The sequence below is a fragment of the Pongo abelii genome, chromosome 1 (genome assembly GCF_028885655.2).
Source record: "Pongo abelii isolate AG06213 chromosome 1, NHGRI_mPonAbe1-v2.0_pri, whole genome shotgun sequence".
Lineage (NCBI taxonomy): Eukaryota > Metazoa > Chordata > Mammalia > Primates > Hominidae > Pongo > Pongo abelii.
The window spans coordinates 189862758-190144643 of record NC_071985.2 but is presented as its reverse complement, the minus strand read 5'-3'; the positions used below and the strand labels follow the sequence as shown (position 1 = coordinate 190144643).

Sequence of the window (281886 nt, the reverse complement as noted above, 5' to 3'; positions counted from 1 at the left end):
ATTAGGAGATATACCTAATGTAAATGACGGGTTAATGGGTGCAGCACACCAACATGGCACATGTATACATATGTAACAAACCTGTACATTGTGCACATGTACCCTAGAACTTAAAGTATAATAATAATAAAAAAAGGATATCTATGTGAGAGGTGAAAATATTTTAAGGAGGAGAGGCAAGGCATCAGCTGAGTCGAAACAATGCAAAAGCCTTTTACAAACTCTAAAATCAGTCAACATATATCAAGAACATACTAAGTTCCAGACACCGGTGATTGAACAAATGAATGAATGAGCAAGAATGGCCTCTACCCTCCAAGAGCTCTCAGTATTGTAGTGGAGGCAGGTTGTGTAATTCAAATGAGTAGGACTGTGCAAGTGAGCTGGACAAATGCTATGCCAGGTAGGAACCTGGCACAAAAGCACAATAGGAGGGAGTGAGCAGTGTTCCTTTGCCTCCTCTAGGCTATTACATACTCCTAGTTTTAACTTTCCCTTATGCTTTTTACCTCAAATCTGTATTTTCAGCCTCAACCCCTCCCGCTGGCTTTAGAACCATATCCAACTGCTGGACCTCCATACCCAACTGTTCCACAGTGTGTACCTCACACGCAACATATCTGAGATTGAGTTTATCTTTTCCTTTCTTTTCCCTCTCTTTCCTTAAGACAGTACCTTGCTAGATATTCAAGCACATGATAAAGATATGATTTTACAAAAACAATGTGGTCCTGCCTGGCATGGTGGCTCATACCTGTAATCCCAACAGTTTGGGAGTCAGAGGCGGGAGGATCACTTGAGCCCAGGAGTTGAAGACAAGCATGGGCAACATAGTGAGACCCCATATCTACAAAAAACTTAAAATGTTGGCTGGGTGTGGTGGTGTGTGCCTATATTCTTAGCTACTTGGGAGGCTGAGGCAGGAGGATCACTTGAGCCTGGGAGTTCAAGGCTGCAATGAGCCATGATTGCACCACTGCACTCCAACCTGGGTGACACAGCGAGACCCAGTCTCTAAAAAAAACCAAAAGTGGCTCTAATATAAATATCCTAGAAACCCAATAATATGTCTATAAATATGTAACTTCAATATCTATTTTTTATTTATTTATTTTTGAGACGGATTCTCGCCCTGTCACCCAGGTTGGAGTGCAGTGGCACAATCTCAGTTCACTGCAACCTCTACCTCCGGGTTCAAATGATTCTCCTGCCTCAGGCTCCTGAGTAGCTGGAATTACAGGCACCTGCCACCATGCCTGGCTAATTTTTGTATTTTTATTAGAGATGGGGTTTCACCACCTTGGCCAGGCTGGTCTCCTACTCCTGACCTCAAGTGATCTGCCCACCTCAGCCTCCCAAAGTGCTGGGATTACAGGTGTGAGCCACCATGCCCGGCCTAGTAACTTTGATATCATAAAGGTGGCATTCGTCATTAGTCCTGGGACAACCAGTTAGGTATTTGGGACATGGAAATCAATTTAGATCCTCACTTCATGCTTCATACCTTTTACCATCATAAACCCTAGATGGATTAAAGTTGGAAGTATAAAGATTTCATAAGCAAATGTCAAATAGTTGGATGGGCTATTTTAAGCAAAAGATGATGGACATACTTTCCCCCATAACCCCTAACTTCCTGAGCCTATATTCCCTCAGAGGTGTCCCAGTACTCACAGTCACCTAAACCAGCATCCTAAATGTCATTCATTCCTCATTTCTCCCCCTCACCCAGGCAGTCCACTAAGTTCTACTGGTGTTACCTCTTAGCATCTCTCTAATCTCCGCTCGTCCCCATTCCTCCCCATTCCTATTGCCACTACTGCCTTCTCATTGCATCTTGCTGCCGTCACGTTTCAGTTTTGAAATAATCTGCTGACCAGTTTCCTGCCCTCCAAGATTGTCTTCCATACAGCCACCAGAGGGATCTACAACACACTCACCCTTCCTAAAATTTTTCAGCGGCCTCCCAGGTAAAGTCCAAACTTTTGTGCAAGGCTCTCAGTGACCTAGAATCTGGGATCTTCTCTGAACTGCAGCTACTGTCTGCATCCCTTCTAGAGAATTCCCATGGGCTGGGCATGCAAGCCTGCTGAGCAACTTGCTGCATCTCTCCTTGGCGTGTTGTGAAGCAGCAGCATGAGGGCCCATCACATGGGGACCCATCACATCGCTCTCTAGCTCATCCTCCCTTGCCTCACTCACACTCCCTGCCCTGGGCCTGTATCCACCATCCACTTATCCACTAGACACAGTGCCCAGGACCCACAATACTTTTGAAGACCTAGGAAAATGTTTTAGTATTTATTTGAAAATCAGAAAAAACATGAATATATAATAGTGAATCCAGCCTAGATTATATTCCTCTTTATACCAATACAGTCATAAAGTATATTACTGCATACATTTTAAAATAATATATGTGTGTGTGTGTATATATAGGTATGTATATAAAAATATATATGTATATATACGTATATAAAATATATATACGTATCTATAAAACATATATACGTATATATATAAAAATATATACGTATCTATAAAACATATATAAGTATATATATAAAATATATATACGTATATATAAAATATATACGTATATATAATATACGTATATATATAAAATATATATACGTATATATAAAATATATACGTATATATAAAAATATATATATAATATATGTATATATATAAAATATATATATTTTTTGAGATGGAGTTTCACTCGTGTCGCCCAGGCTGGAGTGCAATGGCTCAATCTCGGCTCACCGCATCCTCCACCTCCCAGGTTCAAGTGATTCTCCTGCCTCAGCCTCCCAAGTAGCTGGGATTACAGGCATGTGCCACCATGCCCGGCTAATTTTGTATTTTTAGTAGAGACAGAGTTTCTCCATGTTGGTCAGGGTGGTCTCGAACTCCCAACTTCAGGTGATCTGCCCACCTTGGCCTCCCAGAGTGTTGGGATTACAGGCATGAGCCACCGCGCCCAGCCTATAAATATATTTTTAAACATTTTTTAATGAAGGAGGGGGCCATGAAATCAAAAGTACCTAGAGCCCTCGAAAACCATAATGTGACCCTGATTGCATTTCCCAAATAAAGTATTTGCACTTTAATCTTTGCCTGAGGCTCTGTTTTCTACAGGATCACAGCCTTCATTTTCATTCTTATTACTTCATGGTTGCGAGATGAGTGCTCTATCTCCAGATATCACCTCTAGATTTCAGGGAAAAGAGGATAGAATGCAGCTGTCTAGCTTTCAAGGAAGCACCAGCTTTATCATAAAGCCACTCCAGAAGACTTCTGCCTCCATCTCATGGCCAGAATGTCACACATGTCAGCTAACTGCAAGGGAGGCTGAGGAATCTAGTAGTTGGCATCCCAACCTCTGGAGTAGAGAAGGAGTGATGAGCTAGCCACTCAGGGGAATAAAGGCCTCTATGGTCTGACCCTATTCCACCCCTTTAGGCCCATCTTTGGTTACCCCATCTCACATGCAATGCTCCAGCAACACCCACTGCTTGCAGTTCTCGCACTATGCTGTACCCTTCGTCACATCCACCCGGTGGCTCAAGCTCTTCCTGCCATCTACCACCCAGCCCCCATCTCACCTCGCCCCCTGCCCTCCTTCAGGAAGGTTTCCCTGACTTCTCCTCCCACCTCATCCTCCAAGGTGCCTGCCCTAGTCATTTTCTTTTGGGGACAGAGTCTCGCTCTGTCTCCTGGGCTGGAGTGCAGTGGCATGATCTAAGCTCACTGCAATCTCCGCCTCCCAGGTTCAAGTGATTCTCCTGCCTCAGCCTCCCGAGTAGCTGGGATTACAGGTGCCTGCCACCACACCCGGCTAATTTTTTTATTTTTAGTAGAGATGGGGTTTCACCATGTTGGCCAGGCTGGTCTTGAACTCCCGATCTCAAGTCATCTGCCCACCTCGGCCCCCTGAAGTGCCGGGATTACAGGCATGAGCCACTATGCCTGGCCCCTAGTCATCTTCATAATACCCAAACACAGCTATGCCAAGGCCGCCTTTCTTCTTTGTGTCCACCACTGTCCACTCCAGTGCCCACTACTGTGCCTGGTTCCTGTTGAACCCTGGTGAAAGTGTGATCTACCCTGATTATTTCCTTTTTCCTCTGTTTGCAGGCTCAGACAAGAGTCAGGGCATGTTGGCCTTGTCCATCAGTCCCAATCGGCGGTACCTCGCTATCTCTGAGACTGTGCAAGAAAAACCTGCCATCACCATTTATGAATTGTCATCCATCCCTTGCCGGAAGCGCAAAGTTCTTAATAATTTTGACTTCCAAGTTCAGAAATTTATTAGCATGGCTTTTTCTCCAGACTCCAAATACCTATTGGCTCAGACATCACCTCCAGAGTCAAATCTTGTCTATTGGCTGTGGGAAAAACAGAAAGTAATGGCCATTGTTAGAATTGACACTCAGAACAACCCTGTCTACCAGGTACCTAGTAGTGTGACAAGTATCATGAAAATTATAAAAAATAGAACTACTCTTTATTGAATGTTTTCTAGGTACCACAGTTCTAATTTCCTCCATGCATTTTAAAATTTATTCTTACAACAACCATATAAGGTATGCACAATCATTATCCCCATTTTACAGATGAGAGAACTGAGGCTCCAAGAGGTTAAGTCACTCACTCAAGATCACAGAGGTAGTGAATAGCAGAGCTAGGAGTTCTCCAACTCCAGCTCCTGTCTTCTTTACTCTGGCCCAGAACTGCTTTCTGGTCACAGGTTTGGCCCAGAAGTGGATTAATAAAACTTGCTTTCTCTCCCCAGTCCTAGCCTCTTTTTCTAGCAGCAATTGCTGGGCAGTAGGAAGATTTCCGAAATGTGATGTAACATGGTAGGTAGGTCTTTAGGAAGCTGTTGCTGAATTTGCAGTTATGTAAGGAGCAGAACCTTCTATTGTGTCTTGAGGGTAAAAGGAAGAAGACCCCTCAGGAACCTGATTGATGGTTTAGGCAGGGGGTCCCAAGGAGGTTTGATCTTGGTTCACTCACCCTAGTCTAGGATCTAGCACTCCATTCCACAAGTTCAACAACTCAGTTCTGTTCATGTTCAGGGATTCTAGCTAATCAGTGTCTCCAGCATAGACTCAATTATTCAACTCACAAGATACTGATGTGTAAACCAGCATATCACAACCAGAATGCTCACATCATTTATCCAGTATATTCCCTTCCTAGTAATAGAGAAGTTGAGCGGTGAAATTATAATAGTAATCAGAAAGCTGCTGGGTGATTATTCCAGAATCAGACCAAAGGCAGGTAGAACCAGAAGGGTATTTCAACCAGGCCACAGTGAGGCCTGATGAAGCACCTCCTGCTCTGACTAAGTAGATTCACCAACCATTTATTGGATGCCCATGATGAATCCAGCACTGGGAAAACAGAGATGAAAAAGTCACAGCCCCTCAGGTTGCTCACTATATAGTCAGGACAGCAGGTTGACTGCCTATTACTGTACAGGTAGTCCCCAACTTACTATGGTTCAACTTAAAATATTCATCTTTACAATGGTACAAGAGTGATATGCACTCAGGAGAAAGAGACCAAGTAATACGCTTTCATGATGCAGGGCAGCAGCTGCAGCTACAGCCCCCGGTCAGCTGCTCAATCACGAGGGTAACAACCAAGATACTCTACAGTGTGGTGCTGTGTGGCCACATGGCTTTGCCCATTTTCAACTTGTGGTGTTTTCAACTTATGATGGGTTTATCAGGACATGATCCCATTGTAAGTAGAGGAGCAGGTGTACATTGGGATAAGAGCTGTAATTGAAGGATGTTCAGTTGGTGGGAGACCACATAGCATCCCCTGACATGTGGTTTCTTTCCTCCTGGACAGGGCTATGAAAACCTATCAGACCCTCTTTTTCTGTGTTTCCAGCTGAGCTTTATTCCATTTTGTTGGCACTGGGTGTGGCTCTTGTCAAAAGCTGCTCATTCTGCTCTTTGGCCTTTGTCGATTTCCTAGTTTGACTCCTAGTTTCACACATATCCCTGTAAATATAATAGATTATAGATGTGTGCCCTTATCAAATGCAGCATAAAACTACAGATTTTGTGATGTTTAGGAGATATTCTGAGCAGCCTGAAATAAATATTAATTTGTAAAATGGGAAATAATTCCATCAAGAATAGTTTCATAAATTTTTTTCTTCAATTCTCTCACATTTTACAGGTGAGCTTCAGTCCGCAGGATAACACTCAGGTGTGTGTCACTGGACATGGGATGTTTAAGCTTCTCCGTTTTGCTGAGGGAACCCTGAAGCAAACCAACTTTCAGAGGGGAGAACCCCAAAACTATCTAGCCCACACCTGGGTGGCTGATGACAAGATTGTCGTTGGCACTGACACAGGCAAACTCTTCCTCTTTGAATCTGGAGATCAGCGTTGGGAGACCAGCATAATGGTCAAGGAACCTACCGATGGTTCAAAGAGCCTGGATGTCATCCAGGAATCAGAGAGGTAATGGTGCTTCTTGGGCTGGTGCTCCCACATTCATTGTACTGACAGCATTATACAGAAGACAGCACTCTTTAGAAACCACTCATAACCCCTCTACCGTAAAAGTCAACTATGCCCATTTTCCCTCTTCCTCTCTAGTTTTCGTCTATATTTAAGCACAAATTTAACAGTTATAACCATAGACTAGATACAATTCTTTTTATTTGTTATACCTAACCTCATTTTATAAACATTATAGTATTACTGGTCTTCAAAACTATAGTTTTTAGAAAATATATTTTCCAGTGGCTAATTTAATGAATTGATCCATGTCTACCAAGCCCTTGTAGTATACAAAAGGCATCTCTTGCTAGATGCTGGGGACACAAGTCCTCAAGGAACTTACAATTGAGCAGGAGGAGACAGACCAACAAGCGCAAGGAAATGTTTTAGGTAAATCTGACAGAGGATAGGGGTAAAGTGCAATCTCAGGAAGGAGTGGTTATTGACCACTGTAATAGAGATGCCACGTTATCTCTATGACAACCAGTAAAAATCATATCTCCTGTGTATTGGAATGTACCGTTACATACACCAGACACTGCTTTAAACATTTTATAAACCCATTTGATTCTTACCCTGTATAGTTCATACTATTATCGTGCCCATTTTGTAGACAAGGAAACTGAGGATCAAAGAGGTAAGTGAACTACCCAAGATCATTCCGCTGATAAGTGGCAGGCTCAGGATTCAAACCCAGATCTCTCTGATGCCAGAGCCTGGGCCCACAACCCCAGTGACATCCTGTAGATTCTTCTTCCTCAGTAACCTTCAATCCACCCATTTTCACTGCCATCCCCCCATGCCAATGGCATATCCTTTTTTTTTTTTTTTTTTTTTTTTTTTGGTGAGTATGTAGGAGCTTCCTAAAAAGTCTCCATAACCTTCTCCAGGAGCTGTGTTCACAGTCCTTCAGCTCTGGGGTCCAGGCCTCCCAGAACAAAGCCCAGACTCCTTGGCTTGGCCCAAGCATATCTGCGACTCTTTTCCTCTACAACTCTCGCCTCTGTCTACTCCACACGCCCCAAGCACTCTCTTGCTTCTAGGCTTGGCCATGTGCAGTTTGTGTACAGTTCCCAGGCCAAAGGGTAGTATTTGGCTGTGGAAAAGGGGATCATTGGGTGGTTTCTGTCACACCCAGTGACAGCCTTCTTTCTCCTCCCCAGCAGAATTCATCTCCTCAAGATTGTCTCTATAAATTGTGTATGCTGTTTTTTTGTTTCCAGTCTGATTGAATTTCCACCAGTCAGTTCTCCACTCCCTTCCTATGAACAGATGGTGGCGGCCAGTAGCCACAGCCAGATGTCCATGCCCCAGGTGTTTGCCATTGCAGCCTATTCAAAGGGATTTGCCTGTTCTGCTGGGCCAGGGAGAGTTCTGCTGTTTGAGAAGATGGAAGAAAAGGATTTTTACCGTGAGAGCAGAGAAATCAGGGTAAGGAGGGAAGAAAAAAAAGAAGCAAAACGGGGGTCCTATTGGCATTTGTTCCCCAGCAGCAGTTCTCTGAGAAGGCATCTGATGGGGAGGGATAGGGCAGGACTGCTGAGCAGAAATGGTGAAATGGTGACTCGAGATGTCTGTCCTGAGAGAGGTTTTAGGATGAGGTGAACAGAATTAGAGTTTAAAAATAGGAAAATCAACCAGCATATTGGCTTGTGCCTGTATTCCCAGCACTTTGGGAGGCCGAGGTGGGTGGGTCTCTTGAACTCAGGAGTTCTAGACCAGCCTGGGCAACATGGTGAAACCCCATCTCTACAAAAAAAAAAAAAAAAGTTATGAGGTCAGGAGTTTGAGACCAGCCTGGCCAACATGGTGAAACCCCGTCTGTACTAAAAATACAAAATTAGCCAGGCGTGGCAGTGTGTGCCTGTAGTCCCAGCTACTTGAGAGGCTGAGGCAGGAGAATAGCTTGAACCCAGGAAGCAGAGGTTGCAGTGAGCCAAGATCGCTCCACTGCACTCCAGCCTGGGCGACAGATTGAGACTCTGTCTCAAAAAAAGAAAAAAAAATACAAAATACAAAAAGTAGCCAGGTATGGTGGCACGTGTCTGTAATCCCAGCTAGAATTGCTTGAACCCGGGCAGCAGAGGTTGTAGAAAGCCAAGATCACACCACTGCACTCCAGCCTGGGCGACAGAGCAAGACTGTCTCAAAAAAAAAAAAAAAAAAAATTAGCCAGGTGTGGTGGTGTGCACCTGTAGTCCCAGTTACTTGGGAGGCTGAGGTGAGAGGATGGCTTGAGCCTGGCAGGTGGAAGTTGCATTGAGTGAAGATCATGCCACTGTATTCCAGTCTGGGTGACAGAGCCAGACCCTCTCTCAGAAAAACAAAGAATAGGAGGATCCCAGGAAGCAGCCTGGTCTGGGAGTCTGTAAGCTAAAGTTATCCAAGAAAACTCTGAAAGCCTAGGCCGGGCGCAGTTGCTCACGCCTGTAATCCCAGTACTTTGGAAGGCCGAGGCAGGTGGATCATGAGGTCAGGAGATCAAGACCATCCTGGCTAACACGGTGAAACCCCATCACTACTAAAAATACAAAAAATTAGCCGAGCACGGTGGTGGGCGCCTGTTGTCCCAGCTACTTGGGAGGCTGAGGCAGGAGAATGGCGTGAACCCGGGAGGCGGAGCTTGCAGTGAGCTGAGATAGCGCCACTGCGCTCTGGCCTGGGCAAAAGAGCGAGACTCCGTCTCAAAAAAAAAAAAAAAAAAAAGAAAACTCTGAAAGCCTAAGGCCACACTGACAACGTGGGGACATTACTGATAGCTGTTTTGCATCTTGGGCAGATTCCTGTGGACCCACAGAGCAATGATCCAAGTCAGTCTGACAAACAGGACGTTCTCTGCCTGTGCTTCAGCCCCTCAGAGGAAACTCTGGTTGCCAGCACCAGTAAGAACCAACTCTACAGCATCACCATGTCCCTGACAGAGATCAGCAAGGTGAGTCTTTCCAGCAATGGTCCTTCCAGACCAGGGCCCATCTGCCTGGCTGGGGGACTAGTCACCATGTGGGCAAATTTTAATCCAAATAAGTTAGCATAAACGCATGCATCCCCTTAATACAGAGCAAAACAAAATTCTAATTTTAAGATATTCACATAGAAGCATGCTGATAGACTCAGTGGGACTGTGATTGCTACAGTAACTTTGGAGGACAGACATATTGGCATTGTCCATCAAATTTAAATCCCACATATCCTTTTACCCAGAAATTGCATTTTAAGGCATTTAATCTATTGCTATATTTTCTCATGTATACAAATAAGTATATATAAAAATGTTTCTTTTTCCTTTTCACTGTTTGGAATAACAAAGAAAGCTAGTATAAATACACTGCAGACATTACAACAAAAAAGCACTATTAAAGATAGAGGTCATATTGTACTTAAAATGGCTCAGTACCAATAAGATATTACAATTTTAAGTCTGCATGTACCTAATACCATAGATTCAAAATATATAAACCAAATCTGGACAGAACAACAAGGAAAATAGACCATCTACAATCATAGCAGAAGATTTAACATATCTTTCTCAGTAATGGTCCTTCTTTTTATAACAACTTAATTGAGTTATGATTCACATACAAATTGCCTATTCAAAGTATACAATTCAGTGGTTTTTAGTATATTCAAAGAGTTATGCAACCATTTATCATAGACATCCTTAGGACATTTTTATCACCTCAAAAAAAAAAAAAAAAAAAAAGCCCATACCCTTTAGCTATTATTATTCCTCCATCCTCCCAATTATCACCCCTCCCCACCCCAGCCCTAGGCCACTACTTACCTACTTCATGTCTCTATATATAGATTTGCCTATTCTAGACATTTCATACAAATGGAATCATAAAACGTGGACTTTTATGACTGGCTTCTTTGACTTAGCATAATGGGTTTTGTTGTTGTTTTGAGACAGGGTCTTGCTCTGTCACCCAGGTGGGAGTGCAGTGGTGTGATCATGGCTCACTGCAGCCTTGACCTCCTGGGCTCAAGCAATCTTCCCACCTCAGCCTCCCAAGTAGTTAGGACTACAGGTGCACGCCACCACACCCAGCTAGCTTTTGTATTTTTAGTAGAGACAGGGTTTTGCCATATTTCCCAGGCTGGTCTTGAGCTCCTGAGCTCAAGCAGTCCACCTGCCACGTCCTCTCAAAGTGTTGGGATTACAAGCATGAGCCACCACACCTGGCCAGCATGTTTTCAATGTTCATCCATGTTATAGCAGGTATCAGTACTTCATTCCTTTTTTATGGCCAAATAATATTAAATTATATGGATATACTATATTTTATTCACCAAATTTGTATATTTGGGTTGTTTCTACCTTTTGGCTTTTATGAATAATGCAACTAGTTTTTATGTGGATGGGTTTTCATTTCTCTTCCTAGAAGTGGAATTGCTGAGTCATATGGTAACTTCATGTTCAATTATTTGAGGAACTGCCATACTGTTTTCCAAAGTTGCTGGACCATTTTATATTCCCATAAGCAGTATATGAGCATTCTGATTTCTCTATATTCTTGCCAAAACTTGTTATTATCTTTTTTATTATAGCCATCTTAGTGGGTAAGAAGTGGTATCTCATTGTGGTTTTGATTTGCATTTACCTGGTGATTAATGATGAACGTCTTTTCAAGAATTTCTAATTCTTCTTTGAAGAAATGTCTATTCAGATTTTTTGCCCATTTAAAAAATTGAGTCATATGTCTTTTTATTATTGAGTTGTAACAGTTATTTATAATTCTAGATATAAGTCCTTTATCAGATATGTGATTTGCAAATACTATATCCCATTCTGTGGGTTGTCTTTTCGCTGTTTTGATGTTGTCTTTTGATGAACAGTTTTCAATTTTGATGAAACTGAATTTATCTATTTTTCTTTTGTTGGTTGTGCTTTTCGTGTTATATTTAAGAAGCCAATGCCTGAGGCCATGAAGATTTACCTCTGTATTTCTTCTAAGAGTTTCATAGTGCTAGCTCTTACATCTAGGTCTTTAATCCATTTTGAATTCATTTGAGTATATGGGATGGTATAGGGGTCCAACTTCATTCTTTGGCATGTAGATATCCAGTCGTCACAGCATCATTTGTTGAAAAGGCTAGTCTTTCTCCATTGACTAGTCTTGGCATCTTGTTGGAAATCAGTTGACACATGGGTTTGTTTCAGGACTTCCAATTCTGTTCCATTGATCTGTCTATCTTTATGCCAGTACCACACTGTCTTGATAACTGCTGCTTTGTAGCAAACTTTAAAATTGGGAATTGTGAATCTTGCAAATTTGGTCTACTTTATCAAGATTGTTTTGGGTAGTCTGTGTCCCTTGCAATTCCATATGGATTTTACAGTCAGCTTTTCAATTTCTACAAGAAGCCATCTGGGATCCTTATAGGGATTGCATTGAATTTATAGATCAATGTGGGGACTGTTGCCATCTTAACAATATTAAGCCTTCCAATTCTTGAGCATGAGATATTTTCCATTTATTTAGATTGTCTTTAATTTGTTTCAAGAATGTTTTGTAGTTTTCAGAGTATAACTTTTGCACTTCTTTTGTTAATGTATTCTGAAAAATTTTCTTCTTTATGATGCTATTGTAAATTGAATTATTTTCCTAATTTCATTTTTGGATTGTTCATTCTAAGTGTATAGAAATACAATTAATTTTTGCATACTGATCTTGTCTCCTGCAGCCTTGCTAAACTCATTTATTAGTTCCAATAGTTTTTGTATTAGGTTATTCTGGCTTTGCTGTAAACGAATACCTGAGACTGAGTAATTTATAAAGAAAGGAAGTTTAATTAGCTCATGGTTCTGCAGGGTGTACAGGAAGCGTGGTGCTGGCATCTGCTTCTGGTAAGGGTTCAGGAAGTTTACAATAATGGTGGAAGATGAAGGGGTAGTATGCACATCACATGGTGAGAGCAGGAGCAAGAGAGGGAGGTGAGAGATGCCACACACTGTTAAACAAACAGATCTCTCACGAACTCACTCATCACCAAGGGGATGTCACTAAACCATTCATGAGGGATATGCCCCCAATGATCCAAGCACCTCCCACCAGGTCCCACCTTCAACACTGGGGATTACATTTCAACATGAGATTTGGAGGAGACAAATATCCAAATTTTATCAGTGTTTTTAGTGAATTCCTTAGGATTTTCTATATATAAGATCATGACATCTGCAATAGAGGTAGTTTTAGTCTTCCTTTCCAATCTGTGAATGCCTGTTACTTATTTTCCTTGCCTAGTTGCCATGGCTAGAACCTCTAGTATCATGTCAAATATCAGTGATGAGAGCAGATCCTTGTCTTGTTCCTAATCTTAGGGAAAAAGCATCCAGTCTTTTTTTTTTTTTTTTTTTTTTTTTTTGAGACGGAGTCTTGCTCTGTCACCCAGGCTGGAGTGCAGTGCCGCAATCTCGGCTCGCTGCAAGCTCTGCCTCCCGGGTTCACGCCATTCTCCTGCCCTCAGCCTCCCGAGTAGCTGGAGCTACAGGCGCCTGCCACCACGCCCGGCTAATTTTTTGTATTTTTAGTAGAGACAGGGTTTCACCGTGTTAGCCAGGATGGTCTCGATCTCCTGATCTCGTGATCTGCCTGCCTCGGCCTCCTAAAGTGCTGGGATTACAGGCATGAGCCACTGTGCCCGGCTGCATCCAGTCTTTAACGATTAAGTTTGATGCTGTCTGTAGGTTTTTTTGAAGATACTGTTTATCAGGCTGAAAAAGTTCCCTTCTGTTCCTAGTTTGTTGAATGTTTTTATCATGAACGGCTGTTGGATTTTGTCAAATTTTTTTTTCTGTGTCTATTGAAATGATTGTGTGAGTTTTCGTTTTGACTTTATTAATATAGTATATTATACTAAGTGATTTTCAGATGTTAAACCACCCTTGCATTCCTGGGATAAAATCCACTTGGCCATAGTATATAATCATTTTCGTATTAGTATATTCAATTTACTAGTATTTTGTTGAGGATTTTTGTATCTATATTTATAAGAAATAGTGATCTGTAGTTTTCTTGTGATGTCTTTGACTGCTTTTGCATCAGGGCCTCATAGAATGAGTTGGGAAGTGTTCCAGCCACTTCTGATCTTTTGAAGTGTTTGTGAAGAATTGGTATTAATTCTTCTTTAAGTGTTTGGTAGAATTCACCAGTCAAGTCATCTGGGCCTGGGCTTTTCTTTGTGGAAAGTTTCTTTTTCTAATTAATCTCTTTACCTATTTTCATCTATTTAGATTGTCTATTTCTTCTTGAGCCAGTTTCAGTTTTTGTGTCATTCTGGGAATTTGTCTATTTGTCTAATTTAGTGGCATGCAATTGTTCATAGTATTCCTTTATGATCCTTTTTATTTCTGTAAGCTTAATAGTAATATTCCCTCTTTCAGCCAGGCGCGGTGGCCCACGCCTGTAATCCCAGCACTTTGGGAGGCCAAGGTGGGCGGATCACGAGGTCAGGAGATCGAGACCATCCTGGCTAACACGGTGAAACCCCGTCTCTACTAAAAATACAAAAAATTAGCCAGGCGTGGTGGCGGGCACCTGTGGTTCCAGCTACTTGGGAGGCTGAGGCAGGAGAATGGTGTGAACCTGGGAGGCGGGGCTTGCAGTGAGCCAAGATCGTGCCACTGCACTCCAGCCTGGGTGACAGAGCAAGACTCCGTCTCAAAAAAAAAAAAAAAAAAAGTAATATTCCCTCTTTCAGTTGTGATTATATTAATATGATTTTCCTCCCCCCACCTTTTTTTTGGTCTCTTTAAAGAATCAGCTTTCGGTTTCATTGATTTTTCTCTATTGCTTTGCTATTCTCTATTTCATTAATGTTCACTCTAATCTTTACTGTTTCCTTCCTTTGGCTTGCTTTAGGTTTAGGTTACTCTTTTTTTTTTTTTTTTCCAGTGTCTTAAGGTAGAAGATTAGGTTATTTATTTAAGATCTTTCTTTTTTGAAAATGTAGGTATTTGCAGCCAGAAAAAAATTCCTCTTAATATTGCTTACCATAAATTTTGCTATGTCTTTATTTTCATTAATCTCAAATATTTTGGAATTTCTCTTTTGATTTCTTTCTGACCCATTGGTTTTAGGAGTGTGTTGTTAAATTTCTGCTTATTTGTGAGTTTTCCAGTTTCTTTCTGTTTGTTATTAATTATTAATTTAATTACACTGTGCTTAGAGAATATATTTTGTATTATTTCTATTCTTTTAAATTTATTAAGGTTTGTTTTTGGCCTGGCATATAATCTGTTCTGGAGACTGCTCTATATGCACTTGAGAAGAATGTATATTCTGTTATTATTGAGTTGGGTGTTCTATATACGTCTGTTAGGTCTGGTTGGTTTTTAGTGTTGTTCAAATCTTCTGTTTCTTGTCATCTTCTGCCTACTTGTCTTGATTGTTTTTGAAAGTGGTGTATTGCATGGCCTGGTGTGGTGGTTCATGCCTGTAATCCCAGCACTTCGGGAGGCCGAGGTGGGCAGATCACCTGAGGTCAGGAGTTCGTGACCAGCCTGACCAACATGGAGAAACTCCGTGTCTACTAAAAAAATACAAAATTAGCCAGGCGTGGTGGCGTATGCCTATAATCCCAGCTACTTGGGAGGCTGAGGCAGGAGAATCACTTGAACCCAGGAGGCAGAGGTTGTGGTGAGCCAAGCTTGTGCTGTTGCACTCCAGCCTGGGCAATGAGAGTGAAACTCCATCTCAAAAAAATAAATAAATAAAAAAGCCGGGTGTGGTGGCTCACACCTGTAATCCTAGCACTTTGGGAGGCCGAGGTGGGTGGATCATCTAAGGTCGAGAGGTCGAGACCAGCCTGACCAACATGGTGAAACCCAGTCTCTACTAAAAATACAAAAAAATTAGCTGGGCGTGGTGGCGCATGCCTGTAATCCCAGCTACTCGGGAGGCTGAGGCAGGAGAATTGCTAGAACCCGGGAGGTGGAGGTTGCGGTGAGCCGAGATCGTGCCATTGCACTCCAGCCTGGGCAACAAGAGTGAAAACTCCATCTCAAAAAATAAAATAAAAAGAAAGAAAGTGGTATATTGCAATCTTCAACTCCTATTGTTGAGCTGTCTATTTTCCCCTCCATTCTTGACAATTTTTACTTTATACATTTGGGTGCTCTATTTTTAGGTGCACATATCTTTACAATTAATATATTTTCCTGATGGGTTGACCATTTTGCATTATAAAATATGTCTGTATTTCTAGTAACATTTTCTATTTTGAAGCTTATTTTGCCTGATCTTACTATAACCACACCAGCATTTTTGTTGTTGCTGTTTGTATGGTATACCTTTTTTCATCCTTTTACTCTCAATATATTTGTATCTTCGATTCCAAACTGTGTCTCTTATACACATCATGTAATTTAATCTTTTTTTATCCAGTCTGACAATCTCTTTTGATTGGATTGTTTAATCAATTCACATTTAATGTTATTACTGGTATAGTTGAATTTATGTCTACCATTTTACCTTTTTGTGTGTGTGTATCATGGGGTTTTTGTTCTTCTGTTCCTCTCTATGCCTTCTTTCACATTAAATAAAATTTTAAGGTAGTGTTTTAATATCTTTAATTGTTTTTCCCTATATATTTTTAATTATTTCTTAGGGCTTACCATACACACTTTCACTCGATATAATCAGATTCAGTTTGATTCAATTTCATACTAACTTAATACTAGTAACATATAGAAATGTTATTGCCACATAGCTACCTTCCCTTTCCCCTTTTTAATGGTATTATTGTTATACATATTACATCTATGAGTGTTACAAACCCCAATAACATATTCTTATGATTATTACCTTATATAATTTTATATATTTTAAAGAAGCTGAGGTTAGAATGGGGAGCAATTATATATTTATAGTCTTTTTATGTTAACCTTTACTATCATTTCTGGTTCTCTTCATTTGTTCCTTGAGTTTGAGTTACCATTGAAGTCATTTCTTTAATCTGGTACACATTTGTTCCCACCCACCATTTGTGTGCTATTACTGGGAAATATATTACATTTCTATATGTTATAGCAACAACAGTATATTATATGCATATTGTTTCATACAATTGCTTTTTAAATCAGCTAAAAGATGATGAAATATATATTTATATTGTCTTTTATAATTACCTTTACCAGTGCTCTTTGTTTTGTGTGGATTTGAATTACTATCTGGAGTAACTTGCTTTCAACCTAAAGGATTTCCTTTAGTATTTTCTGTAAGTCAAATCTGCTAGCAACATATTTTTTCAGTTTTTTTTGTAATGTTTTTTTCACCTTTAGTTCTAAAAGATAGCTTTGCTGGATTTTTGTTTGACAGCTTTTTCTTTAAGCACTTTGAACATGTTATCCCATTCTCTTCTGGCTTCCATTGTTGTTGCTGAGATATCTGCTGTTAATCTTATTGGGGCTCTTTTGTAAGTGATCAGTCATTTTTCTATTGATGCTTTCAAAATTTTCTTCTCATCTTTAGCTTTCATTATTTTTACCAAAATGTGTCTGTTTTTGGAACTCTTTGCGTTTTTCCTACTTGGAGTTCATTGAGCTTCCTATATGTGTACATTGATGTTTCCCAATAAATTTATAATATTTTCAGCAATTATTTATGAAAATGTTTTTTCTGTTCCTTTCTCTTTCTCCTCTCCTTCTAGCATTCATTTTATGCATTAGTTGGTGTGCTTAATGGTGTCCCACATTTTTCTGAGGCTCTGTAAATTTCTAATTCTTTTTCCTCTCTGTTCTTCAAATTGCTTTATCTTTACTGATCTATAAAGTTCACTAATTCTTCTGCCAGTTCAGATCTATTCTTGAGCACCTCTAGTGGATTTTTCATTTCAGTTATTGTACTTTTTAACTCTAGAATTTCTATTTTCTTACAGTTCTATCCCTATATTGATGGATCCTTTTATTCTTCTCTATTTGATGCATATCATTTCTACCTTTACTTGTTTAATCATGGTTTCCTTTAGTTTTTTGGACACACTTGGAATGGCTAATTTCAAGCCTTTGGGTGCTGCCGTAGGGAATTTTGTTGCCTGTGAACAGAAAAATGCAAATTAATACAACTCTGAGATGCTTCTTTATAAGAAGTTTCATTACTATATTGTCAAAAATTAAAAATCCACTTATTACCAGAGATTTCTGAGGACAGGGGAGAATAATAACCCTAATATGGTGATGATGGGAGTGTAAACTGATACAGCCATTCTAGCAAGGAATCTGATAGTTCTTGGTCAAATAGAGAATGCATGTACCTTGTTATCCAGTAGTCTGCACTGGATACATACTAGGAATTTGATCCTACAGAGCCATTAAAGAACATGGACAGGCCAGGCGTGGCGGCTGACGCCTATAATCCCAGCACTTTGGGAGGCTGAGGCGGGTGGATCACAAGGTCAAGAGATCGAGACTACCTTGGCCAACATGGTGAAACCCCGTCTCTACTAAAAATACAAAAATTAGCTGGGCATGGTGGCATGTGCCTGCAGTCCCAGCTACTAGGGAGGTTGAGGCAGGAGAATCGCTTGAACCTGGGAGGCAGAGGTTGCAGTGAGCCGAGATCACGCCACTGTACTCCAGCCTGGCATCAGAGTGAGACTCCATCTCAAAAGAAAAAAAGAAAAAAAAAAAAACATGGACAAAGATATTCACCATAGTGTTTGTAGCAATGGAGGGTTGAAGACGATCCACATGTTCATCCCTAGTGGTAATGAAGAAGTAACGTAGCTAGATGCATACTGTAGAATATCAAACATCAGTTAGAAGCAAATTGTACATACTGCAACATAGATGATTCCTTAAAAATTTCGTGTTGAGAAAAAAGTAAAAGTACAGAAAGAGATCTGAAGAACAATATCATTTATAGAAATATAAAACACATATGTATATAGTCAGTGACATACATAAAATCCTTTTGTTGGTGCCTACTTATCATAGGGAGGAACGGAAGTAAAAATTGAGAAAGAAAGGAGCGAAATAAAATAAAATTTGTCTTATATGAATTTATGATGAATCTCTGCAAGTCTGCTTCTGAGATGCAAAATGAAAACAAAGATACAGAAAGCAAGGAAATATGAGATAATGTCATCAGATGAGATTTAGAATTGGAAGAAAAAGGTTGGAATGTTTGAAAAGGAGAATAAATAGTATGACATACTTATCTGGGATATTTAGAATGTGAATTTATTGAAAAATATGGTAGAGTTACCAGGCAGGGTTAAATGCCCACTGGAGGTTTGTGGTCATGCATTTGCAGTGAAACTGGTAAGCCCACTTGTGTGATTCCCCATCATTACATGACTCCTCAGGCAGAGGGGGAAGAGAGAGCATTGCTTTTGTTTTTAAGACAAGAGAGATTTGAGTGTGTAAAAGCTAATAGGAATGTGCTCATAGAGACAGGCAGGTTGAAGATATTGGAGAAAGAAAGGGTAACAGATGGAGAAGAATAACAATAACCTGTGCCTGCCTACCCAGCATAGCATGTCTTTCTCTGAGATAGTAGGGTCTACAGCCATAACACCCTGAATGCACCTGATCTTGTCTGATCTCAGAAGCTAAGCAGGGCCAGGCCTGGTTAGTACTTGGATGGGAGATACTAGCGTAGGATAGAGTGGATGCAGATAAATTTATAAGTGGCAGAGGGGCAGAATTTGAAAAAAAAAAATCCATTTCAGCCTTTGTCTTGGCTTGTGAACAGACCTAAATATGTACATCTCGTTAAATTTCCCAACGATCACTGCTCATTCAGGTGTTCCAGAAACAATGCCTCTGATGACAGATATCTGTAACCTACATAACCAGTGCAGTAGGATGCATTTCAATTTAAAATCATCCATCCAACTCTCATTTGCTACTGGTGATAATTAGTGCAGTCTCTCCAGAGAGAAACTTGGCATTATTTATCCAGATCCTTAAAAATCATTCATACAATTTTTCCCAGTATTCCACTTCTAGAAATGTATGCTAAGGAAATAATCAGAGAGATACAAAGACTTGTGCAAGCATATTTAGTCTAGTGTTATTCCTATAATAAATAACAAAAATTGGAAGCCACTTAAATGTTCCTACAGCAGAGGAAGGGTTAAATTAAATTCTAAGATATCCATTGAAGAAAATATTTTATTGCCATTAAAATAATGTTTAAAAATAATATTGGCTCAGCCGAGCCTGGTGGCTCATGCCTGTAATCCCAGCACTTTGGGAGGCCAAGGTGGGCAGATCACGAAGTCAGGAGATCAAGACCATCCTGGGCTAACACAGTGAAACCCTGTCTCTACTAAAAATACAAAAAAAAATTAGCCGGGCATGGTGGTAGGCACCTGCAGTCCCAGCTACTTGGGAGGCTGAGGCAGGAGAATGGCGTGAACCCGTGAGGCGGAGCTTGCAGTGAGCTGAGATCACGCCACGGCACTCCAGCCTAGGGGACAGAGCAAGACTCCGTCTCAAACATAAAATAAAATAAAAATGAAAATAATAATAATATTGGCTCAGGAAAATATGCATAATATTCAAACAGTTTAGCCACAGCCTGATTTCTGTGCACCCAGGCTAATTAATGTTCATGGGAACTAATTAGAGCTGACATGTACAGCCAGGCTTTTGCTTACTCTGCAGGATCTTGTTCTGTATGATTTCTCTAGGGGGAGCCTGCTCACTTTGAGTATTTGATGTATCCATTGCACTCAGCACCCATCACCGGTCTAGCTACCTGCATCCGCAAACCCCTTATAGCCACCTGTTCTCTGGATCGATCCATCCGCCTTTGGAATTATGAAACAAAGTAAGGAATGAAAGGCTTGCCTACTTTATTATGCAAGACTCCAGTTGTTAATTTATGTGAATTATTTTAATTACAGTGTTCCAAACTTTAATTATTTGGAAGCTTTCAGTTGGAAAAGATTTTTAAAAAATCAAGTCAGTCAGCCTACCTGTTTCTCACTCTTGCATGGGCTAGAAAACTACTTTGTGGTTTATTTAATGCTTACCACATGCTAGACACTGGGGACATGAAGAGATGAAGATAACACCCCAGTCTCTCACCTTCTTACATAAACTCCTGGGTCCCTCCAGCTCTCCTATCCCCTTGTTTCCCACAGGAACTGCTCTTTGCTTCAGGGAGCTCTCCAGACGCTTTCTTCCTCGTCTTTCTCCCAGGACATCACTATCTCAACCACCCCCAACTCCCTCCTGACTTTACCTTCCAGCACAGCTTCCCTGGGAAGCTCCAACCCTAGGTGGACCCCCACCCCCTACTGTTTTCTTTGTTCTTATGTACAACTTCTGGGGCTTCTGGGGGAAAAATACTTGGACAATACTCATGAATTTTGGAATCTAAACAGAGCTATGTCTTCAGCATCGCTAGACCACACCTTGACCAGTCTCCCTATCTACCATGCTCCATGCTGGACATTATCCCCTAATAACCAAGATCTAGAAAAGAGAGGAACCAACAATTGCAAATAGTAGTGTGTCTCAAATACTATGATAACAATATATATCAGATACAGTAGATGACTGGAGGGATTTAGTGAGCTAGGCTTACAATTCAGTAATTGATCTTTTTCACAGCACCCTGGAACTATTTAAGGAATACCAAGAAGAGGCATATTCCATCAGCCTTCATCCATCTGGACACTTCATTGTAGTAGGGTTTGCTGACAAACTACGCCTCATGAATCTACTCATTGATGATATACGTTCTTTCAAAGAATACTCTGTTAGAGGATGCAGAGAGGTAAAAAAACTGCTGAAGACAAAAGTCCAGTTTCTTAGAAAGCCATGGCTGAAATATCAGGAACTAACATGGTCTGGGGAGGTGGGACCAAAATCTGTCTTGGAGAACTACAGCAGCTTAAGAAAAGGGGGAAGGAGGAAATCCAGTTATTTTCCCAGCAACCTTATTGAGTATATGGTTCCATCCCCATTTTCTTATGTCCAGCACACTATTTCATTGAACCTAAAACCTTGTGAGATCCCCGCTATGATAAGTCCTTTCTGTAATTGTGGAATATTAACAAATATTTTAAAAGAAAAGTAATCTCAGAATCAGAGTCACAGCTAAGAAGGTGAGGTTGGAGACGGAGAAGCCAGGGAAAAATAAGCATCAATGGTGAGAGGTGATAAAGAGCTCATCAGCTTTCCCTGAGGTGACTTGCAGAAACAAGGCAATGATTTCAGGAATTACTTCCCTCGTTCTGAAACGTGCTTCTACAGGCAAAATGATTGCTGGTGGTCCCAACGGCTTAATGATTTGTGGGCCTGGCAGTGTCAGCATCTGGCCACTATGAGTTACAGGAATAATGAAAGTGTCTGACAATGTCAGCCACTCCTCAGTCTCATTTGCACCTTCCCCCCCACTCCCACCCTCACACGTAGTTTCAGTCTGAACTCGTTGGGAAAAGCACCTCTTGACTGTAACCTCTTATTAGACTGCTCACTTCCTGCTTGCTTTCTCTCTTGCTGTCTTTCCCTATAGTGTTCCTTTAGCAACGGAGGTCACCTGTTTGCTGCAGTCAATGGAAATGTGATTCACGTTTACACCACCACGAGCCTAGAGAACATCTCAAGCCTGAAAGGACACACAGGGAAGGTAAGTGAGTGAACAGTCTCCGGGGAAACAAGGGGCACGGAGCCAAGCATGCCGCCAGCCAGTGGGATACGGGTGAACAAAAGAGAGGTGGTTCCTTTCCTCATGGGTTCACTGTCTACTTGGGGAAAGAGACAATAAAACAAATGCACAGAAAAATGTAGTTACTAATTGCAGTTCCACTGAAAGAAAAACATGGTGTTGTTGTGAGAGAAATAATGTAGGGGGCGGCATAATTTAAGTGGCTGTATTTGCAAAGGCTTGGTCGTATAAGAGTGAGTAGGAGTTAATCAGACACAACTGGTGGGGATAATCATTGCAGATAGGGATCCAAAGGCCAGAGATGGGAGACTCATAGGGTGTCAGAGGACATGAAAGTCTGTGGGCCTGGAATGTGGTGCCAGGATAAACCATGGGGTAAAGATGGGCTGAGATTGGAGAGGTCACAGGAGCCCAAATGCATGGAAACTTGTAGGCCTTGTAAGGATTTATCCTTCTTATTCCTTGAAATCATGGAAGACTTTCAGGGCAGAGAATGATATGACCAGATTTGCATTTTGAAGGATTACTTTGGCTGCAGAGTGAAGACTACTGAAGGGGGAGAGGGTAGAAATGGTAAGGAGGCTATTGTGGATATCTACACCGTAGATAATAGTGGTGGTGATACAGTTAGGGAGAAGTGGATGGATTCAAATGATTTTAGAAAGTAAAGTCGTGGTGGCTTATGCCTATAAGCTAAGCACTTTGGGAAGCCGATGTAGGAGGATCGCTTGTACTCAGGAGTTTGAGACCAGCCTGGGCAACATAAGGAGACCCTGTTTCTACAAAAAGTAAAAAATATTAGCCAGGTGTGGTGGCACACACCTGTGGTCCCAGTTACTTGGGAGGCTGTGGTAGGAGGATCACTTGGGCCCAGGAGGTCAAGGCTGCAATAAGCCATGATCACACCACTGCACTCCAGCCTGGGTGACAGAGTAAGACCCTGTCTGAAAAAAAAAAAAAAGAAAGAAAGAAAGAAAAGGAAAAGAAAAAAAGAAAGTAAAATCACTAGGTCCTAGAGTAGTAGATTAGATGTGAGGCATGATTAAGAGGGAGAGGCGTAGAAAGCGTAAGAAGTCCGCAGATGAATTTGGAGAGAAGAGGCCATTGGAAAAGAGAGGCATTCTAGGCAGAAGGACTTGTTGGAGATGATGAAATGGAGGTCTGAAATAGGACAGTGCTTGTTGGTTCATATGGCTGGAACACTGGACACATTTCAGCGATGATAAAGAGGGAGTAGGAAAGGTTGGCTGCATCGTAGAAGGTAGTGTATGCCATGCCAAGGAATTGGACTTTAGTCTCTAGGTGACGAGAAACAACGGAAAGGATTTAAGCAAGAAAGTAATGGGATCAGAAAGGTAACTCTCCGAACAGTATTGAGGAAGGATTAGAGTGGAAGGAAATTGGAGTGATGGAGAGCAGTTAGGATGTGAAGGTGAAAGCTGGTTTAGGAACTAAACCATGACTTTAGTAGCGGAGGCAGAGAGAAGAAAGAGATGAAGTTCCATTTTGGCCATGTTATATCTGATGTGCACAGAAGTGTGATGTGTGTGTGTGGAGGTCAGGAAAGAAGTCAGGGCTGAGTGTGAAGATTTGGGGAATTAGAAAGTAGAGGAAGTCAGAGGCATAGATTAGATCACCAAGGGCCTATGTGGAATCTGAGAAGAATATTGGACAGCAGAGGGAAGACCAACATTTAAGAGACTGGTGAAAGAAGAGGAGCCAATGAAAGACTGAAAATAAAGATACAAAGAGAACTCGGAATCAGATAGTTGTCTCAAAGAAGCCAAGGAACTAAACAATTTCTGAAAGGTTGAAGTGGTCAGTGGTACTAGATGTCAGAGGGAGGTCATGTAAAGTCCAAAACTGACCATTGACTTTAGCAAATAACAGGTCATTGGAAGGAAAAGTAAAAATGTGTGGAAAGTGAAAGTGCTATGTAAACACAAGCATTTTTGTTTGTTTTTGAGACGGTCACCCAGGCTGGAGTGCAGAGGCGCGATCTCGGCTCACTGCAACCTCCACCTCCTGAGTTCAAGCGATTCTCCTGCCTCAGCCTCCCAAGTAACACAAACTCTTTTTTTGAGACAGAGTTTCGCTCTTGTTGCCCAGGCTGGAGTGCAGTGGCACAATCTCGGCTCACTGCAACCTCCGCCTCCCGGGTTCGAGTGATTCTCCTGCCTCAGCCTCCTGAGTAGCTGGGATTACAGGCGTGCAACACCACGCCCGGGTAATTTTGTATTTTTAATAGAGACAGGGTTTCTCCATGTTGGTCAGGCTGGTCTTGAACTACTGACCTCAGGTGATCCGCCCACCTTGGCCTCCCAAAGTCCTGGGATTACAGGAATGAGCCACTGCGCCTGGCCCACAAACATTATTCATGAGAGCTGCTGAGCCTCCTCAGCTTCAACAATATAATTAGTGACTGTGGAGATGCAGATGAAAGTACAGAAAGTGATTCTGATGCCCAAGCTCACCAGTCCAGGAAAAGAGCCATTTGTTTCATCACTTTACAAGTACTTAAAACACTGGTCTCTAATTAGGGATATATGTTAGAATTACATGTGTAACATTTTTTACAAATACAGATACAGGATGTAGCTAAAGCTATACATACAGGGAAATGTATAACCTTAAATACATATACTGTGTTAGAAATGAAAAAAGATACATAAGCATCCATCTCAAGAAGTTAGAAAAAGAACAGCAAATTAAATTCAAATAAAAGGCAGGAAATAAAGATAAGAGCAGAAGTTAATAAAATAGAAAACAGACAAAAGATCATCAAAGCCAAAATTTGCTTTGAAGACACGAAATAGACAAACCCTTGGCATGACTGATCAAGAAAAAATTAAGAGTGTGGAGATACCAACAACCAATATGAGGATTAAAAAGGGGATATCACTAAAGGTCCTATGGACATTAAAAAGATCTGAAAGGGGGCCGGGCGCAGTCACTCACTCCTGTAATCTCAGCACTTTGGGAGGCTGAGGCAGGCGGATCCCTTGAGATCGGGAGTTCAAGACCCGCCTGGCCAACATGGTGAAACTTCATCTCTACTAAAACTACAAAAATCAGCTGGGTGTGGTGGCACACACCTGTAATCCCAGCTACTCAGGAGGCTGAGACAGGAGGATCGCTTGAACCTGGGAGGCGGAGGTTGCAGTGAGCCAAGATTACGCCACTGCACTCTACCTTGGGTGACAGAGTGAGACCCTACCTCAAAAAAAAACAAAATGAAAAAAATTGAAAGGATATCATGAACTTTAAGCAAATAAATTTTAATATATAGATGAAACTGACAAATTCCTATAAAAATTGAATCTGTAGGCCAGGCGCAGTGGCTCACACCTGTAATCCCAGCACTTTGGGAGGCTGAGGTGGGCGGATCACGAGGTCAGGAGATGGAGATCATCCTGGATAACACGGTGAAACTCTGTCTCTACTAAAAATACGAAATATTAGCCGAGCATGGTGGCGGGCACCTGTAGTCCCAGCTACTCGGGAGGCTGAGGCAGGAAAATGGCATGAACCCGGGGGATGGAGCTTGCAGTGAGCGAGATTGCGCCACTGCAGTCCAGCCTGGGCAACAGAGTGAGACTCTGTCTCAAAACAAAACAAAACAAAACAAAACAAGAAGAATCTGTAACTTAAAACCTTTCTACAAAGAAAACTCTAGGCCCAGATCTTAATCACTGGGGAATTTTATCAACATTTAAGGAAAAAAAAATAACACTATCACTAATCTTGAAAAAAACTCTTCTAGAGAACTGGAAAAAGAAGGAATACTTTCCAGTTATGTTCTATGAGACCAAAATAATTGTGATACCAAAGTCTGTCAAAGACACCACAAGGAAAAAAAAATAAGCTAGTCTTTTTCATGAACACAGATAGAAAAGTCCTAAACAAAATATTATCAGACCAATCCAGCAACATATTAAAAAGATAATACAACATGACCAAGTTTGGCTTATTCCAGGAATGCAAAGTTGTTTTCAGTTTTGAAGTCAGTTAATGTACTTTACCACATTAACATAATAATGAAGAATAATCATATGCTTACCTCTATAAATGCAGATACAATAAAAATTGACAAAAATTTAACATTTATTCATAATTTAAAAAAATTTTTAAGAACAAAGTCTAGTCATATTCATGATGTTTTTAAAAAGCATTTAACAAATTAGAGATAATGGGGAACTTCCTAAATCTTATATGAGATATTTACAGAAAACCTACAACAAATAGTATACTTAATCATGAAATTATGAAAGGATCCCTCTGAGGTAAAAACAAGCATGATGCCTTCTGTGAGCCTTTTACTGAGTCCTAACCAGTGCAATAAAGCAAGAAAAGGAAATAAAAGGTATAAAGTTTAGAAATGAAGAAATAAAACTATTACAGACAACATTATTGGGTATGCAGAAAATTCAAAGAATGTTCAGATAAACTAATAAAATTAGGAATCTAGGAATATTGTTGGAAATAAGTTCACTATATTTTTTAAAGTGCATTTTTATGGAATAATAACAAACAATTAGAAAATGCCATTTAAGAGGTGGGGATGGGGCTGACAAAGGAGCTAAAGATATGGCTGACAGGGTAGGAGTCATGGAGATATACAAAGAGGTGTCCAGTGGGTTGGGAGGTTGGTTATTCATAGGGAGAGTGAAAAAATAAGCAAACATATCAAACATAATGGGAGGTAGGTCTTTCACAATTGGAGAAGGGAGTTACAAATATGGAAAGGGGCAGAGGCAACAGTGAACCTTGTGGTTGAATTGAAATTGGAGGTGTCAATGTGAATTTATGGTTTTTGATACACAGAGATAGATATAGAAATAGATAATAGGTGTAGTGTATACACATATATTTAGAAAGGAATCAAAACCAATGCTATACAGACTCTTCCAGAAAATGGAAGAGGAAATATCCCAACTCATTTTATGTGGCCAGTATGACTCTGATACCAAAACCAGTACAAAAAAATAAAACTAAACATCAATATTCCTCACAAACATAGACTTGAAAATCCTCAACAAAGTATTAACATATTGAATCCAGCAATATATGAAAATAAATACACATCACTGCCAAATGGGGCTTATTCTGGTAATCCAAGGCTGGTTTGTCATTTGAAAATTATTATAATCCACTATATTAACAGGTTAAAGAAGAAAAACCAACTCCAAAAAAATTGACTTCAAAGGCCTGTAATCCCAGCACTTTGGGAGGCTGAGGTGGGCGGATCACGAGGTCAAGAGTTCAAGACCAGCCTGGCCAACATGGTGAAACCTCGTCTCTACTAAAAATACAAAAATTAGCCAGGTGTGGTGGCACTCACCTGTAATCCCAGCTACTCAAGAGGCTGAGGCAGGAGAATTGCCTGAACCTGGGGAGGTGGAGGTTGCAGTGAGCTGAGATCGCGCCACTGTACTCCAGCCTGGGCGGCAGAGTGAGACTACGTCTCAAAAAAAAAAAAAAAAAAAGAAAGAAAGAAAATGGATTTCAAATATTTACTGACTTAGTTCCAGTGAAATATAGAAACTTTACTCTTACATAGCTCCATTCAGTCCTACCCTTTGTTGTACTGTTGTTACCCACATTACATCTTTATATGTTACAAGCCCAACAACACATTGTTTGTAATTATTACTTTATATAATCTTATTATGTCTTTTAAAGAAGCTGAGAGAAAAGATTGAGAGCAAGCATAAATTTCGAAACCTTCTTATTTACCCTTTTGGTTCTTTTCATTTCTTTTTGTGGATTTGAGTTACCATGTCATTTTCTTAACCCAATAAAGCTTTATTCTACTCATCACCTTTGTACTGTTATTGTCAAATACATTATTTATTACATTTCTACATGTTATAAGCCAAACAATAGTCTCTCTTCTAAATATATATAGTAATTTTGCATATATATGCAGTTGCTTTTTAAATCAGCTTAGAGAATAAAGAAGGTACAATATGCAGTTATACTATCTCTTGATTACCTACATAATTACCTCTACCAGTGCTTTTGTTTGTTTGATTTTCCTTTTTCGTATGAATTCACATTACTGTTTGTGGTTATCTGCTTTCAGCATGAAGGACTTTCTTTACTATTTCCTGGAAGGCAGATCTTCTAGTAAAAAAAAAATTTATAAGTTTTTATTTATCTGAGAATATCTTTATGTTCATGTTTATCTTCATATTTAAAATATAAAAATACAGTTTTGCTGGATGTAAGGTTTTTTTTCTTACTTCCAGTACTTTGCATGTGTCTCCTACTGCTTCTGGCCTCCTTTGTTTCTGAGAGAAGTTAGATATTATGTGATTAATCATTTTTGTCTTATGGCTTTATATATATATATATTATTATTATTATTTTTTTTTTTTGAACGGAGTCTTGCTCTGTCACCAGGCTGGAGTGCAGTGGCACCATCTCAGCGCACTGCAACCTCTGCCTCCTGGGTTCAAACAATTCTCCTGCCTCAGCCTCCTGAGTAGCTGAGACTACAGGTGTGTGCCACGATGCCCAGCTAATTTTTGTATTTTTAGTAGAGACGGGGTTTCACCATTTTGGCCAGGATGGTCTTGATCTCTTGACCTCATGATCCACCTGCCTCGGCCTCCCAAAGTGCTGGGATTACAGGTGTGAGCCACTGTGCCCGGCCAGCTTTCAAGATTTTCTTATCTTTGGCTTTCAACATTTTGTTCTTGATGTGTCTGGATCTAGATTTCTTTGCATTTATCCTACTTGGAGTTTATTGTACTTCCTGGATGTGCAGGTTAATGTTTTTCAACAAATTTGAGATTTTTCAGCATTATTTATTTGAATATTTGTTGTTTTTCTCTCTTCTCCTAGTACTCTCATTACAGTACACATATGTGGGTGCATTTAATGGATGCCCACATTTCTCTGAAACTCTGTTAATGTTAATTTTTCTTGATTAGTGTTTCTCTCTGTTCTTGCAATTGCACAATCTCTATTGAGCTATTTCAAGTTTGCCAGCTCAAATCTACTGTTGAGCCTTCTAGTGAATTTTTCGTTTTGGTTATTGTATTTTTCAACTCCAGAATTTCCATTTGATTTTTAAACTAATTTCTGTTTTCTTATTATATTCTTTATTTGATGAGGCTTGTCATCCTACCTTCCTTTAATTATTTAAGCATAGTTTCCTTTAGTTAATTGAATTTATTTGTGTTAGCTACTTTGAAGTCTTTGTCTGCAAAATCTACCATCTGGGCCCCTTCAAAGGTAATTTCTATTGCCTGAATGCTTTCTTTCTTTCTTTTTCTTATTGGTTATACTCTTTTTGTTTGTTTGTTTATGTTTCAATTTTTTGTTGGCTGAATATTTTAGACAATATTTTGTAGCAATTCTGGATATGTGTCCCCCCCAGGGCGTTGTTGTTGGTTGGTTGGCTGATTATCTGTTTCGTGACTTGGCTGAGCTAATTCTGTAAAGTCTGTTTCCCCTATAGTGTGCAGTGTCTTATATCACTACTCAGATATTTTTCATCTTTTCTTTTAGCCTGGCTACCTAGGGTTGCCCATGAGTTGCCTAAGCTGCTTATTAGTTATAGATTGTGCATAAACCCCCTTAGACAATTAGGTTTTTACCTTTTACTACCAGATTTATGTGTGGCTTGGAAAATGCTATCACAATTCAGAGAGTGACGGCTTTTGCATCATGTTCGGCCAGAGACTGGTAGTTTGGATGTCCCCTCTCTGATTGTACATAAGAGGGTACAGCCTTGGGTATGCACAGAGTCTTCCAGGCTGCAAGGGATGAATATGATTTCATTTTTAAGCCTGGCTTTCTAGGAGATGCCCCTGGGTCGGGAGAGGTTAATGTTCAGCATTTGGTAGACTGTTTTGTTTGGTAGGCCGATTGTGCCAGAGACTCTGCCCTATGTTAACGGGTCTTTGTGTAGCTTAGGAGATGCTTTCAAGTTTTCCCCATATCCCACTCTGACTGCACCTGAATCAGTACAGCCTAGCACATACACAAGACCTTCCAGACCCTAGAGTTGTCTGTTATCCCTGAAGGACTCTTCTTCACTGTCCCTTTCCCTTGTTCTATCAAAATTCCACTCCTCTATATCATTTTGCTTACATCCTGGAGTTATCAGCCTCCTCTTAATCACTTTCCACCAAGATCTCCACTGTTTTAGACAATGCCCATAGGCATGGACTTTTCCGTGTTCTATTCCAAATAAAGTCAGCCCCCTCAAGCAGAGCTGTAGAGCTCCCTGTCTTAGCACCTGACTTTCCCACGGACAGAACCTTTGCTCCACTGCACCAGAGCTGGGGCGGGGACCTGCTTTTCCAGGAGTAACATCCTCACTTCTGTGAGTGACACTTGAGGTGTGTGCATGTGTGTGCGTGCACGTGTGTATGTGTGTACATGTGTAAGCCCCTCGTCTTTTTGGCTTGCCCTTCATGGCTTGGAACTTTCACTCTATGAGCAAACTGGGTCAGGAATCATTAGGGCACAGTTATTCTCAGTATGCTGAGCTTGGAGTGGAGTTTCTTCCACTCCAAGTGAGAATGGGCCAGGGGGAAGAGAGTCTGAGCCCTCTTGGCCACACCTGCTTGGAATAGAGCTTCTGCAACATAGATCTGGGGTAAGAATAAGAAATCCCAGCAGTTTCCCTTTCCAGACTGAAACCATAGCCCATGACCGGGAGCTATGGGGAGAGGGAGTCCTTATCTTGGCCACACCTGCCCAGAGTGCACAGCAGTGAAGTTTCTGGAGCTGAGGCCGTAACAGAGAGAGTCATGGCTTAAATGCAGCAGACTCTGTTCTTACTGGGATTGAGTAGATTTTCTTGAATGAATGTTTTTCCATTTGCTGTATTCCCTGAGGACAATTTCCAGAGACATTTTATTTATTTTATTTTAGACAGGGTCTCACTCTGTCACTGAGGCAGAGTACAGTGCAGTGGTACACTCACAGCTCACTGCAGCCTCAGCATCCCCAGTTCAAACCATCTTCCTGCCTCAAGCACATGCCACCATGCCCAGCTTATTATTTTTATTTTTATAAAGACAGGGTTTCACTATGTTACCCAGGCTATTCTCAAACTGCTGGGCTCAAGTGATCCTCCCACCTCAGCCTCCCAAAGTGTTGGGACTACAGATGTGATCCACTGCACCCAGCCTTCTAAAGACTTTAAATGATTATTTTTATCATATTTACCAGTTAACCTACATTGTCAGAGAGAAGGTCAAGTTGAGGTCCTTACCGTGCCATTCCAGAAGTCCACTCTCTGTGCTATTTTTGCAAGTTTCTGTGAATATATAATTACGTCAAAAATGTTTTGAAAAAACAGCAATAATTGGTTGGTTCTAGCCTTAAGAAACCTGTACGATTCAGTCTTTACGTTCATAAAGTGAAAAAGAAATGGGAGTGTTTCACCTTCAGTAATTTGCAAGCATCATAGAAAACAGAATGTGAATGTTCACAAGAAGCTATGTTTTGTGCTAACAGAAGGGCCTACAGCAGGAAAGGACGTTCTGCTCAGTCTAGTGGAGCACCTGAGGAGTTTGCACCCTTTTCTGTGTTAGGGTGTAAGTGTGTGTACACTCTTCACTGGATATGTCTTCCTCTCCTGCAGATTCGCTCAATTGTGTGGAACGCAGATGATAGCAAACTGATTTCTGGTGGCACAGATGGTGCTGTGTATGAATGGAATCTGTCCACAGGAAAAAGAGAGACAGAATGTGTGCTCAAGTCTTGCAGCTACAACTGTGTTACTGTCTCCCCCGATGCCAAAATTATCTTTGCTGTTGGATCAGACCACACCCTCAAGGAGATTGCGGATTCCTTGGTGAGTCTGCCCCTGCCCCGCCTCTGGGCTGGTGCACGGATCTGCAGGGACAGCCTCCCGTGCTTACAGCACAAAGTATGCATGGAATGAGGGCCTCTGCATACAGGGCCCCTTCTTCCCAAGATAACATCAGGCTCCTCATTCCTTTTGGATTAGCTCAGTTATCGTCACTTCCTGAATTTTCTGCCCAGTTTCCTTCCTGACTGGGTGAAATTGTAAATTGCGGAGCTCTTTTTTCATTTCTGTTTTACTTGCTGTCTGTAACTTCTCTCCCACCTTCCAGGCATGGAGGTCATGTCATCTCTAAACTGTACTCTTATCCTTGGTCTGCACTTACGTTCCTGGGGTAAAAACCTAACTACAGTATGCACTGAGTAACACCAGTGATGGACCACATGGGCTGCAAGATTGTAATGCCATAAGATTATAATGCCAAATGTTCACTGTACCTTTTCTGTTTAGATACACAGATATTTTCCATTGTGTCACAGTTGCCTACAGTATTCAGCATAGTCACATGCTGTTCAGGTTTGTAGCCTCGGAGCAGTAGGCTCTACCACATAGCCTAGGTGTATAGTAGGCTGTCGCAGCTAGGTTTGTGTAAATACACTCCGTGATGTTTGCGTGACAAAATAGCCTAACCATGTATCCCATATCAAGCGATGCATGACTGTGCAGTTAGCTGCTCTCACCTAGGCTTGCCACTGTATTCTTTTGAAATCCCCAAACTCTGAAACTGTACAGTTACATTGGGCTCCAAATAGTGAAGGGAAAACAGAGGAGCTCAGCAAGGATGAGTCATACAAACATGGCCTGTGCGCTCCTCCAGCTGGCTCCTCCCACTTTTCCTGTGACTGATGCCTGGGAAAGTGCGTAGATACCACGGCAGCAAGCTAGCCCAAGGCAGGTCTCCCCGTGGCTGGAACACAGCTGACAGTATGGTGACTCTCCTGTGTACCCCCGAGTAGCCCGGTCCTAATTCAATGGCAGCTATCAGTGCTGTGCCAGAATAAAGCCCCTTTAGGGCAGGGCCATGTTTTGCTCCTCTTGGCAGCCCTACTAGCTGGCACATTGTGTGGTGCACAGCATTCAATAAATGTGTGTGTAGGCATGAAAAAATGCTCATCATCACTGGCCATCAGAGAAATGCAAATCAAAACCACAATGAGGTACCATCTCACACCACACCAGTTAGAATGGCGATCATTAAAAAGTCAGGAAACAACAGGTGCTGGAGAGGATGTGGAGAAACAGGAACAGTTTTACACTGTTGGTGGGACTGTAAACTAGTTCAACCATTGTGGAAGACAGTGTGGTGATTCCTCCAGGATCTAGAACTAGAAATACCATTTGACCCAGCCATCCCATTACTGGGTATATACCCAAAGGATTATAAATCATGCTGCAATAAAGACATATGCACACATATGTTTACTGTGGCACTATTCACAATAGCAAAGACTTGGAACCAACCCAAATCAATGATAGACTGGATTAAGAAAATGTGGTGCATATACACCATGGAATACTATGCAGCCATAAAAAAGGATGAGTTCATGTCCTTTGTAGGGATATGGATGAAGCTGGAAACCATCATTCTGAGCAAACTATCGCAAGGACAGAAAACCAAACACCGCATGTTCTCACTCATTGGTGGGAATTGAACAATGAGAGCACTTGGACACAGGGTGGGGAACACCACACAACGGGGCCTGTCGTGGGATGGGGGGAGCAGGGAGGGATAGCATTAGGAGATATACCTAATGTAAATGACAAGTTAATGGGTGCAGCACACCAACATGGCACATGTATACATATGTAACAAACCTGCATGTTGTGCACATGTACCCTAGAACTTAAAGTATAATAATAATAATAAAAGAAAAAAAATATGTGTGTAGGTGGGTGGGTGGATGAATGCATGAATGAGTGATGGAATGAAGGGGCGCTCTGATAGTACAGTAGTCCCACCTTATCCACAGTTTCAGTTACCTGTGGTCAACCAAGGTCCAAAAACAGGTGAGTACCATACTGTGAGTAAGATATTTTGAGAGAGAGAAACCACATTCACACAGCTTTTATGCAGTATTCTTATAACTATTCTATTTTATTATTAGGTATTTTTATCTCTTACTGGACCTAATTTATAAATTAAACCATATCGTAGTTATGTACGTATAGGAGAAAACCATAGTATATATAGGGTTCAGTACTATCTGTGGTTTCAGGCACCACTGGGGATCTTGGAACATATCCCTCAAGGATAAGGGGAGACTAATATATGGTTTTGCTTATGTAATGAGCATTAATAAATGCTTGCTGAATGCATTTATGAGCAATAGCCCATTCTCATTTTGAAATGCACCCATGCATAGCAGTCAAAGCAGAGACTGGAGCCCGCCCAGGTACATGAGTTGAAGCAAGTGCCTTTCACACAGATGGACCGTCATCTGTAGACTAGGGATAACAGTAACTGCCTCAGAGGGTTTCGTGAGGATTGAATGAGTTGCAACATGGAGAAGACACAGAACAGTGCTTGGCACATAGTAAGTGCTATATGAATATCTCTCTCTATTAGTATTATTCCTAACTCATGAAACTGGTTATTTACCAGCAACACAACAAGGAATATCTAGTTTGTGCCTTTTTTTGTGCTAGGCACTCTTCCAGATGCCAAAAGGGATAGAAAAAGCATTTTTTAAAGACAAGCCCCTAGGGATCTGTTAGAGCAGAGGGTAAGAGAGAATGGCACTGGGACGTGGGGGCCACAGCTCAACCCCTCACACTGAGCAGAGCTGCCTGTGTCCCAGATCCTTCGAGAGATATCGGCGTTTGACGTCACCTACACTGCCATTGTCATCTCGCATTCTGGACGCATGATGTTTGTGGGCACCTCGGTGGGAACCATTCGTGCCATGAAGTACCCTCTGCCTCTGCAGAAGGAATTCAATGAGTACCAGGCCCATGCTGGTCCTATCACCAAGGTGAGCGGGGCCCTCTCCCCAGGAACCCAGTCCCACACCTGCCTGCCACATGCCTTGTTCATCCCTTCAACCTCCCAATGTCTTTTCTCTCTCCTTCTTCTCTCATATTTATTCATCCATCATTCATTGATTCACCATCTATTGACTATGAATATACTCTTTGTTTAAACTACTTCCAGGAATTTAGCCTAGGAAATCATCAGAGATACACCTAAAAATGTATGTACAACGTTTTCACCATAATATTATGCATAATAAGGGGCCGTTTGGTGGATGCCATAGCTGCCGTGAGTGTGGGCTGCACTTGACCACAGCTGCCTCCTCCTCCAGAGAATGCCCCAGACTGAAAGGAGCCATAGCCCTGAAGATTGGCCCCTACCTCTCCCTGAGGGTACAAAAGGCCACCCCAGGGGCAATACCATGAGTACACATTTGTAAATTGTCCTTCCATCCACCCTTCTCATAAAGTAGTATCTATGTTCAACAGTCAAAATGTGGAAGCAACCAAGTGTCCATCGACAGACGAATGCATAAGCAAAAGATGGTATATCTATACAACGGAACAATATCCTGCCTAAAAAGGAAGGGAGTTCTGCAATGTGCTACCACATGGATGAACCTTGAGGATGTTATGCTAAATTAAATAAGGCCAACCACAAAAAGATAAGTACAGTGTGATCCCACTTTTAGGAGATACTTAGAGCAGTCAGAATCGTAAAGACAGAGTGGTGGTTGGCAGGGGCTGCAGGAAGGGGGAATGAGGAATGATTGTTTCATAGGTATAGAGTTTTGGTTTTACAAGACAAAAGAGTTATGGGGGTAGTTGGTGGCAATGGCTGCACAACATTACAAATGTATTTAGTAACATGAACTGTACACTTGAAAATTGTTAAGATAGCAAATTTTACAGAATATGTATTTTACCACAATTTTAAAAATGAAATAAAAAATAATTATCTTGCATGTGAAATGAGTGCCAAGAAATCATAGCCAATAGTAAATTAAAGGTTATTCATAGTGCAAAAAAAAAAAGTAATGTCTATACCTACACTGGACCCCCTGAAAAACAGGCACTGGGAAGGTATGTGTCTCCTCTTCCTTACTCTCTCTTTCTGCAGATTGAATGACACAGCACCTGAGGTTTTGAATTATGTCCCAAACTCCTTAGTGACTTACCTGCAACACTAGCTGTATTAAGAAAAGGTTTCTCATTATAAAACAGAACATTTCTGTACCAAGCTTGGGCCTTGGGTCCAAAGTAAATTACTACAACATATTCCACCTCTTCCCTTCAGATCTGCTAAGTTTTGTGGATAAGGTATTTATTTTTCTGATTATAGAAGCAATACATGTTTATTTTAAAAATAAAAATCCTTGCCAGGCGCAGTGGCTCACGCCTGTAATCCTAGCACTTCGGAAGCCCAAGGCGGGCAGATCATGAGGTCAGGAGATAGAGACCATCCTGGCTAACACAGTGAAACCCTGTCTCTACTAAAAATACAAAAAATTAGCCGGGCGTGGTGGCACGCACCTGTAGTCCCAGTTACTGGGGAGACTGAGGCAGGAGAATCGCTTGAACCTGGGAGGCGGAGGTTGCAGTGAGCCAAGATGGCGCCACTACACTCCAGCCTGGGCAACAGAGCGAGGTTCTGTCTCAAAAAAAAAAAAAAAAAATCCTCGTAATAGTATCATTTCTTTGATGCATTTCCTTCTACATTTCCACGTGTGTGTGTTTTAAATAAAATTAAGATCATACTGTGAGGCCAGTCTCATGGCCTGCTAGTTTTTAACTTCACACTACTGTAAGCGTTTGTCCATACAATTAAATATTCCTCAGAAGCATGATTTTAGTAGCTACACAAATATCCTATCCTACGATGGACTGTAACTTACTAACTCTTCTCTTGCAATTAGGCATTTAAATTATCTTATGATCTATAGTGAACAGCCCAGTTTACAAATTTATATGCGCATCTCTGATTCTCTCCTAACACTAAATTCCTAGAGAGAGAATTCCTGAATTCAAGAGTATTGCCATTCTCAAGACTCTTGACACATACTGCTGATTGTGAGAAGACATTTTTCACAGTTAATCCTTTTGTTTTAACTTTTTATCTTGAAATACTTATAGGGTTAGAGGAAATTTTAAAGATGGCACAGAGTTCCGATGTATCCCTCAATCAGTTTCCCCCAGTAATTACATTTTCTAGAACTGTAGCAAAATATCAAACCAGAAAATTGACATGGTCCACAGTGTATATGTAGTTCCGAATTATTTCTCACATGCACAGTTTGTGTAACCACCACTACAATCACAATATAGAACCATTCCATTCCCACAAAGATCTCCATCTGCCCTTTAGAGTCATACCACTCCTCCTGACTATCATCTTTAATCCCTGGCAACCGCTAATTTGTTCTTATTTCCATAACCTTTGTCATTTTGAGAACTGTATATGGAATTATACTGTATGTGGCCTTCTGGAAATGGCTTTTTTATTGATACATAGTATTTGTACATATTATGAAGTACCTGTGATATTTTGTTACAGTCATAGAGTGTATCCATCTCGCATATTTATGATTTCTGTGTGTTAGGAGCATTTCAAGTCCTCTCTTCTAGCAATTTTAAAATATACAATACATTGTTGTTAACTATAGTCACCTTACTCTGCTATCAAACATTAGAACTTATTTCTTCTTTGACTCAGCACGTGGGTCATGCCTGTAATCCCAACACTTTGGGAGGCCAAGGCAGCCAGATCACTTGAGGTCAGGAGTTTGAGACCAGCCTGGCCAACATGGTGAAACCCCCGTCTCTACTAAAAATATAAAAAATTAGCCAGGCATGGTGGTGCATGCCTGTAATCCCAGTTACTCGAGAGGCTGAGGCAGGAGAATTGCTTGAACCTGAGAAGCAGAGATTGCAGTGAGCCGGGAGATCGTGCCACTGCACTCTTAGCCTGGGCAACACAGCAGACTCTTTCTCAAAAAAAAAAAAAAGAAAAGAAAACTGATTTCTTCTATCTAATGTTGGTATCTGTTAACCAATCCTCTCTTTAGCACCCCACCCACCCATACACTCTTCCCTAGTATCTATCATGCCACTCTCTACCTCTATGAGGTCAACATTTTTTTTTTTTTTTTTGAGACAGAGTCTCACTCTGTCGTCCAGGCTTGAGTGCAATGGCATGATCTCTGGGTTCAAGCGATTTTTCCACCTCAGCCTCCTAAGTAGCTGGGATTATAGGCACATGCCATCATGCCAGACTAGGGTCAACATTTTTTAGCTCTCACATATGAATGAGAATATACAATATTTGTTTTTCTGTACCTGACATATTTCACTTAACTTCACGACCTCCAGTTCCATCCATGTTGCTGCAAAAACATTATTTCATTCATTTTTATGGTCAAATAGTATTTCAGTGGGTATATATACCACATTTTCTTTATTCATTCATCCACTGATGGATGCTTAGGTTGATTCCATATCTTTACTATTGGTGGTACAATAAATATGGGGGGTGGGGTGCAGGTATCCTTTCAATATACTGATTTCCTTTGCTTTAGATAAATACCCAGTAATGAGATTGCAGGATTGTATGGTAGTTCTATTTTTAGTTTTTTTGAGAAGTCTACATACTGTTTTCCATAGTGGTTGTACTAATTTAACCTTCCCACCAACAGTGTATAAGAGTTCTCTCTTCTCTGCATTCTTGCCAGAATCTGTTATTTGTTGTCTTTTTAATAATACCTACTGTAACTGGGGTAAGATGGCATCTCATGGTGGTTTTGATTTGCATTTCCCTGATGATTAGTGATGTTGAGCATTTTTTCATATACCTGTTGGCCATTTGTATGTCTTCTTTTGAGAAATGTCTATTCATGTCCTTAGCCCACTTTTGTTTTGTTTTATTTTGTTTTTTTTGAGATAAAGTTTTGCTCTTGTCACCCAGGCTGGAGTGCAATGCTCAATCTCGGCTCACTGCAACCTCCCCCTCCCGGGTTCAAGGGATTCTCCTGCCTCAGCCTCCCAAGTAGCTGGGATTACAGTGCCTGCCACCACGCCCAGCTAATTTTTGTATTTTTAGTAGGGACGAGGTTTCCCCATGTTGTCCAGGCTGGTCTCAAACTCCTGACCTCAGGTGATTAACCCTCCTCAGCCTCCCAATGTGCTGGGATTACAGGCGTAAGCCACCACGCCCATCCCTTAGCCCACTTTTTAATGAGATTTTTAGATTTTTTTGTTTGCTTAATGTTGAGTTGTTTGAGTTCTTTGTGTATTCTGGATATTGGTCTTTTGTCAGAGTAATAGTTTGCAAATATTTTCTCCCATTCGACAGGTTGTCTCTTCACTCTGTTGATTGTTTCCTTTGCTGTGCAGAAGCTTTTTAGCTTAATGTCCTGATTGTGGCTTTTTCCACTCAGCTTAATCTCCTTCAGATCCATCCAAGTTGTGTTGTGTATCAATCATAGTTTATTCCCTTTTATTGCTGAGTAGTATTCCATGAAAAACAAATCACAGTTTGTGTAGCCATTCACCTATCATAGGATATTTTTAATTTTTTCCAGTTTTCAGCTACTATAAATAAAGCTGCTGTGACCAATCATATACAGGCTTTTGTGTGGAAATAAGTTTTCATTTCTCTGGGATAAATGCCCAGGAGTATAATTGCTGAATCATATGGTAAGTGTATATTCAGTTTTTTTTTTTTTTTTAACTGCCAAGCTATTTTTCAGAGTGGCTGTACCATTTTACATTCCTACCAAGAATGTATGAGACCCAGTTTCTCTGCATCATTGCCAGCACTTGGTGTTGTCACTGTTTTTTATTTTAGCTGTTCTAATGGGTGTGTAGTGATATCTCATCATGGTCCTAATTTTGCATTTTCCTAAATGGCTAATAATATGGAGCATCTCCTCATGTGCTTACTTGCTGTCTGTATATTTTCCCTGGTGAAATGTCTCCGTATCTTTTGTCTACTTTCTGATTGGATTGTTTGGCTTTTTTACTGTTGAGTTTTGAGAGTTTCTTGTATGTTCTAGATAATAGCTGACTCTTCAGATTCCAAATCCACAGGGAATGTAGACATAACCTTACTTCTTCTATTCATTAACAGATGCCTGTGAGGGCTCCTGTCTCATTCTTACCTGGGATCAAGTTTACCTCCCTGTGAGGCTGTGCCCAGGATTGCATGGGGGGAAGCCCTGCGCAACAGCTGGCTCAGCCCTGGTCATCTGTGACCTTGAAAGCTTCCTGGCCATGAAATTTTTCTCTTCAGATGTTGCTTACCTTTGATGATCAGTTCCTGCTGACTGCTGCTGAGGATGGCTGCCTGTTCACCTGGAAGGTCTTTGATAAGGATGGCCGGGGAATCAAGCGAGAGAGGGAGGTGGGCTTTGCCGAAGAGGTGCTTGTGACTAAAACAGACATGGAAGAAAAGGTAAGAACTGGATCTAATGAAGAGGGACATGGAATTCCTTACCAGACTGCATTCAGATGTGGGTCCAGCACTGGGGCCCTCTACAGCCTGACTACACCCTATGCCCAGTGCAGACCCCCACGGCTCCCTGCACATCCGCTGTCCACACAACCAAGCTCTCCTCCTCACTGCCACTGTTCACCCTACTCTGCCTGTCTTTCTGCCATGTGATCGTCTTGACTTACACTGTGCTTTGCTTTTATTCTGTGATCTGGTTTTCTCTTCCTACTCTTTGAAACCAAGAATAATGAAGCATACAGTTCTCTTATGACCAACAGTTCCTAGCACATGCTGGGCACATGGAAGACAATCAATAAATATTTACAAAAGTAAAGTATGTTCTCATTTAAATCTCACAACATCTCTATGAAGAAGATAGTCATTCTCCCCATGTTTCAAAAAACAAGTTAGGAGAGCTTGAGGGATGTGTCCAAAGTCAGTGTGCTAATAATTAATAGGATTAGAGTTCTAATCCAGATTTAATCCAGAGCTCCCCTCCCTTAATCACTATACCAAAGGGACATCCCTTCCTTCCTGTGGATGCAGTAAACATTCCATAAAGGTGTGTTTTGCAGAGATATGAGTGCATAGCTCTGTGCTACGCTCCCTAAGGTAGAAGCTGAATGGATGATAAACGCACAAGGCTCATGGAGGATCGCAAAGCTACACAGTCATTGCTGTTTGTCCAGAATCTTAAGTGTGTTTATTGAACACCTACCATTTGCTAGGCACTGGGGATGCACGTGTGAAAAGACAGTTGTGGGCCCTGTGACATGACCAGGAAGCTTACAGTCAAGTGAGGGATAGAAACAAGTAAAGCCATCAGAGCAGCAATACAACACTGCCACAAAGCAGGGTGACAAGCCCCTGGCATTTGCTGGAGATCCCTTCCAGAGCTCCCTAGAATTTTCTGCAGGAAAAGCAGAGGGAGAAGAGGATAAGGGAGGGCCCCGTGAGAGTGGGGGCCTGATCTGCTGCAGAAGGAACATTTCCTTTTCTCTGTTATCTTTTCTGTTCTTCCCAGAGGGTAGGGGAAGAGGCCAAATAGGAGACAGCAGGCTGAACCAAAGGCCTGAAGGTGCCCAAGCTGACTTCTGACCACAGCCCCCAGATGGGCCTGACAGTACTGCTGCCAGGCTGGAAATGACTCGTGCATATACCGCTCCTTCTTGAAACTCCCGTCTGTCTTACCATCCTTGTGACCACACTCTGTTCCCTGTAAACCTTTCTGACTCCTCCTCCCCGCTTCTGTCCTGGCTCTTCCTCCGCCTGCCCCTTAAAAAGCATGTTCCCAGAATTCCCAACTCTCTTTATATTCTGTTATAGTCTATGTAACTCTCAGGCCATGATTTACCTTCTCTGCCTAGGATTTACAGAGGGGTCTGCTGTGTACCTGACACTATATTAAGGTCTGGGATTACAGAGATAAAAGACATAAAGCATCCTTTAGCTGATAGCCTGGGAAGAGGGCAGAGTATCACAAAGAAGGGAATTAAACGTGCAGTGGAATGAAGTGTCATGAAAGAACGATGCTGTGGGAGCACAGGGGAAGGAACTTGGCTCAGGCCAGGTGGTGCCAGAGGACATGAGCCTTGCTCAGAGCCTTCCAAAACAAATGGACAAGGGCCAGTGAGCAATGAGCAGTGAGTGTGTGCAGAGGGATGAGGGAGTGGTGGTCTGCAAAGCTGCTCCTAGTTAGGGTGTGCCAGAGAGAAGGGCTGAAGATGAAGCTGGAGAGAAACAGGTCAGGGGGTCCTTTTACACCCTGCATTAGGCTGGACATTGTTCATAAGGACCATTCATAAATTTAGGCTAGGGAATGACTTAATATGATTTGCATCTCGGAGAGACTACTCTGCAGCAACATGAAGAATAAGATGGAGGAAGGACACTGAACAAGGACCTCAAACAGAGCATGTCAAAGGCCGGGTCGTTCCCATGGATAAATATATCCCACTAGCCAGGGCAGACCCCTGGGGTCATTGATAAGTATTCATTCAGTGCTGACCATGTTGCTAGTTTTATGCTAGGTTCTGGGGATAAAGCAGTGAAGCAAGACAGGCCAAGCCCCACCCTCAGGTACCGGTCCTTCTACCTAGGAGACAGCCTTCATCCATGATCCTTACCTCTCCACCCCACACCCAACCAGGCACTACCCTCTCTAAACTCACTCTCTCCAACCTCTCCATTCTTCTCCGGTCCCCTCCCCTACCTCAGTTCAAACGCTGTCCGTCTCTCACCTGGTCTATGCAGTTGCCCCTGACCCACCCCAGTAACTCATCATTCTGCCTTTGGTCCTTCCTTAATCTAGTCCGTGCTGCGTACCGCCATTGGAGAGATCTTATAACACCAAAGTCAGCCTGATCGGGTTCGATGAGGACCTTTGGAAGCCATCTAGGATAAAATCCAAACTTCCTAGCATGGCCTGCTGGGCCCCTGATGGTCTGACGCAGTCTCGGCGGCCCCTTCCTATGCATCCAACCTGTGCCATATCACATGCAGTGAGTGCCCTAGCCAGGCATTCCTGCTCCATCCTCTCTGACTTTGCACGTGCAATTTGTGCTTATCCTTCATCTCAGTACTTCCTGTGCACCAGATCCTCACTAGTCTGCTGGCCAGGAATGCAGAAATGTGCATAATCCATTCCTGTCAAGTCGTTCACAGGTGGTAGAGGAGACAGACCAGAAATGATGAGACAGGGATGCACGGGGTGTCCCCATAGGTAAGCAAGAAGAAAACACTGCATTCTGACCCACTCTGTCATCAACATTAACTTTTTAAGGAAATGAAGGGTGTGTGTATTATAGTATTTTTAGAAAACGTTGGCATCAGTGAGTACAATGGGAGAAGACACTAGGCCGGGTGCAGTGGCTCAGCCTGTAATCCCAGTACTTTCGGAGGCTGAGGCAGGAGGACCGCTTGAGCCCAAGAGTTCGAGACCAGCCTGGGCAACATAGTGAGACCCCCATCTCTACAAAAAATATAAAATATAAAAATTAGCCAGGTGTGGTGGGGCATGCCTGTAGTCCCAGCTACTTGTCAGGCTGAGGTGGGAGGATCACTTGAGCCCAGGAGGTCAAGGCTACAGTGAGCCATGATCACACCACCGCACTCCAGCCTGGGTGACAGAGTGAAACCATGTCTCAAAAAAAAAAAATTAAAAAAGAAAAGAAAAAAAGGAAGAATAAGAAGATACTAGGCATAAAAACCAGCAAGACAGAAGAGTTAGGACCTATATTAAAGTAATAAAAGTGAATCTAAGAAGACATCAAGAGGGACAGATTGGCAGTACTGAGAACCACCCAGCTTTGGGCACTTACCACAATTTGTAATAATGTGTTTATCTGGCTGCCTCAGTAGACTCTAAGTTCCATGGGGACAGCCATCATGCTTCAGTAAATATCTTCTGAGATCTTACTCTGTGTTAGACATTGTTCCAGTACTTGGGATATATCAGCAAATAAACCCTACAAAGATTCTGGTCTACGTGGAGCTCAAGTTCTGATGGGGAAAGAAGAATAAAAACAATAAACAAAATAATAAGTAAATTATAGAAGTGCAAGATCTAAGGAAATAAGAAGTAGAGCAAAGTAAGAGAGGTGATGGGTCTTGGGAATGGGAAGGGGTTGCAGAATTAAACAGTGTGGTCCAAGTCAGCCTCGTCAAGCAGGAGACGTTTAAGCCGACTTGAATGAGATGAGCGCATTACTGGCACAATGTAGTAAGGATTTTTTGAGGATAGAGGAGGAAGGTCATATGTCTCCTCGTTTTTAGCCGGTGTGCCTTCTGGGGAAAAGATGACAAGTTCTAGCTGAGACACATTGAGTTTGAAGCTAGGCAGAGCTGCAGGTCTCAGGTCAAGGCCGCAGGTTTAAATATTCTGAGTCACCCTCACTGTCAGTGTTCTTGATTCTCTGTCCTTGTCCCAAAGGCTCAGGTTATGTTGGAGCTAAAGACTCGTGTGGAGGAATTAAAAATGGAGAATGAGTATCAACTCCGACTAAAGGACATGAACTATTCTGAGAAGATTAAGGAGCTAACAGAGAAGTTCATCCAGGAAATGGAGTCCTTGAAAACAAAAAACCAGGTCTGTTTAAGAGACTGACCAACAAGCACAAATAACAAGAAATTTCCACTTTCAAGACAGGACTGGCATATACTGCCCAAGCTATGCTCAAACAGTAAGATATGTGAAAATGTCCAATTTTAAAGCATATTTGTTGATATCAGAAATGCTTACAACTGGCCAGGCACAGTGGCTCACGCCTGTAATCCCAGCATTTTGGGAGGCCAAGACGGGCGGATCACTTGAGGTCAGGAGTTCAAGACCAGCCTGGCCAACGTGGTGAAATCCCATCTCTAGCCAGGCATGGTGGCGCGTGCCCATAGTCCCAGCTACTCAGGAGGTTGAGGCATGAGAATCAGTTGAACCTGAGAGGTGGAGGTTGCAGTGAGCTGAGATCACTCCACAGCACTCCAGCCTGGGCAACAGAGACTCTGTCTAAAAATCAATCAATCAATCAATAAAAATAAATGCTTACAATCAATTGCTAAGTGAAAAAAAGCAGAATATAAGCCACTTTATGGTGAATGGTATTAATCAGTATTAGTAGTGGTATTAACAGATTAATTAATCTAATCTATAGTAGTAAAATACATATAGAAAATAGATAACAGTATAATTATCTCTGTAAGTTGAGATTACAGATAATTTAAATTTTGTTTTTCATACTTTTTGTAATTTCTAAATTCTCTACAATGAGAATTATGATTAGGAGAAACTTATTTAAAAACAAAGTGAAAAGATAAGAAAAAGTGAAAAGATAAGAAAAAGCGAAAAGATAAGAAAAACAAAAAGATAAGAAAATCAAAGCATAGATAGAGAATAACTAGCAGAATACTGATTCCTGGATTGTCAGGAAGTTAAAATTAGTCTACATGGCCTTTACATAGTTAGATTTGGTCTGGGACTCTCCCAGATTCTTTTCTTTGTTCTACACAAATCCGGACTCCTATCTGAAATCCCCACTGGGCAAGGTGGCTCACCCCTATAATCCTAACACTTTGGAAGGCCTAGGCAGGAGGATCGCTTGTATCCGAGAGCTTGAGACCAGCATGGGCAACATAGTGAGACCGTGTCTCTACGTAAAATAAAAAATGAGTCTGCCATGGTGGCATGTGCCTATAGTTCTAGCTACTTGGGAGGCTGGGATGGGAGGATTGCTTGAGCCTGGGAGGTGGGGGCTGCAGTGAGTCATGATCTCAGCACTGCACTCCAGCCTGGATGACAGAGCAAGGCCCTGTCCTTCACCCCCTAAAAAAATTCCCAATTGTGTGCTTGAGGGATATTTGTTTCTTTAATGTCTATGGGTCATAAAGTTTGGCTAAAAAAAAAGAAAGAAAGAAAAACCTTGGCTATTAATTGTATTAATTAATTCACTTTATAATTTTATTCATTTAGCCAACAAACATTTATTTGGTGTTCTATATAAGCCAGGCGCAAAGTTAGGTCCTGAAGATGGCACACCACCTCCAATTCGCCCCCGAAGCCTGAAAGCTTTCCTGCTCAGTTAAAGAAAACACTTCCTCAGAAGCTTACCCATGAGCACACCCAAGGATTTTGTTGACAGCAATGTGCCGGCAACAGAGGATTCAAATAAATCCCTACTTTTTCACCCAGAAGTCCTTTTGACACGTGTCCAAAACTGAACTCATCATTGACAAACCCATTTAGTAGCAAGAATAGAAACAGGAACAGTATAGAGCTTTTAGAGCAGAATATAACATAAATAAAAAGTGACAATGTGGTTGTTGCTTCATAGAACAGTGCTTGGTGCAAAATAAGGGCTTGAGAAATGTTTGTGAGTGAAGGAGGGTGTTACTTGTAAAATCAGTTCCTGCCCTAGTAGTGCTTTCAGCAGATGTGTGTAAATGAGGAAATGTGACTCTGTTTTAGGTCTTAAGAACAGAAAAAGAGAAGCAGGATGTTTATCACCGTGAGCACATAGAAGACCTCCTAGACAAGCAAAGCCGGGAACTGCAAGACCTGGGTGAGCCCACAAGTAGAGGCCTCGTTGGTTAGGGTTGGAAGAGCTAGGTTATGGGGAAACACTCAAGAGTCCCCCAGACACAGTAGAGGTCTCAGGGAATATGGCCTTGTCTAAAAACAGGCTACATGTATCCCCTGGAACTCACCGTGGTTTTCAATTCTGTGTTTTTACTCATTCACTAAGCACATTAAACACCTATTGCATGAAAGTAGGAGACATGGAAAAGGTCAAGTTTGGAACCTGATAGTCTTGCCTTGGGTCCCAGGCTCACCACGTACTTGCCAGGTGCTCTGGGGAGTCACCTAAACTTACCGACCCTCACTTTACTCTGCTATAAAGCGGGAGTCCTAATACTTATTTTTCACACTCAGGATATTCTTCTTGGCCCTGAGTCCCCAAATACCACTCTGTGCTTTCCTGGAAACTTTTCTTCCCAGAGCAGGCAGGCAGGGAGTTTGGCTACCTGATGAGATGATGGGATGAGGGGTTGGCGTCGAGGAAGCCAGGCAGGCATTTGAATCTTGGCTCTGGAGGCAGCTGCTCCAGCTGGTGCTGGAAGGGCCGGGAGAGCGCCCAAGGCTCCTGGGTGTCCCTGAAGCAAGTGCTGCTCTCCCACCTTAAATACCTTCCTTGCTTCTCTCCAGAATGTTGCAACAACCAAAAGTTGCTTCTAGAATACGAGAAGTACCAGGAGCTGCAGCTCAAGTCTCAGAGGATGCAGGAGGAGTATGAAAAACAGCTCCGGGATAACGATGAGACCAAGAGCCAGGCCCTGGAGGAGCTGACTGAGTTTTATGAGGCAAAACTGCAGGAGAAAACCACACTTCTGGAAGAGGTACTCACAGGAAGCCATGCTGTGCCTCCCTTTCACAGAGAAAAGCCACCCATTCACTCAGATCTCCATGGCATAGCCACTGTATGCCAGGATGTGTTGTACACTGGGTCAGACATGGTTTCTACCCCCAAGGAACTTATATCTAATGGGAGAGACAGCCAAACAACATCGCAAGTAAATATAACATTATGACTGTCACAAGTTCTGTGACAGAAAAATATAGGAAGGCTGGGTGTCCAGTGAACAAGACCAAAGGAGAACAGGGATGGGGTGTTGGTAACATTGGGGTTGAAGTGGTGGACATGAGGCCTGATTTGGTAGGAAAAGAGGGGTGGCAGGAAGACAGGACAGACGGGAAGAAGGTGGACAGGTCAAGGGCCCTGTGGCCATGGTCTCCGTTTCTGGAATGACACTCGCCTCCGACTCCCTGGGACAGGTCCCCATGCTCATCTCACCTCAAGCCCTGTTGGCACAAAGGTGCGTGAGTCCCTTCTCCCCTGACCACACGCCCACTCTCTCTGAGCCAGGCACAGGAAGACGTCAGGCAGCAGCTGCGGGAGTTTGAAGAGACCAAGAAGCAGATTGAGGAAGATGAAGACCGAGAAATCCAAGATATCAAAACCAAGTATGAGAAAAAGCTTCGGGATGAAAAGGAATCAAACCTGCGGCTCAAGGGAGAAACAGGCATCATGAGGAAGAAGGTAGCAGGCTGTTCTCTGAGAGACCTGGGGTGGGCGAGGGTGTTGCAGAGAAAGCTGGGGTGGGTGGACTGACCGGCCTGGGGGTGCTGGCCAGGGTCCTGCCTGTCCCCATCTTCAGCGAGCAGGCTGGGAGAAGAGCACCAGCCAGTGCACCCTCACGCAGACGGACCCCCCCCACCATGTCCTCGGAAAGGCAGCCGCACGGGCTTCCCTGCTCTCCTTTTCACAGGATATTGGGGTTCCCCGTGTGCAGACAGAGGCTTTCTAGTTTTCACTTACTGGCAAGTAGGATTCAGTCAATGTTTTCTGAGATAACCCTCCGATGAAAATGGAAATGGAAATAAGGTCTTCTGGGGATGAATAGATGAAGTCTTGGCCTGGAGGCATCCTCAGGCTCTTGGTCCAGGGAGTCGTGGGTGGCTCCTGTTCAGCACCGCGGGTGGGAGAGGGAATGAGGGTGTAGGATGCTTAGTTTACAAAGTGGGGAAGATGTTTTTAGTTCACTCACCATCAGGGGTGAGGGAGGATTCAACTCAGCTTCCCCAAAACATTTAGCCCTGGAGAAGCTAAGTTCAAAGCAAGCTGAAGTTTCTTCCTATTAGAAAGCACACTAGTAAATCCAGGGGACAATCAGTCTTCCCTTCGTGGTCATGGCTAAGATGGCTCATCAGTTAGGGCCCACTTTCTGTGACCTTGATACAGTGTGGATCCCAGCTTTTCAAGATCAGTGTGGTCACAGAAGTCTCTGGTCCACTTGGTGTACCAGTCTCCGGAGCCTCTTGTGAAGACAGTCAGTCCTCTCATATGGGGAATGGGCCTGGATGTTATGGGACAGAATACTACATCATCCATTAGGCCTGGGAAATTCCTGAACTGTCCCAAATGCTCCAGATATTCACTCCTAAAATCCCAGAAATGTTGAGTGCTAAGTGTTTTCAGTCCACAGAAGGTGGCCGGTGGTGGGGAGCCCCTTACATTGAGACAGTGGGAGGGACGGAGATGAGTTCTGACTTTAGTGGTCTTTGTTGTTGCTGTTCGCTTTTCTAGTTCAGCAGCCTACAGAAGGAGATTGAAGAACGAACCAATGACATCGAGACCCTAAAAGGAGAGCAGATGAAGCTGCAAGGAGTCATTAAGTCTCTGGAGAAGGACATCCAAGGCCTCAAGCGAGAGATCCAGGAAAGAGACGAGACTATTCAAGACAAGGTGACAGCTCTCCTTCTGTCCTCCCTCAGCTACGGCCGGATGGGCCAAGGCGAGGAAGGCAAAGCTCAGGGGAGAGAGGGTCCCTAGCTTCTCAGGATGCATTTCTTTAACTTGATGGGGGAAGCAGCCATCAGTGAAGTGCCCGTTGTGTGCTTGGCACTGGGCTAATCGCTGTCAACACATCACATTCAGTTCTGCCAACAACCCAGGGGGCTTGAGAACCCAGAGTTATGGTTCGGGAAGCTGAACTCCAAGAGGCTGGGTATCTTGCCCAGGGTCACACACTTCAATAGGTGACAGGCTGCAATAAGAACCTGAGTCAGCTGACTCCACTGCTCCAGGCATCCTCGGAGGCACTTCCCCACGGGCTGGGGGCAGCTCACTTGCCGCACTGCCCACATGGTCCCCCTGTCGCAGAGGGACTGTCCTGGGGTTGACCCTGTCCAGGAGGCTGCTTCCACTTTTGGGATGCCTTTCTTACAAAACACTCAGAGGGCAGAGACATCACATTCTGTGGGGCAGATACCTTAATACCCAGTATGTAGTATCATCCTCCTGAGCACATCCAGATTCCGTGCCCTCCTCTCCATCCCCTCTGCCACCGCAGCCCAAGGCAGGTGGAATTCTCCAAGGCCCGAGGACGTGGGCTTCAGTGTTAGGGAACTAGGTCTGGCACAGGTTCCATTTACTGGCCATTGCACCTCGAGGAACTTCTCTAAGCCTTCATTTTCTCACCTATAAAATGGGTATGATAACCACCTCAAGGGGTCTTGTAAGGATTACATGGGATCATGGGATCATGCCTGGATGTCATTTCTGCATGTGAGTGTCGGTGTACATATCCGGGGTTTTGTTTGTTTGTTTGTTTGTTTGTTTTTAGGGAGGATCCAAAGCTCTGTTCAGATTCTCAAAGGGGGCTTTGACAAGAAAGAGACGAAGTCCTCCTCACGTAGAAAATGGCAACAGCCTCCTAAGCAGTCTAATGGCCTCACTTCCCACCTCCCACCACCATGGACTGGCAGGGTACAGGTGCAATGCTGCCACTCTCCTGCTCAAAGCCCTCACAGCTCCCCATTGCTACAGCAGGGGTCAGCATGTTCTTTCTGTAAAGGCCTAGGTAGTAAATATTTTTGGCTTTGGAGGCCATGTGGTCTGTCTCAACGAATCAACACTGCTGCCGTAGTGTGAAACCACCCATAAACAAACATTAATCAATTAACTTGGCTGTGTTCCAATAAAGTTTTACAGAAATAGACAGCAGGCCCAATGTGGCCCACAGGCTGTAGTTTGCCAACCCCTGGCCTAGGAGATAAATTCTGAACTCTTTCCCCCAACATGAAGACCCTCACCTCCCTCTTGTATTTCCCCAGCCTCACCTCTCACTTCCCCCGTCAACCACCACTTGGCTCTCAAGCCAGTCGTTCTCAGCACCCTCAATATATACTTTGCCTTCTGTGCTTTACAACATTTATCACATTTTAGGCTTAGATTTGCTTCTGTGTCTTCTTTCCCAACGAGTGTTTTCTTTTAAGGGCAAGGGACTGTGTTGTATTTATATTTGGAAACCCAATACTTGACAAAAGATCTTCATTCAGTAAATGTTTGATGGATGGATATAGTTGTGTTCTGATTACCATCGCCATGTAACAAATTAACCATAAAACTTACTAATTGAGGCCAGGTGTGGTGGCTCACACCAGCACTTTGGGAGGCAGAGGCAGGTGGATCACTTGAGGTCAGGAGTTCGAGACCAGCCTGGCCAACATGGTGAAACCCCGTCTCTACTAAAAATATAAAAATTAGCCGGGAGTGGTGGCACATACCTGTAATCCCAGCTACTCTAGAGGCTGAGGCAGGAGAATCGCTTGAACTTGAGAAGCAGAGGTTGCAGTGAGCCGAGATCATGCCACTGCGATCTAGCCTGGGTGACAGAGTGAGACCCTGTCTCAAAAAGAAAAACTTAGTGATTGAAAGCAACTATTTTATTCTGCTTACAGGTTCTACAGATATGGAATCTGGACAGGGTACAAAAGGATGGCTTATCTCTGTCCCCGATGTCTGGGGCCTTAGCTGGGAATATGGGGGGTGACTCAAAACAGCTGGAGGCTAGAAGATCAACATCCAAAATGTGGCTTCTTCAGTCACATGTCTGGCACCTTGGCAGGGGTGTCTGAGAGGCTAGGCTCAGCTGGGTCTTTTTATCAGAGCCCCTAATGTGCCCACCAGCCTGGACGTCTCAGTGTAGTTGGACTTCTTACATAGCAGATGCCCTCCCCCAATGCAGGTGTCCCAAGAGAGCCAGATAAAAGCTGCTTGGCCTTTTTTGGCCTAGCCTTGGAAGCCACACAGTCTCCTTCTGCTGCATTATTTGGGTTTCGAACAAGTCACAAGTCAAGGCAAATGCAAGGGAAGGGGATTCACTTCCACCTCCTGATGGAGAAGCAGCAAGGTCGCACTGTAGAACAGCTGGATTGTGGGGCGGGAGATGCTGTGGGGGCCACCGTTGGAAAATACCGCTGTTCACAACCTCATATGAATGAGTGAGTGAATGCATGAGAGTCCTGGTACAGAGGCTGAGGGGTCTGTGCTGTAGCCCCATGGGGGGAGTGCCAGCCTCTGTACTGACGAAGGGAGGAGAGGAGTCTCCTGGTTGAACCTCTTCAGCCAGGAGAGTCACAGTCTTCGTGCTCTTTGCCCTAAAAGGCTGCAGTATACCAGGGCCTTACGATATCTCTCACTTCTCTCTCATCTCACCCCCAGGAGAAGCGAATTTATGATCTGAAAAAGAAAAATCAAGAACTAGGGAAATTCAAGTTTGTGCTTGACTACAAAATAAAGGAGTTGAAGAAGCAAATAGAACCTCGAGAGAATGAGATCAGAGTGATGAAGGAACAGATTCAGGAGGTAAGAAGCCATTTGCAACACTCTGGCCTCTCAGACCCTCTTCTCTTCTTCCACAATTGGCTAGCTGGCCTCAGGGACTGAGGAGAAGCTCTCCTCACAGTCCTCTCTGCTCCCAAGGTATGTGCAGCCTCCAGTCCACAGGGGTGCAACAGGGAAGACCGTGGCCCCGCTGCAGGCTCAGCTGTCCAAAAGCAAATCGCTTGGGAGTTAACTTGCCACAGGACCTGGAGATGGCCCTACCCGTGCCTCAGTGTGCAGTGTTCTGTGCCCTCCTAAGGGAGATGCAGCTATTGGGAATTTGGCCACCAGAGGGCAGTGTGTACTCAGCCAACAGGCTATCCTAGTTCATTTTTTCTCAAACTGGAAATGTTGGTTGAGACCCTAGGCGAGCCCATGGTGTTTGGACTTCATCTGATAAGGAATGAGAAGTCATCAGAGGCTCTTGAGCAGAAGAGTGGCATAATTAAGAATATGTTCTGGGAAGCAAACAGGATGAAGGTAGAGAGGCGAGATTAGAAGCAAGATCAATTGGACAAGGGTTTCTGAGAATCCTGCGAGGTTCCCCGTGCCCCCCACCACACACCACCTTTCCCTGCAACGTGTGTTTCCCCATCAGCCTCCCCTGCTGAGCTGACAGTGAAGTCCATGTTGATCTAAAACCGAATTCTTGATTTTTCTCTCCCCCTTCCTCCAATTTTCCCTTTCTCAGTTAGTGGTCCATGATCCACCCAGTTACTTAATGCAGAAATGCAGAAGTCTTTCTTGATTCTTCACTTCTCTTAACTCCTTATCCAAATCATCACCAACATCTATCTGATCAATTGCCAAAACATATCTCACATCAAACCCTCCTTTCCCGCTGCTGCTATCACCCTGGTACAAGCAGCCACCATCTCTTATCTGGACTGGACTCCAGCCTCCAGTCTGGTCTCCACATAGAGGCCTGAGTGAACTCCCCAGTGGGGTCCCATCCCACCTACAATAAAATCCAAAGTCCCAGTCAGGCCCACAAGGTCCTGTGTGATCCAGCCTCTTCCTGCCTCTCCCTGCCTCTCCAGCCTCCTCTCGCAGCTCCCCCTCCCTGCTCCAGCCCACTGGCTTTCTGACAGTTCCTGTAAGTCACGCTTTTCCATCTCAGGATCTCTGCAGTGCTGCTGCCTCTGCCTGGAAGGCTCTTCCCCCAGATCGCCACATGGCTGGCTTCTTTGCATCTTTCAGGTCTCAGCCTATAATGCCTTCCCTGACCGCCCTAGACAAAATAGGCTTCTGCTCCCCCTCCATCTTCTCTAATTGTGCTGAGCCAGGATAACAGATACAAAGGTGTCAGAGAGCACTGATGACCCAACTAGAAGTGCCAGAGCCATGGGGGTGCCGGTCTGTCCGATGACGCCTTTGCTCTGGTAGGCCCAGTAAAGAAGCTAGGTGGAGATCAGTCCAGGGCCGGGGGCCCAGAGAGGGTATGTCCTTGTGACAATGACTTTTTCCCTGGCTTCTGGGAAGAAAAAGGATGCCCCCAGCTGACCACAGACCTGCCTCCACGGGGCCTCCTACCATTCTTGAGTGATTTCAGGGCCCCAAAGTGGCAGCTGTCAGTCCATTTGGGGTGCTATAATAAAATACTTTAGAAGGGGTAATTTATGGCCAACAGAAATGTATTGCTGAAAGTACTGGAAGCTGGGAAGTCTAAGACCAAGGCTCCAGCAGATTTGGTGTCCAGGCCTATTCCTCTTGGATGGCACCTGCTATGTGTCCTCATGTGATGGAAGGGCAAAAGGGGGCAAACAAGCTCCCTCCAGCCTCTCGTACAAGGGCACAAATCCCATTTGTGAGTGCTCTGCCCTTGTGACCTGATCACCTCCCAAAGACCTGACCTCCTAATCCCATCACTTTGGGAGTTAGGTTTCACCATAGGAATTTGGGGTGGAGGGCAGCAATATTCATCAGACCATAGCAGCCTGAGAAGATGACAGGAAGAGCAGAGGCCCCACCCACCTGGAGGGCCAGCACACCACGGGCCCCTGGAAATCACTGCCCCCTTTCTCCCTCCTCATTTGACACATTTGTCAGCTGCATTTCAGGTCGGGTCCGTTGTTTGCTAATGGTCAGCTTACTTCCCCCACCAACACACCTGGGGGGACCATTCACCTTCTTTGGCAGTAACAGGGGCCAACCATGGCCTTGATGCTCAGCAGGGAATACACTTGCACCTTGGGAGTGATTCCAGCAGGATCCCTCCTACCTCCTTTCGCTGGTGCCAGTTGCTGTCAGGGCTGATATCTGGGCCTGGGTGCCTCCGGGAGCCTCTGACCTTGGGGCTTCCCTCTGGGGGTCATAGACACCTTTGGTTCATGCACTGTGGATCTCCTGTAAAGGTCTTTTTCTCCCAGGAAGGAAGCCTCAAGCCCTCGGCTCATTTGTAGAGCTGCAACCTCTAATAACACTTCCTGATTCAGGTACCTCCCCTCACATACTCTTTTTCCAACTTGGTTCTGATGATCCAAGGGTCCCTTTGCCCTGCCTAGGGGAGAGGTTTCCCGAGGCTTGTCGTTTTCGTTGACACTCATTTACTAGGGCAGGGTTTCTCAAGCTCAGCACTACTACTATTTTGAGGTAGGTAATTCTCTGTCGTGGAGGGTCTGTCCTGTATATTGTAGGATGTTTAGCAGCATCCCTGGTCTCTACGTGCTAGATCCCAAAAGCACTCCCTATCCAGGGTGTTAAAACTAAAAAATGCCTTCAGATCTTGCCAGAGGTCCCCTGGGGGGGCACAATGCTTTCTACCCTGCTGCGTGAGCCCCATTGAGAATCTCTGAGTGTGATGAAAAACACATGGAAAAGTAGATGGAATTTCCACACTGGGAAAAGATGCTTGTTTCCACATAAGGGGCTAGGCTTCTGGCTGTCCAGCCAGCTACTCAGATTTGACATATTTCCCAATTTTTCTATAAACAGATTATTTTTATTCTCAGAGTAGTATGAGTCTTTGCCTGGGGGAAAAATGAACAGAAGTAAACAATATACTCCTGTATGCCCTCCCTGCTAACCTCATCTGTCACTGCTGGCCTGAGATTTAGAGAATGAGGCACTCAGACATGATCTTCAGGAGCCCCGCAAACAGAAGCCCCCTTTCTCTCTTCCAGCTGCCATTGCCTTGGCCTAGGACGCTATCATCTGTCTCCTCAGCCAAACTGGCAGCCTTCTGACTGGTCTGCCTGGCCCCCATCTTGCTCTTTTCAGCAGAACCTCTGCATCAGGCCCTCTAAGATGCAAATTACATCATTCCACTCCTAGTCTAAGCCTTCAGCAGCTCTCCGAGCTTTCAGGATAAAGGCAGACTTCTCACCATTTGAGCTTCTGCCCTTGGGTCCTGCATGACCTAGCTCAGCCAGCCTCTCCTGTCCCTCCCCTCTCCCCCTTCTTCAAATCCCTGCTCCTGCAGCCACCCTAAGCCACTTGTAGCCTGCAGAGATGCGCCAGGCTGCCCATGCCTCTGGTCCTCTCTGTGTGCAGGCTGTTCTGTCTGCCTGGAATTCTTTCCCCTTTTGTCCTCTAATACTTATTCTTCCTCCCAAATCCAGTGGACGCATCCCATCTTTTTGGGTGCTGCCTGCTCACCTCCTCTGTGTACACATAGTGCTTTCTGCCTTGACTGCAGTGTTTATCCTACTCCACCTGAATTTCTGATTTACTTCTTTCTTATCCTTGCAGACCTGAGGCCTCTTGAAGGCAGAAACTACTTCTTAATCAGCCTTGGATCTCTAAGTCTACAACAAGCTGCATGACCCTTTCTAATGGGCACATTCTTTAGCTGTGCAAATACCCACACTCAATGTGTGTCCCCTACAAGGTGGTTCTATATAACTCTGCCAACACTGCCTTCTTATCTTATCATTCCTCTTCCAGAAGCAGGGTGTTTCAGGCTCTTCTCGTGTCCCTCACTATTGCTCTCCTTTGCCCACCACACTTGCCATTATTCGTTCATTCATCAAATATTTGAGTGCCACCTTTATGCCAGGCTTTGGGTCAGAGGGCTATTCTGTCTATACAAAATGCTTCCAATAAGGAGGAAAACCTTCTTCTAAAAGCTGCCCCTTTGTGTCTAGAGCATGGATGTGGTTCATTAGGGCCTCCTGGCACCCTCCAGAAGGTTACCAAGAGCCTTGAAATTTGACCAAAGGGCCTGGGATAGACTAGAGGGGGAGGGTCTACTCTACCTAGCCGTGAAAAAACCCAGTGAATGATCCCAAAACAGTCAGCAAACCTCCCTCTTATCAGAAATACTAGTGTCCACCAGATTTAGTCCATAAGTCATTAGGAATTAGGTCAATGAAAGCTCATGCACAGCTAGTCTCATCCTAATTGGACACTCCAGTTGTCATTCCCATGACTTTGGTTAATATAAATGCAACAGTGAATTTTTAAAAAATCTTTCAGCCCGGGCACAGTGGCTCATGCCTGTAATCCCAGCACTTTGGGAAGCCGAGGTGGGCAGATCACTTGAGGTCAGGAGTTCAAGACCAGCCTGGGCAACATGGTGAAACCCTGTCTCTCCTAAAAATACAAAAAAAAAAAAAAAAAAAATTAGTTGGGCATGGTGGCAGTTGCCTGTAATCCCAGCTACTCAGGAGGCTAAGGCTAGAAAATTCTTGAACCCGGAGGCGGAGGTTGCAGTGAGCCGAGAAAGAGATCGCACCACTGCACTCCAGCCTCGGCAACAGAGCAAGACTCCATCTAAAAAAAATGTATTTCAGAAGCTCACTGGTGGTTTCTTATTTTTCTTGTGAAGACAGGACACTTCTCAGTTGTACTTTTTAAGACCTTTCAACAGAATGATGAGGCTGAGGCCCCTTCTCAGCTTCCCCTTTCCTGTTTTATGCCTTAGATGGGTGGTGCCCACATGTTGGTCCCTCCAAACTTTCTGCTTTAGAATGACCCCATTCTAAAGTGGCCCCAGAGGGTCGAGATTCACTCATACAACTTCACAAAGCAAGCGAGGAAGGTGCTTTTCTGGGGAACCCTGCCTCAGGTGAGAGTTGAGGTTCCAGTGCTCGGGTGTCACCAATTTATAAGGAATTCAAGAAAATAAAATAATCAGCATTGTTGAAGGAAAGGGAAAGAGACTCAGAGGGAAAACTTCCCAGCCTGGCCGTGGAAACACGTGATGCTGGTTTAGCATATCAGTCCAGGGGTGGGGAGCTGTTAGGAAAGCAAGTAGAAGAAAGGTTTTGATCCAGAGGACACAGAAGGGGATGAGAAAAGAAATGCCCAGGTAACAGGGGCGGCGTCCCCACTGAAAGACTACAGTTCTCAAATACAGTTTTCATTACCTAACTTTCTTCTTCTTGACTCTTTTCCCTTGTTCTCTACAGATGGAAGCCGAACTGGAGAATTTCCATAAGCAGAACACTCAACTGGAGCTGAACATCACAGAATTGTGGCAGAAACTGAGAGCCACCGATCAGGAGATGCGCAGAGAGAGACAGAAGGTGTGAGGGTTTCAGAGTCTGGCAGTTCTTGGATTTGGGATCTGGCACCTATCTGCAATGGGCAGCTGGCTTCCAAGAGGCAGAGCCAGCCCACTGCGAGGATATGTTTCCCATTTTAACTCACATTCTTTACTTGCTCCCAGCCCTGCCTGATTTCAGGCCCATGTAGATTTATATCACTGAACTCATCTGAGACTATAAAATGACTTTGGGTAAGTGATCAAGGAGGTGGGAAGCCAGCATGGCAGGAATATTTGTAGCATTTGGCTTCTTTGGAGGAGGAAAGTACGTGCTCAGAGAGGCAATTTGTTGCCGCTGGTTTAAGGCTTTGATGACCAAAAAATTGCCGAGGCCAAAGGAACCTGAAAGGTCATCGATTCCCGTTTCTCTATGTTATAAATAAGAAAAATTAGGCCCCAAAAATTGGGAGGTTAAGAAACTTCACCCAGCACCCACAGCTAGGTAATACACACAGAGCTAATAATGGAATCTAGGTTTTCTGGACGTGGGCCAGGACACAGTTGTGCCCTCCTCCCTAGCACAGGCCACTCCTTAACATTTGTTGAATAAGATTGGAACTTTCCGTCCAGGCACATGCCTGTAATCCCAGCACTTTGGGAGGCCGAGGCAGGCGGATCATGAGGTCAGGAGTTCAAGACTAGCCTGGCCAACATAGTGAAACCCTGTCGCTACTAAAAATACAAAAATTAGCCAGGCATGGTGGCACGTGCCTGTAGTCCTAGCTAACTGGGAGACTGAGGCAGGAGAATTGCTTGAACCTGGGAGGCGGAGGTTGCAGTGAGCCAAGATTGCACCATTGCACTCCAGCCTGGGTGACAAAGCAAGACTCCGTCTAAAAAAAAAAAAGATTGGAAATTTCCATCCTCTGCAGTAAGCATTAACTAACTCTGCACTAGGTAACACTAGCAGCTGCAGAGCTATAAACGTGAACTGATACAGATCCTGCCCTTTCCATGCTGAAGAGGATGATTGGGGATTTGTGGCATGTGCTTAATAGTTATATTGAGAGGTAGAAAACGATGGAACATGTAGAAAGGGCCATGGGGGCAAGGAGAAAGGAGAGACTTTCTCCAGGTCAAGGTTGGGGAAGACAGGTAAAAGCATGATGAAGAGGGGACGCTAGCCCAACTGTGTAGATGAACCAACCTGCCCACTCACAGCAGCGCTCCTGACTATCGGGAAGGGTAAGCACTGGTTGAGCTAACCTGGGAGACGTGGAAGCCCTGGCCAGGAATCTGCAAGAGAGAAATGATGCCATCTATCTTGGCTCTAAAGGGATATGGGTGACCACATGAGCTTCCTTTCATCTTTTAAGGCCTGTGGTCCTGAATGGAAATCAGAGTCAATAAAGGAGCCCATCTGTGTGGGCTCTTAAGGATGAAGCCCATGTAGGCTGTTCAGGCCGGGTGCCCAGCCGAGGGCAGGTGCACGAGACTTTTCGTACCTCCACCTGTTGGCTGTGTGCCCATCTAAGTTTCTATGCCCAGTGTGGCCCCTGGCGGTCAGCTGTAAGTCCCAGATGAGGCATCTCTTTTCCCTTTCTGTGCCATTAACCTCTGCCTGCAGCCCCTGCCCCTCCAACCTGGAGAGCACCCTACAGCACCAGAAGGAAATGTCTCTGATTGCAGGAGCGAGACTTGGAAGCGCTGGTTAAAAGGTTTAAAACAGACCTCCACAACTGCGTAGCCTATATTCAGGAGCCGCGGCTGCTGAAGGAGAAGGTTCGAGGTCTCTTTGAGAAGTACGTGCAGCGAGCAGACATGGTAAGCTCAGCCTCCCCTCCTGCCACGCCCTGACCTCCGGGGTCTCCTTTCCCTCGCTGAGAATCTCTTGGGCCCCGTCAGGTGGAGATCGTAGGGCTGAACACAGACCTGCAGCAGGAGTATGCCCGGCAGCGGGAGCACCTGGAGAGGAACCTGGCCACTCTGAAGAAGAAGGTGGTCAAGGAGGGCGAGCTGCACCGCACAGACTACGTCCGCATCATGCAGGTACCTGCACGCTCCCCTTGGCCCCTGTGGAGGCCAAGCCATCCAAGATGAGAGATCCCATCAAGGGTCCCTCTGAGACCACCTGTCTTCAGGGCTCCCCAGGTGTCTGAGGGCCCAGTAGCTCCCCCTAAAGTCTTATTTTGGCTCCTCTCCTCTGAGCTCGTTTTGGCTGTGACTGTGGCTGAGAGCTCACCTAGGAGGTTTTCTAGGCACTTCCATGCTGCACCCCAGCCTCCACCCCACCAATGCCCGCCTCCCTTCCCCACATACCCGGTTCCTCTTTTCTACCCCATCTTTATCCAGACCACACCGGTGTCCTGCCTCACTCCTCTCATCAGCCCCTTGGCCCTCTAGACCTTCATCCACGTCATCTTAGCTCTCCTGAGCCACTCTCCCCTCTCTCTTCTATTCCCAACTCTCATTTCACCTGACTTTGTTTTGCTCCTTTGTATTCTGCTACCCATATCTCGTGGCCACACCTCACCTGATTTTTCTGGTGCCTGAGGTCCCTGCCCTTATCTCTTGTGTCCCAAGTTAGCCACACCCTCCCAGAGCTGGCTTCACTCTGGTTTAATAAGCGCCTCACACCCACCTCCCTGGATCCTTCATAGGCCGTTCAGAGAGCCTGACACCATTATTGCCGCCTCCACACAGGCATGTTATCAGGACTGCCAGTCGGGATTCTTCTGCCAGATTTCTGTTTGGGTCTCAGTATCATCGGAGGCAATTAATGTGAATTAGTATCAAAAGGGAACATCAGAATCACATTTATAAAGCACGTTCCTTTTTATGTTCACATTTCTTTAATGCCGTAATTAAAATACTGGAATGAGAACAGGTTGCAGTTAGATTGAAACAAACCAATTCCCAGCTTGGCCAGTTCATACACAGCTGGGCAGAGCGCACTGTGATTCAGGCCAGACCCAGGCAGGCTGGTCTCATGCCATCTTACGACCAGTCCCTGCTGAAAAGCAGCCAAGTCCATCTACCCTTTGCCCTACTCCTTGGCCATGAAAGCCATCGGAGGCCCAGAGATGGAAGTGCCTCCAGCTGGTGGAGCCCTGAGACACCAGCAGCCGCACACCGAGCCACTGCTTAGGGCCTGGAGTGCCTAGAGCGTGGAGAGCCCCCTGGGGCTCTGGAGTGCAGCGAGCAGGGAAGGGAAACCAGGATGACAGCAGGACCAGTTGTCAGCTGCTGACATCACTGAGCACCCTCTGTGCCCTGTCACCAGAGCACAGGCCTGAGGAACTGGGTCCTTCTCTCCATGCCAAGCAGCCAAAGCAAACATCGATGTAGGAGAAGGAAGATCAAGGCTAGCCAGAGGGTGTGAGTGTCAGCATGAGGCTGCTGGGGCGGGCATCCTGTCCTCTTCTGCTTCCCCATGCCCCGGAGGGTGCTGGGCCAGGGTGGGGTAGAAAGCAGAAGAGACCCAAGCGGGCCTCCTGCCCGGCCCTGCCACTCCGTGATGACTGGCAGAGGGAGCCATCAACAAGTGAGGTCCCTGGAACAACATTTTCTCCAGCAGCATTGTAACCTATGTGCTAGGGAGTCCTGTGGATCCAAATAAGTAACTCCAGCAACTGCAGGGAGTAAGGGGCCCAGGGTGGGGGGGGTGTGGCAGGGGGTGCAGGTCTCCGGGTCCCCACCCCTTCAACCGGAAAGAGACTGCTTGCTGCTAACAGTGGCGCTCTTTTTGTTGGAAAAAAGTCTGGAAGATTTAAAAAAAAGAAAAGTTTTCAAAACCACTGTGCCGACCCTGGTTTACCCTGCTCTGCCACTCCTCTGCCAGCAGACCTTGGGTAAATTCCTTAACTCAAGGAGCCACCTTGCCTATATGTAAAACAGGGAAGAAAACACCAACCTAAGAGTGGGGAGTTCCTGCAAGATTGAATGGGACAACCATATGAGGCACTAGGCACTGGCCTGGTACAGAATAAGTGCTCAAAATAAAGGCAATTTCCAGCCGGGCGCGGTGGCTCATACCAGTAATCCCAGCACTTTGGGAGGCCAAGGCAGGTGGATCGCGAGGTCAGGAAATCAAGATCATCCTGGCTAACATGGTGAAACCCCGTATCTACTAAAAATACAAAAAATTAGCCGGGCGTGTGGTGGGCACCTGTAGTCCCAGCTACTCTGGAGGCTGAGGCAGGAGAATGGCATGAACGTGGGAGGCAGAGCTTGCAGTGAGCCGAGATCGCACCACTGCACTCCAGCCTGGGCAACAGAGCAAGACTTCGTCTCAAAAAAAAAAAAAAAAAGGCAATTTCCATCCTCTTCATCCAAGCAAAGGACCTATCCAAGAACCAAGGTAGAAATCCAGTGGGAAAGTCTAGAAGCCCATCACAGGATAGGCCACGGGTGCCTGTGGACTGCAGGTGGCAGGGGTGGAGGGTGGAGGGTGGATGGCGCAACTGATTCCAGACCCTCAGTTGGTGGCCTTGGTGTGTGCTGGTTAGGAACTAGCTGGACCTCATCATCAGTTGCCATGGCCCTGGCACTTCAATCCAAAAAGGCTGAGGAAGGCCGCGGCAAACATGGCATCTAAGAGTAACTCATTAGAAAATAACAGAAAATGAGGTCACCATCTCATTTGTATATTCAGACAGGAGCTCAGCCTCCCCACTCCATTCCTCAGCACACTGGCAGATATGAAAATAAGAGTTGCTATGAGATACAAACATCTAGGACATGCATTTTATTCATTCAGTACACATTTTTTGAGGGCTTCTTGTACAGCAAGCTCTGTGTCAGTCACTGAGGATTCCAAGATGAACATGATGGTGTTTCTATTCTCAAGGAGTTCATCATTGGGAACCTGGACCAGATACAAATAATTACTCCTCAACTCATTGTATGCAGTGCTGTGGGCTCATCCTGGAAATGGGGTTCAGTGATGCCTTCATGACTTGTGGAAGGTTTCTGGGGCAAGGGGCATTTGAGCTGAGCCTTGAAGGGTGAGTAGAGGTTGATCATGGAACAAGTCAGGGAAGAGACTTCCAGGCCGTGGGAACAATCTGAGAAAAAGCAGAGAAAAGTGAGGCCTGTGAGGTGCTTGGAGACCCAAGAGTCCACGAGAAGAGAGTCCAAGTGGAGAAGAACCCACTGAAATGGTTGGTGGCTGAGGGTCATGTTGAAAAGGGCCTCCATGCCATGCCAAAAAGTACAGTTTGTCCTGTAAACAGGCTCCACCCAAGGTTTCTTAGGTAGGGGTGTCTTTGTTTTGAAAAGACAAAACACTCCATTGGCAAGGTGGGAAGACTGGTGGGGAAAGAGGCAGGTGGCAGAAAAACCCGTTAGGAAATGACTATCATGTTAAGGGTAGATGAGAAGGACTTGGAAAGGGGAAAGTTGTGGTGTCAAAAGGCATTTCAGAGTAGAAATGACAAATAGAAATGTCAGGTTAGACATGGGAGGAAGGTTGAAAGAAGGGAGAAGGATTCCAGGATGGCTCATTTGTGCAGTTAGGCAGATGGTGAGCCCACTAACTGTGGGTTCCAGAAAGATGTCACCGATGCAAGGATTCCAAGTCCATGGAATAAATCTGTTGCCTGCTTTTTCCAGGCTGTGAGGTACTGCCATATTCTAAAGGCATCGACTCAGGCCATGCCATTAGGGGGTGCTGTAGGCATTCCCTTCTCTTCTCTGCTCAATACGGAGGTCGGAAAGACCTGCCAGGGTCATCAGTCAGTTCCAAAGGCCAAAGGCAGTCCTGGACAGCTTGGCAGAGCCCCTTTGCTTAGAAAGCTTTTTCCATAAACAGTTTCACATCCCCCAAGACTTGGCACATTGGTGGACCCCTGGTCAGATTTCCTCTGCAGCTGTGTAGACCTGGGTGGGGGTTTGGAGGACTGGAGGGGATTTTGGAGGTCAAACTGATCAGGGAGAGATCACGAAGAGAAGGCTCAGCAAACCCATTGAATTCACATTTTTAATTCACAAGGCCATCCAAAGCATAAATGGTTGACCTCAATGTGACCTCGGGACCCCTCAGAACACAGGCCATCCCAGAAAACATTTTGCAGGTAGCCCAACTTATACTTATTGGAAGTGTCCTTGGCCATCATACTATGTAAGGTATTGGAATGGAGGTGACATAAATGTGAGGGGGGACAGCAGAGCCTGGAAAGCAGTAGTCACGGAGGAACAGGGCACTCTGGATGGAGGCACAACAGGGTTCAGACCCCAGCTCTACCACTGAGGTATGGCCTCAGTTTCCTCACAAGGTTGGTGTAAGGATGAACTGAGGGACTGTATGCATGCTGTTTGATACATTTGCAGTGATCCAATCAACCCTTGGAATTGTGGTTACTCTTATTATCGTTATCATCAAGCTCTTCCTGCCTTAGGTTCTGCTTGCCGCCTCCTGGCTCTGGGCCTGGAACACTCTTCTCCTCTGTCTCCCCTGGGGAGATACACTGTCACACTGGGTTGGGCCCCTGCTTCAGCCTCTCATGGCAGCTCTGCAGTGGAGCCAAGCGGGACCTCCCACGTCTGGCACAGTGACCAGTGTAAGCTTTCAGGAACTGGTTCTTAGATTACTTTTCTTAAACGAACAAGTGAATGAATGAGTGAATGAATGAATGAATGAATGAATGAACAGAACAAGAGAGTCAGGCTGCACTGAGTGATGGGCCTCAATCATACTCCAACAAGGATCAAGCTCTGGAGACCCATTTAGGTAAGGGAGCATCATGAAGATGTCAGAGGTTGGCAGGGGGGTCAGGAACAGGCATTCACAGCAACAGGTACCAGGAGCCGGAAATCCCAATCACAGTGACAGGGCTGTAGAGGGTGGAGGGGGTGGGGAGAAACCAGGGCAGGGCTCCACTTGCCGGGGGGCCTTTACATCAGAACAAGGGAGAGCACTGAGAGCTGGTGACAAACCAGCAGGAAGGATGAACATCGGAATCAACTCAGACACAAAATCAATAGGACTCAGTGACAGAATGGATGGAGATGACCAAAAAGAGGAAGCAACTAAAGATGCAAACTGTGAGAGAACTCGAATTGTGCTTTCAGTTTCTAGTGCTTATTCTGATGATTATTATTGAGTTATTTAATGAGGATCAGGAGAAGTGAAGCTTAGCGAAGCCTACTGAAAGGAGAAATGGAGAGAGACCTCAAGCAAGAAAGCTTCCCCCTGTGGCTCTAAGACCTTCCCTTCTGTTCTGGTCTCTTTCACCTGTCCCTTATCCCTTGGTTTGTAACTTCCTTATTAGTAAGAATCTCATCTTATTCGGTTTGGTATCCACTGCATTAGTTATTCATTTTCTCATCCATTTCACAAATACTTATTGAGCACCTCTGACATGCAAGGCAGGGTCAAAGGTCCATAACCCAATAAATATGTATTGAATTGATCATGTCATGATATAAAGTCTGCAAGGAGAAGGTCCATGGGAGGATCTAGCAGAGTTTTACCAGGCAGCATCTGGAAAGGAAATGCAGGAAACCTATCACTGTTATGAGACAATTTGGAACTGTAATGTTCCCCACCCTCCCTCCCAAACTGGGGAGACCAAAGAATGACAAGTCCAGCTTAGTGAGTAGATGAGTTTATTTAGGTCTTCCAAGTGGGACACTCCTGGGCAGTAGCAGGACAGCTCTAGAGACCTGCTTTGCCTCACATCTCTACGCTGCTTTTAAGCTAATTTTCTGGCTCTTCACCTACTGTGTATGTGCCATGGGACTGTTTTCCTTAGTAGGTTTTCAGATATCTTCTAGGATATTTGGATTCTCAGGGACACCTGCTCCACAGCTGGGCAGCATGGCCTTGACTAACTGCCTGGCCTCGAGGGGTCAGACAGTGAACATACACCCTTAAGTAACCTGTTGGGGAACCCATCACACTACAATCACCAAGGCCTGGGTTGGTTAAAAGGGTAAAGCATTCAATGGAGAAAACATCCGACTCAGAAACACAAGTACAAATCCTAGCATGAAGAACGAGGGGTTGACAATGAGGACTGGGCATTTCATCCGAGACAGAGAGAATTTCATTACTATAAAGGAACACTTGAGGCTGGGTAATTTATAAAGAAGAGAGGTTTATTTGGCTCACAGTTCTGAGGGCTGTACAGGAAGCATGGCACCAGCATTGCTTCTGGTCAAGACCTCAGGAAGCTTTTACTCATGATAGAAGGCGCAAGAGGGGCAGGTGTGTCACATGGCGAAAGAGGGAATAGGAGAGGAGAAGGGGCCAGTCCCGCTCTGTCGCCCAGGCTGGAGCGCAGTGGCACGATCTCAGCTCGCTGTAAGCTCCGCCTCCTGGGTTCATGCCATTCTCCTGCCTCAGCCTCCCGAGTAGCTCGGACTACAGGCGCCCGCCACCACGCCCAGCTAATTGTTTGTATTTTAGGTAGACGGGGTTTCACCATGTTAGCCAGGATGGTCTTGACCTCCTGACCTCGTGATCCGCCTGCCTTGGCCTCCCAAAGTGCTGGGATTACAGGTGTGAGCCACCGTGCCTAGCCGGGGCCAGGTTCTTTTAAAACAAGTAGTTCTTGCAGGAATGACTAGAACAAGCACTCACTCATTACTGCGAGGATAGCACCAAGCCCTTCATGAGGAATCTGCTCCCATGACCCAAATACCTCCCTCTATGCCCCACCTCCAACACTGGGGATCAGTTTTCAACAGGAGATTTCGAGGAGACAAACATCCAAATTATATTGTAAGGAATACTGAAATTAAGTAATATACTGGAAGTCTAAAGGTGTAGATCTGTGCTTTAGATGAAGCATTTCTGGAGGAAAAAAATCGTTGCGGTGTCTCTAGCCCGACCCCTGCTCCCTCTTGGGCTCCACAGGTACCTCCCCACAGCAGAGGACCGTCTGTCACAGCTCAGGGAGAACAGTGCTTAAGACCATCCTGTTCTCTGGGCTCTGACTCCGTAGCCACCACTCGTGAGATAATGTCCCAAGTAGAAGCACAGTTTGTTCCTGGCACAGGTCCATTTTATGTAGATTTGGCCTGCAACTGCCTTTTCTGGTATGTAGACCCTCAGGTGCTTTGCAACTGAAAGTGTGGTCTGGCCTGCAGACCAGCAGCAGCATCTCTTGGAAGCCCAGTGCAGGATTTCAGGGCCCATTCCAGACCTATGAGTCAGAGGGGCATCTAACAAGGTGGTCAGGTGATGTATTTGTATGGTCATACACGAGGTACTGCTGTAGACAAGCTGACTACTGTGGCTGTGGGCTCTAAGAGCAAAGTGGCCAGTCTCTTTGGGCCCTTGGGGATGGGGCTCCTCCTTGGGGTACTTGTGCTGGGCATGAAATGGAAGGCAGAGATTTGAGGTATGGGAAAAGAGGAAAGAGACTGTTTGGTCCCAGCGTGCAGCGGCTGCACCACCTGGCCCCCAGCAAGCTTCATCCTCACTCCTGTCAACTCCCCTCCTTTCACTCTGCATTCCAGTGATGCAGGACTGCTGCAGGTCTCCCCCACCCCCATCAGCTGTGTCACATTCTGTGCCTTTGCTTCTGCTGTTCTAGTTGTCTGGGACACCCTTTACCCTCTCCTTGGTGACTCCTTCAAGCCTCAGCCCATGGGTCAATTCCTAGGGATCCAACCTAGTCATTCAGGCAGAAGTAAGCGTCTTTCCTCTAGGCCCACTCCTCCATCACAGCAAGGTGGCCACCATGCTAAACTGTACCCACACCCCCCACTAAACTGTAAACTCCTCAAGAGTAGAAGCTAAGATTTACTCTCTATACTCTAGGATTCACATAGTATCTCCATAATATTGGATGACTACATTATAGGTACTCAATAAACGTTTATTAGATGAATGGTTGGATGGATGGATGGATGGATGGATGGATGGATGGATGGATGGATGGATGGATGGATATTTGTCAAACACAAATAAGAGAAGTGAGCTTCCAATGGATGTCGCAGATGTTAATTATCCATTTACTTTTCTGTTTTACTCACTAAATAGCATGCTGCTAAGGGCAGACCATATCCTATTTCTGTTTGCATTTTATGGACTTACCAGATAGCCTATAAATGTGGGTTCAGCAAATGAATGAAAAATGAATGAAGTATAGCACAGTGCTTACGAACTCTGGAGCCAGACTGTTGGGGTTGGAATCCTGACTCTACCGCTTGCTAGCTGTGTAATTGAGCAAGTCATATACCTTTCTGTGCCTCACTTTTCTCTTCTATAAAATTGTGATTATAATAACAACCCAGCCATAGGGTTATTATGATGCATTTAAACTCATATAAAAAGTACGTGGAAAAGCATTGTTGTTGCTGTTGATGTTGCAACAAGCATGGGTGGATGTGAATGGTGCTGAGTCCACCTGAAAGTAAGTTAGCTGGTTCCTTAAGAGGCTGAGCAATAGGCTGGAATAAAGGCTCAGGCTCCAGTAGAGGATCCAGAGTTCTGGATCCAGAACTAACCCTGCCCATTCCCCATACACTCAGCCCAGGAGGGTATGCCCTGTGCCCACTGACCACTCATCCATCCACACTCCCTCTCTCTTCCCCCTTTTCTGCAGGAAAATGTCTCTCTGATCAAGGAAATTAATGAGCTCCGCAGGGAGCTGAAGTTCACTCGGTCCCAAGTCTATGACCTTGAAGCAGCTCTGAAACTGACCAAGAAAGTCCGACCTCAAGAAGTTTCAGAGACAGGTAATATCACCAGTGGCCAGGGGACATGGGCACTGGGACGAAGGGATTGATGGCAGCTGCAGGCAGGTCTCCCTTTGGCTTCCTTCTATATCAGGTCACATCTACACATGGCCTTCTGGGATCCTGTCCGGGGCACATGCCTGCTCTTTGAGGAATCCATGAGAGCCTTCCCACACTCAGACACACACACAGGTCCACAGTCCCCTGGCTGACATCCTTGAGGTTAGCTACGGTTCAGAATGCAGACTCTTTCAGATTTCAGAAAGCGAATACTTTATATAACATTCCCAGAGGGGTCTGGGGCAGTGCCCTAAAATCAAACACTTTAGTATTTCTGTAGTGACATATGAATATTCACACTAAGCTTCCTGAATTTAAAAAAGCACTCTGTTTTTAGATCTTCTTGCATTTTAGAATAGTGAATAAGGGATTGTGAACCTGTACAATTAAAATGAAGACAAAAAGCAAGATGAGGAGCTATTTAAAGGAAGAGGGGAAATAATTACATAAATATTAAATGAGTCAGTTACTGCAATTATATCCTAAAGTTCCTTTGAATTTCTGATGGCCAAGGCAAAAAAAGAAACAAAGAAATATGATCGTTTATATCGTGCTCATTGTATGGCAAAAGGGAGCTTTTTTCTGGAGAAACAAACGTTTCCCTGGCAATAAATTCTCTGAGAAACTTACCACATGGATCCTTACAAAAGGAATGTGGAGTAACAATGAACAGCCTTTAATTACATATGCCGCTTTCAGGCCCCAAAGAAGCATTTTTGAAGTATCCACTCCTTATCTGGAAAATCAATAAAAACCAAGGGATTAAGGCATCTCTATGGCAAATTAAGCCAACATGGTTCGAGTTTTTGTTTTCTGGTGGTTTACATTAAGGAATAGAGATTAGAGGCTTGAACTGAAACATCCCATAGCTATAGATTGGGTCTCTGAAGTGTCAGTTGTCTCTTGTACCATGGTCACACAAGATCATGATGGGGAAAGGTGGCTGAAAGGTACACAGGAACCTCGTACTATTTTTGCAACTTCTTGTTAGTCTTCAACTATATAACTATATATATTTAATTACAAAATTAAATATATATATAAGATTTTATATATATGTATATAATTTTGTTATCTTGTGCACTTTTGGCTAGGGTTGAAGTTGAAACAAGAGTAAACCCTGAGTAGTACCTGAAGTGGCAATACCAGGCCTATAGGGTTGATGTGAGAGCACAGCGTGTGTCATAAAGACTGAGATACTTGGGGCCGGGTGCGGTGGCTCACATCTGTAATCCCAGCACTTTGGGAGGCCGAGGCAGGTGGATCACAAGGTCAAGAGTTCGAGACCATCCTGGCCAACACAGTGAAACCCTGTCTCTACTAAACATACAAAAATTAGCTGGGAGTGGTTGCCCGGGCCTGTAGTCCCAGCTACTCGGGAGGCTGAGGCAGGAGAGTCACTTGAACCTGGGAGGCGGAGGTTGCAGTGAGCCAAGATCGCGCCACCACACTCCAGCTTGGACAACAGAGTGAGACTTCATCTCAAAAAACAAAAAACAAAAAAACAAAAAACCTGACATATTTGACTTCTCAGAGGTGAAACCATCTTCTCTTGAAAATAAAGCACAGATGTGAACAATTGCAAAACTTCTCTTAAAAAATGTTTCAGGCCGGGCGCCGTGGCTCACACCTGTAATCCCAGCACTTTGGGAGGCCAAGGCGAGAGGAACGCTTGTGCCCAGAGTTCAAGACTAGCCTGGGCAACATGGTGAAACCACACCTCTACAAAAAATTCAAAAATTAGCCGGGCATGATGGCACATGCCTGTAGTCCCAGCTACTCAGGAGGTTGAGGTGTGAGGATTTTAGAGTAAAATTGATCACCTGAGCCTCAGAGGTTCAAGGCTGCTGTGAGCCATGATCACGCCACTATACTCCAGTCTAGGTGACAGAGCAAGACCCTGTCTCAAAAGAATATATATAAAAAAGTTTTAAATATGTCCAAGTATCCTAACAAATACTCAGTTGAGACCTCCTCAGGATGCCATGTGATATAGCCAGATTCTTCATATTACTATCATGGAGATTTCCAGACATATACAAAACTTGAGAGAGAAGTCTAATGAATTCCTGTGACCCCAGTCCCCTACTTCAACAAATATCAACTCCTGTCACTTGTGGTTCATCAACATACCCCCACACCCACCCAGAAGCCAGAGTGGTGAACCTAGAAGAAATCTAATGTATGCTACAAAAGGCTCAGGAATGATCAGGAGCAGATATCTCTGGAGGTGGAAGTGAAGGTAGGGCTGAAAACAGAAAAAAATCTGTTTAAGAAGCTGTTAGATCCACCTACTATCCAACACAGTGGCTAAAAACAGACCCACATCAAGTCCATCATCTTGAAATTTCAGAACACCAGAGTATAAGGAAAAAAAATCCTCCAGACTTCCAAAGGAGTTAAGGAAAATTTTTATACAAAGGATCAAAAATCACAGTTACAGGATACAAAATCAATGCACACAAAAAAAGTTGCAATTTTTATATACTAACAATGTACTATCCAAAACGGAAATTAAGAAAACAGTTGCATTTACAATTACATCAAAAAGAATAAAATACTTGGGAATAAATTTAACTGAAGAGGCAAAAGACTGAACACTACAAAACATTGCTGAAAGAAATTAAATACCAGTAAGTGGTGGATTGGAAGACTTGTTGTTAAGATGTCAGTACTGCCCAAAATGATCTGCAAAGTCATTGCAATCCCTGTAAAAACCTCAATGACATTTTTGCAGAAACAGAAAAATCCATTCCAAAATTCATATGGATTCTCAAGGTACCCTGAATAGCCAAAACAATCTTGAAAAAGAACAACAAGGTTGGAGGTCTCATACTTTCTGATTTCACAACCTGCAACAAAGCTATAGCAATCAAAACAGTGTGATACTGAGAGGTGACACCTTGCTGGCAGTCCTCACAGCCCTCGCTCGCTCTCGGTGCCTCCTCTGCCTGGGTTCCCACTTTGGCGGCACTTGAGGAGCCCTTCAGCCCACCGCTGCACTGTGGGAGCCCCTTTCTGGGCTGGCCAAGGCCGGAGCCCACTCCCTCAGCTTGCAGGGGGGTGTGGAGGGAGAGGCACGAGCGGGAACCGGGGCTGCATGCGGCGCTTGCGGGCCAGCTGGAGTTCCGGGTGGGCGTGGGCATGGCGGGCCCTGCACTTGGAGCAGCCGGCCGGCCTTGCCGGCCAGGACAATGAGGGGCTTAGCACCCGGGCCAGCGGTTGCGGAGGGTGTACTGGGTCCCCCAGCAGTGCCAGCCACCGGCACTGCGCTCGATTTCTCGCTGGGCCTTAGCTGCCTTCCCGTGGGGTAGGGCTCTGGACCTGTAGCCTGCTGTGCCTGAGCCTCCCACCCCCTCCGTGGGCTCCTGTGCCGCCCAAGCCTCCTCAACGAGCGCCACCCCCTGCTCCAGGGCGCCCAGTCCCATCAACCACCCAAGGTCTGAGGAGTGCAGGCGCACGGGGCAGGTCTGGCAGGCAGCTCCACCTGCAGCCCCCGTGCAGGATCCACTGGGTGAAGCCAGCTGGGCTCCTGAGTCTAGTGGGGCCTTGGAGAACCTTTATGTCTAGCTCAGGGATTGTAAATACACCAATCAGCACTCTGTCTCTAGCTCAAGGTTTGTAAACACACCAATCAGCACCCTGTGTCTAGCTCAGGGTTTGTGAGTGCACCAATCGACACTCTGTATCTAGCTACTCTGGTGGGGCCTTGGAGAATATTTGTGTCTAGCTCAGGGTTTGTGAATGCACCAATCGACACTCTGTATCTAGCTACTCTGGTGGGGACGTGGAGAACCTCTATGTCTAGCTCAGGGATTGTAAATGCACCAATCGGCACTCTGTATCTAGCTCAAGGTTTGTAAACACACCAATCAGCACCCTGTGTCTAGCTCAGGGTTTGTGAGTGCACCCATCGACACTCTGTATCTAGCTGCTCTGGTGGGGCCTTGGAGAACCTTTGTGTCGATACTCTGTATCTAACTAATCTGATGGGGACGTAGAGAACCTTTGTATCTAGCTCAGGGATTGTAAACGCACCAATCAGCGCCCTGTCAAAACAGACCACTGGGCTCTACCAACCAGCAGGACGTGAGTGGGGCCAGATAAGAGAATAAAAGCAGGCTGCCTGAGCCAGCAGTGGCAACCCGCTCGGGTCCCCTTCCACACTGTGGAAGCTTTGTTCTTTCGCTCCTTGCAATAAATCTTGCTACTGCTCACTCTTTGGGTCCACACTGCTTTTGTGAGCTGTAACACTCACCGTGAAGATCTGCAGCTTCACTCCTGAAGCCAGCGAGACCACAAGCCCACCGGGAGGAACGAACAACTCCAGACGCACCGCCTTAAGAGCTGTAACACTCACGGCGAAGGTCTGCAGCTTCACTCCTGAGCCAGCGAGACCACGAACCCACCAGAAGGAAGAAACTCCAAACACATCCGAACCTCAGAAGGAACAAACTCCAGACGCACCCCCTTAAGAGCTGTAACACTCACCGCGAGGGTCCGCAGCTTCATTCTTGAAGTCAGTGAGACCAAGAACCCACCAATTCCGGACACAATACTGGCATAAAAACAGACATACAGACCAATGGAATAGAATATAGAGGCCAGATATAAACCCTCAAATATATGGTCAAGTGATTGTCAACAAGGGTACCAAGATCATTTAGTAGGGAAAGGACAGTCTTCTCAACAAGTAGTGTTGGGAAAACTGGATATACACATACAAAAGAATTAAAGTAGACACTTACCTTACACCATATACAACAATTAACTCAAAATGAATCAAAGATCTAAACAGAAGAGCTAAAACTATAAAACTCTTAGAAGAAAGCGTAGAGGAAAAGCTTCATAACATTGGATTTGGCAATTATTTGGTGAATGACACAAAAAGCACAGGAAACAAAACAAAAAATAGATAAGTTGTTTGTGAGATTTGCAGCAATGTAAGCAATGCAGGCATGTATGTGAGATTTGGCTCCATACTAAATCTGTCATCATGCTTAATTGTATTAAAAACCTGAACATATTTTGTTTTCGAGTACACACATGAAGGCCCATCAGTGATAAACAACTTGAGATTAAAAATTACTAGAAAGTCTCACTTTTTTTATTACTACTTAATTCAAGTGAATGTCACTTTAAATTAGTTTGAGAGAAATTCTAATCAATATAATTTCCTTAAGGACAAGGCCAATGTTTCCTGAACATTAAAACTTTGTACCCATATCACAGTTCTTCTTCATTAAAGGAAAAGATCTAAAACCAACACAAACTATTGATTCAAGTGACTCACACTAGAAACAAACACCACTCAAACAGTTCCACTTTCATCCACCTCTCCAAACAACAATATATAATGTACTATTTCTGTTCAGAACTTATAAAACCCTTCCACTAGAAACTAAAGAACATGGATGATTTTATACATATGCATACACAAGCAAAACACAAAGGAGAACAAACAGCAAACAAATAAAAATTAGAAGCAAAACGAACAGGAAACCAACCCCAACTTTTCCCCACTCAGTCTACCCTGGAGACTACCATGTTACCCAGAGCCCAAAACACCACATGATGAATATTTTATTCTTCATACACAATTCAATATCCTTAAGTCCACCAATATCACCATACATCCTGTGCAATCAAATTCACTCTAGGTACATGATCTACTAGTAAGTACTCCAGTGCCAGTACTATTCACGCAAAACAGCAAACATAGTGTGAAGCAATACAGGCATGTATGTGAGATTTGGCTTCACACTAAATCTGGCTTCATGCTTAACTGTATTAAAAAAGAATTGCCAAACTGCCAATTCATTTGTTTAAAATATTTCTTATTTTACCTTCATCAAGACTAAGAATTTTAACTATGAAAGTGTTAATTATCCAAATTTCTCCAATTCCTTATAAGGTTTTAAAGAATATTTTATTATCTAAACTTTCTAATTTCTCTGTATGTGCAAAGAAACAAACAAAAAAAAACTACATGTGTCTTACACAGACCATGTGTGACATACCTGAGCTTTCCATCCAGTCCCAGATTTTATTCTTCATTTTTCTTTAAAGAACCAGTCATTTGGCCAGGTGCGGTGGCTCATGCCTGTAATCCCAGCACTTTGGGAGGCCAAGGAGGGTGGATCACGAGGTCAGGAGATCGAGACCATCCTGGCTAACATGGTGAAACCCTGTCTCTACTAAAAATACAAAAAATTAGCTGGGCGTGGTGGCAGGCGCCTGTAGTCCCAGCTACTCCGGGAGGTAGCTACTCAGCTACTGAAGCAGGAGAATGGCGTGAACCCGGGAGGCAGAGCTTGCAGTGAGCCAAGATTGCACCGCTGCACTCCAACCTGGGTGACAGAGCAAAACTCTGTCTCAAAAAAAAAAAAAAAAACCAGTTATTTTGCTCCAGGACAAAAATTCATCATACAAAATTCTTTCTCATACAAACTTACTGTCTTCTCTTTATAACCTTCCTTACCAAAAAATATATCTTCATATCCATAACTTTCTTCACATCTCTCTCCCCTACCTTGTTTTATAAAAAAATTTTCTTTCTTTTTTTTTTTTTTTGAGACAGAGTCTCGCACTGTCACCCAGGCTGGAGTGCAGTGGTGCAATCTCGGCTCACTGCAAGCCCCGCCTCCCAGGTTGACACCATTCTCCTGCCTCAGCCTCCCTGGTAGCTGGGACTACAGGCACGTGCCACCAGGCCTGGCTAATTTTTTTTTGTATTTTTAGTAGAGATAGGGTTTCACCGTGTTAGCCAGGATGGTCTTGATCTCCTGACTTCGTAATCTGCCCACCTCGGCCTCCCAAAGTGCTGGGATTACAGACGTGAGCCACTGCGCCCGGCCATAAAAAAACTTTTCATGTCCATAATTTGAATTAACTTTTAATAACTTCTAAATTAGACAAAATTATTTTTTTCTCACTAATAACATCTTTTAGCCCATTTCATATACAGAATTATATATTAACTATAATTCTTATCCTTAATAACCTTAAATTTTAGTGAAACCCTAAAAAGCAAGAAATCCTGAACTATCAGATATGAGCATTTTATAGATGAGAACAATTCCACAACTTTTAGAAACATACTTCTCCATATCATAACCTTTTTTTTAATTTTATTTTTTGAGATGGAGTCTCACTCTGTCACCCAGGCTGGAGTGCAGTGGCGCAATCTTGGCTCACTGCAAGCTCCGCCTCCTGGGTTCACGCCATTCTCCTGCCTCAGCCTCCCGAGCAGCTGGGACTACAGGCACCCACCACCACTCCTGGCTAATTTTTTGTTTTTTTGTATTTTTAGTAGAGACGAGGTTTCACCGTGTTAGCCAGGATGGTCTCGATCTCCTGACCTCATGATCCACCCGCCTCGGCCTCGGCCTCCCAAAGTGCTGGGATTACAGGCATGAGCTGCCGTGCCCAGCCCATAACCCTTTCTTATTTGGAAATGACCCAGATACCCAGATAGCCAATGAGCATCAGAAATAATTTTAAGATTTTAAGTTACATAAAAAGTTTACCTAAAACATTTATCCCATTGACATGTATTTGGTTTCTTCATTTTTAACAGTTTATCTAGATTACTTCTGAAAACTGAGGTATTAGACAAAATTATACAAAGTTAGTTATTTCCTTGTTAACCATTTCTTTTTTTTTTTTTTTTTTTTTTTTTTGAGATGGAGTCTTGCTCTGTCGCCCAGGCTGGAGTGCAGTGGCGCAATCTTTGCTCACTGCAACCTCTGCCTCCTGGGTTCAAGCAATTTTCCTGCCTCAGCCTCCCGAGTAGCTGGGACTACAGGTGCACGCCACCACACCCAGCTAATTTTCTTTTTTTTTTGTATTTTAGTAGAAATGGGGTTTCACCGTGTTTGCCCAGGCTGGTCTCGAACTCCTGAGCTCAGCCAATCCGCCCACCTCGGCCTCCCAAAGTGCTGGGATTACAGGTGTGAGCCACTGCGCCCGGCCCAACCATTTTCTTAATAGCCAGTGAAATCAGGTGCTCACCTAAATAAGAGCCTCAAAGTTAAATACATAGGTATTTTTGCCAATAACTCAGAAGATTCACCTAACAACATTAAATTAGTCTCATCTGTCAAAGAAGGCATGCCAAGATCATTTTGTTTTGGCTAGATTAACAGCTTTATAACCTATTCCAAACACTGAAACCTCAAAATATCTAGCAGAGACGTATATAAAACCCAAACAAAAATGTATGCTGACACTTTCATTCTACCAATAATTTTAAAGCCAGTTTGTTTAGTAAAGATTTACATAAGTCACGTGAACTTGAAAATTGCTTGGACTTTTTCACTTAATGTATGAGTGCTCTTTTACTTATAAGCCAATTTGGTAGACACAACATGTAACAATAAGTGTACATACAAATAAACACATACAAGTAGACACACACACAAATGAAAATCCAATAATTTTACCTTAGAACTCTAGCCATGAAATGCCAATACAAGCTTACTGGTTTTACATGGTTATACGTTGTTTGCCCCAATAGTTAATCCAGTGAAGAATGTGAACCAAAATTTTGGGTAAAGCAGTGTCCATGGCAGTTTGATTTTTAAAGGCCAAACTTCCCCAGACTCCAAAGAACACTGGGGCTAAACAGCACCGAAGGAAAACATCACATATTAACCAGGCCCAACTCTGCTTAGAACAGCAGCACAAAAGCCTGGATCCATGCAACTCCATCCCACTTTTCCATTCAACAGCAAAGTCCAGATTCCAAACAAGATTGGGGCCAAATAGCATTGCAAAAGAATATCAAGTTGGCTAAATTCTGATTTCCCATGACTATATCAAACACACACAATCACCAAAACACTATCCAACTGCTGCAGCAACAAACAAGCCCCTAGTGTCCAAACTGAAACAGCCAGGGTGCTCCCTTTCTCTACTGGTTGGGCTTGATTGACCTGCACATGGAAATTCCATAAAGAATTTCCCAAAGTGAGAGGAGCTGATCCCACTGTCTGGTACCCAAAAGAGACACTCACTTGCTGGGACACAACACACAATTACAAACAAGTCCTCAAGAGTGTCCATATTGAAACAGTCAGGGTGCTTCCCTCTCAGTCAGTTGGGCTTGTTCCACCTACAAATGGAAATTTCTTTAAAATTTTCCCAAATTGAGAGAAGCAGATGGTGCTCACCTATCTGGGTACAGATGTCAAATTTCAAAGGCAGTTCTTCCAAGGCAATCAGGAACAAAGTTGGGGCTGGCTGTGGCATGGCCAGAGAGAGACAGAAATTCACCTCCAGCCAAAATTAGGTGGGCAGCTGCTTAGGAGGGCTTCTGAGACTCCCAGCCCACAGCAACCGAGCTGCCATGAGCAAGACATTCCCGGTCAAGGAAACAAAATATATTGCTGAAACACCAGGAGTTTGGTCAAGGTCCTGCTGCTTGCAGCATAGAGAGCCAATCACTGGGAGGACAAGTATTACCAAGGAAGAAGACTTTAATCAGGTGCTGCAGCCAAGGACATGGGAGCTCAGTCTCAAATCCATATCTCTGACTGACTAAAACTGGGGGGTTTATATACCAGGGAAGAAATGTTATAGGGGTAAGAAAACAAGAAATAGGGAGGGGCCAAGGGCCACCCAGCGCAGTGATCTGGTGAGTTTCAGTTCTTTGACATTTCCTTTTTAAGGAGCCTGAAGGTCCTTTCCTGAAGAACAAACTCAGATAAAACAAATACAGGTTTCAGGCTTTAAGAGCAGAAGGGTCAATTTCTATGTTTATTCAAAAACAACTGTCTATGGAACTATTGAGACAGTTTCATTAGCAATATGGACATATAAAATTTCACAAATGAAAAAACAAAGCAATTATTAACTTTAGAAAACACAAATTATTGTATAGAAAAGAGAAATGAATCATTGTATACTACATGGCTCAACTGTGACCAGCAGTTATATAAATCATAATTAAATTCTGACTATTGATCTACTCAAAATTAGGAGGATGAAAGGATGGGAATTTGCGGGGGCAGGGGAGGGTGCTGAAGGAAAGCTAAATCCTCGTCTTTCGTAGAGAGAAGTCAATAGAGAATACCTAAAAATGATAAGTCAAAGAAGCAATGTAAGTACATTAATCAAAGCAGAGTATAGAAGTAGATATCAAAGGAATTAGCTAAACTAATTGAAATTGTTGCCTCTGAGGATTGAGAAATTGAATGGAATGTAGAATAAGAGATACTGTTATTTGTAATAAGCCTTATAGGGTTATTTGACTATAAGCATATATAACTTTCATAAATAAATTAATAAAATATTAGGAAAACCTTGCTTTCCTTCCAGTTTACTATTGCAGGCACATTTTTATTTTTCTCCCCTTATGCATATGGGAAAACTGACAAGGATATCTGTTTTAAAAACAAAGAAAAAAAAAGAGTCAAAGCAAAATAGAACGAATTAAGAAACCAAAGGTTGACTAGAGGAGAAAACTTATCTTGCATAAGAAGATGGGTTAGAAACTGTTTGTGTCAATCTTGGCTCTGGATGAAGGAAAGAAAAAACTTCAGACAAGGTCTCTGCATGACAATTTCTAACCAAAAGTCCCTACTCAGACAAGTTTTAGTCTAGAATTTGCATTCAATTTGTGGCTCAAGGCGATCTTGGCTGAAAATTTACCTTAAAAGGACCCCACAGTAGTAGTGTCCCTAGGCCCCAAGCAGAAGCAAATGCAAATTTTCTCTGGAGGAGTACCTTTTAAATACAGGCTTCAAAGAATTCCCATAAATAGTGTTCTGAGGAACATAAGCTCACAATCAAAAGTCATTAAATACTTGAAAAAATAAACGACCAGAAGTGAAAATCAACAAAAAAATCAAACTACAGAATAAAACCAACAAAGACTCATAGCTAGTATGATTATTAAAATAAGAAAAATTCATGTCTGAAAAAATAAAAAAGGAATTTGAAAATAAGACAAAAAAGCAAAAGTCTTCCAAAATTGCATAGGCAGATTTGAAAAGGAACCAAGTAATACTTCTAGAAATGAAAACTATTATAATTAGAAGCTCAATGGACAGATTGAACAGTAGATTAGACACATCTGAACGGGGAATTTGTGAGCTAAAAGAATAAATTGCCCAGATTGCAGCCCAGAGAGATAAAGATACAGTAAAAGACAAAGAGGAGAGAGTGGGATAATGCAGTGTATGTCTAATTGAAGTCTGAGAAAGAAAGAATGAGGAGAGGCAACATTACAATAAGGCACAGCCAAGAGTTTTTCCAGAATTGATGAAGGATGCCAATCATCAAATCCAGGAAGCCCAATGGATCCCAAGCAGGGCGCAAGGGACAGGAGGACAGGGCAACTAGAACACTGAGGGCACTGTTGGGAAGATGGAGGAAGAAACTCACTGGGGTCTAGCTGGCCAGAAAAGGGAGTAAATCTAAAAGGAGCCAATTTGGTAGGCAAGAAATTGAGTTGTCCAGGAAGAGAGGATTCTCAGTTCAGTCCAAGATCACGTGTGTCATGCATAGAGCAGTTACAGCAGTTGTGGTCAGAGAACAGTGCTAGAGTGAAAGACCTAAAGCATGGCATCAGGGGAAGCCACAGGAGTGGGTGCTGGCATGGCGTGGAGGCCAAGGTCACTAATGCTGCAAGTTCAGCCTTGTGGGGCAGGGGTGAGCCGTGGACCCTGGTGGACACTGCCATTGCCCAGGATGATGCCAGCATCTGAGACAGGGAGGATGACTCAGGGGAGAAAGTCCTCAAGGAACAAGGTATGAGTGGACACACCTGGAGAGGCACGAAGGGGTCTGTCTCCAGGAGCAGGGGTTTTGCACAAGGAGAAAGACTGGCAGTTCAGAAGCCAACATAGGTCAGGAGAAGAGTGCCATCCTGCTAGGATGTGGAGAATGGGAGAAGGGGCAGCCTCCATGGGTGGGGGCCTCTGTGCAGGTGGATCTGGGGGCTCAGGAGAGGGGCTGGGCTGGGGTTGTTCTCAGTATTCACCTCATCATTCTGAAGTATGCTGCTTCACTTCGCCATCTCTCTGCGAGACAGCAAAATGGCTTATCGCTGTACCTCCAGCATCTGGGATTGAGTGCTCCACAGTAGGTGCCCAATAAATGTTTGAGGAAGCAGGGAGGGAGGAGGGGAGGATCGGCTCTGCAGCAGTGCAATGGACAGGCCCACGTGAGTCCTATTGTCCCTTACAGAGCCCAGCAGGGACATGCTCAGCACGGCTCCCACCACAAGGTTGAATGAGCAAGAAGAAACTGGGAGGATCATCGAAATGCAGCGCCTAGAAATCCAGCGCCTCAGAGACCAGATCCAAGAGCAAGAGCAGGTCACAGGGTTCCACACCCTCGCTGGAGTTCGACTTCCTTCCCTCTCCAACTCCGAGGTAGACTTAGAGGTGAAGACCAACTGACCGCCTCTGGTGAGCCATCTCCAGCCACAGCCAGAAGAAACACAGCATGTCTGTCCCCAAGCCAGACTTGCTGTTGGAGTCTGTATGGTCCCTGCAGCACTGACCCCAGCAACCTCTTTCTCTTGCCCTGGGGAATTTGGCACACAGAATAAAGGTGTTTGCCCACACCTTGTCTAACTTCTGCTTAGCTGGGGGGCCAAGGCCAGAAGAGGGAAAGAGGGGAGGCTGAGGACTGGGGGCTCCGGCTCATCTGAAGCCACCTTTGCTTGTCCCTGTCTGGGCACAGGACTGCCTGGCACTGAGAGATCACACTGGACTTGGGCTCTCCTCTGCCAGCTCAGGCAGGACCAAAGCCTACTCATTCCTATCTCCTTCAGGAAATACAGCGAGGCTTTCTAAGGACTTTTTTTTTTTTTTTTTTTTTTTTTTGAGACGAGTCTCACTCTGTCGCCCAGGCTGGAGTGCAATAGCGCGATCTCGGCTCACTGCAAGCTCCACCTCCCAGGTTCACGCCATTCTCCTGCCTCAGCCTCCTGAGTAGCTGTGACTACAGGCGCCCACCACCACATTGGGCTAATTTTTTGTATTTTTAGTGGAGACGGGATTTCACCATGTTAGCCAGGATGGTCTCCATCTCCTGACCTCATGATCCGCTGGGATTATAGGCGTGAGCCACCGCACCCAGCCACACTCAGCTAATTTTTGTATTTTTAGTAGAGACGGGGTTTCACCATGTTGGCTAGGTTAGTCTCGAACTCCTGACCTCAAGTGATCCACCTGCCTTGGCCTCCCAAAGTGCTGGCATCACAGGCGTGAGCCACCGTGCCCAGACTCTAAGGGTTTTTTTTTTTTAATCTGTGTAAAGAAGAAGGAAAAGATGACAGTAAAATAACAGACATGGAAGTGTTGGAAAAATTCCCCAAAGTCTTACATTATCTGCTGACCCTGTTCTTGGAACTGTAAGTAGAGCCCTGCCCTCATTTCCCTTGCCTCCATGTCATTCTAGACTTGTCATCTTTGTTCTGCAGGGTCCTGCTCTGCTCCTCCATTTCTGGGGTGAGAGAGGATGCACTTCTCCCTCTGGTTATTCCTCTCAGGCCCCATCCTGGGAGACCCAGCCACACACAGGTACCAGGAGAGATAGTTCTTCATGCATGAAAGAGCAAAAGAATATAATCCAATGTCCCTCTCTTCTCCCACCTGCAGAAGCCAGATGCCCCTCTAATACCCAAATAAGAAATATTTAAGCCCACAGTCCCTGCTGGTCCCTGCTGGTCACCTCTGGCTGTCTTAAACCTGGCATTGTCCCATCTTTCCCTAATCACTTTACTGAAACTCTGGGCACTGCTCATCGGTTGACTTTCACAGAGAGCTGAGGCTTGGCAGTCACATTTGGCAAGGTCTCCCAAAGGCTGGGGTAGCAGAAGGAGCATGCAGGCAAAGGCCTTGGAGCAAAGGGCTCCACAGGGTCTGCAGGAGACTCTGTCTGCTGAGCAACAACCCCCACCCAGCCTGCATCCTGTCACAGCAGCCAGCACCTTCCCCCCTGCTGGCATGTTCTTCACATGTACTCGCCCCACTGGGAAGCCAGATCCAGAGAGCAGGGAAGGATCCAGGCACCCCCAGAGAGGTTCAGCTGCAAAGGTGACAGCCCATTACATTATTATGATGGGTAGGTGGGATCTTCCAGGACCCAGATTCCTCCACTCCAAGCTAGCATGTTGGCTTCACCTTTGAAGAAGAAACGGACTTGAAATGAGACCGGGGATGAGGGGCCAGCAGGGGCAGATTGTGCAAGACCTTGAAGGCACACAGAAGCTATGGGCCACCCAGAGGCCAATGCTAAGCCGCTGGGAGTCACCGCCACTGCTCACCAAGCTCTTGCCACATTGGCGTCCTTTCAGTTCGTACAAGAGGCCAAGGTCTTTCCTGCCTTCAGCTCTTTCCACATACAGTTTCCTCTGCCCCCTCTGCTCTTGCCCCCACACCTCACTTTGTGAACTTCTATTTATCCTTTAGATCTCACCTTAAAGGTCACTTCCTCAGAAGGCAGTCCTTGACTCTCTCCCATCTAAACTGCACCCACCGCATCGTTTTTCTTCATAATCATCACTGTAACATGTCTGTCTAGTTGCTTAATACCTGTCTGTCCTTCTAGGAGAGTTCTACAGGGTAAGGGATGCAGTAGCGGACACAAGGGATGTTGTGGTTGCCCAGGTGAAACAGGACAGTGGCTTGGACCAGGATGATGGCAGTGGGGAGGAAGACACGTGAACTCTTCGGACTTAAGGACTGGTGAGGGTTAGCCAAACCAAGGTGCATGGAGCAGGGGCCTGGGAAGAAGAAAAATGCACTAGAAACTGGAGCTTTCCTGAAGACCAGAAGGAAATTCTTAATGGCTAGAACATATCAATATTCAAGTGACAGATTTTTTAACTGCAAAATGTCTTAGAATCGAGATGTCACATTTCACATACAAGATGGACCTTGGTTCGCAGACAAGGAAATGCAAACCAAAGAGGAGTAAAGTGACTGGCACGAAGTCACACAGGCAGGGGTGGGGCTGCAGGCCAGTCGGCCCAGTGACTCCAAAGGTGCTGCTCTTATGCACTGCACTGGAGAGATGCCCAAACAAAACACTATAGGCCAAGTGAAGGTTATAGGAACTTGAAACCCTGAGAGTCTAAATCAGAAGTTAAAGGAGTGGAAATTCCCAGGCTAAGCTAACCTAAGCCTAACCTAAACCTGGATGCTGTCCAGCTGGTAAGGAGGAAGTATGGGCCAAGGGAGGGCCCCACCCTAGCAGAACCTGGCACCTTGGCCAGCAGGTCAACAAGGTCTTTTCTTGGCTGCACAGGGGTGCACACAGCTTCTTGTTGGTAAATGTAGGGCCAGAGGTTCAATCTTGCTTATGTCTCCATGTTCTGTCTTCACTGCTTGCTCCTAATCCACCCATCGGGAGGTATTGGTTCTCTAGTATCCGAGACCTCCCTCTACTTTGTCTATCCAGACTCCATGGGGAAACTGAAGGCACTCACCCCATTGGTGCCCCCTTTTCCTTCACGAGTCTCTTCATCCAGTTTACTGCTTCAGCCCCGACAGTGCTGGAGCGGGCCGAGCAGTCACCTCCTCCTATAAGCAGCCTTAGGGCCCCTGCTGGTCACTCAAGTGACTAGGCATTGGCACACAGACTCCACTCTTGCTCTCCTGGTTGCAGTCCATCATTGAGCTCTAGGTACTCACTCAATTCTGGTGTGATGACTGGTGCCTTTGGGGAGTGCTGTGCCTCTTTGGTATAATAGCCTCCAGAATTCCTCACTGGGCCCTCTCACCTTCTTCTAGAGTTTTGGCATCAGCTGTGGCCAAGCAGTGTGAGCTACCTAGCTGAGACTCCCCTGGTGTCCTGTTATCTCAACACTGAAAAGCCTGACCTACAGAAGGTTCTAGCATCACTGTCCTGCTTCTTATACAAAATATGGCCAGCCATTGCTGGTCCCAGGAGGTACCTGAGGGCCTGGGAACATCTGTGTGCCCAGGCAGGACCCCCTTATAATCATTCCTCTGGATTCGGAGTAAGAAGTGAAAGGGAAGGCATCTTAGGGCCAGGAACGGGGGTTCACTCTTTCTGAACTCCAATGGGGTGAGCTCTTCTAGACCACTGGGGTTCAAGGGCCTACTTAGGCTTCAAGCATGTCTAAGATGTGCCCAGACTGCCCTGAGCTGAGGTAGTAGACTGGGGAGCAGATTTCCAAGAAAATAAGCCTGCTCTGTGCACCTGGAAGCAGGAGGGACTATCATGACTAATCACCTACTATGACCAGTAGAATACAAGAATTTGTATATGTTGCTCATCTACTATGTGTCACATGGTGGGATTTGGCAGGGGCTACAAATAGGAATTAGTGCTAACCACCTACTGCATGTATTAATATATTAAGTGTATTATAAGTGGAACTATGAGAATGTTAGGGAAACACCCGAGGTTTGGTCCAGGTCCTGCTGCTCACCACACAGAAAGCGAATCACTGAGAGGACAAGTATTGCCAAGGAAGAAGGCTTTAATCAGGTGCTGCAGCCAAGGAGATGAGAGCTCAGCCTCAAATCTATCTCCCTGACTAAAAACTAGGGGTTTATATACCAGGGAAGAAATGTAACAATGTGTAAGAAAACAAGGACTACAGAGGGGCAAGGAGGCATCTGGTGCAGTGATCTGGTGAGTTTCAGTTCTCTGATACTTTTTTTGAAGATCCTTTCCTGAGGAAGGAACTCAGATAAAACTAGTACAAGTTTCAAGCTTTAACAGCAGAAGGATCAATTTCTATGTTCCTCCAAAAGAACAGTCTGTGGGAGTCTTGGGCCAGTTTAGTGCTCACTTTCTATTTATCAATTGCTCAATCATGAGGAATCTGGCTGTCGATCTTTCTGGCTGCTTCATGCTGAGGAGGGGTGTCGTAGGCAGCTCCATACCATGAGTGACCATGCGGCCACTGAGGAATCAAAGATTAAGCTAATATAAAGTTTTCTTCTGAAACACAATCTTTCTGTCTCCAGTCTGCCACTTCCACCAAAGACGAATCACAGCAGGACCAATCTACCTGCAAAATAGGCTTCAGTCCCATATGCTTGACCTGATTATCTACACAAAGTGCAGCAAGAATCATTGCCAACATAAGCTCTCCAAAACTGGCTTTGTTGGAACCTATCATAAGGCTATTTCAGTCAAAGCACTGGGAAAATAACCAGTTCCTCCAAGTGTGTCCCATTACAAAAGAAAACAGGTTCTTATTAAATGTATGAAAACAAACACATTGCCATGAATTAAGAATATTCGGCTGGGCACCGTGGCTCACGCCTGTAATCCCAGCACTTTGGGATGCCAAGGCAGGCAGATGACGAGGTCAGGAGATCGAGACCATTCTGGCTAACACGGTGAAACCCCGTCTCTACTAAAAATACAAAAAATTAGCTGGATGTGGTGGCAGGCGCCTGTAGTCCCAGCTACTCAGGAGGCTGAGGCAGGAGAATGGCATGAACCCAGGAGGCGGAGCTTGCAGTGAGCCGAGATCACGCCACTGCAGTCCAGCCTGGGTGACAGAGTGAGACTCTGTCTCCAAAAAAAAAAAAAAAAAGTACAAAGAAAGCCGAGCACAGTGGCTCACGCCTGTAATCCCAGCACTTTGGGAGGCAGAGGCAGGTGGATCATAAGGTCAGGAGATCGAGACCATCCTGGCTAACATGGTGAAACCCCATCTCTACCAAAAATTAAAAAAACAAAATCGGCCAGGCGTGGTGGTGGGCCCCTGTAGTCCCAGCTACTTGGGAGGCTGAAGCAGGAGAATGGCGTGAACCCAGGAGGCAGAGCTTGCAGTGAGCCGAGATCGCGCCACTGCACTCCAGCCTGGGCAACAGAGCAAGACTCCATCTCAAGGACAAAAAAAAAGAATATTCACAAATAGTTTCCAAATTCTGGAGAAATTAGGCAGCGAGAGAAACATGTTTCAAATTCTGTTTACAAAAGTATACTCAATACACTTAAAAGTATATTTCAAGGATATAAATAGCTCAAAAGAAAAAAATTCTCCAGACTCTGAAAAACAAAAGGAATCAGCAATATTTCAAACAACAAAAGCCATTAAAAAATTATTTCAGTCCCTTATTAGTTCAGTCCATGCAATCAACTTCTGCTCTGCCTCATATTGGGATATGAACACATTAGCCTTTCAATAAGGGCCCTGAAAGTTTTCTCTCTAATCCAATGGCACAATCTCCAAAGTTATCAGAAACCTGCATTCAGGAGTGCAGTGTGGCACCATCTTGGCTCACTGCAACCTCCACCTGCTGGGTTCAAGAGATTCTCGTGTCTCAGCCTCCCAAGTAGCTGGGAGGCATACACCACCACACCCACCTAATTTTTGTATTTTTAGTAGAGACAGGGTTTCACCATGTTGGCCAGTGTGATCTTGAACTCCTGGCCTCAAGTGATCCACCACTTCAGTCTCCCAAAGTGCTGAGATTACAGGCATGAGCCCCCATGCCTGGTCCCAATGTTCTATTAAAGAGCAGATCAATACTCCAAGACAACCTGGTTATTCCAAAACATGGGCCCAGACGCTGGCCTTGCATCACTGTCCTGAGGATTCGACTGGTATCAATGTTGAAAATTTATCAGGTTGGTGCCTTCTTGAGGCTCAAGAGTCAAAGCCCTGTAACTTAACAGCACAAATATTAGTTAATAGGATATTTATACTACAGAAAGTCGTGTCGTTTTCTCTAACATGTTACAAATTAAAACACTGTGATTTGGTGTTTAGGAATAACTGCCTGCAGTATTTCAAACCAGGGTATTAAAGTAGTTAGGTTACTCATCGCATATGTCTAATTGCTAGTATTCTAGTGACAGAACTGTGACCCAAAGTATCAAAAATGTGATAAGCCCTATGCCAAACTTATCAAACTAAGACAACTTTTTCCTCTATCATTGAAATATGGTAAATGCAAATATCAGTTTGGAAATTCAATATGAGAAATAATCACCTTTCACTCAAATACTGAGAGGTGAAGCCGGCTGGGCTTCTGGGTGGGGTGGGGACTTGGAGAACTTTTCCCTCTAGCTAGAGGATTATAAACACACCAATCAGTACAATCAGTACTCTGTGTCTAGATAAAGGTTTGTAAACACACCAATCAGCACTCTGTAAAAACGCACCAATCAGCACTCTGTGTCTAGCTAAAGGTTTGTAAATGCATCAATCAGCACTCTGTAAAAATGTACCAATCAGCACTCTGTCAAAACACACCAGTCAGTGTTCGTGTCTAGCTAAAGGTTTGTAAATGCACCAATCAGCACTCTGTAAAAATGGACCAGTCAGTGCTCTGTAAAATGGACCAATCAGCAGGATGTGGGCGGGGCCAAATAAGGGAATAAACGCTGGCCACCCAAGCCAGCACTGGCAACCCACTCCGGTCCCCTTCCACACTGTGGAAACTATGTTCTTTTGCTCTTCACAATAAATCACTGCTGCTCACTCTTTGGGTCCGTACTACCTTTAAGCGCCGTAACACTCACTGCGAAGGTCTGCGGCTTCACTCCTGAAGTCAGCAAGATGACAAACCCACCGGAAGGAAGAAACAACTCTGGACATGCCACCTTTAAGTGGTGTAACGCTCACTGCAAAGGTCTGCAGCTTCACTCCTGAAGTCAAGCGAGAACACGAACCCATCAGAAGGAAGAAACTCCGGACACATCTGAACATTGGAAGGAACAAACTCCAGACACACCATCTTTAAGAACTGTAGGCCAGGTGTGGTGGCTCATGCCTGTAATCCCAGCACTTTGGGAGGCCGAGGTGGGTGGATCATGAGGTCAGGAGATTGAGACCATCCTGGCTAACACAATGAAACTGCGTCTCTACTAAAAATACAAGAAATTAGCCGGGCGTGGTGGTGGGTGCCTGTGGTCCCAGCTGCTCGGGAGGCTGAGGCAGGAGAATGGCATGAACCCGGGAGGCGGAGCTTGTAGTGAGCTGAGATTGCACCACTGCACTCCAGCCTGGGTGACAGAGCGAGATTCCGTCAAAAAAAAAAAAAAAAAACAGAACTGTAACACTCACCGCGAGGGTCCGTGGCTTCATTCTTGAAGTCAGCGAGACCAAGAACCCACCGGAAGGAACCAATTCTGGACACAATACTATACAACAAAACAAGGACAAAGTAAGAACAAGTACAAAACAATTTCTTTTCAGCTATTTTAAAAGCACATCATCACACTTCCAAGACTGGTTTCCAGACACAGTACTGACAACTGATTAGGTAACTTTTACTGCCAAAATCTTCAAACCAGTGCAACACTTGCACATATTTTGTTTTCAAGTTACACACATGAAGGTCAATAAGTGATAAACTACTTGAGATAAAAAAAATCACTAGAAAATATCACCTTTTTTTATTACTACTTAATCCAAGTGAATGTCACTTTAAATTCATTTGAGAGAAATTCTAATCAATATAATTTCCTTAAGGACAAGGCCAATCTTTCCTGAACATTAAAACTTTGTATCCATATCACAGTTTTTCTTCATTAAAGGAAATGATCTGAAACCAACCCAAACTATTGATTCAGTTGACTCACCCTGGAAACAAACACCACGCAAACAGTTCCACTCTCATCCACCTCTCCAAACAACAAAATATATAATGTATTATTTCTGTTCAGAACTTAAAAAAAAAAGTCTTGTTTTTTAGCTCTAGATCATCAGAGGCAAGCAAAACCAACCAAATTCCAAATGGCTCGTGTGCTCCATCAATTCCTGCAGGCCCAACAAAGGTAGCCTAGGAATTCCAGATAAACAGAACAAATGATGACTTCCTAGAAATGCACAGAAAACAAAATAACTATTCACAGAACAAAATAAAAGCCTTCCACTAGAAACTAAAAACCATAAATTGTTTTATATATATACATACACAAGCAAAACCCAAAGCAGAACAAACAGCAAACAAATGAAAATTAGAAGCAAAAACAAACAGGAAACCAACCCCAACCTTTCCCCAACTTAGTCTACCCTGGAGGCTACCATGCTATCCAGAGCCCAAAAAAAAAAAAACACGTGATGAATATTTTATTCCTCATACACAATTCCATATCCTTAAGTCCACCAATATCACCATACATCCTGTGCAATCAATCAAGAAATTCACTCCAGGCACATGACCAATAAGTACTCTAGCACCAGCACTATTCATGCAAAACAGCAAACTTAGTGTGAAGCAATGCAGGCAGGTATGTGAGATTTGGTGCAACACTAAATCTGGCTTCATGCTTAACTGTATTAAAAAAGAATTGTCAAACTGCTAATGTATTTCCTTGCAATATTTATTATTTTACCTTCATCAAGACTAAGAGCTTTAACTATGAAAATGTTAAGTATCCAAATTTCTCCAATTCTCTATCAGGTTTTAAAGAACATTTTATTATCTAAATTTCTTCAACTTATTATTATTATTATTATTTTTTTTTTTTGAGAGAGTCTCGCTCTTGTCACCCAGGCTGGAGTGCAATGGTGCAATCTTGGCTTACTGCAACCTCTGCCTCCCGGGTGCAAGCAATTCTCCTGCCTCAGCCTCCTGAGTAGCTGGGATTACAGGCACTCACCACCAGGCCTGGCTAATTTTTGTATTTTTAGTAGAGACAGGGTTTCACCATGCTGGCCAGGCTGGTCTCAAACTCCTGACCTCAGGTGATCCGCCCATGTCAGCCTCCCAAAGAGCTAGGATTACAGGCGTGAGCCAATGCACCCAGCCAGAACTTTTTCAACTTTCTATTTTTCTCTGCATGTGCAGAGAAACAAGAAAAACTACATACAACTTACACAGACTATGCACAACATGCCTGGGCTTTCCATCCAGTCCCAGATTTTTTTCTTCTTGTTTTTTCTTTAAATAACCAGTCATTTTACTCCAACACAAAAAATTCACCACACAAGATCCTTTCTCATACAAAATTATTATCTTTTCTTTACAATCTTCTTTGCCAAAAATACATCTTCATATTCATGACTTTCTTCACACCTCTCTCCCTTACTGGTTCCTTACTACTTTGTTTTATAAATAATCATTTTCAAGTCCATAATTTGAATTAACTTTACTTTTAGATAACTTCTGAATTAGACATAATTATTCTTTTTCTCACTAATAGCACATTTGTGGCACATTTTATAGACATAATTATATATTAACTATAATTCTTATCCTTGGTAACCTTAAATTTTAGTGAAACCCTAGGAAGCAATAAATCCTGAACTATCAGATATGAGCATTTTATAGCTGAGAACAGTTCCACAATTTCTAGAAACATATTTCCCCATATCATAACCCTTTCTTAACTGGAAATGACCCAGATGTTAATGAGCATCAAACATTATGTTAAGATTTAAAATTACACAAAAAGTTACCTAAAACATTTATCCCACTTACATGTACTCAATTCTTTCATTTTTAACAGTTTATCTAGATTACTTCTGAAGACAGTTATTAAACACCATCATTTAAAGTTGGTTATTTCCTTGTTAACCAGTTTTTTTCTTTTTTCTTTTTCTTCCTTTTTTTTTTTTTTTGTTTGTTTGTTTGAGACAGGGTCTCACCCTGTCACCCAGGCGGGAGTGCAGTGGTGCAATCTCAACTCACTGCAACCTCTGCCTCCTGGGTTCAAGCAATTCTCCTGCCTCAGCTTCCCAAGTAGCTGGGATTACAGGCATGCACCAGCGCACCCAGCTAATTTGTATTTTTAGTAGAGATGGGATTTCACCACGTTGGCCAGGCTGGTCTCAAACTCCTGACCTCAAGTGATCTGCCCGCTTCAGCCTCCCAAAGTGCTGGGATTACAGGCATGAGCCACCACACCCGGCCTAACCAGTTTTTTCATAGCCAGTGAACTTCAGGTGCTCACTTAAGAGCCTCCAAGTTAAGGGCTGGGCGCGGTGGCTCACGCCTGTAATCCCAGCACTTTGGGAGGCTGAGGCAGGTGGATCACGAGGTCAGGAGATCGAGACCATCCTGGCTAACACAGTGAAACTCCATCTCTACTAAAAATACAAAAAATTAGCCTAGCGTGGCGGCGGGCGCCTGTGATCCCAGCTACTCAGGAGGCTGAGGCAGGAGAATGGTGTGAACCCGGGAGGTAGAGTTTGCAGTGAGCCGAGATCACGCCACTGCACTCCAGCCTGGGCGACAGAGCGAGACTCTGTCTCAAAAAAAAAAAAAAATAGCCTCCAAGTTAAAAACATAGGTATTTTAACCAATAACTCAGAAATTCAGCTGTTTTCATTAAACCAACAACATTCATTAGTCTTACTTATCAAAAAATTTGCACAAAGATCATTTGGTTTGGGCTGGGTTTATAGTTTTATAACCTTCTATGCCAAACCCTGACACCTCAAACTATCTAACAGAAACAAATATAAAACCCAGACAGAAATGTATGCTGACAATTCTGAAGACATTTATATCTTCATTTTACCAATAATTTTAAAACCAGTTTGTTTAGTAAAGATTTGCTTAAGTCATGTGAACTTGAAAATTGCTTAGACTTATTTACTTAATTTATGAGCGCTATTATAAGCCAACTCAACATATAACAGTAAGTGTACATACAAATAAACACATCTAGATACTTAGACACATACACAAGCTTTTACCTTGGAAAATCCAATAGCTTTTACCTTGGAACTTTACCCATGCCATAGCAATACAAACTCACCAGCTTTACATGGTTACACTTTGTTTGCCTGATAGGTAATCCAACAAAGGCTATGAGCCAAAATTTTGGGTAAAGCAGTTTTCATGGCAGTTTGATTTTTAAGGGCCAAACCTCCCCAGACTCCAAAGAACACTGGGGCTAAACAGCACCAAAGGAAAACATCACATATTAACCAGGCCCGACTCTGCTTAAAACAGAAGCACAAAAGCCTGGATACATGCAACTCCATCCCACTTTCCCATTCAACAGCAAACTCCAGATTCCAAACAATATTGGGGCCAAACAGTATTGCAAAAGATTACCAAATTGAATTCTAATTCCTCATGCCTATATCAAATACACACAATCACCAAGAACACTATCCAACTACTGCAGCAACAGACAAGCCCCTAGTGTCCAAACAAACAGTCAGGGTGCTTCCTCTCTCTTCTGTGTTTGGGCTTGATCAACCAGCAAATTGGGGATTCCTTAAGGAATTTCCCAAATTGAGAGGAGCTGACCCTACCATCTGGTACCCAAAAAAGACGCTCACTTGCCGGGACATAACACGCAAGTACAAACAAGTCCCCAAGAGTGTCCATACTGAAACAGTCAAGGTGCTTCCCTCTCAGTCAGTTGGGCTTGTTCCGTCTACAGTTGGAAATTCCTTTAAAAGTTTCCCAGATTGAGAGGAGCAGATCCTGCTGTCTGGACCCACAAAGGATACTCACCTATCTGGGTGCCTAGCTTGAGTCTGAGGCTCTATCTAATCAACTATAGCTGCAGTGGTGGGTCAAAAAACATAATCTGGTCGTTGGGATTCTTCCTTGCAGTGAGGATGGTCGTGGTGAATGGGACCAATACTCCAAAAGATGTCTGTCTCGGGGAACTATCACTCACTGAGAAGGGAGTGGGTGCCTGGAGGCACTGGAAGCCTGTACTTGCTATGCCTTATGCCCATTGTTCCCTGAGACTGCCCTCAGGATGGCAAGAACAGCTCCTCTCCACTTACCCCTATATCTCCAGCACCTGCACAACACCTGGTCCACAGGAGGGATATGATCGATGGATGCTGAATGGATTCATTCTTTTTTTTTTTTTTTTTTTTTTGAGATGGAGTCTTGCTCTGTTGCCCAGGCTGGAGTGCAGTGGCACGATGTCGGCTTACTGCAACCTCCACCTCCCAGGTTCAAGCGATTATCCTGTCTCAGCCGCCTGAGTAGCTGGGATTACAGGCAAGTGCCACCACACCTGGCAAATTTTTTGTATTTTTAGTAGAGATGAAGTTTCACCATGTTGCCCAGGCTGGTCTTGAACTCCTGACCTCAAGTGATCTGCCCACAGCCTCCCAAAGTGCTGGGATTATAGTTGTGAGCCACCGTGCCCGGCCTAATTATATTATTTAATCCCCCTACAACTATATAAACTAAGTTCTGTCATCTCCATCTTACAAATGAAAGAGACTGAGACACATGAAGGTTAAGCAATTTTTCTCCCGTTACACAGCTAGAGCTGGGGCTTGAACCTTCAAGATCAATCTAGCTCCAAATCCAGTGTTCTTTCCACTATTCATTCATTCATTCAACAAATGTTTATTGAGCACCTACTCTATGCCAGTCCTATTCCAGGAGGTAGGGATAGGACAGTAAACAGACACAAATCCTTTCCTTCACGAAGCTTACAATCTAGGAGACAAAATTCCAGATTGATAAGAAAGATATATAGCATGTCAGAGTGATAGTGCTAAGGAGAAACATAAGGAAATAAAAGACATAAGGGCAGGGGATAGGAAGTACTGGGAGGTTGCAATTTGAGACAAGATAGCCAAGAGGTCTCCCTGAGAAGATGCCATTTGAGAAGATTCCTGAAGGAGGGAAGAAGGGGGGAGGGAGGGAGGGAGGGAGCCATGTGGGTCAGAAGCATTCCAGGCAGATGGAGCTGCTGGTGCAGAAGTTCTGACACAATAGGAATGAAGCCAGAGAGGGCCTTAAGGCGGTGGGAGGACTCTGTTCCTCTGAGGAAGGCGGGCTGCTGGAGGGACTCTGCACCTCCTAACTGGATCACTCGGGCCACTGGGTTGAGAACAGCCTGTGGTGGGAACATGGCAGAAGCTGGGAGACAGCCCCACAGCCTCTGTGTTCTCCCCACAGTACTCTCATTCACCACCTTCTTGTGGATCTGCGGGTGATTCATCCGCACCTTCCGCTCTGTGCCCGCGGCCGCCTCCTCCTCCTGACCTTCACCGTCACCAATCTGAATTACCCCAATAACCTCTGCTTTGGGGACGGAGTTCAACAGACCTGTGAAGAGCCTGCCTTTCCACTTGACTCCAAGTTACTTGATAAGACCCCTAACTAGAATAGAGACTTGCCCAATCAATGTTTAAACCAACGAAGCTTTTAGGCTTTGTTTCTCCCATCCAAAAAGTTCCCTTCAAACCCCTAAGGGAAGGGGTAAAGGAAGGAAAATTTCATGGGTCCCCCGCTGCAGCTCTGCCTGGGACAGCTGGCCCATGGGTCTGGCTGGGACTGGACCTGGGTACCAGGGTGAGTAAATAAATGTCAGATGGGTGCAAGAGGAATCTGCAGCCAGCAAGCCCTGTTGGGCCCCTGGCTCCCCTGCTCCGAGTCAAGCCCCTTTATTATAAAGGGGATACCTTTATAATGCTTTGCAAATTGGCAGGACGAACACCTGCAATGCCACACCACTGTCTCCCCACCCCACTCCACCCAACCATCTTCCTGATCCAGCCTGCACTGACCTTTTTCTGAGGGGAAGGACATCTAAAGCCATGCCATCCAGTAAGGACACAGCCACATGACAGATGTGGTGCCTGGGCATTTGCAATGTGGCTGGGATAAATGAGATGCTCTGTAAGTATAAAATAATACCTACCAAATTTTCAAGACTTTTGGTTCATGCCTGTAATCTCAGCATTTTGGGAAGCCAAGGCAGGAGGATCGCTTGAAGCCAGGAGTTTGAGAACAGCCTGGACAACATAGCGAGACCCCCATCTCGATTTTTAAAAATAAAAATAAAATATCTTGTACAAAATAAAACTGTAAAATAGTTCATCAATAACATATATAAAAATGTGTTTCGGAATTAAAATATATTAATTTAAATGTATTAATCTCATGGATTTCTTTTTCATTTTTGAATGCAGCTATTAGAAAAGTTTAAATTATATATGTGGCTCATGCTGTATTTCTTTTTTCTTCCCCGTGCCCCACCCCCCAGCCCCCAGACGGAGCCTTGCTCTGTCACCCAGGTTGGAGTGCAATGGCACAATCTCGCCTCACTGCAACCTCTGCCTCCCAAGTTCAAGCAATTTTCCTGCCTCAGCCTCCTGAGTAGCTGGGATTACAGGGGTCTGCCACCATGCCTGGCTAATTTTTGTATTTTTAGTAGAGATGAGGTTTCACCATGTTGGCCAGGCTGGTCTTGAACTCCTGACCTCATGATCCGCCCACCTCAGCCTCCCAAAGTGCTGGGATTACAGGCGTGAGCCACCATGCCCGGCGGCTCAGGCTATATTTCTAGTGGACAGGGCTGTTCTAGAATTATGACTGGCCTCCAGTCATCTCTGCAGAACAAAGCAAAGAGATGTGAAAGCAGGTCGAGCACCATTATTTTGTGAACTGATAATGACAAGATAAGGGTTATCTTGTTTTTCTTTTCTAGTTCATATACATCAGGAGGAGAAAGCAAGAGACATCACAGGGGCTGATCCAGGAGATGAGGGACAGCCTACAACAGCTCCAGCCAGCCTGCCCTTCACCAGTCCGGAGGGTGGTGTGTGTGTGGTGCCAGATTTGCCTATTAGAAGCTCCCACCATGTCCCTATTAAACTTCAGAACCCTCCATGGGCCCCTTACACAGCCCAAGTGCCTCACTATGGGCTGTCAAGACCCTGAACAGCCTGAGCCAAACTTGTCTTTCCAGCTTCCTCTCACATGCTTCCTGCTCAAAACCCCCACAGCTATCAGTTCACACTATGGTTTAGTCTGCTAATCAATCATTCAACAAATATGTATTGATTACATCCTACATACTAGCTACTGAGGTCATGATGATTAGCAAAAGAGGCACTGTCCGTCTGCTTGCTGGGGACCACACATCTAGCAGGGAATGACAAGTAAATACATAATAGGCAATTAAGCACATTGCAGTAAGAGTAGTTGTTGGGGAAGCACAGGGGCCATGAGTGCACCAAAGAGGCACCTAAACCAGCCTGCAAGTCAGGGAAGGCTTCCTGGAGGAGGTGGCATCTCAGTTGAAGAATGCAGGTTGCCCAGACTGAGGCTGGGGAGTGGCAAATATCCCAGGCAAGGGAGAACTCTTGAGTTCAAAAACTGGAAGGGCAGAGAGGAGGGCAGGGTGCCAGTGGCAAATGACTGGCCTGGTGTATATGGCAGGGGCTTTATGAGCCTTGTGAAGGAGTGTGGCATTTCTTCTGAAGTGTTTATTCTGGGAGCTCCTGTCTCCCGCCTGAAAGGCCTTCACCCCTCCTCCTTGTTCACTCAAATCCTGCTTCCCCAGTAGGATCCAGTCTGTGGGGCAAGCCAGGCATTTGAGGGAGAATGAGCACAGGGCTTTTGGAGGCTGCAGCCTAGGGCCAAGGGATGGAGGTACTGGGGCTGTGCCTGGGGGTCCGCTGGTGTTGGAATTTGGGGCTAAAGCTGGGTTTGAGGTTGGCGTTGGGTTTGGGGCCTGGATTCAGGAACAGGAGTCGAGGTTGGGGCTGAGCGTGAGGTTGGGATCTAGGACCTTAGTCCAGAATTTGAGTTGGAGTTAGGAGTTGGGGGCTGAGGTTTCTAGCCAGATTAGGGGTTGGATTTGGAGTTGGGACTGGAATTGAATTTGGAAATGGGGCTGGGGGTTGGGGCTGAGATGTGAGGCAGGAGCTGGGGCAGGGGTGAAAGCTGGGAGTTCTAGCTAGGGTTTGCAGCTGCAGCTGGAGTTAGGGGTTGGTTTTGAAGCTGGAGCTAAAGCTAAATCGGGGTCGGAGCTGTGGAATGGGTTGGCGCCCAGGCTCTGGGGCAGATAGACGACATTCCTCCTGCTGCCCAGGTCTGCGAATTGTGTTCTGAGCCCTAACTGCAGCGGACAGAAGCCCCTCCCTTCCCAGGAATGCCTCAGCCTAGCAGAAGGAGCAGTGCCACGTCAGCCAATCGGCTCAGGCCCTGCCCTGGAAACGACACCTGTTCATCCTCCTCCCCGCAGGCTCACCTGTGTGCAGGTTAGGCAGGTGAAGTGTCTCCCCGGAAACCAAGCTAGAGTGCCCCACCTGCTCGGCCCTGCCTTCTCAGATCGGATCCAGCACATCCAGGCTTCTCGTGAGTTCCCCCATTGTCCCCCAACGCCCCACCACCCCCACGTTCTCCCACTCGCTTCTCCCCTGAGAACCTCCACCCCGCCCCCAGCCTGGCACCCGTTGTCTCAGCACGCCTGTGCAAGCACTTTCAGACCAACTAAGTCACAGTCCAGGGGAATGCTGGGACTGACTCCACGGCCACGCCCACCTCCCCCACTTCCTGGAGGGCATCGGCACCAGCCCCCGCCCACCTGGGGGGTAGGGGTCAGCCTCTGCAGAAGAGTCTCCGGGAGGACAGATACCTCGTCAGGATGTAACCTGTGCACTGCGGCCACATAGTAATATTCCCAGAATGACCCAGGACCTACGTCTTCTGCCCTGTCCTGCCTTGGAGGGGTAACATTGTTTTCATGTATTCAAAAAGCACGCTTTGAGCATCTATGCAGGCTCTAGGCCCCACTGGAATTCTGAAACGAAGATGTCAGGTGACTCATCCCCACCCCTCAAGATAAATGTTACTGTCCTCATTTTTCAGACAAGGAGACTGAGGCTCTAAGAGACGAACCATTCAGGCTTCCTGGCCCCTTCCCCAGACCCCTCTCCTGGGCTCTGCAGGGCTCTGGGCTGACTAACCCACACCCACACGTGGCACAGGCACTGGCCTGCTTGCTTCTGTCTCTGTCTTCTGCTGCAAACTGGGGCTCCTTGAGGGCAGGGACCTCATGTGCTTTATTTTTGCCCAATGTGAGACATGCTTTCCTCTGGAGGACAGGTTAAATCAGCAGCCACTGTTAGGTGCCTGGCCATGTTCCTACTGGTGGGAAGGACTGGAGCTGGGGTTCAAATCCAGAGCCCTCCTTTTTCCTTGCTCCACTTTAGAGAAATCGTGGAGGAGGATGGCATGGGGGAATGGCAAGTGTGGAGAAGAGCAAGGGGAGCAGAAAGACCAGTGAGGAGGTGGAGGCGGGAGCCAAGGATACGAGAGCAGGGAACTGGCTAGAGAAATGTTTAGAGGTGGAGCCCCGGGGACAGGATGTGGATTAGATACAGCAGAGGGAGGAGGAGCTGGCTGAGAGGGCGGTGATGCCATGCCTGAAGTGAGGAACGCAGGAGGAACAGGTTGGAGTAAGATAACGAGCTTGGGTTGGGACCTGTTGCATCACAGGGACATCAAGGTGACAATTGACTCAGGAGGGAGATGCAGGTTGGAGAGAGGAATTTGGGAACTGGCAGCTTATATCACCAAACTCATGGCTGTGAGATTGGATGGGATGTTAGGGGAGGGAGGGTGTTAGGGGTCTGGTCCTAACCCACAGAGAAGGAGACACAGCCCTAAAAGAGAAGTGTCAAGGTCAGTCAGGCTTCTGGTTCCAGAAGGGTTAAGTCATAAGCGCCCCCTCCGTCCCCACAGCTCCCCCCAGGAACCAGTGGTGACAGCTGAGGCCATGTGAGTGGGATCCTGAATGAGGCTTTATCTCTGGCTGTTCGTCCCATCATCCACCGTGGCACCAGCTCCCTCAGCCAGCCGGGATGAGACCAGCGACTGAGAGAGCCAGAGACAGAGAGGTCAGGGCCTGGGTGAGGGGATTCCCTGGAGGGTTTTAGGGGGTACCCTATGGGCAGAGTACTCCCCTGGGGTCATTGGAGAGCCATTCCCAAGGGACAGTGCTGCAGAGGGGGCTATCCCAAGGGAGATTTGGGTGGAACACTGGGATGGATTCTCAGGGATCATCCCCAAGGCTCCCAGGTGGGACCATGGGGGACAGGTGGGCTGGGAAGGTAACACTGCGATCCTTCCCCTACAGGTGAGGGTGACCATATCCTGGACTGTGAGAGGAATGGGACTCTGGGCCTGTAGCTGCCAAGCAGGTGGCAGGTGCTCCAGGCTGTGATCTGCACCCTCTGACCCCTGACATTGACCTCCTACCCTGACCCCTGCCTGACCAAGCCATGTCTGAACAGGAGGCTCAAGCCCCAGGGGGCCGGGGGCTGCCCCCAGACATGCTGGCAGAGCAGGTGGAGCTGTGGTGGTCCCAGCAGCCGCGGCGCTCGGCACTCTGCTTTGTTGTGGCCGTGGGCCTTGTGGCAGGCTGTGGCGCGGGCGGCGTGGCACTGCTGTCAACCACCAGCAGCCGCTCAGGCGAATGGCGGCTAGCAACGGGCACTGTGCTCTGTTTGCTGGCTCTGCTGGTTCTGGTGAAACAGCTGATGAGCTCGGCTGTGCAGGACATGAACTGCATCCGCCAGGCCCACCATGTGGCCCTGCTGCGCAGTGGTGGAGGGGCCGATGCCCTCGTGGTGCTGCTCAGTGGCCTCGTGCTGCTGGTCACCGGCCTAACCCTGGCCGGGCTGGCCGCCGCCCCTGCCCCTGCTCGGCCGCTGGCCGCCATGCTGTCTGTGGGCATTGCTCTGGCTGCCTTGGGCTCGCTTTTGCTGCTGGGCCTGCTGCTGTATCAAGTGGGTGTGAGCGGACACTGCCCCTCCATCTGTATGGCCACTCCCTCCACCCACAGTGGCCATGGCGGCCATGGCAGCATCTTCAGCATCTCAGGACAGTTGTCTGCTGGCCGGCGTCACGAGACCACATCCAGCATCGCCAGCCTCATCTGACGGAGCCAGAGCCGCCCTTCTTCCCACATCGGCCTCAGCGTCCCCAGAGCCGAGCCAGGGTGTGAGTGCATGTGAACGTTGAGTATACATGAGTGCGTGTATACTCTTCTGTGTATACACAGGCTGGGTCAGCTCTTCTGTGGATTGCATGGCGTGTGATTAAGAGCCCATGTGTTCCCACACATCCACATCATGGGAAGGTTATGTGTGCCTCTTTGGAACTGGGTGTTTGTGTCCATGGAATTTCCTCTCTATATCTCAGGTCAGTAGGCGCAGAAACACCTCATGATGAAGATCCTTGAGCCCCATTTCCAAAACCCCTCACATCCAATCCTGTCCTGTAACATCCATCAAGGATTTCCATAGGGGTGACTGGTGCCCACCCAAGACGGCACCAGTGCCTGCTCATTGAGGAGAGTAACTGCTGGCCAGGCAGAAAGAATACGGGCTCTGCAATGAGACAGACCTGGAGGAGACTCTCCTGTTGAGCACTAGCAGCTGGAGGAGTTGGGAGTTCGTGGCTATCATGGTTGTGTTCATCGATTGTGGGGATGAAATGTCATTGTGTATGGAAGGCGGGGCTCGTGGCTGATGTGCAATAAAATGGCGGCTGCTGTTGTCATTGTCTCCATCTCAGGATCTCACCTCAGAGACCCTTCCTCCCCTACCCCAAGCCCCGCCCCATCCAAAGCAAACTCCCCGCTCCTATCTCAGCCTCATAAACCGTGCCTTGAGGGTCTCCTCAGTCAGGCCTGTGGTTTCTCCTCTTAGGTAGGGAGAGGACGGAGTGGATGCCAGCCTTGGGAAGGTGGTCGGTTTCCAGTCCCAGGGAGAGGTGAGGGACCTGAGTCCTTCGCATTTGCTCACATGCTAGTTCAATATGAGGCCTTAAGTGTTTGGTGTTATCAGCTGGTTTCTCTGGCAACTGCACCTCCCTTCAGTTGTGCCTCTTCAGCGGATTCCCTGAGGGTGGCTGGGAGGCTACAGCTCCCTGCCCCACCTCTGAAACCAGAACATCCCGTGTCTGGGCAGTGGCTGCACCAGCTGGCCTGCTCTAGGTTCCTGGGCATGGGAGAGGTGTTTCAAATCCCCTAGGGTGGTGAGAGTCACTTCCTGCTTGGAGTCAGCCCTGGGAGGATCTCCCCTCTGTAGCATGCAGTGCCATTTCCTGGTGATGGAGATCCACGGAAAGCAGCACTCAAGTGTTTCATCACTTCCTGCTTCTCGAGGTACAGACTGCATGAAGCCCGTGGAAGATGCCCAGAAAAGCAGGGAAATGAGACCTGTCTCCAAAGAGACGTTACAGTAGAGCTACAGAGGCTCTGACAACAAAAAGTTGGCTTTCAGCAGAAAAGGTCAAGGATGTCTCCTGGAGAAAACACGGGGCTGACAGACGAGGGGAAGAGTGTTGCCAATGGAGGGAGGGAACAGCATGAACAGACCCAGGAGAGAAAGACAAGGCGTGTCCCAGAACACCAAGGACAACAGAAACGGCTCCCCTGGGTGCTCCAGGGGTGCCTCATACCCACCATTTTCAAAACTGACCCCGCCCATCTCATCTTGAATGAGCTCCTCTCTCTCACCCAGAGGTGCCACGCTCAGGGGGCATCTAGGGTAGAGACTCGGTGCAGTGCTAGTCGGCACCGTCACTGTCTCCTCACCCAAGTCCACTGACAAATCACCGACTCCTCTGGTTTCCCTCAGACAGATTTGTCTGACAATCCTTATCTTCATGCTCACTGCCCAGAAGGGACCTTCTTCATTCCTGCCTGAGTGGCACATCAGCCTCCTCGTCTCTCCCTGCTTCTGCCCTTTTCTCTTCATTCCCCTTCCCCCTGCCATGCACACACACATCCCTTGAGCCAGAGTGATCATCCTAAAGCTAAAACGAAAATCTGCCTCAGAGCCTGTCTGTGGCTGCCCGTACCTCAGCCTTCCCAAGTGCTGGGATTATAGGCGTGAGCCACCGCACCCAGCCAACATAGAGTAGGTTCTTTATTGGATGGATGAAGGACTCTGGCATGGCCAGATGGCAATGAGTGTGCAAGGAGAGACCCACCTATAACTGGGAGGGGATAGGAAAGGTAGGCCACTGTCCCTGTTGGCCCTGAATCTGTCCCTCCCAAAGCCCCCTGCTCTCTACCGCAGTTCTCACTCTTCCTGAGTTCCCAAGAGCAATCTATCACTATGACCCACTTCTGGCCTGATATGGGACTACAGAATGTCCTGCTTTCCTGTAATATGGGGAGAAATACCCTTTCCTTTCATCTGAGACAGGGTTAGACTCTTTTGCAATTCTCACATTATTTATTTTCTTTTCTTTTTTTTTTTTTTTTTTTTTTTTTTTTTGAGATCAAGTCTCACTCTGTCACCCAGGCTGGAGTGCAGTGGCGTGATCTCTGCTCACTGCAACCTCTGCCTCGCAGGTTCAAGCGATTCTCGTGCCTTGCCCTCCCGAGTAGCTGGGACTACAGGCGCATGCCACTTTGCCCGGCTATTTACAATATTTCTTTTAAGAAACTAAAGAAAAAACAGAAGCCCAGAGGCTTAGAAAATGGAGAAAGAGAGGGTTACCTGGCATAAGCATCTGAGTGAGCAGCTGCCGTGGGTGAGTCCAGCACCAGGCTCTCCTGGGAAGGACGGGAGATGGAGACTAGGGCTCATGGCCCCAGAGCACTGATCCCATAGGGTAATGGACACCCAACTGTAACAGGAGACAGGTGATGGTACCAGCTAGGTGAGGCACGGGCAGGGAAGAAATGTGTCTACCTCCTCAATCACTAAAGTAGGCTTCCCACAACCTCTTGCCTGCAGCCTCCTCAAATCATTTCACTGAGTACTTTCTCTGCCTCCATTGCAACCAGAAGCCCACTAGCATCTCTGTTCTCCCTCTGTAAAGCTGCTGCCTCCTGACTTCACTGCCGCCTCCTGCCCACCCGCTTACCATCTAGTTAAGGTTCTGTGGCCATCATTTCACCTGCTCTTTGACAGACTTGTCAAGTCCTTAGCCCTCTGCCCCTGGGTCCCACCCTCCCAGCCAAACCCCCTCCATAGACAAATCCATCCATCTGCCTTGGATGCGCCTGCCCCACTGTGAGTGGCCATTAGAGAAATCTGCACAGCCAGACAGCCTGCTGTCACTGCGAACTCCTCTATCAAGTTCTCAGCTGAGGCCAGGCACGGTGGCTCACGCCTGTAATCCCCGCGCTTTGGGAAGCTGAGGCGGGTGGATTGCTTGAGCCCAGGAGCTCAAGACCAGCCTAGGTAACGTGGCAAAAACCCTGTTTCTACTAAAAATACAAAAAAGAAAAGTTCTCAGCTGAATCTGCACTGCGGCTCCTCAGTGACACTGCCTTTTCCTGGTTGGCTGCTGCTCCTATAGTGACTCTGAAGTTTTCTCCACCCTCTTCGCCACCCCCAACCCCCACATCCTCCCACCCCCAACACCACCCTCAGCAGAAGACAGCCTCCTCTCTTCATGAGAAGGCGAGAGCCCGTGACAGGAGCCCTTCACCACGGCTCCCACCAAATCTATCCTCCCTTACTCCTACTTGTCCAATGGCCTTGGCAGCCCAGCAGAGGAATTTGGACTTCGTCCTCAGGACACTGGAAAACATGGAAAGACTTTCGCCAGGGGAGTAGGGTATGTGGCCAGAATAGGATTTGGGACTTGCTAGCTGCGGTGTGGAGCCAGGGATTGGCCTTAGAAGAAAAAGAATGAGAAGAAATGGCCAAACGGCCCATCTCGGCTGGCCACTGAGGGACGAGAAGCAGCTGGCCCAGCTAGAGAGGTTAGGAAGAGTATCCCAGAAAGAAGGAATAGCACAAAGAAGGGTCCAGACCTGGAAATCTAAACTGGCATTGGATGAAGGAAAAATCCAAAACAAGGGCTGATGGAGAGACAGCACAGCCTTGTCCGGACCTAGAGGCTCCCATCGGTGGCAGTGAGGTAGAGAGAGGAGCTTGACACATGTCCCTCCTGGGTTTAACAGTCAAACTCTAGGTTCTCAGCCATGTCCCTTCATATCTGAGACTGGAAGAACATGCTCTAGAAACTGCCAAATCTGGTCCAGTCCAGGTGGTCCTCACATCACATCCAGTCACATCTCACAGGAGACCTCGGGCCTCTGGACACTCAGGTCTCAGACCTTGGAGGAGCTTCCTCCAGGCCCCAAGGGACCCACACATGCCCCGTCATACTCAGCTCATGCAGGAGCACAAGGACAGGGGCTGCCTTCCTGCCTTTTGCAGGTGACCTGTGAGACTCCCCTGGGCATAGCCCTGGCAGCCACCCCAGATACCTGGAGGGCAACAGAAGCTGAAGGCCAGGCCTGGCCAGGGACAGGACACACCAGCTCTACCCTCATGACCTGCTCTCCCAAAACTGGACCTTGTACCCTGAGACTTCTCAGCCTCTATTCACTGTAGAGGGTAAAGGTAGGAGGACCCAGCCCAGGCAAGATGAGAGTCTAACAGCTGAGACAGTCCTTCTCTGAGTCTATTTCATCATTACTTCAAGGTGAGATAATGGTGTTATTACAGAGTGAGGTGGGCAAATTGCAGTGAACTTGTTTGAGCCTCATCTTCTCAATCTATAACATGGATTAAGCAGCGCTGTTGTAAGAAAATGCTAGAACAACCTGGTGTAATGGCTCACGCCTGTAATCCCAGCACTTTGGGAGGTCGAGGTGGGCGGATCACTTGAGGTCAGAAGGTCAAGACCAGCCTGGCCAACATGGTGAAACCCCGTCTCTACTAAAAATACAAAAAACTTAGCTGGGCGTGATGGCACACGCCTGTAGTCCCAGCTACTCAGGAGGCTGAGGCAGGAGAATCACTTGAATCCAGAGGTGTGGAGGTTGCAGTGAGCCGAGATCGCACCATTGCAGTCCAGCCTGGGTGACAGAGCAAGACCTCCGTCTCAAAAAAAAGTGCTAGAACAACATCAGTACTATTATTCTACAGCATCAGAGATTCTATTTCAAACCCTTTGCTGTCCTGACCAGATCTTCCAACCTAAGTCCTGAGAAAGAGACAGTCAAATCCCCAGTGGGAAGGGAATGAGGAGGAAGGAGACAGGGCAAGCCCCTCCCTCAGGATGAACACAGGTTACCTCTTATGAGGAGCTGTTGCCCTCGGGGTGCCCACAAGGATATCACTAACACTGCAGAGCACTTGCTCCGTTCCACTTGGCATAGACTCATTTAATCCTGCTAACAACCTTATGAGGTAAGTACTGTTATAATCCCCATTTCACTGAGAAGTTGGGGCACTGAGAGGCTAAGTAACTTGCCCAAGGTCTCCCAGCATACATGGCTGAGCCAGGATTTAAATTTAAATTCAGGTAACATGTGCCCTCAACTCACCTTGCCAGTCTGCTAGGATACTGCTGGAGTTTTTTTTTTTTTTTTTTTTGAGACAGAGTCTTGCTCTGTCACCCAGGCTGGAGTGCAGTGGCGCGATCTTGGCTCACTGCAAGCTCCGCCTCCCGGGTTCCCGCCATTCTCCTGCCTCAGCCTCCCGAGTAGCTGGGACTACAGGCGCCCACCACCATGCCTGGCTCATTTTTTGTATTTTCAGTAGAGACAGCGTTTCTCCGTGTTAGCCAGGATGGTCTCGATCTCCTGACCTCGTGATCCGCCCGCCTCAGCCTCCCAAAGTGCTGGGATTACAGGCGTGAGCCACTGCACCCGGCTTCCTGCTGGAGTTTCTTAAACGTCATGTTGGTGTCTTTGTGTGACTCCATCTTTGGCCTCCACACAGTGCAAGGGATGTGGCCTTGCCTTTGAGGCAGCAGGATGAGACAGTGGGTAGCTGGGTTGGGATTCCCAAGGCAGAGTAAGTAGTGGCAGCTGCCAAGGAGTGGAGGACAAGGTGCAGGGCCAGGGGCAGAGGCAGGCGGGGCCAGGACCCGAAGCCAGAAGAGGCCAAACCAGAGACGGCCTGGCTGAATCCCAAGCTCCCAACACCCCCAGCCCTTTGCGCCTGTGGGCTCAGGTCATGCTCCCTCTTTGCACTTGGGACCAGGCATGCAAATCACAGTGGGAAGAAATTCCTCCAAGGAATCAAGGCCTTGAAGGACAGGGTCCAAGATTCTTGTGACTACAGGGCCCTGCTCAGCCAGGCTTGCCACCCACAGCAGGTTCTGAGAGGAAGCCCCGGCTCGGGCACCCTGTGGAGCATAGGCTCAGCAAAATCAACTGCGAGTCTGGGATCAGGCCCTTACCTTCTTCTCCTGGGTCCATCAGAGGTTCTGACTGAGGCCCCAAAGAGTATAGGAGAACAGGGACAGCCAAGCATAGAACTGCACGCAGGGCAGCTCCTCTGTGGTGGGAATCGAAGGAGCCCAGGGGCAGGGGGCAGGCCCAGCTGCCTGGGCAGCAGCTTTTCCTGGTAGGTCAGGATATGCCCCTTAGGTCAGCCTCTGGGGTCCTCCTCCAGGATCTCAGGCTGAGGCAGCCTCTGCTCTCCCCAGGCCTGTGAGGGGCAGACCATCTCTGGACTCAGGAACCATGGCCAGGTTGGGGGGTCACGTGAGCTGGGCTTCCTTCCTCTCTGCTACCTCCAACTCCCCTGCCAGGCCTTGGTCCGCTGACAGTCTTGAGATGTGTTTCCCGCTCCACTCCTCTCTGGCGATCTCATCCATTCCTGCTCTCAGTGACCCTGGTGCCAAGTGTTCCCAAGCCTGTGTCTGCAGACTAGACTTCTCCCTGTGAACCCAGCAGCCCCGAGGCATCTCCCCTGGAAATCCTGTATCCAACATTGAATCCCCATTGCCCCGACCTGCTCTTTGTCAATGTACCCAGTAACCAAGCCAGAAGCCAGGGTGGTTTTTTTCTGATACCTACCTACTCCCCATATCCAAAGTCAACAGATCCTATCAGCTCTTCCTCCCTCTTGTCTTGGAGTCTGTTCCTATGTCACACCTTAGTCAGGTCTTATTACCTTCTCTCAGTGTCTCCCCTCCAATCCATCTCTGCACAGCAGCCAGAATGACTTTTCTATCATGATTATGTCATGCCCTTGCACAAAAAAAGTCCGCAGATGAGCTTCCATTGCTCTCAGGTTGAAGTGTGAGCTTGGCATCCAAGGCCCTAACAGATCCAGTCCACTCTTGGGCTTCCTCACTGCCATGGGCACCCCTCAGACACGACACTCAAGTCCTCTTCAATCTCCTGCCTCTTTCCCAAGAACCTCACTGCATTTGCCAGTGCCTCACTTTCCCTCTGTACCAGCTTATTCCTCAAAGGCTGACACTGTACTTGGGGAACACATGGGGGTGGCTGCCTGGCTCATGAGAACTGCCCCTTGTCTGAGAATGATCTGCAACAAACACATGGGCTCCCCAAACCATGCCCCCCACTCATAGCAGATTGTGCTTTAAGCCCATGTATACTTGACCCAAACTGGGCCAAACTGATTCTCTTGTCTGAGCACTTGAAACTTGGAATTGAGAGTTTGGAAGTCCTGGTTATAGAGAGTCCCATCAGTGCCCCTAAATGACAGGATGCTAGAGGTGAAATGCCTGACCTCTGGCTGCTGGGACCGCCTGCTTCCTGCTGTCCCTTTGATTCTATGCAACAGCCAGGATTCTCCCCCAAACTCCTTTCTATTTCTTGCAATTAAAAACAGCTTAACTCAAGTCTTTTCCATCTTAAAACTAGCTCCCTTGTGCAAGAATCTGAGGATACAAAATAAGACACAGTCTGGGGCCTCAGGGAGCTCCCAGTTTAGCTATGGGGGCAGGCACAGTAAGGGGCAAGTACGAACTGTCATAAAGATTAAAATAAGCCTGTAAATCCCAGCACTTTGGGAGCCAGAGGTGGGAGGATCACTAAAGTCTAGGAGTTTGAGACAAGCCTGGGTGATATAGTGAGGCCCCATCTCTACAAAAAATAATTAGCCATGTGCAGTGGCACATGCATGTATTCCCAGCTACTTGGGAGGCTGAGATGGGAGGATCACTTAAGCACAGGAGATCGAGGCTAAAATGAGCTGTGATAGCCCCACCATACTGCAGCTTGGGTGACAGAGAGAGACCCTGTGTCAAAAAAAAAAAAAAAAAGAAAAAAAAGATAGCCAGGTGCAGTGGCTCACACCTGTAATCCTAGCACTTTGGGAGGCCGAGGAGGGTGGATCACCTGAGGTCAGCAGTTTGAGACCAGCCTGGCCAGTATGGCAAAACCCCATCTCTACTAAAAATACAAAAATTAGCTGGGTGTGGTGGTGGGTGCCTGTAATCCCAGCTACTCGGGAGGCTGAGATGGGAGAATTGTTTGAACCCGGGAGGTGGAGATTGAAGTGAGCCGAGATTGCGCCATTGCACTCCAGCCTGGGCAACAAGAGCAAGACTCCGTCTCAAAACAAACAAAAAGATGAAAACAAAATGTGGGCAGGACAATACTAGAGAGGGGCTCATGGAAGGTGTCCTGGAGGGGGAAGCATCTGAGCAGTGTCTTCTAGCTCTGAGTGATAAAGCCCAGCTCAAGAAAAATAAAAATGAGTGACAGCTTTTTATTTTTATTCAAAATGAAAATAGATTTATTTATTCCTGTGAAAAATATATTATAACCAGATTACCCACTTTATTTGTAGGAAAATATTTCATTAAGAAGCTGGCTGGGCACAGTGGCTCACGCCTGTAATCCCAGCACTTTGGGAGGCCGATGCAGGTGGATTACCTGAGGTCAAGAGTTCGAGACCATCCTGACCAACATGGCGAAACCTCATCTCTACTAAAAATATAAAAATTAGCCAGGCGTGGTGGCGGATGCCTGTAATCCCTGCTACTCGGCAGGCTGAGGCAGGAGAATCGCTTGAACCCAGGAGGTGGAGTTTGCAGTGAGCCAAGATGTGCCATTGTACTCCAGCCTGGGCGACAGAGTGAGACTCCATCTCAGGAAAACAAAAAAAAGAAGCTTGGCACTGGTTTTTACCTGCACAAATGTTACCATCTGGGCATATTTGAAATGCTGGCAGGTAGGCAGGCCATTGCAGTCACAGAGGATTTAGGAGAAGAGTAGCGTAGGCAGGGGGACCAATGTGAGCAAAGGTGCCTGGGGAAACTGCGTGGGATGTGGTGGGAGGGAGAATAACATTTATTTCGAGAGTAAAGTAGGGGAAGGCAAGAAAAGAAACCAAGAGGCTGAGAAGTATGATCATGGAGGGCCTTATGTTCACACTCAAGCGTTTGTTTGGCTTTATCCTGAGAACAGCAGGGAACAGTTGAGAATTATTGAGCAAGAGAGGGTCATTGTCACTTTGCTGGCTAGTGTCAGGGAAGTGGGGTTTACTCCATCCCTGGCCAACCTTTAAGCCCCAGCCACCTCTGTCCCTGAGGTTCAAGGCCCCCATATCATAACCACTGTCCCTAAGCTGTCAGGCATGGAGGGAATGGGGAGGGTCCAAAGATGGGAGCTCAGAGGGAGAAGTGGTCCCTGCTACCCTCTGTCCCCAGCTCGCCAGTCCCAGGCTGAATGTAATTGTCCTCGATGAAGCCATCATCATCCTCATCTTCAGCCACCTGTGGGCGGCCTCCCCTTCCTGTCTCAGGCAGTGGGCGGTGCCGGTAGCTGGCACGGTATCGGCGGCAGAGGTGGCATTTGGCAGCAAGTGCGACGAGGAGCGAGAGGACCACAGCCCCCAGCACAAATCCTACCAGCACAGGCCATGCCCGAGCCCCAGTGCCTGGGCCAGGGGCCACAGCAGACGCTGTGGGGAGTTCCGAGGGCCCCACAAGTGCTGCAGAGAAAGGGACAGCATTATAGGTGGGCCCCAGAGGGGGCTCCCTGGAGAAACCAAGAGGAGTGCAGGTAGGGTCCTTCCCCCAACCCCAGCGTCTAAGGGGAAGCCCTCCACCCATCATCCTCCCACTGTCACTCACTTTTGTTTGTCTCATTCATGGAGGGGCCTGATGACACCAGTGAGTCTCAGCCTCAACCAGAAAGAGCCCTGGCTCTGAGGAGGCCCCCAGGTGCCAGGCAGCCCCAGGGCACAAGTCCTAGAAAATAACATAGGTATGGGTGTCAGGGACGGTCACAGGGTGCACTTTCCAGGTCACACTCACAGCCACGGTAGCACTGCACAAACTCTGGGGACTGGACAACTGATCACACCAGCTCTCCACAGAAGAGAAACAAGCTGAGCCTACAGAAACTGGCTATTTGTAAGGGACCATCACAGGGTTTGGCTCTGGAAGCTGCTAAAAAAAAATAAATTGTAGAACTTACTGAGCATTCCTTATAATCCAAGCACCAGGCATCATGCTCACAAAACCCAGTAAGGTAAGTATAAACATTATCCCCACTTTATAGATGAGGGCTCTGAGGCTGAAAAAGGTGAACTGACTCAACCAAAATCTTCAGATTCTAACCCAGAGCCCAGTCTATTGCACTGCTTGGTAAGCTGAGGATGGGAGACAGGGGCAGAGGTGGGTCCTGGCTCCCAAAGGTCAGAAAACAGCAATTGCTTGGAGCTACCCAGCCAAAGCGGAGACCACATATGGGGAGGGTGATGCAAGTTCCTACTGAGGACAGGGGCCCTGGACACCGCCAGAGCAGCCCTGGCCCTTCTAAGTTGAAAGCCGCTGCTGCCCACCTCTACCCTCAGCCCTTCAAGCAAACCCCTGTCCTTTCACGTCTACTCACAGGAGGCCCACACTCTGCCCCCAGAGGGAGGCTTAAGCCAGGGAGTATCCAAATGAGGATCACCTGAATCAGGAAATGATCACCCAGGGCTGGGGACACCTAGAGGAAGAACACTTCAATTAGGGGAGTAGCTGCAGGAAGATCATCCAGGCATGGAAACACCTGTAGGAGGAGCACCTGGATCAAAGGAGTGTCTGGAGGAGGCGTACCTGAATCTGGGGAGTATCTAGAGGAGGAGTATGAAAGTTAGAAGTACCTGGCAGACGAACAGCTAGGGCAGGAGCATATCCGCCAGTGGAGCACCTGAACCAGGGGAGTCCTTGGGGGCAGAGTAGCCAGGCTAGGGAAGTACTTAGGAGAGAAGTTGAGGGGAGTACCCCAGTATATTCTTTGATACAAGTGCCTTCAAAATGCCCCCCAACCTCCTCACGTCCAACCTGGCATCAAGCCCCATCATGTCTTCCACTAAACATCTCCGGAATGACAATACCCTCTTCTCCACCCCACTGCCACAGCTGAGTCCAAGCCACCTTCCTCTTGTACTCTAGCCATAATCTCCTAACTGGGCTCCCCACCTCTGGTCTCTTCCCCAGAGTGATGGGCCTACAACCCAAATCTGACCCCATCACTAGCCTGGTTAAAATCCCTTCAAAAGCTGCCCATGCCACACAGTGCTTTGCAATCCAGCACATGGCCCTCAAGCCAAATTCTTCTTCCTCTTCTCCACAGTTCCCTCCCCAGCACTTCAGACAGACACACACGCCCTCCTCGCACTCACCCACCCTCCTGCTCCCTGGCCACGCCCTCCTCAGTTTTTGGGGCGCCAGTCTGTCAAAGCCAAATCAGACCATACCTGCCTGTGAGGTTGTCCCTGGACTTACCCTGGGTGACCTGTCACCATCCTGCCCAGTCAGGTTCAACCACCAGTCAGAACCAGTCATTGCTGGCGGGCAGCTCCCCGTGGGCAAGGGCTGGCTGACGGATCTGTACCCTGGAGCTGCAGGGAGCTGGGCGCTCAGCCCCTCAGTGTGGTGCTTGTGAAATTAACGAGAGGAGTGTGAGAGTGAATATACAGGTGGGAGCAGGAGAGACATCCTGGGAAGGAGAGGTCAGCTGCTCATTCATTCCTCAGCCTGCTGTGGGCCTCATCCTAGCACCAGGTCCGCAAAACATGAGAATGTGTTACACTGGAATGAACTGAATTCAATCTGACGTTTCTAAGGTTGTACTCCTATTCCTTTCCTCCCTGCCTTGTGAATTCTTCCCAAGAAGACACACACACACTAACCTTCCAAGGGTGCATATACGCTCCCCAACAGGCCTCTGAACTCACAGCCCACACTGACCTGCCCATCCCCCATACGCACAGCCCCTCCCCCCAGGTCACACTTTCCTCCACCGACAAACACACCCTCTGACATGCACAGACACCTACCCCAACTCTGATGTGTAGCTTCCTTCCTGCTGCCAGGAGCCCCTTAGGGATCTGTGCAGAGCCTGGGTACCCCCTCCCCGGCCCCCCCGGGCCTTCTCTTCTGTTCCCACCTTCAAGAACTGTGCACAATCCGCAGAGTAAGCTTCCGGCTGGGGCCGGCAGAACCTGGACAGGTGGGCGGGTCAAGGCCGAGTTTGACTCACCTGCGGAGGCAGTGGGCGGGGCTGAAGCTGCAGGTCGGGCAGAGGGCGGGCTGCGGCAGCGCCTCCAGTGGGGAGGGATCATTCTACCTCTCCCCCAAGTTTTGCCAAGAACTTTATGGGTGTAGACCTCACCCTCACCCCCCAATGCTGGGGGTTTGTACAGCTGGGATCCAGAGAAGGGTCCAGCGGGCCCTAGAGGGTCAGACACCTCAGCAGGCAGGTGCTCAGGCTGATAAACAACTGAACGTCCGGTGACTGGTACAAAGTCCAGAGTTGAAGAGGGAGCTTTGCAGGCCTGTAAGGGTGGTGGGCTGGAACCAGAGCGGGTGGAGAGGGCATTCTTTCCAGGCAAAGCCAGAAGGACCAAGAACACTCCCAAATTGCCTACAAATGTGTGTGTAACTGTGTAGGGGGTGAGAGGTGGATCTGGATGGGGGCTCAGCCTCCATCTGGATCTCAGGATCCTGTGACCCCACAAGCCAGGCTCTGAACCTCTCCCGGGTGCTCTCTGATTCCCTTTAGCTTTGCTCCTCGTCTCTGGGCCTGGTGCCCCCTGTTCTTCAAGCTCCGGTTCAGGAATCACCTTCCCTGAGCGCTCCGTCTACCCTGCAAGTCCCCACTCTTCCATGCCCAGAGCACCCACTGTCACAGCATTCCTCATTATCTTGTGATTATTCGCTCTCCTGGGGTGGGGCCAGGCTTTGACAGCCTGTGGCTCCCAGCACAGTACTGACCCAGGGCAGGCTCCCCGTAACTACCTAAGGGAGGAAGGACCGCACACGCCAAGGCCTGGAGGCCCCGAATTCACAAGGACAGGCAGGGCACAGTGGGAGCAAGGGCTGCAGAGAGGCCAAGCATGGTGGCTCATGCCTGTAATCCCAGCACTTTGGGAGGCCGAAGCGGGTTGATTGCTTGAGCCCGTGAGCAGAGATCAGCCTGGGCAACATAGGGAGACCCCATCTCTACTAGAAACACAAAAATTAGCTGGGCGTGGTAATGTTCACCTGTAGTCCTAGCTACTGGGGAAGCTGAGTGGGGAGGACTGCCTGAGCCCAGGAGTTTTAGGCTACAGTGAGCCATGATTGCACCATCACACTCCAGCCTGGGCAACAGAGCAAGACCCTGTCTCAAAAATAAAAGGGGGATACAGAGAGGGGATGCAAACAAGGCATGGTAGAACAGTGGCTGGAAGGTGGGAGCCAGTTCACACTTGGCCTTGAAGATCTTAGGATGAAATCTGAACCCTCAGGGCCATCCCTTCCCACCTTTCCTGCCTCCTCTGCTGCAGCTACACCAAACTATCTTCTTTTTTTTTTTTTTTTTTTTTTTTAGACAGAGTCACAGTGTCATCCAGGCTGGAGTACAGTGGTGCGATCTCAGCTCACTACAACCTCCAGCCCCTGGGTTCAAGCGATTCTCCTGCCTCAGCCTCCCGAGTAGCTAGATTACAGGCATGTGCCACCACACCCAGCTAATTTTTGTATTCTTTGTAGAGACGGGTTTTCGCCATGTTGGCCAGGCTGGTCTCGAACTCCTGACCTCAAGTGATCTGCCCTCCTTGGCCTCCCAAAGTGCTGGGATTACAGGCATGAGCCACTGCGCCCGGCCACCAAACTCTTTTCTATTCCCAGAACCCACCATGCCCTCTCATCTCCCTGGCTCTGCGGGCTCTGCTCCCTTCTCCTGGGACTCCTGCCTTCCCCGCTCTCCACTGCACCCCTGCAGATGGTGGCCCTTCTCCCCTATATCCCTGAACATGTGGGGTGTGATTTTCTCTTTAGTTTCCCTGCCAGCCTGTAAACTCTGGGAATGGACTCTGCATCTGTCTTGTTTCCATCATATCCCCCATATCTAAAATGGCAACAGTATACCCTTCTGAAACAAATTTGAGGAAAGAAAGGATTATCCTGGATGGGGCAATGAGGTGCCAAGGAGGGCTTAGGGTTTTACTTTATTTTTGAAGCAAGGAAATCATGAGATTCAACTGATATTCATTGAGCACCTACCGCGTCCTAGACACTGTGCCAGGTTTTGTTAAATTGAGGTGTTCATATACCATAATCTAATTCATATAACATAAAATTCCCCATGTTAGCCATTTCCAGGTACACGATTCAGTAGTGTTTAGCACATTCATAATGTCATGCAACCATCACTCTAGTTCTAAAACATCTTCATCACCCCAAAGGGATACCCCTGACCAGTTAAGCAGTATTCCCCGTGTCCCTTCCCCCTGGCCTTTCACGACCATTAATTTGCTTTCAGTCTCTATGGATTTGCCTGTTCTGGATATTTCATATAAATGGAATCATATTTGTGCCAGCTTTTTAATGAACGATTTCACTTAATCCTTGTAACCATGCTATGAGATAGATGTTAACTGTCCCCTTAACAGAAAAGGAAAATGAGGCTGTGAGAAGGTAATTGGTATGAAGTCCTACAGAGGAAAACAAGCAGAGGGTCTGCATATCCATCATTCAGTAATTTATTCAATGAATATTTTTTGAATGGCCACCAGAGTCACAGCCAGCCGATATGTCACACATTGCCCCACATCATGGAGAACAGAGGGCAGACTGGGTGTCAGCACGCGCGGCTCCTCAGCCAGGAGCTCTGATGCAGTGAACGACCTTTACAACCTTCTGTGGCAGCCCTGACAACCATGCAGTAGGCTCTGTGCTAGCTTCTGGGACAATTTGTGCCGCCATAAAGCTTCCATTCTGGTGGATAAGACGAACAATACACAAAGAAATAAATAAGATTATTTCAGATAACAGTAAGTGTTGGGAAGAAAACAGCTTCGTAATAGCTCCATGTGAACATGAGAGGCGGGTGCTACTTTAGATAGTCAGAAGAGGGACTCACTGAAGAGGGCACATTTGAGCTGAGATCTGGCTAAGAGTGAGACAGCAATTGTGCCAATATCTGGGGGCAGAGCATTCCAGGCAAAGGCAACCGCCAGCACAAATGCTGAGATGCGGGAGCACGGCTGGCTTGTTCAGCTACAGCAAGGCGGCTGCCTGATGGAGTGCAGAAAGAGGGGGGCAGATCCAAGGGGCTACACCAGGTACATGTCAGGAGCTATTCCTGAGGGGCCTCATCGGATCTCTCCGGGAGATGGGAAGCCACTGGGGATTTGAGCAGAGGACTGCTGTTTGCATTATAAAGGAATCTGTCTGTCTTCTGCATGAAGTACGGACCAGGGGAGGCCAGGGTAGAAGCAGGAGGCCAGTTAGGAGGCTGCTGCGATCATCTAGGGGAAAGGACATGTGGCAGCCGGGAAGTCTGGTGGAGGTGGGGACAAGTGCTCAGACTCCAGATATATTTTGAAGGTAAAGTTGACATGACTGGCTGATTAAATGTGGGGCTTGAGAAAAAGAAAGGATTCAAGAATAACTCCAAAGTTTTGGCCTGAGCAACTGGAAGACTGGAGCTGTCGTTTAATGAGGTGGGAGGAGTCTGGGAGGGAAGCTTTGGGAGGGAAACTAGGACTTCAGTTCTGGACACGTTGGATGCCTGTGAGCTATCCGGTAGCATCCTAAGTAGAGTGTAGCATCAAGTGGCCTGGATGCAACAGGCAGTGGGGACTAGAAACATACACTTAGGAACCAACTAAACGTAAATGATTTTCAAAGCCAGGCATCTGGATAAGACCCTCAAGGATAAGTATAGAGAGAGAAGAGCCCTGGGACGTGCCAGGAGTAGAAGTCAGGGGAGGGAGGAAAAGCAGGAAAGGAGACCAGGGAGGGGCCCACGTGGTAGGAGGCAAATACGGGACAGTCCTGGCCAGGGAAGAAAGCGTGTCAAGGGCAAGGGCTTAGCTAGCTTGGTTAGTCAAATGCTGCAGGAAGGTTTGTGAAGATAAGGAATGAGAATTGACCTTTGAAATTGGCAAAGTGGAGATCACCAGTGACCTTGACAAGAGTAGGGTTTTTTTTGGTGTTTTTGTTTTTGTTTTTGTTTTTTGAGACAGAGTCTTGCTCTGTAGCCCAGGCTGGAGTGCAGTGGCATGATCTCAGTTCACTGCAACCTCTGCCTTCCAGGTTCAAGCGATTCTCCTGTCTCAGCCTCCCAAGTAGCTGGGAGTACAGGCACGTGCTGCTACACCTGGCTAATTTCTGTAGTAGAGACGGGTTTTCACCATGTTGGCCAGGCTGGTCTTGAACTCCTGACCTCAAGCAATCCGCCCACCTCGACCTCCCAAAGTGCTGGTATTATAGGCGCGAGCCACCATGCCTAGCAAGGAGAGCAGCTTTTTTTGTTTTGTTTTGTTTTGTTTTTGAGATGGAGTCTTGCTCTGTTGCCCAGGCTGGAGTGCAGTGGCGTGATCTCAGCTCACGGCAAGCTCTGCCTCCCAGGTTCACGCCATTCTCCTGCCTCAGCCTCCCAAGTAGCTGAGACTCCAGGCACCCACCACCACGCCCAGCTAATTTTTTTGTATTTTTAGTAGAGATGGGGTTTCACCATGTTAGCCAGGATGGTCTTGATCTCCTGACTTCGCGATCCGCCCATCTCAGCCTCCCAGAGTGCTTGAATTACAGGTGTGAGCCACTGCACCCAGCCAAGAGCAGTTTTAAGAGACAAGAGAGCATTCTGGGGACAACTGCCTGATTGGAGTGAAGCATAAGTATGGGACCAGAGGAAGTGGAGACCACACCTCCAAGGAATTTTGCTATAAAAGGAGCAGAGACATGGGACTGACACTGGAGAGGGGTGTGGGACTAAGGGAGGATTTTGCTTTAAGGGGAGGAGCTGTTAGACCATGTGTGTAATGCTGGCCAGAATAAGCCAAGAGAGACTGGAAATTGATGATGCAGAAGGAAGAGAAGGGACAAGGCAAGTGTGGAGTCCCTGAGGAATCGAGAGGGCAGGGTCAAGTGCACGGGGAGGGTTGGCCTTGGACAGGAGCAGCAGCGTCCCTCTGAGTCACTGGAGGAAGGTGGCTTAGACAGGTAAAATGCACTAGGTCTGTGATGGGAGCCTTAGGAAGCTTTCCCCGATGGCTTCTGTTTTTCCAGAGAAATAAGAAGCAGTGTCCTCAGCTGAGTGAACAGCAGGAAGGGGGTGCTGAGGCTGAAGAAGAGAAGAGAAGGTGTGAATTCACCACCCCAGAGCATGGCAGAGAGAATGGGCCCAGCCGTGTAATGGGCTTGCCAGACAGCCTCAGGCCTCCTTTAAAGTAGATGGGCACGGTCAGTTAGGGTGTCTGAGTTTTCTCCTTTTGTAGTCCCGCCAAGTGCAGGTGGGGAGAAGATGGAAAGAGGGATTTCACCAAGATTAGGGATTTGCTGGGCAAATATGATAAAGCAAGAAGGGAGTGGGCAAGGGAGCTGAGCTGTAGGCAAGGGAGTGGTTGTAACGATGGCCCACAGCATCTGGTCAGGTTAAAGGGGGAAGTGGGTACAGAGGGGTGCAGAGAACCCAAAAAGGTGGTAGGATCGATGGATTTTAGGACGGGGTGCTGGTGTACTAGAGAGAGTGAGTAGAAAAAATAGATAAACAGGAGGTGGTGGGCAGATGGCGGCAGAAGGAAATTGAAGTTACACGAGGGATGCAGTTTTGTTTTGTTTTTTGGGTCTTTTTTTTTTTTTTTTTTTTTTTTGAGACAGAGTCTCACTCTGTCACCAGGCTGGAGTGCAGTGGCGTGATCTCGGCTCACTGCAACCTCCGACTCCCTGGTTCAAGCAATTCTCCTGCCTCGGCCTCCTGAGTAGCTGGGATTACAGGCACGCACCACCAGCTAATTTTTGTATTTTTAATAGAGACAGTGTTTCACCATATTGGCCAGGATGGTCTCTATCTCCTGACCTCGTGATCCACCCACCTTGCCCTCCAAAGTGCTGAGATTACAGGCATGAGCCACTGTGCCTGGCCTGCAGGTTTTGTTTGTTTGTTTCAAGAGACAGAGTCTCACCTTAACCCAGGCTAGAGTGCAGTTGTGCAATCATAGCTTACTGCAGCCTCTGTCTCCTGGGCCCAAGCGATCCTCCCGGGTAGCTGGGACTACAGGCATGTGCCACCACGCCCAGCTAATTATTTTATTTTTTGGAGACAGGGTCTCGCTTTATTGCCCAGGATGATCTCAAACTCCTGGCCTCAAGCTGTCCTCTCACCTCAGCCTCCCAAAGTGCTGGGATTACAGGCCTGAGTCACTGCGCCTGGGTGCATGCAGTTGTTGACAAAGACAAGTCCTAGATATGAACGATGGAGTGGTCCCAAGGTGCAGTCTACAGACCAGCGATGGTTTTGCTCTTATCCAAAGCACACGATTAACTCAACCTTCAAAATCAGAGGTCTATAGATAACATCTGAAAAACTCTGTTAATCAGTGGCAGAGCTAGAATCCAAACTCGGGCTTCTGACTCTCAGTCCAGCACCTTTTCAGTGGCACAGCAGCTAAGTTCCTCTGCTCCTATGAGTAAAACTGACCATCCAGGTGTTGGACTCCTCAAAATCTTTGGAGTGACAGATTGCAATCACTTCCTTTAAAAAAAATGTGATTATATTTCCTAAGAAAACTCAGGGTGCTGCCACCAGAAGATCAGGGAATGGGTGCTAAGAAAGCAAAAAACCGAGGCGCCCTAGCCCCTCCCCACACCTGCTCCCTTCTGCATCAGACACAAGCCCTCCCTGCAGCAGACGGGACTTCTAGCCTGAGGGCCTTCACCTTAGGGTAGCTGCAGAGCCCTTCAGAGAAGCCGATGAATGCAGGAAAATGCATGTGTGCACCCAATCACAGATATGCTCACAGGCCGGATGCTAATAAGATGCTCCATGAAAACTTATTGGATGAATGAATGGTTAGAATTCCAGGCAACTCATTTGCTCACTCCAGATTAAGAACTGGTGTTACGGGCTGGGCGCGGTGACGCACGCCTGTAATCCCAGCACTTTGAGAGGTTGAGGCAGGCCAATCACTTGAGCTCAGGAGCTGGAGATCAGCCTGGATAACATGGCGAAACCCCGTATCTACAAAAATAAAAAATTTAAAAAAACTTAGCCAGGCATGGTGGTATGCGCCTGTAGTCCCAGCTATCAAGGGGGCTGAGGTAGGAGGATCGCTTGAGCCTTGGAGGTTGAGGCTGTAGTGAGCTGTGATCGCACCACTGCACTCCAGCCTGGAAATGAGATTCTGTCTCATAAAAAAAGGAAGTGGTGTTAACACTTTCCACTCTGTGTACAGGGACCTCTGTTCTGTTGTAAGCAGATGCCCCTTTTGAATCGGTAGAGGACACCTTCCTTCTCTTTGTAAGCCTCTGGAGGAAGGCTGCCCATTTCCCAGGCTTCCGGCCTCTTCCAGCCCCAGCCTCCCAGAGAGGAATTAGCCCCTTCTTGGGACTTAGGACTGTCCTTAGAGACACCACACTCTTCCTCCTTCATTCAAACTCCACCTTCCCAGAAGGCTGCCTTTCCCTATTCCTAGTCTGCCCTCCCTGACCTCCTAGACATGCCCTGGCATTGGAAGTCCCACTGAGGGCTGTGCTTGAAGCTTTGTGAAAACGAGCCCTCTGACCCAATTATCCCTAAGAAGTCACAGATCCCTGAGTCAGCTCAAAGGATCTATCCTCAGTGGAGCTTACCAGGAGACTGAGACTAGGGAATGTTTCGAGACACAACTTCTAGGGTTTCCTCACTTCTTCAGGGGGAGACCAGCCTATCCAGGGCCACGTATGCCATGAAACCCTGAGGGGGAGAGCTCACCAAGCCTCATGGATCACCAACCACACCACCCTGAAACTCCAGTGTGATTACGTCATGGAGCTGCCACATTGGATCTAACCTCGGGTTCATGGGACAATTTCTTCCCAAGCCACCAGCTCCACCTCACCACATCTGACCTGGGAAGATAATTAGATATCACACATGCATGGCGTAACGATGGCAGTCTATGAATCCCCTTGGTTATTATCTCTGGGGTAGCCAGGTCTCGCAAGAACAGAGCTCAGCAGGCCTGCCAGGGACTACCACACCCTCTCCTGAGGATGTCATGTCCATGCAGCTGGCCAGAGGCTGTAGACCCACTGGACAGAGCTGCCCCACCACGCTGCCCCTCCCAGCCCTGCCTCCCTGGGCCCCAGCAATACCAACAGTCATCTCTGCCACATTCTTGCTTTCTCATGGGGGCCCTGTTAGAAACGGGAAAGGTGGAAAGCTGGTGCCCACCTGAGACCCCAGCTCTGAGACTCCAGGGGTGTTGGAGCAGTTCCCATAGAGAAATCCTCTGGGGGCAGGCAACACTTCAGCCTGTAGGAGAGGTCTCTCCTCAGGGGAGCAGGAAGCCCACACCTGTGTGCTGGTACCATAGTTCACTCTGACTCCCCAGTGGGAGCCAGTGTCCCTTCCTTAGGGTGCGGGCAAGGGTGGAGCTGGCAAAGCACCAATATGCCTTCAGGGAGAAAGGGCTAGGGAAAGAGGAGTTGAGACACTGCCTTCAAGCCTTTCCTTGTCATCCCTGTGTCACCACGAAATAAATCATGCATCATGAGCACTAATGGACTTGTGTTGTCACTACCTCTTATCCTCAAAGTAAGATTGAAGCCAGGTGGTAGCACACACCTATAGTGCCAGCTACTCAGGAAGCTGAGGTGGGAGCATTGCTTGAGCCCAGGAGTTCGAGGCTGCAGTGAGCTATGATTGCGCCACTGCACTCCAGCCTGGGTAATAGAGCGAGACTCTGTCTCTAAAGTAATAGTAATAATAATAATAATAAATAAACAAAGTAAGATTGAACAACCAGAAAGCAGCCCCCATGTGCGGCTCCTGCAAAGAATGCGTGGCTGTGGCCCGAGCCAGCTTTGTCTCATAGAATGTGTTTTGTATGCTAAGTAGGCTGCTGTTGTTTGAGGCAGAAGGACAATGAGTCACTTGTGTCATGTGCTATTGGGTGTGCTATTCTTCTAGGATTTCAGAGTGACCTGAGGTAAAGCAAGGACCTGATGGAACTTAAAGGCAAGACATCCTTAAAATTCATGCCTGCCCATCTCTCTTGGTCAGCCCTTGCCTTTTAAAAGGCACCACTCCATCACCACACAGCACAGAGTTGAGCTCATTGTTTTCCAGAATAAAATCTCAGATGCATGCTGGATACAAAAGGATTGTTTTTCTTCAATCATTTTTAAGAGTTTGAGGGATGACATGCAGATGAAAGCAGCCTCCCTGGGTGTGCTGGCCTTCCTCCTGTCTAGGTAGTATAGTCTAACAGGCCTTGGACATAGTTAAGCTCTCTGGCTGTGGATCAAACTGTCTGGGGTCAAAGCTGAACACCACCACTTAACTAACCTGAGGATACATCTGTTTCCTCATCTGCAAAATGGGGATAATAATAATGACACCCGGCTGGGTGCGGTGGCTCACGCCTGTCATCCCAGCACTTTGGGAGGCCAAGGAGGGCAGATCACCTGAGGTCGGGAGTTTGAGACGAGCCTGAGCCCGACCAACATGGAGAAACCCCGTATCTACTAAAAAAAATACAAAATTAGCCTGTAATCCCAGCTACTCAGGAGGCTGACGCAGAAGAATGGCTTAGACCTGGGAGGTGGTGGTTGCAGTGAGCCGAGATTGTGCCATTGCACTCCAGCCTGGGAGACAGAGCGAGACTCCATCTCAAAATAATAATAATAATAATAATAATAATAATAATAATAATAATAGTGACACCCATCTCAAAAGGCTGAGAGTCCATGGGGTGTAGCCAACACCTTTTCCCAGCACCTATAAACCTGTAGCAACTGTTAGCCATTATAATTGAGGTTTGTTGGTGTTCTAGCATAAGACTCTGCATTGCTGGGTAAATTCCATTCTGACCAAAGTGGGTAAAAGTTTGTTATGCTTTACTAAGTACGCTGAGCTTCTAACTGCCTGAACCCTATGTGGGGGTTGATTTCAGTTTCTGACCTCACAGGACTCCTCTGGGCCAAATGGCCTTTGTCAAGCAGTTTCTATAAAAGGGACTTCTTTCAGAGCCTTGTTGAATTAACTGGGGCTTCCTTTAAATAAGGGCTTGTTTTTAGAAGCTTTCTTTCTCCAACAAGGAAAAGAACACAATGGATTCCAAGTAATCTCCAGTCCTCATCACAGCTTGTCACACACACCTGGCATGTCTTTTCTGACTAGAGTGAAAACACACACACACACACACACACACACACACACTAGCTTCAGGGACACAGCCTCAGCCTGATGCTCCAAAAGCATTTACTGCAAACTTCCTCTCACTACAGAGTTATTTCCTGGAAGAACAACAAAAATTGTTTTTGAATTGACAATATGGCTTTAGCTGCTGCTGAAGTTAAGTGAAAGTACCAACCATTGTTACTATTAACCTAAACAAAATCTTAAAAGAATTACTTTCTTTTTCTTTTTTTGGACAACAACAACAACAAAAAGATATTTTTCCTTTCTTTGCTGATCAGTATGAAGAACGATTTATCAGTAAAGTCAATTTCAGGCAAAGGCAGAACTTAGGAATTGGGTTAAAGTGTTGCTTATTTCAACCAAAAGAAAACTTTATAATTTGTTTGGGCAGCATTTACTTGGTTCTTCGAAAAGCAATTGTGACAAACAGTACAGAGAGTTAAGGCACTTATGGCATATAAAAAGATGCCAGCGTTTGGAGTTGCACATAACAAAGAAATATCTTAAATACTTTTCAAAATATTCTAGGAGCCAAGACACAAGGGCGTGCTTCAGGAGAACACAGGAATGTAATTTGGGAGGAAAATTGCAACTACTCCTTCCCTTTAAAATCACTGAGCAAAACAAAGCAGCATTCTACTTCACATACTGACTTTACATATATATAATAGTTTGACTTTAAGAAGCAAAGATGGGACTCTCACTGTTTATTTTTTATTTATTGTTTTTTATTTTTTGAGACAAAGTCTCACTCTGTCACCCAGGCTGGAGTGCAGTGGCATGATCTCAGCTCACTGCAACCTCTGCCTCCTTGGTTCAAGCAATTCTTGTGCCTCAGCCTCCCAAGTAGCTGGGACTACAGGCATGTGCTACCACATCCGGTTAATCTTTTTGTATTTTTAGTAGACATGGGGTTTCACTATGTTGGCCAGGGTGGTCTTGAACTCCTGGCCTCAGGCGATCTGCCTGCCTTGACCTCCCAAAGTGCTGGGATTATAGGCATGAGCCACCGTGCCGGGCCTCTCACTGTTTATTTTGAAAAATAATTGCATGGTCACCCATGTAACCCACCCCAGTCTGGCAAGTTTAATTGGGAGAGGTCTTTGTTACTTAGAAGAGTACCAATTTGACACTTTAATTCAGATAGCCCTGACTTCATTTTTGGGGAGCAACTTGGAGAGGTTCATTCTTTCCCCCCAACTCATCCTCTCTTGATCCAGTCCCAAATTTCACCAGCTTTTTTATGCACAATTTGCACAACAATTTCACCCAAATGGATCTCAACTGAGCCATCATTTCTGCTAGAAGACTATGGAGTTTGTCTATAGAGAAAATTAAATCAAATTCATAGACATTTTTAAGAGTCTGTCAAATGTTTCCACATGTATTTACATGTGGTCTAAAACCCTAAGGGCATTGTAAGAAGCCACACAAAAGACCCAAATGAATGTTCTAAGGGGCATAAAGTAGTTTGTTGTCTGAGCCACCTGTTAAGGGAAATGAGTGGAACTTGGAGAGTCAGGCTCTCCTGTCCCTCTTGATCATGACGGTCACTTGGAGAACAGTGAGTCCAACCCGCAGGGGTGGCCACAGGGGATAGACCTTTACTTTCCTAACATAAAAGAAAAATTTAAAAAAAATTCTTTGAATGGTTTCCAAATTAGCACTCCCTCCAAAGTGGAACTTAATACCATAACAGATATTCACCCTGTGCAAATACAGGTTGAGCACCCCAATCCGAAAATGTGAAATCCGAAATGCTCCCAAATTTGAAACTTTTTGAACACTTTGTGATGCCACTAGTGAAAAATCCACACCTGACCTCATGGGATGGGTCATATATATCATATGAAATATTGTTTAAAATTACCTTCAGGCTATGTGTATAAGGTATGCATGAAACATACATGAATTTCATATTTAGACTTGGGTCTTATCCCCAAGATATTTCATTATGTATATGCAAATATCCAAAAATTCAGAAAATCTGAAATCTGAACACTTCTTGTCCCTAGCATTTTGGATAAGGGATACTCAACCTGTACAAGTAGTATGAATATATATTCCCATTTTTTTCTTTTTTAGGCAAACGCTAACATACGATATACACTTCTGTACCTTCTTTTTATCACTTACTAATTAGTATGTCTTGGAGAGCTTTTAAAAACCAGTACATAGACTTGGAGAGTTTCTTCAACTAATTTCACAGCTGTTATATTTTACTGTATAGCTACATCAAAATTTATTTAACCATTTCCCCATTGATTGACACAGGAATTGGTCCCAATTTTCTGCCATTACATATAATGCTACAATGAATAACCATGACATTTTGTACTGTGGGAGTATATCTGCAGGATAAATTCCCAAGAATGCAATTGTGAGTCAAGGATACATGTGTTCATGAATTTGACATATTGCCAAGTTGCCCTCCATCAGAGTTACATCAACATGCCTATATAGAGCATGCCTATTTCCCCACAACCTTGCCAAGACAGTGTTGTAAAACTCCCAGACTTCTGCCAAACTGATAGGTGAGTATGGTAGTGAGGAAGAGTTTTTTTATTTTTATTTTTATTTTTGAGAGAGAGTCTAGCTCTGTCACCCAGGCTGGAGTGCAGTGGCGTGATCTCGGCTCCACTGCAACTTCCACCTCCCAGGTTCAGGCGATTCTCTTACCTCAGCCTCCTGAGTAGCTGGGATTACAGGCACGCGCCACCACACCCGGCTAATTTTTGTATTTTTGGTAGAGACAGGGTTTCACCACATTGGTCAGGCTGGTCTCGAACTCCTGGCCTCAAGTGATCTGCCCACCTCAGCCTCCCAAAGTGCTGGGATTACAGGTGTGAGCCACTGAGTCCGGCTGTTAAAAAATAAATTACCTTGAGTTGACCGGGTGCCTTGAGTTTAACTCTACCATTATCAATTGAGTTCGTTTTGGGTTCGGAGGTTAATCCTCCAATGTGTAGAACTTCATATTTGCATTATTTTTGGCCTATAACTTTCCAGTGACTGAGACTTCAAGATGTGCATTATGGCTTAAGTCTTCTTATACATCTGCAACAGCAGATGTATACACAACCCACTCAAAATTTGTTTGTGCAGTAATATTTCATTTGGGACATATTGTTTGTAAACTGATGCTATTTAAATTACTTGCAGCATAATCTCAACACATGTAAAAATACTTTTACACTTGTAGAATATTGTTTTATAATACAAATTCTTGTGTACAAACTCCATTAACATTTTATTTATGTACAGATCATTATTACCAGTTTTTGTTTCCCAGTTGAGAGTGGGGAGGGCAGATGGGCTCAGAGTCTTTGCATGTGCCAGCGTCCTGCAGTCTCAAACTTTTCCATTCAAAGCAAATACCTGTGCCAATATCTGTGTCACTTCCAAGAAGAATGAATGCTGCCTAAGTGCTCTCCATACATTTGCAAAATGACATCAGGCCCCCCAGGTCTTCCAAGAACCAAAGGAAAAGTTCCACAAAAGTGAATCCTGCCACACAAACAGTCCCAGCACTTTCCAGCTCCTTTTTCGTTCCAGATTCAAAGGTCAGGCACCAGGAGGAGCTGAAGTCTAAGGCATCCACCACTCTCCCCCTGCTCCTACTCCCAACCCACCCAAAGCCTTGTCCAGAGAAAGCTCCTCCCATCCTCAGGCCCAGGAATGGGAGTCTCTGTGGGTCACACATCGGTGGGGAGGTCTTTCCTGATCCTTTTCTATGCTACTCCAGGAGTCAAAGCGTCTCCTGGGACTTTTCAGGGAGCTTCAGAAGAGCCCTGGGCCTAAACCAGCTCAACCAAGCTGCAGGGACCCAGCCTCCTGAGAAAAGTGAATGTGAGCCTGGTGCCTTCAGAGGAGAATGAAGCCTTCACCCAGAACAGACTCTGGGAAGATGTCCCAGGCCCAGGGGGAGGGTTTGTACTTCCAGACCTAAGTCACCTAAACTGACACCAGGTCTCATCCATCCCAACCATTCCATTCCGGGTCAGAGGGGTCATCGATTTAACCAGCAAGGCTGCCCATCCGATGGTTGCTCCCTCTGCTTCCTGGAAGGGCCTCCTCGTGGGCGTTCTGTACCTACAGATCTTGTTCTGTTCTGGGATCTGCCAGTGGTGGCAAGAGGTGGAGCAACGGGTGCCAGGGCAGGGAGAGGTGAGTTTGGGAGGGAAGCAGAGGCAAGATCCATGGGGCTTTAGAGACTTTGCCAAGGCAGTGGGACTGCTCCCAGGTTGTTGTCAGCCTGCAAGAGTGAGTGCATCTCCCTGGGCAGACTTCTGCTGCTCCAGTGCCCAGGGATAGGCAGGGGTTTGCTGCAAAATGAATGACACCTGGCAGCCAATAAGCTGAAGCTTTCATTAGCAGCTTAAACTGAGGACTATCTATGCAACCGACACTCCCTGTGTGCTCCCCTGGGTCTGCTTAATGTGAGCCCTTGTGGAGCGTTTGGCACCAAGAAAGCAAGGACTAAGTCAGAAGTTCAAGTCCCAGCCTTGCCACAGCCTCAGGGTGCCCTCGAGCACAGCAAGCCTCAGTTTTCCCGTCTGTACAATGAGAGAGGTACACAAGGTACACTCAAAGGCTCTTTGTTGCCAGAGCCCTGTGTTCGTTTGAGTGTATGTGCTTCTCAGGCCCACAGAGGTCCTTTGTGTTTCGTATGGGAACTGCTCTCTAGGAAACCCATGTAACTGTCTGTGTCCTGGGGCACATACATGAGGACTCATGTGGGCCGTATTGTATGTTTGCGCCGGGGGGAGGGGAGACCCCAGAACAATGTCCCCCACCCCACCCCCCTCCTCAATAGGCGGAAGCCACTGGCTTCCTCCCTTTCCTGCCTCCTGCCTCCTTTGTGCCAGCAAGACTGAGGATTGGAGGGAGACAGGGGATGGAAAAAATCAGTCCAACTGTCCCCAGGTCTGCCCTTACCATAACCTTCCCCCCACCTCAAGTGACTCCTCCCAGGCCACACCCATCCCCAGCCTTGTGGGGGCCAGACTGCGGGGCCTAGAGGCTCAAAGGCAGAATAAGTCCTCCCACCCCCTACCCTGCCACTCCTCCCACCGAAGCCACCTCATTTCCTCTTCCTCCCCAGCACCGACCCACACTGACCAACACAGGCTGAGCAATCAGGCCCACAGCATCTGACCTCAGGCCCAGCTCGTCCTGGCTGGCCTGGGTCGGCCTCTGGAGTATGGTCTGGCGGGTGCCCCCTTTCTTGCTCCCCATCCTCTTCTTGGCTTCTCATGTGGGTAAGTCTCCCCTGAGTCCCTCACCCCATTTCTAGGCTCCGAGGCCCTGATTTCTACCCAAGAAACCCTATTTTATCGTAGAGACAGAAAGTAGGATGGTGGTCGCCACGGGCTGCGGGAAGGAAGAAATGGGGAGTTTTGTTTAAAGGGTACAGAGTTTTTACAAGATTTTTACTCGGTTTTACAAGATTAAAAGAGTTATAAAGATGGGGCCGGGTGTGGTGGCTCATACCTGTAATCCTAGCACTTTTGATGGCTGAGATGGGAGGATCACTTGAGGCCAGGAGTTCAAGACCAGACTGGTCAACATAGTGAGACCCCATCTCCATTTTGTTTAAACTTTTTTCTTTTTCAAAAAAAAAAAAAAAGGATGGATGGTGGTGATGGTGGGACAACACTAGGAATGTATTTAATCACATTGGGTTATATGCTGCTTACAAATGGTTAAGATGGTAAAATTTGCCGGGTGTGGTGGCTCGTGCCTGTAATCCTGGCACTTTGGGAGGCCGAGTGGGCGGATCACAGGGTCAGGAGATTGACACCAGCCTGGCAAACATGGTGAAACCCCGTCTCTACTAAAAATACAAAAATTAGCCAGGTGTGGTGGCAGGAGCCTGTAATCCCAGCTACTTGGGAGGCTGAGGCAAAAGAATTGCCTGAATCCGGGAGGCAGAGGTTGCAGGGAGCTGAGATCACGCCACTGCACTCCAGCCTGGGCGACAGAGCGAGACTCCGTCTCAAAAAAAAAAAAAAAGATGGTAAAATTTATGTTATATGCATTTCACCACAATAAAAAACTTTGGAAAACAAGCCCTATCATCACTGCCATCACTTTGATCCACTAGAAAGTGAGATCAAGGTCAGGAAAACACAGGCAAGTGCTAGAAATCACTGCAACCTGGGATCAGCGGAGGAGTGAGGAGTAGCCGCTGACTGTGTTGGATCTGAGGATCCATGGAGGGCCATTTTCAGGGGGTGTTCATAGGGTCATTGTGTTGGATTCATTCAATTGTTCACTGGACAAACATTTATTGAGCACCAACAATATTCCAGGAGTTGTGCTAAGTGCTGGGCCATTAGTTGAGAGGCTGGCAACACCTAGTCTATACAATGAGATTAAATGATGCCAGCCTCCTATGGTTGTTATGGGGTTTAAATGAGAAAATGATGCAGAGCAGTTGGCATAGAGCAACTGCGCTTCGTAAGGATTTCTGAGTAGGTGGCAGCTGATTCCTTCAGTCTGCTGGTCAGAGGATTAGAACACAGAGGCTGCCTTTGAGTGGTTCACGGTCTAGTGCAGAACACAGGACAGGGGAAGAGGGCTAAACAGGGACAGACACAGGAGCTCTAGAGGAGCACTGAGGAGGAGTCAGCTTACACTGCCTCAGGTAGGAGACAAAAAGGGAATCAAGGAAGATTTCACTAAGAGGGGTGGTCTTCATTCCAGGCAGCCAGAACATAAAAAATGCAAGTCTCAGATGCATGGAGGTGCATGGGAGAGAAGATGCCTGTTAGGAACACAACAGGAGGGATAGCATGGGAGCAGCACAGGGCTTAGGAGCACGAACATAATCCTGAGGGCAATAGGGAGCCATGGGAGGTCACAGGCAAGAAAGTCACAAGGTCAGATTTGGTCTTAGATCACTGTGGAGGATGAGTTGCAGAAGGAGGGGCTGTGGCTATTGGGATGGTCCAGGTGAGTAAGGATGAGGGCTGAACAAAGGCAGGCTGGTGGGGTGGGGATGAAGTCAAGAAGCGTTCAGGAAACAATATGCAGAATTCTGTGATTGATGGGGCAGGCAGCACAGTGCTCAGAGATGTGGACTTTAGAATCAGACAACCTGGCCCTGCCACTCACTAATTGTATGACCTTGGGCAAGTTACTTAACTTCTCTGAGCCTCCCTTTCCTGGCTATAAAACAGGGATAATAACATCCACCTCCCAGGATAGCTGGGATGGTAAAATGAAACAACATCAGTAAAGTGCCTGGTGCATAACTGGCAGCCAATAAACATTCATTATTATGACAATGGGAGTAGAGATGACTCCATAGTTTGTGTCTCAAGTGGCGGGTGCTGTCCAGTGAGTCAGGGAGCACTGGAGAGGAGCAGGTTTGGGAAAAGCTGATGGAAATGCAGGTCCAAGCTGAAAGACCATTCCCGAGTTCCTGACTCAGAGGTGATGGTTAAAACCCGGGGAGTGGGCGAGCTTGCTCAAAGAAGCCAGTAGAATAATTACCATGAGCCTGCTCTGTAAATGGAAAGAATATCCACTTCACTGGTTGTGAGGATCCAGTGGAAAATGGGGGCTTGGTATGTGGTGGGCGGTCAGTAAATGCCAGCTTCGTTTGCTCATGGTAGCCTTTCAAACACTGATAAGCTAGGTGGCATTTAAACTAATGAACTGCTTGACAGTCAGCTAGCAGAGACAGAGAAGGAAGGGCTTGGCTGGTGGAGGGGCTCCGGGTCCTGGAGCTAAGGCAGGCTCGCAGGCTCTCCACTGTCCAGCCTGGACTCTGACTCCATCTGGTCTCCCCTGCCTCAGCCTCACATTTTGTACTCCAGTCACACAAACCTGGAGAGCCTCCTCCACCTGCCATAATATTGCCACTGCAGGCCTTTGTCCAGGCTGTTCCCTCTGTCTGTGATGCCTTCTCCCTGCCCCTGACTTCTCTCCCTCCCCATTGTCCTCACGCCAATGTGCCCTGCTCCAACTTTACCTCCCAGGAAGCATCTCTTCATCTCCCTGAGCTCCCCCAGGCTGGATCAGGGGTCCCTTCTCTGTGCTCAAAAGCACAGCGCCCTACATTTGGCAGCTGTGTTCATGCCTGTTCCTCCAACTAGCGCGTGAGCTCTTTGGAAGGCAAACACAGACCAAGACCCACCTCATGTCTGTGTCTGTCTGGGCTCCAGGCCTTGCCCTGGGGCTGCCCTCCCTGGCTCTGGGCCCAGCCCCAAGCTTAGCTCCATTTCTTTTTGTTTTTCTTTTTCTGGAGAATGGGGTCTTGCTATGTTGCCCAGGCTGATCTCAAATTCCTGTGCTCAAAGGATCCTCCCACCTCTGCCTCCTTAAGTGCTGGGATTCCAGGCGTGAGCCACGGCACCCAGCCCTAGCTCCATTTCTGCGCCACAACCTTCTGGCTGCAAAACTCAGCCTCTCCCACCTCAAATCCCAGCCCACCATATATTTCTAGATCTCCATTGTGACAGAGAGGGTGACCCATGGGATACTTCTGTTCTGGCTGGCTCTCCTGGCCTGCACTCTCGTGGTGGAGGCAGGGAGAAGTGGCTCACAGCAACCTTTGCAGGGCAGTTTTAGAGACGAGTGGGGAAACAGGACTGATAGAAATAAAGTGAGGAAACGGAGACAGGGAGCATAGATCATTCTTTCCGAAAGCTGGGGCGAAAGGGAAGCCATCTGGCAGGAGAAGGGAGGGGACACGGCCAGAGAAGGATTCGTGGTTTTGTTTTTGTTCTTTTAGAATGAAGAGAGTTGAGGGAAAGAGGCCAGTGCGCATGGAAGGGGAAAGGAGGGGGATGGGAATGCCTGATAAAGTGAGGCCTGTGGGGTCTGAAGAACCAGGCAGGGGAAGGAAGAGGGGTGAAGGTTGGAGACCCTCTTCTGAGTGGACGGTGGATCAGTAAGACCAGAGGGCTGGGGCTGGGGGCTCTGGGGCACTAGGGTTGGCTGGGACTACAATAGAGTCACTGGTGTCCTGGCCCCAGGAGCGGCGGTGGACCTGACGCTGCTGGCCAACCTGCGGCTCACGGACCCCCAGCGCTTCTTCCTGACTTGCGTGTCTGGGGAGGCCGGGGCGGGGAGGGGCTCGGACGCCTGGGGCCCGCCCCTGCTGCTGGAGAAGGACGACCGTATCGTGCGCACCCCTCCCGGGCCGCCCCTGCGCCTGGCGCGCAACGGTTCGCACCAGGTCACGCTTCGCGGCTTCTCAAAGCCCTCGGACCTCGTGGGCGTCTTCTCCTGCGTGGGTGGCGCCGGGGCGAGGCGCACGCGCGTCATCTACGTTCACAACAGCCCTGGAGGTGAGTCTGGTAGGCGGGGGGATGGCGCGGGGAAAACCAGGCCGCTGACCCACCTTCCACCCCGCAGCCCACCTGCTTCCAGACAAGGTCACACACACTGTGAACAAAGGCGACACCGCTGTACTTTCTGCACGTGTGCACAAGGAGAAGCAGACAGACGTGATCTGGAAGAGCAACGGTGAGAGGGGCATTTGAACTGGTGGGGCGGGTAGACCCATCGTTCTGAGGCCCCAACACTTTCATCACCCATGGAACCCTCAGCTTTGGCCTCTGACACACCGGACCTCCAGGGCCTCTCCTCTGTAGTGGACCAGGTCCCATGGGATGAACCTACACCCATCTTATCTGTAGTTCTGAGCTGCCCTCCTACTGTACACAGAGGGCCAGGAGCCTGTGGTCAGCTGCCCCTTCCCTCTTAGCCCCAAATGAGCATGATGTTAAACCCTCGTCTTTGACTCTCCCCTGGGAGTTAGCAGGTGCTGTCACATAGCCCACCTGGCAGACCGCAGCAGTCCCTCTGAGGAAGAAGAGAACTGGTAACATCATGCCCAACACAGGCAGGGCAGAGTCTAGCCTCTCCCAAAGATCTGTCCAGCCCAGATCCTTGATGCCCAAGACAGCCTTATGCTGAGGCCTGGGTAGACCCGTGGGATCTCAGTCCCAGGCCTGTCCTCCACCCTGACCCTTTGGCCACCCCATAGAAGGAAGCTGTTTTCCTATGTGGCCCCAGAATTCCTGCCTCAGTCCTCAGATTCACAACCCCTTGGCTGACTCTTGCATACCTGGTCTCCTGAGGGAGGAAGACCCTTCCCTTTGGCCAAGGGGGCTGCCTCCTGAGCTCTGGACCCCGTGAATTGACAGGAGATGTGAAGAGGCACAGGCAGACCTGGGTCTCTAGGCTCTCTGTTCAGCCCTGAGCAAAGAGGCAAGAAGCGGGTGGGGCAGCAACTGGGGCACTCTTCTAAGAGGGAGAGGCTCAGGGGAGAGACCCCAGAGTAGATGACACTTGAATTGTGCTCAGAGGAGAAGTGGGAAGACAAAGAAGGCAGAAAAGGAAGGAAGGGCATTCCAGGAGGAGGGACTGAGAAGAGCAGTAGGGTCTGAAACACAAGGGTGTTTCTAGAAGAGAAACAATCCATTCAGGAATTCAGGAATGTTAGGAGTCGAGAAGGGTGTGAAGACGAATGGGGCTGGATGGCTTGGCCACGGCCAAATTGGTGAAAATGATGTCTAAGGAGCTGGATTTTTGTCCTGAGGTCACTGGAGAACCAGGAGAGTTTCAGCAGAGGAGTTCGAGAGGAGTCTGTTGTAAAAAATCCCCCTGGCTGCTGGGTGGAGGAAGGACAAGAAAGGGTGATGCTGGAGGCAGAGGAGCCTTGTGAGGCCCTGGAGGCTAGGACCAGGGCAGTGGCAGTGGGTGTGGGGAGAAGCGGACTGGGTTAGGGGATGACGAGGAGGTGGACTGAGCAGGACTTGGTGATTTACTGGGTGGTTGATGGAGCTTGAAGAAGAGGGCACTTCTGAGCTTTTTGGCGTGGGCATAGGCTCTCGTGGTGCCAGCCCCAGGTCTCATCACTGTGCATGGGGCCCATTGATGTGACCTGAGCAGAGGTGGACAGAGAGAGGTGACACAACCCTCATGTAGTGCTGAGGCCCCTGACCCATTCATGTCCCCCAGGATCCTACTTCTACACCCTGGACTGGCATGAAGCCCAGGATGGGCGGTTCCTGCTGCAGCTCCCAAATGTGAAGCCACTATCAAGCGGCATCTACAGTGCCACTTACCTGGAAGCCAGCCCCCTGGGCAGCGCCTTCTTCCGGCTCGTCGTGCGGGGTCAGAGGCAGAGGGCAGAGGTTGTGGGTAGAGTGGGAGGCTGGGAGCCCTATGGGTACTTCCTGTGGGTCCCCTGGAGCCCCTGGATCTCCAGTCCTCAGTGGTCAGGTGGGTGAGGGTCAGCTGCTGAAGACACCTTCCTCCAGGTTGTGGGGCTGGGCGCTGGGGGCCAAGCTGTACCAAGGAGTGCCCAGGTTGCCTACATGGAGGTGTCTGCCACGACCATGACGGCGAATGTGTATGCCCCCCTGGCTTCACTGGCACCCGCTGTGAACAGGGTAAGGAGCAGGGGAGCTAGGACCCAGGCAGGAGAGGATCCCTGACTGGAAGAAGACCCTAGAACCATGTGGGTGGAGCTTGGAGGGTGAGGGCGACAGGCAGGTCCTGGGCCCAGGGGCCCACAGAGGCCCATGCACCCCACACACTCTTTCTAGCCTGCAGAGAGGGCCGTTTTGGGCAGAGCTGCCAGGAGCAGTGCCCAGGCATATCAGGCTGCCGGGGCCTCATGTTCTGCCTCCCAGACCCCTATGGCTGCTCTTGTGGATCTGGCTGGAGAGGAAGCCAGTGCCAGGAAGGTATGCCTAACCTACCCTCATGGTCCCTGACCAAGACAGCTGGCCAGGAGCTTGACCCGGACCCTTCACTCTGCCTCTGACTTATGCAGCAAGCCCCCCTGCTCACTTGACCAGTCCTTCTACCCTCAGCCTGTTGTATAACCTGTACCCCATCTGCGCCCTCATCTGTGCCCTCATTGCCCCCTGTCCCGTGCCCCTCTAATCATACCTCCTCTATTCCCAGCTTGTGCCCCTGGTCATTTTGGGGCTGATTGCCGACTCCAGTGCCAGTGTCAGAATGGTGGCACTTGTGACCGGTTCAGTGGCTGTGTCTGCCCCTCTGGGTGGCATGGAGTGCACTGTGAGAAGTCAGGTATAAGCACTATGACCCCTGAGAGCCCCCCAAGATAAGTCGGCCTTTACCAAACACATCTCCCTGGTGGAAGAGACTGGTCCCTCCTTTCCCTACAAGGGTCGAAGTCCTGCCCTCAGGGAGCTTAGAGTCTGGTGGACAGGGAGCTCTGGCAGGGAGTCAGTCTGGTAGGGAGTCAGTCCAGCAGGGAGCTCACTGCCAGCCAGCCATAGCAGAAAGGGCAGCAGCCCAGAGAATGTGGGAGCCCAGAGGATGCCCCTGGGCAGACTGAGCAGGTCAGAGAAGGGTCTGGAAGCAGGTGTAATCTGAGATTAGATATGAAGGACAAAAGAGAGACAACTGAGGAAAGAACAAGAGCAAAGACCCAGGGATTGGGGACCCAGGTTTGGGTGCCAGGACAGTGGAGTAGGGGACCCAGGGATTGGGGACTCAGGTTTGGGTGCCAGGACAGGGGAGTAGGGGACCCAGGGATTGGGGACTCAGGTTTGGGTGCCAGGACAGTGGAGTAGGGGACCCAGGGATTGGGGACTCAGGTTTGGGTACTAGGACAGTGGAGTGGGGGATTGGGGAAATGGTCAGAAGAGGTCAAATCGTGGGGCCTTTGAATGAAGGCCAAAGAGTTTGCACTTCATATGATGGGGCAAGAGGGAATTGTTAAAAAGGAACAAGGTGGTCAGATCTGTGTTGGAGAAAGGACCCCTAGCTGCTGGCCGGGGAGTGGGAGCAGGAGACCCTGGAGGAGTCTGTAGCTAGGGAACAGAAATGATGAGGCCTGAGCTAGTGTGCTGGCTGGGAGGATGGTGAGGGGCCTGCTGGCAGGTATTAGACGGTATCAGGAAGTGGGGAGGTGGTTAGGAAGTAGACTTTGCTGCTGATGGGATGTGGGGCTGGGACGCTGGAGGAGTCATGTGGGCCTTTGCTGGTTTTCAGGCTGGAGGGACTGGGTAGATACCTCCACTGAGAAACAGGACATGGATGAGGGGCGCTTTGGTGGTCACGTGTCTGCCCCTGTGGGAGCTCCAGGATGAGTGTCCTTTCTCCCCAGACCGGATCCCCCAGATCCTCAACATGGCCTCAGAACTGGAGTTCAACTTAGAGACGATGCCCCGGATCAACTGTGCAGCTGCAGGGAACCCGTTCCCAGTGCGGGGCAGCATAGAGCTACGCAAGCCAGATGGCACTGTGCTCCTGGTAAGCCCCAATCACCCCAACCCACCAGCCCCGCAGGCCGCCTGCTTCACAGCTGATCCCTAAGACCCCCTAGTCCCTCAGAACTTTCTGCAGGGCCCACCTATTGGCCTGACCATTGCTCACGTGAGGTCAGGCTGATTGGTGAGGGGCTGCCACTGGGCCTCTGTCCTGCCATCAGTCCAGACGGACACCTGGGTGCCTGCCACAGGGGTGCTCATTCTCTGTGACCTGTCCCCTTCCCCCATCTCTTTTAGTCCACCAAGGCCATTGTGGAGCCAGACAAGACCACAGCTGAGTTTGAGGTGCCCCGCTTGGTTCTTGCGGACAGTGGGTTCTGGGAGTGCCGTGTGTCCACATCTGGTGGCCAAGACAGCCGGCGCTTCAAGGTCAATGTGAAAGGTCAGTGATGTCCTAGGTCCACAGGGGATGGACAGTGAGCAGAGTAGGCTCTAGATGATGCTGCTCAGGCTGGAGATACTAGTAGGAAGGACAAGGACATCTAAGATCATAGCCTAGCACCAGAAAAAAAAAGAGGGGTTGTGGTCAACCAGAGGTCCGGGCTGGGCAGTGTCAAGGCTGGAGTATAGCTTAGACCCATCTGGAAAGGACATCCCATGCCCCAGAAACTGGGGACACTCTCCAGGCCCGACTTTCCTCCTGCCCAGCCATCCTGTCCCCCACCAACCATCACACACAGACAAGTATACCTTTAACTCTGCTCTGGGTTGCTGCCTCCCATCTCTGAGTCACCTCACAGACGCTCAGTGCTAGCCCAGGGGAGCATATGGGGCTGTGGAGCTCAGAGGGTGACCAGCTTGGCTTCCTAGAAGTGGTGCATGCCTAGAAATCTGCCAGGTAAATAAGGAGGGACCTTCCAGTGCCCAAGATTACTCAGACCAGAGCACCCCCACCCTGTTCTAAGGCTTCCTTCGCCTTCTCCAGCTTCTCCAGCACCCTAAGCCTTAACCATTCACACCCCTGCCACCCCCTGACCCTGCTGTCCCTCTGCTCCTGCTACCCCATGTAAGCCCCCTCTCTCACCTTCTGCTTTCTCGTTGCCACACTCTGCCTCCCAGGTCCTCGTCATCTCCCCATCCCGTGACTATGCATACCTCTCTGCCATCAAGCCTCACCTTCTGCCTTTCTCTTCTCACTCTGCCCAGGCTCAGGAGCCAGACAACCTGGAATTGAATCCTCTCTCCACAAAATCCTTGCCCCATCACCTTAAGCAAAGTACTTAACCTCTCTTACTTTGTTTCTCTCTCTGTGAAATGGGGATAGTTAGCACTTGATGGGGTTATTACGAAGATTAAATTAGATGATGTCTTTAAGCATTTAGCACAGTGCCCGATACAGGGTGTGTGCTCGATGTATGTCGATAATTATTGTCGTTATTATTTAAAATGTCACCTAGTCCCTAGATTTTGATTGTTCTCTGGCAGCTCTCACATATGATCTGCAGCTGGGACCCCTCTTCTGACTCCAGATCATTTGGTGGGGCCTCCATGAAGTGGGGCATCTTCTCTGGAAGTCTGGTTTTGAAGTTGGTGTGGAAAGTAGCTGCTGTTATGATTCAGAGGCCCATTTTATATCCAGCCACTTCCTGGACATCTAATCCCCTGCATGAGCCAAAGGCACCAAGGGCTTCTCTGCACCCAAAATGGACCTTCATCTTCTCCCAAATCAGCACCACCCTCCCGCCATGCTCATTGCTGCCTGACGCTCCCTCAGCTTACAGCGCGGCATCCTTTTCCTCCCTCGCTCCCTCCCTCTTTCCTTCCTTCCTTTCCTCTCAAAAAGCTAATCTGGTAAACATTTGTAAGAGTCAAGGGAACCTGTTAAAAGCACTAATGCAATAATGTGGAGAGAAAAAGTTGAGGCCAGAATAGGAGCAGCGATCATGGGGTGAGGAAGTGGGGCAGGAGCAAGGGCTGTTTTGGAGTAGAATGGATAGATCTGAGGCGGCCTGCGCAGACAGACCTAGTTCAACACATGGCTGTATCTCCTCCTAGTTGTGTGTCCTTAGGCAAGTTATTCGGTGTCTCTGAGTCTCAGTGTTTTCATAAGGTAGGGTAATGAGCCCTGACAGAAAGGTGGCTGTGAGAATTAGAGGTCATGCTATGAAGCATGTGGCAGGGAGCAGGTGCTTCAGTGCCAGTGCCCTTTTTTTTTTTTTAATAAGAGAGTGGTGAATGAGGGCAGGAGCAGAGAGCAGGATGATGCCCAGGTAGCCTCCCCGCCCTGGGTTTCAGCCCCTTCTGTCTACCCCCACGCTGCATGGGAAGAGTGCACCCCCAAACCATGTCTGGCCATGTCACTTCCTCATCTACCATCTTTTGGGACACCCTCATGCCTTTATTGCTTAATCCTTGTGCCCCAAGCTACCCAGGGGCCTGAACTCTGTCCTCCCTGGGCCCTGACCACTATGGTCATCTGTTGAACTTGGTGTCCCTCAAGCCCAGAGGGTCCCCAGCTTGAAACAAAGATGCAGAAGTGGACTGGATAAGCTGTGTGCCCATGCCTTACCCCGAGTCTCCTGGCAGTGCCCCCCGTGCCCCTGGCTGCACCTCGGCTCCTGACCAAGCAGAGCCGCCAGCTTGTGGTCTCCCCGCTGGTCTCGTTCTCTGGGGATGGACCCATCTCCACTGTCCGCCTGCACTACCGGCCCCAGGACAGTACCATGGACTGGTCGACCATTGTGGGTAAGTAGGGAGAGAGCTGGGGCAGGACAGAGGTGTTGGATAATAGTGAAGGGATACAGTGAGCAGGAGAGGGAGGGCAAATGGTGCAAGGGGGCTGAAGGGAGCATGGCAGCTTCTAGAAGAGGTGGGGGCTGAATGATGTGTGCTTTACACCCCACGCCCAGTGGACCCCAGTGAGAATGTGACGTTAATGAACCTGAGGCCAAAGACAGGATACAGTGTTTGTGTGCAGCTGAGCCGGCCAGGGGAAGGAGGAGAGGGGGCCTGGGGGCCTCCCAGCCTCATGACCACAGACTGTCCTGGTGAGAGGCCAAGAGTCATCCCTTCCTGTCCCCCCAGGGGTTACTTTCCTGTCGACCCCAGGGACCCCTGCCTTTCCCACTGGAGGTTGTTCTTCCTTGTTCACTGGGGATCATTGTCCTGTCCAGCCCCAAGTACCTACTGGACAGTTCTGACCCCTGACCTCTGGCCCCAGAGCCTTTGTTGCAGCCGTGGTTGGAGGGCTGGCATGTGGAAGGCCCTGACCGGCTGCGAGTGAGCTGGTCCTTGCCCTTGGTGCCTGGGCCACTGGTGGGCGACGGTTTCCTGCTGCGCCTGTGGGATGGGGCACGGGGGCAGGAGCGGCGGGAGAACGTCTCATCCCCCCAGGCCCGCACCGCCCTCCTGACGGGACTCACGCCTGGCACCCACTACCAGCTGGATGTGCAGCTCTACCACTGCACCCTCCTGGGCCCGGCCTCGCCCCCTGCACACGTGCTTCTGCCCCCCAGTGGTATGTGCAAGGCGCAGGGATAGCTGGGGGTTGGGGGAGGACGTGGGATGCAGGGACACATGAGACCTAGGAGACATGGGAGGCTGTAGGAAATTAATGGACATGGAGAGGACACAGGACACACATAGGGTATTAGGCAGATGTGACCCCAGCGGGGACATGGGACGTGGGGAAGATCCAGCGTACCAGGAGGACACGGATCACCAGGAGCACGTGGGGAGAGCATGGGGAGGTCAGGGTTCATGGCGAGAACCATGAGACTTGGGGAGCACAGGGCATGGGTGAATGTGGAGAGGACTTGGGATACAAGAAGTACAAGGAGAAGCAGAAGCTTGAGGGTGAAAGTGGCCTGGGGGAATGGAGAGGAATTCAGTCTGGTGGGGAGGAGGAAGTTGGCAGGGTGGCTCCTGTGCTTGGACCCACAGAGGAGGGAGCACAGCTAGAGCAGATGTGTCCAGCCCCACAGCCTTGTCCTATCTGAGCCTTGCCTTCCCCCCACCATCTCCCCAGGGCCTCCAGCCCCCCGACACCTCCACGCCCAGGCCCTCTCAGACTCCGAGATCCAGCTGACATGGCAGCACCCGGAGGCTCTGCCTGGGCCGATATCCAAGTATGTTGTGGAGGTGCAGGTGGCTGGGGGTGCAGGAGACCCACTGTGGATAGACGTGGACAGGCCTGAGGAGACGAGCACCATCATCCGTGGCCTCAATGCCAGCACGCGCTACCTCTTCCGCGTGCGGGCCAGCGTTCAGGGGCTCGGGGACTGGAGCAACACAGTAGAAGAGTCCACCCTGGGCAACGGTGAGAGGGCAGGGCCCACAGGACCCCCGGGCTCTGAGCAGGGAGAGCTCAGCACGCTCTCCTTCCACATCACGCCCTACTGCGGAGCTAGCGCATCCCAGGCCCCTCCCGACAAAGACTCAGCCCCGGTCCTGGGGACTCAGCCTTCCCTTCTAATGATCCACTGTCCCAGGGCTGGGAAAATCATGTCGCCCCTCTGACACCCCTCATCCCTTCCTTCATGTGGCCCAAGTGATTTCCTGACAGTCCTGGCACTGGGATCTTTCACCTCTCCCTCTGTGTAACCCCATGGTGGCCTCTGGGTTCCCTGACCCAGGTGTCCCCACAATCTGCCCCTCTCACTGTGTCCAGGGCTGCAGGCTGAGGGCCCAGTCCAAGAGAGCCGGGCAGCTGAAGAGGGCCTGGATCAGCAGCTGATCCTGGCGGTGGTGGGCTCCGTGTCTGCCACCTGCCTCACCATCCTGGCCGCCCTTTTAACCCTGGTGTGCATCCGCAGAAGCTGCCTGCATCGGAGACGCACCTTCACCTACCAGTCAGGCTCGGTCAGTGACCTGCCCCACCCCCGGATGCATGCTCGTAGCCCGTGTTTATGTTTCTACCTGTGTACACACAAGACCTTGTACACCTTGTGTGTGTGTGCGTGTGTTTGTGTTGCAGGTATAAGATTACACTCAACAATGTTCAAGGGTCCAAAATATAATTTTTTTTGTTTCTCTAAAACTGAACTCAGCTCGTGAGCCCATTTATATTAGTGGTGAAATATTTAATATTCCCATTTCAGAAGAATTCCGTGATGACCATATTTCACAATGGACATTCCAGTTTTGGGCTCCGTCAATTGGAGATTTTCCTCTCCCCTCTTTTATTTCCCCCTAGCAGTTATCTAGGCCTAGATAACAAGGTGATCAAATGGAAGGGCACTTGGGGTTCATGCTGGCCTCTGTCCTTGCAGGCCTTCCTGGGCTTGGGAGCCAGCCTCTGTCTGCACACATCTTTGGCTGATATCCTTAGCCCTGCTGTGGCCACCTGCCAGTAGGCCAGTCATGCTGTGAGCTCCTCATCCTAACCTCCATTCTTGCAAATCCCAGGGCCTCCTTTTGGAGACTTAAGAAAGGGGCCGGGCACAGTGACTTGCACCTGTAATCCTAGCATTTTGGGAGGCTGAGGCGGGTGGATCGCCTGAGGTCAGGAGTTTGAGACCAGCCTGGCCAACATGGTGAAACCTTGTCTCTACTAAAAATACAAAAATTAGCCAGGCGTGGTGGTGCATGCCTGTAATCCCAGCTGCTCACGAGGCTGAGGCAGGAGAATTGCTTAAACCCGGGAGGTGGAGGTTGCAGTGAGCTGAGATGTTGCCACTGCACTCCAGCCTGGGCAATAGAGCAAGACCCCGTCTCAAAAAATTAAAAAAGAAAAAGAAACAGAACTAAAGAACTGTAGGGGCTTCCTTATACCTTATGGAGGAAGGCATATTTTGTGGCCCTCAGACCACTGCCACAACCCCGTCCCACTTAGACAACTGTTTCTACCACTCTAGAATTGTGCTGGCCTGCAACCTCACCCATCGCTCCTTGAAAGAGGAAGCACAAACCTCCACTCCTCCTGGCTTCCCTGTAATCCTGCCTGAGTTGTCTGTCCTCCTGTAGCCCACACCCTTCCATCCCTCAGACCCCTGCTTAGAGGTGGGGTGTGGGAGGGGACCCACTGTCACTTCATCCTGTCACATTCTAGCCGCCCATCCGCAGGTCCTGTCTCCTCTGAGGGCTTCTTCATTGTCATCACTTAGGATCTGAACTCTGTCCTTGGCCTTCCAGGCCTGGACTCTTGATATTTAGAGCTAAGCTTTGGCATTTCAAATAAAAAATAAAAAAAGAAAGAAAACCCTCTTCTCTCTCAAGGGCTGATTCTTGTGATAGAAAGGCTAGTGTCTCTGCTATGCCTTTAAAAAATCCATTCAGAGGCCAGGTGCGGTGGCTCCTGCTTGTAATCCCAGCACTTTGGGAGGCTGAGGGGGGTGGATCATGAGGTCAGGAGTTCAAGACCAGCCTGCCCAATTGGTGAAACCCCATCTCTACTAAAACTACAAAAATTAGCCAGGCACAGTGGCAGGCACCTGTAATGCCAGCTACTAGGGAGGCTGAGGCAGGAGAATTGCTTGAACCCGGATGGCAGAGGTTGCAGTGAGCCAAGATCATGCCACTGCACTCTAGCCTGGACGACAGAGTGAGTGAGACTCCATCTCAAAAAAAAAAAAATGCATTCAGAGATTCAATTGGCTTCTTTGTTCCAAGCTGTGTTGGCTCTTCCTCTGAGGTCAGTGCACACAGAAAGCCCTCACTGCTGTGCGGGGGGAGGGTAATGGGTACAGATGTTGAGGGCAGGAGGTGGGAAAGCAGTCTTTAACATACATGGTGTCATACTATATATCAAGATATATCCCCCCAGCCTGGGCAACATGGCAAAACCCCATCTCTACAATAAAAGAAAATACGAAAATTAGATGGGCGTGGAGGTGTGCACCTGTGGGCCCAGCTACTCGGGAGGCTGAGGTGGGAGGATTGCTTACGCCCAAAAGCTCGAGGTTACAATGAGCTGAGATCATGCCATTGTGCTTCCGCCTGGGCAACAGGGCAAGACCTTGTCTTAAAACAAACAAAAAGATATATCCCTGGTACATGTGCCTGCATATGGATAGGAAATGTGTGTGCACAAATGTGTGTGCTCCATGTATGAGTGCACACGTGCATCCCCTGTGAGTGCCGCATGTTTAAATGCATGTGTCCCAGATGCACGTGTCCCTATGCCTGTGCACCTTCAGGCCTGCGTGTGTGTATGGACCTATACATGATGCACCTACATATGGTGCTGCCCAAGAACATCACGTGCATTTGCTATGTGCCGTCAGCACCAGTGCTTCATGCAAATCCCTGGGCCCCAGGTCCTCAGCCTTTGCCCATCAAGCTGGGCTTCAGTGCACTTAGGAAGCCCCACCAGAAGGTCTGTCTTAACCCTGCTTCCAGTTCTCATATTGGCAGCTTCTTTGGTCCTGTTCACTTATCTCCTTTTCTCGCCATCAGCCCCGCCCAGATGGCCTCCTCCTACTGAGTTAGGGAACTGGACATTCCTCTTTGTTATTGTGTTGCTATTTTCAGGTCCTGGCCTGATTTTAGAGCTATGGAGAGAAGCCAAGTGTGTGGACAGGGTAATGTCTGCTTCTGCTACTGTGGAGGAAACCCCTCCACTGGCTCCCAGCAGCTCAGGGCTGAGCATGTAGTAGGTGCTCAATAAATGTACCCTGGCCTACTCCCTAAGGCTGGAATCTTCTCCAGAGCTTCCCTGGTGACCCCCCGCAAAAAAAAAAAAAAAAAAAAAAAGCCTAGTTGTGGGATTAGCACAGTCATAGGAAGCTCATTCCGATCCTTTTCTGTTTTAAATGTTAGAAATATCCTCCTTCCATTGACTCACACTGTGGCTTCTAGCAACTTTACCCACAAGCCCTAGTTCTGCCTTCCAGAGTCCCGTAGTCTAGATCCCCCGGCTGCAGCCTCTGCATTTCTCTCCTTGGACATCTGTCCACCCAGCAGCCTACCTGTGGCTCTGTTACCTATGATTCTGTCTCAGTTATGTCCTCTGTCTGCCTGTCTGTCCCTGGCTGACCACCAGAGTGCCCTCCATCTGGGTCTGTGCCCACTTGTCTGACACTGATACCTCCTCATGTGCCTGTCTGTGCCTCCTTCTGCCCCCTTTGACTCTTGCGTGGACCGTCTACCCTCTTGTCTCATCCTGTGAAGGGCGAGGAGACCATCCTGCAGTTCAGCTCAGGGACCTTGACACTGACCCGGCGGCCAAAACTGCAGCCCGAGCCCCTGAGCTACCCAGTGCTGGAGTGGGAGGACATCACCTTTGAGGACCTCATCGGGGAGGGGAACTTCGGCCAGGTCATCCGGGCCATGATCAAGAAGGACGGGCTGAAGATGAATGCAGCCATCAAGATGCTGAAAGGTCCACTGGGGCGACCCCTGGCCCAGCCCTGATGCTCTCCTTTGTCCCACAAATCCCAGGCCCCACCTGGCTTCCTCCAGCAATTGACCCCAGCCCTTGCCAGCCCTTTCTCCAGAGTTATTTCTGGCAAAAGTAATATTGGATTCTTTACACAGAGTATGCCTCTGAAAATGACCATCGTGACTTTGCGGGAGAACTGGAAGTTCTGTGCAAATTGGGGCATCACCCCAACATCATCAACCTCCTGGGGGCCTGTAAGAACCGAGGTGAGCCCCCAGCTCATCACCTACCCCTTCTTCCAAACCCCCATCCTCAGCCATCACCTCCACCACATGAGTAGCTTGCCAGGGGCTGCTGGTGACCTGTGCAAAACCCTTAATCCTCCTTCATCCCTGTCTGTTACTATCGGGTGCCTGCTCCAACCCTAGGTTGCCTGTGTCTAAATCACCACTGTCTGTCTCTTTGCCTCTCAGGTTACTTGTATATCGCTATTGAATATGCCCCCTACGGGAACCTGCTAGATTTTCTGCGGAAAAGCCGGGTCCTAGAGACTGACCCAGCTTTTGCTCGAGAGCATGGGACAGCCTCTACCCTCAGCTCCCGGCAGCTGCTGCGTTTCGCCAGTGATGCGGCCAATGGCATGCAGTACCTGAGTGAGAAGCAGGTGTGTGTGAGTGGGGGAGGGTGGAGGCCAGAGTGGGAAGCCACTGGGCCGGTGTCAGGGGAAGAAGTCAGCCGGCCCTGATTGTATGTGGGGATTGAGGTTCCTGGCCCAAGTGGGTGGGTGGGTGCAAGCACAGCGAGGAGGCAGGGCCAAGGGGCAGGTCTGGAGGAGGTGGGGACTTCCAGTATGGAGGGTGCAGGTGTTGAGTGAGTAGGTCTAGATGCTAGCCTGGAACTCAGGAGAGAGGCCCAGGCTGGAGACAGCATCTGTGTGTGAGCTGTCACCCCACAGATGGTGCCTAATGGCAATGGGCCTGGTGTGATCTGCTGGGGAAGGGCAGAGATCCAAGCCCAAGTCAACTCAGGCCTGAATGAAAGGACAGGGGGATGACCGTCCAGGGGAATGTGAGACTGAGGGAAGGCATTTTATCTTTTTTTTTTTTTGAGACTGAGTCTCACTTTTTTGCCCAGACTGGAGTGCAGTGGCGCGATTTCGGCTCACTACAACCTCTGCCTCCCGGGTTCAAGCAATTCTCCTGCCTCAGCCTCCTGAGTAGCTGGGATTACAGGCATGCACCACCACACCCAGCTAATTTTTGTATTTTTAGTAGAGTCGAGGTTTCACCATGCTGGCCAGGCTGGTCTCGAACTCCTGTCCTCGAGTGATCCACCCGCCTCAGCCTCCCAAAGTGCTGGGATTACAGGCATGAGCCACTGCACCTGGCCAGCATTTTAAAGACAGTAAAGTTTTGAGTATGTTTGAAAGCAGAGGGGCAGCGGAAGGGGCCAGTGCAGAGGGAGGGGCTGGTGGAGAGAGGTCTCTGGGGAAGCTGGAGGGCTAAGGGAGAGAAACTGGAACCCAGGGGATGGGAAGAGGGAGGGGGAGAAGCACGGAAAGAGGAGAAGGTGCAGTATGGCCACCACTGTCTCAGGAAAAGGGATCCAGCCTGAACTTGGCCATGGCCCAGGAAGGAGCAGGTGAGAGCCAACACTGATCTTTCTCAGATATGAGTCAGCCGACGAGATTGCAGCCAGGAGAGTAGGCGTATGGGGTATTGAAGGTAACGAGGGTGCCCACGAAGACTGACTCCTTACTGGCCTGACTGTCCTGGGCTCCCTCATCCCCAGTCTCTCCTGACTTCTGACCCTGCCTACAGTTCATCCATAGGGACCTGGCTGCCCGGAATGTGCTGGTCGGAGAGAACCTGGCCTCCAAGATTGCAGACTTCGGCCTTTCTCGGGGAGAGGAGGTTTATGTGAAGAAAACGATGGTGAGTCTCATTCAACCCTCACCCTTAGGGCTTGTGTCTGGCCCTGCCCCACAGGAGCCTCAAACAGGCCCTTCTTCCACACTCAGCCCCTCAAACCCATTCTCTCCTAGGGGCGTCTCCCCGTGCGCTGGATGGCCATTGAGTCCCTGAACTACAGTGTCTATACCACCAAGAGTGATGTGTGAGTGTGAGATCAGAGGGCACAGGAGGGCTTGGCCCCCAAGAATCACCCAGGCCTGACCTAGACATATCTCAGAAATGTCATGGGTGGTCTAAGGCATGACCTGCGCTGTGTTCCAGGTGTGACACAGGTGTGTCTTGGGTATAAAGTACCCAGCCAAGTTGGGGCTTGCTGGAAGGAGTCTTGGAAGGTGTTTCAGGAATAGGACTGGGGTAAAGGTAGTTTCGGATTACGTTTGTGTAAGTGACGGGGGATGCCTTGGAGAGGTTTGGGAATGCTGGCGGATGCTTCCTGAGGTAGATGGAGAGGCCACTCAGGAATTGCTCTCATCTTCCTCCCTGAAGGGCAAGGTCATGCCCACCTGAGGATCTTACCAGAGCATGACCCCCAAGACTCCCTCTCTGTGCCCCCTCCCCTGCAGACAGCCCTCTTGGCATACTCCTCCTGTCTCTCCAGGGATGTGCATCTTGGTCTGAACCTACCCCTTGCCCCAAGCCCTTTGGCCTTGCCTGCATGGCTTACTGCTTACCACACTGATTGCTCCTCTGACCACTACAAGCCTACTTCTTGCTTCTGCCCCAACACTCCCTAGATTCCCTCCACCCCTTTGAACTCTCTCCCCTGGTCTCAGGGCTGAAGCACACTACACAAAGGCTGTTAAAGTGTGAGATGCAGTCAAGAGTAAGAGCTTTGGAGCCAGACTGCCTGAGTTTGAATGCTTGCTCTGCCACTAACTAGCTGTATGGCCTTGGGCAATCTAGCTAACCTCTCAGTGCCTCAGTGTCTTCATCTGTAAAATGGCAAGACTAATAGAACCTGTATCATAGGATTGGTGTGAGGGTTAAATGAATTAACATGTCTGTTAAATGACCAGTGCCTGGACCACAGTAAGTGCTCAATAAAAATGTTAACTCAGCTGGCTGTGGTGGCCCACGTATGTAATCCCAGCACTTTGGGAGGCCAGGCAGGCAAATCACTGGAGACCAGGAGTTTGAGACCAGCCTGGGCAAGATGGCAAGACCCTGTCTCTACTAAAAATACAAAACATGGCTGGGCATGGTGGCTCACGCCTGTAATCCCAGCACTTTGGGAGGCCGAGGCGGGCAGATCACAAGGTCAGGAGATCGAGACCATCCTGGCTAACACAGTGAAACCCCATCTCTACTAAAAATACAAAAAGAAATTAGCCTGGTGTGGTGGCGGGCACCTGTAGTCCCAGCTACTTGGGAGGCTGAGGCAGGAGAATGGCGTGAATCCAGGAGGTGGAGCTTGCAGTGAGCCGAGATCTCGCCACCGCACTCCAGCCTGGGCGACAGAGCGAGACTCTGTCTCAAATAAATAAATAAGTAAATAAATAAATAAATAAATATACAAAACATTAGCTGAGCAGGGTGGCACACACCAGCTACAAGGGAGACTGAGGCGGGAGGACCACCTGATCCTGGGAGGTCAAGGCTGCATGCAGTAAGCCACTGCACTCCAGCCTGGGTGACAGAGTGAGACCCTGTCTCAAAAACAAAAGAGAGTTAGCTCTAATTGTGTTGAGTCCAGAGATGGGGGCAGTATGAAGGAGCTTCACTGGCGCAGAGACAACAGCTGGCCAAGGCCAGATGCTTACAGAGTAGACACATACAGGGGGGCTGGGAGGCACTGCACATCTTGTGCAGGTAGAAGCTAAACTGCTAGGGGCCAGGGCCTAGAAGGTAACTAAGTGCATCCTTCTTATTTCAGCTGGTCCTTTGGAGTCCTTCTCTGGGAGATAGTGAGCCTTGGTGAGTTCCTGATCCCCGTCCCCCAGAGTGCCCCACCTTACCCCATGTGGAGCCCTGGACCGAGAGCGCTTTGTCCCCTCCTGCAGGAGGTACACCCTACTGTGGGATGACCTGTGCCGAGCTCTATGAAAAGCTGCCCCAAGGCTACCGCATGGAGCAGCCTCGAAACTGTGACGATGAAGTGTGAGTCACCCCATTCTTGAGCTCCATGATCCTATCTCTGTGATGAGTGACCTCAGCTTTGATCCCTGTGACCCCATCACCCCAGCTGGCCTGACTGCTCATCTCATCAATGCCCCCTCGCAGGTACGAGCTGATGCGTCAGTGCTGGCGGGACCGTCCCTATGAGCGACCCCCCTTTGCCCAGATTGCGCTACAGCTAGGCCGCATGCTGGAAGCCAGGAAGGTGAGGAGACTGGGGCTGAGGTGGCGGGCTGGGCTCACAGAGTGCCCTCTCAGAGGTGCCATGACCCCTGTCCCAACCACACTGCCTGCCCAAACTCCCTCAGTGGGGGCTGTCACCACGGCTAGGCTGGGCCCCAGGATGCAGCCTGCCTTTCCAGCCCTCACTGGGTTAGACACCAGGCCCTTCCAAAACTCTTCCAAGGCCACTGCTCAGCCCCAACAGCAAATCCCTCCCTTAAGCCCCAAGTCCCAGACTGCTTGCCTGTCCTCTGCTGAGGCCATCAGCCCATCCTCATCTGGGACACCTCTCCCCACCTGCCAGAGCCAGAGCAGAGTGCATGAATGGTCACTAACCAAATGGATGGATGGGTGAATGAGTGATACAGTAACTGTATGAATGAATGAATGGAATTAGTGGATAGATGATACAATAATCATATGAACATGTAATTCAATAACTGAATCTACTAACCATGTGAATAAGTGAATTATCAAATAATGAAAAATATATCAAAATTAGTAAATATGAAGAGTTCTTCAAGTAAATTAATGATTAAATAACCAGCTTAAGAATGAAGGAATGATCAAATAACCATATAAATAGATGAGTCATCTAAAATGGCTTTTGAACAGATAAGTTACTGAATGAATGAATGCATAAGCCAAGAATTCATTGAAACAGTGCATGTAAAAACCCTCCTCTAACAATGGCATTGAGAGCCTCTCACCTGAGACCCCAGCTGTGGCCTGATGCCTTCACTGCCCTGGGCTGGTAAAGGCCACTCTTGGCCATGGGGCCATCTTAGGTCTCCAGAACAAATCAATGTCAGTTCAAATGCCCCCACCACATGGAAGTCAAGGAGCTTGAGGCCAGATGCACCCCCATTCCTGGCCCCCACTAAAGCTTGCTCTGCCCCCAGGCCTATGTGAACATGTCGCTGTTTGAGAACTTCACTTACGCAGGCATTGATGCCACAGCTGAGGAGGCCTGAGCTGCCATCCAGCCAGAACCTGGCTCTGCTGGCCGGAGCAAACTCTGCTGTCTAACCTGTGACCAGTCTGACCCTTACAGCCTCTGACTTAAGCTGCCTCAAGGAATTTTTTTAACTTAAGGGAGAAAAAAAGGGATCCGGGGATGGGGTGGGCTTAGGGGAACTGGGTCCTCATGCTTTGTAGGTGTCTCATAGCTATCCTGGGCATCCTTCCTTCTAGTTCAGCTGCCCCACAGGTGTGTTTCCCATCCCGCTGCTCCCCCAACACAAACCCCCACTCCAGCTCCTTCGCTCAAGCCAGCACTCACACCACTAACATGCCCTGTTCAGCTACTCCCACTCCCGGCCTGTCATTCAGAAAAAAATAAATGTTCTAATAAGCTCCATTCAATGTCTACCTTTTACTGCTGGTCAATCTTGGGGTGAGGGGCGTAGTTAAACCCAAGAGACAGAAACTGGCCGGGCACGGTGGCTCACTCCTGTAATCCCAGCACTTTGGGAGGCCGAGGCAGGCGGATCACGAGGTCAGGAGCTTGAGACCATCCTGGCTAACATGGTGAAACCCTGTTAGCCAGGGTGAAACCCTGTCTCTACTAAAAATGCAAAAAATTAGCTGGGAGTGGTGGCGGGCACCTGTAGTCCCAGCTACTCAGGAGGCTAAGGCAGGAGAATGGCCTGAACCTGGGAGGCGGAGCTTGCAGTGAGCTGAGATCACACCACTGCACTCCAGCCTGGGCGACAGAGTGAGATTCCATCTCAAAAAAAGAGAGATGGAGTCTCTCAAAAAAAAAAAAGAGACAGAAACTGGGCTTTCTAGGAAACTGGGCTTTCCAGAAACTGGGCTTTCTAGGAAAAGAAACACCGTTTCAGGCCTCATCCCTCAGCACTCTGTCCAGGATGGGAGGTGCTCTGGATGGGAGGACAGGCCTCAGCCCTCAGGATGGGAGGACAGGCCTCAGCCCTCTGTCCAGCTCCCCTGTCCAGGATGGGAGGTGCTCTGGAGGACCCATTTTACACAAACCACCAGCCCCTACCTCTGTCCTGATCAGAAGGCCAGTTTTCCCTGGTCCTTTCCCTGCTCTCCAGCTTCCATCACTAATGTGTCTCCCTGTGTATCTCTAGGTAGCAGCCAGCCTAGGATTCTTTGTTCTGTCCAAACAGTCCATGCCAGGATCAGCTATAGCCAGCCTCAACTCTGCCTGGCATCTCAGCGCCAGACGGATCCTGGCCTGTCTAGAGTTTCCTTAGGTGCCTTCTCCTTTTCCTTATGCCTCCAGGCAGCCTTCCCTGGCTTAGCAGCCACTTCACTGCCCAATGTATGAGCCCAAAAGGAGGAGGGCAGAGGCCACTCCCAACTTCAGCCAGCCGTGGTAGGATTCCTTTGCCGTCTTCAGGGTCTCATAGTGCTGTGAGAGGTGCTTCTCTCCTGGTCCTGAAAGTGAGTCCCACACTACTCCATGCTGTGCAGCCTCTGGGCTTGCCTACTCTTTGGATTGCTCATGGCTGGCCTTAGATTTCTCTCCTATTGGTCCTTAAGAAACAAGATTGATTGTGTTTTACACATTTTTTCAGTGAATCAGAAGACATCAAAGAAGGCATAACATGGTGTGGCACTGTGATGAAGAGCACAGGTTCTAGGATCACACCGACCTGTGTTCAAGTCCCTGCTATGTCACTTACCATCTGTGTGGCCTTGGTCAAGTCAATGAGCTTCAGTTTTCTCATCTAATTAATGGGGTTAGTAATAGCTACCTCGTTGTTTGTGTTAAATGAGACCACACAGGCCCATTTTTCACAGCACTGGGCCTGGGCCATAGTAAGTACACAGTGTCAGCTGATATCATTATATACAAATGCAGGAAGCTGCAGGGAGGTAATGATTAGGATCTGTATTCTGAAAATACTTGGATGGTTGGAGGAGGATGAATTTAAGAGCAAGTAATTAATTGGAGTAAATGGGAGGCTACATAGGATGAAGGAGATGGGAACTGCTAGAATAAAACTTCATTTCAGATCCACATTCACTGCAGGGATATTGCCAGGTCCAGGCTGTGGAGATTAAACCGTTGTCTTTGATGGAGACCAATATGTAAACCAGTGCCTCTGTGAGGTGACAGCTATGTTAACAAGCAATAAAATACAGCGGTGTATGCTCTAAGAGTGCGGGGGAAGCTGGGGAAGGCTTGAACAGGAACTGGAGTCAGAACAGTTTCCCAGAGAAAGTGACATTTTAATCTGGACCATGAAGAGGAAGCAGGGTTTCACCAAAGGAAGAGACCCTGGCACAGGAAACAACACCTGTGATATGTGGCATGTTCAGGAGCTGCAAATAGTTCTCTGTGGCTGGAGCAAAGGGAGAACAGGGTAATGAACCCAGAGAGGTGACGGATGCCAGGCTGTGCTGAGCCTTATAGGATATGAATCTTTATCCTAAGAGCAGAGGAGCCACAGAAGAGCTATAAGCAGGGGTGAGACATAATGAGATTTGCATTTTTTTAAAGTCACTCTGGCTACCCTGTGGAGAACAGATTATATAGGAAAAACAGTAAAGGTGAGGAGCATGGCTATAAATTAGAAACCTTAGATGAGATTAATAAATTCCTAAAAATACACAAACTACTGAAACTGACTCCAGAAGGAATTCACCAATCTAAATAGACTTGAACAAATAAAGAGATTGAATTAGTAATAATAATTTTAAAAAAAACAACCCACAAAGAAAAAGCCCAGGCCCAAATGCTTCAATGGTGAATTTTACCAAACATTTAAAGAATAAATACAAAAACTCTATACAAACTTTTCCAAAAAATAAAAAAGGAGAGAAGGCTTCCCAATTTATTCTGTGAGGCCAGTATTACCCTGATACCCAGAACAGACAAAGATTGCACAAGAAAACTACAGACCAATATCTCTTATGAATATGGATGCAAAAATTCTCAACAAAACACTAGTAGGAAGAATCCAGAAACATAAAAAAAAGACTATACATCATAATCAAGTGGAATTTATCCCAAGAATGCAAGGTTGGTTTAACATCTGAAAATCCATACACCATTATCAATAGACTAAAAACCAAAAACTACATGATCATTTTGGTAGACACAGAAAAAGCATCTGACAAAATATAACACCCTTTGTGATTTAAAAAAAAAAGCTTTAACAAATTGCAAATGGAATCTTTGTTAACCTGATAAAAGATGTTTACCAAAAAAAAATACAGTAAGCATCATATTTAATAGTAAAAGACTGAATGCTTTCTCCCTAAGATCAGGAAGAAGACAAGGATACATGCTCCCCTCACTTTTATTCAACATCATACTGGAGGTCCTAGCCAGAACAGTTGAGCAAGAAAAAGAAATAAACAACATCCAGACTGGAAAGGAAGAAATAAAACTCTATTTGCAGATAACATGATAGTATATATAGAAAATCCTAAGAAATCCACTAAAAAACTAGTAAATGAGTTCAGAACAGTTGCAAGATACAAGATCAAAATGAAAAAAACAATTTTCTTCTATACACTTGCAATAAACAATCTAAAAATGAAAATAAAACAATTCCATTTATGATTGCCTTAAAAAGAATAAAATAATAAAATTATCAAAGACTTATACTCTGAAAACTATAAAACATCATTGAAAGAAATTAAAAATCTAAATAAACAGAAAATGAAGCATCTCATGTCCATGAATTGGAAGGCTTAATATTGGTAAGATGATAATACTTCCCAAATTGGTCTATAGATTCAATGCAGTCCCTATCAGAATCTCAGCTGGCTTCTTTGTAGAAACTGGCAAACTATTGACTGGGCGCGGTGGCTCGCTCCTGTAATTCCAGCACTTTGGGAGGCCGAGGCGGGTAGATCACGAGGTCAAGAGATCAAGACCATCCTGGCCAACATGGTGAAACTCCATCTCTACTAAAAATACAAAAATTAGCTGGGCGTGGTGATGGGTGTCTGTGGTCTCAACTACTTGGGAAGCTGAGGCAGGGAGGTCGCTTGAACCTGGGAGGTGGAGGTTGCGGTGAGCCTAGGTTGTGCCACTGCACGCCAGCCTGGTGACAGAGTGAGACTCTGTCTCAAAAAAAAAAAAAAAAAAGAAATTGGCAAACTTTTTTTTTTTTTTGAGATGGAGTCTCGCTCTGTTGCCCAGGCTGGAGTGTAGTGGCGTGATCTCAGCTCACTGCAAGCTCCGTCTCCCGGGTTCACGCCATTTTCCTGCCACAGCCTCCCGAGTAGCTGGGACTACAGGCACCTGCCACCACGCTGGCTAATTTTTTGTATTTTTTTTTAGTAGAGATGGGGTTTCACCATGTTAGCCAGAATGGTCTCGATCTCCTGCCCTCGTGATCCGCCTGCCTCAGCCGGGATTACAGGTGTGAGCCATCACACCCAGCTGAAATTGGCAAACATTTTAAATTCATATAGCATTGCAAGAGACCAAGCCAAAATAGCCAAAACAATCTTGAAACAGGAATGCAGTTGGAGGACTCACATTGCCAGATTTCAAAAGTTACTACAAAGCAACAAAAATCAAGACAGTGTGGTATTGGCATAAGGAGAGACATATGAGATCAATGGAACAGAATTGAGAATCCAGTATGGTCAACTGATTTTCAACAGAGGTGCCAAGGCCATTTAATAGGGAAAGAATAGTCTTCAACAAATGGTGCTGGGACAACTGGATAGCCACATGCAAAAGAATGAATTTGGACTCCTACCCAAACACCACATACAAAAATTAACTCAAAGTGGGTCAAATATCTAAATATTAGAATAAAAATTATAAAGCCCTTAAAGAAAGCATAGAAGTAAATAATAATTACCTCAGATTTGGCAGTGGATTTTTAGATATGACAGCAAAGGTATGGGTAACAAAATCAAAAATACATAAGTTAGAATTCATCAAAATTGAAAACTTTTGTGCATCAAAGGACACTATCAGGAAGGTGAAAACCACAGAATAGAAGAAAACACTTGCAAGTCACATATCCTATAAGAGACTTATATCCAGAATATATTAATACAAAGAAGTCTTATAACTCAATAGTAAAGTGACAGATAACCCAATATCTTTCAATGAACAAAGGCTCTGAATAGACATTTCTCCAAAGAAGATAAACAAATGGCCAATAAGCACATGAAAAGATGTTCAACAGGATGAATCATCAGGAAATGCAAATCAAAACCAATGTGAGATACTACTTCATACACACTAAGATGGCTATAATCAAAAACATAACAAGTGTTAGCAAGGAAGAAAATGAACCATCATACACTGCTGGTGGGAATGTAGAATTGTGCAGCCTCTTTGGAAACCAGTCTGGCAGTTCCTTAAACATGTGGAAATTCTACACATAGAGTCATAGAGTTCTCAGAAGACCCAGAAATTCCACTCTTAGGTATATATACCAAGAGAAATGAGAACGTATGTGCACACATATATGGATGTTTATAGCAATATTATTCATAATAGCCAAAAAGTAGAAACAACTCAAATGTCCATCATCTGATGAATGGATAAATGGTATATGGTATATCCATACAGTGGAATATCATTCAGCCAAGAAAAGGGAATGAAGGCTGGACATGATGGCTTGTTCCTGTAACCCCAGCACTTTAGGAGGCTGAGGCAGGCAGATCACTTAAGCCCAGGAGGTCAAGACCAGCCTGAGCAACATGGCAAAACCCTGTCTCTACAAAAAATACAAAAATTTGCCAGGAGTTGTGGTGCATGCCTGTAGTCCAAGCTACTCGGGAAGCTCAGGTGAGTGGATCACCTGAGCCTGGGAGGTCAAGGCTGCAGTGAGCTGTGATTGTGCCACTGTACTCCAGCCTACGTGATGGAGTGAGACCCACTCTCAAAAAAAAAGAGTGGGGGGTGGCGAATGAAATACTAATGCATGCTATATTGTAAATGAACATTGAAAATACCATGCTAAGTGAAAGAAGCCAGTCACAAAAGACAACATATGGCAGTCGTATTCCATTTATATGAAATTTCCATACTAGGCAAATCTATAGAGGTAGAAAGTAGATTAGTGGTTGCTTAGGACTAGAAGGAAGTTAAGGAGATATGAGGATGAGTGTAAAAGGTACAGGATTTCTTTTTGAGGTGATAAAAATGATCTAAACTTGACTGTGGTTGCACATATCTGTGAATATACTAAAAACCACTGATTTGTACACTTTACATGGGTGAGTTGTACGGTGTGTGAATTATATCTCAATAAAGCTGGGTTGTTTTTTGTTTATTTGTTTGTTCATTTGTTTTTTTTTAGATGGAGTCTTGCTTTGTTGCCCAGGCTGGAGTGAGTGCAGTGGCATGATCTTGGCTCACTGCAAGCTCTGCCTCCTGGGTTAACACCATTCTCCTGCCTCAGCCTCCCAAGTAGCTGGGACTTCAGGCACCCACCACCACGCCTGGCTAATTTTTTTTTTTTTTTTTTAGTAGAGACAGGGTTTCACCGTGTTAGCTAGGATGGTCTTGATCTCCTGACCTCGTGATCTGCCCACCTCGGCCTCCCAAAGTGCTGGGATTACAGGTGTGAGCCACTGCGCCCGGCCAAGCTGGGTATTTTTTTTAAGTGAAGGCAAGGAGATCAGTGAAGACCACTATATATAGTAGTATGGGTGAAATGATGGTGTGGTGGTAGCAAACTGGAAGAAATAACACGAAGAAAGAATGGACAGGGGTTGAATATGGGACTAAAAGAAGAGTCTAGGATCACTGCCAAGCTTCTGTTTATATGATGGGTGGGTGGTGATACCAGTTACTAAAAGAATAAAAACAGCTAATATTTACGTAGTACTTAATTGCCCAGCACCATTCCAAACATTTTGCATGTATTAATTCATTCAGTCTTCAACAACCCTATTAGTAGGTACCATTATTATTGTCATTTTACAGAGAACAGGACCAGAGAGGCTAGCAACTTGGCTAAAATCTGATAGCTAGTAAGGGGCAGAGCTGATTTTTTGTGGGTTTTTTTTTTGTTCTTGTTTTGAGACAGGATCTCACTTAGTCTCCCAGGCTAGAGTGTAGTGATTCAATCATAGCTCACTGCAGCCTCAAGCTCCTGGGCTCAAGCAATCCTCCTGTCTCAGCCTCCCAAGTGGATGAGACTACAGGCATGCACCACCATGCTCAGCTAATTTTTTTTAATTTGTTTGTAGAGAGAGGGTCTCCCTATGTTACCCAGGCTGGTCTCAAACTCCTGAGCTCAAGCGATCCTCCTGCCTCGAGCCTCAAAGTGCTGGGATTACAGGCATGAGCCACTGCACCTGGCCAAGAGCTGACATTTAAACCTGGATATTCTGGCTCCATAGTCCCTCTCTTAGCCACAGTACTATGTTGCTTCTCTGGCACGGTAGAAAGGGCCAGATTTGGGTACAGTACACTTCCAAATTCACCACAAATATATCAATCACACACCACGTTCCAGGTTGTGGGCCCCAAAGATACCCTTCCCCAACAGAAGGTCTCCCCATTCCCACTGTAGCACTGAAGACCCAGAACCCCAGTACAAGCAAGTCAGCAGACTGCAGGTCCAGAGCACAGTCCTAAATGCTCAGCCTCGCCTGTCTGCACCTGTTCCAGCCTCAGTTCTCACTGCTTCACTCAACAGCCATATTCTCACAGGAGATGGCCTGGGTTGGGTGGGGCTTGGAGCAAAAGACCAGCCCAGCAGCACAAACTTGTTTCCAGGGATAGAATGGAAAAGGCCAGAGGAAAAGCCTCATTAGGAGGCAGCTGGGAAAGGCGAACCCAGTGAGTACTTCATCCGAGGAACCTCCCTACAACCCGTCCTGGCCACAAAAACAGAACTCCCACCAGTTGGCCCTGAGTCATTCATTCCCCTCCGGCCCCCAGGGAAGGGGTGATTTCCTGCAGGCAGCTCAGGCTCCTCCCAGGGGCTGTGCATCCTCTTATCTCACCCAAGGCCCTCTCCTAGGGCAGGGCAGGCAAACCAGAAGCTGGCTGCAGTGGGGCTGTCCTCGTATTTCCTCAGCAGGCCTTGGATTCTGGGGTCAGGGAGAGACCCAGCAGCTTAAGGACCACTCAGGAGCCAGGATGTCTCATGAAGAGCAGAGGACAGAGGGCTGACTAAACTGGGTTCTCTGCAGCTCTCTCCCTTGGGGTTACTGCTGGGCAACTACTGGTCCTGTTTCCATTTACTTGAGTTAAACCTCTCCAGATGCCTGTTTTGAACTCAGACTCATCCAGCGCAAGACTCACCCCATGCCCTGTGCCAGGCTCATAATGTAAAATGAGTGAATAAAATGGAGGAAACAGCCATAACATGGTCCTAGTCAGAGGTATCTGTGCAGTAGTTAAAAGAACAGGCTTTGGAGTCAAACAGACCTCAATCCAAATCTCAGCTCCATCCTTTGATAGTGACTTTGAACTCACTGACTCCTTCTAAGCCTCAGCTTTCTCTTCTGTGAAGTGAGGACAAGGGCACCTAACAGGGTGGTTGTGAGACAATGCATTCCCAAGTGCTCCTCACTGCTAGGTAGCAGGATCCTGGCAAGAGAGGGAGTCAGGGAGGAGGGGCAGGCCCACTCCCACCCAGTGCCTACCCCAGGAGGAGGGCCTTAAGATGGCAGTCCCTGGGCTGGGTGCGGTGGCTCATGCCTGTAATCCCAGCCAGCACTTTGGGAGGCTGAGGTGGGTGGATCACGAGGTCAAGAATTCAAGATCAGCCTGGCCAACATAGTGAAACCCCGTCTCTACTAAAAACACAAAAATTAGCCAGGCGTGGTGGTGCCTGCCTGTCATCCCAGCTACGCTGGAGGCTGAGGCAGGAGAACTGCTTGAACCCGGGAGGTGGAGGTTGCAGTGAGCCAAGATCATGCCGCTGCACTCCAGCCTGGGCAACAGAGCAAGACTCCGTCTCGGTGGGGAGAAAAAGAAAAATGACTGTCCCTACTTGGGGATTCAGTTCTTATCTAGCTAGAGTGGGGGCACGGCATGTCATTTTATAGATAAGAACCCCCCAACAGAGGCTCAAGTTTCCGCGGGAACTCAGAGGAGGAAAGGTTATGTGTGTGCACCCAAATGACCTCAAGGGGTGCCCTTTGGGGTCACCCTTTTGATTTGTGTCTAATTATTATGGCTCAGTTCCTATTCCACATCCTTTGGGAGGTACATGCCTTCCTGTGTTTCTACCAGGACTCTCCAAGGGTTTCCATCCGACAGGTGTCGTTACCTCTTTTCCTTTGTTCCGAAAGCACCATGAATGGAGGGTTTTGTGTACAGGACACTTTACTGGATGTCTGGGCATGCTGTAGGGAAGCCAAGAACTCACAGAATAGGGAGCATACTGAGGATTTGGCATCATCATTCTGGAATTCTTCTCAGACAGTCCTACCTGGAATTTCTAACTGGTTGACCTTTCTTCTCCTCAGGTGGCCATCTTTCACTTACCGGCCCTCCTCCATTTTCTCTGGAGTTATCATAGGACATTCTAAAATTCCCATCCATTTCATTTCTCCCAAACTCAGCTCTCTAATGCTTCCTATCAAGGCCACGCCCAAAGGCCCATCCAGTTTGTTTCTGATCACAAAAGAGCTACAGGGCCTCTAAAAGGAATGTGAAATTGCATTTCGCTTTTTAAATTAGCCTTTTCCCCCAGTTGTATATAGTTGGGGGGATAAGAAAAGACTCCCAAGAAATAGTGACTTAGGGGCAGGCAGAATCACAAAGGAAGTTCCAACAGGCTAAGTGGGGAGGGTCTGTGCCTGGGGGAGCAATGGGAACAAGGCCCCATGCCTAGAAAGGGGACTGGGTATGGGGACTAGTGAATGGAGCATCCTGAGGGGGAGATTACAGCAGTGGGGGTCTTGTGCTCCAGCACTGAAGGATGAGCCTTCCTCATCTTGTGGAGCTGCAGAAGGACTTTCAGCAGGAAGAAAATAAACAAATAAAAGCACATTTGAACCTCAGAAAAAGCACTAAGTAAGGAGATACCATTTGTCAACTATCAGAATGGCAAACTTAAAACTTGACGCTGACTGGCTGGGTGCAGTGGTTCATGCCTGTAATCCCCGTACTTTGAGAGGCCAAGGCGGGAGGATCGCCTGAGGTCAGGAGTTCAAGACCAGCCTGGCCAATATGATGAAACCCCATCTCTACTACAAATACAAAAATTAGCTGGGCATGGTGGTGCACGCCTGTAATCCCAGCTACTCGGGAGGCTGAGGCAGGAGAATCGCTTGAACCTGGGAGGCAGAGGTTGCAGTGAGCTGAGATCGTACCACTGCATTCCGGCCTGGGCGACAGAGTTAAGACTCTGTCAAATCAAAAACAAACAAAAAACAAACAAAAAAAGTTGACAAAGATGTGGGGAAAATACAGCACCCTAACAACGCTGCTAAGTGTATAAACGGAACCATCATATTTATTTATTTACTTATTTAGAGACGGAGTTTCACTCTTGTTGCCCAGGCTGGAGTGCAATGGCATGAACTCGGCTCACCGCAAACTCCACCTCCCAGGTTCAAGCAATGCTCCTGCCTCAGCCTCTCGAGTAGCTGGGATTACAGGCATGTGCCACCTTGCCCGGCTAATGTGATATTTTTAGTAGAGATGGGGTTTCTCCATGTTGGTCGGACTGGTCTTGAACTCCCAACCTCATGTGATCTGCCCGCCTCAGCCTCCCAAAGTGCTGGGATTACAGGTGTGAGCCACCACGCCTGGCCGGAACCATCATTTTAGAGAGACAACTAGCAATGTTGAGAAAGAGATGAGGCAATAGAGAATCCTAGTGCCTAAAGCTACCTGTCCCAGACTTTCTAACTGGAAAAAACTGGCAGGTGTTGGGAAATCTGAAAACATGGGGAGATAAAGGGCAAGTGCGCAGGTACGGGCTCACAAGAGCCAAAAGCCAGTTATCTTCCCAGCTCACTGCTTAGTGACATCATGTTAGTAGCTTGAAACAGGCCATGACAGAAGTATTTACACCACAAAAAGCAGCAAATGCTACCAAACAGAACACCCTACCTCAGCCCGGCCAGTTTGTCAGCACACTACAGCCTGAGCCAATCCTCATCCAGCAACCTCTTGAGTTCTCTGAACAATGGCTACCCAGAGATCAAGTACCAGTTTTATAAGCCAGGTCTTTGGCTTTACATCCCAAAAGGAAAGCCTAGGCCTGCTGAGCAGCACTGGACTTTCAAGAGCCTGCCAGACTCCTTCACCAAAGCAGGCAGACCTACATGGCCTCCTTTCTCCTAGATACCACAGTTCCTGCTTGATTTTCTAAAGAAATCAAGGCCTGGGCCAAGCATGGTGGCTCACGCCTGTAATCCCAGCACTTTGGGAGGCCAAGGCAGGCGGATCACGAGGTCAGCAGTTCGAGACCAGCCTGGCCAACATGGTGAAACCCCGTCTCTACTAAAAATACAAAAATTAGCCAGGCGTGGTGGCAGGTGCCTGTAATCCCAGCTACTTGGGAGGCTGAGACAGGAGAATTGCTTGAACCTGGGAGGCGGAGGTTGCAATGAGCTGAGACCATGCTATTGCACTCCAGTCTGGGTGAGACAGCGAGACTCCATCTAAGAAAGAAAAGAGAAGAGAAGAGAAAGAAGAGAAGAGAAGAGAAGAGAAGAGAAGAGAAGAGAAGGAAGGAAAGAAAAGAAAGAAAGAAAAAAGAAAGAAAGAGAAAGAAAAAGAAAGAAAGAAAAAGAAAGAAAGAAAGAAAGAAAGAAAGAAAGAAAGAGAGAAATCAAGGCCTGGAGAAGATAGCTTTTTTCAGCTGTGTGGAAGCAAAACAAAATGGGAAAATGACAAGGACAGAGAGTGGACCTCCTCCCATGCAGAAGCAGAAAGCCCCTGTCTCAACTCTCTTGACAGTCATACACAAGCCCCTTGCAGTCTCTGCACCTTCAACCGCTATTATACTGCTTCCCTGTAGAAGACACAGGACTTAGACATAGGTGTAGAGGGAGAAGGAAGGTTTGAGGATAACTCTCAGGTTCCAGGCTTAGGAGTCTAGGTAGCCCATGAGAGATGCAGAACAGAGCTTGAAGAGAGGACCCAAAGGGTGTATGGGAGTTAGTTATATTTGGGGCTTGGTGAATTTGAAGTGCCTATGGGACAGCAAATAGAGATGTCCGATTGAGAATCTGAAGTTTGAGAGACTGATGAGATCTTGCAAGTTACCAGTGCGTAGATAGAGTTGAAGCCATGAGATCACTCTGGCAACAGAAAAGGCTGAGCAGGGACACCTGGAGGCAGCAAGATTTAAGAGAAAGAGCAACCACAGAAGGAAACTGAGTGGGGACATGATAGGAGGTAGGAGGAAACCAGGAGAATGTGACATTGGAAGGATGAAGATTATCAAGTGTTGCAAAAAGGTTGAATACGAAGAGGATTAAGATGAGAAACACAGTGAGACGATTGTGGCTGGCTGAGAGGGAAGAAAGAAAGTAGGAGATAAGATTCAAGTAGGCAGGGGCCAGGTCGGGCAGGGCCAGGCATGCCATCAGAAGGCGTTTGAGTAGTATTCTAAGTGGGAAATCTTTGGAGGATTTTAAGAGGGGAGTGAAGAAATCCGATGTGCATTTTAAACATATCATGCTGTTGTGTGGAGGACAGCCTGGGGGGCGAGGGTGGGAATGGAGGTGGGGACACCAGTTAGGAAGCTATTACAGTAACCCAGACTTGGATTAGGACGGTAAGGGTGGAGGTGGTTAAATGTGTTCAGATTCAGTGTACATTTTGAAGGAAAGTCTGACAGGACTTGCTAATTAATTGGATGTAGAATGCAGAGTAAGAGAAAGACAGGGATCAACGAGTACGGAGGGTGTTGGTTCGAGCAATTGAGTAGGTGGTAATGCTATTTACAGAAGTAGGCAAGGCTAGAGGAAAACAAAATAAACAGGGTTGGGGTGGGAATGAGAATCCAGAGTTTTATTTTGACCACCTTAAGTATAAGATGCTTGCCGGGTGTGGTGGCTCACACCCGTAATCCCAGCACTTTGGGAGGCCAAGGCAGGTGGATCACCTGAGGTCAGGAGTTCGAGGCCAACATGGCAAAACCCCGTCTCTACTAAAAATACAAATACAAATACACGCCAGGCGTGATGGCAGGTGCCTGTAATCCCAGCTACTCGAGAGGCTGAGGCAAGAGAATTGCTTGAACCCAGGAGGCAGAGGTTGCAGTAAGCTGAGATTGCACCACTGCACTCCAGCCTGGGCAACAAGAGCAAAACTCTGTCTAAAAAAAAAAAAAAAAGAAAAAGTAAAAGATGCTTTTATATATGCAAGTGGAGAAGTCAGGTAGGCAGTTGGCTATCCAAATCTGGAGCCCAGGGAAGAAATCACAGCTAGAGATATCATTTGAAGTCATCAGCATACACAGAGCATCAAAGCCATGGGACTGCATGAACACTAAAGTTGTGTTTCCCCTCTCACTTGATCTCACAGAAGTTTGGGTAGCCCTTGCCTGGGGACTGGGGAAGGCATCCAAAGTCATTACCATCAGTCCTCGTAATGTGAGAGCCAGGTACAGCTAAAGACAAATCTGAGTCAGGGACTGCTTGTAGAGAAATGGTGCCAGAGAAACTAAGACTTCACAGGAGAGCTGAAGGAGTTCCATCTCCTCCTTGATATTGAGGATACTTAGTCTGTACAGCCAGCAATGGGAGCCCCAGCTGAGGCCTGAGGGGCTAAAAATGGGAGTTGATGTGGCTATGCACCCTCCCCACAACTCACCTCCTGTCCCCACCTCCACCCACCCAAGAGTCAAGGCTCCTAGAATTGGCATAAAATCCACATACAGAGCAGTCCCAGGAGGAGGCTTGGGGTTCAGTGACAGGAGATGAGCACAGGCTGAAGAGCTGAGACCAGCCATCCACTGAATTTTTTTTTTTTTTGGGACAGAGTCTTGCCCTGTCACCCAGGCTGGCGTGCCGTGGTGCAAATCTTGGGTCACTGCAACCTCTGCCCCCTGGGTTTAAGAGATTCTCATGCCTCAGCCTTCTGAGCAGCTGGAACTATAGGCAAGAGCTACCACGCCTAGCTAATTTTTTTGTATTTTTAGTAGAGACAGGGTTTCACCATACTGGCCAGGCTGGTCTCAAACTCCCGACCTCAGATGATCCACCCAGCTCGGCCTCCCAAAGTGCTGGTATTACAGGTGTGAGCCACTGCACCCAGCCCCATCCACTGATTCGGAGCAAACAGGATAAAAGTACTGAAGACCATTGCTTCTCCAACTTTAAGTTACATTCAAACCATCTAAGGATTTTGGTAAAATGCAGATTCTATTTTTGTAGGGGTCAGCTCCACAGGGTCGGTGGGTTTTTCTCCCCTGTGCAAAGACGAGATCATAGAAATAAAGACACAAGACAAAGAGATAAAAGAAAAGACAGCTGGGTCGAGGGGACCACTACAACCAAGACGCAGAAACCAGTAGTGGCCCCAAATGCCAGGCTGCGCTGTTATTTATTGGATACAAGACAAGGGGGCAGGGTAAGGAGTGTAAGCCATCTCCAATCTGAGCAAACAGGATAAAAGTACTGAAGACCATTGCTTCTCCAACTTTAAGTTACATTCAAACCATCTGGGGATTTTGGTAAAATGCAGGTTCAACTTTAATAGGCCTGGGGTGGGGCCTAAGATTCTGCATTTCTAATAAGTGCCCACCTAATGCTGTTGCTCCTGGTCTACAGACCACATTTTGAGTAGCAAGGGATTAGAGGCAGCCGTGGAGGCCGCCCATAATGGAGAGGGCATGTCCAGTTTCAGCGAGAATGTGTTTATTCATGCATAAAGTCACAGAACTGTTAAAGTGGAAATACCCACCATTTGGCATAGTTGTGGGGCAGACAGTCACTTCTCAGCAGATTAGCCTCCCAAGAGCATAGCACAGCATGGTTGTTATGCATGTGGGTTCTGAAGGTTGACCTCCTGAGCTTTATGTCCTAGTATGTAACCTTGGGCAAATCTTTAACTTCTCTGCATCTCCGTTTCCTCATCTCTATAATGGAAATAACAAGACTATTGTGAGGATTGTCTTAAGTGAATGGATATAAAGTGCTTAACACACGGCAGCATAGTGCTCAGTAAAGGTTGCTATTCTGATGCTATTATACCATTCTATAATCGTTAACACAGATAGAGAGGCTGACTTGCCTTTTGGTATACGGTCAAATATACAACCCCCATCTCCCTCCCACCAAAAGGCCTATGTCCTCTCTTTCAAATTCCTCCTTCTCTCCCGCCCCCTCCCCTCCCCTGGCCCCTGGCCCCTGGCCCCAGTGTGGTCTGGATGGGCCTCAGAGGGGCAGGGACAGGGACAGGACGTGGGGCTGTATCTGACAGGAACCTGAGGGGCTGGCCTGGGAGGGGATTGGGGCCCGGCTTCCTGAAGGGAGGATGGGCTAAGGCAGGCACACAGTGGCGGAGAAGATGCCCTCCTGGGCCCTCTTCATGATCACCTCCTGCCTCCTCCTGGCCCCTCAAAACCTGGCCCAAGTCAGCAGCCAAGGTGAGGTGCACAGAGGGTGGAGATCACCTATGCCCAGGAAGAGGGAGCCCTGGGAGGTGATGCAGGGCCCTGGGAGGGGAGGTAGAGTAAGAGGCTCTCCTGCTGGTCCCCTCCCCTTCCACATAAACATGCCTGGGAGGACCCAGGGCCAACTCACCAGCTGTTCCTTAGATGTCTCCTTGCTGGCATCAGACTCAGAGCCCCTGAAGTGTTTCTCCCGAACATTTGAGGACCTCACTTGCTTCTGGGATGAGGAAGAGGCAGCGCCCAGTGGGACATACCAGCTGCTGTATGCCTACCCGCGGTAGGTGCTGGACTGTGCCCCACTCCCCATATATCTGTCCCTGCACTTAGCTGAGTCCCACTCCAGCAGCTTTCCTGCCTGTCCGAGGACCACTCTGAATACAAGCCCTAAGTACCTACTTTTCGAACAGATGTGCTTTGGATGTATGTGGGCCCCAGCTCCAGCCCTACATAACCCTTAATCCCACCTATCCCAGGCAGTGAGAAGAAAAATGGCAGTACTAGAGACAGAAGTTGGGCATGGGCCCAGGTCTGGGTCCTCAGGGCTCCGCATGGTGGCTGTGTAGGAGGGACCTCTTCTATGCCAACAGGGAGAAGCCCCGTGCTTGCCCCCTGAGTTCCCAGAGTGTGCCCCACTTTGGAACCCGATACGTGTGCCAGTTTCCAGACCAGGAGGAAGTGCGTCTCTTCTTTCCGCTGCACCTCTGGGTGAAGAATGTGGTCCTAAACCAGACTCGGACTCAGCGAGTCCTCTTTGTGGACAGTGTAGGTAAGAGCCATCCTCCTGTCACCCTGCCCCCTCCACTTGCTGCCCCCAGTCCAGCTCCTGGAATCAGACTTGTCTGTGCCCTTCCAGCTCAGCACAGATACCCCTATTACCAGACCCCCAGAGGCACCCCAAGACTCCCTTGTCATTCCTCCCAGCCTTGGCATCTAGAGCTAGAAATGCCCCACAAATCATTTCACACCCTGGTCCTCCCATTGTCAACAAATCATTTATTCATCCATTCAAGAGTTACAGAATACCTACTGTGTGCCAGACACTGGGCTAGGTGATGGGGATATGGAGAGAAAAGGGGAACCCTGCTTGCAAGAAGCACTGAGTCTAGCAAGCCATCATACTGCAATGAAGTCACTGTTCTCATGAGGGAAGAACAGAATCAGGAGCCTCCCTAGCCTGCCTGCCCTCCAGGAGAATGAGAGCCTACCATTTTTGAATCCAGAATCTGCCCCAATTCAGCCCCCAGCACCCCTCTCTGCAGTCCAGAGGCTGAGCCACAGACTGTGGTACTCAGAGTTCTGATGTGCCCTGTCTTGCTCTCAGGCCTGCCGGCTCCCCCCAGTATCATCAAGGCCATGGGTGGGAGCCAGCCAGGGGAACTTCAGATCAGCTGGGAGGAGCCAGCTCCAGAAATCAGTGATTTCCTGAGGTATGAACTCCGCTATGGCCCCAGAAATCCCAAGAACTCCACTGGTCCCACGGTCATACAGCTGATCGCCACAGAAACCTGCTGCCCTGCTCTGCAGAGGCCACACTCAGCCTCTGCTCTGGACCAGTCTCCATGTGCTCAGCCCACAATGCCCTGGCAAGATGGACCAAAGCAGACCTCCCCAAGTAGAGAAGTATGCTGACCTTCTTCTGCCCCACCTCTTACCTCCTACTTTCAATCTTGCCCCAGGAAAGGACAGACCATACTTTGGGGATTCCAGACCTGGGTTCGTCCTTGGAGAGTTAGTATAGGCTCAGATAGGAGCCATGCCTACTTAGAGGCTTCCTACTTTGGGTCATTCCCACTGATAAAAGCAAAGGCTTTCAGGCCTCCAAATTAATGGAGATTTCCCAACAAAACCCTCAACACCACCTGAAACCCACCAACTTGGCCCCTGGTCTGTGTGCATATCTATCCGGCAAGGAGCTGAGCGCCTCTCCACAGGGATGCTGTGCAAATATAAGGGTTGGAGGCTCTCTCAGCTGACAGGCAGGCCTAGATTGTGAAGATGGGATTTTCCTCCCAAGGCTTCAGCTCTGACAGCAGTGGGTGGAAGCTGCCTCATCTCAGGACTCCAGCCTGGCAACTCCTACTGGCTGCAGCTGCGCAGCGAACCTGATGGGATCTCCCTCAGTGGCTCCTGGGGATCCTGGTCCCTCCCTGTGACTGTGGACCTGCCTGGAGATGCAGGTGAGCCAACAAAGGAATAGGGAGATGGGGAGGAGATAAAAAGAATATCTCTAGGGAAGCCTGGGCTGGATCTGAAGCTCTGGGAACCATGGTCCTTCCTGATGATCTCGAACTTGCCATTGGACAGGATGAACTATGTTCAGGGAAAGAAGAGAGAACAGGAGTCAATGTTCTAAGTTATATGTGTAGAAATTATCTGAACACCCTATACAGTAGGGGCACACGGACCCTGATGGGACTTACTTCTTTGACTTTAGTGGCAATTGGACTGCAATGCTTTACCTTGGACCTTAAGAATGTTACCTGTCAATGGCAGCAACAGGACCATGCTAGCTCCCAAGGCTTCTTCTACCACAGCAGGGCACGGTGCTGCCCCAGAGACAGGTGAGAGCTGAACTGCTGATTGAGGTTGGTGTCATGGGAGTGAGCCACAGTCTTGCAGAAAAAAGGAAGAGAATGTTCTTGGTCCTCTTCACTTTCCTTCCTTTGTCTCCAAACCATACAGCTTTCAATGCTCTCTTATCTATTCTCTCATCCTCCAACCGATATTTTATCTTCTCAACCCCTCTCTGTTCCCATTGGGAATGCTTTGGTTTAGTTCAGCCTTAATAATGTCACTGGGACCATTGCAACATCCTACAGTCTAATTCACCTCCAATGTATTCCCCGTGCTGCTAACAGAGTGATCTTTGTTAAGCTCAAACTGTGCATGACCTTTGTAAAGCTCTAACTTTGCATGGTCTCCCCTTACTCAAACATGTACTGCAATTTCTCATTATCAAAGTCATAAAAAATTTAGCCTGGCCTTCAAAGACTTCCAGCAAGCACCTCATTAATTCTTCATCCTCTCCGTATCTAAATCTATAACCAAGTTGTATTGATTTTACCTATTAACTATCTCTAGAATCTGCCCACTTGTCTATCACTGCCACTATCCTACTACAACCCATCATTAATTCTCTCTTGGGCTACCGAAAAGACATAGTAACTGATCACCCTGAGTTTTCCAAGTAATTCTTCATATAGGTGCTGAAGGGATCTTTTTGTTTTGTTTTGTTGTGAGAGAGTCTCGCTCTGTTGCCCAGGCTGGAGTGCAATAGTGCAATCTCGGCTCACTGCAACCTCCACCTCCAGGGATCAAGGGATTCTCCTGCCTCAGCCTCCCAAGTAGCTGGGATTACAGGCATGTGCCACCACACCCCATTAATTTTTTTTGTATTTACTAGAGAGGGGGCTTCACCATGTTGCTCAGGCTGGTCTCGAACTCCTGACCTCAGGTGATCCACCTGCCTTGGCCTCCCAAAGTGCTGGGATTACAGGTGTGAGCCACCGCACCTAGCCTGAAGGGATCTTTTAAAAGTGCAAAAATGAACATAACACTCCCTGCTTAAAAATATTCAATAGTTTCCCACTAGTCTTAGGATAAAGAAAAAAACCTCTACCATGGACTTGAAAAGTTCTGAGACTCAGCCCCTACCTACTTCTTCAGCTTCATCTTGTGCTATGCTGCCCTTTGATCCCCATGTTCCAGCATGGGGCTTCTGTGGTCCCCTCATATCTGGCATATTCCCTCCTGCTTCTAGGTCTTTACACTGCTGTTTACCCAGCCCTCCTGTCTTTACTTAACTTCTACTTATCCTCCAAATCTCAACTCAAGTGTCATTTTCTTAGGGACCCTCCCCTGGCCTTCTTTATTAAGTCCAATAGCACTATTATACATTCTTGTTGTACCATGTACCGCTCCTTTTTTTTTTTTTTTTTTTGAGACAGAGTCTCGCTCTGTCACCCAGGCTGGAGTGCAGTGGCGCCATCTCGGCTCACTGCAAGCCCCGCCTCCTGGGTTCATGCCATTCTCCTGCCTCAGCCTCCCAAGTAGCTGGGACTACAGGCGCCCACCACCACGCCTGGCTAATTTTTTGTATTTTTAGTAGAGATGGGGTTTCACTGTAACTGTTAGCCCAGAATAATCTCGATTTGACCTCATGATCCACCCACCTCGGCCTCCCAAAGTGCTGGGATTACAGGCGTGAGCCACCACGCCCAGCCGTACCTCTCCTTCTTAAGTACTTATCATAGTCACACTTTAATATTTATACTTTATATGATTATTTGGTTGATAATAAAAATCTGGCCAGGCCCAGTGGCTCACACCTGTAATCCCAGCACTTTGGGAGGCTGAGGCAAAAAGATCACTTGAGGCCAGGAGTTTGAGACCAGCCTAGGCAACATAGTGAGACTTTGTCTCTACAAAATTTCTTTAATTAGCCAGGCATGGTGGCACCTGTATTCCTAGCTACTTGGGAGGCTAAGGTGGGAGGATGGCATGAGCCTAGGAATTTGAGGTTACAGTGAGCTATGATTACACCACTGCACTCCAGCCTGGGCAACAGATCAAGACTTTGTCTCAAAAAAAAAAAAAAAAAAAACCTCTCTGAACTCCAATTGAGAAAGGCTGATCTTGACCACATATGATCCATGAGGGCAAGATCAATGGGCTTTTATTCACCAGTATATTCTCACCTACCAACAGTAAAAAATTTTTGAACACTATTAACTATTTAAATGTATTCTTCCAGTTTTCTTCTATGTATTTACATACATCTCTATACAACATTTAAATTTTATTATTTTTGAGATAGGGTCTTGCTCTGTTGTCCAGGCTGGAGTGCAGTGGCATGATTATGGCTCACTGCAGCCTCGACCTCCCAGGCTCAAACGATTCTCCCACCTGAGCCTCCTGATTAGCTAGGACTACAGGCATTTTCTTTCTTTCTTTCTTTTTTTTTTTTAAGTAGAGACAAGGTCTCCCTATGTTGCCCAGACTGGTCTCAAACTCCTGAGCTCAAGCAATCCTCCCATCTCAGCCCTGCTACCACGCCCAGCCTAATATTTAATTTTTTTTTTTTTGAGATGGAGTCTCGCTCTGTTTCCCAGGCTAGAGTGCAGTGGTGCGATCTCAGCTCACTGCAACCTCCGACTCCAGGGTTCAAGCGATTCTCCTGCCTCAGCCCCCCGAGTAGCTGGGATTACAGATGTGCGCCACCATGCCCGGCTAATTTTTTGTATTTTTAGTAGAAACGGGTTTTCATCATGTTAGCCAGGCTGGTCTCGAACTCTTGACCTCAAGTGATCCACCCACCTCAGCCTCCCAAAGTGCTGGGATTACAGGCATGAGCCACCACACCCAGCCTAATATTTAATTTTTAAATATAAATTGGATTACATTATATATGTTTGTTGACTCACCTTTTTGCTTAAAAACATGTCTCAGAGATCATTACAAAAAGATGTAACTCATTCTTTTTAATAACTGCATAGATATCCATAGGATTGAGATGCCTGAGTGGACTAAAGGGTAGCAAAACTGAAGTCATCATTTCCTCTATCGAAACTTGCTTTTCCTGCTGGGCACAGTGGCTCACACCTGTAATCCCAGCACTGTGGGAGGCCGAGGTGGCTGGATCACCTGAGGTCAGCAGTTGGAAACCAGCCTGGCCAACATAGTGAAACCTCATCATTTATTACAAAAATTAGCCGGGCGTGGTGGCACGTGCCTGTAGTCCCAGCTTCTTGGGAGGCTGAGGCAGGAGAAATGCTTGAACCCAGGAAGTGGAGGTTGCAGTGAGCCGAAATCGTGCCCCTGCACTCCAGCCTGCGCGACAGAGAGAATACTCCTTCTCCAAAAAAAAAAAGAAAAGAAAAACTTGCTTTTTCTTTATTGTCTCCAATCCTACCATGAATTCAGTTTTCCTGGACTGAAAAACAGAAATCATCCTGGACTTCTCCCATTCCTATACCCTCCAGGCCTAACCAGAAATAGTCTTGTCATTTTTACCTGTTCAGTATCTCTTCAATCATCTCTTTCCCTCTCTCTCACTGTTGCTACCCTATTTTCACATCCTCATCACTTTGCACATGAAAAACTACAAGAGTGTCGTAATGGATTTCTCTCTGCTTCTAGTCGGCCCTCACAAATCCTTTCTACAGACTGTAGTTAGAATGATCTTCCTAAAGTACAAAGCTAGTTATGGCACTTCCCTGCTTAAAATCCTTAAATGTCTACCTAACTACTACAAGGTTAGTAGTAATTCAAGTTCAAGCTCCCCAGAAAGGCCATAAGGCCATCCATGACATGGTCTGCAGTCTCACATTTACCACTTACCACCAGGCCCTTTATGCGAAAACCATCTGCACCACTTAGAATTTCCCCCAAAGCACCACACTCTCTTATCTATGCACAACCATGTGCCTGGGATGCCTGTTTGTCCCTTTTGCCTATCCTATTTTTAGTCCAAAACTCAGTCTAAACATCGCCGTATCCAGGAAGCATTCCCTGACCCTCCCAGTCTGGGCTGGATGCTCCCCTTTGATGCTCCCAAGCCAGTCTATGCACATCACAGAAAAATATCATGTTTGTTTTTCTGTCTTTCCCACTGAAATTAGAGCTCTTTGAAGCTTATTCCTCTATGCACTCATAGGGCCTGGCACAGTACCAATTGGCACATAGTATCAATTATTTGTTGATTAAATGGGTAAACATACCCATTTTAGTGACGGTGAGCCACTTACGGGTTATAATCAAGAGGGAGACATGATTCAATTGTTCAATAAAGAATTATTGAGGGTGACTTTGTACAAGGTACTGGGGATAAATAGTGCAACAAATAAAATGGAAAAGGGGCCAGGCTCAGTGGCTCACACCTGTAATCCCAGCACTTTGGGAGGCCAAGGTGGGCAGATCACTTGAGGTCAGGAGTTCGAGACCAGCCTGGCCAATATGGCAAAACCCCATCTCTACTAAAAATACAGAAATTAGCCAGGTGTGGTGGCAGGTGCCTGTAATCCCAGCTACTCAGGAGGCTGAGGCAGGAGAATCGCTTGGACCCAAGAGGCAGAGGCTGCAGTGAGCTGAGATCGCTCCATTGCACTCCAGCCTGGGCAACAAAGCAAGACTGTCTCAAATCATTTTTTAAAATAAATAAAATAGAAAGGGTTCCAGCATTGTTGGGGCTTACATTAGTAGAGGGGAGGGGAAAAGGAGAGGGAGACAAGTAAAGAAATAAAGGAACAAAGTTATAATAGAGACTAAAGGGGGGCGTGTGGTGGGTGGGGGGTGGGTGTTGCTAATTTAGACTGAGTGGCCAGGAAAAGCCTCACCAGGGAGGTGACAGATAAGCTGAGATCTAAATGGCAAGAAGGAATGAGTCACATGAAGACCTACAGTCAGAGCAATCCAGGGCAAAGGCAAAGTGCAAAGATAGCGCATTTGGCATATCTGTGGCACAGAAAGAAGGCCTGTGCGTATGAAGGGTGATAAACTGGCATGAGAATCGTAAGAGATGAGAATGGTGAGGCAAGGAGAAACCAAATCACAGAGTCCTGTAGGCCTGGTAAGGAGTTTGGGTTTTATTCTAAGTGGGATGAAGAGCCGCTGAAGGATTTTAAGCAGTAAACAATGACAATTTGACTTACATTTTTAAAACATATGTTTCTCTGTGAATAAATAAATAAGAGTAGAAGCAGAATCACCAGTTAGAAATTTGCCTTAATCCAAGCAAGGAATAATAGTGGCTTCATCTAACATAGCAGTGGTAAAGATCAAAATCAATAGTTTGTGACATTATATTCTGGACATTATTACATCAACATTTTTGGAAACAAATTCTGGTAGCTGTGTGGAGAACAACTTGAAGATAGTGGCAAAAACAGAAGCAGAAAAGCCAGTTAGGAGACTATTGTAATAATCTAATAGCAAAATAACACATAGGGGAGAGTAGGAGGAATGACGTATGAGAACACGTTAAAAATAGAGGATATTTTTCTCCAGAAAGATAAAGGTTCTTTAATCTTTGAAACAATCCTGTGAGGTTGGTATCATTAACCCATTTTACAAATAGAAGGAAACTGGAGCAGAGATAAACCAAGTAATTTGCCCAAAGTTATACAAAGGTAAGCCAAGACCTGAACTCCTGGTGAAAACCCATGCTGTTTTCACATATCATGCTAGGTCTTACCTCAAAGGGAAGAGGCCAGACACCAAAGCTGACTTCAGAAAACATCATGGCAAAATAGCAAAAGCAAACAAACGAACAAATGAACAAAGGAAAAAACAAAAAGAAAACATCATGGCATAAAGACAGAAGGAAAGCTCTGGAGGCCCCTCGAAGGAAGGAGTTAGATGATAATCCCTGCAGGCCATCATTCTTGTGGGATGGGAAGCCTTGGGATTAGTCTCTGGGGCAGGCCTGATTCAATGACTCTGTGGGGCTGGGTCTTAGGTACCCCATCTGGGAGAACTGCGAAGAGGAAGAGAAAACAAATCCAGGATTACAGACCCCACAGTTCTCTCGCTGCCACTTCAAGTCACGAAATGACAGCATTATTCACATCCTTGTGGAGGTGACCACAGCCCCGGGTGCTGTTCACAGCTACCTGGGCTCCCCTTTCTGGATCCACCAGGCTGGTAAGAACTTTCTTCCCCATTCTTCCCACATAGTTCCCACCCCCACTGAATCTGACCCTGTGCCCAGGATCCCCAACTCTGACCCTTCTGACCGATGGCTCTGGTGGCACGACGCCTCATGCACAGAAGGACTTAAGCTGCTCCCTGCTGACATCCCTGTAGTGCGCCTCCCCACCCCAAACTTGCACTGGAGGGAGATCTCCAGCGGGCATCTGGAATTGGAGTGGCAGCACCCATCGTCCTGGGCAGCCCAAGAGACCTGCTATCAACTCCGATACACAGGAGAAGGCCATCAGGACTGGAAGGTATGGTCAAGCAACAAATGCCCACAGACTTCACTATGCAGGGGATCCCTGGGGTTGGCCATGCCTGTTAGCAGGAGTGAAAGTGTCTATGTATCCAGTCTCTGCTAGTATATCTATGTTTATCAGATTCAACTGGTATCTTAGTCTCTCTTGGGCATCCGATACTTCTGGCTACTCCTACTTAACATTTCTCTCTCTTTGGGATATCAGTCTTCCCCGATTTTCCTCCTAAGTCTCTGACTGAACTTTCTCACTCTCCTCTCCCGGCTCCTCCTTTCCAGCCTTCCACAAAATGCTGTGCTTCCTAGAGTCTCATCCTAGGTTCTTTTCTCCTCTGATAAAATAAATATGTTCTCCCCAGGTGAGTGCTTTAACTCCATGGTTTCAATGCCCATACATTAACAATCGCAATTTTACCATTCTAACTCCCATATGGAAAGGAATTTACAAACCACAGGCAAATTACCAAAATGTTTGAAGTCTGTTTCCTCATTGGTGAAATGAGGATGAAGCTATCTACCTTATGGAGTTATAGTAAAGATTAAATACTATATCTAAATACCTAGCATACTGCCTGGCATAAGGAAGGTGCTCAATATACATTACTTAAATATTAGTTTGTCTACTTTTATTCTCATTTGCCACACATATATACAACTATGTACAACATCTTATGGTTCTACCAAAACTTCCTCCCCCTGGACATTTCAGACTCAGTCTATCCAGAATGGAACTCCTCTTCTTCCTGAAGCTTTACTTTTTTATTGTGATAAAACTTACATACAACAAAGTGTACAAATTTTAAATATATAGTCTGTACTTGTATATACATCCATGTAACCATAACCAGGATCAAGATATAAATTATTTCCAGCATCTCAGAAGCTCCCAATGCTCCGACACATCCCCCGCCACCAAAGGTAATCACCATCCTGACATTACCATTGATTCATTTGGACTGTTGTTGAACTCTATAAAATGGAACCCTAAAGTATATCTTCCTCAAACTTACTTCTCTTCTGTTTCCTGTCTCTGACAATGGCACCGCTACTTACCCAGTACCCAAGCCTGGAAGCACCCTTGACTCTTCTTGCTCTTCCCTTATGCCTTCCCCTTACTCATCAACAACTAAGTTGATGGCAATAACGTACTAATAGTCCTCAAATTCCTACCAGGATTGCCTTAGACTCATCTGTGACCATCCAGCCGTGTCATCCATGCTTTTAGCACACTAAACTACTCTGTGGCACAAAACCAAGCATTAACTGCTTCTCTGGACTTCCATGGTGCCTTGCACTAATTAATTGTTGTGATTATTTACCTGTTTGGATGTCTCTCTCATTAGATATGTAAGAGACGGTATTTTATTGCTTTCTCCCCAGTGCCTAACCCAGTGCCTAATATTTGGAGTATCACACAGTTCATAAATGTTTGCTGTCTTCCTGCTTGTACACATGATACTTGTATCCCAGCGCCTAACGCAAATCTGGCATCCTCTGCAGCATGAGTATTATTTGTGGCATGGTCTGTGTGGCTCTGAATATATCTGTTTCTGGTGGTGTCCATCGCCCGACCTGGAGTTATGAGAACACCCGGCAGGGCGTGTGTGTACCGGTATCCCTGCCGAGGGTGTACCTGGTGTTGGTGTTAGGATACGTAGCTCTCTGAGGTGAGGTCTGTGTCTCAGGAGGTGGGCCTGGCGCGTTTCTCTCGGGCAGAGCGTGATCCCGTTAGGGAGAGGCTCTCGGTTAGGGCCTGTTTCTGCCGGGAAGCGTGTTTTCTGCCGGTGGGGCTCTTTGTGGGAATCTCCGACCGCCTGGGGATTCGGAGCTGTAGGATTTGGGTCAAACAGACGCCAGGCCATCGAAGCCCCGACGCCGGGCCACCGCACGCTTCTTTGCGCAGGTGCTGGAGCCGCCTCTCGGGGCCCGAGGAGGGACCCTGGAGCTGCGCCCGCGATCTCGCTACCGTTTACAGCTGCGCGCCAGGCTCAACGGCCCCACCTACCAAGGTCCCTGGAGCTCGTGGTCGGACCCAGCTAGGGTGGAGACAGCCACCGAGACCGGTGAGGCAGGCCCCGGCCGCGCCAAAGCCGCACAGCGCCTGCGCCAGGGACGGGGCGCCGGGTGCGAGTGGGGCGGGGCTGGGGGGCGGGGCTCGGAGAGGGGCGAGGCGCAGGGCGCGGAGAGGGGCGGGGCCCCGGCCTTGCGGGCCGACGGCTGCGCGGGTGCCCGCAGTGCCCAGGGTCGGCGAGGGGCGGGGCCAGAGCAGGGGCTGGCGGGCTGAGGGCGGGGCTCCGGCCCGGGCGGGCCGAGGTCTGACCCTTTTTGTCTCCTAGCCTGGATCTCCTTGGTGACGGCTCTGCATCTAGTGCTGGGCCTCAGCGCCGTCCTGGGCCTGCTGCTGCTGAGGTGGCAGTTTCCTGCACACTACAGGTACCGCCCCCGCCAGGCAGGAGACTGGCGGTGGACCGGGTGGAGCCTAAGGCCTCTAAACAGGCATTCTTGGTTCGCTCTGTGACCCCAGATCTCCGGCCACGGCCCGTGCGCACCTACAGCTTCGCCACTTCCTGCACGTCACCTCTGGGACTCGCCGCGGCTCCTTACACTCTAACACGCCCACTATACCGCACACCTCGAACAGCCCCGCCTCCTGCTGCTCACCTCGGCGACTAGGCCACCGTCCACCCTTCAGCCAAACTGCCCACTCCACCCCCGCATCCAATCGGCCATCAGGTCCCACCTCCTAAACCTAGTCCAAACAATGGCCCCTTTTCTCTAGCCCTACAGACACGACCTGACTCACTGAAACAGAACCTCTTCCCCCTCCGATCTAGCCTCACACAGCCACCAGAATAATCTTTCTAAAATGCGCACATAAACCTATCAATTCCCTTCTTAAATCCTTTTAATAGCTCCCAGGATATAGTCCAGGCTCCCTATGATGACAAGTGAGGCTCTGCAAAATCGGCCCCTGCCAGCAAGCACTTCAGCCTCTTCTACCCTGTGCATCAGCCTTTCCAAACTGGTTTTCTCCACAAGTCAGGTTTTACTTCTCAGTGCCTTTGCACATAACGTCCGCTCTGCCTGAAATAGCCTCCCTGTCTGACTAAACCCATTCATCTGTAAATAACTTTCTTCACCAACTCTTAAGAAACCTTTCCTGACCCTCCCCCTTTTGGCCGCTGCTTTGTGCTCCAATACAGTACCAGTAGTGTTTTACTGTGTTTATTTCTTTATATATCTTCCCTATTATACCTTACTTGGTCATCTTTAAATCCTTAGCACAGTGCCTGCCAAAAAGCAGGCCCTTAAATAAATGTTATTAATGAGTGACTCATTTATGTGGGAAGACGAAGGCTGAGGAGAAATGCCATTGGAGGCTATAAACATGAAGGGTAGAAAGCATCCCACCTCCGTCCTTCATCTGCTGCTTCTTTAAGACTTAGCTCAGAAGTCAGCTCCTCCAGATGGTATCTTCTGATGGTCTTGGGTTGGTTCAGGTGCCACTGTCGTGGGCTACCATCTCCCTCTGGACATACCTCTCTTTGAACTTTTAATCTGCCCATACGTATGAGCAGACTGAAAGGTAGCCTCCATGCAGGTAGCCAGATCCAACAAAAAAGTTGGAGAAGTAGGAGGAGGTGGTCTGCTGAGCCAGGCATACTCAGTTCCTTTTCCCCAATTTACCAGGTAAGTCACACCTCCTCCCCTGGAGAGATATGAGTGAGGTCACAGAAGCAGCCTGAAATGTTCTACTGACGTCCCTCCACATGGAAATATGAGGCTAAAGAATTGAGGTTCTGGCCGGGTGCGGTGGCTCACGCCTGTAATCCCAGCACTTTGGGAGGCCGAGGTGGGCAGATCACAGGGTCAGGAGATCAAGACCATCCTGGCTAACACAGTGAAACCCCGTCTCTACTAAAAATACAAAAAAAATTAGCCAGGCGTGGCAGTGGGTGCCTGTAGTCCCAGCTACTCGGGAGGCTGAGGCAGGAGAATGGCGTGAACCTGAGAGGCGGAGCTTGCAGTGAGCCGAGACTGCGCCACTGCACTCCAGCCTGGGCCACAGAGCGAGATTCCGTCTCAAAAACAAAACAAACCAAAACAACACAAAAAAACAAAAAAATTGAGGCTCCTCCAACACACCTTAATCCATATTCTTCCCAGATAGACTACCCTCTCCAGTAACTTACTAATAAACTCCACTGGTTTTCTTCATTCATTCATTCAGCTAATTTACTGAGCACCTACTATGGGTCAGACACTATTCTACACCCTAGAAATATAGGAGTGAATAAATAGACAAACTGTCTTTTCTCGGGGACCATATGTTCTAGTGGGGTGAGACAGACAAAAAGAAATATATATAACAATATAATAAATGTACAACAAGTCAAGTATTATAAGGAAAAATGAAGTACAGCAGGAGATAGCCTGTCATGGGGAAAGGAAGTGGCACTACAGTGGTTCCCTCTTATCCACAGTTTCACTTTTTGTGGTTTCAGTTACACGCAGTCAATTAAGGTCCGAAAAAAATTAAATGGAAAATTCCAGAAATAAACAATTCATGTATTTTAAATTGTAAGTAGCATGATGAAATCTCTTGCCATGCCGCTCTGTCCCACCCGGGATGTAAATCATCCCTTTGTCCAGCATCTCCACGCTGTATATGCTCCCTGCCCCATAGTCACTTAGCAGCCGTCTTGCTTATCAGATTGACTCGTTGAGGTATTGCAGTGCTGTGTTCAAGTAACCCTTATTTTAGTTAATAATGGCCCCAAAGTACAAGAGTAGTGATGTTGGCATATTGTTCTAATTGTTCCATTTTATTATTAGTCATTGTTAATCTCTTACTGTGCCTAATTTATAAACTTTATTGTAGGTATGTATGTATAGAAAAAACATCTGCTGGGAGTCTTGAAACATATCCCCTGCAGATAAAGGGGGACTACTGTGTTTCAGGCAGGGTAGTCAGGGATGACATTTGAACACAGGCCTACAATGAGGTGAGGGAATGAATCCAGTGTTCCAGACGGAACAAACATTGGAGTGTTTGAGGAAACTGCAGCACCCTTTGTTGAACCCGCCCACCACTGACTTCCCTCCCCTACCTGAGGTTTTCTTCTTACTCTACTCCCCTGCCTGACTTTATTGCCTTGACCATGCTCTTGTATCTCCAAGCCTTACTCCCTGGCCTCACTGCTCCCCCACCCCAACTGCTGTCCTCCTCCCTGCCAATTCACTGCCATGGCTCAGTCTGCTTCTCTTCCTTCTCCCTCAGGAGACTGAGGCATGCCCTGTGGCCCTCACTTCCAGACCTGCACCGGGTCCTAGGCCAGTACCTCAGGGACACTGCAGCCCTGAGTCCGGTGAGTGTGCTTCCCTCCCCTGTGCCCATCACCAACCCTGCCTGGTACTGGATCCTTGCCCCAACAACACAACTTGTTCAAGGTCCTTGCCCTACCAGTGTGCCATCCCCAGGCACTACCCCAGCACTACCCCAGCCCTTCTCCTTCCTGTACAGTCCAGCCCCTCCTCCCACAGGATCTGCTTTAATCCCGTGCCTCTCCTCATCTCTCCCAGCCCAAGGCCACAGTCTCAGATACCTGTGAAGAAGTGGAACCCAGCCTCCTTGAAATCCTCCCCAAGTCCTCAGAGAGGACTCCTTTGCCCCTGTGTTCCTCCCAGGCCCAGATGGACTACCGAAGATTGCAGCCTTCTTGCCTGGGGACCATGCCTCTGTCTGTGTGCCCACCCATGGCTGAGTCAGGATCCTGCTGTACCACCCACATTGCCAACCATTCCTACCTACCACTAAGCTATTGGCAGCAGCCTTGAGGACAGGCTCCTCACTCCCAGTTCCCTGGACAGAGCTAAACTCTCGAGACTTCCCTGTGAACTTCCCTACCTTACCCCCACAACACAAGCACCCTAGACCTCACCTCCATCCCCCTCTGTCTGCCCTCACAATTAGGCTTCATAGCACTGATCTTACTCTACTGCTGCTGACATAAAACCAGGACCCTTTCTCCACAAGCAGACTCATTTCACTAAGCTCCTTCTTTACTTTCTCTCTCCTCTTTGATGTCAAACGCCTTGAAAACAAGCCTCCACTTCCCCACACTTCCCATTTACTCTTGAGACTATTTCAATTAGTTCCCCTACTACACTTTGCTAGTGAAACTGCCCAGGCAAAGTGCACCTCAAATCTTCTAATTCCAAGATCCAATAGGATCTCGTTAATCATCAGTTCCTTTGATCTCTCTGTGAGATTTGTCAAGGCTGACTACTCACTTCTCCTTTAAATTCTTTCCTACCTTGGTCCTGCCTCTTTGAGTACATTAGTAGGTTTTTTTTATTTGTTTGAGACAGGGTCTCGCTCTGTCACCCAGGCTGCAGTGCAATGGCGCAATCTCAGCTCACTGCAACCTCCACCGCCGGGTTCAAGCGATTCTTGTGCCTCGGCCTCCCTAGTAGCTGGGATTACAGGCACACACCACCACACACAGCTAATTTTTTTTTTTTTGAGACGGAGTCTTGCTCTGTCGCCAGACTGGAGTGCAGTGGCATGATCTCGGCTCACCGCAACCTCCGCCTCCTGGGTTCAAGCAATTCTGCCTCAGCCTCCCAAGCAGCTGGGAGTACAGGCGTCTGCCACCACACCCGACTAATTTTTTTGTATTTTTAGTAGAGACGGGTTTTCACCACGTTGGCCAGGAAGGTCTCGATATCCTGACCTCGTGATCCGCCTGCCTCGGCCTCCCAAAGTGCTGGGATTACAGGGTGTGACCCACTGCGCACAGCCCCAGCTAATTTGCATATTTTTAATAGAGACAGGGTTTTGCCATGTTGCCCAGGCTGGTCTTGAACTCCTAACCTGGGGCGATCCACCCACCTTGGCCTCCCAAAGTGATGGGATTACAGGCATGAGCCACTGCACCCGGCTGAGTGTACTAGTAGTTAAGAGAATAAACTAGATCTAGAATCAGAGCTGGATTCAATTCCTGTCCTTCACATTTGCTAGCTGTGCAACCTTGGGCACATAACTTAATGTCTTTGAGCCTTAGTTTTTTCATCTGTAAAACAGGGATAATAACAGCACCCCATAGAGTTGTGACGAGCATTGAGATAATCTAAGTAAAGCACAGTCCCTAGGACATAGTAAATGATTAATATATCCGAACTACTGTTGTAATTATTCCTTCTTACTCTCCTCTTCTAGCATTTCTTCCAATTATTACAGTCCTTCAAGATTCCATTTCTTAACAGAGTCTCCAATCCCATCTATTCTCTGCCTTTATTGTATGTTGACCATTGCAAAGTTCTTATCTCTAGCTCAGACATCTACTACAGCACTGTGATGCTTTATGCAACTAACTGTTTACATATCTGTCCCCTGCTACTAGATTGTGAGCTCTTTGAGGGAAAGGACCCTAACTGTTTACATGTCTGTCCCCTGCTACTAGATTGTGAGCTCCTTGAGGGAAAGGACCATGATTTATTTGTCCTTTTCCCCCAGCACCTATAGTAGTGCTTGGTGCATGATAGTAGGCCTTCAATAAATTTTTTCTAAATGAATGAAATCTTTCTGGACAAAGTTACCTTAATCCCATGCCAACTGTCCTCATCCTCTAAACCGTTCATAGGCAGCAGTAAATGTGCTCAGACAGTTCTGGTTATGGACTCTCCTAACATTCTAATTCTCAAACAAATGGTTTTGTTGTCATTGTTTTTTCTGGCTCCAAACATACCCACTGTATCAGTCAGGGTCTTGGCAGAAATAGATGACACATTCAAATTGGGTAATATGATGACAGTGTAATAAACGGCCAACAGTATTTACAAAGATGAGGGCAAGATTTGGGAAAACCATCAAGGAACAGTGCAAGTGCCTCTGAGGCTAACAACAACAAGGTGCTAGCACTAGCCTTAGGCATCAAGGGGTAAGGGAGGGAGTGGTTCCCAGATCACCAGAGAGTAGCTGTAAGACAGGGCTGCCAGGAAGGAGTCATGGCCTTTCTTTGGTGGAGGGGTGCAGCCAACCTCTGGGCAGGCGGCAATGAGAGAGCCAGGGGGATAGACAGCTCAATTTCATGCTCTTCCCATTCCAGTCTTGGGTCCCTAGGAGTAAAGTCAGAGCCTTTCACGTGGCTGGGGAGGAATTATGGAGATTGGGTATACTGGATGTCATCCATTTGTCCCACCCAGACCTATTCTCCATCCTTCTCCATCTTGTCCTATGCTTAGCAAGGCTGATTCATATGGCCGGCATCCAAGCATTCTCCTGGGCTTTGGTTTCTGCTTGGGTTCCAACAATAGGAGGATATTATGGATTGAATTCTATTCCTTTCCTCTCCCTCAAATTCACATGTTAAAGTCCTTTTTTTTTTTTTTGGCCAGGCGTGGTGGCACACACCTGAAATCCCAGCTACTTGGGAAGCCGAGGCACAAGAATGACTTGAAACCGGGAGGCAGAGGTTGCAGTGAGCCAAGACCACACCACAAAAAAAGACAAAAGTCTTTTTTTTTTTTTTTTTTTTTTTTTTTTTTTTTGAAACAGTCTTCACTCTGTCGCCCAGGCTGGAATGCAGTGGTGTGGTCACGGCTCACTACAGCCTCAAACTCCTGGTCTCAAGCGATCCTCGCACCTCAGCCTCCCAAGTAGCTGGGACTACTGGAATTACAGGTGTGCACCACTAGCTTGGCTAATGTTTTCTGTATTTTTTTTTTTTTTTTTGAGATGGAGTCTCGCTCTGTTGCCCAGGCTGGAGTGCAGTGGCGCGATCTCGGCCTACTGCAAGCTCTGCCTCTCGGGTTCACGCCATTCTCCTGCCTCAGCCTCCCGAGTAGCTGAGACTACAGGCGCCCGCACCACGCCAGGCTAATTTTTTTTTATATTTTTCTTAGGACGGGGTTTCACTGCATTAGCCAGGATGGTCTCGATCTCCTGACCTTGTGATCCGCCCGCCTCAGCCTCCCAAAGTGCTGGGATTACAGGCGTGAGCCACCGCGCAGGCCTGTTTTCTGTGATACTATGTTGCCCAGACTGGCCCCAAACTCATGGGCTCAAGCAATCCTCTGGCCTTGGCCTTCCAAAGTGCTGGGATTACAAGTGTAAGCCACCACACCCAGCCAGATGTTGAAGTCTTAACTCCCAGTACTCCAAATATGACCTTATTAGGAAATAGGGTCATTGTAGATATAATTAGTTAAGATGAGGTCAGAGCCCTAATTCAATATGATTGGTATTCTTATAAAAAGAGAAAATTGGACACACATACACACAGAAAGAAAGCCAAGTGAAGATGAAGGCAGAGAACAGGGCGATTCTTCTATAAGCCAAGGAATGACAAAGATTGCCGGCCAGCGGAGAGGCATGGAACAGATTCTTCCTCACAGTTCTCACACGACTCTCATGACACCTTGATGTGGAACTTCCAACCTCCAGAATTGTGAGACAACCAATTTCTGTCATTTAAGCCAGTTTGTGGTACATGTAAGCCAGTTTGTGGTACATTTAAGCCAGTTTGTGGTACTTTGTTACAGTAACTCTAGCAAACGAATATAGAGGATATCAGGCGATGGGCTACACAAGTTGCCTATACTTGCTGGCTTCCCGTTCTCCCTATTTCATTCTTTCTGCAACTTCTCCAAAATGGATCTCAAGCACCCACTTTTCTGATCCTGCTCTCTCCAGAGTCATCGGTGATTTGATTTTCAATGGCCAAATCTGACCCTTTCTGTCATCATTCCACTTGACTACATATATTAGAGTATCTCCCACTTCAAGATCCATGTCTGGATAATTTCCATTGCCTTCCTTCATTCATTTATTATTATTATTATTTTGAGACAAAGTCTCCCTCTGTCACCCAGGCTAGAGTGCAGTGGCGCGATCTCACTCACTACAACCTCTGCCTCCCAGGTTCAAGCAATTCCCCTGCCTCAGCCTCCCAAGTAGCTGGGATTACAGACGTGCACCACCACACCTGGCTAATTTTGTACTTTTAGTAGAGACAGGGTTTCGCCACATTGGCCCGACTAGTCTTGAACTACTGACCTCAAGTGATCTGCCCGCCTCAGCCTCCCAAAGTGCTGGGATTACGGGAGTGAACCACCACACCTGGCCCAAATCCTTTATTTTTAAATGTACAAATTCCCTGAGGCTATACCCTTTATCCTTCTCTATAGCTACCACCAGAAGTTGCAAATTATTGCCATATTCCCCCCTCAGATGTTTTATTTGGTCCTTCCCTACACAGAAACCCCACAGGTACCACAATGCCTAGCAGATGAAGTCCAAAGTCTTTAGCTTAACATTTAAGACCCTGACCAACTTGACATGAGACAACCTTTTCTATGTTTTCTGGGAACTCCCCACCTCTAACCTAAGCACATCCAATTCCTTATTTTCCAAGGTAATTGGAAATAGAGAATGCAAAGGCTTCAAGTCAAAGATAATAACATTATCTGTCAGCATCGGAGTGGACTTTAGGCTAATGATTGAAAATGATTTTTCCAGCCTCTTTCTGGGACAGTATAGCGTATTGTTAAGATTGCAGGGATTAGTCAGATAGTTTGAATCCTGGGCTCCCCTACTTATTATTGGCTGCATGCCTTTGGGCAAGTTTCTAATCTTTCTGACCCAGTTTCTTTTTTCTGTAAAGGGAAGACAGGGTATCTATCTGCCTTATGGGATTAAGTATTGAACTCGATAATGTATGTAAACTTTTTTTTTTTTTTTTTTTTTTGAGACAGAGTATCGCTCTGTTGCCCAGGCTGGAGTGCAGTGGCGCGATCTCGGCTCACTGCAAGCTCCGCCTCCCGGGTTCACGCCATTCTCCTGCCTCAGCCTCTCGAGTAGCTGGAACTACAGGCACCCGCCACCACGCCCGGCTCATTTTTTGTATTTTTAGTAGAGACGGGGTTTCACCGTGTTAGCCAGGATGGTCTCGATCTTCTGACCTCGTGATCTGCCCGCCTTGGCCTCCCAAAGTGCTGGGATTACAAGCGTGAGACACCGCGCCTGGCCTGTAAACTGTTTTAACACAGTAGTTAGATGGTCCATAAATGGTACAATTATTATTTTTATTATTGCTGCTCCACCTCTGAGCACATTCATACAGTTCACTCAAGTCATTATTAGAGCACTAGATTGAGTGGGAGTCAGACCTGGATTCCCACAAACTTCTTTGTATGACCTCGGGCACATCCCTTCCCTGGGCCTCCGTTTCTCCATCTGTAAAATATGGATTTGTTGTCGGGGTGGGGAGGGTACACCAAGCACGGGTTAGACTAATGGATCTCTAAGGTCCTCGCATCTTTAAAGCCCCAAGGGGGTAAGCCACAGTGCCTTCTGTAGGGCAGTCTAAGCTTATCTTCCAGATAGGCAGGTTTGAATATCGATCCTTTTTCTTGACCTTAAGGAATTCATTCACCCTTTTCAACCTCATTTTCCCTGTTTGTAAGACAACAGCAAACGAGACAAACACACGTTACTTCCTTTCTAGCAGGGTTCCTACCCGGCGCCAAGCAAAAGTGGAATGTACCCTAAGTAGCTCTGGCCTTCTTCCTGCTCCCAAGCTTCCCAATTCCGTCCCCTGCCCCGCTGCCGCCCGAGGCTCTCCTTCCCCTTCTAGGAACTGCTCAAGCGCCTTGGGCACTCCATCGGGTTCTGCACCAAGTTCTGCATCATAAATACGACCCTCGTGTAGGATTTAAGTGTGAACTTCTGCAGGTTCTCGGACCCTGAAACACCCGGGGCCAGACTTCCGAGCTCGTGGCGGTAGAGGGGACGCAGAAGGGCGAACCGAGACGACTCCAGGACGCTGAGGCAGCGCAGGCCCCGCCCCGGCCGGCCGGCTTTCCAGCACTAGTCCTCTGGCGCCGGCTCCCAGCTCCTCTCGCACCCTTCAAATCACGCTCCGCTGCTAGACTCTCGTGATAGCTGAGACTTGCCCCGGAAGGCCCGCCCCCTGCGCCGGAGAGGCCAATGGGCGAGGGCAACGGTTGCGACGGTTGGGTTTTGAAGGAGCCAATAGGCGCTCGGAGCGGAGAGTTTAAGAGGCGTAAGCCAGGCGTGTTAAAGCCGGTCGGAACTGCTCCGGAGGGAACGGTGAGAGGCGGCGGGGCTGAGCCGAGGTGGGGCCGTGGCCAGGAGGGAGGGGGTGCTAGGCCGGAAGGGGCTGCAGCCGAGGGTGGCCCTGATTCTGTGGCCGGCCAGAAGCGAAGGGGTCCCTTGCTGTCCCCTGAGCACCGTCGCGTCCTTTCCTCCAGGGGTCTGTAGGCACCAACTGCAAGGACCCCTCCCCCTGCGGGCGCTCCCATGGCACAGTTCGCGTTCGAGAGTGACCTGCACTCGCTGCTTCAGCTGGATGCACCCATCCCCAATGCACCCCCTGCGCGCTGGCAGCGCAAAGCCAAGGAAGCCGCAGGCCCGGCCCCCTCACCCATGCGGGCCGCCAACCGATCCCACAGCGCCGGCAGAACTCCGGGCCGAACTCCTGGTCAGTGAGGTGCCAAAGGGACTGAGTGAGAGCAGCCTTCATATTTTCTCCTCGGGGAGCCTGGTCAGACTGTCTTCTCTTTCTCCGCCCCAGGCAAATCCAGTTCCAAGGTTCAGACCACTCCTAGCAAACCTGGCGGTGACCGCTATATCCCCCATCGCAGTGCTGCCCAGATGGAGGTGGCCAGCTTCCTCCTGAGCAAGGAGAACCAGCCTGAAAACAGCCAGACGCCCACCAAGAAGGTATGTGTCCTAGAGGGGCTTAAGGCACGGGACCTGACTGTTCTTTGGATAATACCATCTTGCCTCTCCACTACCCTTTATGCCAGGAACATCAGAAAGCCTGGGCTTTGAACCTGAACGGTTTTGATGTAGAGGAAGCCAAGATCCTTCGGCTCAGTGGAAAACCACAAAATGCGCCAGAGGGTAAGACCCGAAGTTCCTGGTTCCTGGAGGGAGGTGTCAGTTCATCTCCAGGGCTGAGCACAGATATCTGTCTGCTCTTCCTGTCTAAGATTGAGGGCAAGGGAGGTGTTGATTTTCCCAGCGTCTAGACTCACTCCGTTGCCACAGGTTACCAGAACAGACTGAAAGTACTCTACAGCCAAAAGGCCACTCCTGGCTCCAGCCGGAAGACCTGCCGTTACATTCCTTCCCTGCCAGACCGTATCCTGGATGCGCCTGAAATCCGAAATGACTATTGTAAGTGCGTCCTTATCCTCGCCTCATGGATGGAGAAAGAGGGCCTGGGACCACACAAACAAGGAAGCTCATGCTCTTCTCTCCGCCTCTGACAGACCTGAACCTTGTGGATTGGAGCTCTGGGAATGTACTGGCCGTGGCACTGGACAACAGTGTGTACCTGTGGAGCGCAAGCTCTGGTGACATCCTGCAGCTTTTGCAAATGGAGCAGCCTGGGGAATATGTATCCTCTGTGGCCTGGATCAAAGAGGGCAACTACTTGGCTGTGGGCACCAGCAGTGCTGAGGTGCAGGTGAGATGTGTCCTGTGCCGTCATTCTCACCAGTCACAATGGGCTTGCACAGCTGGAGGATATTAATGCCAAGTCCCAATCTCTGATCCTAGTGGGCTTCTCTCTCTAGCTATGGGATGTGCAGCAGCAGAAACGGCTTCGAAATATGACCAGTCACTCTGCCCGAGTGGGCTCCCTAAGCTGGAACAGCTATATCCTGTCCAGGTCAGTGGTTTTTGTTGGTCTATGGTAGTCTGATATTTGCCCACCCTACCCTTGACTGTACACCCCTGAACTGCTTGCATGCATTTGGTGCTGCCACAGAACCTGATTCCCTTCTTTCCTCCTCCAGTGGTTCACGTTCTGGCCACATCCACCACCATGATGTTCGGGTAGCAGAACACCATGTGGCCACACTGAGTGGCCACAGCCAGGAAGTGTGTGGGCTGCGCTGGGCCCCAGATGGACGACATTTGGCCAGTGGTGGCAATGATAACTTGGTCAATGTGTGGCCTAGTGCTCCTGGAGAGGGTGGCTGGGTTCCTCTGCAGACATTCACCCAGCATCAAGGGGCTGTCAAGGTGAGTAGGGTTGGGCTGAAGCCTCTGCAGACCCTCACCTATAACCTGGGGACTGTTAAGGGGAGAAGGGATGGTAGGATTGGACTGGGTTAGTCTGTGACCCCTAGAGCTCCTTGTCTAGCTCTAGTACCTGCTGACCCCACCTTTATTCCATCTAGGCCGTAGCATGGTGTCCCTGGCAGTCCAATGTCCTGGCAACAGGAGGGGGCACCAGTGATCGACACATTCGCATCTGGAACGTGTGCTCTGGGGCCTGTCTGAGTGCCGTAGATGCCCATTCCCAGGTAATCTTTTGCCTGTTCCTGCCTCTCCCACATGCATTCTTACTGGGCAACTACATTCACTCCAATGACTTCACCAACTCTATGCCCTGGTGATTCCCAAACTTCTAACTCAGCTCTCACTCATGCGCTTCATTTCCAACAGTCTGTGGCCGTCTCCAACCCTATGTCCTATAGGCACCACCACCTTGATCTGTCCCAAATTAACCTTGTCACTTCCCCTTTCCTCCCTGAAATGTGTTCCTTCCTGTCTCACATTGCTTTGGAATGGCAGAACCTGCTCAGAAATCTGAAAAACCTCCTAGAATTTTTCATCCTCCTCACCAGGATCTATCAGTTTTACCTCAAAATATCATTGACATCTGTCCCCTCCCCTCAGCCTCATCCTTCCAAGTGGAGGCCCACTACAATGGCTTCCTCATTGGTGTCAAGTATTCTTTGTTATCTCCTGCAATGCGTCCTCCATGCTGTGGCCTGTTACACTGTACTGTCCTTAAACCTGTGATGGCTTCCCATCACTTATGGCATATAATCCAAATCCATTAGAAAGATACTTGAGGCTCTCTCCTTCTACTCCCTCCACATTCAGCCTTCACTGTAGATATGGACTCTAGAGCCAGATGGCCCAAATTAAAATTCTGGCTCTGTCATCTACTAAACTTGAATGTGACCTTTGGCAACCTATTGAACTTCCTTCTGATTGATTCCTCATCTATACAATGGATAATACAGATGCTCCCTGATTTAAGTCCCAGTAAACCCACTGTAAAGTTAAAAAATGCTTACGTCAGGGAGTGTCTATAATTTGCCTCTCAAGGAACTTTTGTATGGACTGTGATCATTCAATTCTGAGTCTGGAGCACATGGCAGGGTGCCTAACACTAGAATGGGCTCAGCTCTGATTTAAGTAGCCTTGGCTGTATGTCATGCCCACACCAGCTCCTCTCCACAGGTGTGCTCCATCCTCTGGTCTCCCCACTACAAGGAGCTCATCTCAGGCCATGGCTTTGCACAGAACCAGCTAGTTATTTGGAAGTACCCAACCATGGCCAAGGTGGCTGAACTCAAAGGTAAGTGGCTAGGTGAAAAGCTGGACATAAAAGGCCACATAACGTATGACTGAAATGTCCAGAATAGGCAAATCCAGAGAAAAAACACATTAGTGGTTGGCAGGGGCTGAGGAGACAGGGTAATGGGAAGTGTTGAAAATGTCTTAGAATTAGTTTTAACAGTTGTACAATTTTGTGAATATACTAAAAACCACTAAACTGTACACTTTAAAAGGATGCATTTTATGGTGTGTGAATTATATCTCAGGAACACCATTGAAAAAAAGGGAGGAGGCCGGGTGCAGTGGCTCACGCCTGTAATCCCAGCACTTTGGGAGACTGAGGCGGACAGATCATGAGGTCAGGAGATAGAGACAATCCTGGCTAATACAGTGAAACCCTGTCTCTACTAAAAAATACAAAAAATTAGCCAGGCGTGGTGGTGAGCGCCTTTAGTCCCAGCTACTCGGGAGGCTGAGGCAGGAAAATGGCATGAACCCGGGAGGCGGAGCTTGCAGTTAGCTGAGATGGCGCCACTGCACTCCAGCCTGGGTGACAGAGCAAGTCTCAAAAAACAAAAAGGTAGGTGGGTGGCCCAGTGCCTCCTGTATGGGAGGGCTATGGCTGCATCAGCATTCGTATGTACTGTTCTCATTTGCTCCAGGTCACACATCCCGGGTCCTAAGTCTGACCATGAGCCCAGATGGGGCCACAGTGGCATCCGCAGCAGCAGATGAGACCCTGAGGCTATGGCGCTGTTTTGAGTTGGACCCTGCGCGGCGGCGGGAGCGGGAGAAGGCCAGTGCAGCCAAAAGCAGCCTCATCCACCAAGGCATCCGCTGAAGACCAACCCATCACCTCAGTTGTTTTTTATTTTTCTAATAAAGTCATGTCTCCCTTCATGTTTTCTTTTTTTTAATCTGTTTCAGCTAATGCCTTTCTTCTTTCATGACCTATGTCCCAGCAGCCTTCCTAGGGGCTCTACTGTACTGGGATCAGAGAGCTAGATATGTCCTGTGGGAGCCTGGGCCATCCATCCCTCTTGTTTGTGAACAGGGCAAAGCATGTTGTGTTCCCCCACCTCCTCCATTCACATATGTATACACACAGCCTCCGTGGTTTCCTCTGTCACTTTTAATTAAGACAAAAGTGAGTAAGCAGCCTCCATAGGCTGTATTCCCAGGCCCCCGCCCACCCTGACCTTTGGCCCAGAAGCTACTGCTTCAGTGTGGGGTGGAGGAGTGAGACTGGGTCCATAGTGACATTATTGCTGACCTCTTGTGTGTGAGGAAAAAGGCCACGAGACCCTGGTGGGGCCAGCCCTGAGTGCTCCTCTCCCAAGTTTAAGGCAGGGAGGGGGAAATAACTGTACAGCCCTTTTAGCCCCCAGCTCTGGAGTGGCAGACAGCAATGAGGCCACATCCCTGGAGCTGCCCAGGGGAAGTGGGTGAGGAACCAAAGCCGTGGTCCCTGTAGAGCAGCTGTGGGGAGGGGAGGGCCAGTCCCCTGCTCAGTCCTGACCACATAAGCCTTGGTCACAGGTGTAGGTGGAGAGGGCACTGACGGACGCTGCCCAAGGTGCAGTCCTGAGGCACTTAGGTGGGCGCCTATCTGGGCCATGCTTCTCAGTTGGCCTTGACCTTGGCAATACCTGGAGCTCCATTTTGCTGAAGTGCACGGGGCAGCCGCTTGCCCTTGGTATAAGAGTGATACCAGAAGTTGGAGAACAGCACGAAGAAGATGGTGCCATACATCCAGATGAGGTGAATAATGACTGGGTACTGGTAGTTACAGGTGGACATAAAGTAGTACTGGGAGATGTGCAGTGAGACCAGGACAAACTGGATCTAGGATAGAGAAAGACCAGGGTCAGAGGGAATAGTGAGAGGACTAGAGGGGAAGAGGGGGTAGAGAAAGAGACAAACGTTCAGTAGGGAGAGATGGGGTCAAAGGTGAGACAGACTGGATAAAGGCAGGATCCAGGCTAGGAATGTGGGGGGATGGTTATAGGTAAGTCAGGCCAAGCCCCTCACCAGCTGAATGGCTGTCATGTGCTTTTTCCACCAAAGGTAGGGTTGTGCCACAGGGCCAAAGGCAGACAATCCGTAGTACAGGTACATTATGACATGCACAGAAGAGTTTATCATGGCATGGAAAGAGCCCATTCCTCCTGTGAGTGGACAATAAGACAGGGTCAGCAGAGTCCAGCCTCTGCTGCCCACCCTTTCCCATAGTGGCCTTCACCACTCACCCGGGGCAATCTTTACCCCCCACCACCAGCTCCAGGGAAGCACAGAGTGATGGAAGACATGTAGGAAGGTCACCTGCCCATCTTTCTTTCGGAGAATAAAGATCACCTGAGAGAAGAGTGAGGGAAGGGGATTCAGAACCTGGGCTTCTCCACCTCATTCTCCCCCCAAGTTCTCACATCTCATATAACTACTCACTGTGTCCATCAGCTCAATGAACTTGGAGAAGAGGAAGAGCCAGGCCACCCGAACCATCTGCAAGAAGTTGAGATAGCCTTAGGACCTCATACACTATTCTAAGAGCCTCCCTAAACTGGGCCTTGAGCACAGGCCCCAAACTGGTCATATCTACCAGGTTGCTTATGACGTAGCCCCAGCCCCTACTTACCCTAAGTGCCTCAGGGCTGTTGGAATAGTCCACAGGGTCACAGCGCCAGGTATAGGTGCTCAGCCAGCCCGACATCAGGAACTAGGAAGGGATGTGGATTAGACCACCAGAGTTCTCCCTTCCCAGCCATCCCTCCCCTTCGCTAGCTGAGGACATGGATCTGAACCTCTCTGGAAAGGAGAAATGCCATGCTCTGGCTCTATGGCCTGCTCCTTATCCTGCTGACAGAAATTAAAGCCTGGCATCCCAGGGGCCCACCTCATAGACAATGTAGAGGGAGAGTGCCACCAGTGAGAAGTTGTAGACAATCATGAAGCCACGGAGCTGGAAGGGCTTCCGATTAGCCATGATGCGAGGCCCAAGTGAGAGAACGAAGTACACGTAGGTCAGGAGGATGGAGGTCATTAGCAAAGGGGACCCCATCAGAGGGTAGCCCTGGATCCGGGGATCTATGAATAAGGGTCAAAGGAATCAGGAAGAGTCACAGGGTTCGAAGGGTCTTCATTCGAAGGGTCTACAGACATGAGGTCTGGTCACAGGGTCAAGGGGTTCATAGGAACTCTCCATTAGAAGACAGCCCTAGATCCAGGGATCCCGGGAAAGAAGGGAGGAAAGGGCTGGTGGATAGTGTCTTACCTGCGTGCTTCATCATCTCTTGGTACAAGTTCACAACAGCCTCCATCCTGGCTAAGGACTCTGGGGAGGTACAGAGGGCGGATGTCAGACAGAGCCCACTGCACACCCCCATCCCACAGAGATAAGACACAGAACCAGACAAGACAACTCCCAATGCCTCATTGCAGAAAGGACAGAACAGTGAAAGGAAGGAATCACCGGGAACTAGGGGGAGGAGGCAGTTTGGTTGAGGCATCTGCTCGCCACACATCCTGCCTGCCTGGGAAGAGCTGTTCCACCCTTCCTCTCCACACCTTACTCTCCTCTCCTCTCCACAGTTTTACTTCCTGGCCTCCCTTCCCCTCTTCCTCCACAAGATAACTCTCAATTCCAGGTCTCTTACTGGAGAGTCTTACCTTCTCACCAACAGGGAGCTCTTGAACTCCATCTCCCTTCCTCACCCGAGTCCCTCACCTCCCCAGCAATGGGTCTTTCTTCTCTCCAGGGATTCTCCCCTTCAATCTCTCCTCTCCTGCCCTCTCCTCTTCCCATCCCTCTGGACCCTTCCTGGAACTCTCTTCTCCCCAGGGTCCCTCCTGTCCCTGCCAGGACTCTCACCTCCCTGGGCCCTTCTGTCCCAGAACCTTATCCTGGGATTCCTCCTTGCCTGTGCTGGGACACTTATCTCCCTACGTTTCTCTGCCTTCCCCGGGGCTCTCACCTCCAGCCTCTCCTCTCCAGCGCTCTCCTCTCTCCTCTGGCAGAGCCCTTCCTCTCCTGGAGCCTGGCTCTTTGAGACTCCTGCCCCGGCAGCTCCACCTGTCTGACTAGATCTGGCAGCAGCCCCGCCCTCTGCCCGCCCCCGCTGTACTGTGCAGGGGGTGGAGGGTGGGTCCCGGCCACAGGTCAGTGCCTGGGGGAGCAGGACCCACCAGGATTGGGAAAGCCAAGTAAAGCCCAGACTCGCCACCCACCCACCCACGTGGGACCAGCCTGATGAGCTAAGGTCCTAGATTCTGAGCCAGAAACCTCCTCCGACCCCAGCCCCAGCCCCAGCCCCAGCCCCAGCCCCAGCCCCAGCCCCAGCCCGGGCCCAAAGCAATGCTGAAAATCCACACCCAGCATCCTCTCCTAAGCCGGCCATAACTGCTCAGTTTGTCCTACTTCAGAATGGGTACAATCACTCTTCCCTTCCTGGGAAGGGCAGGGAAGCCAGAGGCATGTGAAGGGGTTGGAGAATGGGGGAGGTCGCAGGAATCTTCCCCTCCCTCAGGGAGGGGCCCCGTTGGGATAGGCCCCCTCCCCCTCAGGGCCTGAAGGAATGTCGGGGGAAGGCTCCCAGGGACACAAAAGCCTCTGGCCAGACCCAGGAGAGCATGGTACTGTACTGACAGTTCCTGAGGGACAAGGCATTCTTGGAACAGAGCAGGGCCCAGGGCAGCAGGTGCCCCAGACTCCCTGCTTCCAGAGAAGCACCTGTGCAGGTGCCAAGTGAAGAGGAGCACCTCTGACACCTCTCCGCCCCACACAGCCCTCACCTCCAGGAGGCCCGGCTTCTTTAAACCCACCGTGGTCAGGCCCCAAGCCTGCGGTCCACACCCACCTCTCACCCAGCTCTCCACCCCCAAAGGCGAAGGCGCCACACCGAGGGCTGGCACACGTCTCCTGCCTGACACACCACGCAACACCTCCGTGGGCTGACACGCATGGCTCCCAGCCCTCACGCAGCTCGGCCACCGCCCAGGCACACGCATGGGCTCACCTGCGGGGCCACTCACACACGTGTGCGCGCTGCCTGGCCACGCTCGGATCCCCTCCTTACTTGCTCCCCCACCATCGGGCTTGCTGGCCGCCCATCGCCGGCAGGGCCCAGGCCAGGGCGAGGGCGCCAACACAGGTTCCTCCCTGACACATGTGAGCCAGCCAGCCTGTTATCTCTCAACCACCAGCCCCCAAGATCAACCCACACACCCGTTAGGCCAGGAGGGACCAAGGGTCCTGGGAGGACCTCTCCCCAAGCTGCAGGAAAATCTGGGTGTGTCCTTCGTCGGGGAACTCAGCCCGTCCCTTCCTTCCTTTAAGATGGATGGAAGGGAAAAGCAGCCTGGCAAAGTTAGGGTAGCGGGGGGAGGGAGGGGAGAGGAGGAGGAAGAGGGGTAAATGCAGGGGTGGTGGAGGAAGGCCCGGGTGTAGGCAAATGGGGGCCAGAGACGGGGGTGTGGGGGAGGGAGGGTGCTGGCGAGGCCCGGCCCCAGGGAGCTGGGACCTCCCACCCACTGGCCCTGGGAACAGCCTCGCCCACAGCCTGGGCAGGGCAGGGCAGGGCTGGGCCGGGCTGGGCCGGGCTGGCCAGGCAGGGGGCGCCGGCACGTGGAGAGCCCGTGGAAGGTCCAGACTCACCCGTAGGGGCCAGGCGGGCAACGGCGGAGCGCTCGGAGGGAGCAGGGCCAGAGAGAAGTCCCCGGGGCCAGCCTGCCTGCCTGCCACTTCCTCATCTGCTGGGCCGACTTTCTGTCACCAGAGGGGGAGGGGCGGGCCGCGCGGGGGGCGCCCGCTGATTGGGCGGCCAGCGGGGCCGGAGGCCGGCAGCGCAGGCTCGACCGGGGCGGGGGCAGGGGCGGGCCGCCGGGTCCCAGCAGGAAGCGCCGCGGCCTGGGCTCTCCACCCCTTCCCTCGCCGCCCGGGCCCGCCCTGGGCAGTTGCAGAGGCCTGGCCACCTCGGGAGTACGCCGTCTCTTCCCGACGTGCAGCCCAGGGCCCGGCCCTGTCCCCGGGTGACTGCTCCCCGGCAGGACTGCACATCTGTGGCAGCAGGCCCAGCTCAGGGCTCGGGGGAGGGTTCGGCCTTGCCCTCAAAGAGCTCCCTCTCCTGCATGGTGAGCGCAGAGCGGCGGGCGAGACCACACTGCGTGTGCTGAGGGCGCACTGGTCTTAGCGGGAGGGAAGCCTCACGAGCCTGTACACTTGGAGGAGCCCTAAGCGTTAGGATCTGCTGCGAGGGCTGCCTGGAATGGAGGTGGGAGGATACACTATGCTTGCCCGGGGCAAGCATAGTGAATCACTGGCTAAACTGGCCTTCGAGGTAGTGAAAGGAAAAATGGGAAATGAAGCTGACTGTGGCTGAATGTAGTAGGTCTTGAAGGCCAAATGGGGCGATCTGATTTTTATTCTAGAAGCAGAGGAGAAAGAGTAAAGATTTTTTAGGAGACTATAATCAGGCTTGTATCATTAGTTCATCAGACGTTTATGGACCACCCACCGTCCCTGCACTCACGGGGCTTGCAGTCTATCTGGCTGAATCACTTTGGCAGCCAGTGTGAGGAGAGCACAGAAAGGAGACCAGGTGAGAAAGCCAGCCTGACCAAAGAAGATGTGGCAACTGATGGGATTGGAGGAGGCGGACAATGTCGAGCTTTCCTCCAGACAGCTGGACTGGCTCTCTATATATTTATTTATCTATTCTACACCCCCAGCCCCCCCCTCCACACTCACTAACTGGACTCAACTAGCGGGGGCAAAGGACGGACTAGATTTTAGTGAAATGGAATTTCTACCTCCAGTGGCCCCTGGAACAGGAGCACACAACCGATCTAATAACTGCTTGTAGGATTGGATGGTGTAAGTGCGGACAGAATTAGGGAATTTGGGCTACTCTGGGCACACTGCTTATGGGGCAGCCCTGCTCCGCAAGGAAAATAAACACATTTTTTTAAAAAAAGGCCGGGCGCGGTGGCTCACGCCTGTAATCCCAGCACTTTGGGAGGTCGAGGCGGGCGGATCACGAGGTCAGGAGCTCGAGACCATCCTGGCTAACACGGTGAAACCCCGTCTGTACCAAAAATACAAAAAATTAGCCGGGCGTGGTGGCGGGCATCTGTAGTCCCAGCTACTCGGGAGGCTGAGGCAGAATGGCATCAACCTGGGAGGCAGAGCTTGCAGTGAGCCGAGATCGCACCACTGCACTCCAGCCTGGGCAACAGAGCGAGACTCTGTCTCAAAAAAAAAAAAAAAAAAAGGCCGGGCGCGGTGGCTCACGCCTGTAATCCCAGCACTTTGGGAGGCTGAGGCGGGCAGGTCATCTGAGGTCAGGAGTTTGAGACCAGCCTGGCCAACATGGCGAAACCCCGTCTCTACTGAAAATACAAAAATTAGCCAGGCATGGTGATGCATGCCTGTAATCCCAGCTACTCGGGAGGCTGAGGCAGAAGAATTGCTTGAACCTGGGAGGCGGAGGTTGCAGTGAGCCGAGATCAAGCCACTGCACTCCAGCCTGGCAACAGGGCAAGACTCCATCTGAAAAAAAAAAAAAGAAAAAGAAAAAAAGAGGGAATTCGGAGACCAGCCTGGGCAACACGGTGAAAACCCATCTCTACTAAAATACAAAAAAAAAAAAAAAAAAAAAAAAAAAATTAGCCGGGCATGGCGGCGTGTGCCTGTTGTCCCAGCTACTCGGGAGGCTGAGGCAGGAGAATTGCTTGAACCTGGGAGGCAAAGGGTGCAGTAAGCCGAGATTGTGCCACTGCACTCCAGCCTGGGCAACAGAGCGAGACTCATCTCCAGAAAAAAAAAAAAAAAAGATGTTCATAAATGGTAGGACAGGCTGGGGATGGTGGCTCACACCTGTAATCCCAGCACTTTGTAAGGCCGAGGCAGGCAGATCACTTGAGCTCACAAGTTGCTCACACAAGGCAACATTGTGAGACCCTGGCTCTACAAAAAATACAAAAAATTAGCCGGGCATGGTGATGCATGCCTGTAGTCCCAGCTACTCTGGAGGCTGAGGTGGGAGGATGACTTGAGCCCAGGAAGTGGAGGTTGCAGTAAGCCAAGATCGTGCCACTGCACTCCAGTCTGAATGATAGAAACCTTGTCTCTAAATAAATAAATAAATAAATAACTCCACAAATGGTGGGATATAGCTATGTGAAAGTTTAGTCCTAGAGTTTAGGTAAGAGGTCTGAGCCAAAGTACAGATATGACCCAGCCTACTAGTATCCATCCTTGAAAGGAAATGGCAGAAGAATTCACTATTTAAAAGGCTCCAACACTAAGGTCCTAACTGATCTGGTCCCTGCCTTGTCCTCTCATTCTACCTGTGACACTCTCCTGGGCCCCACCCGGTGCTTTAAGCATTCCCTGAGGATGTCAGCATCTTTCATACCCCCCTCAACCCTCAAACCTTGCTCCCTGGCTCAGCACAAGGAACAGTCAGGTCTCCTAAGCAGTAAATCACTCCCTCTTCTTGCTCCCACAATTGTAATTATCTGCTTATCTGCATCGTGAAACTATAAGCTTCTCTCAGCATGGGCCATGTTTTGTCATCTCTGTATCTCCAGCATCTGGCCCGTTATCTGGTACTCAGTTGGCCCTCTACCTTTGTTGAATGAATGTTAGTGTGAATGGGATGACGTGGGAAAGGAAGAGAGGCCAAGGGAACCAGAGTCAAGTGGAGAGGACAATAAGAATTAGAAAGCCTTTCCATTTCCCTTGGGAACAGTATCACTGAGTCCATAAATATTTATTGAAAGCCTGTGTTCCAGGTATACTCTAATGACTTCGGGTTCACACCTGACTCCAAAGCCATGAGTTTAAATGTTCCAATTAGTACCTGTGTGACCTTATGTAAGTTGCTGAACCTCTATAAAATTGGAGCAATAAGAATACCTATCTCATAGGATTGCTGTAAAGACTGAAGGAGACAACACATGTAAAGTGCTTAGCACTGTTTCTGTCTCAACATGTAATGGACAAGGTGGGAAAGTGCCCAAAATATCAGGAAGGTACATACTTATATGTAGATTCATGAGCATTCTTTTAATAATATTTCCTAAACAGTTACTGTGTGCAAACCACTGTTGTGAGAGCACTATTGAGAGATTTTGGATTAAATGTCCATCATAAGAGTGCACTAGAGACAAAGCAGACTATTATAGATGATGAAACTGTCCCAGAGGCCAAACACAGTAGTAATAGGAAACTTCAACTGTGTTTTTATTTACCTGGACCACATTGGTAAATGACCATGGCAGGCCCTCAATAAATGCTGACTGACTACATGAATGAACATGCTCAAAGACAGTTGTTCAGCTCTTGTCCCAGGTTCTATCATACCCCTCTCCCCCTTCCTCAGTTTCTTTTGTTCAGTTTGGCAAACAGTGAATGGATGTTTGCCAAATACTTGAGGATGCTCAAATATCTGATATAGACCACTTAGCCCCAAATCCTACCAAATGGCATCTTCATGGCCCTGGGGTTCCTGCAAAACACTCAGTCTGATGGAAAAGACAGACATATAGATGAGCAATTATATATGTGGTGAGTGTTCCCATAGAGACAAACCTAGAGGGTTATGAAAGCACTGGGGTACAGGGGCACCTTAACTCAGTGTGGAAGCTAATTCTTAAAGGTGACGCAAAAATGACACTTAATTGAGCATTAAAGGTCACTTTCTAGGCCGCGTGAGGTGGCTCACGCCTGTAATCCCAGCCCTTTAGGAGGCCGAGGTGGGTAGATCACCTGAGGTGAGGAGTTCGAGACCAGACTAGCCAACATGGTGAAACCCTGTCTCTACTAAAAAATACACAAAAATTAGCCAGGCCTGGTGGCAGGCACCTGAAATTCCAGCTACTCAGGAGGCTGAGGCAGGAGAACCACTTGAAGGCAGGAGGCAGAGGTTGCAGTGAGCTGAGGTTGTGCCACTGCACTCCAGCCTGGGTGACAAGAGCCAGACTCCCTCTCAAAAAAAAAAAAAAAAAAAGAAAAAGAAAAAAAAAGGACACTTTCTAGAAAGCAGGGAAAGGCATTCTAAGCGGAGCGAAGCATGTATGTGACGGCATAGAAGCAAGAGATGTGGCGGGTTTGGGAACGCTAAGTAGTTTGGTATGACTCCAGTTCAGAGGGCATATGGGAGGGCAAGAAAGGTAGGCATGAGTCAGTTTATGAAGAGCCTTGTATGCCACAGTAAGAAGACTGGATTTTATTCTGTTTATGTTTTTCAGCCCTGGCTGCAACTAGAATCAACTGGGGAGCTTTTAAAATATCAGTGCCTGGCTCTCACTTCCAGATTGATGCTAGATGGTTGTTCTTAATGGGAAGTGGCTGAAGCACGTTTACATGCTGTGTGAAGAGAGACAATGGGATCCAGCATACACATGAAGAGAGTAGCCTCTGGCTAAGGAGAACAGAAACAGAGTAAGTTCGTCAGTGGAATGGGAGGAAATTGAGGGAGTTTTGTCTAAAGGAGTCTATTTTTTCCTTCAGTCAGATGTTAGGTATTTGCTGAACATGGGGGATGGGTAGGTGATAGGATAACGAATTGTAGGGAAGTGGTACAGTCTGGAGTAACTGATGATGGAATGCTGGGAAAGCTTGGTGAAGAGAGTGGAAGGCCCCACTGGGTGGGAGACCAGAAGGAGTGCACCAGTTTAGAAGGCTGTGATGTTTTCCAGCAGAGCTAAGTGAGTGGGAGTCAGGACAGCAGAAACAGGACCATTTGGGATCTGCAGGGAAGCGAGATGGAAAGCCTTGCTTGGGAGAGGGTTCAGTGAAGGCTGAGTAGATGAAACTAAACCAAGGGTACACTGATAAACTGGATAAACTGCAGAGGTCAAGGAACTCATAGGTTTGATAAGGATGAAGGCCAAGTGTAGTGGGGAAAGAAAACCCAGTCCAACAACTAAAATTCCATCCCTTTCATGAAGGCTTCCTGACTAATGGGAAATGAGGTGGCGACTTCCCCCAGGTCCCACCCTGTCTGACTCACTCCTCACTCACTGCTCTTCAAAGGGCCCGTCTCCATCCTCTTTCTCAAGAAGATAAACCATGGATGTTGTTTCTCCAAAAGTTCAGCCTGAAAACCACTATCTGTATGAACTTGATTCCCATGACTTTTTGAGGCTTTATATGTTTCAGCACAAATAATAAATGGAGGTAGGACAGAGAAGCAAAAATGGCAATGAGGAAAAAAATGGAAAAAGGTATGCCTGCATGTTCATGAGTGAGTAAGTGGAAGAGTGGAGGGAAAAGACAATAAGAGACGGGGTATCAGCTATGAATAGGAAGTGAAGGTCCAGATTGAGGGGCAACAGAACTGGCAGGTGGAGATGGAAGCAGCCTCCTGGGGGCTGTGTCAAGTTTCTCCATTCTCCATCCTGTAAAGGACAAAGGACACTTCCTACACAGTACTCACATAGAAGAGCTGGGAGGGTTAGCCTGTGAGGACGAGAGAGTGAAGATGAGGGCAAAGGGTTTGCCAGTTAATAATTCTGCATGTCCCTGGGCCCCAGCCAGCTAGCTGGTATCCTCTTCCAAAGCAGGCTGGGAACTTGGCTGAAGGAACCAGGGCTGGAAAGACATCGGGCTGGCAGAGGGGAGAGACTGCATGCAAACATTCTTTGTATCTTCTGGAATTTGAGAGTTGGCCTGAAAGGTCATGGCCAACATCTGATCCATCAGTGGGTAACCAGTGCTTACATACTATGGGTATCATTCACTGTTCATTGAACTAAACAGAAACTTAGGAAGGGGGAAAGGGATGTGATAGAGCCTGCAGGAAAAGCTCTGGAGAGAAAAAAGGAGAGGCTTTTTGTTAGGGGGCAAAGCAGGGGATGCTATCAAGATGGAGGAAAGGGAGTTAGCAAGATCCAGAAGACACGTGAGAAGGACCAAGAGGGGAATGAGAAGCTTATTATTCTATTAGTATTTTTTCTGGCAAGGATGAAGCCAGCTGCATTCCCTATGTTCAAATGTTTCCATCCTGTAAGGTAAGTTCTATGATCATCTCTTAACAGATTAAAAAAAAAACTGAAATCAGAGGTTGAAGGCTTTGCTCAAGGTCGCAGACTGGGTAAGGTGAAAGCAACACAGGTGTTTCAGGCTGAGGAAAAAGCACAGACAAAGGAATGGATATAGGAAAACACAGGACAGGTAGAGAATTGCAAGGGATTCCGTTTGGCTAAAGCAACAGGCCCCAAACTTTTTGGCACCAGGGACCAGTTTCGTTTTGTGGAAGACAATTTTTCCAAGGATGGGGGCTTGTGGTGATGTGGGGGGCAAGGGGCAGGGGGACGGTTTCAGGAGGAAACTGTTCCACCTCAGATCATCAGGCATTCGTCAGATTCTCATAAGGAGTGCACAACCTAGATCCCTTGCATGCACAGTTCACGATAGGGTTCTCGCTCCTATGAGAATCTAATGCTGCTGCTGACCTGTCAGGAGGCGGAGCTCAGGCATTAATGCTTGCTCACTTACCCACCACTCACCTTCTGCTGTGCGGCCTGGTTCCTAACAGGTCACAGACCAGTACTGGTCCATGGCCCAGGGGTTGGGGACCCTTGGGCTAAAGGATATGGCTAATGAAAGGCCTTCATACGATAGAAGGTTAATGAGTGACCTCAGATCATGAAATGTTTTGAATTTTAAAAAACGAGGAGTTTACTTTATATTGGGGTGTCTCTGAAGATTTTTTTTTTTTTTTTTTTGAGACAGAGTCTCGCTCTGTCGCCCAGGCTGGAGTGCAGTGGTGCAATCTCGGCTCACTGCAAGCTCCACCTCCTGGGTTCACACCATTCTCCTGCCTCAGCCTCCCCAGTAGCTGGGACTACAGGCACTCGCCACCACGCCCAGTTAATTTTTTGTATTTTCAGTAGAGACGGGGTTTCATTGTGTTAGCCAGGATGGTCTCGATCTCCTGACATCGTGATCCGCCCGCCTCAACCTCCCAAAGTGTTGGGATTACAGGCGTGAGCCACCACGCCCGGCCCGTCTCTGAAGATTTTAATGGCAGGCTGATATGATCCCTACTATACTTTAAAAAGACAAACTTAGGCTCTCTCGGCCTTAGCGCCATTTTCTTGGAAACCTCTGCGCCATGACAGCCAAGTGGAGGAAGAAGCGAATGTGCAGGCTGAAGCGCAAAAGAAGAAAGATGAGGCAGAGGTCCAAATAAACCGCTAGCTTGTTGCACCGTGGAGGCCACAGGAGCAGAAACATAGAATGCCAGACGCTGGGGATGCTGGTACAAGTTGTGGGACTGCATGCTACTGTCTAGAGCTTGTCTCAATGGATCTAGAACTTCATCGCCCTCTGATCGCCGATCACCTCTGAGACCCACCTTGCTCATAAACAAAATGCCCATGTTGGTCCTCTGCCCTGGACCTGTGACATTCTGGACTATTTCTGTGTTTATTTGTGGCCGAGTGTAACAACCATATAATAAATCACCTCTTCCGCTGTTTTAGCTGAAGAATTAAAATAAATAAATAAATAAATAAGTAAATAAATAAATAAAAAATAAATAAAAAAGACAAACTTGGGAACGGGCATAGTGGTTCACACCTGTAATCCCAACAATTTGGGAGGCCAAGGTGGGTGGATCACTTGAGGTCAGGAGTTGGAGACCAGCCTGGACCAACATGGTGAAACCCAATCTCTACTAAAAATACAAAATTAGGTGGGTGTGGTGGCGTGTGCCTGTAGTCCCAGCTACTTGGAAAGCTTAGGCAGGAGAATCGCTTGAACCTGGGAGGTGGAGGTTGCAGTGAACCAAGATCATACCACTGCACTCCAGCCTGGGCCACAGAGCAAGACTGTCTCAGAAGAAAGAAAGAAAAAAAGACAAACTTGGCAACAGTAAGGTATAGTATCAAGAGGAAAGCAGAAGAAGGCAGGGATACCAGCTGGGAGCCAGCTCAGAGGTCTGGGTGTGACATAACAAAGGCCTGACCTAGAAGAATGGCAGTGAGAAGGAAGAAAAGGGGATACAGCATAAAGAGGACCCAGAACTGACAGCAGATGGCCAGATGGATAACTCAGGTGGGGCAGGATGAAGAAAATGAATGCAGTTTGGGACATCCTGAGTTTGAGGTGAGATGGCCCATTCAACAAGCAATCCAAAACACAATACTGTGCATTCAGGAGAAAGGATGGAGCTTGAGAAAAAAATCTGAGGATTCTCTATATAGAGGTGAAACCACACAAAGTGGACTGGAGTGTGGTAGCTCTAGTTTTGGCTGTATTCAGAAACTTTCCCATCCCCTGCTTTCATTTCCTTTGAGAAATTCCCTACCCCATTGGCTCATTAATGCTGGTATTCTCCCCTACTTCCTCCCAGTCCAAGCTCCTAATGGCACATAATCCAAGTAAAACCAGAGCTCTCCCATGAGATGAGTTCTAATAATGTAGAGTGGAGAAATGCAGAGACAGAGAGTCCAGACAACATTTGAGCCTCTGAGCCCACCTAGAGGCATCCACATAACCCAAATACAGTTGGTTCTCCTTTTTTTTTTTTTGATTAAGCCAGTTTAATTGTATTTTTGATTAGGCTAGTTTAATTGTAATGTCTTGCAATCAAAACAGTCTACTAGACCATCACATAAAAATGAGACTGCTCAGGAGAAAGTAAAAGAGACTAACAGTTACCACTTGAGTGTTGACTATTTGCCTGAAGGGCCTTTTTAAGAAGCTTGGACTTTATCTGGTAGAAAATTAAGAGCTACTTAAAGATTTAAATTTAACTTTAAATATGTTTTGTTGAAGGTGCTCTTTGAAGTTGGTACTATAATCCCATTCTATAGAGCTGGAAACTGAGGTTCTTGGAAGTGAAGTAACTTTCTAAGGCCACACAATGGATAAGTGTCCAAACCAGGATATGAACTTGAAAATAAATAAACTGCACTAGAACTATGGGTGCTAGAATGGAAGTGTGTACAGGGCACAGGAGAGGTACAGTTTAAGAATGGTCAAGTGTACAGGGGAGGAAGTAGTAAAGACTTTACAGGAGTAGGTGACATGTGAACTGGAAGGATGAATTGTTTATCAGGTGAATAAGGGGATTGGAGCAGGAAAGAGAGAGGGTATTCTGCGTAGGGCAGAGCATGTGTAAGCCATGGAGGTATGAGGCAACACCTGACTCCCAGCTATTTCCTTATGGCTACAGCTGAGAGCACTTATGGCAAAGTGGCAAGAGTCGTGGAGTATGCCATGACAAAACAAAGTCTGAAGGACTGGTGGTCAATGTGGCGGGAAGAGAGGCAAGTATGGCACCAAAGAGCTCCGGTTTTGATCTCTAGTGAATTATACACAGCCACCCACGAAGAACTGAGCCCGACCTAGCAAGCACAGACAAGCGAGGCAAGAATTCATCACAACTGCACAGAGAAAGCTATGAGTGGTGAAGGGCCTCCTTTAGGGACAGACTGTAGAAAAACTATGGAACTGAGTGGTTAACTAGTTTAGACAGGGAAGAGATACAGTTCAGAAGGCATGAAAAAGAACATTTCAGGTGAGAGGTCTTATCATTTGGCCTCAAGTCAAAAGGACACAATTTCTTAATGAAAGAATGTAGGCAACAACTAGGTGGGAGAAATACAATTCACAAAATTAGATCTGAAATTGACTTATCATGTCAGGTAATCCAATGTAAAAATGCTCTAGTACCTACTCTGCACATTACTAGGGAGATACCATGGGGGATGAAATATATACAAAAAGCGTCTCCTGAGGCTAAGCTCCTGAGACATGAGCACAGGGGAGCTGCAGAGGAAGGAGAGGTTATGACCTCTTAGAGGAATTGGTCAATCATTTATTCAAGCAACAATCACTGAGAGCAGAGATTTCCAGATGTTACCCTATGGATAGATAATATGTATTGTGCTTCTACTGTTGTCAGCATTATCCTAAGCACTTTATATGTATTAACCCATTTAAACCTCACAGCAACCCTATGGAATAGCCATTATTATCGACCCCAGGAATAACGAGGCAAAGGCATAGAGAAGTAAACTAACTTGCCCAAGGCCACACAACTGGTAAGTAGCACAGCTAGGATTTGAACTGGGGCAGTCTGGCACGAAAACCTGCTTTTTAAATCAAAATGTTATTTTATACTACTTCTCCAAAGACAAAGAAATCATAATAGTAATAATAATAGTAGCACTACCATTTATAGTGTTTATGATGGGCTAGATGCTATAGTATGCCAGGCACAGACATTATCTTGCCTAAGATCACTCAGCTGTCAGGTGGAAGAGCTGGATTCAAAGTTCAGTATGTTTGAACCTGGGAGACAATAAAGTGCACCAGGAGCTAGAATAAGTTTGTACAAGGTACAAATGTGGAGCATAAAAGAGGAGGTAATTAATCTTACCTGGTGGGAGTGGTATTGAGTTGTGGGTTACTGGAAAACTTCACAACTTCACACAGGGGTGACTTTTTTTTTTCTTGAGACAAGGTCTGGCTCTGTTGCCCAGGCTGGAGTGCAGCGGCACAATCACAGCTCACTGCAGCCTTGACCTCCCAGGCCCAAGCGATCCTCTCACCTCAGCCTCCCAAATGGCTGGGACCACAGGTGTGTGCCACCACACCTGGCTAATTTTTTAGTAGAGACAGGGTCTTCCTGTGCTGTCCAGGCTGGTCTCGAACTCCTGGGCTCACGCAGTCCTCACGCCTCAGCCTCCCAAAGTACTGGGATGACAGGCGTGAGCCACTGCACCGGCGAGAGTGGGGTGACTTGTGAGCTGATTTTTGAAAGATGATTGGGTATTCATCAGACAGAATGATAGGGCAAAGTGTTCCATGCAGAGGGAACAGTGGGAATAAAGGAATGGAGGTTTGAAAGAGCTGTCACATTCAGGAAACTGCAAGCAATGTGGATGGCTTGGGAATTGAGTGGGTGGCATGACAATAAGAAGGAGGAGGCAGGGGGCTGCATCACACAGAATCTTACTTGCCTTTCCAGAAAATCTGAGCTATTTTTTAAGCTTTTCCAATGAAGTAAATGTAATGGCCAAAAAGAGTAAATAAATATCCCTAGGGAATCTGGTGGCTTAGTCTGAAGCTGTTCAGACTAGTAGGAATTCTTTGAAGACTATTTTCTCTTAATAATGCATGCATGCTGGCTGGGTGTGGTGGCTCATGCCTACTATAATCCCAGCACTTTGGGAGGCTGAGGCAGGAGGATCACTTGAGCTCAGGAGTTTGAGACCAGCTTGGGCAATGTGGCGAAACCAATCTCTACCAAAAATTAAAAAATTAGCGTGGTATGGTGGCGCATGCCTGTAGTCACAGCTACTTGGGGGCTGAAGTGGGAGGATCACTTGAGCCGGGAGATGGAGGTTGCAGTGAGCCAAGGTCGCACCACTGCACTCTAACCTGTATGACACAGTGAGACCGTGTTTCAAAATAAAATAATAATGCATGCTAAATGTTCTCTGTTTTAAATTACTCTTAAGTAAAATGAACATTCCAGGATGATTTTACCTTGTAATTTTCAGTATGCCTGGCACACCCACCCCTACCAACCCGCCCACCAGGTATGTTGTCCATATACCCCCATCTCTACCAAAAATACAAAAATTAGCCAGGTATGGTGGCGCGTGTCTCTAGTCCCAGCTACTTGGGAGACTGAAGTGGGAGGATCGCTTGAGCCTGAGAGGTGGAGGTTGCAGTGAGCCAAGATCGCGTCACTGCACTCTAGCCTGGGTGACAGTGAGACAGACCGTGTCTCAAAATAATAAAATAATAATACATGTTAAATGTGTATTCTGTTTTAAATTACCCTTAAAATGAACATTCCAGGAAGATTTTATCTTGTGATTTTCAGTATGTCTGGCACACCCACCCTACATGGGGAGTAAACTATCAAAAGGCTTTTAATCAAAGGAATAATGTGATCAGATCTGCAGTTCAGAAAGACCTATCTGGCAGCCTTTTGGAAGACAAGTTAAAGTGGGCAGGACTGGAGATAAAGGATTTTAATCAGGGGAGTAATGTGATCAGATCTGCAGTTTAGAAAGACCTATCTATGGCCTTTTGGAAGACGAGTTAGAGTGGGCACGGCTAGAGATATGGAGTCTGAACAATACTTTTAGTAAGAGAGGCCCAGAGCCTAAACTGTAGGACAGGGTGGCTGGACGCTGAGGAGACAGAATTGGTAGGATTTAGTATCTGATTAGGTATGAGGGGGTTGGAGATCCAGAGGGAGAATAGTTTAGAATGGTTTCCATATTCCTGGCTTAGAAGAGAAACAGGTGTGTAGGCTAGAATAACTGGATTTAGACATTCAACCAGCTGTGGATCATATAGGTAGAGCTATCCACCAGGAATCTGCAGCTCAGCAAAGAGGTCTGAGCTGAAAATAAAACTCGCTTAAATTATGCACATAAAAGTGGTGTTCACAGAAAGCAGGTAGAACAAGAAGAAAAGCGGGTTAAGAGAATAACATTTAAGAAGCAGGCAGAAGTATAAAAGTCCAAAAGCTGCAGAGAAGGAACGGCCAGAGAGGGGGATGAACAAGGAGAGCATGTGCCATAGAAGCCATGGGGGAGAAAAAGACTAAAGGAAATGGTCAGCATTAAATGCTGCAGATACATTACTATGAGGACTGAAAAAACTCTGGATTTAGCCATTAGGTCAACAGTGATCTCTGAGTTTCAGAGGAATGGTAGAAGTAGAAGCCCAAACACAGGGGTTGAAAAGTGAATGGGAGGTAAAAGAAACAGTGATTCTAAGCACTTTGTTTCAAGAGCATGGCTGCAAGTGAGTCAGTGAGAGGTGATGTAGGGTCAAGAAGGATCTTTTAACATGGAAGAGACACTAAAATGCCACTATCTAAGGCCATGAAATGTAGCCCAGAGAAATTGGCAAAAAAAATGAAGGATAGACTGGGTGTGGTGGCTCACACCTGTAATCCCAGCACTTTGGGAGGCTGAGGTCGGAGGATCACTTGAGCTCAGGAATTTGAGACCAGCCAGGGCAACATAGAGACCCTGTCTCCATTAAAAATAATAATAATTTAAAAATTAGCTGGGCATGGTGGCACATGCCTGTGGTCCCAGCTACTTGGGAGGCTGAGAGGTGGGAGGATCACCTGAGCCTAGAGGATCACTTGAGTTGCAGGATCACAGTGAGAGGTGATTGTGCCACTGCACTCAAGCCTGGATGACAGAGTGAGACGCTGTCTCAAAAAAAAAATGAACAAAGGATATCTACATGGGGAATGTGGGCAAGAAAAGATGAAGAATCAAAATGACCACAAACTAGGGAAATTAGGGTGAGAATTAGGGAAAGCAGTGGAATGGCAGAGAAAACACAGGAAGACGAGCATCCCAAGGCACTTTATATTTCAGTAGGAAAGGTTATCTTCATGTGGAAAAAGTATAATTTATTGCCTATAGGGAGGAGTCTCTTTGGTACATGTTATCTTGCCCAAGGAGAGAGAGATGTCTGAGAGGGGGAGGGTGACTTCTAACACACAAGGTATGTCAGAACTTGTAACTTGTGATAACTTTGTGGTAACTTACCATCTCTTTGATGAATCTTCACTTAGAGAAAGATGTTTTAGAAAACAGTTTCAAGGTTGTGGTCTAGAAGGATGTTGGTATGTTAAGGTGTAGGTGACAGCGAGGGAACTTCAGGAACAGTTTATAAGAGTTTGAGGGACTTGGGGGCTGATCTAGGAAAATTTTGGCCTATTTATGTAACAGTCATGCACCAAGGAAAACAAAACAAAACAAAATGCCTGGGGATAAATGGGTTTGAAAATCATTGCCACAGACTTTAGACCTAAAAAGGATCACTGGGATCACCAAGTGAGAAAACTGAGGCTTAGGGAAGTGAGGTGCCTTGTCCACGATGTACTTAGGGAAGCTGCCACGTCCAAATGGCATGTGACTCATTGAGAGACCACAACAGGAACCCAAGAGCTGCCTCAGTGACACATGGAGCTCAAAAAAAAGAGATAGAAGTTAAAGGGAAGAAGAAAGGAACTTTGTCTTGTGGGACAAAACACATGCTGAAGTGATGGGGCACCATGGTCCCGTCAGATGGGTTGGAGTTTGCCTTCTGTTCCAATCATAAAGCCCCATCTGCACAGTGGCAAGCCCTTTCCAAGGGTTAGTCCTCATGTATTTGAGGTTTCCAGGCAAGAGCCACATCGAGCCTCCATCAGCAGGCACTGTGAACCCTCAAGACTGAACAGAAAAGGACCACAGCCCCTGTTCCTACTCCTGGCCCAATGCTAAACTTCAGTAGGCTATTCCCCTAATTCTGGAGCAGATAGGAAAGGCAGATGGAAGAGAATGTACACTCCTTCGTAGTTCATCTGGACAGTAATCAGGAGCTGACCCAGGGTGGGCGTTTGGAAGGACTCAGCCTCCGTCCTGCCTGGTGCTGGGATCAGCTTACACAGCTCCTGTGTCCACAGGGCACAGAGAATACATTGTCCATAAGGAGGATTATTCTGTACAAGCAGCTCAGACAAAGGGAGAGGTTGTTTCCAGCTGCCTGGGGGAGGTGAGAGGGGGGTGGGAAAAGGGACCAGCCTTGCACTGGGGCATTCCTGCAGAGTTCAGCTTCTTCTCTGTGGCAGCACAACAGGAGGTGGGCAATTACACATCCTCCAGCTCAATCCTAATGCTGGGACCTATTATGGAGTTGTAAGGAGCACTTGGCTACAACCTATGTATCTTGGCTGTTTCCCAAAAAACGACAGGGTTGAATGAGGTACACCAGCTAAGTAGGGCAGCAATAAACACCAGAAGGGGAACAGAATGGGGTGACTGGCACAATGAGCGAAAGAGAGGTTCAGCAATGACTGAATCCCAGGCTCAGGGCAGAGCTGGAGAGGGAGAGATCCTAGGCAATGGGCCTTATGCTGACATTGATTGGATAAGCTTCCGCCTTCAGCAGGATGAACTCTGTCCTGTAGTAAGCTCTCGACGTTTCACAGCTGCTGCTTCTTTCTCCATCCTAGACACAAACCTAGGAGACAATGGCCTAATCTCTTTCTCCAGGGTACCTAAGAATAGGAGAAAGCACGATCTCCAAGCAAAACAGGGCAGTCAAAAACAGAGGAATGTTACCAGAGTAGGCCAATAGTCAACTTTTGCAAATCCTAAATCTGAGCCAGTAAATAGGTCATGTCCCCTTCTTCAAAGGAAAACTGTATATGTATTCCCTCCTGAGGGAATACATGTTAGGGGTGGGAGATACATACTCTCTATTGAGGCATTTACTAGGCTGTATGGACCCCAAAGTGGGAGACACTACTGAGATTTGTGTACTCCAGAGGATTTGAGGATGGGGGATAAAAATGACAACATGTGCTCCTACAGTGATGAATGTAGAGGAGTCCCTCTAGAGGAAGGAGTGTTTGCTTAGGGGAACAAGAGGTAGGTGACATCCTGCATATGTTCCTGTTGGGGCAAGAGGATATTTCCATTCTTGGATGACAAGGAATCCATTTTAATAGTATGGTGGGGATGAAGTCAGTATTTGCCTGGGACACAAAAAAACTTGGGGTTGGTGCCATTCAATAGGAGGGAATCTTTTGGTGGAGTAAAGGACAATAGTCACCGAAAGATGCTCCAGGAATTTCAGAGAAGCACAGCTCAAACTCTACCCAATATGCCAGTTAACTCTGACATTTCCAGTGGGAAGGGAAGAGGTGAGAAGATAAAGAACACCTGAGTGGGCGGATGAGCCGGAACAGTTTAAGTGGGGGAAAGGTCTGGCATTGCCTTAGAGCTGGTGACCAGACTCCCCTACTGCTATGTATTATGGTCAGTGAGCTTTGTGGATACCATTCCTCATCTTGATGGAATGGTAACAGATGTGACATCTGGGACCACTTTTCCAGTCCTTTGCTGCCACAGCCTGGCAGAACTTTGTTTGGCACTGAACAAATGCCACAGTACCAGTGTGTGACAGAAGAGAACAGAAAAAAAGCAGCTGGAAGGTATGAGCAGGAGGGAAGTTGCAGGATTTTTAGATCAAAGCTAATTAAAGATAACAGAAACTTTTTTATGGAGAACAAATTAGAACTGCCTTGCAGCACTCTTGAAACTGCCCCTCTGATCCCTATGCAGTGCTCTCATAAATTACTGTCAGACAACCCTGAGCCAGTGAACATCAATTTAAATAACTTTATTCAGAGGAATCCTTTGGTCCACTTCTGCTGACTCAACCCCTGCCCATGCCAACAAAGGAGTACTAAGAAAGGCAGGTTAGCCTGAATGTCTAAATTCACTCTGTTCAACTTTATAAAAGCAGGCAAAGCTACTGGGGGTTGCCCCCTCCCACCATCAATCTGGTCCACCATTTGGGCCACAGGCTTAGGGAAATGAAGGAAAGCCATCCTGGCCAAAGTCGAGAAACTGGGCACCATTATGAGGTCAACTAAACCCTGATGGCAGTGTGAAGTGCAATTCCCTTCTCCCTCCAAAATAAGAAACATGAGTCCAGGGGAAGGGGCTTTTTCATGTGCTAAGGAAAAACTCTTTCCCACATAGTCCTGCCTGGCAGAGCCACTTCCTGAGAAAGCCTCGTGTGTATAGGGTGGGGTAAAGGATAGGGGACTTTATGACTATTTGCCAGGTAAAAGCCAAGTTGGCTCCTTAGAGGATAGAAAGAAGAGCAGGCCCAAGCTTCACCAGAGCTGTAGGTGGACATTTTTTTTTTCTTTCTGGCCCAGAAGCTTCTTCACCTTGCACCTTAAGAGGGATAGCCAGAATGAAACCCAGGCAGGAGGGCCTGCAAAGACAGTGTGCCTCTAAGAACACAAGAGGTTGCTACAGTTTCTGGCAGCACAAAATAAGCATAGCCTTATTTGATCTTGTGTCCATCAGCTCACCATTGATGTGAGGCAGTATCAGATCAGGGTAAGTTCTGGATCAAGGACTGTGGAGGGTGGTGGGGAGAAGGATCTGTAGAAACTATCATTTATTGAATACCCATTATTTCATATACTGTACTAAGTGCTTTACATTCATTTCCTCATTTTAATCCTCACAACAACCCTATGAGGTAGGTATTATCACCATTTACAAATGAGAAACAGGCTCAGAAAAATTAGGTCACTTGTCCAAGGTCACACAGCTAGTCAGTGGTGGAAGTGGGATTTGTCTGCTGCTGAAAGCCCATGTTCTTTTCATTGTACCCATCTAGGTGAGCCTTGAGCAAAAGGTAATTTCACTGCCCAACTCTGCAAAGAGCACCAGGGAGTCGAGGTTGCCAGCCACACTCACCGCTGGTAGGGATGCATGGAAGCCGACTTGATGTTGGTTTTTATTCCACTTGGCATTTTCCCTGAAAGGAACATTAAAAAGTCATCTTAAGCAAGGTAAGACTTTCATGACAAATCAAAAATGTGGTATCTCAGGTTCCCTCTGTCACTTCCTTTATCATCTCAGAACCTCTGTGGCATCTGACCCTGTTTGACAGAGGTCAGAAGTATGATTCTTCACCCAGCTGTCTCCCTGAAGGTGTCCAGGAGGAAAGAAGTGACATGGGAGAATAGTCTGTTCATCCATTCCTAGAACAGATAGCTAAACCTGTGTGACTCCCATTTAACGTCACAGGTAAAAGAGTACTATGTTCTCTCATTGTTTTTCTTCTTTTTTTATATCATAATAAGTGCAGAATCTCTCTTTAATTGTCCCTTTTCCTAGACAGCTTGGAGGAAATAACTCTTCTAGCTGCCCGCATCTAGACTGTTCTAAAAATGAGTAGGAGAGAAGGCAGGAAGCCAAGAGCAAGAGAGGCAGGATACAGAGAAAAGAATACATGTAGAAGTGGAAAACTGGCCTGCGTGTCAATTCCTGATGCACCTACCAAATGGTCTTAAGATCTGACTGCTGATTTCTCTACCTAACAAGAGACACTGACAACATATCTAATACCAGAATAAATGGGATAGAAGGATAGTTGACAGAGATGTGAGATGCGGAAGAGAAATTAGAGCAGTTTCTGTTACTCAAAGTTCTTCCTCACTCACTGGGGCCTGTTGCAGAGTCTCAGATGAGATTTTCTTGCTTCTGAAAATTATTTCCTGGGTCACAGTGCAAAGGAGAAATAGAGAAAACCTCTAGGTCTAGAGATGCTGGAGGCCCAGATAATCTAGCTTATTCCCTCCCACTCCCCTGCTCAAAGTCAGCTTCATTTCAACCCCTGCCACCTTACCTGGTTGACCTGCCTGAGCCATTTGTACCCCACTGAGCATTGGCTGCTGCTGGCTTGGAGCTCCTGCCATCTGCACCTGCTGTAATCCTGAGGTTCCTGCAAGGATCGTCCCAGCTCCTGGCTGGCCTGCCTGGCCAGGACCACTGCTGCCTGAAGGTCTCCAATTAGATAGTCCTTTCCCGAAGGCAACAGCTGCCACCAAGGCATTAGTGTCTGTAGGGTTAAAGGTCTGCTTGTTCGGCCGGAGACCTGAAGAAAAAGTAAGTGGGGATCCTGAAGTATGCTTCTGATGCAGGACTGAACGTGGCAGCTGGAAGACCAGTATGAGTGCCAGGGTTTGGAGTTCTGAATTCAGCAACATCTAGACTCCCTCACAGCCCAGAAAAAGAGCCAGAGGACCCCCAAGCCTATCTCAGAATTCTCTCTTCTTACTTTGCCCATTTCCTCCACCTGCTTCAGTGCTGGCCTTAAATACAAAAGGCTAACAGAATGGATACAAACCCTAAAGCAGTTCACCCTTGTGTCCTAACTTCACTACTTCCAAAACAACCGTTCCCATTCCAGTGATCTTATACACCTTTCCTTCTCTGTTTAGCCACCAGTTCCATCATACCTCCACTCTCTGATTCTCGCTCCTCTTTGCTGATTTTCTCCAGAAGGTTTGAACACATTTTATTCAAGCTCTGGATCTGCTTCTGTAACACACAAATTTGTGCAGAGATTAGGGTAACTAGGAAATGATATGGAGAAATTTATTCCTTGGGTTCTGCCAGAAGCAACTTAGGTGCAACCAACTATGCATCCCTACTAGACAGGAATGGTAATGCCTAGCTTCTCATGATGGGATGGGGATGGGGCAGTGACTCAGTCCAACCTGGGCTGCATCTGCACCAATGCGGGCAGCATCTGTCGTCAGTTGCTTCTCCTGTTCTTCCACTTCAGGGTCAGGCTTGGTTCTCAGATGGTCAGGGACTACCTCATGGCTGAAAACAGGAACCCGTCCTTCAGTCTGTCGCTGTAACACACAGATTTTATTGATCCTACTATGTACTCCAAGAAGATTCTATCTGGCCTGACATACAGTCCCATCCACAGGCAAACAGTGCATTTTCAAGGAAAATACAACCTGAGACATAATATCTAGTTTGCTAGGACACACTCTCCTTTACTCCATCCTTCATTTTTTGTGTCTTCTCACATCCCTATCTCTACCAGACCTAGGGGCAAATTAAACTATCACTGTCTGCCACGCTTCAAAGACTGGAATAGACAAAGTCACAAAAGGACAAACTTTGTGGCTTGAGACAGATGTTGGAGAAGAAAGGTATCAGACATACCCCTCAGGTTATTACAGCACTATTTGGGAGTGGCTCTCCCGCCTTCAGAAGAACAAAAAGCAAGGCCTCCAAAATTATTTCTAGGCTCTCAGCTAATAACTTAATTTCCCTAAATACTAAAGAAGCCTAAAAAACCCCTTAATTTCCCAAGTTGTATTCTTTTTCTCCTCTTACCATGAGATCTTCATCTCGGTCTGGAGACAACACCAGAGGAATGATGACCTGGTTACGGAACAGCGGTGTTTTTTCATGCTTCAAGACCTTGTTCAGAGTGTTCAACTGTCCAGAAAGCAAGGCAAAGCTGTCCAGGACAGATGGCCTGGTGGCGGTAAGAAGGTGTCAGAATGTTGTACCCCTTCCCTGGGTGGTTCTTAGTAAAATAGTCCTAGTTCCTTCAGGCTAGGAACACTCGGATTCACCTCCAAAAGTCTCATAGCCCTATGACTAGCCTAAGTGGGAACAGACTAACAGGGATGACAGGGCTATGAAAGAGGGACATAGTTTCAGTTTATGAAACAGATGTAGAAAAAAACCCAGTTCATTGTTTGAATGGGGTGAGGAACAGTGGCAAAACAGGAACCAGGGCTACACTGTTATAACTAAAACTTCAGAAACCGGGTAAAAGCCTCCTTTCCAGCCTGGAAATAGGATCCACACTTCAGAGTAGGTTGGCTCTAAAAGACTCAGCCACATCTGTGGCAAGAGATCCAGCACGAATAGAGCTGTAGTGGGAGGACCTCCTCACCAGAGAAGTCAAAGGGTAAGAATTGAAAGCTAGAAAGAACTTGGGTTAGGAAACAGCATTTTTCTACTTCCTTGCCATGGAATCCACTTGCTAAATGTTAGGAAACCCAGCTCTTTCCAAATCAAAAGATGTTTGCAAACTGATAAATGGTTACATCATTAGAAATGTCCTATTCATCAGGAGGCTAGGCCCCCCCCCCACCCACAAGCCCTTCCTAGCTTGCCCTGGCAACTCTTACCAGGTCAGCCGGCCATACTCGTTCTCCAACTTGCAAATGAAACTCCCCAGTGAGTTCTTCAGATCAGCCACTTGACTCAGCAGTGCATCTAATGATGCCTCAAGCTGCTTCTCCTCTCTCTGCACCAATAGGAACAGGTTGGTTACCCAGATAAACGAGTATGACACATAGAAAGGAGAGCTGAAAAGCCAAGGAGATGGTGTACAACACCAGTCAGGTAACACAGGATCTCATTGGCATAGGATAGCCAGGTTGTTTTCTATCTTTGGTATTTGGGTTATAGATAGCATCAACCCTGAGACCTTCCAACCTGTTTGCCTGACCCCAAGTCCTTCCACCAACTGATTCCTTTTCTCCATCACCTCCTAATCTATGCCTGGTTTTTTTTCTGTGTTAGGTACACCCTACACTCCCTCACTGAGACATTTTCGACAGACCTAATGCCAGGAGCTCATTCTCTCATGTGTACCTCTGTAGCACATGCACTCCAGCTTCCTCCATCCTAGCATCTGTGAGCCTGGCTGTCTTGTCAGTCTCTGGGAAATCTGCCTACTCATGAAGACTTCTCTGAATACCAGTCCTGCTCTCCCTTTTCCCTCCCCCCACCAACGACTCCAGCTTTCCATCTGGTCTCATCATTTTGTTTCAACCTTCTCCTTGCTGAATTAATATGCACTCATCTATCTCTGTGTCAATATTCCCGTGCCTCTTTCACAAGCTCGGTCAACCCATTAACATTTATTGAGACTACCAGCTGCAAGAAACTAAGTGACAAATGAAAAACAAAAGCCACACATGCTTCTAAGCACTGGACAAACAAATTAAAATGCTGGGGGTCTGCAAAGCATTTCCTTCCCATCGGTGGTCTCCTGTTTTACTCCATTTCTTCACCCTTAACAACTATAGGGCACAGGCTGGGAAGAGTGATGCAAAACTGTCTTGCAAATCTGCCTGACAGGAACTTGATCCTGGGTTCCACCATGGCCTCTGATTATAAGCTGCTTAGCTTTCGGCCACCGAGGCCCACAATTCCCTCACTGCTTGGGCTTCTTTCCAATTAGATCCCCTGCTATATCGGCATCCAACAGCCTCCATCCAGCAGCTTAGGACAGGGCCTGAGCCAACCCACCACCTTCTTGAGCCGTCTTCCTTGGGCTGCATCTCAGCCTCCCCGTATTACAACCTAATCCTTTCCCACACCAAGCAAATAGGTGCTGCCTCCTCCCTCCGGATTCAGCCCGACTGCCTCCTGTCAGGCAAGCTCCACCCCCACCTCTCATCTCCGCCGCTCCCTCTCCAATTAGCCTCGCCCCCCAACCCACGTTCCCTTATCAGTCCCAACTCTTCATTCTCCTTAGCCAGCCCACTCTCGGTCCCTGTACCCGAAGCTTGCCAGCCGCTACTACGCCCAACGCAACTCTCACCTGCATTGCGGCGGCCGGGGCGGCTGCAACGATTTCCACTTCCGGTTTTCCAGTCAGCAAACGCCTACGAGAAGGCTTCATCCACCAATCAGAAAACTGGAACTCGGCCCTCCCACCGACTTCCGGTTCCTGCTGGATGCATAGGTAGCCAGGTCAGGGGTCAAGAGCGGAACACCCTCACTGGCCCGGGCCGGCGCGGGAGGGCTGTGTGATGGCCTCGGAGCGCCCCGAGCCGGAGGTGAGGGGCGGGCGGGCGCAGCTCTGGGCCCAGAGATGAACGAGGGGGAGGGTCCGGCGGGCAGGCGTGGCGTTGGCCTCCTCTAGGTCTGGGGGTGGCCGGGCTGCGTAGCCTCGGCAGGGACCAGCCCAGCCCGGAAGGCCCGACTATGGTACCCCTGCGGACTGTGGGACGCGGTCCGCAGTTTCCTCGGGGAACTAAAGGAGTAACTGTTCGCTTTGTTTTGTTTACTAGCATGTCATCCGCGTCGTCGACTCTATGACTTAATAGTGCTGTTAACAAAACTTGTATTTTGACTTTCTGTTCTAGTTTCAATGGGCAACACGGCAGTAGATTTACTTTGCCGGTTTTTGCATTTCTTTAGGCATTGGAATGCCATAAACAGCATGAATTCATTTAGTTCTACGGCTCATGCTTTTAGAAAAGCAGCTTTAATTTCATGAAAAAAACATTTGAGTCGGACTGAGACCTCGTTCCAACATTGGCGCTGTCATGTAGCTAATCTGTGCAACCTCAGGCGAGTCTTCCCGGATCCTGTTTCCTTCTTTATAAAATATCTGTCTTATAGTGTGTTGTGAGAATCACATGTAATAAACCAGAAAGGTGATATGATATATTCGTTAAATGCTAAGGAACATGCAAGGAACTTTATATATGTTGTGTCATTCAGACTTGTGCAAGGAAGATGGCATTCTCACAGAGGAGAAAACTGAAAAATGAGAAAGATTTAGTACCTTACTCAAATGCCACTCATCCAGGAAGTAGCAGTTTGGAGTTAGAAGATCTGAGCTTAAAATCTCAGATTCGGATAAAACACCACCACCAGGAAAGGTGCCAATATATTAGTAGGTGGAAAGGGTGAGAGATGTGTATAATGATACAAATAGTATTCATTACTGCATACATACTGCATGCTCGGCACCATTCTAAGCTCTTTACCAATATCAGTTAATCCTCAGCCCTATGAAGTGGACACTGTTATCATCTCCTTTTTTTAGTTTAGGAACTGAGGCACAGAGATATTAAGAGTAACAAAGTAAGCCGGGCACAGTGGCTTACGCCTGTAATCCCAACACTGGGAGGCCGAGGTGGGCGGATCACCTGAGGTGAGGAGTTCGAGACCAGCCTGACCAACATGGAGAAAGCCCGTCTGTACTATAAATACAAAATTAGCCGGGCATGGTGGCGCAGGCCTGTAATCTCAGCTACTTAGGAGGCTGAGGCAGGAGAATCGCTTGAACCCGGGAGGTGGAGGTTGCGATAAGCTGAGATCATGCCATTGCACTCCAGCCTGGGCAACAAGAGTGAAACTCCGTCTCAAAAAAAAAAAAAGTAACAAAGTTACACAGCTATTAAGTATTAAGAGTCAGGACTCCAAAACAGATGGCCAGGCTCCAGTCCTTGTGTTCTTAACCGTATTGTTCATAGTATAAATAATAAAGTAGTCACAGAATGGTAAATCTCCAGTTCACTGGGATTTGGTGTGGTAAGACCCAACATTGAATATGGTGGTAGGAAACCATGCCTTATCAGAAATATTAATACAAGAAAAACTATGAAACAGTTTAGAGGATGTTTCATTATAGATTAAAGTGAAAGGAGGTGGAGGGATGTTGTGGGGAAATACAGTATACCTTTTAGGCAGATAGTCTAGAACAACACCATCCTGTAGAAATCTAAAGCAAGCCACATGTGTAATATTAAATTTTCTGATAGCCACATAAAAAAATGAAACAAATGAATTGTAATTATATATTTAACCCAAAACTCCCAAAATTTTCAAAATGTAATAAAATACAAAACATTGTGAGATATTTAACATTTTTTTTGGTACCAAGTCTTTAAAATCTAGTATTGTATTTTACACTGATAGCACATCCCATCTTGGTCTAGCAACATTGTAAGTGCTCAGTAGCCCCATATAGTAGTCTTTACCCCATATAGAGCAGTACAGATCTAAAGTAATTTCAAATCAAGACACACAGTCCTGGGGAGTCTCAGCCAAAAGTTAAGCTTTTTTTTTTTTTTTTTTTTTTGAGACGAAGTCTCGCTCTGTCGCCCAGGCTGGAGTGCAGTGGTGCGATCTTGGCTTGCTGCAACCTCCGCCTCCCGGGTTCACGCCATTCTCCTGCTTCAGCCTCCCGAGTAGCTGGGACTACAGGCGCCTGCTACCATGCTCTGCTAACTTTTTGTATTTTTAGTAGAGACGGGGTTTCACCATGTTAGCCAGGATAGATAGTCTCGATCGCCTGTCCTCGTGATCCGCCCGCCTCGGCTTCCCAAAGTGCTGGGATTACAGGCGTGAGCCACCGCACCCGGCCTAAGTTAAGCATTTTTTAACTTCCTGATTTGCATGTCTGAAAATTTTATCAGAAGGTAAAGAGATTGAAGAGTTCTGCCCCAGATGTAACAAAGTTATTGACTTTTAGAGGCTGTTAGGATCCCAAGAGAGAAAGATTGGGTATAGTCAGATTTAGGAAATACATTCATTCATCACACACTTGAAATATTTTACGAGTGCTGGTAGGAGTCAGAATTGTGCTAAGTATCAGGGTGGATACAGAGCAGTGTAAGACAGACATGCTCCCTATCTCTATAGAGTAAACAAGGATTGAATTAGGATAATAAGTGCTGTAAAGGAGTGAATTAGGGTGTTTAACAGTGGTTCTCAACCTACCTTGTTAAGAAATGGGGAGGCAAGGAGTTGTGAATAGGAAGACTCAGAAGAATGACATTTAAGCTGAAGCCTGAAGAATAGGTAGAAGTTTTCTAAAAGAAGAGGCAGAGAGCATTGCAGGCAAAGGGAATAGTGAAGATCTTCAGGTGAGAAGGAGCCCAGTGGAGCCTTCAGAGAACTAAGAGGAAGCAACTCCTAGTATGGATGCAGTATGACAATGAGAATAGCTAGCACTTACTGAATGCTTACTGAGTATCATCTGATACTCAAAAATTATCTGAAAATAAGCACTTTTATTATCCGTGTTTCACAGATGAGGAAACTGAGGCATAGAGAGTGTAGGTCTCTGCCAAAGCCATATAGTTAATAATCAGCAGAACAAGCATTTGATCCTAGGTGCTCTAACACTGGAATACATGCTTTTAACTGAGTGAGGATTGGTGAGAGATAAGGCTGGAGAAGATGCAGCTTGAGGCCATGCTAGAGGCTCAGGACTTTGATGTATAGGTAAGAAGATTTTAGCCAGTTCAAGAGGGGAAATAATCCACATTATTTTGTGGGAATGTGTTAACAAAAGACAGCGCAAGGGTTAGAAAAGGCTGAACAAATCAAACCTTAATCACAAAGGGACAGGTACAAAAAGACAAAGCAACAAATTAATGAGATGGACCATGCTTCATTCATCCTGGTATACATGGTATGCAGCACAATGCCTGGTAATGTTTTATTCATCTTGGTATAAATGATATGTAGGCCTCAATAAATGTTCCAAAGAATGATAGCCTTCCTCTCCTGTTTAATTGCAACGACATCCCTATGAAGATATTCTTATCCACATGCTATCAATAAAGAAACTGAGGCCTGGAAAAATTAAGTAACTTGTCCAAGGTCACCTATATAGCAAATGATAGAATCAGATTTGAATCCAGGTCCCTGACGCCGAAACTCTACTTTGTCTTCCTTGCCAGACTACTCCAAGAGTAATGAACTTCAGACTCAAGGAGGATTAATATGAGGACTTGAAGCTCCATGTGAGTGTGGATGCTCTGAGAACTAATTCAGGGATTCTCAAATCTTAATGTGGAAGAATCACTTGGAGACCTTGTTAGAATGTGGATTCTGGAGCCCATCAACTCTTTTTTTTTTTTTTTTTTGAGACGGAGTCTTGCTCTGTCGCCCAGGCTGGAGTGCAGTGGTGTGATCTTGGCTCACTGCAACCTCCGCCTCTCAGGTTCAAGCAATTCTTGTGCCTCAGCCTCTTGAGTAGCTGGGACTACAGGTGTGAGCCACAGCACCCAGTCTGGAGCCCATCAACTCTTAATTCAGTTGGTCTGGGGTGGTGCCTGGGACTCAACGCTGTATTTTCATAAGCACTTCAGGTGATTTTTCATGCAGGTGGTCCTTGGATCCCACTTTGAAAAACACCATTCTAGCTGCTTAAATTATTAAGTCTTCTAGTTATGATAAATGACATCTTGAAAGTGAAGAGAACTTAGAAATGATGTTTTGAAAATATAGTTGTAGGGCTGGGTGCGGTGACTCATGCCTGTAATCCCAACACTTTGGGAGGCTGAGGCGGGTGGATCACCTGATGTCGGGAGTTCGAGACCAGCCTGACCAACATGGAGAAACCTCGTCTCTACCGAAAATACAAAATTAGCCGGGTGTGGTGGTGCATGCCTGTAATCCCAGCTACTCGGAAGGCTGAGGCAGGAGAATCGCTTAAACCCAGGAGGTGGAGGTTGCGGTGAGCCGAGATGGTGCCATTGCACTGTAGCCTGGGCAACAAGAGTGAAACTCTGTCTCAAAAAAAAAAAAAAGAAAATATAGTTGTTGACTTTGAAGGATCATATGTAAAGGAGGATGTTGCAAGAAGGCTAGGCAAATGTTCAGCAAATGTTCCTGATTTCAGGAAGGTGGATTCTGTAAGAACTGATTGATGAGCTAGACTTCATTGTGCCTTTGGAGAGTCAGTCCATCATTCAAAATAACCTTCAAGGAAAGGTGGGAAAAAATGGAAGCTGTACAGTTGTAAAATTTAGTGGCCTACTAACTGGTAATCGGAAGAAAGCTTTCTAATAGTCTGTGCCCTCCGTCTCGTTTACCCCCATTATCTCCTCACTTAACAAACCTTGCTCAACCTTCAGCATCACTTTCTCTTAAGGTGTTAGCCTGAATCAGGTTACTTTGTTACTTGCTTGCTTTTCTGGGAGGAGGGGGAGGTCAGGGAGTGGGGCAGGGTCTTGCTCTGTCACCCAGGCTGGAGTGCAATGGTATGATCATGGCTCACTGAAGCCTCAACCTCCCTGGGCTCAGGCGACCCTCCCACCTTAGTCTCCTGAGTAGCTGGGACTACAGCCACATGACACTACACCCAGCTAATTTTCATAATTTTTTGTAGAGACAGGGTTTTGCCATGTTGCCCAGGCGAGTCTCAAACTCCTGAGGCTCAAGTGATCTGCCCGCTTTGGTCTTCCAAAGTGCTGGGATTGCAGGCATGAGCCACTGCACGTGGCTGTTACTTGTTTTTGTAGAACCACATTCTTACCCTTCGGAGCACTTACTCAGTGTGTAATTATACAATAGTTACAGTGATTATTTGATCAATGTTTTTGTCCTTCATTATAGAGTATGTTTTATGAGAGCAAGGAATGCATGTTTTTGCTTTTTGTTGTATCATTAGGACCCAGCCCAGTACCTAGCATGTACCAGGCTTTTCATAAATTTGTTGAGTGAATGCGTGCATGCTTACCTTGCCTTTGTTCTTTTTGGAGTTCATTGAGGACATGATGGCACCCTGAACAAATTAGCGTGAAAATCAAACTGGAGAGATTTAGTAGAAGAAACAACACTCTTAAGCTTCACCATAAAATAATAGGCTGAATTTATCCAAATGACAGGACTAATTGAATGATTGTACGTGTCCAAAAAAGCCAGCTGCATGAGGATAAAATGGGAGATGTGTTTGGACAGCAGCACAAGTGAGAAAGTCATGGAGGTTTCCTGAGCAAGTATAACCTAGGAGAATCTGAATCTGTGACCTCACTTGAGTATTATGTTCCATTCTGGTCCCCACATTTTAAGTTGTAAAGTAGACCAGCCAGAATTCATTTGTGGGCACATAATCTAAGATATAAAATAGTGAGGAAACTTGAAACCATGCCATTTGAGACATACTTAAAGAACCCAAAGATGTTTGTTTTAGAAAAGCAAAGACTCAGGGCTGTCATCACATGTTTAATAGACTCTCGTTTGTCAGAGGGTCAGATTCTCCCTGTGTGGCCTTAGAAGGTAAAACAAAAAGTGGGTTAGATATTTTCAAGACAACAGATTTTAAGAGTAGGTCAAGATATTATCAAAAAGACAGATTCTGGCTCTATGTGAGGACATTCCCAACTCTGCCAACTGAACAGGTATGGGCAAAAAAAAAACAAAAAAAAACAACACTGAAGTGAATGGCTGTGCAGAACTTCTGACTCAAAGACGAGAGGTAAACTGCAACACTTCGTTATTACTAATCTGTGCATTTATACACGTTACTTTTTACAAGGTGCTTTCACACATCATTGGGCTAGCTGGTATTTTTATACGGAGGAAGCTCACCCAGAGTCTTAGCTATCAAATCACAACACTTTCTTTCCGTAACACTGTTCTTTCTAAAACAAAGCTAATGGAACGTAAAGCAAATCTGTTAGAACCCCCATTTGCACTCCCCCAGGGTTCCAGGAACAATAAAAAAGAAGATACTAGTGAAAACATGGTAAAAACGATGTTTGTGGAAGCAAAGGAAAAACTCCAAAAATAGAATAGCTTACTTTGTCCATAAATGATTGAAAGGTGAAGTGAATAAAGGACAGGAACTCTTCATCAACAAAAACCATGTTGATAGAAGAGTGAAAAATTAGAAATTGTTGGTAACAAATTAAGAATAGCTGGAAACAATAAATACAGCTGTGAGATTAGTTTTCCTTGTTCATACATGTATTCAACAGTTATTAGAACACTTAGTATGTCTTAGCACTGTGCTAGGCTCTAGGGTTACAGCAAGAAACAATGTATAGGCCAGGTGTGGTGGCTCACACCTGTAATCCCAGCACTTTGGGAGGCTGAGGCCGGTGGATCACCTGAGGTAGAAGTTCGAGACCAGCCTGGCTAACATGGCAAAACCCTGTCTCTACTGAAAATACAAAAATTAACTGGGTGTGGTGGCACGTGCTTATAGTCCCAGCTACTGAGGAGCCTGAGGCAAGAGAATCACTTGAACCAAGAGGCGGAGGTTGCAGTGAGCCAAGATGGCACTGCTGCACTCCAGCCTGGGTGACAGAGCGAGACTCCATTTCAAAAAAAAAAAAAAAGAAAAGAAACAATATGTAGACATGGCCTCTACCTCGCTGGATCTTCAGACTTATACAGGAAACAAACATTAAAGTGTACAAATTCTTTTTTTTTTTTTTTTCTTTGATGGAGAGATGGATGGAGTCTTGCTCTGTTGCCCAGGCTGGAGTGCAGTGGCGCAATCTTGGCTCACTGCAGCCTCCACCTCCTGGGTTCAAGCGATTCTCCTGCCTCAGTCCCCTAAGTAGCTGGGACTACAGATGTGCTCCACTATGCCCGGCTAATTTTTATACTTTTTGGTAGCGGTGGGGTTTCACCACATTGGCCAGGCTGGTCTCGAGCTCCCGGCCTCCCAAAGTGCTGGGATTACAGGTGTGATTACAGGTGTGATTACAGCCACTACGCCCGGCCCCTACAAATTCTTTTTATAAACTCTGGCAGGTGTCATGAAGAAAAAATACAGAGTGCTGTGTGAATGCCCAACATAGGACCCTAACTTAGTGCAGACAGTCATGGAAAGCTTCATTTATTAAACCTAGATTTGCCATGATTTTAGTCCTAGAAGACGAGGTGACCACGTGCCCAACTCTGTCCTTATAGTGCTGACCCACGACCATGTGCTCTTCCTCTTTTAACCCTGGCCTTACGTGGGCCAAAACGCTTTTCCTTGGTTTTTCCTTGCATAGCTGAAACAGGCTGGCATTTGAAAAAAAAAAAAAAGTATTTAATACCAAAGAACAAAAGGAAAGTAGTATTGACACTAAGTGTTAAGATGATCTCATCTTGAGAAAAGTTGTACTAATTATGATTAGTTTTAAATATCCAGTTTTCCGTGCTTAGAACATATAGCGAGAGGGGAGGAGGTGGTGGTGGGGAGAAAAAACCATAGTGAATTCACTTATTTAGCGAAATGTTATTGAACATCCTATGTGCCAGGTACTGCACTGGGCTCTGGAGATAGAGTGATAAACAAATGACTGCTGAATTAGGATAGCCTTCCTATTCTGATAATGCTCTGAGCCCCAAACCATCCCTTAACAAAAAAAATTCTTTTTTAAAAACTCCAGTAGGTCTCTTGTACATCCTTTTTTAGATAAGAACTTTGGCAGTATCCCGCATAGTCAACACATAATATCCCACCCATGCTAGCTAAGTCAAACCTGAAGGAGAGGTTGCCTGGTTTAGTATCCCACCCTAAAACCAAGGATCAAAGAAAGAAAGGGTGAGTAATTGCTGTGATTTCCTTCTTTGCCAATAAATAGACCTCTTTTCTGTTTTTAGGAGCATGGCAATAAGAGTGTACAATTTGATGGGACTTTTCGATGGGGTATGGTAGTCAGGAATAACTATCTAATTTTTGTAGCTAACTTAGAGATCATTTTGTAGTAGGTTGGGTGTGGTGGCTCACGCCTGTAATCCCAGCACTTTGGGAGGTGGAGGTGGGCGGATCACGAGGTCAGGAGTTCGAGACCAGCCTGACCAATATGGTGAAACACCATCTCTATTAAAAATGCAAAAAATAGCCAGGCATGGTGGCGTGTCCCTGTAATCCCAGCTACTCAGGAGGCTGAGGTGGGAGAATCGCTTGAACTGGGAAGGCGGAAGTTGCAGTGAGCCGAGATCGCGCCACTACACTCCAGCCTGGGCGACAGAGCGAGACTCCGTCTCAAAAAGAAAAAAATCATTTTGCAGCATATTGGTTTCCAATGCTACTTTAATCATCCTTGACACCTTCCTTTTTGTTACTTTCCTCCTATGTCCTGACTTATAATTAATCACCAGTTCTTTTCTGTCCTATTCTAAAGATCCCTTGAAATGCAACTGAGTTCACTGTTTAGTTCAGCTGACTTTTTGTTTTCTATAATAAGACTTTCACAGTGAAAGATAGTGGTGGTTTTGCATCCTGGCATTATCTCATCAAGACCCAGTCTCACACAGTTCACAGAATGGCTACTTTGAGTAGCTCTAGTCTAAGCCACTGTCATCTCCCCTAGTTGTTAGCCGGCGGTGGCGGGGTGCTTTCTAAATCACACAGTAGCCAGAGGGAATTTTTTTTTTTTTTTTTTTTTTGTTGTTGTTGAGATGGAGTCTCGCTAGGCTGGAGTGCGGTGTCGTGATCTCGGCTCACTGCAAGCTCCGCCTCCCGGGTTCATGCCATTCTCCTTCCTCAGCCTCCCGAGTAGCTGGGACTACAGGCACCTGCCACTACGCCCAGCTAATTTTTTGTATTTTTAGTAGAGACGGGGTTTCACTGTGTTAGCCAGGATGGTCTCGATCTCCTGACCTCATGAACCGCCTGCCTTGGCTTCCCAAAGTGCTGGGATTACAGGCATGAGCCACAGCGTCCGGCCACCAGAGGGAATTTTTTTTGATGCAGATATAATGTTACTGTCTTGTGGAATCCCTTTAGTAGCTTAAACTCACTCAAAGGATGAATCCAAAATCCTAGCCAGGGCCTGTCTCAACACAGTGTTGGAAAGCAGTGTAATAGAGAGTAGTATCTCCCAAGGTATAATTTCATTTTATTATTATTTTTATTTATTTTTTGAGACAGAATCTTGCTCTTTTGCCCAGGCCAGAGTGCAGTGGTGTGATCATAGCTCATTGCAGCCTCAACCTCCCAGACTTAAGCGATCCTCCCGCCTCAGTCTCCCAAGTAGCTAGGACTACAGGTGCTCACCACCATGCCGAGCTAATTTTTGTATTTTTTTTTTTAGAGATGGGCTTTCACCATGTTGCCCAGGCTGTTCTCAAACTCCTGGGCTTAAGTGATTTGCCCGCTTTTGCCTCCCAGAGTGCTGAGATTACAAGTCTAAGCCACAGTGCCTAGCCCCAAGATGTGATTTTAGATGTTACGGAGAGAATATAATACGCAATTGCAACATATTGATATTTAAATTCTCTTTTTGTCTTTCTGATTATGTCAAAACATCCTTTCTGCTCATTACCCTCATTTTGCTCCTTTTTGTGACTTAAAATCTATTCTGCTCATAAGCCCTCAGTTTTATCCATTTGTCACTCAGTAGATGGGCTTTTGCAGCTCACCAGGCCTTGGTTTGACTTCTGAGCCTACACTTACTACTTACGTTTAATCACTTAACTTTTTGGACCTCTGTTTTCTCCTGTTAAATGTTTTGTTGTGAATACTGATTGAGCTTGCTTATGTAAAAAACTTAGTATAGGCTGGGCATGGTGGCTCATGCCTGTAATCCCAGCACTTCGGGAGGCCAAGGCGGGTGAATCACCCAAGGTCAGGAGTTCCAGACCAGCCTGGCCAACATGGTGAAACTCAGTCTCTACTAAAAATACAAAAATTAGCCGGGCTTGATGGCGGATGCCTGTAATCGCAGCTACTTGGGAGGCTTAGGCAGGAGAATCACTTGAACCCAGGAGGCGGAGGTTGCAGTGAGTCAAGATCGTGCCACTGCACTCTAGCCTGGACAACAAAAGCAAAACTCCGTCTCAAAAAAAAAAAAAGAACCTAGTATAGTGTTGTAATAGTTAACTGTAATAAATAGTTAACTTTTTTTTTAGACAGGGTCTCACTGTGTTGTTCAGGCTGGAGTGCCATTGTGCCATCATGGCTCACTACAGTCTCGACCTCCTGGGCTCAGGTGATCTTCCCATCTCAGCTTCCAGAGTAGCTGGGACTACAGGCACAAGCCACTATACCCGGCTGACTTTTGTGTTTTTTGTAGTAGAGTTGAGGTTTCATCGTGTTGCCCAGGCTGGTCTTGAACTCCTAGGTGCAAACGGTCTGCCCACCTCAATCTCCCAAAGTGTTGGGGTTATAGGCTTGAACCGTTATGCCCAGCTGTTATTGTTAACTTTTACTCTTACCAGGCATTGTGCTGAGCACTTCATATGCATGATATTCCTTGATCCACAGAACAGCACTTTAGATTGGTATTAGAATTATCTCTATTTTACAGAGGAGGACACTGAAGCTTAAAGAGGTGATACAACCTTTCCACTGTCTCACAGCTATTAAGTGGCTGAATTGGGATTCAAACCCAGACTTTCTGAACCCGAAATTCTTGAACTTGACTTCTACAGAGTACTTTTTTTTTCTTACTTTTTATTTTATTTTTTTGAGATGGAGTCTCACTCTGTCACCCAGGCTGGAGTGCAGTGGCATGATCTTGGCTCACTGCAACCTCCGCCTCCTGGGTTCAAGCGATTCTCCTGCCTCAGCCTCCCAAGTAGCTGGGATTACAGGTGCCTGCCACCACACCTAGCTAATTTTTGTATTTTTAGTAGAGACGGGGTTTCACCATGTTGGCCAGGCTGGTCTCGAACTCCTGACCTCAGATGATCCACCCGCCTCGGCCTCCCAAAGCGCTGGGATTACAGGCATGAGCCAATGCGCCCAGCCCTTTTTTTTTTTCTTTTACATAGTACTTTTGCATATATTTTAGATGCTCAATAAATGTGAGTTCCTCCTTCTTGCTTTCTGCTGTCATCCTTATCACTTTCCAGTACCTCTTTCTGTATCTTTTTACCCTTTCCTTCTGTCTTGGAGCAGAAGAAAGACTACAGCCTCACAGCCATTGTGTCTGTTCTCCACACTTTTCTCTGACATCAGAAACTCTTCATTATTGCTTTTCCAGGGCTTTTTCAGTCTTCTCTCCATGCATATTTCCCCATTTTGGAAAAAATAATTCTTCACTTTCTTTCAACATCCTGTTTCTCAACAGGCAGTTATTAACTTCTGTTCGTTTCTCCTCTACTACCTACTCTTTAGTTCTGGCCGCCTGGTGTTCTTCCCCTCATTAATCAGGGACACAGGAGGAGAAATTTGCCATTTGTGTAGGACAGACAAGAGAAAGGGAGTAAGGAATGTGACAGATAAGGTTTAATCAGGAAGAGACATTGGGGAGTTCAGACCAATTGACCTTTATTTCCTCGGTGAACTGTGGGCAAGTTTATCTGCTGGGAGGGGACTGAGAGATTGGAAAACCTCCTGTGGGGAACAGGAAAGGCTGCTGACCAGGAGAATTCAGAGGACTGGTAAAGGCCTGCTAGAGTGGGCACTGCTGGCAAGGTGACAAGTTTCTTTCTGTCCAAGTGCAGCTACCATAGTATATGTGTGGATAAGGGAAAATGTCAGATTCATCCCCAGATAAGATTTGACAGGACATGTGTAGTGGAAGGACAAGGATATGGGCAAGGGAACCGATGCTTGTTAGAGCATTGTTGAAGTGGTCACCTATGAGGCAATGGAGGCAAGAACTAGAGGGCTGACAACTGAGAAGTCCGGGGGTGGGGACTATGACCCACAGAAGTATGATTTTGAGGTATTCAGAAGGCTTGCTGTTCCTTTGGTGAAAATTTCTTCAGTGCCTGCTGTTGTCAAGACTTGTTAGGAGTAACTGTCTGGCATTCATGTAATGTATTAGGGACTTGTCCTGGTATTTGCTCTGTTTGTAGCAATTTGCCAAGCACAGGGGCATAAAAATAGAATCAGACACAGCCCCTGCCCTCAAAAGCTTATAGTTTATAGGTGAAACTCACATAAACTTTGTGGAAACAATATGGAAAGGTCACTTCATCTATATGGAGGTCTGTATTGGGCAAACAGGAACAGAGAGTTGAGAATTGACTCCCTGGGAACACCTTGCATGGAGGTTGGGGTAAACTTTTCTCCTCTGCTGCTTTCCCTCTCACAGATGGTGAGTTCCTTGGGCAAATTATTTGCACAGTGATCTGTGTGTTCCAGGTACTCGGTGCCATTTTTTAAAGATGTATTAATGTCTCTTTGTTCCCAGGTGGAAGAAGCTGGGCAGGTGTTCCTGTTAATGAAAAAGGATTATCGAATCTCCCGAAATGTTCGCCTGGCTTGGTTCCTCAGTCATCTGCACCAAACTGTGCAGGCCACACCCCAGGAGATGCTGGTAAGGCCTAGACACACAAAAGATGTGAGGGGCCAGCCCAGAAGGATCTGTTTTTTAGGAGACTAGAAACAGACAGGGAGGGAGACTAACTCTTAAGTCTGGTTAGGGCAAGGGACTGCCTACAAGATGATGGAAATTTTAAAACATAATTTTTCCAGAGAGTGAGAGGAAGAGTATATGGTTAGATTGAGGGAGGTAGAGCCAATGATATGTCATTTGGGATATAGAAGGCAGGTCCTGGGAAGAAAGGGGTACTTCGCTAATCCTTTCCTTTTCTTTCCATACTAATTTTCAGCTTCAGTCTGAACAGGAATTGGAAGTCCTCAGTGTCCTGCCCCCTGGGTGGCAGCCAGATGAACCAGTGGTCCCAAGGCCATTCCTCCTTGTACCTTCCACCCGGGTCACCTTCCTGGCTTGGCAGTATCGGTTTGTCATTGAGCTGGACCTTAGCCCATCTACTGGCATTGTGGTAAAGGATTGAAGGGAGACTGTGGGAAGAAAGGATGGGGTGGGGTGTGAGGAGAGGGAGAGGCCTGCGGGGAAGTGAAAAATGGTCCCAGCCTACCATTTTGGAGAGAAGACAGGCTTATAAAGGAATGTTGGGTGTTTAAAAACAGAACTGGGCCAGCTGTGGTGGCTCATGCCTGCAATCCCAGTGCTTTGGGAAGCCGAGGCGGGCTGATTGCTCGAGCTCAGGAGTTCAAGACTAGCCTGGGCCACATGGCAAAACTCCCTCTCTATAAAAAATACAAATATTAGCCAGGCATGCTGGCATGCACCTGTCCTAGCTACTCAGGAAGCTGAGGTGGGAGGATTGCTTGAGCCCAGGAGGTCGAGGCTACAGTGAGCCGGGATCAGGGCCACTGTGCTGTAGCGTGGGCAACAAAGCAAGACCCTGGTTTTGTTGTTTTTGGTTCCAAAAAACACCCAAGAAACTGTTCCATGTGTGGCACTGTATTTGGGTGTGTGATCAGCCATAAGTTAAGTGTCCTACTGACCCATGGAAGCTGCATGTTTCTGCCCTCTGGTTAGGGCTGCCTTTGGACCCTCTTGAGTGCTCTTTCTCTGCCCTCAGGATGATTCCACAGGGGAGATCTTGTTTGATGAAGTTTTCCATGCCCTGTCCCGCTGCCTAGGCGGGCTGCTTCGGCCCTTCCGAGTGCCTGGATCTTGCATCGACTTCCAGCCTGAGATCTACGTAACTATCCAGGCCTACTCCTCCATCATTGGACTGCAGTCCCACCAGGTATTGCATCATCTCTCCAAGTTTGTACCCTCAGACCAAATTTCTGTTAGTCCTCTGACCAAGTCCTTATCCTGTCTCTGCTGTTTGTCCCCAAAGTCCCGAGCTCTGCTGGCTTCTTGAACCTGTTTTCTAGTCATCCTCATGAGTCTCTCTCCCCTTGAGAAGAACCAGTTCCTCTGGACTTAAAGGGCTTTCCTATAGACTTCGGGTCAGTTGGTGTTGATTGGACAACTGCCTTTTTCACCGCTCTTGTAAATCTCTTTGGTTCTGACCACTGGATGTCTGTTTTCTCCGTTCCCCTCTTCTCCTTTAGTTCTATTGGATGGTTTGCTGATGTGCTGGCTCTGGCTAGTACCCTCACGAGATGGTCTTTTGGAATAGTTTTGTGATTTTGAAAGACAGCAAATAACCCAGAAATATAATTGGTTTCAAGGATAGTGGAGGGTCATTTTTCGTTGTTATTTTTTTTGAGACGGAGTTTCGCTCTTTTCGCCCAGGCTGGAGTGCAATGGCACAATCTCGGCTCACTGCAACCTCCGCCTCCTGAGTTCAAGCGATTCTCCTGCCTCAGCCTCCCGAGTAGCTGGGATTATAGGCGCTTACCACCAGGCCCAGTTTATTTATTTATTTATTTACGTTAGTAGAGACAGGGTTTCGTCGTGTTGGCCAGGCTGGTCTTGAACTCTCGACCTCAGGTGATCTGCCCGCCTCGGCCTCCCAAAGTGCTAGGATTACAGGTGTGAGCCACTGTGCCCAGCATGGGTCATTTTTTTTTGAGGGCCGTGTGAACTGTTGGGTATAATGCTGACCACACAGATAATTACAGGGCTTATCCAGCACTCAAGGAGGCTATCACAAGACACTCCTTTTGGAGAATGGCCAAGTCTGTTACTGGAATATCTGTTTTTGACTTAGATAAGCACTGACCCAGTTTCCCCTCATCTGCTTTTAACTACCCTTAACTCATTGGTAAAGGCTTTCCCTGAAACTGTCCCTGATGGCTGCATTGTCACCTAAGCTAGCAAACTGGATTTGAGAGATAAAATATTGGGAACATGATCTAAGGGTCTGAAACATACAGCAACAAAATTGGTGCATACCTGGATCCCAGGGCAGGGATTGCCAGCCCTCTGCCCTAGTTTAAAGTGCTTTCCTAGTATAGCCGTTAGGACTATCAGTTGTGGGCTGCATCCCCACATAGGGGTCAGGTTTTGCAGGCACTGATAGCCAAGGCAGGGAGAGCATGGATGTTAGGTAATCACTCAAAACTTGGTTCAGGTTGGCAAACACTTAATGAAGCCTGATCTATACCAGGCCTGAGCAGGTCCTGAAGACACAGATGAATCAGACCTTGTGTTTCTCCTGATGGGAAGAGTTGAGATTTTAATGGGGGGAGATAGATATTAAAGGGAGGTAATTGTAGTTGAATGTGATAAGGGCACCGATAAGATGACTCAGGTGCTATGGGAGCACCAAGAGGGAGCACCCACCCAAGCATGGGGCCACAACAGGGAAGTCTTTCAGACAAAGCAGCATTTGTTTTTCGTGTTTTTGAGACAGAGTCTTGCCCTGTTGCCCGGGCTAGAGTGCAGTGGTGCAACCTCGGCTCACTGCACCCTCCACCTCCTGGGTTCAAGCGATTCTCCTGCCTCAGCCTTTCAAGTAGCTGGGATTACAGGTGCCCACCACCACGCCTGGCTAATTTTTGTATTTTTTTTTTTGATAGAGACAGGATTTCACCATGTTGGCCAGGCTGGCCTCGAACTTCTGACCTCAAGTGATCCACCTGCCTCAGCCTCCCAAAGTGCTGGGATTACAGGCATGAGCTACTGTGCCTGGCCCAAAGCAGCATTTGAATTGAGGTTAACCATTCAAAGAAGGGGAAATGGACTTTTCTGACAGAGGGACCAGCAAAAGCAAACACATGGTACTATGAACCTGTACTCTCAATCACAGGTGTTTTAGGGAACTACATATTATTCAGTGTCAACAGAGTAAAATTTGAATGTGGAAAGGGATGGTAAAGAGGAGACTGTAGACATAAGTGGGAGCTGGTTATGAAAGGCCATCAGTGTGATGCTAAGGACTTTGTGCTTTATTCTATGCGGAAGTTCAGTGTGGAGGATAAGAGCGCTGGATCTGGAATCACATTGCCTGTGTTTGCTTCCTGGCTGTACCACTTACTGGTTGTATGTCCTTGAGCAAGTTACTTAACCTTTTTGTGCATCTATGTCCTTTTTCCAAAGGGGATATTAACATTGCCTATATCATATGGTGATTGAATTAATACATGTCAAGCACTTAGAAATGTGCTTGCCACGTACAAAACGTGCAAATGTTAGCTATTAAAATAATTAGCCATAGGTAGTGGAGAACTATTGAAAATTTTAAACGGACAGTAACAGGATCACATGTGTACATTGGGAAGATCACAGTATTTTGTGGCTAATATGGAGGATGGATTTGGGGACAAAGTCTGGATGGGAGAATAGGCGAAGATTATTGTAGCATGGGAGAGAGGAGGAGGCCTGAATAAGGACAGCAGCTATAGGAAAGGAGAGGATTTCATCAGTTAAGCCCCAGGGCCACTTGGCTGCCCTGAGCCACCCTTTTCATTTTCTCTGTGGCTCCCTCAAGATGTATCCTGCCTGGGCACAGTGGCTCATGCCTCCTGTAATCCTAGCACTTTGGGAAGCCAAGGCAGGTGGATCACATGAGGCCAAGCATTTGAGACCAGCCTGGCCAATGTGGGGAAACCCTGTCTACTAAAAATACAACAACAACAAAAAATTAGCTGGGTGTGGTGGTGCATATCTGTAATCCCTGCTGCTTGGGAGGCCGAGTCATGAAAATTGCTTGAACCTAGGAGGCAGAGGTTGCCATGAGCCAAGATCAGGCCACTGTACTCCAACCTGAGCAACAGAGTGAGACTCTGGTTCTAAAAAAAAACAAGATATATCCTGTTAAATCACAGCACAGCAGTGCGTGCCTGTAATCCCAGCTACTTGGGAGGCTGAGGTGAAAGAATTATTTGAGGCCAGGAGTTTGAGACTAGCCTGGGCCACAGAGTGAGACCCTGTCTCAAAAAAGTTAATTCACATATATAATACATGTCCACGAAGATTTGAAAAATACATTAAAATATAAAGGAAAAAACAAAACTCATCTATAATACAATACCCAGAAACAACAGGAGTTGTGCAAACAACAGTAGTTGTTTCTGGGTATCGTATTAAATTCTAACCTTTTTTTAAATTTTTTTGAGACAGAATCTTGTTCTGTTACCCAGGCTGGAGTGCAGTGGCGCAATCTGGGTTCACTGCAACCTCTACCTCCTGGGTTCAAGCGATTCTTCTGCCTCAGCTTCCCGAGTACCTGGGACTACAGGCGCCCGCCACCACGCCCGGCTAATTTTTTGTATTTTTAGTAGAGACGGGGTTTCACCGTGTTGGCCAGGATGGTCTCGATCTCCTGACCTTGTGATCCGCCCGCCTCGGCCTCCCAAAGTGCTGGGATTACAGGCGTGAGCCACCGCGCCTGGCTTAATTTCCAACATTTTATGGAACTTTCTTCTAATTTTGTGAGTGTGTCTTTATCCTCCCTCACCTCCATCTCTACCCAAAGAGAAAGGGAGAATCAAGAGGCTCATTCTAGACACATGATTTTATGTCCTGTTTTTTGTTTTGTTTAAGAGACAGGGTCTCACTCTGTTGCCCAGGCTGGAGTGCAGAGGCATGATCATAGCTCAATGTAACCTTCAACTTCTGGGCTTAAGTGATCTCCCACCTCAGCCTCCCAAGTAGCTAGGACTACAGGTGCGTGCCACCACACCTGACTAATTGTTTTAAATTTTTTTGTAGAGACAGGATCTTGTTATGTTGTCCAGGCTGGTCTCAAACTCTTGGCTTCAAGTGATCCTCCCACCTCAGCCTCCCAAAGTACTGGGATTAGAGGCACGAGCTGCTGTGCCTAGCCTGTCCTGCTTTTTTTTTTTTTAACATATAGTATGGGCATTCTTCTATGTCACTAAATATTCTTTGAAAATGTGATTTTTAATGTCCTGTCAACTTACTGTTTCATCATATCTTACCATATGTTTAGCCAGCCCCTTCTTGGCCACTTGAATTGTCCCAATTTTCATTATTCTAAACAATATGAATAGGAACATCTTTCTCACCTTTTTATGGCTCCAGTTCTGCTCGTTTTCCTTCCCACGGGCCTGTAGAGTGAGACAATGTCCCACTTTGCCTCTTCTGGCTCGCCCCACCCACTTATCCAGTTGGGAACAGAGTAACAAAGTAGTTGTTCCATGGGGTCAGGGTCCGGGAGAAGTGGACATGTGGGGCAGGTTGTACGAGTGTGATGGGGAAAGAGGGGTGAGATCCTGTGGGCCACCGCGGGGACTGCTGGGTCTATATACAATTTTAGGGTGGGGACACTTATTTATGTTTGAAGTAGAAGAAAAGGAGCCCATGGAGAAAGAATGAAGATATTAGAGAGACAAAAGGCTCAAGATTAGATGGACAGATTAGCTACAGGGAAAAAGAGAAGGAAGAGGAATCCTTTCTTCAGCACCTCGAAGGAAGAACAAAGACACAGATGTAAACATTCAGTAGATTTTGGGGATGCTTTCAGAGAGTTAGAGAGTAGTGTACCCTCCAGTTTGGGGTAAGCAGGGCGTTCTATTGACTGACTTCCTTTCTCTTTGAAGAGGGCACAGGGCAGGAGTTATCTGGTGAGGGTAAAGGGAAGGAAGGAGCATTCATTAGGGGGTTAAGGAGAGGATTTCGAGCGTAAAAGAGAGAAAAGAGAAGTTCTACCTAGAATAGTCAGATGAGAAAGAAAGAAAGGGCATCCAAACTGGAAAAGAAGAAGTCAAATTATCCTTGTTTGCAGATGATATGATCTTTTATTTGGAAAAACCTAATGGCTCCACCAAAAAACTATTAGAACTGATAAACAAATTCAATAAAGTTGTAAGATACAAAATCAACATACAGAAAATCAGTAGCATTTCTATATGCCAGCAGCAGACAATGTGAAGAAGAAATCAAGAAAGTAATCCCGTTTACAATAGTTTAAAATAAAATACCTAGGAATTAACTTAACCAAAGAAGTGAAAGATCTCTACAATGAAAACTATAAAACATTGATGAGAGAAATTGAAGTGGACTCCAAAAACTGGAACGATATTCCATGTTCATGGATTGGAAGAATCAGTATTGTTAAAATGCCCACACTGCCTAAAGCAGTCTACAGATTCAGTACAATTCCTATCAAAATACCAATGACATTCTTCATAGAAATAGAGAAAACAATCCTAAAATTTATATGGAACCACAAAAGACCCAGAATAGCCAAAGCTGTTCTGAGTAAAACGAACAAAACTGGAGGAATCACATTACCTGACTTCAAATTATACTACAAAGCTGTAGTAACCAAAAACAGCACAGTACTGGCATAAAAACAGACATAAAGACCAATGGAACAGAACAGAGAACCCAGAAGCCATATATCTACAATGAACTCATTTTTGACAAAGATGCCAAGAACATACATTGGGGAAAGAACAGTCTCTTCAATAAATGGTTCTGGGAAGACTGGATATTCATATGCAGAAGAATGAAACGATTCCTATCTCACAAAAATCAAATCAAAATGGATTAAAGACTTAAATGTGGCCAGGTGCAGTGGCTCACACCTGTAATCCCAGCACTTTGGGAGGCCAAGGTGGGTGGATCATGAGGTCAGGAGTTCAAGACCAGCCTGGCCAAGATGGTGAAACGCCATCTCTACTAAAAAACTACAAAAAAATTTAGCTGGGTGCAGTGGCAGGTGCCTGTAATCTCAGCTACTCGGGAGGCTGAGGCAGGAGAATCGCTTGAACCCGGGCAGCAGAGGTTGCAGTGAGCTGAGATCGCGCCACTGCACTCCAGCCTGGCTGACAAGAGTAAGACTGTCTCAAAAAAAAAAAGACTTAAATCTAAGACCTCAAACTATGAAACTACTAAAAGAAAGCATTGGAGAAACGCTGCATGACACTGGACTGGGCAAAGATTTCTGTGTCTAATCTAGCAGATTAACTCAATATCCTGCTCTATTTAATACTGTTCAGCAGAAGGAAATAACTAATTTCAATTTTAAACAAACTCACAAAACAAAGGAAGCAAAATCATCTCACTACAGGCCTTTGACAAAGAACATGAGTTGTTTGCTATAGCTGCCAGGCATCAGCGTATGGCGAGGAACATGGGGGCTCGAGGATGCCCAGGCAAGGCCTCTGAGGTGGGGTATATTGGGGGTTTGGGGGGGATCTTGATAGCACTGAGTTGCTGGATCCTGTGCTGCCCTGCCTGGGTGGGGAGCAGGGTAAGGGAGGCCATTCCTCTTCTGTAGAAAATGCCAACCGCCAGTCCAGGGACTCTGGCAGCTGAATTGGTGACTGTAAAGCCTGATCTATATGAAATCAAAGGCACATGTGGAAATCCACTCCCAGCAAAGGGGAAGTCCTTGGGGGAAGCCAGCTGGGCTTCTGTAGGGTCCCCTCTGAAATGTCAGCATTTGAAAAACACAACCCAGAAGTAGAGGATCTACAGGGAACTTTATTCTCTCACTTCTGTCTTCGTGGGGGGCACTGCCCCTTGGGAAGACCAGGTTGGCTTCTGGCACAGGTATCCCCCATCTTCTTGGGCACCTGTGGCATTGCCAGCAGGCCAGAGGGGGCAGCTGGCAGTGTTGGCTCTAGCCTGACCCAGGGGGCCCAGTTAGGATCCCCTCTACCCATGGCAGGGGTAATGGCTACTTCTCCATGGTTCATGCGTAAAGCTTCCAGCCCTTTCCAGCTCAGGGAACACATGCAGAATGACAGTCACCCAGCAGACTGGAAACTGCCTCCGCTCCGAAAGTCTGGCTCCTGAACACCCTCCTCCCTGGGAAGGGCTTTAGCCCCTTTGAGCTTGGGCAGGAACCAGAAGAACAGTTTCTCTGCTTTGCCGTGTCTGCAACCTAGGGCTCACCCAGCTCCATCAAGCGCTGAGCTCCAGCACTGTCCACACAGTGGAAACCAAGTGAAATGACTTTGGCTTGTGGAGGGGGAAGAATGAAAAACAAAAACAAAAGCAAAATCACCTGCCCACAAGATAGAGCAGAAAAGTTCATCTACTATCTTTTTTTTTTTTTTTTTTTGAGATAGACTCTCACTCTGTCGCCTGAGGTGGAGTGCAGTGGCATGATCTTGGTTCATTGCAACCTCCGCCTCCCGGGTTCAAGCAATTCTCCTGCCTCAGCCTCCCGAGTAGCTGGGATTACAGGCACCTGCCACTACGCCCAGCTAATGTTTTGTATTTTAAGTAGAGACAGGGTTTTACCATGTTGGCCAGGCTGGTCTCGAACTCTTGACCTCATGATTTGCCCACCTTGGCCTCCCAAAGTGCCGGGATTACAGGCGTGAGCCACCGCACCCGGCAACTTCATCCACTGTCTATCCACTTCCCGTGTAAGGCCGACCACCCAGCCCCCAAACAACCCTTAAAATGAGACCCAAACCAAAGATCTGACATATAAGCCCCAAATCAGTAAACCTCTCCTGAAACAGGCAAAGGAATTCCCTGCCCAGAAATACCCACAATAGGCTGTGCAGATTGTAAAGAGATCAACAGCTTCACCCACCCTCTGCATAAACTCTGGTACTGGCTGTGTTCTCCATGGAAGGTCTTGCTGTGTTGCCTGGGCTGGAGTGCAGTGGTGTGAACACAGCTCACTGCAGGCTTGATCTCTTGGGCTCAAGTGATTCTCCTGCCTCAGACTCCTGAGTAGCTGAGACTACAGGTGCATTTCACCACACTCAGCTAATTTTTAGTTTTTGTGTAGAGATGAGGTCTCTACCAAGCTGGTCTCTAGCTCCTGGGCTCAAGCGATCTTCCCACCTTGGCCTCCCAAAGTGCTGGGATTACAGATGTGAACCACTATGCTTGGCTCAAAGATTTCTTGATAATACCCCGCAAGCACAAGCATGCAAAGCAAAAATGGACAAATAGGATCACATCAAGTTAAGAAGCTTCTGCACAGCAAAGGAAACAATCAACAAAGTGAGGAAACAACCACAGAATGGGAGAAAATATTTGCAAACCACCTATCTGACAAGGGATTAATTACCAGAATATATAAGGAGCTCAAACAACTCTATAAGAAAAAAAAATCTAATAATCTGATTTTAAAATGGGATTTTTTTTATTTCTTAAAAAAGATTTCAATAGACATTTCTCAAAAGAAGGCATACATATGGCAAACAGGTATATGAAAAAGTGTTCAACATCATTGATCATCAGAGAAATGCAAGTGAAAACTACAATATAATTTTACCCCAGTTAAAATGGTTTTTATCCAAAAGACAGGCAATAACAAATGCTGGTGAGGATGTGGAGAAAAGGTAACCTTGTGCACTCTTGGTAGAAATGTAAATTAGTACAACCACTATGAAGAACAGTTTGGAGGTTCCTCAAAAAACAAAATAGGCTGGGCGCGGTGGCTCACACCTGTAATCCCAGCACTGTGGGAGGCCGAGGTGGGTGGATCACAAGATCAGGAGTTTGAGACCAGCCTGGCCAACATGGGGGAAACCTCATCTCTACTAAAAATACAAAAATTAGCTGGGCGTGGTGGCGGATGCCTGTAATCCCAGCTACTCCGGAGCCTGAGGCAGAGAATTGCTTGAATCTGGGAGGCGGAGATTGCAGTGAGCTGAGATAGTGCCACTGCACTCCAGCCTGGGTGACAGAGCGAGACTCCATCTCAAACAAAAAACAAAACAAAACAAAAACTGAAAATAGAGCTACCATATGATCTAGCAATCCTCACTCCTAGGTGTATACCCAATCTGCATTCCCATGTTTATTACAGTACTATTCACAATAGACAAGATCTGGAAGCAGCCTAAGTGTTCATTGACAGATGAATGGATAAAGAAAATGTGGTACATATACACAACGGAATACTATTCGGCCATAAAAAAGAATGAGATCCTGTCATTTGCAACAACATGGATGGAACTGGAGGACATTATGTTAAGTGAAATACGTCAGGCACAGAAAGACAAACTTGGCATATTACTTATTTGTGAGAGCTAAAAATTAAAACAATTGAACTAATGAAGATGGAGAGTGGAACAATGGTTACCAAAGGCTGGGAAGGGTAGTTGGGGGAGGTGGAAGGGGAGATGGTTAATGGGTACAAAAATAGAGTTAGAAAGAATGAATAAGATCTAGTACTTGATAGCACAGTAGACTGACTACAGTCAACAGTAATGTATTGTACATTTAAAAATAACTAAAAGAGTAAAATTGGATTGTTTGTAACACAAAAAATAGGATAAATGCCTGAGGTGGGCTAGGCATGGTGACTCATGCCTGTAATCCCAGCACTTTGGGAGGCTGAGGTGGGTGGATCACTTGAGGCCAGGAGTTTGACACCAGCCTGGCCAACATGGTGAAACCCCGTCTCTACTAAAAATACAAAAATTAGCTGGGTGTGGTGGCCCATGCCTGTAATCCCAGCTGAGGAAGGCTGAGGCACAAGAATCGCTTGAACCTGGGAGGCGGAGGTTGCAATGAGCCAAGATCGCACCTGCATTCTAGCCTGGGCAACAGAGCAAGGCTCTGTCTCAAAAAACAAACAAACAAACAAAAAAACTTGAAGTGGTGGATACCCCATTTACCATGATGTAATTGTTATACATTGTATTCCTGTATCAAAATATCTCATGTGCTCCATAAATATATACACCTTCTATGTACCCACAAAAATTTAAAAAAAAAATTTTTTTTTTATACAGTCTTGCTCTGTAGCCCAGGCTGGAGTGCAGTGGCATGATCTCTGCTCACTGCAACCTCCGCCTTTCAGGTTCCGGTTAAGCAATTCTCTTGCCTCAGCCTCCCGAGTAGCTGGGATTACAGGTGCCCACCACCATGCCCAGCTAATTTTTGTAAAATTGAAAAGGTCTAGAATAGCCTCTGTGTGTACAGAAGGTAGGAGTCTCCATGGTGACAGCTGATCTTGGGCTGGTCAGTATGCTTAGAAATAAAAAAGCATTAAAAAGTATGAGAATAAAAAAGGCTTTGCCAGGCTGAGGAGGGGCAGCTCATAAGACATCCTGTAGGCCAATGTAGAAAAAGCTATTAATAGAAGATTTTATGGTGCCCCCATGTGGGGGTTTGGGGAAGCCCAGTGTGGAAGACCCTAAGCGGAGGGAAGTTGTGACCCCAGATAAAGATGACTAATGACCCGGGACCTGGGCTGAGGACTGATGGAGACTGGATAAGGGGGAAATTGGCTGTGGAGTCATACCTTAGACCCTGGTTGGGTAGGAAGTCAGGATCGCCTAGATGGAGCTATGGAGAATAAACAGAGCAGAAGTGTAGTGGTCTGTGCCACCCTGACTGTCCTGTCTCAGTCTTTCCTGTGTGCTTCTTAGGTGCTGGTACAGGGCTGCCTCTTGGACCCTTCCCAGCGGGAGGTGTTCCTGCAGCAGATATATGAGCAGCTCTGCCTCTTTGAGGATAAGGTGGCCACCATGCTGCAGCAGCAGTACGATCCCCAGAGCCAGGTATGTAAGAGAGAAAGTGGGTAGAGGCAAGTTAGAAAGAGGAACAGCTAAGGACAGAGGGCAGAGAGGAGGGATAGTCCAAATAGGGCAAAAAAGGGCCAAGAGCTGGGGCAAAGTGAGACAAGGATAGGCATGCTCATGACACGCTCCCTGTTGGAGCAGGACTCAGATATATATACTCCCCAAAACACAGATTTTTTCAGGGAGAAAATGTGAAATCCATTTGTTTGCATTTTTTTTTAGCCCCAGATCTTCTCCTCCAGTGGATCTGAGAAGGTGATTATGTGTGGCTTTGACCTCTAGTTAGCACTTTGTACAATCAGAGATAAAGCTGCCTGGGCCCACTAGACTTCCCTGTCTCATCACTTTGGGTACCCCAGAAGTAGCCAGGCAAATGGCAGTTCTGTGTGCCTGATGACTGGTCATGTAATTTGATTGAGGTATAAAATATTTCATGACAGTGATGGAAAAATGTGGAAAGGGGCCCTTCTTGGCAAAAGATGGAGAAGCCCTACTTCAGTACAGTCTGAAGCTTCATCTGGTGCCGAACTCCCTTCACCTCTGAGGTTCAGTATCTGAGCACACACGGGGAGGGAGCACAGTCAAGACTCAGCCACATAGTAGGGGAATTGAGGTTCTCACAGGATTCGGCCTGTCTGGCCTGAGAAGTGCTGGGCTGTAAATTCTGGCTTTGCTGTGGATGGGGCAGCAATGCCATCTGCCCCATTCTGTCTTTTCTGTAATTTGGGGCAGGCAGAAGACCAGTCCCCAGAGTCAGGGGACCTACTGGGCCGGAAGGTAGGCGTCTCCATGGTGACAGCTGATCTTGGCCTGGTCAGTATGATTCGTCAGGGCATCTTGGCGCTGCAGTTATTACCCTCAAACTCTAGTGCAGGTCAGTAGAAGGAATATTGGTGGGACTGGGGAAGCAGGGATACAGGAAGGGTGGGGCTGACTGCTAACAAAGATAGCAGTTCCAGGGAATCAGTGGGCCCCAGGGAAGAGGATCTGTTTCCTTGTTTGCAAAATGTAAGTCTGTATTAGTGTATATCAGGAACCCTCGGCTCTGACAACCATCAGAGACCCTAGAAGGAGTAGAGCTCCAAGGATATCACTTAGGGAAGGTTATGATCTGGCACTCAAGAGGAAGAAGCAGGAGGGTAAGGGAGAAGGAAAGGTGTTTGAAGTTTATAAAACTTCAGTTTATGAAACTGCCCACATTGGTGGGAAGACACTGAGCCCTTCAGGACCCTGTCAGCTGGGTGCCTCCCTGTAACTTTGGTCTGGCCAATGTTTCCAGGTCTGATCTAGTGTTTCGTGCTCCAGGGATTATCGTGATCACGGATGGGGTGACCAGTGTACCTGATGTTGCTGTCTGTGAGACGCTGCTGAACCAGCTTCGCAGTGGCACTGTGGCTTGTTCCTTTGTCCAGGTGAGGACTTTTTAGGAAGGACGAGAGAGAAATGGAATATCTCACACAAAGTTGGGATGGCTGATTACTTTCTTACAGGCAGTGATTTCCCAGGTAAAGTCAATTACTTAGTTACATGCGGGGAAGGAGTCATGTCTAGAAGGTAGGTAGCATGGTGGGAGAGGACTCTCATTTTTTTCCTCTTTCCTTAGGATTTTGGAAATAGCTGTTAAAGCAAAAAGAATGCAGAATTTGAAATCTGACAGTCATTTCCAGTCCCACCTCCCCCTGTAGATTAGTCATTATTGTTTTGAGTGCAAGGGTCAGAAAACCCTGCTCAAACTAGCTTAACCAAAGGGGGAAAGGGCATAGTCAGGGACTGCAGCTAATTTGGATTGATGGACTGCAGGGAAGGAGGTAAAAAGCTATGGGAAACAAGGCTGAAGGAGTAGGCACAGGCCAGAACATGAAAATCTGGTTCTGCTTTATTAATGAGGTTAAGCATAATTCTGTGGGTGATGCAGATAGATAGAAGGAAAGTCATTAGTTGGGTTTATGTTTTATAAAGGTCACTCTTGCTGCTGGGTGAAGGACGAGGGGAAGTTGGGGAGGCTACTAATTGCAGTGAGAGAGGATCAGGGCTTAAATTAGGGGGATTGAGAAAAATGAAGAGGCAGAGTCAACTTGACTTCATGATTAGCAAGATGGGGGTAGGAAATGAGAGAGAAGAGGGCTTAAAAGGTGTCTCCAGGTTTCTGACTCCAGTGATGACTGGGTAGCAGCAGAGCAAAAGGAAGAGAAGCAGTTGTGGTAGAGTGAGGATAAGATGATGAATGCAAGTTTGTGTATGTTGTGTTTGAGGTGCCTGTGGTTGAACACAGACAGTTAAGAACATCACCTTTGGAGTTAGGCATGCTGGTCTAAATCTTGACTGCGCTTACTAACTGTGTGACATGGGGCACATCACTTCACCTCTTAGGTCAGATTCATTTGTAAATGGAGATTGTAAAAGTACTTATCTCGCTGGGAGGTGAGATGCATTTAAAGTATGTAGCATTGTACATAATCACTTAAGAAATGGCTGCTATTTGTAGCAGGTAGCAATTGAATACACAGATCCTGATATTCAGGAGACAAACACTGCTTGAGAGGTAGAGATTTAAGATTTATCAGGGTACAGATGGTAATTGAGAGCAGAAGAGGGTCCTGGAAGAACTTTGGGGAACACCAGTGTTCAAGGTCTTTCGTAGGAAGAGGGCCCAGCAAGGAATGAAGAATCAGCCAGGAACCGGAAGATTGTGGTGTCAGAGAAGTCAGAATTTTTGGAAGAAAATTTTACTTGATCTTTCTGCTGCCTCTCACATGGTAACTACACTGTGAGAAGTAGCAAAAAGATCAAGTAAAATGAGGAATGAAAAGTGCCCTTTGGATTTGGTGATTAGGAGGTCACGGGGATCTTTTTCAGAGCCATTTTAGTGAAGAGGTGGTGAGGGGATTGAAGAGTGGGTAGAAGGAAGGAAATAGGGACAAGTGTTGACACAAGAAATTTGGCTGTTGAGATCAAGAGCAGAGCAAGAGAGAGAATGGTAACCAGAGGGAAGTACAGGGTGAAGGAGTGTTTTGTTTTGTTTTTAAAGCTAGAGACTTAAGCATGTTTCTAAGGATCTGTAGTGAAGAAGAGTTTGAAAATAAAGGAAGGAAAAGGGAGGCTGGTGGAGTAAAGTCTCTAAATTGACAGGGGGGCATTGTCTTAAGAAACAGATTGAGGGATTCTTTTGGAGCAGGGAAGTGTCGTTTCTTTCTTTGAAAATAGAAAGTAGAAGGGAAAATGTCTGCGAAGGACCTCCGATTTCTCTCTGAAGTAAAAGGTGAAGCCGAGTACTGTAAGGAAGAGAGGCCAGAGTTGGGAAGAAGGAACAGTATTGAGGACTGCCCTGAAGGACTAGCTGAGTTGGGTGTCATATGTTTTGGTGTGGTGCCAACCTACACAACTGTCAGTTTTCTCTGTTTGGGCACCACTGGCCAAGAATAGAGGCTGTGATCCTAGTTGGGGTTTTGAAGAAGCAGATGAGAGTGAAGAGGGTCAGGGATTTGAGAGCAATGCTTATGAAGTTGTCTGAATGTAGGGTCCAAGCTGGGTTGAGAAAGGAGGGTCAGGACAACGTGGATAGATTTGAAGAGAGCAGAGGTTCAAGGCCTGGCAGTCTCAGTGAGGTCAAAGAGCAGCAGCAGGAGGAGGGTGGGAGGAAGCTAAGGGAATAGTGCTGTATGTAATCAGTGGGTTATGGCAATTTGAAATTGCAAAGATGAATTTGTTCCACCTGAAGCCAAGAGCCAGCGTGTAGCCTATAGGCAGGTGAATGGAATAGAGAAAGTTACTGGAGATGAGAGTTAAGGAACTGAGAGGGCAGGGACTTGAATGAGTAATCTGGAGCATGTCTGCAAACACTTTCTGCAAAGGCCAGTCAATCTTTAAGCCTTGTGGGCCACTTGGTCCGTCATAGCTACTCAGCTCTGCTGTTGAAGCGTGAAAGCAGCCACAGACAATACAAAATAAATGTGTGTGGCTGTGTTCCAATAAAACTCGGTTCACAAAAATAGGTGATGGACTAGATTTGGCCCTCAGGGTATATGTAGTTTGCTAATTTCCCACCTACAGCTATTGTATTCAAAATGTAGTCCACAGACCAGCAGAAAGCTTGTTTGAAATGCAGAATCTCAGGCCCCACCCTAGACCTACTGCATTTTAACAAAATCCCCAGGTGTTTTTCATACACTCTAAAGTTTGAGAAGTGTTGATAAACTGAAGTCTCTCAGGGTGATGACAGGTAGTTAGCGAACCAGTTGCCAAAATCTTTAGGGAAGGAGGTGGTGGGCCATTAGGTATCGAGGAGGAAGCAAAGAGGATGCTGTGGCCGGTTAGCATGGGCATCAGACAGAAGGGCTTAAGGAAGGAAAGACACAGACGGTGCTCTGTCCTGGGAAAACACTGGCCTACTTCCCACTCTGTGGTCCAGGGAATGGGAGCAGCCACCTAGCCCAGTCTCTTTCTCTCCTGTTCTTCCTTCTCCTATGCCTCTGTCAGAGCTAGGTCTTCTGTTGCTCACTTTTTCCAGGTGGGAGGAGTTTACTCTTACGACTGCAGTTTTGGCCATGTGCCCAATGTGGAATTAATGAAGTTCATCGCAATGGCAACATTTGGGTCCTACCTGTCCACTTGTCCTGAGCCAGAGCCAGGCAACCTGGGTCTGACTGTCTACCACCGGGCATTTCTCCTCTATTCCTTCCTGCGCAGTGGGGAAGCACTGAACCCTGAATATTACTGCGGTGAGAGGCACACTGAGGTGGGTGTGGGAAGGAGGGAATGTAGAATGGGCCCAGAGATTATGGGGCCCTGGAGGACTGAAAGTGTAACTGGGGCTGGCTCTGCTGGCACTGTTACCTCACAGTGATTTCAGCATAGCCCCTTCCCCCTACAGATCTGTCAGTTGGCAGATAACCAGTGTCTCCTTCCCCATCTCTACTGGTCTTCCAGGCTCTCAGCACCGCCTATTTAATGAGCACCTGGTCTCTGCAAGCAGCAACCCTGCCCTGGCCTTGCGCCGGAAGAAGCACACTGAAAAGGAGGTGCCAGCCGACTTGGTCAGCACCGTGTCGGTGCGGCTTCGAGAGGGCTACAGTGTCCGAGAGGTCACACTGGCCAAAGGTAAGGGCCATTAGGCCCTGCTGTAATCCCATAGATGTCTCAAGAATTTGTGTGTGGGAAGACCCACATGTATCACACATGAAAGAGTGTCACAGTGAAGACCTTATCACTTGAGACAGTGGGTTTTGAATTGTCATCAGAGCTTAATTCTCTTAGCATGGAGCTTCCCAATTCTATCTCCTTTTGCCCAAGGTGAACCAGCTGAGGGTGGTATAGGGTCCTGAACTTGGCCTGGTTTTCAGATTGTTTCTACAAACTTGTGTTTGTGTCAGTTGGCCAGCTCTGGGCCTGAAACCCGTGGAACCATGCTTGGAACCTTTGGCAGGGCTGGGTTCCATGAGGTAGGTGGGGGTTTCAGATAGAACTCAATTCCAGGCCTAGAGTCCTATGCCTTCTCCTAACTGGCCTTCCCACTTCTCCCTAAGGAGGGTCCCAATTGGAGGTAAAGCTGGTGCTGCTGTGGAAACACAACATGCGCATTGAGTATGTGGCTATGGCACCCTGGCCCCTGGAACCTGAGGGCCCTCGAGTAACACGGGTGGAAGTGACGATGGAAGGCGGCTACGACATTTTGCATGATGTGTCCTGTGCACTAAGGCAGCCCATTCGTTCATTGTATCGTACCCATGTTATCCGGCGTTTCTGGAACACGCTGCAGAGGTCAGTGAAGTCATCACTCAATGAGTGCTGCCCCATTTGTTGTATGGAGGGACAGATTTGCGAAGGTGGGAGCTGGGGATCATCACCCAGAGAACCAGACTTATATCCAGGGTCCCATGTCCCCCTAAGGCTCCCCTCATCTGCACCCAGCAGAGTCAGATATGGCTCAGGCCTGGCCCTTATTCTGCAGCATCAACCAGACAGACCAGATGCTTGCCCACCTTCAGTCCTTCTCCTCAGTGCCTGAGCATTTCACGCTTCCTGACAGCACCAAGAGCGGAGTGCCACTCTTCTACATCCCTCCAGGCTCCACCACCCCGGTGAGTAGCTCTGAAGTGTAGTAGCCCCATTTCATGCCACCTTGGGTTGCACAGCATCTGGAGCCCAGGACCACCACCTTCTATTCCTTTCTCACGTCTAAGGCACCTAAGCCAGAAGCCCAAGCTTTAACCTTGAGAGCTTCTCTTCTCCCTCACCCTAAGGCCCCGGGGAAGAGGAGGATCTATACAGACAGGCTGTCCTGAACAGAGCACAGGTGGCAGAGGCAAAGACTCACACAGTGTCTAGGTGGTGGTATCCCAGTCCCAGCAGACTGTGAGCCCTTGCCCCATCTCCATGTGGCATACTCTGGGCTCCCCCAGCCACCTTCACCTGTGTGCATCCACCACCAGCCACCATGAACTGTGTACTCCCTGAAGACCACAGCTTCCTTGGTCCTGTGCTATCTTCACACTCAGTCCACGCTGTCAGCCTAACACTGATGGGCAAGTGGCTTATGCTAGTGTGCAGTGGCCACATCATGAGGTCCTGCCACCATTTAGGGGCTTTTCTCCCAAGTTGGTGACATAAGCTGGGCTTATGGTTCCATCCTTCTCCTGGATTCAGCTTTAAAAGGCTACACAGTCTGTCCCTGGGCTCAGTCATTCAAATCTAGCCTTCATAGTGGAAACAGTTTTTGCCTGTGCTTCAGGCTGGGCTGTAGCCTCAAACCACTGCTGTCTCTGACTCTGAACGGAGTCCACCCATGGTTTTTGTTTGCTCTTTGGAGTTTGTACCCTGGTCCTCTACAGATGCTCCTATAGTGCTTTCCTTCCTGTCCTCAGGTGCTCTCCCTCCAGCCCAGTGGTTCTGACTCATCCCATGCCCAGTTTGCTGCCTACTGGAAGCCAGTGCTGTCCATGGATGCAAATTCCTGGCAGCGATGGCTGCACATGCATCGCCTGGTGCTAATCCTGGAGCATGACACGTGGGTGCCCTTAGGGCTGGGCCATAGTTGGTGTGGAGTATCGGGGTCAGGGGGATAGGGAATGATGGGAAGGGGAGCAGCAGATGAGCTCTTACCAACTGTGGCCAAGGAAAAACTATAGCCTTTCCCTTGCCTCCCTGCTCTTCAGTCCCCATAACCTCAGGCAAGGCCTAGAAGAGAGTGATAGTAGTCTATTCCTTTTCTCCAAGACTGGGGCTGGGAGGTCTAACCTCAGTCCACACCCCTCTTCCTAGACCAATCCCCAAGCACTTGCACACCCCGGGCAGCAATGGGCGCTACAGCACTATCCAGTGCAGGATCTCCCACTCCTCCCTGACCTCTCTGCTGCGGGACTGGAGCAGCTTCGTACTAGTTGAGGGCTATTCTTATGTCAAGCTGCTCTCCAGGTGGGCAAAGTGATGTCCCTTCACCCCCCCACCTCATCCCACGTCTCCCTCTAACCCCAGACCTCACTCCTACTTCCTGCCAACCTTGGGCTGCTCACTGACTCCCATTTCTCCCCAGTGCCCCAGACCAGCCCCCCAATTCCTTCTACATGGTCCGTATCATTTCCAAGGCCCCATGCATGGTTCTTCGCCTGGGTTTTCCCATTGGCACACCAGCACCGGCCCGGCACAAGGTGAGCTGGGCCCTGACTGACTCTGACCAAGGAGCCCTAGGGTGTAGACTAGCTCCCTCTCCCCAAACCCCACAGGGCCAGGTCTAATAGAGGGAGGAGCCCCCAGACCAAGGAAGACCTGGAGAAGAGGGCTGTGTCTCACTTTGTCTGTGAGCCCCTTCTCCCAGACCTGTAGGAGATGGGAGTAAGAGGATGTGTCCGCATTTTCCCCTCAGATTGTGTCAGGCTTGAGGGAAGAGATCCTGCGGCTGCGTTTCCCCCACCGGGTACAAAGCAAGGAGCCAACGCCCAAGGTGAAACGAAAAGGGCTAGGGGGCGCTGGTGGGGGCGGCTCTCCCTCCAAGTCACCCCCCGTGCTGGGGCCACAGCAGGCCCTGTCTGACCGGCCCTGCCTTGTGGTCCTGCATAAGCCACTGGACAAACTGCTTATCAGGTTGGTACAGAGGTGTGGAAGGGCGTGGCTTAGCGGGGTATGAGTGGTACAGAGGTGTGGAGGGCATGACTTAGCCCGGTGTGAGTAGTATAGAGGTGTGGAGGGCATGGCTTAGCGGGGTATGAGTGGTACAAAGGTGTGGAAGGGTGTAGCTTAGCAGGGTGAGGTGTGGAAGGGTGTGGCTTAGCAGGGTATGAGTGGTACAGAGGTGTGGAAGGGTGTGGCTTAGTGGGGTATGAGTGGTACAGAGGTGTGGAAGGGTGTGGCTTAGTGGGGTATGAGTGGTACAGAGGTGTGGAAGGGTGTGGCTTAGTGGGGTATGAGTGGTACAGAGGTGTGGAAGGGTGTGGCTTAGTGGGGTATGAGTGGTACAGAGGTGTGGAAGGGTGTGGCTTAGTGGGGTATGAGTGGTACAGAGGTGTGGAAGGGTGTGGCTTAGTGGGGTATGAGTGGTACAGAGGTGTGGAAGGGTGTGGCTTAGTGGGGTATGAGTGGTACAGAGGTGTGGAAGGGTGTGGCTTAGTGGGGTATGAGTGGTACAGAGGTGTGGAAGGGTGTGGCTTAGTGGGGTATGAGTGGTACAGAGGTGTGGAAGGGCATGGCTTAGCCCGGTGTGAGTAGTATAGAGGTGTGGAAGGGTCTGGCCTAGTGGGGTATGAGTGGTATAGAGTTGCAGAAGGGCGTGGCTTAGTGGGGTATGAGTGGTACAGAGGTGTGGAAGGGCATGGCTTAGCGAGGAATGAGTAGGTCAGAGGTGTGGAAGGGTGTGACTTAGGGGGGTATGAGTGATACAGAGGTGTGGAAGGGCGTGGCTTAGTGAGGTATGAGTAAGTCAGAGGTGTGGAAGGGTGTGGCTTAGCAGGGTATCAGTAGTACAGAGATGTGGAAGGGCATGGCTTAGCAGGGTATGAGTGGTACAGAGGTGTAGAAGGGCGTGGCTTAGCCGGGTATGAGTGGTACAGAGGTGTGGAAGGATGTGGCTTAGCTGGGTATGAGTGGTACAGAGGTGTGGAAGGGCGTGGCTTAGCCGGCTATGAGTGGTACAGAGGTGTGGAAGGGCATGGATTAGCGGGATATGAGTAGTACAGAGGTGTGGAAGGGTGTGGCTTAGCGGGGTATGAGTAATACCGAGGTGTGGAAGGGCATGGCTTAGCTGGGGATGAGAGAGATTGCTGGGGAGTTGTCCCATTTCCTAGGTATGAGAAGCTACCCTTGGACTACCGGGCACCCTTCTTGCTGACACTGGAGCCACCAGGTCCACTGCCCTTGGTGTCAGGCCGCTCAGCCTCTTCTAGCCTGGCGTCACTGTCCCGCTACCTCTACCATCAGCGCTGGCTTTGGAGTGTCCCGTCAGGACTGGCCCCTGCGCTGCCTCTCAGCGCCATTGCCCAGCTCCTCTCCATCCTCACTGAGTATGTCATCCAAGCCTGCCAGGTCACTCGGGGCAAGGAGAGAGCAAGTGTAGACTGGGACACTAGCAAAAAGCCTATAGCACACACTTCCCCTCTCTAATTCCCAGTCAGAAGTATAGAGCAGCATCTGCTGCTGCCCTCCCTGTCTCCTCCCATCACCCGATTTGTTTTGTCCTCTCTCATCCTCACTGGACTTGTTATACCCTGAGGGACCGCCAGTCTAAGCAGGACCACCAGCAGACTTGGCTCCTTGAGGACTGCTGGAAGGTGGGTCTATGTGGGGAGAGCTTGTAGTCTCAGTGTCTCTTCTTCCCTTATCCTGGCCTTGCCCCGGCCTTTATGGGGCTTCAGAGTCCGACTTTCTGAAGGATTCCACTTTGCCTGCAGTGGAGAAGGAATCATCAACATGGTTCTGGAGCTTCCAATTCAGGTACGTGCCATCCCCCATGACACCTCCCTACCAAGGTCTGTCATAATCCCAGGGACACTCACCTCTGAGCTGGCTTGGGACTGCTGGAAACTGCCTCACAGGGACCCTGTGGCCAGAGGATGCGCAAAGTCTGAGGCTGCAGTCATAGGACAATGTGGTGAGGGAACTGAAATTCTGAGGGCCAGAGCTGGGCCAGGCCAGATCTCTGCCTTGGCTGGGATTTGCGCAAGATCTCCCATTTTGCCCACAGAATGAACCACCAGGGCAGGCTGCAGCTGAAGAGAAGCACACCTGTGTTGTCCAGTACATCCTCTTCCCCCCACACTCTACCTCCACCAAAGACAGGTGAGACAGGCCATCTGTGAGGGCCGCCTCTGCAGAGTCAGCCTTCTCCCCACCATCCCCTAGAGGTCTGGCTCCCATATCCTGAGATGATCTTGATCCCAAAGTCAGGGAGGGGGTGCTGTGTTTAGATGCTTCATCAGGCAGATGTTGGTCTGGGAAGGCCTTGTGTGACTTGTGGCTGTCCTCTGTGCCTGCCTCCTTCCCTCCATGAGGTTCATTCCCTGCCATGAGGCTGTGCATTGGACTCAGAGCCCTTCCTCCTTTAGCTTCTCGACAGATGATGACAATGATGTGGAAGTAGAGGCCCTGGAGGGAGACTCGGAGCTCAATCTGGTCACTGAGGTGTGGGTGGAGCCACAGTATGGGCGAGTGGGACCTGGCCCTGGAAGCTGGAAGCACCTCCAGGACCTGACGTATTCTGAGATCCCGCAAGCTGTGAGTGTCCTCAGAACAGTACCCACACCTCTCTCACTGGATTGGGGTGCTATCTCTTTTGGAGTACCGCAGCCTGTGGGCTTCCTGGTCCCTCTGAATGGCTGGGACTGTTGAAGCTTCCTGAAGAGCTGGAACCCAGGGTATCCTGGGCCAAGAGGGGTTGACTCCTGACCTCTGATGTTCTTCCTGTAGCTCCACCCACGGGATGCTGCCTGCATAGGCTCCATGCTGAGCTTTGAATACCTGATACAGCTGTGCCAGAGCAAGGAATGGGGTCCTCTGCCCCCAGAGCCGAGGGTCTCTGATGGTGAGTGGGGCAGGCGGCCCACTGGTGGAGCAGGGGAGTGGGTAGGGTAATCTGGGTCTCACTGTGTCCTGTCTTTCCTCCCTCGTAGGATTGGATCAGGGAGGAGACACCTGCGTCCATGAGATCCCTTTCCATTTTGACCTAATGGGATTGCTGCCACAGTGCCAGCAGCTCCAGATGTTCTTCCTCTTGCTTGCCAGAGGTAGGTGAACCTGGTACCTTTTCACCCCACACCTAAAGGGCCAGCAAGCCTGGAAGTATTAGAAAATAACAAACAGATGGGTCAGCAAGTGAGCAGATGAGTGGTGGGGGCAGGAGGAGCCCATATGAGGCTGAGGGAGGGGCCTTGCTGGTCAGGGCTGAGCCGGGGGCACCGGGCAGCAGGAGGCTCTTGGTGCTGAGCAGAGTGTGTGTCGGGCAGAGCCAGAGGGTGTCCCTTTCGCCGAGGGGTCCTGTCCCGCCAACGACATGGTGCTGTGCCTGCTGCACAGCTGCCTGGGGCAGGAGCTGAGTGACCGGGAGATCCCACTGACCCCCGTTGACCAGGCTGCCTTCTTGAATGAGGTGCTGCGGCGGACCTGCCACGTTCCAGGTGAGTTCCCCGCATCCTGACACCAGACCCTGGCCCAGCCCTTTTCCCCCACCCTCACAGGGTGGTTTCTGTCTTTGAGTTTTGGCTTTCCCCTTCCTCCCGCTTTCTTCAACCCAGAGTCCCTCCTCTCTGTTGGCCCTGCCCTCTTTCACCCATCTCTACCCTCATTGTAGGTGCCGAGGGGCCACTGCTGGGGGTTCATGGGATCCCGAAGGAGCAAGCAGTCGGCAGCACCCAGGCCACAGGAGACTCCGCTTTTACTTCCCTGGTCAGCACCGATTCTTCTCCCTGAGCCTTTGTCACACTGACCTCCTTCCAGCACCACATCTTCAGGCCCCAACCTTCTACCGCCCTTGAGACTAAATGGCATCTGCCAATGACACAATGCCGTCATTTTCCATTGTCCTGGATCTTTCAAGCTATACCTAAGATGAGTCAGCTCTAGGGTGGAGGAGGGGAACAGGGGTTGGACATTCCCTTATAGATTTCTCTAATTTCTGTTTTTCTCTTACAGAGTGTAGGTCTTCCTGAAACTCTCAAGCCTCTCATCTCTGCCCAGCCCCCTCAGTGGCGCTGCTATGCAAGGCTTGTGAACCCCCAGCATGTGTTTCTGACTTTTCTCCCAGCTACCTTCTCAGGTGCCAGCTGCTGACCTCCTCACGAACCCCCTCAGATACAAACCCCTGAGCTCCCTCACCGGCCCACCAGGCAGCTCTGATTTATGTCTGATCCTCTTCAGATGTCCAGCGTCTGGCTGCCTGTGGCCTGGAGGGACCCCCTCAAGAGGAGACAAAGCCTAAGTTTGGGGATTGGAGTGGGGCTCCCAGTCTGAAAGATCTAGGAGGAACTGGGGTCAAAGCTACAAAGTCCCAAGTCCCTGTCCTCAGTGTGACCCTGGCTAGTGGTAAGGCTGCCGACTCAAGGTGGGCAGGAGTGGGAGTGGGAAACAGATAGGGGTGGAAGACCACGTGACACCTTTTCTTCACAGACAATGCCCAGAATCAAGGAGAGCTAAGCCCACCCTTCCGTCGAGACTTACAGGCTTACGCTGGGCGTCAGGCTTCCCAGACAGAGAGTGCAGATGGGCCCCGGAGCCGGTGTCCTGTCTACATCTACAGCTGTTCACTGGAAGCGCTGAGGGAACAAATGGTTGGCATGCAGCCCCCTCAGGCGCCCCGAGACCTCATCTTCCGGTGAGTGCCTTCAGTGTTGACCTATGTCCTCGCCGGGCCATGGCTCCCAGCCAAGAAGTAAGTACACACTAATAGGCATGGGCAGGTTAAGTTGCTGCCATATCCTGCTGGCTCCTTGCTTGATTTCCCTCAGCAAACCCTTGAACTTGCTAGGCCATGAATACACTTGATATGTGTCTGTAGATGATCCATTGGAGTGTGGATGGCTAATGAGTCTGAGGTATCACTTAAGGGAGTTGATCAAGTTCCATTTTCCCTCCCCTTCCTAGGACTCAGTTCCTCGACCACCCCTCCCCGTCCTCAGCCTGGATGGAACCCCGGTACAAGGAGGCAGCTAACCACTGTGCCCTGCTGCAGGAGCATGCACAGCGATGCTATGTCCGTGGTGAGCAGGAGGGCCGTGGGAGGGAGGAGTGGGGCCCTGGGGGAGATACAGGGATTACAGGGTGGGGACTGGCGAGGGCATTCCAGAGCTTGAGCCTCATGGCCCCTTCCACTTCCATCAGGGCTATTCCGCAGCTTGCAGCAAGCACAGAGTGTGACCTCCCAGGATTTGCTGACAGCAGTAGATGCCTGTGAGGAGCTACTACAAGAAATAGACATCACCCCATTTCTTCTTGCATTGTGTGGCCACACTTGGGGTTTGCCTCATGCACCCCCAAGTCCTGGGCCTCTCAGCCCTGGGCCCTTCAGCAGCAGCATGGAGGAGGGTGCTGAGCCTCGGGAACGAGCTATCCTAGCTTCTGAATCCAGGTTAGGATTATACTTGAATGATGGATAAGGGGGTACACAGAGCAAGTCCCTATAAACAAGGACCTTCCAGTCCAGGGGAATGACTGTGCAAGGTAGTATCTAAGCACCTGAGAAGCAGTAGTGCTTTGTCGCCCGCTCCCTGACTCCCATGCAGCCTTCCTCCCCGATTTGGCACAGGCAGCAGTCTCCCTCCCAGGCTCTCCCCATCTCCCCTGCTTTGGTGTTGAGTGATGAGCTGAGTCAGGGATAGGGAGTCCCCTGGTGCTAACTGTGAACGTAGAGACTTGTTCTGAGGACATCCACACAATAGTAGGAATCTCCCCAACTAATCTGTGAATTTCATGGGGGCCAAAACTGTATTTTGCTCACTGCTAAGTCCCCAGCTCACCTTAGGGGCTCAACAGGTCCCTGTTGAAGGGAGGAAGGGGAGGAGAGAAGGAGAAAGGCAAGCAGGCAGACAGCTATGGGTCTAGCATCTGCAATGTGTTAGCATTGGGGAAACAGAAGAACCAGAAGGATGGATATGCTGATGACTCCTAGATTGGAACTCCAGTCCGGTTCTCTCTCTGGAGCTCTAGATACTCACTTTTCGTGCCCCCCAAATGAATGCATTTTCTTCCCACTAACCCTTGATTTTTCTTCATTCATGGTGAAAAATATCACCCTCAATCTAGTGATCCAAGTCAGAAAACTGGGAGTTATCGCTACTCTGTTTCATAGAAATCCTCATCCATTAAGAAATATGAAAGTTAAGGCTGGGTGTAGTCACTCACTCCTGTAATCCCAACACTTTGGGAGGCTGAGGCGGGAGGATCACTTGAGCCCAGGAGTTCAAGACCAGCCTGAGCGACCAGGGGAGACCTTGTTTCTACAAAAGAATTTAAAAATTAGCTGGGCGTGGTGGCACATGCCTGTGGTCCCAGCTACTCAGAAGGCAAGTGGTGATGGCGCCACTGCACTCCTACCTCAGCAACAGAGTAAGACTCTGTCCCATAAAAAAAGGAAAGAAAAAAAAAAGGAATATGGAGGTTAGAGCCAAAATGTGTTGGTTGGTTCTGTTTGCCTCTTTCACCACCCATGCCATTACACTAAGTACTCTTCCTGTGGACAAAGGCTTCCTGTGCTGCTCCCCAGTTGGGAGGCAGGCTACTTCAGAGCTTGATGGTTCTTAACACTTCAACATCCTTACCCCAACCATTCAGCATAGAGACCGAGGACCTAAGCGAGCCTGAGTTTCAGAGCACCCGTGTCCCTGGCATTCCAGACCCTGGGCCAGAGATCTCTCTGACAGATGTCTGCCAGCTCAGAGGAGAGGCCCATGGTGCCCTTCATAGCATCATCCAGGTGGGAAGCTTGGGTGAGGGTAGAAGAGGTGTAGAGTCCTGCCTGTGCAGAGGGACAGGATTCTCTCCTGGGTTGGGGGTATGCATGTGTCCTGCTCTAGGGTAGGGAGTAGTATCCTGTTGAGGGGTGGCTGACGTTCTAACCTCCTTCTAAACCCCACAACAGGAGAAGTTCCTAGAGATCAGTCGTCTCCACTTCCGCACAGTGCCTTCCAATCCCCACTACTTCTTCTATTGCCCTCCATCCAGCAGGCGAGAAGTGAGTGGCTCTCTTCCTTACCTCTCTCGTGCCCTCAACCCAGAGACCCACCCAGACCTTCTTGAGTCTTGGTTCCCTGAGGCCTGGATATGGCTCTTGTCTTGCCTTAGATCACGCTGTCTCTTTCTTTTGCCTAGGATGAGGGGCCTCGGGACACAGTGGACAGAAAAATCAGTGACCTGGAGTTTTCAGAGGCTGAGCTTATGGGAGAAGAAGGTGTGTGGGCAAGTGAGTCAAGGTGGGGAAGGCTGCTTCACGCCGAGATTCAAGGGTTCCACTGCCAGCCTCTCTCATTGACCATATGACATGCACTACTAGGAGACACATCTGCCTGCTGTGTGGTCACTGAGAGTGACCCAGAGCTAGAGGTAGAATACCGGGAGAGCCGTGAATCAGACCTGGGGCCTGCTGGGCTAGACTCTGCCTCGCTGTCAGACGTAGACACTGTGAATCCTGATGAAGACTCCTTCAGTATCTTGGGGGGTGACTCACCCACTGGGCCTGAGAGCTTCCTTCATGACCTGCCACCGCTCTTCCTGCACCTCACGTGCTCCGTGCGGCTACGTGGGCAGCACAGCTCAGTACCTGTGTGCAGCCTGCCTACCTGCCTGGGTGAGTTTGAGGCAGCCCAAGGGAAAGCCAAAGGTCCTGGAACAGCTTGCCTAAGTGGGAGTGGAGGGGAGCCTAGGGGTTATGTCTTTTAACACATAGAACTTGGAATCTGTGCTTGTCTTAGAGCCCTCAGCAACCGCTAACTTTCCCCCCTCCCAGGCCAGGTGCTTTCCAGTCTGGAGGGCCCCCCAGTTGGAGGCCGAGTTCCCTTGAGGGACCTCAGTGTGACTCTGGATGTCTTCATGCTGACTTTGCCCCTGGAAGTGGAGCTCCCCACGGCCTCAGACCCTCAGCACCACCGGTGTGGCAGCAAGTTTGGTGGGGGGTTTGGGACCTTGTTAGGGTAGGGGGACCACTAAGGGAATCTAGAGCACTTGGGGACTAAGGAGACCTTGAGGAGTCCAAGAAAGGAGTAAGGAGGAGGCCCTGGAAGGATAGTAACTCCTGACCTTTGCACTTTTGTTCCCACCCTGTTCAGGTCAACATCTGAAAGCAGTGCTTCATTCCCACGATCCCCAGGACAGCCATCATCTTTAAGGTCAGATGATGGCCTCGGGCCCCCACTGCCACCCCCAGAAGAAGAGAGGTACTTCCTTATCTCCCTCTCAGAGTTCATTACTGCTTTTCAATTTCATTTTCTGGAAACCAATATCTAAACCTTTCTTCCAATTAGGCACCCAGGACTATCCAATTTGGCCACACCCCACAGACTGGCTATTGAGACCACCATGAATGAGGTGAGCCCCCCCTCCCCCAACACTGTAACTGATTCCCTTTCCATCGTATGAGTGAGATAAGGTACCCCCTTTGTTCTGGGATAGAAGTGAGGCCTCTCTCAGTCTGTGAGGCAAAGTGTCTTCTAGTCTGGGAGTAAGGGGATGCCCAAGGAAGCAAGGGAGGTGCCCTTTGTCACTTGCTGTCTAACTGTAGATCCGCTGGTTGTTGGAAGATGAGATGGTGGGGGCACTCCGAAGAGGGGGCATCCCACAGAGCCCTGCCCTGCACCGCGCAGCTGCCCATATCCATAGCTCTCCTGGACGCTCCACCTGCCTTCGCCAAACTCTGCCACTGAGTTTTGTATTTGGGCCAGAGCGTTCCCTCACACAATTCAAGGAGGTAGGTTGCCCTCCGAACACTGCAGGGTCACCTTGGGGCCCATCCTTCCCTGGGTCCCAGGCACAGGACTGGAAGGCCCTCTGTTAGTTCGAGCTCATAGAGTTATCCCTCCTGTCTCCCTACTCACCATATCGTCTGCCCTGACACCTGTGCTTGGCAGCCCAACTCAGTGGAAAGAAACCCAGCTCCCACCCTGGTCACTGCTCCTGTTGAACCTTAGGCAAGTCACTGAATCTTTTCTTACCTCAGCAGTGGGGATGCCAGCATCTGCTTTACCAGGTAGTTAGGAGCGTCTCATGAGGAAGTGTAGTTCACCATGTGTAGGGAGGGCTGCCCTGCCTAAACTGTGATCTTGGCTCCTGCTCTCTAGGAGTTCCGCCGCTTCCATCTCCCTGGCCATGTTCTTCTTGAAGACCCTGACAGTGGCTTCTTCTTTGTGGCAGCTGGCCAACAGCCAGGTGGGTCCCATGGGGAGCCTTCTTCAGCGGCCTGGGCTTGGCACACTCATGAGGACAGGGCTGAAGGCATCGAAGGGGAGGTGAGTCTTACCTGGGAATGGAGGGAGGTGCTGGGTGTGTGGGGCCTATACCTCAGTCCTGACTTCCTATTCCTTAGACCCTGACAGCCAGCCCCCAAGCACCTGGGTCCCCAGAGGATTCGGAGGGTGTCCCCCTCATCAGCCTGCCCAGCATGCCACAGGGAGGTAAGAGAGGACTTGGGCAGCAAAGTCTGGAGGCCAGGACCAGATCCCTGACCATGCTTCCATTTTTGGAGGGAGGCCCTCGACAGGATTGAGAGAGGCTCCAGGCATTTTCCTTCTCTATCCAGGGAGTCAGCCTGGGCCCAGCCGGGGACTAAGTCTCATGTCCAGTCAGGGCAGTGTGGACTCAGACCACCTAGGTAAGCTGGGGGGATGGGGTGAAGGACTCTGAGCTGATGGGAGGTGGGCTTAGGGCTGTACCGGGAAAGGTCTAGGCAGGAGGCTTCAGAAAGGACTAATCTGAAGTGCATCAAGCCAGATGCACCTGGAGGATCAGATGAGTCAGGCCCAGCTTCGGATGGGATTGACCTTCAGTGCATCTGACACAGGTTATGATGGTGGCAGCAGTGGCTCAGACAGTGAGGGTCCCAATGACACCCTTGGTGAGAAGGCCCCCTTCACATTGCGGACTCCACCTGGGCCAGCACCTCCACAGCCTTCACTCTCAGGCCTCCCTGGGCCCTGCCTGCCTGACTTCTGGCTCATTGTCCGGGTCCTGCAGGACCGTGTGGAAGTGTATGCACATGCACGGTAAGTAGAAGCCAGGGCCTGCACCCTCATGCTCCTGTTAACCTCTTCTCTCTGCTCCCACAGTACCTCTCTCTCCAGTGTTGTTAGAGGTAAGACTTGGGACTGAGAGCTTGGGTAGAGATCCAACTTGTATTCTTAGGTTGGTGGCTCCCGATCACTTCCCACATCTTACAACTAAGCACATCACATTCAACTGTCTTATAGATGAGAGTCGAAAAGCTGATGGGGATTTTGGCTTCTAGCTGAGCATTAACAACATCTAAGGATCAGAGCAGCTTTAGAAGTTCATGTATAAAAATAAAGCATAATAAGGCTGGGCATGGTAGCTCCTGCCCGTAATTGCAGCACTTTGGGAGGCCGAGGCAGGCGGATCACTTGAGGTCAGGAGTTCGAGACCAGCCTGGCCAACATGGTGAAACCCCGTCTCCATTAAAAATACAAAAATTAGTTGGGTGTGGTGGCAGGCGCCTGTAGTCCCAGCTAATTGGGAGGCTGAGGCAGAAGAATCTTGAACCTGGGAGGTGGAGGTTGCAGTGAGTGAGATTGTGCCACTGCACTCCAGCTGGGGCGACAGAGCGAGACACTGTCTCAAAAAATAATAATAATAATAAGGCATAATAGCTAGTATTTATCAAGTGCATACTATGTGGTAGGCACTGTTCTGGTGCTTAGATGAATCCACTCATTTATCTACATAACCCTATGGCGTATTAATATCCTTATCATATGGGTGAAGAAACTGAAGCACAGGTCAGTTAAATACTTGCCCAAGGCCATAGTAAGTGACAGAGCCAGGATTCCTGCATAGGCATCGGTTCACTACTGCTCTCATCTCAGGGGTGGGTGGCATGTGCAGGGTAAGGTGGGGCTGAGAAGAAAGGAAGACCACCATTCTGAAGAAGACTTGAGAAGAAAGAAGAGGTGCACAGCATAAAGGAGCCTCAGTGTGGTGCCCGTATGGGAGCTGGTGAAGCAAGTGTGGAGCCTCAGCATCCAGAACTGCTCTTGAGAATTCCATCTCTTCCATTTCCCACCAGGTTTACCTCTGTCCAAGCCTGCTCCCTTTTCATGGTTTCTCTTGGCCCCACCTCCATGACTTTCTCTCCCCTTCGTGATACGTATAACTGCAGTTATGTCATATCATATACATATCATGCCATTACATATAACTCCTCCCCACTGCAGTTCTGGTCAGATTATCCTTCCTTCCCAGGAGCCTGATTCGGGAGGATGGGGGGCCGGGCACTGAGTGTCGCCACCTACAGCAGCTCCTGGTGAGGCGAGTTGGGGAGATCTGCAGGGAGGTCAACCAGGTAAGGGGCAGGACTCTCCAGGCCCGGAGACACAGAGCAGATGAGAACCAAATTTCTAAGAATTTGATTTTCAGAGGCTATTGGTCCATTTCAGTTATGGAAAGTCTTTGACTCCCCGAGTTAGTAGGATGCTGTTTCTCCCCCAGCTCCCTACAGCCTTGGGAGTGCTCCACAACCCACCCCCAGTAACAGTGGGTTACTCTGTCATACCATCCCAGTAACCATGAGATACTCCCTCTCATTGCACTGTGCTAGCATTAATGATATACTAGTGACCCAGACAGAGGGACGCTGTAACTCTGTGGAGCTTGTGTAGAATGGGGGACAGTTGAACAACTGAATTGCACAACTTATTTCAATTACAATTGTGAAGAATCCTAAAAGGAACAGTAGAAGCTGCTATGAAAGCATGTAACAGGGATCTGACCATCTGAAGTATCAGGGAAAGCTTAGAGGAAGTGATTTTTAAGCTGAGACTCGACGGATGGTGAACAGATTCTGGCACCAAAGGGGCAAGTGTTCCTGACTGAGAATCACTCTCACATGCCTGAGCTTTGACCTCTCTGTGATGACTGATACTCTTGTTGACCTCCAATCCCCAGTGATAGTGGTCATTCTCTCTGGCATTTGATCACCCCTGACCACCACCACCCACTTAGGAGGAGATATTTCAGTTCCCTGACCTCGTGCTCCTTCTCCCAGCGACTGCTTCTTCAAGACCTTCATGACAGCCACGTGTGTAACTCTCTTCTGGTGGCCGAGAGTGAAGAAGATCTGTGGCGCAGCGAGACTCCCTTCCACTCCCGTCAGCGGGCACCACTGTCCAGTGATGGTGAGATCCCACCCAGGAGCCTCCCTCACAAGGCAGTGCTGCCACCCTTTCTTTTATGGAATACTCTGGTGAAAGCTGAGGGCAGAGTCCTCATTACTTGGTCATCAGTGCCAAGTACTAGAGAGAGAGCAAGGAGGATAGGACAGGAAAGGATCACTGGACTTGGCTGCTGCTGCGAGTTCATCAGTGATTTTCATGGAAGTAATCTCAGTAGAGAGATGGGAATAGAAAGCAGATGAAATGAAAAGTGAAAGAGGGTGACAGGTGGGGAAGAGAATAACTACTCTTACAAGTAGCTTGGCAGTGAAGAGACAGAGAAAATAGATACGGCAGTAACTAAAGGAAGATGGGGGCAAGGAAGGAGCTTTAAAATAAAGTAGAGACTTGAGCATGTTTATATTCTATAGGGAAAGAGCCAGGGGAGGGGGAGAGTTTGAAGAATACAGAAGAGGAGAGATCCCTGAAGGGGCACCAGGCTATGATCTGTCTTCCTAAGAGCCTGCTTCTGCCTGGCCCTGTCTTGTTACCCAGAATGACCGTCTTTCCCTGGCAGGGAAATAGACAGGAATGAGGAGTCTGGGGGAGTGAGGACAAGCAGGCCAGTTCCCAAGTAAGAGAAATCCAGAGGGAAGGCACCTGAAGGCCAGTAGAATTGCCTTCTGATTGGCTGTTCCTCCAGACAGGCAGCCACAGGACTGCTTTGGGATTTCTAGTCATGGTAAGGGAACATGATAATCCACTCAAGATGGTAACTGAAGTCTTGACACTTCCCCCTTCTCTTACTCCTGATGACCTCTCACCCAAACGGATAGAGGAAAAGCTGAACCATAACATTCCTTTGCAGTTCTCCTCTGGTTTGAAAGTAAAATCAGACCACTCCTTATTTTTAACATGCTCAGCAAGTCTGTAGACAAACGTTTCTGACATCTCCAGGAGAATGCATCTCTCAGCACATCCTGGGATCTCCTCCATATCGAAGCAGAGTCCCCATAATTAGTGGACTCCCATGGTTTCAAAGGCATCTTCTGCAAATTGAAGATGAGCTAGGACAGGTGAACACTTTTACTTCAAAATGACTTCCGGCAGCCTGAGATGTAAGACCAGTCAGAACCCAGACACAGCCCTTCCTCATTTTAGTCTCTCCAGAATTTTTCCCTGAAACCCTTAGCAACCAGCATTCCATTCCAGAGCCTCTGCCTCTACACAGAAACTGCAGCCTCCTGGGTAGCCTGTGTGCTGTTCACACTTGACAGCAGCTTCTCTGAGAAAACTGCCACTTTGATTCACCGGAAGGCTCCCTGGAAACCTGAAAAGGGTCGAAGGAGGCATTGTACTGTGGCCGTGGGCTCCTGTGTACTGCCACACTACCCTTTGGGTTTATTGGCGTTTCTGTCTTCCAAAGCCCAGGACACAGTTTATCCCTCCTCTGCAGCTGGTGTGCATAAGCAGCCATACCCTTTTGGTTTTAATGAGGTTACTGTTGCAACTCCCTGGAGGACATAGTGTTAGAGTGCTACTGACATATATTATGACAGGGTCAGAATCTCTTGGCATGATCTTGAGGATTTCCTCATGCTTTGCCTGCCTTGATACCTCTCATTAGCTCCTTCTCTAAGTCTCCTTGAGATAGTTCTGGAAGCCTTTGTGCTATGACCTGTGTTCCTAAGGGCATGCATCTGCCTGGCCCTGTCGTGTTACCCAGAATGATCATCATTTCTCTGCAGTAGTCAGGGACGAGTCTGGAGGAGTGAGGACAAGTAGGCCAGTTCCCAGGTGAGAAGTCTGTGGAGGGCAGAGGGCAGTGTGTCCCATTTCTAATCCCTGCTCCCCCTCACCCAGATTATGCTGCTGATGAGAGCTGTGCGCCCCGAGGGTACCTGGCAGCCACAATGCAGTTTGTCCCTGGCCATTTCTCCTGTGACGTTGTGTGGGGAACTGTGATCCGAGTCCATTCACGCCTCAAAATGGGGCCCAGCATGGGGGTCTCTCGGGGTATGTGATTGGCATGAGAGGGCAGGTGAGCATTGGAAGGATCTGGAAAAGGCAGCTTCCTGAGCCCATGTTATTCCCCCAGCCATCCAGGCCCTGCGCTCTGTGCTCAATGCCTTCTCTGTGGTGAACCGGAAAAACATGTTTGTTTACCAGGAGCGAGCAACGAAGGCTGTGTACTATCTTCGGTATGTGGCCCTTGGAAGGTGGGTAGGACATGAATTAAGAATGGCATGGGAGGAGGCATGTCCAAAGACATGCTGCTCTTTCCCAGGCTCCTAGAGACATCCTGCAGTGACCGGCCATGGAAAGGGGATGCGCTGCCCCCTTCCCTCGCTCTGTCCCGAAGCCAAGAGCCCATCTACTCTGAGGAAGCCTCGGCATGTATCACTCCCACTCTCTGATGCCCCTGTGTGTGCCCCTTGCACTTTGCTCTCTGGAGCTGGGGCCCTGACCACAGTTTTCCCTGTAGGGTCCTCGTTCTCCCTTAGACATGGCCTCTAGCCGCAGTTCAGATGCTGCTCGTCCTGTGGGCCAAGTGGACAGACATATCCAGCTGCTGGTCCATGGTGTTGGGCAGGCAGGTAAGGTCTGAGGAGGGGGTAGGGGAGTGGCCACATGAGGCTCCAGAACCCTCTGGGACTTCTCTTAGAAACTTGCAAGCATTACACTAGAAGTTATGTAACAGTCTCAGCCCAAGACCTGGCACATGTTAAGTGAGCCATAAATATTAGCTGGAAGCTGAAGACCCTCTGGGACTTCTCTTAGAACCTCCTATTACTCTGCCCTGGGCCCCTCCTCTAGTTCCTGCTGTGCTCGGGGCTTTCCTCAAGCAGGAGCTGCATGGGAAGGGACTGGCTTCTGCCATGTTCAGGGTTAGGACTGCAGTTGATTGAGGCACAGCTTGGGGAAGGGGAGCTGGGGTGGCTGGAGAACTGGTGGTGCCACCGGCCTGATACCAGACTGGGTTCGGGGTGAAGAGGATGGTTATTCGGGATATATTTTGCCCAAGGTGTCCAGTAGGCAACCGGATTTTCCAGCTAATATTTATAGCTCAATTAACATGTGCTGGTCTTGGGCCGAGACTGTTAAATAACTTCTAGTGTAATTCTTATAACAAACCTATGAGGGCGATGCTATTATAATTCTCATTTTATGGATGAAGGCACAGAGGTTTTGAGAGTAAAACTCCAGTGTCCACAGTCACATAGTGAGTAGTTTGGCAGAATTGGAACCTAGTGCTGGCTACCTCCAGAGCCAGCACTCCTAACACTGCCTCTAGTATACAGGGGATTGTTTGAGTTTGGCATGTTAGGGCTGCTATGGGGGTAGCTGGATCCTCTACCTGTGTCCCCACCTTCCCACCATGGCTGTGTCAAGGTCCTGAGATCACGGATGAGCTCGTGCGAGTTCTGTGTCGGCGCCTGGATGAGGCCACGCTGGACGTCATCACAGTTATGCTTGTTCGGAACTGCAAGCTGACACCAGCTGATGTGGAGGTCAGCTCCCCTCCAGGCACCAGCATCCTTCCCAGACTCAGCCACAGGTGCCGGGACAGTCTCGGCTGGAACTTCTGCATTCAGCTCTGCCCTCTTCCCACTCTGCAGTTCATCCAGCCCCCTGGAAGTCTCCCCTCAGAGGTGCTGCATCTGGCCCTACCCACCTCCTGCAGGCCCTGGCTTCCAGCCCTGGCGTGGTACCTACGGCAGAACTTGCTCATCTTCCTGCACTCTCCCAAGTACACAGATAGCAACAGCCGGAACCACTTCCAAGTGAGATTGCACTCATCTCTCTCCACACTCATGTGCACCTCTGCCCCCTGCCCCACGCACTTACTCTTTCCTACTGATACCCCTATATGTACCTTTGCCCATGGACCTGGGTACACCCATGCCCCCCTGGGGACCATTATCACCTGCCTGTGTCTTCTCGTGCTCCCATGTCTACCTGCACCACGTTCCCCGCTGTGGGCACCCATCCCTGAGGGTTTTGTCCATTTGCTTGGTCTTAGTGCTCTGTGGCTGTTCTTTCCCCAGCATCCACTCCCACCACAGGGTGGCCTCCCTGACTTGGACATCTACTTGTATAACAAGCCTGGTGGACAGGGCACTGGGGGCAAAGGTACGGTGCAGGGCACGGGCCTGTGGCACCACCAGGTGAGGGAAAGCCTTTTGTCATCCTATTGCTGAGAGGACCTTTCCCAGGCTTGCAGCTGAGTGGAGGGTCTTGGGAGGGGTGGTCTGCAAGTCCCAGAGCTGAGCCTTCCTATGGATTTCTACCCAGGGGTTGCCTGCATCACTCTAGCCTTTGTGGATGAAGGAGGGGCCCCCTTGTCACTGGCGTTGTGGCCCCCCTCCTCTCCGGGGCCCCCAGACCCACTGCGAGAGGAGGAATTTGAGCAACTGACCCAGGTCATCCGCTGCCCGGTGGTTCTGGACAGTTCTTCAGGTGGGACAGCTTGGTCAGAGGATGAGGTGTTCAGTTATTGCTGTGGGAGGTAAGGGTGGTGAGTAGAGTGAGATCTAGGGACACCCTCAAGTGTCCCTGTTCTCCTTCCAGCTCAGAATGGGGCCCCACGGCTTCGACTGGATGTGTGGGAAAAGGGGAACATTAGTATTGTGCAGCTGGAGGAGAAACTCCGAGGAGCAGCTCGCCAGGCCCTGGCCGATGCCATCATCGAGCTTCAGCTGCTGCCAGCTTCACTATGTACAGAGGACACACCCACAGGTATGCAAGTCAAGAGGCCCCTGGGGTCCAGAGAATGTCACAGATCCAAGCAGGACAGTGTGGCAGGTGAGGGTGCAAAGGTGGGGTTTAGGGGAAGCATGACAGAGAACTACTACATCAGAACCACTTATTCACAGTTGTCCGTGAGCTTGTCTGGGCATCATCCAGGTGCTACGCTGGCAGCAGTGAACGGATGCAGCTGCTCACCCACTTAGAGAGGGCTATTGCATCAGAGGCTCACTTCACACAAACACATGCAGCAGCACACTATCAGTTGTATATACTGTCATTCACTGACAGGTAGAGTAGGTGGCAAGTCACTGTCATACCAGTCTTGAGGTTCAGTTTTCTAGAAGGGGGACTGATGATCAGTGATGGGTGTCTGTAATGTCTGATGTCCACAGGAAGTCTCAGGAACGGATCGTTGGAAACTAAGAGCTCTGCAGGCCGAGCTAGCACCTTTCCCCCTGCCCCTGTCCCTGGGGAGCCTGTGACTCCACCCAGCAAAGCGGGCCGGCGTAGCTTCTGGGATATGCTGGTAATGGGAGGAAGTGGTGAAGTGGGCATCTACCTTTCTGCCTGCCTCCTAGCTCCTCCTACACTCCTTCCTGCCTCCCAGTCCCCCATAGGCCTTGCCACAGTGTCCTTTCATATAAAACTGCTCTGTCCTGCCAGACACCATGGCATGTACCTTTAGTCCCAGCTCCTCAGGAGGATGAAATGGGAGGATTTTGCTTCAGGCTGAGTTCAAGGCTGTAGTACGTTGTGATCATGCCTGTTAATGCACTCCAGCCTGGGCAACACACAAACGCTCTGTCTCAAAAAAACAAAACAAAAACTGCTCTGTCTTTTGGACTGGAGTTTGTAGAATGTGGCAGTTCTCACTGATGTAGAGGGAGCCTTAACTTACTATGTGCCTTCACTTCCATTTTTCTTGTTGGATCCTCACAACAGCTTGCAAGATAAGTAGAGCTTTTACAGTGAGGAAGGTGAGGCTCAGGAAAGTTAGGTAACCTGCCCAAGGCTCCTTAGCCAGCCCCTGGGGAAGCCAGGGTCTGAACCCAGACCTCTGAATCCTCCTAGCTCACTGCTGTTCCATAGTGCCTCCATCCCACACCTTTCCTCTTCCCAGTAGCCCTTCCTCATTCACTGCATTGCCCCCAGAGTAAAACAGAATGTGGGGATTTGGGTTCCCCCAAAACAACTGACGACATTGTCCTGGATCGGCCAGAAGACACTCGGGGCCGGAGGCGTCACAAAACTGAGAGTGTTCGGACTCCTGGTGGAGCTGAGCGGGCACCAGGGTCAGATTCTGGAGCCCAGAGACAAAGGTATGTGTGTGGTGGTGGTGTGCCCTGGGAAGGTATGCGTGCGAGGTCACAGATGGGCCTTGGTCTGTATAAACATACAAGTGTCATGTATGGACATGAGGCTCTTACTCCCACTGTCTTCAGACGCCGGACAACACAGCTAGAAGAGGGTGAGGTGGGGACCCTTCATCCTGTGTTTGCCCGTGTTGCTCAGCGCTGGATGGAGTTTATGGTTCAGATTGGTGAGACCCCAGCCTCCCCTCCCATCCCTCAACCCCAGCCTGGTCTCCATCCTGCAGCTCCACAGTGACTCCTCTGCCTCCCAGGTTGTGCCTCAGTGTCCAGAAGCTCTGCCCACATGGTGTCCCGGTTCCTCCTTCCATCCATCCTGTCTGAGTTCACCGCACTGGTCACCTCAATGGCTGGAGACACCAGTGTCCGCATCTTTGAGCAGCATTTGTGAGTGTAGATCCTATAGAATTGAAGGGAACTCCCCTAGACTTCCTAAAAGCTGGGCCTATAGGAAGCCAAACCTGAGGAAGCTGAGCTAGGAGAGGTGGAAACAAGGCCCAGGGAGGTGAAGGCTAGGCCAGAGAGTGGTGTCATGGATGGCCTTTCTGTCTGTCCTCCCTTTCAATAGGGGTTCAGAGCCAGAGATCTTCGGCCCTTGTTCCCCTGGGCAACTGGGCCCCTCTCCCCGCCCCGCAGCTGAGCGGCGTCTGCTGCTTCTGGGAAGGAACTTCTTGCAGTGGAGGAGACCAACACAGCAGGGTGAGGGCATGGCCGGGGCGGGTGGGGGCGGGTAGGCTAAGAGTAATTGGTGGGGTCTCCAACCTTGCAGAGGGGAGGGTGGGATCAAGGGGGATCTGTTCCCAGGCCCCTATTGTGCCCCTCCCCCACCATGTAGCTGCCAAAGCCATGCAGCGCTTCGAGCCAGGAGGTGATGGGAGCTCAGGGCGAAATGCTCCCCGGCAGAGGCTCTTGCTACTAGAGGTTGTGGACAAGAAGGTAAATATGGGGCCAGGGACTGGGTGGGAAGAGGGGTTCCATGAACTCACTGATCCTGACCCCCGACCTCCAGCTACAGCTGCTTACCTACAACTGGGCTCCAGACCTGGGGGCAGCATTGGGCCGAGCGCTGGTTCGCCTGGTGCAGTGGCAGAATGCACGAGCCCATCTCATCTTCTGCCTACTCAGCCAGAAGCTTGGACTCTTCCATCATTATGGCCAGTTGGACTTCCCCGTGCGAGATGAAAAGGTGCCTGCTGCTCTGGCTCTTCCTATAGTTTTGGCTACTGAGGGGTCAGTTAAAGGAAAAACCAGCTCAGAAGCCGGAAAGATGGGACGCACTGAGGGCAGAGGTAGTGGGGAGGGAGAGTCTGAGAGAGGAAGCCCTGGGATGGGAGAGAGGGTCCGAGGGCAAAGGCTATGAACCCATTGCAATGCTCCATCTCTCAGGAGCCAAACCCATTCCTGCTGCCGACCATGGAAGTGGAGACCCTCATCAGGAGTGCAAGTCCCCCGCTGAGCCGTGAGCAGGGCCGGCTGAGTGGGTCCTCTCGTGGTGGGGGTCCTCTTCCCCTGGACACATTCCCCTTTGACGAGGCCCTAAGGGATATCACGGCTGCCCGCCCCAGCTCCATACTTGGTCCTGTGCCCAGACCTCCTGATCCTGTCACCTACCATGGACAACAGTTCCTAGAGATCAAGATGGCAGAGCGCAGAGGTGAGGGTACTGGGCCAGGCAGCAGGGACAGGAAATCTGTGGAGTCTGGGAGGAAGGGGGTGACAATGCCTGGGGCTACTACGAATGCCTTCAACCCTCAGAGTTGGAGCGCCAGATGAAGATGGAAAACCTGTTTGTAACCTGGCAGCAGCGTTCTACTCCAGCCACCATGCCCATCAGTGTGAGTGACCCCAGCTTGCATCTTCCTCGAGGATCTGTGATCCTGCCCCGTCACTGCTCCATGCTCACTGCCCTGTTTCCCCAGGCTGGAGAGCTGGAGACCCTGAAGCAGTCATCCCGCCTGGTGCATTACTGTGCAACAGCCATGCTCTTTGACCCAGCTGCCTGGCTGCATGGGCCCCCAGAGACCTCTGGACCCCCTGACGGGCAGGTGAGGCTGACTCCCAGACTTACTAGCAGACCTTTGCTTACCCCACAGTGACCCCCCTCCTCCATCCCAGCAGGATGGTTGACAGTGGGGAGAGTCTTCCTTGATCTTTACTCTCATAGCGGCGCCATCGCCCTGAGTCAGGGTCTGGGAGCCGAGAGGCCTCCACAAGCTGTGAATCCTTGGATGTGTCGCCTCCGGGAGCCCGTGAGGAGCCTTGGCTGAAGGAGCTGAGCTTGGCTTTCCTGCAGCAATATGTGCAGTATCTGCAGAGCATAGGTTTTGTGCTGGTACCACTGCGGCCCCCCTCACCCGCCCGCAGGTGAGCCTATCCCTGTTTTCCTTCTGTCTTCTCCTCCTGCACTGCAAGTGAGGCCCCACAGGCCCTTCCTCTCTTTACAAGGTCCTATGTTGACAATTTGGGCTGGGCCTGTGCATGTTTATCCCACCAGGCTCGCACACATGTGAGGGTCTCGGATACTTTCACACAGCCCTCATGCGTGTCCTGCATACCTTGTGTGCTTTATGGAACTCATGATGACACTCGTACACAACTGTGTCCATTCTCACAAAGCTCATGCCCACACACATCTTGTACACTTACACGCTTGCATACATCCCCACATGTGAATTTTTTTGGAGATGGAATCTCACTGTGTTACCTAGGCTGGAGTGCAGTGGCGCGATCTCAGCTCACTGCAACCTCCACCTCCTGGGTTCGAGCAATTCTTGTGCCTCAGTCTCCCAAGTAGCTGGGATTACAGGTGCACGCCACCCTGCCTGGCTAATTTTTTGTATTTTAGTAGAGATGGGGTATCACCATGTTGCTTAGACTGGTCTTGAACTCCTCAACTCAGGCACTCCGCCCACCTCAGCCTCCCAAAGTGCTAGGATTATAGGTGTGAGCCATCACGCCTGGCCTGCACATGTGAATCTTGTACATGCTCCTAAGCCTCTGGATCTAGGACTTAATGATTCCCGTCCTCATCATCCCACTGACCTTTCCTGAGACTTGATATGGTTCTCGGCCCAGGGAAGTCCTTTTCTCACCAAGGACCTCTGTGCTAGGCCTACTTGCATCACTGTCCTTGGCCTGTTCTTGGTCATGTTCACCCACTGGCCAGTACTGACAGGTCTGAATCTTGGGAAGTAGGCAGCCCGTCTGTTGCCACCTCCATCTCTCCTGAGCTCAGGGACAACTCCGCAGCCACCTTTTCATCCACCGTCAAATCTCAGATTCCCGTGTTTGTGGCCCCTGCTCTATGTTCCTCTCCAGATTCTGTGTTCTCTGCCCTTTCCCAGTGGCTGTATGCGAAAAATGAGCTGTTCCCCTTTACACACAGCTACTTTCGTGTCTCCAGATTTGTGTTTATCAAGGCATGTTCTCCCTCCTCTCTGTTTTCAGTTAGAACCTTTTCAAGCCAGTAGTCCAGAAATGCCAGTTCCAACTCTCTCATGTTTCTGTGACCAGCTCTTCACTCCCCAGGTTTCCCTCTCTTCCAGGCATTAGGAAGAGAAGGCGTGCCTGCCCCTCCTGTGATCCCATCTCAGAGGCCAGGCTGGCCCCTCCTACCCTGGGGAGGAGCTGCCCAGCTTGCTATCTTGACAGCCAGTTCCCAGCTCTAGGAGCTTCTCTAAAGGACTTTAGCTTTGCACACTTGCCATCAGTTATGCTCTTCCCCCCAAATCTGAATTCCTTTAGACACTGGGTTAAAAAAAAAAAATGTTTCTACAGCAAAATTTAAAGCCAGGCCTTCCCTTCCCACCAATCTTTAACAATCACCAATCACTAAGGCTTGTCCCAGTTTCCTTGAGGTTTAAATGGGACATTTTTTCCACCAGAGGTTTTGACCCCCAGCAAGAATTCTGGCAGTTTATAGCCCCTTGGCGTGAGTGGGTTCCCCCAACCCCTTCTGTTCTATCCCTTCTTCCCAGTCCCTCCCCTGCTTCCCTTCTCCCCTGTCCTCTGCACTAAACTGTAACGAGCAGTAGGCCTCTGAAAGCCTGGAACTGCCATCCCCCAATCAAAAGACAGCAGCTTTGCCCTCTCAGAGGAAGGTACGTAACCAGGCATCAAGCATCTCCTTGAATTTTCCTAATCAAATTGTAGACAGGCATCACCTTCCCCCTTCTCTCTCCTGCCCAGCACACACCCTCTCAGTAGCAGAGAAGCTTAGTCTCCACCTCCCCACTGAGCACTGTTTTTGCCTCCCTTGAAGCAGCAACTGCTATGGAGAGAGCCCGGCCTTGCAGTCTAGACCTGGACTCCAGGCCCAGCCTTGCCACTCACAGTGGTACCTTTGTGGGCCTGTTTCCTCCCTTGCAAAATGATTCCATATAAAACGGATTCTGGGTCTGATCACTGTGACTGCATGCCACTAGCCTGCCTCATCCTCTTATCCCTCCTTTTCTACAGCACCAGCCGGCCACGGGCCATGGCTATCCTTGGAACAGAGGGTCGAGGCTCCTTCTCCTGCCCTAAAACCAAGACTGATGGGAGCCCCAAGGTAACTTGTCATATAATGGTAAAGTTACTGATGCTGAATTACTTTCCCACGGCCTGAGGTCATTGACCCTGAGTGATGTACCGAGGTCACTGATCCCAGACTGACACCATTAAAGTCAGGGTCCAAGGGACTTCTGATCGAGGCTGGTGAGCCCCCAAACCTTGCCCCCTTTTTCCTTTCTTCAGAGCACTAGCTCTCCAGTAACCACCTACCACCTGCAGCGGGCACTGCCTGGGGGCATCATCCTCATGGAACTGGCATTCCAGGTAAGCAGGAGGAGCACTGAGTGGAGACAGCCAGACCCACCTGTCTTTCACCTTCCTGATCTCATCTTCACCTTCCTTCCAGGGCTGTTACTTCTGTGTCAAACAGTTTGCCCTGGAATGTTCCCGAATCCCAATGGGGCAGGCTGTCAACTCACAGGTGTGTGAATGAGCTGCGGGCACAGTCAGTGCACCCCAGTGTGCTGTGGGCAGCATGGCTCCATGTCCCATTTGCTGGGCAGTAGAGTAATGCAGTGGGCGGGCTGGCCCAGTGACTGATCCACTGCTATGGCCTGGCTAGGTCAGTGCTCATTCTGGCGCCATGACTTCACTCACTACCAGGCTGACCCCGTCGGTCATCCAAAGCGTGTTCAGCTATAGCCCTGAGGCAGCACAGTGCCTGGTCTGGCCTGTAGTCATCTAGAGTCTGTGGCAGACCCTGGTGGAATCTGGGATAGAGCAAAATGGCCCAGTTTCTGAAAATGGCCCTAGTTTCATGGAAATAGTTACAATACAGTATGAAAAAGGGAGGCTAGAATGGGGAGGCCTTCCCACAGAAACCATTCTGGCAGAGGGCGTTCCACTGGGCCACAGCAGCAGGGGAAATCTTGCGCTTCTTCCCACGGAAGGAGGAAAATGTGTATTGGGCAGCCAGTGAAGCCACACCTTAACCCTGTCTCCTGCTGCTGCCTCCCCAGCTGTCCATGCTGTTCACAGAGGAGTGTGACAAGGTGCGGGACCTGATGCACGTGCACTCATTCAGCTATGACTTCCATCTGCGCCTCGTGCACCAGCACGTGCTAGGCGCCCACCTGGTGCTGCGGCACGGCTACCACCTCACCACTTTCCTGCGACACTTCCTGGCCCACCACCCTGACGGACCCCACTTCGGCCGCAATCACATTTACCAAGGTCAGTGCCCGGGCAAGCCAGGGCACCCAAAAAAGAACAGGCCACAGGTGCCTCCAGGTCAGGGCTGGTGGGACCACCTCCCTGGACAAGTGGTCCCATGTTGTTAATCATCTCATGTCACACATACCATGTCCCCATGTTTCTGTCTTGTGTCTGTTTCTTACCAGAGTTTGGACCCCATGTCACATGTCCCCTGCCCTCTGAGTCACTTTTGTCCCATCTCAGTGTTCCACAGGAATGCAGGAGCTCCTAAGGAAAGCAGACCCACTCTGCCTGCCAGTCAGAGCCTTAAAGACTCCCATCCCTGTGCCCCACCAGATCAGTGTGTCTGTCCTAGGCTTAGTGTCTGCTGTCTCCTGTTACTTACCCCTCAGGGACATTGGAGCTCCCCACACCACTCATTGCTGCCCACCAGCTGTACAACTACGTGGCTGACCATGCCAGCTCTTACCACATGAAGCCATTGCGAATGGCCCGGCCAGGGGGCCCAGAACACAATGAGTATGCCCTGGTGTCGGCATGGCACAGGTAAGGCTGGGAGGGGCATCCAGCATGCACGCTGTAGGAGCTGGGGTTGGGACATACTTGCAGTAGGGAGACCAATGTTTTCTTGGGCAGGGGTGAGGTTTGTTTCATTAGAACCCCAGAGTTGACAGCTCCCCAACCTGTCCTGCACAGCTCTGGCTCCTACCTGGACTCTGAGGGACTTCGCCACCAGGATGACTTTGATGTGTCTCTGCTTGTCTGTCACTGTGCTGCACCCTTTGAGGAGCAAGGAGAGGCTGAGCGGCACGTTCTGCGGTCAGCAGATCCCTTACCTTAAACATGCCCATTTCCCAGCCTGCCCCGCCCTGCCCTGTGTGTCTCTTGCTATAACCGCCACTCTCCTGCCCTGCTCCCCACCCCAGGCTACAGTTCTTCGTGGTGCTCACCAGCCAGCGAGAGCTCTTCCCCAGGCTCACTGCTGACATGCGCCGCTTCCGGAAGCCACCCAGACTGCCCCCTGAGCCAGAGGCTCCTGGGAGTTCAGCTGGCAGCCCTGGGGAGGCCTCAGGGTTTGTTCTAGCACCTGGACCAGCTCCTCTGTTCCCACCACTGGCTGCAGAGGTGGGCATGGCACGAGCACGGCTGGCCCAGCTGGTGCGGCTGGCTGGAGGGCACTGCCGTCGGGACACCCTTTGGAAGCGCCTCTTCTTGCTGGAGCCACCAGGGCCTGATCGACTGTGGCTAGGGGGGCGCCTGGCCCTGGCAGAGCTGGAGGAACTCCTAGAAGCAGTCCATGCCAAATCCATTGGGGACATCGACCCCCAGCTGGTAAGGAACTGTGGGCTCCCGAAAGAGCTGGGATAGGTGCCAGGAATTCCACTGGCAGCCAGAGCAGAGGGCACAGGAATCTGAGGTGACTGGCACAGAAGACTCAGGCCTGTGGCTCCTCCCCCAGGACTGCTTCCTATCCATGACGGTCTCCTGGTACCAGAGCCTGATCAAAGTTCTCCTAAGCCGCTTCCCCCAGAGCTGTCGCCATTTCCAAAGCCCAGACTTGGGAACTCAGTACCTGGTAAGTCCCCTTGAGCTTCCTCTGAAAAGGGAAACACAGCAGAAATCCTCACCAAACAGATGCACCCCTCAGCCTGACCAAACAAGCTCTGCTCTGGAGGGAGGCCTAGACACAATGGGACTACAGATATATGTAAAACCCTTCCAGTACCGGCCATCGAGCTACAGCATGTGATTCTCTGAGCAGCTCTGCCCTCAAAGACTCACCAAGAATACAAGCCTTGGCTTGAGATCCTGGGGGCCAGGCTCTGGAACTGACAACCCAAGGAGCTGTCAGAACTTCGTCAGTAGGCTGGAGCCCCAGAAAGGACCCCTTGGGCTTTGAAGCCCTGTTACTCAAAGTGTGGTCCACAGACCAGCAGCCGCAGCACCTGGGAGCTTACTGAAATGCAGGCTCTCCGGCCACATTTCAGACTGCTGACTCGGGATCTGCAGGTTGACAGTCTCCCCGGGTGATTTGTGTGCACACTGAGGCGTGAAAGCACTGCTGTAAAGGACAGGTAGAGAGAGCTGTGGTGGTGGACACGAGCATGGGGCATTAAGGAGCCCGCAGAGATGGGCCCGGCCAGAGCTGAGGTTCAAGAGAGGAGGCATTACAAGAGAAGACTTAAAGTGAGAAAGTAGGAGGTGGAGCCAGGTGAGGGGTCCTGCAGCACAGTGCTTGTGCAGAGGATTCATTTCAGGGTGCAGGAAGGGTCTCCCAGAGAAGCCGAGGTCAGTTAGGATGAGGCTGCAGTAGTGTTGGCGGTTGTGAATAGAGGGGGGTGCCCCTGCGGATGGTGGGAAGGCTGGAGCAGGAGTGGGTTTTGGGGAAGGGTGACGAGCCTAGCTTGGGGCAAGCTGAGTCTGGGGTCCATAAGGCTCTTCACTGTCTGCAAGGTCTGTGGGCATTAGGGATTCGAGCTCAGGAGAGTCCTAGGCAGCAGCTCTGTGAACAGGCGGTAACTGAAGCCTTGGGAGAGCAGATCATCCCGGGATGGATCACCAAGCAGAGCGTTAGGGAGCAGACAGACATAAGGGGACGACAGGACAATCCCAGGGGTGGTCAGAGAGGAGTCCCAGGACAGGAGGCAAGGAGGTTGTGCCAGGGGTACAGCACTCTCCGTTGATTGGCTTCAGTGTGCCAGGCTCTGTGTGGGGCCTCCAGAATCAACTGTTACTCCTCATTCTGACGCAGCTCAGACAGGCTGACCAGCAAGCCAGCGACGATGAGGACTGAGGCTCAACTTGGAGACACGGTCCTATGTGACCTCGGGGTGCAGGCGGGGTGAGGTGTGGAGATGGAAGTAGGCCTCTCCTCATCCTCCCTTCACCTCAGGATGCCCTGTGGGAGGGTCTGTAGAGTCTGTGTCACCTCGGGGGAGACAGACCTCAGTCCCCTCCTCATCTTTCACTGCAGGTTGTGCTGAATCAGAAGTTCACTGACTGCTTTGTGCTAGTGTTTCTGGACTCCCACTTAGGAAAGACGGTGAGAACGAGTGGGGGGCTTTGTGTCAGCCTCATGGGAGGCCGTACCCCAAATGTTCCACCTCGGAGCCTGCTGAGGTTGGGGTGCCCACCCTTTCTGAGCCCTGCCTCCTGTCCCCACCCATGCCCTCCTCTCACCAGTGCACCCCCACCATGTTCCCCACAGTCTCTGACAGTGGTTTTCCGAGAGCCCTTCCCAGTACAGCCCCAGGACAGCGAGAGCCCCCCTGCCCAACTGGTCTCCACCTACCACCACCTGGAGTCTGTCATCAACACAGCCTGTTTCACCCTCTGGACCCGCCTCCTCTGAGGGAGTGGACTGGACCACTGAATGTCACTGTTCCTTGAATCATGGGCCTACAAGATTGCCTGCCAGAGGCAGGACTGACCAGCCCTTCTGGGCCCCCAGGGCAAGCCAGACACTGAGTGACACCAAAGGCTTTGTAACTATGTCTTGAGGGTCTGCTGCCCCAGCCTGGCAGCAGGAACCGCCCTCCCCAAACACCCACAGCCACTGACCCATCCAGGACTCCAGAGGGTCAGGTCAACCCCGAGGACCCCTTGGGCCCTTCTGGGGTACTCCTTTCGGCTCCCCTGGTAAAGTCTCGGGAGTTCACACGGGGTGGCAAACACCCCCTAGAGCTCCTCTGCCTGAATCCTGCCCCCTAGCCTTTGACCACTGTCAGCCACCTGTGTCCCTTGAGCCCTTGGGTCTTCACTTCCCACTTGGACATGACTGCTGGACATTCCCATCGAGATGACACCTGGGTTCCAATCCCAGCTCTGCCTTTGAAGCACTTGTGGCCACCGTCAAGTCCCTTTGCTCTTGGACCCTGGGTTTCTCATCCTTTAATGAGAAGGTGGGTTCAGAAGCTCTCCCATCTTCACAGCAACCCTGGCACTGGCTTCCCAATGGGAGGGGAGCAGCAGAGAAACTGAAGTGTTAGACACTATGTGTCCCACCACCCCATAACAGAGACATACGACAATGTTCAGCAGGTCATCTTTAATGCAGAGGAGGAGATGGGATCTCACTCGCTGTCTGGAGGCACGTGGGTGGTGTGCAGGCCCTCACTGGCCAGCCTCTGGGTGGCCCCGCCTATCCCAGTATGAACGTAGCCAACTCAAGCCCTCTACTGTGTCTCCTGCAGGGAGAGGGAGGCCTCGGCACCTCAGCCCACAAGGAGAAAACAGCCCCTGTCTGGATCCCTCCAGAGCTCCCTTCCCCAGGGCCACATCTCACCTTGAGGCTGATACTCGCAGCCCACAAAGCCTTTGTAGCCTTCATCTTCCAGCAGTTGAAACAGATAGGGGAAATTCAGCTCTCCAGGGCTGCTGGGCTCCCCTCGGCCTGGGACCTGTGCCACCTGCACATGCCCTGGGGACAGATGTGGACAAATGTGGGGTCCAGGCTCCTGCCAGGGCCTGAAGGACAGACGTGGGGACTGAAAGGGTGGGAGGGCAAAGGAAGGTCCTCTCACCAACAATGGGCAGGAACTCCTGGATGTTTCCTGTCAGGTTCCCATCCATGATCTGCCAGTGGAATATGTCCTAGGGAAGAGTATACCACAGTCCGAGACCCCGCAGGCCCTGCCCTCCTTCCGATCTGCGAAGTACCCCCTTCCACTTACCATTTGTAATTGGAGGTTGGGTCTTCCTACCTTCTGTAAGATGGCTGCCGCTGTAAGAGAAGCCAGGGAGGGGACCGTGAGCCTCAACAGCACAGGAATCAAAAGGGACAGAAGGAGACACAGGGCTGGGGTCGTACCCTGCTGGGGCGTGTCCAGGAAGTACTGGGGGTCAGTGATGCGGGTGTTGATGGGCTCCAGCAGTCCCACGAGGTCCTCCTAGCAGCATGTCGGGTGCTGTGAATAGAGCTCCTTCCCAAGTTTGTCCCCCAGCAGTCAGTCACTGGTCAAGGCCCTCACTTGTCCCTCTGACCTAGGCTGGCGGCCTCACGTGCTGTCCCCACTGTGCACCCCCTTCTCCGCACACCCACAGAGACATGTACGTGTGTGTTTCCACCTTTCTCACCTGAGCCAAAACCCCAGCTGCATGCCTCAGGTTCTCCAGAAAAACAGTCTCCATCTCAGCCTTGACTGCTGTTCGATCAGCCCCCTGGGGTACTCGGCCAGCCATCAGGTGGATCCTGTGGGGAAGATGGACTGGAGGCCTTGCCTCCCTTGGCTCTCTCTGCACCTCTTCCAGGATTTCCTGACTGTGCCAGCCCTCATCCGTCTCCCCCGGTCCCCAGTCCATGGCACCTGGGTCACGATGCCCAGGTATCCCAGCACTTTCAGAGACACCAGTGATGGCCGAGGGGCAAGCCCTTTCCCAGACACCTCAGCGTCCACCCACCGCCTCCTGCCTCCAGTACCTTCCAAAACCTTTCCTTCCCTGGGTCCTTCTCCTCAACCTGTAACCTGCTAAATTCTCACCTTTAAAAATTGTCCTGACCTTTGCTTGCCCTTCTCAGGTATTCCATGCTGCTATCTCTACTTCCTCTCCTCGCATCTACTTCTTAGCCTCTTTCCATCTGTTTTCTGCCCCCACCATTGACCAGTGGTGATCCCCTCTTGCGAGTTCCTTCTGAGCCTGTTTGGCCTCTGCAGGATTTGACATTTGAATCAGCCCCACTTTGAGCCGTCCACCTCCTCCCATCATCCCCTGATCTTATCAGCCACATCCAGCTCCAAGCAGACATTCCAGGCCTCCCCATCCCAACAGGCTACATACATGTCCAGCCTCAGGAACACTGCCAAATACACCAGGCCCCCTCTTTGCCACAGCACCCTTGCAAGGAACACTCAACCTCCTGCCCATCAAGCAATGCCCACTCCTTGAAGACAGTCCAAGCATCACTACCTGTAAGCAGCTTTCTCTGATCCAGACAGGGTTAGATGCCTACCCTGCTCCCACAGCTTCCTGGAATAGGCCTGTCCTCAAATGGATCACTGTATATATTTACTCTCCTATCTCCCTAGGCAGACTGAGCTCCCAGCATGGGGTAAGCATGAAGGAGTGGCAAACAGACTGGCATAAGACAGATAAAATACAAAAGGCAATTTACAAAGGACCAGGACCGCAGAGGCAGAGATAAACCAGTGGGCTCAGACTTCTGAGCGTCTCAGATCTGGCGTCCTCGACTCCCTGAACCTGCAGCAGCGTCATGGGTCACAGAAGGGTGGGGGTGGGGTGGAGCGGGGTACCTGGGACAGCTCAGGGCTTTGGCGTACCGCACGGCCTGCTCCAGTCCCTCTCGGAAGGCCGCCTGTCTCCCGGGGACGGCCCCTAACCCCATTTCCCCCTTCTCTTGGTCTCCTGCGGAGAGAACGGGCCTCAGCCACCGGCTCGGGCACTCCCCTGCCCGCGCCCCCCACCCCCACCACCAGCCCTCCCGGCCCGCGGCGCACCGGGGGGCGTGTTGATCAGTACAAGCCGCAGCCCAGCTTCTCGCGCGGCGCGCGCCAGCGTCTCAGGCGGCTCCGCGTACGGCCAGGCCACCTCGACGGCCTCGAAGCCCGAGCTGCCCGCGGCCCGCACCCGCGCGGGGAGGCCGGGGAGCTCGGGGAATAGCCAGGACAGATTGGCGGAGAAGCGCAGCGGCGCCATGCCTGGGGAGGCCGGGCCGGGCGGAGTCCGCGGGATCCAAAGTTGGCGGGCGGAGGGCGGGGGGGCGGCGGCGGCGGCGGCGGGCGGAGGCTCTCTTTGCTGGCTCTGCGAACAAACGTGCACTGTTCGTGGTTAGAAAAGCGAAGTGCTGTAAAAACCCGGGCCTTCACGAAAAGCGCCTTCCCTTAGCGAGAGAGGGATCGCTGGGAGAGGCGAAGGGGCGGAGCGAGGGCGGCCGGAAAAGGAGCAGGGCCCGCGGCGGGAGAAGGTGGGGAGGCCGGGCTCCAGGGCCTGAGAGCCGAACGCGGGGCAAGAGAGAGCTGCCCGAGGGCCCGGTTGCAATGATGGGACGCGCACTTTAATACTGAGTCTTTCCTCTGATTATAAAAATGCTGTCTGTTCGTTAAGCAACATTTGAAAGCTGTATGACCAAATAAAGAAGCACTTTTATACCGCCAGTTATCACACCACTAGCTTGTTAGCTTTCCCGTCGAAATTTTAAAATATGCTATTTTTTTTCTTTGGAAATTCTGATCATTCGGTATATGCTGTTTTATAGCCCTTTTTCATGGAATATTATTTTGTGAGCATTTCCTCGTGTTTTCCAATAGCCTTCAAAGTCAGTGCCTTCGCTGCTCATTGTCGCACACCTAAGCAGCAAGTCATTATTGTACCTTGTGGTTGGATATCGTGTGTGTGCGCGCGCGCTGCAAGCGCACTTTCAGGCACTTCTTAGTCGCTATCTCTGACTCTTTTCCGAGTCTTTTTCTAGAGATGTCCATCACAGTGTTTGCCCGTTCACGTCGTTAGTCTTTTGCAAGGGAAACCGCCCCATTGAGCAGCTATGGGTGAGCTGTCACTTTTTGGCCTTAGCCTCAGCTGATTGGACCAGGAAGGTCATCTGATCCCAGGGCAGCCAATCCATAGACTGGCCAAAGACCTCTTACTTGGGTCGTTTGGAAAGGTAATCTAACCAATCAAGAGTTCAAACAAGGAAATGCTGGGAGTCAACAGGTGGTGTTGCCAGAAAGTGACTGGGCTGTAGAAACGAAATAATACAGTCCTATGGTAAAGAAAAGCTAGAGCAGAAAGGAGGGGAACCAAGTCCTGTGAATAGAGGTAGCACACTGAGAAACCCATGTCGTCCCAGGGG

At 48.1% G+C, this 281886-nt stretch overlaps 10 protein-coding genes across 26 annotated transcripts in view; 6 read left to right on the top strand and 4 right to left on the bottom strand.

Moving 5' to 3' along the window:
* The window catches only part of CFAP57 (cilia and flagella associated protein 57), an 87745-nt gene extending 6827 nt beyond the window's left edge, over positions 1–80918 (top strand). The window contains exons 3-23 of one of the 2 annotated variants that reach the window (XM_054536692.1): positions 4144–4460; positions 6208–6494; positions 7760–7967; positions 9316–9468; positions 20175–20314; positions 21103–21268; positions 22010–22123; positions 31770–31982; positions 34793–34966; positions 40252–40413; positions 44384–44539; positions 46409–46502; positions 47147–47337; positions 47865–48038; positions 49086–49244; positions 52005–52148; positions 57518–57634; positions 59284–59418; positions 59500–59643; positions 68151–68283; positions 80536–80918. In XM_054536692.1, coding sequence (XP_054392667.1) covers positions 4144–4460; positions 6208–6494; positions 7760–7967; positions 9316–9468; positions 20175–20314; positions 21103–21268; positions 22010–22123; positions 31770–31982; positions 34793–34966; positions 40252–40413; positions 44384–44539; positions 46409–46502; positions 47147–47337; positions 47865–48038; positions 49086–49244; positions 52005–52148; positions 57518–57634; positions 59284–59418; positions 59500–59643; positions 68151–68283; positions 80536–80750 — 3596 coding nt within the window. In that variant the 3' untranslated portion in view covers positions 80751–80918. The remainder of the gene's footprint in view (positions 1–4143; positions 4461–6207; positions 6495–7759; positions 7968–9315; positions 9469–20174; positions 20315–21102; positions 21269–22009; positions 22124–31769; positions 31983–34792; positions 34967–40251; positions 40414–44383; positions 44540–46408; positions 46503–47146; positions 47338–47864; positions 48039–49085; positions 49245–52004; positions 52149–57517; positions 57635–59283; positions 59419–59499; positions 59644–68150; positions 68284–80535) is intronic. The other variant, XM_024252728.3, reaches the window with a different exon arrangement.
* An 18193-nt stretch (positions 80919–99111) lies between these two features.
* On the top strand, positions 99112–100497 carry TMEM125 (transmembrane protein 125). Its single transcript, XM_002810947.5, has one exon. It carries the CDS (start codon positions 99251–99253, stop codon positions 99908–99910), a length of 660 nt encoding a protein of 219 aa, XP_002810993.2. The 5' UTR covers positions 99112–99250; the 3' UTR covers positions 99911–100497.
* A 7925-nt stretch (positions 100498–108422) lies between these two features.
* Positions 108423–112150, bottom strand: C1H1orf210 (chromosome 1 C1orf210 homolog). 2 transcript variants are annotated; one of them, XM_002810945.3, is made up of 3 exons: positions 111992–112150; positions 109794–109910; positions 108423–109651 (listed from the first exon to the last, which is right to left on the bottom strand). In XM_002810945.3, the coding sequence occupies exons 2-3, from the start codon at positions 109810–109812 to the stop codon at positions 109329–109331; spliced, it is 342 nt and encodes a 113-aa protein (XP_002810991.1). In that variant the 5' UTR covers positions 109813–109910; positions 111992–112150; the 3' UTR covers positions 108423–109328. The 2 variants fall into 2 exon arrangements, with proteins under 2 accessions (XP_002810991.1, XP_063568947.1); XM_063712877.1 differs by lacking the exon at positions 111992–112150 and adding an exon at positions 110557–110655 and having other exon boundaries at positions 108470–109651.
* A 15086-nt stretch (positions 112151–127236) lies between these two features.
* TIE1 (tyrosine kinase with immunoglobulin like and EGF like domains 1) lies at positions 127237–149529 on the top strand. Of its 3 annotated transcripts, XM_009251382.4 has the most exons (23): positions 127237–127589; positions 131316–131630; positions 131698–131808; positions 133309–133464; positions 133611–133742; positions 133899–134039; positions 134263–134391; positions 135437–135582; positions 135837–135981; positions 138126–138284; positions 138449–138586; positions 138760–139056; positions 139567–139857; positions 140209–140399; positions 143649–143859; positions 144015–144125; positions 144333–144523; positions 145680–145793; positions 145904–145974; positions 147706–147746; positions 147833–147929; positions 148053–148152; positions 149072–149529. In XM_009251382.4, exons 1-23 carry the CDS (start codon positions 127532–127534, stop codon positions 149141–149143), a joined length of 3417 nt encoding a protein of 1138 aa, XP_009249657.2. In that variant the 5' UTR covers positions 127237–127531; the 3' UTR covers positions 149144–149529. The 3 variants fall into 3 exon arrangements, 2 of the variants coding, with proteins under 2 accessions (XP_009249657.2, XP_024091224.1); XM_024235456.3 differs by lacking the exon at positions 133899–134039; XR_008515510.2 differs by lacking the exons at positions 148053–148152; positions 149072–149529 and having other exon boundaries at positions 145904–146104; positions 147833–147926.
* A 13538-nt stretch (positions 149530–163067) lies between these two features.
* MPL (MPL proto-oncogene, thrombopoietin receptor) lies at positions 163068–181193 on the top strand. Its single transcript, XM_063712869.1, has 11 exons — positions 163068–164945; positions 165256–165434; positions 165990–166288; positions 166683–166845; positions 167103–167229; positions 173124–173308; positions 173471–173613; positions 175519–175678; positions 175952–176048; positions 178897–178984; positions 179199–181193. Exons 1-11 carry the CDS (start codon positions 164563–164565, stop codon positions 179451–179453), a joined length of 2079 nt encoding a protein of 692 aa, XP_063568939.1. The 5' UTR covers positions 163068–164562; the 3' UTR covers positions 179454–181193.
* A 2277-nt stretch (positions 181194–183470) lies between these two features.
* Positions 183471–189906, top strand: CDC20 (cell division cycle 20). 2 transcript variants are annotated; one of them, XM_002810937.6, is made up of 11 exons: positions 183471–185730; positions 185892–186121; positions 186215–186363; positions 186450–186546; positions 186694–186822; positions 186918–187114; positions 187224–187318; positions 187446–187674; positions 187833–187958; positions 188908–189025; positions 189669–189906. In XM_002810937.6, the coding sequence occupies exons 2-11, from the start codon at positions 185941–185943 to the stop codon at positions 189845–189847; spliced, it is 1500 nt and encodes a 499-aa protein (XP_002810983.1). In that variant the 5' UTR covers positions 183471–185730; positions 185892–185940; the 3' UTR covers positions 189848–189906. The 2 variants fall into 2 exon arrangements, with proteins under 2 accessions (XP_002810983.1, XP_009249645.1); XM_009251370.4 differs by having other exon boundaries at positions 185704–185756.
* Positions 189907–190120: 214 nt separating this feature from the next.
* On the bottom strand, positions 190121–212298 carry ELOVL1 (ELOVL fatty acid elongase 1). 6 transcript variants are annotated; one of them, XM_054538720.1, is made up of 8 exons: positions 212278–212298; positions 192278–192337; positions 191900–192090; positions 191642–191722; positions 191452–191508; positions 191256–191361; positions 191038–191174; positions 190121–190851 (listed from the first exon to the last, which is right to left on the bottom strand). In XM_054538720.1, exons 2-8 carry the CDS (start codon positions 192321–192323, stop codon positions 190630–190632), a joined length of 840 nt encoding a protein of 279 aa, XP_054394695.1. In that variant the 5' UTR covers positions 192324–192337; positions 212278–212298; the 3' UTR covers positions 190121–190629.
* Positions 211163–217185, bottom strand: MED8 (mediator complex subunit 8). Of its 3 annotated transcripts, none has more exons than XM_054536632.2 (7): positions 216956–217185; positions 215532–215650; positions 214723–214867; positions 214086–214226; positions 213825–213906; positions 213212–213460; positions 211163–212338 (listed from the first exon to the last, which is right to left on the bottom strand). In XM_054536632.2, exons 1-7 carry the CDS (start codon positions 217034–217036, stop codon positions 212274–212276), a joined length of 882 nt encoding a protein of 293 aa, XP_054392607.1. In that variant the 5' UTR covers positions 217037–217185; the 3' UTR covers positions 211163–212273. The 3 variants fall into 3 exon arrangements, with proteins under 3 accessions (XP_054392607.1, XP_024103542.2, XP_063568933.1); XM_024247774.3 differs by having other exon boundaries at positions 215532–215711; positions 216956–216993; XM_063712863.1 differs by having other exon boundaries at positions 216914–216976.
* On the top strand, positions 217113–281191 carry SZT2 (SZT2 subunit of KICSTOR complex). Of its 5 annotated transcripts, none has more exons than XM_002810935.6 (72): positions 217113–217193; positions 229974–230099; positions 230395–230568; positions 231175–231345; positions 241814–241945; positions 242699–242840; positions 243272–243378; positions 246474–246684; positions 246893–247063; positions 247489–247723; positions 247914–248043; positions 248827–248969; positions 249224–249376; positions 249495–249609; positions 249825–250042; positions 251239–251454; positions 251806–251884; positions 252135–252229; positions 252496–252664; positions 252857–252971; positions 253060–253173; positions 253393–253563; positions 253737–253831; positions 254078–254201; positions 254303–254467; positions 254552–254756; positions 255026–255141; positions 255263–255509; positions 256712–256853; positions 257019–257111; positions 257249–257327; positions 257430–257723; positions 257883–258024; positions 258202–258309; positions 258397–258460; positions 258654–258839; positions 259210–259377; positions 259455–259542; positions 259668–259739; positions 259929–260130; positions 261344–261443; positions 262146–262275; positions 264115–264267; positions 264350–264452; positions 264539–264644; positions 264737–264848; positions 265645–265763; positions 265872–266036; positions 266301–266385; positions 266548–266712; positions 266824–266991; positions 267396–267529; positions 268156–268322; positions 268446–268543; positions 268628–268760; positions 268942–269072; positions 269209–269309; positions 269383–269559; positions 269760–270027; positions 270129–270208; positions 270293–270418; positions 270538–270737; positions 272832–272922; positions 273108–273188; positions 273271–273345; positions 273884–274097; positions 274472–274625; positions 274776–274898; positions 275006–275411; positions 275539–275655; positions 277054–277122; positions 277288–281191. In XM_002810935.6, exons 1-72 carry the CDS (start codon positions 217167–217169, stop codon positions 277429–277431), a joined length of 10299 nt encoding a protein of 3432 aa, XP_002810981.4. In that variant the 5' UTR covers positions 217113–217166; the 3' UTR covers positions 277432–281191. The 5 variants fall into 5 exon arrangements, with proteins under 5 accessions (XP_002810981.4, XP_024107546.2, XP_063568925.1 ...); XM_024251778.3 differs by having other exon boundaries at positions 230401–230568; positions 257249–257339; positions 277288–278116; XM_063712855.1 differs by having other exon boundaries at positions 257249–257339; positions 273108–273176; positions 273307–273345; positions 277288–278116.
* On the bottom strand, positions 278118–281044 carry HYI (hydroxypyruvate isomerase (putative)). Its single transcript, XM_002810939.6, has 8 exons — positions 280535–281044; positions 280331–280442; positions 279156–279270; positions 278890–278968; positions 278753–278802; positions 278603–278672; positions 278365–278499; positions 278118–278266 (listed from the first exon to the last, which is right to left on the bottom strand). The coding sequence occupies exons 1-8, from the start codon at positions 280731–280733 to the stop codon at positions 278193–278195; spliced, it is 834 nt and encodes a 277-aa protein (XP_002810985.1). The 5' UTR covers positions 280734–281044; the 3' UTR covers positions 278118–278192.
* Positions 281192–281886: the final 695 nt, after the last annotated feature.

Excerpts from the sequence above, each read along its gene's own strand:
- TMEM125 (XM_002810947.5), top strand. The coding sequence starts at position 99,251 with ATGTCTGAACAGGAGGCTCAAGCCCCAGGGGGCCGGGGGCTGCCCCCA.
- TIE1 (XM_009251382.4), top strand. The coding sequence starts at position 127,532 with ATGGTCTGGCGGGTGCCCCCTTTCTTGCTCCCCATCCTCTTCTTGGCT. Across the intron at positions 139,057-139,566 it reads CGTGCTTCTGCCCCCCAGTG|GGCCTCCAGCCCCCCGACAC; the intron begins GTATGTGCAAGG and ends CCATCTCCCCAG. Across the intron at positions 144,126-144,332 it reads GGGGGCCTGTAAGAACCGAG|GTTACTTGTATATCGCTATT; the intron begins GTGAGCCCCCAG and ends TTTGCCTCTCAG.
- MPL (XM_063712869.1), top strand. The coding sequence starts at position 164,563 with ATGCCCTCCTGGGCCCTCTTCATGATCACCTCCTGCCTCCTCCTGGCC. Across the intron at positions 173,614-175,518 it reads AAGGCCATCAGGACTGGAAG|GTGCTGGAGCCGCCTCTCGG; the intron begins GTATGGTCAAGC and ends TTCTTTGCGCAG. Across the intron at positions 175,679-175,951 it reads GGAGACAGCCACCGAGACCG|CCTGGATCTCCTTGGTGACG; the intron begins GTGAGGCAGGCC and ends TTTGTCTCCTAG.
- CDC20 (XM_002810937.6), top strand. The coding sequence starts at position 185,941 with ATGGCACAGTTCGCGTTCGAGAGTGACCTGCACTCGCTGCTTCAGCTG. Across the intron at positions 186,547-186,693 it reads ACCACAAAATGCGCCAGAGG|GTTACCAGAACAGACTGAAA; the intron begins GTAAGACCCGAA and ends CCGTTGCCACAG. Across the intron at positions 187,115-187,223 it reads CCAGCAGTGCTGAGGTGCAG|CTATGGGATGTGCAGCAGCA; the intron begins GTGAGATGTGTC and ends TTCTCTCTCTAG.
- ELOVL1 (XM_054538720.1), bottom strand. The coding sequence starts at position 192,323 with ATGGAGGCTGTTGTGAACTTGTACCAAGAGATGATGAAGCACGCAG. Across the intron at positions 192,091-192,277 it reads AGAGATGATGAAGCACGCAG|ATCCCCGGATCCAGGGCTAC; the intron begins GTAAGACACTAT and ends CCTTATTCATAG. Across the intron at positions 191,509-191,641 it reads ACAGCCCTGAGGCACTTAGG|ATGGTTCGGGTGGCCTGGCT; the intron begins GTAAGTAGGGGC and ends AACTTCTTGCAG.
- MED8 (XM_054536632.2), bottom strand. The coding sequence starts at position 217,036 with ATGAAGCCTTCTCGTAGGCGTTTGCTGACTGGAAAACCGGAAGTGGAA. Across the intron at positions 213,461-213,824 it reads GCGAGAATCAGAGAGTGGAG|GTCTCCGGCCGAACAAGCAG; the intron begins GTATGATGGAAC and ends CTTTTTCTTCAG. Across the intron at positions 212,339-213,211 it reads GGCTCAGGCAGGTCAACCAG|GGAAAATGCCAAGTGGAATA; the intron begins GTAAGGTGGCAG and ends TGTTCCTTTCAG.
- SZT2 (XM_024251774.3), top strand. The coding sequence starts at position 217,167 with ATGGCCTCGGAGCGCCCCGAGCCGGAG. Across the intron at positions 264,645-264,736 it reads TCTACTCTGAGGAAGCCTCG|GGTCCTCGTTCTCCCTTAGA; the intron begins GCATGTATCACT and ends TTTTCCCTGTAG. Across the intron at positions 270,209-270,292 it reads CAGCCACCATGCCCATCAGT|GCTGGAGAGCTGGAGACCCT; the intron begins GTGAGTGACCCC and ends CTGTTTCCCCAG.
- HYI (XM_002810939.6), bottom strand. The coding sequence starts at position 280,733 with ATGGCGCCGCTGCGCTTCTCCGCCAATCTGTCCTGGCTATTCCCCGAG. Across the intron at positions 278,969-279,155 it reads CAGCTGGGGTTTTGGCTCAG|GAGGACCTCGTGGGACTGCT; the intron begins GTGAGAAAGGTG and ends ACATGCTGCTAG. Across the intron at positions 278,803-278,889 it reads CCTGGACACGCCCCAGCAGG|CGGCAGCCATCTTACAGAAG; the intron begins GTACGACCCCAG and ends CTTCTCTTACAG.